We start from the raw sequence: 220150 nt of genomic DNA on the forward strand, positions 1-220150 counted from the left end.
TATATTCTCAGGTAGCTATATTACCTGTGATCTCCTAGCAGCATTTCAATGTTTTAATTTTAACCAACGAGACACTTCATTTTGCATCTCCAGAACCTTGTTAAATACACTGAACAACAACAAATTTTTTATTGATCTTAATGGAGGTGTTCATTTCACTCTGACATTCATTTTAATTCCTCTTATTCCTTGCAGTCTTTCATTTGGCATAGGACAATACAATTCATCGAGGCTCTAATATGTTTAATTATGCTCAGTGGAAACATGTTTAAAATTCATTCTAGTTCTAACAGACGCATACAAGCCAAATGCTTCCATAAAAAAGAAAACTCAATAACTGGAGACTTCACAAATTTCAATTCATTCCATGCAGCAGGAAGGGAGGCTAACCTCTTTCCCATCTGCATATTTTGATGAGCTATTTTAGTCCAGAACTTCCTAAATCTGAGGTTATAACTTCAAAAAGGCAAACTCAGCAGTCCTGAGGCAAGTTGCAATCAGCAAACTGCATCAGCTACCGCTCCCTTGGGCACGAAGCTGAACCAGAAAGAAACCAAAACAGCAGATGCCTGAAGACTCTTTTAAGGATGATGCCACCTGCCAGTTTAAAACTAGAGAGGTGGATGAGTCTGAAAGTTCTCTGCACTGTTTGCTATGCTGAGACGGTGGCTGTGCCTGTGAGGTAGGTTTAGCAAAGCACAGTACAGAGTGATCACACCATAACACTTTCTCAATCCATCCATAGCCTTACCCTCAGTCCTGTTCAGCTTCCCCCACTCTCACAAGACCACTGTGGGATAAAAAGGCTTGATGGTGGTACTGGCAGGGTCTTGTTGTACCTAATTGACCTCGTGAGGGACCACCAGCTCATTTCTTGAGCTCATTTCTTCTCCTGCATGAGGAGGGGCTGAGGGCACTTGGTCTGTTCAGCCTGGAGGAGACTGAGGGGAGACCTCATTGCAGTTACAGCTTCCTTGGGAGGGGAAGAGGAGGGGCATGCGATGATCTCTTCTCTGTGGGGACCTGTGACAGGACCCAAGGGAATGGTTGGAGCTGTGTCAGGGGAGGTTTAGGTTGGATATTAGAAAAAGGTTCTTTCACCAGAGGGTAGTTGGGCACTGAACAGGCTCCCCAGGGCAGTGGGCACAGCACCAAGGCTGACAGAGTTCAAGGAGTGTTCGGACTGTACTCTCAGGCACATGGTGTGACTCTTGGGGATGGTCCTGTGCAGGGCCAGGAGTTGGACTCAAGGATCCCTGTGGGTCTCTTCCAACTCAGAATATTCTGTGATTCCGTGATTTTAAGCCACTCTTCTGTGTACAGCCTAAGACCTCTAGCTGGTTTGACAGCTGCAATTAGCCACTCCAGCACCTACTCGGGTCTGTCCCTTCCAGGTGATATTTAGCAGGTGACTTACTTTGCCCTTAACCCTTTCTGTGTTGGCCTTTTCAGCAATTTACTGAAATCCACGTTACCCTCTTTTTTATTAGCAGGCCAGTGACCTTCAGAATTATAAGCAAAGAAAACTGCAGCAGGCAGCAGATCCACCTTAACACCCACCACCAAGTTCAACCACCTCCAGTTTCTAGGACTGTGTAAACATATGGTGTAAAGTTGGGTAATGCTGTGAAGAAACCCAAGAGGCAGAAGTACAGTTTTATATTAAAGACATAATCAGCATTAATTTCACAAATTACCCTGTTCTAATTTCATTTATTCATAACTCTTGCAGTGTCACTGTTGGTGACTGTGATCTGATGAGTATCAGCTCTCTAATAACACTGATGTTGGAGTCAACACTATACTCATCTATTGCTGCCTAGCATCCAGTTCCCTGGCTTATCCAATAAGCATTCCCCTATTTGACATGATTTGGGCATGCACGAGAACTCCAGGTAATGCCACTTCCATTAGCTTACCACTGACTGGGATAATGCATATCATTAAATGTGTATTGTTTTGAATGTGGAATTTTGTGTAAACATCCTCTTAGTTTTACATTTTCCTGCTCCATTTTCAACCACAAATTTCCTTCACTCACCAGAAGACCCTAGAATTAATTTGATTGTTCTTTTTCCTTTGGCTGTTCTTAACTTGAATGCTGTTCTATTTTTCTCTGTTAATGATTAGATTAGCAGTTTTCTGGTTCTGGGTTGTTTTGGATTCACCTTCTCCAGCAATTTTAACTTTCCAGCTTTGATGTGAGTAGTGTTATAAACAGTACTCTAGACAATGGCCAACTCTGCCATATGGAGCAATAAAAATGCTTGGATCTCCTTTTGATTTATAGTGCATAGGACTGGTAATTCAATTCACTCCACTACTTGATTTGTTTTTCATTGCCCGTACACATTGGGATGAATACTTTAGGGATTATTTTAATACAGAAACACCCAGATTGCTTTATTTGTCTAGATATCAGCATATTTCCCAGTTTATGAATGACTTTTGTTTGTATTGTTTATTCATTTACCTGGACTGAATTTCATTTGTCATTGGTAGGTCCTATCATGTCGAGGTCTTCCCAAACGAGCTGTACTGCACACGTGGGACATTTCCTTTGTGCTCTCAGTGGATGTTTGTGTTACTACTTGGAGATTCGGTGTATATTAAGGGGCACATTTTGCTGATGCCAGCTGCAGCCTTCCTCTGCACAGGACTATTATTTCAATCTGTCACAGCCTGACACTAATGCAACATTTGTGTTTCAGCATAAGCCTCACTCCAACTTTCTTGCTAAAGCCTGAGTTTGTGACACCCAAGCACTAGAACTACTTCAGCTATCCTTAGTTTTCACCTTTGACTTCAAAATCCCTTTGAACTACCATGAAAAGTATTCTAGGAACCTAAATTTGACTACCTCCTTAATGACCAGGAGAGCAACAGTTTATTTTTCTTATTGAACTGAGACCAGCAGTTATCCAGGAACTTTTCCCCGAGAGAGACATGACTACTTCATGGATGTAGGCATGCTTAAAAACACATCTAGCTGTCAGCAAGCCTATAACAGTCATTCAAGCCCATAACAGTCATTCAAACGTTGCAAAACATTTAAAATGGAACACTTTTTAGAATGCATTTCCAACCAAAATTCCTTCTATATAATACAGTAAGCCTGAATAATAAACCTATTTATTTAGCATGATCTAAGAATGCTTATGACTCATGCTGGAAATCCTGACTTCTCAGACAAAAGAGATAGTCTGTAAAGACCATATTTATATTTTAGTCCCTGAATTACTGAAAACTAGAACTTTTCCTGATTCAGGTGCATCATATTTTAAATCCCTCTTATCTTCCAAAGGAGTTTAGGAGAAGAGTCATGCCATCAAAGTGAAGCCCAGCAAATTTATAATATAAACAGTTCTGTAGCCTTCTAAAATAAGACTTTAGAAAATTACTAGAAACAAGTGAAAAAAGCTAGAGTATAAAAATTGGGGGGGGGGGGGAAGAAATGATGTCACGTGAACATTAAAATCTAGCAACAAATTATTCAAAGTTGGACGTTCCCTCCAGCAAATACGCTTGGCTATTTCTTTCTCTCTCCAAACATTTCCATTTGTCTTCAGAGACCCTACAGAAGATAAATTTAGGTAAAAGTATGTAATTTTTCCTCAGACTTCTGAGCAAACCTTTTAAAGAATCATTTTGTTTGACAGAGGTTTGATACTACTTCCCTAATTTTATGCTGAACATCTAAACACTTTGGAAAATTGTAAGAACTCAGAGAAGCAAATAACCTCCAAATTTTCAGAGGTGAACCTTTACTATTCATGAATTTCTCTCTGTTGGAAGGCAATAACAGTTTTTGGTGCTTTCATTGTGTCCTTTAATGGCTTTGTCTGTGCATTGCTGCTATCCAAATAATTTCACACAAGAGATAGTTATGTTCACTTAGCAATGCATCTGCTATTGTTGTGACCAGCAATGTTTGCTAAGGGAGCTGTGTCCACACAAGAAAAAAAAAGTGGTTTCCACAACCCTTGGAATGCTAAAGTGAATAAATTATACTTTCCTGATGGAATAATATTATATAGGACATATACTTGAAGGAGGATATATGGTTGTATTAAATAAAAATATTAAGTAAAAAATGCTAGCCAATTCATGAAGAAAATTCCATAGACCTGAAGCAAGACATGTTTACCTAAAGCTTTCAGTTTCACAAGCTTCATATTAAGAACAATGAAAGCATAAGATGCAGCAAAGAAATTTTTTTGTCACCAGTTTATGAACACAGGATTCAGCATGAAAATGACCAGGATGTAATATACAAAATAATCAATGAAACACAAATCAAAAATAGTAAACAGATCACAGTAAGCTATTTTTTGGTTATTTTTTGCATTTTAATTTTCATAGAATCATGCAATCTTAGAATGGTTTGGGCCAGAAGGGACCTTAAACACCATCTTTTTCCAACCCCCTTGCCACGGACAGGCATTCCTTCCTCTAGACAAGGTTTCTCAAAGCCCCATCCAGCCTGGCTTTGAATTTTAAGAAGTCACTTTCCCTTACATATTTCCTACCTTCTGTGCATTTTCACACTTATCATTATTATTTCCAGAATGACTTTCAGCTTCCCAGGGGCTGAGCTCGGAATAGCCAGTGAGGCTGTTTTTTGCAGCAAAACAAACTGCACAAAGAATCAGCAGTGTATTATCTCTAAAAACGTGTACTCTTCCTTACTCATTTTGCAGTTCTCAATCTAGTGGATGTCAGGGTATTTAATATGGCCCATTCTTCATGGAGAATAGTCATCCCATTTGCTGCTGTGAGATTGATAGTGCTGCGTGCTATCAATCCCAAAAGCTCTGATGCAGGCCATGGACCTCAACCAAAAGATTCCTTTCTGTGCTATCAATCTAGCAGCTCTGTATTCTCTCCAAGTCTTAAATCAGTCTGGTTGATATCTTTCCAGTTTCTGTATTCCTGCATCAGCAGTCTGGCTAAACATGGTCATCATTCACTACCTCTGTTTCAGCAGTGGTTACAAACACAATATTGCTTTCTGCAACGTTACACTATTATTATTGTCATTGCTGTTTATTTATATTACAATAGCACCCCCCAAGTGATCAGTGCTTTCCAAACCTAGGGAAACCCACAGATTCCATCCCCCAAAGAGGAAGAGCCAGAAAGGGATTTTTTTAACCGTAGAAGGACTTTCAAACTTAGACAGCATAGGTAAATATAAACAACAGCCTTGTGTTGAGTAACAGGAAAGTGCAACATTTGCTCCATTATGGATGTTTCCATCCTTAACACACTGAGCTCTGAGGCACCACAAAATGTTGGAGTGGAAAGGCACAAGTTCCCCTTTTCTTAGCGCTATTTGTTAGCCAAATAGCCATTAAGTAGCCTCCTTAAATACTCTCAAAAAGCCTTACAAGTATTGTGGTCCTGGAAGATATTTTGTGCAAATGTTTAATTGGGTTTCTCATCTTCTTTTTTTTTAGGCTAAATTCATCCATAAGATGTAATTTTTACAAACCCAATAAAAATGCTTTCAGAATCTGGATCTTGGGAGGCAAGAAAAATCTTCAGTCAAAAGCTTATGGCTCACATAGAGAACAGTTGAAATGTCTCTCATATTCAAGTCTTAATATAAGCTGATAATTAAACTCCTTGCCATTATTGTTGAATGTGGATTTTAAATCCTTAAAATATGGGAATGTCAAGTCACCTTTCCCACTGAGACAATTTAACAATTGAAATTTATGAACCGTACCCTTCATTATGACTTCCATTATGTAAGGGGATCTTAATTTTAAGCCCATTCAATTTTTCAGTAGAAGGTTGATGAAATAGTATGAACTATAGCTTGAATAGTATGAACCATAGCTTGAATAGTATGAACCATAGCTTTTACAGAGATGCTTCTGTACAAAAATAATCAGAGAATATGCTACATGAGTATTTGGGTCTACACAGCACTGCTTCTGTGAATCAATGTGTTAAGTCAAAGCTAAGTACTTACCAACCAGCTGCTTCTCTGTTCTGCACTTTGGTAATGCAGGAAATGAAAGAGTAGAAGGGTTTGGCACAAAGCCAGGGAAACTGCCCAAGGTGTGTGAGCAGCAGCAAAAGCAGGTGAAGCATCACTACTTCTCCCTCTGCAGCTCTGCTGGGCTGAAGTGCAGAGCCAGATGTGTGTAACAGGAGCCTCCTGTTCAGAGGTCAGAACACAGAAATAGGGGAGCTGTCAGTTTATCCATCTGAACCAAACCAGATAAAAGTTAAGATAAAAAACCAGAAGTGATGGATCTTTTATTTTTCATTTTTGTTCATCCTTCCCTAATTAATATGCACAGTAAATACATCTGGACAGGCACCCTGCTTGGAGTGTCCAGATGAGAATCTGTAATGAGAATCAATAATTTAGTGGAGACTCTATTTATTATTCTATTTTTGCTGCCCATAAAGACTGTCACAAAGACTGAGGCCCCACCACGCTGCAGACGGGGCAAAATAACTCCATCTGGAATGTCAGTGTCTGCATATACTGCAGACCATGAACAGACAAGGAAAGGGAAAATAATGCAAATATCCAGCTCAGTGAAGAACTGGAAATTGCATTCATGGCTCCCAAAAAGTGACCCACTGCTCTGACTGGGACATGTGCTTTGTAATTTTAGGATTACAGAGCTGCTTGAAAAGATGCATGATTTTACTCCTAACAAGCAGACCCTATACCAGGCAGGGCAAGGCAGCAGCCTGATAGCATCAAAGGGGAAACAGATCTAAGTTAGACAAAACAGATAATGGGGTGATAAGGAAAGAAGTGCCAGCTGATGGAGATGGGGAAAAGCAGTGCTGGGCTCATCTTGTGTTCCTGAGAGCTCGAAATGGACTCCAGTGTGGAGTTTGCTTCCCTTTGCTGGTGGAAGAGATGATGCCACTGTGCACAGCAGGGCTCACTGCCAGCGTGTTCACCTGCTGGGAATGGTCAGCAGAGACATATTCAAGCTGCTGAAAACCTGAGCTCCAAAGCTATGTAGGTTTAAGTACAAAAAAAGATGAAATTAAGTACACAAAGCCCTTTCAAAATGCAAAGCTCAAATGATAAACAAAGTGCTCCACTAGAAAAATAATAGTGATTAGTGAAAACCAAGAAAAACCTTCTTTATGTGTGAATAAGTTTTGAAATTATTTCATAAAAATTTGATAATTTCATACAAAACCACACAGAGGTGAAATTAAAATGCAGTATTTCAATTGGCCCAAGGAGCTGGATTAAGCAGATGAAGACAGAGATGTTTTTAATTACTAAGAAGAAGTTCTTTATTAGTCTCTGGTTTATATATCGATTTTCTCAGATTAATTTATATGTGAGTGGTCCATGGAGTTCTTACAATGCAAGTTTTTGTAGGCACTGTCTGCTGTAAACACCTAATTTCTCTCTCATCTTTCAAGGACCCATTTCTTTATTTTAAACTAAATTTCTCTTTATTCTATAAAAGACTTCATCTAGTTACAACTTCAGTCTGCAATGAATGTATCTAGTGAACTAATTTATGCCTTTTTCAGAATTATAATTACTCATTTTTTATAGAAACTGTTTCCTGCATGAAGAACTGATTGAACTTTCACTGCTTACAGCATGAGACTATAAAGATACTTGTATGAATCTTACAGTAATATCTTTACAGAAGACAGAAATGAGGATATAAAAACCTGAAATACAGTTCACTTAGATTGCAGTTTAGTGGAAGTGCATGACACTTTATCAGTTGTATAAGTCCTTCTAACTAAATTATGTTACAAAGATGATGCCATTAATCATGCCTGCAGTATTCTCCCCATCATAAGAGATATCTCCAATATATTCAGGCTCTACTAAAGAAAAATACCACACACTCACTCATCCTCTATTAAAGACAAATAATGGAAGCAAGGTAATTACTAGCAACAGTGATGTAAAAGCCAAAACATGAGCATATGCCAAAAACAATTGGGAAAAAACGAGCAGTAAATTCTATCAGTAAAACTGTTCTGTTTTTCTGCAATAGAGCAAACTATAAAGTAACTCCATAAAGCTGTTAATGTGATGTAAATCAAGGCCTCCAGAACCAAGGTCATGCAAAAAAATTGGAACTTTCTAAAGCCAGGAAAGCAGAGTGAGGAAAAACTCCATGTTCTATGGTATATACTATCCCATCTACTAAATAATGATGGCCAAGATGAAGAAAGAAAGGACATAATGCAGCATACTGGGTAGGAATGGGACAGAGCACTCCTCAGTATGCAAAAAGCCATCTGTTTAAGGGAAGAATAATTTAAAGATTATTTCAACAAAAGCAAATGAACTACAGAGTTCAATATCTGCTTTGTCATTACAATCCACCCTAAACATTAATGCAAAGTACAAATAGCTATCATTTCTTCCACCTCTACAGCATGTGATGCTAGATCATAGAGAGTTTAGAAGAATCACTTAAAATGAGTTACTAAGCCCACTCTGAAAGAAAAATATTTATTGTTGCTCATTGGCTTTCTTTTGGAGTGAGGGTAGTTCTACTGCACTGCAAAGAACAACTTTTAATGTGATATTTTACATCTGAGTCCCCACAGCTATCAAAACCCCCCTCATTTATCATTAAACTCTGACTATAACTGCGGTGATTCAAACACCTCTGCACAAAAAAATTGAAATTGCCATGGCAGTGCTCCCAGAAGCCAGGGCATGTGCCCTGGGTAGATGTGTATGCACAGCACTGAGTGGTTCATGGAACACCATCAGGTCTTACACAGTGCAGCCATCACTGCAAAGTGCTGGTGTCCCACCTGATGTGATGAAGGACCGGGGCATAAACTGGCTCTGATGTCCAGGAATGAATGTGGAAGTGTCAAATTTCCCTCCACTGGAAAGACTGTGGTCACTTGGCTGGATTCCTACCCACATGTGAGCTCTGGGAACAGCTGCCTTTGCAGCACAGCAAAACCCCCAGGACTTCCCTGGGGTAATTTTTCTGCCTTGTGACTCAGAGGCCAAAGGCAGGGCGAGAAGCAGGGCAGGCTCTGCTCCCAGCTCATGGATGCTGCTGGATCTGGGCTTCTTATCTGTGCAGGGTCCTTGTTCTCTGGCTTCCAAAGGACGTCAAGTTCCTTTCCTTAACAGGGTGAACTTCTTGCCTGTGGGAAGCATCAGGTGTAAGCTGGTGCCAGCGGAGGTGGGATGCTGTACTGGTGGGGAAAGTCCGTTTCCTCTGCTTTGCTGATCACTTTTCTACCCTTCAGGTACCACCCCTTTCTCTGATTTAGGCTCTGTTAGAGGCTGAGAGTGATGGTAGGCACCTCTCAGTGACTTTCTTACTAATTTGGATCACTGCAGAATTTGTTCATATTTAACATATTTATTATGTGTTAACATATCATATGCCCAACACAGCTATAGAAGCTGGCACTGCTGTAACAGGAAGTTAAGTAGAAGCCAAATGAAAGCATGTGCCACATCAGTTTATAAACAATTTGCATTCCTTCATCATTTTCTTAAAATCACCTGTGAATTGAACCCCTTTTTCATTGATTTAAACTGTTCAAGTCAAAGTGTTTACCACGCATCTATGGCTTCTGTCAATGCAAATCAGTGTTTTTATACATTGTTGCACAGAGTAGCTAAAATTACTTCAGTAAACAAAATTATTTAATTTTCCTATATATCATCATTACATTAGGCTGAAAGCTCAACATGTTTTGCAAAGGAAAAGAAATGCCAAGAACGGCACACAGAGGCTTCATCTTCCACACCTGCAATTGTCAAAGGAAACATAATTTTTTTGGCTCTTACACGGTTTATCCTGCTGCATACCCTTAAACTTCAGTGCCTGAAAACTGCCTCTGTGCATGTGCTGAAATATTTGCATGCAAAAGCTAAATATGTGCAGGAAGAAATGCGTCATTAGCTTCTGCACGTTACAGAAAATTGGAACAAAAATGCCCTAAGGAAAAGATCCCACGAATTTACAGTTGAAATGGTCAAAACCCAATGGCTAAAGAGCAGCATTTAACCATTCAGCAATACATTGGGCTTGTTGTTTGCTTTAGGCTTTTTTTATATGGACTGCAACATATGTGTGGGTGTATGCATCTTCTGGGCAGAACCTGAGTCAGATCAAATAAAACACATATCAGCTCAACAGGGTGCCCCAAAACACTCACCAACCAACCCATCCATTGCTGCATTTGCCATCTTAAGCAAATTCAATTTCTTTCTTTGTGATAAAATAAGCCAGTTCAAAGCAGATAACATCTCACAATAATGAGTCCCAATGCTGCAATTTAACACAAACCTAGTAATTCCATTATACAACACATCCAGTTCATTAAAAACAACAAGCCAGCTTGTATATGATCTGTATCACCACAAATCAACCATCAGCAAACTAAGCTGCTGGGAAATGCATGGTCCAGTTGAAAGAAAAAAAAATTAAGCCATGTAATCACCTCAAATGACAGCTAATTTAGATTAAATGTTCAGATGAATTTATGTTTAAGATCCATTAATAGTGAGATAAAAGTTGTTTTCATCCAGCAAACTTTAAAAGATCTTAACTCTACACTATATAAATTCTAATATATTCATAGCAAATATAGTCACTTTTGATTTATTATTCCAAATATCTGAGTTTATTCAAATATATGGCTCATAGTATCAGAGGTCTGGTTAACCAGTATTAGTTTATCTACTGGAAATCTGTTGTAAAAAACAACAGAAATCTATTTACAAGGTACACCTAAATAATTTGGACTCAGTCCTTCATTTCATAAGCTGCTGGACACCTGGCAACTCTCATTATCTATAATGAGAAGCTTCCAAACCTTTTCAAAATATGAATATTGGGCACAATGGGCCCCCAGCTGAAGCATCTTATATATTTTAGCATTCACACCACTATAATGCTACTGGCTATGGTGCATTATAGTTGCTTCACCTTGCTTAATGGAAAGAATCTATCAGGTTTAATGCTAATGAAATATTTTAAAATTCCTCTTGGCTCAATAAAAGGCAAGAGTTGTGGTCAACACACATGGTTCAAGTGGTCAATTCAAGTTTTAAAACAACAATATACTGCTCTTCCTTACAGGTTTACCATTTTAATTGCTCTCTCTAATCCAATTTTACATCTAATAGACCATTCAGGGTGTTTTGAAAACAGCATACATGTTACTGCAGCAATTTGGTTACTGCCTTGCCATCCATCTACTGAATTGCTCTCAATGTATTTGCTGCCACAGTGTCTGAAAATTTCCAGGACAAGAGTTGGGAAGGGCAAAATGAGGCAGGAAATGCCCCAGCTAGGCTCTCTGCCTTCATGCTGCACATGTACAAAAGGGAGATTTCTGAGAGCTAAGACTTGCATTTTGTATGGTCATTTCCCCATTCCCTGCACAGAAAAAGCAGTAGCTGAATTATTCTGTGCTCTTTTTTTCATGTACAGGAAACACGGATTCCAATTTGTTTCCCTAAATGCTACAGGTTGTGTCTTTTCTTGGGACCAGGGCGTCACAAAGAGTGGAATCCATGACAAGTACAAATCACAGACACTGACAGAAAAGGCCAAATTTACCCAGCAATGAATCTTGGTCTTAATTGCACCAGCAGGCAACAGGACATTTCTTTCAATAATCAAGGCTACCTTACACCAGCTTAACGGGGAAGTGAAGGGGACAACATTAAAATCACCACAACTGCTGACACACCAGAGCAAAGCTGTGCTTATTACAAACTTAACTCATCCCTATAAGAAAATCTATTTTAAATTGCCTTATGCTTCTGTGAGGGCTGAAGAGGGATCAGTGCTCCCACGGGGCAGACATGGGGGCCAGGGTGTCTGTAAGAATCTGGCTACCTGGTGTCATTTTTGCTGTTGTCAAAGCAGGCCAGAGTTGTGTGCCTTGCTGACAGCAGTGGTTGCTGAAACACAGCTGGGAGAAGGAAGCTGAACCCTAGTTTTGGAGCTTCTCGGGGTCACCAACTTGGGTTTTGCCTACATGTTATTATAACAGATTTGGGAGAGTCTTCACAGAGTCTTGGGTGGGCATATGGATACTGTGCGTGCCCCAATACAACATTCACACATTTCTATACAAATAATGGCAGCATGAGCAGAAAGGCAGTATGTTAATAAACATCCAAGGGTTTGGAGAAAACATAGTACTCCAGCTTTGGCAAAGGCTGAGAAATGTCTCTGCCCTGACACTACCTCCAGAGACTCCCTGGCCTCAGGAAGAAGAAGCAGCAACTCATTTTGTATGAGGAAGAGGAGTGAGAGGCACCGTGTATCTTCCTCCACACAGATTTCTGGCTCACCCTTACTGCAAAAAGGATAATACAAGGATATGGGGAAGCCTTAGTGGTTTTCCCTTTCTCCTGGTACAGAAATCCCACCAGAGACGACTGTGAGAGTTACCAAAATGCTGAGACATTGTCACCTGATTTTCAAACAGCTAAAGATTAGCCACCCATGCCACAGGCATTATAGAACCAATAACAGGTCAATGGGCGCTTTTTATAGTGAGATCCATGGTATTCTGTAAACAGATCACTAGGCAAGAGGTGAATTTAAAGATTTGTTGTCTTTTCAGGAAAGATTCTGAAGACTGGATTCATAATCATCTGCACACAATAATTGACCCAGAAGTGAGGTAACATTAAGAGAAAAACTGTTTGATGAATGTGAAACTTAGGACACATTTGCTTAAGATGCTCTCAGTTTTGAGACCCTTAATGTACTGACTAACTGTCTTCCTTTTTCAGAAGTGATCAAGGCACAGAAAGACAGATCTATTTATTTTTTATATATGTACAACTTCTCCTATCCAGGTTTGCACAACTTCTTGTAAGTGTTAAAGATCTAATGATAGGAAGTTATATAAAGTTTTTATAAAACATGTAGAGGAACAATTTCAGTATAGACTAAAGATAGCTTTAGAGACTTAGAATAAAAATGTTAAGTATTTCTTCCCATATAAATTTGAAAAATACTTATACAAGAAACTAAAATTCAGAAATTTCATTTTGCAACAATAAAAACCTCACTCTGTTTCAGCATTTCCAAAGGTTTTCAAGAGCCCTTAATTTCTCTGAAACCACAGTAGTGAACCAGAAATGTGAGGCTTCCCAAAATACTCCTGGGTCAGGGAATGTGTTAGTCCCGGGTCAGTCCCCAGTGGCCCAGTTAGAGAAATTTGTCTGATAGGCTCCAACGATGCGAAGGAGCCAAGGAAGCTGCTTTCTGTAAGTGCTACTGGTGCAACAGGAAGAATGAACTGGGAGAAATCTCTGCTACATTTTCAGTTGGGATGTTTTAATTTTATGGCAAGTGAATTTTCTCCTGAAAAATAACCATTATGGCACAGCCCCAGACCTCAGTCCTGCTCTTATCTGCAATGTTCCCTTGAACAGTGAGCAAAACCCTGGAGGCTTGAATCACTCAGGCTGATAAGGACACATTCTGCAGCAAGGGATGCGCTTCCATGGACTGGAAAACATCACAAAGTACACTGAAATGTATCAGCTACCAGGCACCAAAGAAACATGGACACCTCTGGCTTTAGGATAGAGTGGGGTGCCAGGATTCAAGGATGTGAACAGTGTTTAACAGCCACAGCCTGCTGATCTGTGCACGTGGCTTCACATAACATCACGCCTTGCAGACTGGATTCCGAGATGTTCAGCTTGCAGCAAGGGAGTTCGTGGGTAAATATCTGATTATCACAAATACATACATAATTCAGCAGTTTCCTAGTTTTGAGCAGGGTCCCAAGCCTGGCGCTTTCCCCAAAACCTGGTTTAGGCCAAAACAATTACAGATTTTCAAGTAAGCTTCCAGTTGCTGGAGGGGGGAAGAGAAGGGCAAGAAAAACCTGTTCTAAATAAAATGGACTTCTAGTGCCAGTGAACTGTGTTATCTAGTCTTTGTATCTTGGCCAGTTTTTCAGTTTTCAGAGATGGGATCTAAAAATTTCATTCCATAGTAGGATTTTTAATGTTCAGAGACATTGCTTGTCTCTAAGCAGTGGATAAGAGGAGCTAAACAGAGGTGCTGATCACTGTGTTATAAACACAATATGTACAAACATATATACACATATTGTTTAGTTAGAAAAGTTCTGAGGTGTCATTTCCAATTCACAAAGGACTTTTTGTTGGCAGATCTTCAGGTCAGCCAAGGTTTCATCATCATTGCTTCTATCAGCTGTTCAAACAAGCCCAGAGCAATCTTGAAACTCAGATGGTCTTTTCAACCCCTCATTTCACGAGTTTTACTCCTTAATTGTAAAGATCTTCCCACTGTGAAGCATTCCAGTTTAACACAGTCAATAAATTGAGCAACACCACTTTATGGCATAGATATGTACTATATGGTGTCCATACCACGTAACATACCAGCTACTATGATCTATAGCAGTTGTTAGTTTTAAGTTTGCTGCCAAAGAGACAAAATGGGAATATTTTCGCAGACATTAATTTTTATGTTATGATTCAGTGACTTGAAAACCCCCAAAACTGTGGATTTGCATGGATACCTGCTGTCGCTGCTCTGTCCTTACATTTTTTTTTTTCTGGAAAACAGTAAGTGATTTCTATTTTGGCAAAACTACAAAATGAGGTGACCAAGAACTACACAGTTCGTTTGGAAATGTAATCTGTGTTTGCTTTACTCGAGAGGACACAGAAGCAAGGCAAACCTTTAGATACAAAACAAACCACATACCATTCTCAGTGGAAGCTGACAGCACTATTCCTCCAACATAGTAAATTTTGCTGGAAATTAAATGAGAAATTGCTAGTTTTCCAGATTCTATACCTTGAGAAGTGATATTCAGTACAAAATATTGCTTCTCACATAAAGCAGCAGCCCTCACCTCCAACTCTATACTACAACAGTCACCAATGAAATATAATTGCTGGCAAGAGAGAGGTAAAAAATGAAGCAGGGGGTTAAGTATGGAACTGCCAGTAGGCAGGCAAACAGGGAATCAAAAGGAAGCAATCTTCTCACATGGATTAGCTTGTTTCTCTCTGCTAACTTACCACAATTAGCTATATACATCAACAACTTGAAATATAAAATAGAGAAGATAAATCATTTTGGTAGGCTCTTGCTATTGACTTTAATTGGAGCAAGGCACGTAGCATCAATATCAGGCTCAGATGCTCTAATTGAAGTAAACATTAACTTCCTCATATTTGTTATACTTTTAATACCTTTTTTTTCATAACTTCTGTTTCTGAATAAGATTGAAGAATTGGAACACAGGACTCAGTTATTTTACACCATCACCATGAATTCCAGCAGTGGATTAAAATAGTAACAGTAAATGTTCTGTCTGTCTGTGCAGCCCTCCCTCTTCCACCAGCCACCTCAGTGAATCCTGCACATCCAGATCCTCATCCCCTTAGGTGGACAACACTTTGGTTTTTTTTTTTTCCTTTCCTTTTTTCTATATGTTTTGCTTTCAGAGCTGGCTCTCCAGCTGCTACTTGATCTTTGCTATGATTTGCTTCACTGTGTAGCTGAAAAGTAAGGCTAAAATTCCAGCTATCCCTACATTTGCAGCTGGTTTTAGCCCTAGAACCTAGCTTTTGTGACCTCTGGATCCCCAGGTTGGAGCTGACATTACTCAAAACAAATCTATACTATACATTCTGAACTCACAGAGACAAAAAATCCTGGTTTTAAAAGCAATATTTACATCCTGTCTCTGGAAGCTAAATTCCAGCTGAAAACCTCGCCAAGATCCACAGACTAAATAGCACTGTCCATCTCAAGTCACTTCTCCAAGCATCTCAGACTGTTAATTGCACCTTGAAGATGGTCTGTGTACGGTTTGGAACAGGCCAGATCAGAAGGCAGAAGTCTGCAATTCTTTTGTTTTATTCAGAAATATTTTTAGCCCATCTTTTACCTGCAAGCTTACATATTAAACCCAATTAAAAATGCACTTTGTTCTTTAAAAATGAAACTCAGTATCAGTCACTCTCCTCTTTTTATCTCTTCAGTGCAGTGGTACTGCTGGAGAGAGAAGTAATTAATGAAGAGAATCAAAAAGTTTCTGAAGTGTTTCCTCTTCACAATATAATCATGATTATACTAATGTAGTGTTTTTATTAAATGAAAATCAAGCCAACCTAGGCCTGTGAATGTTACCTCACAGGCAAAGAAACCTTTATTAGCATTCTCTAGCTGCTGCTGCAATTCTTTCAGGGAAGTTTTATTGCTGCAATATATATTCTCAGGTCTGCTACTTGATTTTTTTCTTGTTTATGGAATTTAAATGGTGTATTAGACTAAATTCTTCACTCTGCCTCTTTCCAGAAACAGAGATCCTAGACAAATGAGTTGATGGGAAGAAAACCAAATAGAAATGGAACCCCTAACACTTTGGAATTAGAATTCAGTAAACAGACCCATTTGTACCAGATATCAAATTCTCTGCTGACCTCTGCCGAAGCTGTTGTGGGAGCAAGAGCAAGGGAAATGTGGCCAGGCAGCTACAAGAGCCCAATCCCAAACTCAGAGCTTTCAAGCTGTGAGGAGGAAGCACCAGAACAGTAGCTCTGCAAACTTCAGAGTAGAATCACAGAATTGTTAAGGTTGGAAAAGACTTTTGGGATCATCAAGTCCAGCTGTCAAACCCAGCACCATCACCATGTTCGCCACTAAATCACGTCTGTAAGAGCCATATCCAAATATTTTTTGAACACTTCCAGGGATGGCGACCCCACCACTTCCCTGGGCAGCCTGTTCCAGTGCTTGACAACCCTTTCCAGGAGAAATTTTTTTCCTAATATCTGATACAAGCTTCCCCTGGAGCAATTTGAGGCCATTTCCTCTTGTCCTGTCACTTGTTGCCAGGGAGAAGAGACTGACATGCACCTGACGATGACCTCCTTTCAGGTAGACACTTTTGTCAAGTGGACCCTTCTCCCATGTCCTACATTTCAGGAGGGATGGGGGCAGGGAGTGCCTGCCTTTCCCCAGGGTTTCTCTCCATCTGGTAGCCAGTTTATGTAAATAAAGTCACGCTGTGGCCTTCTCCTTGTTCAAATGGGAGCAGACAGCTTCATTCCCTGCAGCGTTTTGGGCCCCAGGGCTTAGGTTTAAAGCCAGAATAACTCACTGAGTTCAGTGGAGTTACACTAACATTAAAATGGAGGAGTCTGAATCTTTGAGTCCTTAGTACTCCAGTCTTGCTGGTGTTATTTTATTTATTCAGCTCATCTTTCCAGAAAACATCCAATTTAGATAATAGCTAGTGGGAGAAGCAATCCCCTTTAGGGATCAGCAGTGGTTGTTATATGATTTCTTAACAACTATTTTCTCAGCAGCAAACAAGTCTGCTACTGAAATAGTACTTTTGTAGCATGTGAGAGTGCAGCTTCCAGAACTACTTAGGTCTATTAGGGCAGAGGAAAAAACCAATAGATTCACAATGCAAGATTAAATAATTTGTAACAAATTTATAGTTTACTTGGCCTCTTTTTCTCCTTGTTGGATGGTGCTTCTTGACCACAAAAGGCCAGGAGACGTAGTACACTGATGTACCCCCAAACCAAAAGAGGGGTTGAGGAAAGCTTTTATTTTAATAATTTACTACTGGCTGGACTGTTTGCATGTTGAGGCTGTAGCATTTTTGGAATGTAACATGGCTGCTGAAACACATGTCCTTGCAATCCTTACAGTTATGTCTCCCAATGCCACTTCCTTGCATGACACAGCTCGGTGTCTGGGTGCCAAAATACATATTTTGCAATTAGAACAACTTTTCATCTTTCTCTGAGATCTGTTTAGACCCTACTATTTTCATGAAAAAGCTCAATCAACATAACATCACTGCACTCCTCAAAAATAGCTAGAAAAGGAACATAGATTTTCAAATTAAAAGTGAAAGAAATATTTCATTTCCCAAGACTTAAATTTAAATGTCAAAGGCATTCTAGGTCCATATATGACATCAGGAATACACAGATAAACATTCTCAAATTCCAAGAACATATGTTTTGCAATTGAAATATGCAAATGAATATGAAATATGAGGAAAAATGTCCAGATATTTTAAGGCCACTGGAAAGGGTTAATAACATCAAGCAATACAATAAAACCTGATTGGATTCCTCAGCCTGCTTATATTACTTGGATGAGATATCACGTGGATGAGAAAGTCAAAAAGTCAGAGTGAGATCTTCTGACTTTCCATTTCTCGTTGCTGACAAACTGCCCTGCCTATAGCCCTGCTGTGGTGGCAGCTGTGTGGGGGGATTGAGGGCTGTAAGTCTCCACACACAGAGTTAATGATTCAGTAGGTGGATCTCTATTAACAATTCCACTGATGATACACAAAAGGCAGAGTGAATTTAACCAGTCTTCTTTGATTATGTGAATTTTCCAATAAAAATCAGAAAATAAATCAAACTAAACCTCTCTGATAACATTTATTAGAAATGGCATTTCTCATTAGCTACTTTTCATTAATTCATGTCTCTTTATTTTGGAGGGCCTAAATTGAAGCTTACTTTTTGACAGCAGTCAGGAAAGCTAAGAAATGTGCAAGGAACACATTTGTAGACAGAGCTATCCAGCCACACAAAGTCAGTTCGAGGGTCTGCCTGAGTCTGCTGCTCCTGTGGACCCAACACCCCAGAACTTCATCTGATGCCCACATTCCAAGCCACAACCCATAACTATGGGATAAAATGAAAAATTCTGACAGTAATGAATTGGTTTCATCTAGAGAATCAGCAAAGTAAAAGGGAAGTAGATAAATTAAAAGATGCTTATAAAAACTACAAGAAAAATCCAAAGCATACACAGCAGTGTCACCATTCAGGACTAAGGTAAACCAGAGGACTGTGCCAACGGGAACCTTATGAAATTCAACAAAGACAAGCACAAATAATCCCCAGAAACAACACTGGTTGTGGACCACCACTGCAGAAAATGACCTGGAGGTCTTGGTCAACAGTTGGATCGAGCCCTGAGCAGACTGGTCTGAGCCCAGATCTGATCTCACTTTGAGTGGGAGTTTGAACTGGAGATCTCCTGAGGCACTTTCCAACCTGAATTACTCTGAATTGCTTCTATGAAACACTCAAACAAAGTAGCTAGCAGCTTGTCAGCTATTTAGCCACTCTCCTTGGCCTAGCACAATACCATCCTACCGATAAACACTGGATGATACGATCCTGGGGAATGCTTCAGAGCCTGCTGATAATTCTAACCATTCACTTTGACTACATGTAAAATACACTCTGGGTACCTGCACTTCAGTACACATTAACTCAAGCATATCACATCCACATCTGCAGTGTCGTGAGAGTTCACAATGATTTTACAAAGACCTTTGGACTCACAGGGATACAATTAACAATCTTATCAAAATCCTTGGCACTAACACGGCCCAACCTTACCAACAGTTACCTTCCCTCCTAGTAGCAAAACCTCCTAAGGCAGATGTGCATTAGTCCTTGTGCCCTCTTTGAAAAGCTTTAAAAAGAACTACAAGAAATTGATGCAGATTTTGAAGTTTTCAAATTACTGGAATTGTTGCAGCAGAGAGTTGTTTTTGAGCAATGGCAAACACAGAGGGTAATACTTATTCTCAAGGACTTTGGGATAAAATTGACTTCAGAAAATAGCTTCTAATATCCACTGACTTGCATTTCTGGGGCATTCACAGCCTCATATGAAACTTATACAAAGAACAAGAATCTCTGTTCTGCCGCTCTTTTTGTGGAGGGAGGGGTTATTATTTTAGGACTTTTCTTAGTGGAAAGGGTTGAGCTAATTTAAAGGGAGGGCAGGTTTGTAGTTATTCAATAGGCAGAGTCTTTTTTCCCTTGAATCTGTGCAATGCTTGTTGCAATCAAATTTCGGTAAGAAGTGCCTATACCATCACAGAAGCCATAACGAAGCACTGAGCAACTATACCTTGTTCAGTTGTAGGATCAGATACACACAAATATCAAATGCTATTTGCATGATATCCTTCATTAGCAAAGGTTAGTTACACCTCTTGCACTGCTAAGGTTCTTGGCTCTTATCTCTAATTATGTGCTGGCTTGCCCAGCTGCACAGGGAAATTGCATTGATACAATCTTTAGAACTCACTTAGACCTGTGAGAGCAGGTTTGATTTAAATTACACAGATATCACTGACTCTACCTCAGGAACTCTGAGATCAGAATTTGCTGTCTATTATTAATAATAAAAGGACTCAGAATGGATTTGTCATGGAATGTGAAGCAGGGCAAACTGTGCCTCCTGGGACGTGACCTCTGAGAAATAGATTTACTCCAGCATATTATCTGAATAAAGGCATCCTATGAAATCCACAGAAGTCAGTGGAAAGATACTCAGGGGACCAGACTGGCAGATCTAGAATTGGAGCACTACATAGTGCATGAGGTCCCCGACAGATCTACCTGTCCTGGAGCACAGTTCCCAAGCCAGAGGTTTGCAGAGGTTGGGAAATGTCTAAATGGAGAGAGACCCTGAAGCTTTGGGGCTGGATTGGTGAAATGGAAGAAGCCTGAAGACTAGAGAGGCAGATATCTCACTCATCAGACTGAAGGATCCTAAAAGTAGACAGTAGTGAGACTCATAAGTCATAGCCAGTTATCCATACAACAACTGTTAGTAGCTACTAGGACACACAACTAGTCATAGCTAGCTGTAGTAAGGAAGCTTGATGGGTTGAGTGAGTTGCATGTGGTTGTACTTTGAGCAGGCAGGAGACAGGAGCCAGGATGGCAGAGACATCACTTGCTTCCTGGCAGGGAGAATTCCCCTGGGGCTGGGATAGTTTGGAGGGCAAGGATCAAGCTCTCCTTCACCTTTACTGGACAAAGTTCTGGTGAAGGAACTGGGGCACCTGGGAAGAATATCAAAATGCTTCTTCAACTTCTGTGACCACCACCTGCCATGCCATCTGCTGCTGCCAGTGCCACCTGGGCAAATCACTGCTTGGATGGAGCACCAGAGGCAGCAGCCATGGGAAGGGCAGAGATGACATTCCACAAGCCTGAAGCCACAGAGGCCTCCAGAAACCCCAGGAAGATCTGTTCATAGTCTGTCCAGATGTACCATGGCCATCACACACACTGCAATCATCCGAGATGAGCGAGTGGCGTTTGACAGCCCTGACCTATGCTATGTCTCTGTGCATGATTGTATTTTTCATAAGCTGGGTGAGATGGCTTGAATTCATTTATTGACTTTGATTCTCTGGTTATTAAAACCCCCCACATTTTCATGCATTTCATATAACTTGAGAATACTTTCAATTTGACAAAGAATAGTACAGATGAGAGTTCTCTGAGTTGGTTTGCTTATCTGCACTCCCTGTTCATTTACATCAAAGACTTCACAAATTTCAGTGCTGTCTGATAAAAATATATTTTAACCACAAACAATTGTTAAGCATCTGTATTTTCAAATATGCTTAGATTACATTTCAAAATTACTGTAATGAATATACTGTCCAATATTGTCTGACCTGTAGAGAACCAACTTCAGTCATCTCAAAGGGATCTGGACACGATTTGTTTGAGTTTGCAGAAGCACAAAATGGAATTATAGTGCTTGCTAACTTCCTAACATGGTTTTTGAGGCTAGAAAACCGCTGCTTGCTTTGCAGCAGGAAAGCCAGACCTTAGATTTAGCAGATATAGTTATGGCTGAATGCTTTTGCTGTTTGTATGTGTACAGCAGGTTAGACAGTAAGTTTGGCCACAAAATTGCTTTTAACCACCTTTGCAACATCAATCCGAGATACTGCTTTGATTCACAGAACATGCAGCTTGAACAAACAGCAGTTGTACAGCTTGGTTACCCTGTGTATTGTCAAGCTGCAGTGAAGTACCTACACTTGTGCAGGAGGGAAGAGTCTCTGACGTGGCTCTCTAAAGCTTAAGGAACTCGAGCTCACAGGAGAAATATCCTCCATGGCCCAAGTGTATCTTGTTTCTGGGTGACTCATCCAAAGTGACACTCTTTCTGCTGCGTTATGTTTTATGGGCTAGTAGAGGAAGAAAGAATATTTTGGTTTCAAGTGTGATAAAGGATCTGATTTGTGAACAGGAACTGTAAACAGTAAGCAGCTGAAAAAGATAAAGTAGAAATGGTCTAAATGTCGTAAGCAATGCTAGTGAAGGGTCAAATTTTTAGATTAAGAAAAATTTCGGACACTACTCTCAGAAAGAAACAGATTTCTCTCAACAATATCAAAACATTACTTTTAAAAAGGAGCAACTTACTGCTACCCAAGAGTTACTGTGCCTTTTTTTTTTTAACCAGGGATATGTTATAATCCCCCCCTGACAAACAGCCAGAGCCTCTTGGTTTCCTACAGGCCCAATGCTTGTAGACTTGCCAGGTTACCACATGGGAAACCAGTTCATGAAACTGAAAACTGCAAAGGAACCAAGCCAAACGCCATATGGACACACTGCCAGTTCAAATGCTTTTGCAAGTCTTGGTGTTCCTTTGGAAGTCTGGGTTGAGTGAGTTCTTCCTCCTGCTCAAGCACTGTATCAGACATCTACAAGGTCAAGCCTTGGGAGCAATTCTTGAGTTTAGAGAGGATGCCTTTGACCTTAATGCATTTATGTTTTAGTGCAACGAGTTCAGTGATTACCAGAATTACATCAGCCACACTCAGCTGTTAAACGTTTGTGATACAGTCACCTCAGGGGAAGCTGGGAAAAGGAAAATAACATAGAGATGTGATGAAATGAAACACAGTTGTCTACAAGAGCAGGAGCATGGTGATTTCCACAGCTTGATACAAAGAGGTGCTTCTGGGCATCCTTCCAAGAGATAGTATTAATTAGCAAGTACATCTAAGCCCTGATTTCACACTCCTCCAGTAATATTCGGTCTTGCAAGAGATTGCAGCAACCTGGGTGGCTCTTACATAGGATTCACATTTCACAAAGGAAGCTGTCCCTTGTGCTCCCCAGCTGAAAGAAATAGCAAGCTGCAAGAACTTTCTTTTCCTGTCTCATTTCATTAGTTTTGACTTGCAGTGATCACCCCCATAAGGCTCCAACAGGCGCTGAACAATGGCTGTGTTGCCTCTCCAACCAGTTCTGAGTGACACATCTCTGGCAGAGAGTCCAGATTAGAAGGCATCACATGTATCAAAACTGCTGCATTAACAGTAATTTAATAATAAACTAATAGTCATTTAATTTAACTGGCAATTTTTATTTTTTTTATCTTATTAAACAGATCAAGTAGTGTATATATTGAAAATGCTCTGTTCCATTGTGGTTGCTTTATAAATATGTTCCTATTTCAGTGAGGTTACAGAGCACATAAAATTTTCATATAACTGAAATGAGCTGTGTAGGGTAAAAGTAAATGCCAGCAGGCATCTAAATATTGTAGCATCTGTTATATTTTACACTCTGTGATCACAAATCTTATAAAGCTTCACTGCATTTTAGCAGCATTCTTCACAAACTATTGAAGATTGATGACTAGTGTAATTGCCATATCTGATATGCTATCAGTTTTAATATACTGAGCTACTGCAACTGCCCCTTTCTTCATACTATCAACCTATGTCTATTTTATATTTCCACAAAGAGCATATTGTACCAGCAGTCAGTTATATTACTACCAACTATTTTTACACATTGGGGTGTTATCTTAATTTTCATTGCAATACATTGTTATATGTGAGTACAGACAATACGTGATAGTATGCAGCAAGATAAAGCATGACCTTTCCTTTTATGAACAGCCAATTCCACATATTTCAATGGTATTGTATTTTTTTTCCCTTTCTTGTTGGTTATTACCTGTACTTTCAAGATAAGACTGGTTCAGAATGGGTTAGGCTGATGAAAACAGACTTAAAAATTTCATACATATTTCCAGATTGTATTATGAAGAAAGAACAGTGGTACCTATGCATATGCAAATTTATAACCAAACTGGAAGTTGCTAAAGTTAAAAACCCCTACCTGGAGTTAGAAGGAGATCAAGAATCCTAACAAAATAGAGTTACATGCATAATGAATATATATTTAGAAGCACAAACAACTACCTCACCACCTTTCCATCCATCCTGTTGACTAATGATGTGCATGATTTGAAGAAGAAATTAGTTTAAGGAGCAGCAGTAGCACCTTGTTGATCAATTCAACAGAAATCTCAGAAAAGAGAAGCAGATAAAGTACATTTAACTGGCTAATCAATTAGAGCTCTCATTTGTCATCCCCAGCCGGGCCCATTACTCCAAGCTGCATTTCAAGTACATGCAACACTCTTTGCTTTATTTTCTAAATAAATACAGCATTTCTGCTGGTGATGAGAGCACAGTGTCAGTCAGAACTAGCTGTTGATTTTCCTTGCTAAGAGAAGGCTTTTAGTTTACAAACATCATCCAGTTGTCATTTGGTTAGTTCTGACTCAAAAATATCAGAGGTTTAAACCAAGAAACACAACCTGCCCTTTCATTAGTTGTCTGCAGACACAAGACATACTAACTTTGGTGAGCATCATCTATGATACTTAAAGCTAAAATCTGGCAGCAGGAACCCATGTATGAACTCTTCTTCATATAAAAAGCACAGCTGGCTACAGCTGAATTCCCCATGGGACCAATAATTTCTGGGTCTCCAAGAAGATGCTCTCAGGGCTCTCCTGAGAGCAAAAATTTCTATAGATTGTTTAACTCACTCATCTTACTCGTAGAGGGCTTGTAAACGTGTATTAGCACTTATGGGTATAATAAATTCAGAAGAAAGGTGTCGGTCTTTGAGTAACAAGCTGAGCTCTTTTGCATCTTTAATAAATGGTTCTGTGAACAGTATGCAAAGTCACACGTTTCTCATTAGCTGAAAAAAAATGAGAATGCTTCAGAACAGCAAAAGAAATATTAAAACACTGAACATCTGCAGAGATATGGTTTAATGAACAAAGACTATTGAAGGCACTCACTGTCCTAATTTCCACTAAGTTGACAGACAATGCCCCAAAACTGCCTTTCATATCCAACATTAACTAATAAGCTAATCAGAGCAGAACAAGCCATTTGTGTACGACTTTAAAATAAAGAATGGCAAGTATAGTTCTGTAACATATGTAGCATTTTGTTTTTGTTTTTAAACAAGAGAATGATTTGTTTTGCTAAAAGATGCACACACTTATGCTAAATAGTCTGTTCAGTATAAAAATGCCCAGATTTGTCTAAAACTACCGTACATTTTGTCTGAGCTGCAATAAACTCTACAGTTGTGAACTCTGGCCAAAATTCCTTTCGAAGCTTGTAAGATGTAGCTTGCCACAGCTCTGCCATTTGGCCACTGATTTTATTTTCTGTGGTGACCCTCCATGCACCCATCGGTCTAGCATCAATAGGTGCTTTGCAAAGATGTCCTTTTAAAATGCACCACACCACCATTCATTGCATTTGCTGCAGAGACTAAGCTTTATTCATTAGAAAAATTCTGTGTCTGGTTAAAATGCCTATTGCATGACTCAGCAGAAGTATTTCATCAGAATGGATACCATAATAGGGATGTAAAAGAAAAGAGGTTTACTTGGAACTTAATTTTACCCAGAACTGAATTTGCACCCATGAAATTTCATGTCCCTTGTGGCTTACAACTTGGAAAATGATCTGCAAATATATTTATGGAGGTATTTTGAAGTCTGTCTTCTGTGGTCATTTGCTTGAATCTTGTATCCTTACTTGCTCCCATCTCCTTACTGTTGTCTGGATCCTAAGACCAGTGCTGGGACTAACCATAGCATGATTTGGGACTTTGGTGCTAGTGTGATTTAATACAGATCACATGCTATGTAAACAGAAACCATTCTAAATTATAAAAATTATTGTAGTCGTTAATTTTTAGTAGGATCCATCCATGAAAATATATGTACAAGCAGGCATTTAACATTTAGCATATTCACCGTAATTTTATCTACGCAGTGAAACCATAGAAGACTAAAGATAATGAACTCAAAATTAGATTGATAGCAACTGAACCATATCCGAATACATAAAAATAGAGTCTATTAAGGAAAAAAAACAACTTACAGGACTACTTTTTAAACACAGAGTTCAATCATGTAGCTCACTTCTTTTCTGCACTATTCCCAGGTAAGGAGGCCATAGGCCTTTTAAAGCAAAGACACCACATGTCCATTCTACTCAGCGACCTGGGATGCCCAGACAACACACTGGGAACATGAACAGTGATCCTTTGCCTCACACAGACCCTTTTTATTGTAAGAAACGCAGTTCAAGAAGGGAGCTCTGCTCACAGAGGATAAACCCACCATTAAGCACTGAGTTAAATTACAGTGGATCCCTGAATTAGATGTGCAGAAATCTTGGTGGGGTTTTCTGGTTTTGAGGCTTTTTTAGAGCTTGGTTTGGTCAGTTGTTTTTTTCCCATAACAAGTCCCCAGCCCAGTGGAGCTGCACAAACAACCATGCTGAATCAGAAGGGTTGTGTTTTTAGCAGCAGTACTGGTCTATGCAGCTTAAGATCCCTGTGAAACTACTGCTCCAGACTGAAAAGCCAAATTTGCAGCAGAAAGAAACAATGCTGAAGTGAAGACTTCATCCCTGAGATTAATTTAAACAAAGGTGTCCACCTGCAAACAGGTAGTTGAGAGGCCCAGAGGCACAAACACCGTGGTTTATCTTATCCAGCTGTGGTATTTATGGGAGAAATGGAAAGTTTGTATTTGCATTGCTGACTGGGTTATAAAGTACACAGAAATGCTGACCTTTGTACTTTTTGTTTTATGCAGAGGGTATAGAAGCACACCAACATTCCAGTTACAAATGAATCGATTGTGCAGATAAAAGGTTTATATTGTACAACTGTCTTTTGTTGTTGTTTGAACAGGCCAAACTAAGCCTGCTGATCTCCGAGAAGAAAGGTTAAAAATGTCCCTCTGGCTGCCAAAGGTTATCTCCTCACCCTAGATGAAAGGAGAACGAGGAGTTGAACATGAACCTTGTATTCCTGAGTCAATAAGGGTACAAATACTTTTAAAGCATGAAAGTCACATCTCAGTATGCCAGATGACTGAAGCCAAGACCTGCACCTAGGAAAATTTAAAGGCTCAAGTCAAAGACTTAAATTCTCTCTGGTCTCTCTCCCCAGTTCCTCTCCTATATCATGGCATGAATAATTTTATTAAGTTTCTCCAGATTGGAATGATGAAATTTAATGGAATTAGTGTTTGCAATGCGTTTTAACAACAAGAAGCAACGTGTGAGTGCTAAATGTTCTGCAGTTATCAGTAAGACTCTGCACCAATGGAGGAGCTGGTGTCTCAAGAGCTGGGAGTGTTTTTAAAAAGACATAGATCTTGTTAGAATATATTGCTGAAGCAAAGCAGAGTGAACGAAGGCTCTATGAGCACTACCATGTCAACAAGGCTTTATTTACACAATCCCATCATTCAGCAGCTGCAATATCTAATGCAAGACTAATACGATTCTTCATGTGTCTGTCAGCAATGATACTCCATGACCTTGGAAAGGTGGAAACCAAAGAAGGAAGAACACTGAGAAATCATGTTAAAATAAGAAAAAACACTGAGAAAAAAGGTGGAGGGGGAAGTTCTTACAAGATATCAGGAGCAGCACTATGTTAATAGTCCCATTGGGAACAGAGTGTGTCTGACCACTTGATGTCAGACTTGACCCACATTTCAGTCAGCCTCCAGGGCAACAGAAGCTTCAGATTAATTTGATACAAACATTACTACACTTGAAAGATGTATTTTGAAAGACATTTCTTTAGAACACGAATTGTGGAAGGTCAAATATATGAAATAACGTGAAAAGCGGTATTTGAATCTTGACCTATTTGAAAGAACTAATAAACCTTCTCACAGCCAGAAATTCACTTGGTACTCAAATCTTAATTATATTGAAATCCTTAGATCTAAATATGTCTTCGGTGTGTAGGGAAGCTTGTTAAGGCCTTGTTTCAGGTCTGTGCCTAGCACAACTATCCAGAAACCAAACAGACAGAAATTTGGCATCCAGCAGTCCCTCGGTCTCTTGGAAATACAAAATACAGATCTACTTTCAGTCCCCCAAATACCAGCAATTTTGATTAGCCAGTATTAAAGCATTCTATTAGTCTTTGCAAGGTAGAACACACTGAAGTTATGACCTTACAGCTCCTTCCAGGTGCAGCTGTGCAGGCTGTACTGATCCCAGCCTGCACCAGCATTGCTCACCATCACCTCCCTATCTGAGGTAATCATCTTCTGGGTTTCTTGCTTGGAAAAGCATGAGGTGTTCAAGCAATAAGCTTTCTTTCTGTTGATGAAACATGGTTTAACAAAATGGCAGAAAACTAGCCATCAGTTTCTAATTTGGGCAAGATAATTCCTTATTGCAAATAGGTACATTTTAACATTTCATAAAGCTTTTCAGTTAAAAAGCAAGTGAATTAGCCAACATTTAAACTACTTAACAAAGTTGGGTGCCTTGGACTTAAACTGGATAAAAAAATGTACACAAATGCTCATCTGATGGGTGGGTGGATGGATGGATGGTGGTAAATAGAGCAGAGAAAGTGATGTGCCACCAGGCACCAGAAATGGCAAACAACAGAGGTTACTCCCAGAAGACATATACCCACAGTCTAAATCCCCAGCTCTGGAAAACATTAACCAATACTGCTTAACTTAACTGTGTGCTTAAGGTTGCACTGAGTTCAATGAGATGGAAGCATTTACTAAAAATTACACTGGAGTTGAAATGACTGTTGAAAGAATGAACTTTAAAATGTGCTGAAACACCTTCTTGAATGATGTCTAAGTCTTCACAAAGGTTTGGATATCAAGAAAATTGGAGTGGGTCATATGAAGAATTAAAATAATAGCACAGAAAGCACAAGGCAGCAAGAAGGAAATGGACAATTGAGTGTAAATTTAAGCATCTCCAATTTATTCACAAAGGCACCAATCCAAGACATTTGTGCAGTTAAGTTAGGCATGAGCTTAGATTTCAGTGCCTTTAATGGGGTTTAAACACTTAATTTTGCTGCTGTCAAGGTTTTAGGGATCTAAACCAATATGGCCCTTAAGATCAGGATTTTCTGTACTTTCCTCAAGCAAATGAAAAAGAGAAAAACATTGGCTGCTTCCCTCCTGCCACTGCATGGGAATACATGATGATTTGTGTATCCTGCAGCACTGATGTTATCTTTATCAAAGCGTTCAAACACCAACATTCATTACCATAACCTCAGCAACTGAAATCACTGGCTTGAAACATGCCGTGCCATTTTCTACTGTGTACACAGATTTTCAGCAGTCATAAAAGACAGACCTTTCTAGGATCCAGTGAAGCAATACAATAATCTATATTCCCAGTGCAGAAGTAGAAAAACCCATACAATTGAAACAATATAGTATCAGCAGAGCGTAACACAACAAGCATTAAAAATAAAAGAGGATGTGAATGATTGTTAGGTAACTAATAATAATCACAGGAGTACTACTGTCTAAGCAATTAGATTTCAAATTTGAGTGTATTAAAAACAAACATGGAAAGAGGTGGCTGAGCATTTAAAAATTGATTTATTTTAATTATTAATTGCTACCTGCAATTTATTTTTATTCTATTTTTCTATTTTTCTATTATTTCTATTTTTCTATTTATTCTATTATTTCTATTTCCCTCTATTTTTTACTAGAGGGAACAGAAGAAGGTAAATATATTATTTACCAGCTTCCCTGTGAAATTTAAGGCAGAAAGTATAATGATTTCATATCTCCTAAAAAGAGGGCATCACATCCCTTTGAATTTAGATGGCTACAGCAGAAAAATGTCCCAGGCTACTGGAACAGAGCATTTATCCTTGTATCTCGTGGTCCTGCTTCTGACTATAACTCTGCTATGTTTTAAAGGAAGATATAAAACTATCATACAGTGTCTTATTAAACAATGAGTGGAAGCAAAAGAAGGGTGGGTTTCTTTTTCTTTCTAACTCCTCTAATGGTCCAAGTTTTGCTCTGAAGCCTGAAGATGTGAAGGACCCACACTAGAACTGCAAAAACCAGTGGTAACAGTGGCTACACAAGACATCCAAATTATTCTGATTCCCTCACAAGCTCTTTCCTTGTGTATCTACTGCTGACTAAAGATCAGCACAATTACAGATTCTGACTGTTTCTTAATCAGAAAATTTAAGGAGTTTCCTAATAATCAGCACTGACACAACAACTGGTAGAACTACAGGTGTAATTACAAATCCATATCCATCTGCAAACCCCTTTTCCAGACAATAGGAAAAAGAGGGGATATTTCCTGAATGGTATTCCAGGCAAACCCTACACAGAAGGGTAGCATGGGTGCATACCTCATGTCAGGGTTTTCAAGCTGGATAATATAAGCTGCTCTCTTGAATGTCCGATGTGTAGATGTCAGATGGTACATTTTGGCTATGGAAAGAAAAATTATAGTTGATCTGAGCTGCTGCCAGAGAGGCTTGGGAGAGCTTTCTGTAACAGAGAGTGGAAAATCTCACAGTGTAAAAGGACAGTGAGCCTAAGTGCACCTGGATCAGATATTTGCTTACCAGGGCTTTAATATTTTCTGCCTTTGATCAGTTTATGACTTTTTGGTGCATGAGGCACTACTGCTGCATTTCATAATTCCCTCTAGTTTTTTTAATTTATTCCTGTGCCTGAATGGAAAAGATATGCACCAGACCAGGGAGAGATCAGGTCATAACTTGTTTTGCTTAGATTTGTTTCTCAGAATTTCTGACAATAAATGAAGTGCAGGCTTGCATGAAGGTGGCCTGGGGTCAGTGGGATGGGGAAGGAGGAGATTCTTTCAAGAATACTAATAAATGTTGGTGACTGGGACAATGAATCATTTGTAGGTCATGTGGGCTCTATGAGGTTGAATTTGTAGCTTTTTTATACAGGTGGCTGAACAGATTGCAAGCAAGGTATCTCCTTCCTTAGAAAGGTCAGAATGGTCACAAAACTCAATCCCTTCACAGCAAAATATAAACCCAGTTTTTCATCCAAGCCCTCCTATGCTAAAACTAGGGAAAGTGGTTATATAGGTGGGACTAATTCAGTTTTGAGAGTTCTCAAAATTGGGGCAGTTACAAATGTTTTTAGAGTTCTACATATGCTTAAATTAATTTCTGTATTAAAATCCAAACCTGAGGCAGCTTTGCAGTCAGTTGGTATGGTTAGGTAGCATAAATCCAGAGTGAAAGACCCATTGGATTCTGCTTCAGAAGAGTGAGGAGACAAACAGAGATGTTTGAGGGGAGAAGTAAATGGGTTTTGTCTGTGTTCCCCAGTGGAATATCCAGGGAACATCAGATGAAAGTAGCAGATGTCAGACTGACATAACCAAAGATGCTACCTCTCACCATTACATAAAGCTGTGGACTTCCACAGTAAAAATGGATTAGATAGATTCCTGAAATGGGAGAGGATAAATGGGTAAAATTATTGTCTTCTGACAAAAGAAATTACCACTGATGACAAACCTTCAGTATGTAGTGTCACCTAGTTGCTACATTCTTTGATTAGCATCAATTATCAGTGACAGTCAACAAGGCACAGAGTTGGCTGAACCCCTCCTGCTGCTGAAGAATGCTGTGCTCACAGTCACAGGGGATTCAGTTATCAGTAATGCTCTTCTTGCCACACCTGTCCTACAGGGACACAGCATTTCAGGGTGTTGGATTCCAAAATTCGGATATCAGAGAAAGGAACTGCTGAGTTTAGACAGAAACCTCAAGTCACACTAGTTGGGAAAAACCCTCTTCATTGACCTGTGGAATTTTCCTGCCCTCTCCAGCAGGATGTGAAGAGACTCTTTGTGTGATGTTATCACATGTCCTGTAGCTGCTCTCTGTGCCCTGTGTCATCTGTAATTTGAATGTCTTTCCCCCATGGAAATCCCCAAAGATAAATAGGTTTTTCCCCATGAGGTAATTCCTAAGACCCCAAGAAGTGTAACTTGGATTTTCCCCTGATGGCATCTCTGTGAAAACCCCAAAATGTGTAAATCAGGTTTTCCCCTTACATCATCCCCTGAAACCCCCTAATTGTAATAATTGTAATAGGTGCAACCCCCTGATGAATATGTAGACCCTAAACCCTTTAAATATGAACTTGTAAGTCCAATAAAGCATTCCAGCTTCTTGCCCCCAAGTTGGGATCATCTGAGCTTTATTGACCTCCTCATCAGGGTCTGACCATGGTGTCAGAGCCAGGAGCTGGTCACAGGGTCCATCAACAGCCCAAGACAAGGCAAACGATGAACCAGGTCCAGGGTTCATCCAGGGAGCCCAGTCAGGGATGAAAGGAGACAGGCCAGGGATGAGACAGCTTATTCTAAAATATAAGAAGGTATTTTGGTAAGAAAATGCACTAAACTGGGAAGCAATAGGGCCACTGATTATTTTCCTCAAATATATCTGGTGTTTTTATCAGTACACCAAAGAGTTTGCATCAAAGAGAAATAAGTTTTGGACCATGGTTCCTTTGCTTGACACCAAATTCACTTTAGCATTGATGTCAATCTACCTGTCTCAATGACTTCCTTTGTTGGGAAAATAATTGGCAAAGTGCAAGCAAATAGAAGACTTCAAATACATAATTTCGGAAGGAAAAGGTTCTGTGCTGAAAATCAGAGATCTTGAGGATAATGTAACAATATTTGAGTCTAAAAATAAACTGTTCCAACATTTCCCTGCACTATGTTCACATGTACAAAAGAAGAGCAGATGTAAAAGTCATAGAAACTGGTTGTTCTTTTCAAATAAAGTAAGTTAACTATATTTTAGTAAGAAAAATCTTTTATGTAAAAGATCCCTTAGATCTAGAACACAAATGGAATATTAGTTATTTTTAGTGGCATGAAATTTTTTATAACCTTTGACTCAGAACATCCTACTAAAAGCCTCCTTTCAAAAGCATGAAATATCTGTCTAAATGTCTATATTATTTAAACCAGCAATTAGTACCAGATGTTACTGCGTTTTATATTTAGACACTAAATTTCAATATCTTAAAGAGAAAGAACACTCTTGAAGGACAGAAGGAATAATTTTCAAGTGCAATTACAGCATATTGTTTTGATTCTCTCTCATTAATTTACCTGATTGCAAAGTAAAATTAAATGAAATTATATTTAAATTTAAAATTGGACCTGTGAGTAATGTAACATCTTATTATCTTACTGCACAGGAAAAAATAGTTTTAGTGTATATTTCACATTTCGTTAAGCTCCATATCCTTCATAAAGCTGTTAAAAGATCTGGAGATTATAAAGATGCCATAATGTTATGAGTACACAGCATATCACAGCTGTTTTGTAACAATCCCCCAAAAATGTCAAAGCTCTTTTTTGGTATAAATCTGTGAACAAAAAATGTACTCTAAGAGCATGTGATGTAAGTAGTTGTCACTAAATGCATTTGATTGATAATCACACTGAAAAGCTAACTTCACCTGTTCAGTGTCACGAGGACTTGAGACCTGAATGTCCATGTCAAGATCCTGATCCCAAGGGAAAATGAAACAGCACTGGCCAAGTCTGTGTAAACCTCAGGCACCAGAGGCAGCACGTGATTCACTGGTAGACCTTTGGGATAACACACACACAGGATGTGTGCCTTGCTCTTTGGAGCCAACTCCAAACAGCATTCCTGCCAAGGAGGTAAGGGAGCTCCCCTCAACAGCAGGAGCCTGATTTGGCTGCTTGTTGAAGCACTTGGCTGGGAAATGCAACCACTTTGGGTAAACAAAAGCATTGGTGTAAATTGTTCTATTCTTGGCAGTGTCAACAAAGAAGAGAAGATTGTGAGGGAGCCCTTCAGGGCTGAGTAGAAGCCAAAAGCTGAAACGCTTTATTTCACTTGTGTCTGTGAAAGACTTCAGTCTCCACAGCTACCAACAGTTGCAAAGGGGACATAGGGTTGGTTTTGGGTTTGTCTTTTTTTTTTTTTTTTAATTAAATATTTATATGGTGGTGCTTCCATGCACAAGAATATATGCTACAAAAATATTAAGAGACCTCTAGATTCATTTAAAATCACACCTTTGTGGATGTGATTGGAGAATCTCGTCCTGGTAGTTGAGTTCTTGTTCTGCAGACATGACTATCCAAATCCAGACAACCAGACATAAAGATGCAGACACCTACCCAATATTTTTCTTCCATAAATAGAGATTCCCACTTTGCTTGTTATAATAGAGCATCTTAATATAAATTTTAGTCTTTAACAACCCATTCCTGCTTTCAGAAAAATTGTCTTCCCCATTACCAATATAATAAATGGCAACAGGTTGCAAGCCTATGAGACTGTTGTGAAGACTTATATAGAAGCATTCCAAATATTTCCATGAAAATCACTGTCACCACAACTACCTGTACAAAACCCTGAGTGCATAAAGCACAGTCTAATGTTCTAATGTTCTAGAGTTTGATGAGCAAATGCACATTTTACCGTAATTCCAATACATCCCCTGAAATCTGTTTATATAGTTGCATCTAAACCCACAGGCTAAATAATGCAGTCAGTAACTCAAACAAAACTTTCACCAGCTTGAGAGGAAAAGCTTGAAAGCACGTAAGGAAGTCTGTTGGGATAATTCCTTCAGACATTTATTCACGAGGCTTATCTGTCCCATTGAAGTGAATGGGATATATCATATCAGCAAGAATCAGTGTGGGCTCCCTCAGGAGAATTCTCTATATGGAAAGACTTTTGATTTGATTACATTCACCCTGAATTCAGTTCAACAGATGCAAGCCATCCATGTGTAGACCTTTGATACCAGCTATTAAATTAAGATCTAGGATATTTCGGTGGTGTTCTGCCCAAACCTGTCCTTTAAAAAATATTTAATCTCTGTTACACATTTTACTCAAATAGTGTTGTATAATTTCTCCTAACATTTATTCACACTACTGGTTTTTCTGTCCTCACTCGTGGTAGGGTCTGTATGTCACTGGTTTGTCACTTTTTTACCTAGCAGTACCTTTGGCCAGGAGGAAGAAGAGCCAGTCACCCATTTGCTGAAGGAATATAGGGAAGTCTGACTGTACTGGTTCCCTGGGAAATTCTGAGGGGGTACACATCACTGCCCCAAACACTTTCCTACACCTTTTGCAGAACACCTTCCTCTGTCCTCCCCTAAATTCACTTAATAAGAAAAAAAGCTGGGAGCTGGACAGGGCAGGGGTAGAGCAGTGGTATGGATGGAGCTGCACCACTCTTCAAGATGGAAAAGGTGTCCATGCACACAATATCTCACCCCTTCTTGTTGCCAGAGGATGCTCAGGTCCAATGTAAATCGATAAAGAAGGTAATCTAAGTAAAGTGCAAGTCTGGGAACAAACAAAATCTAATTCCTCTGGTCAGCTGAAGGTATTTGTACAAGCCTACCAGTATTATCTGAGGGAATAAACTGAGGAAATGACATTTCGATGATCAAAAGTGCCATGTATATTTAAATTTATTCTGATCTTCTTGTTCTGTATTCTGGACAATTTTCCCCACTAAAACTCAAAAGAAGAGCTCCAACCTGATTCATTTTTAAAAAAGCAATCCGTACAAGGAAATACAGGTGCTTATACTGGGAACACATATAGTTGTAATGAATTTGGAAACTGATGTTTTGTTGTAGATTTTTATATTATCATCTCCTTTGAGAGACAGGTCAGCTCTTTCTTTTAGGTAGTTGACAGCAAAACTCTTCGTGAAATTGCAGTCTTAAGTGCTCAGCTGACAGAGATCTGTTTGTATCTGTCTATTGTAGGAAGGTTTCTTCATCAGTATGTAACAAATATAAGAACTAATTTTGGCTCATGACTTATTCTTTTAAAAAATAAGATGAAGAATTTTAATAATCTCTTCTACGCAATTATAGTCAGTTCCTCAAACATTGCTCATGTGGTCTGAGATAAAATTTTGTCTTCTCTTTGAAAATCTGCTTGCATTTTGTTCCCTAACATTGATCCAATATCTCTTCTTCAAAGTTTGTATATGACCATAACAACTGTACTTTAGCAATGATCCATTCCCCCTTGTTAAGGATCTTGCATACTTGTGTAAGAATTCTCCCATAATCTCCCTTCCCTTAGCTACAGAGGAGAAATAAGTCAAAACTTTCTTCATAAATCATTTCTTGATTACTAAATCATCTTGGATGCCCCTGCTGCCCGTTCTCAATGTCTTCCTTTAAGGAAATGGCTAAAGCTGAGCACTGTTTTCTAATGAGACCAGTGGCAGGCCAAGATAATTCCTGCAGCTTTATTGAGTATATTTCAAAAACTTGTTTGCTCTTCTTCATTTTTGTCATTGTTACCAGAAAACAGTGCTAATGGTTTACTCTATTATATGCAGTCCCTTCTAGGTTCTTTCTTTACTATGAATTCCTTGTTGCATTCCTATTTAGACTGCAATCTTCATGCTTATTCTTTTAGTAATTGGGTACATTACTTCACATCATGCTGTACTGAATTTTATGAACCACTTACCCACCCAAAGACCAATATGCTTGTGTTATAAATATTACATTTCTGCTCATTCCAAGCAATGCTGCTATCACCTGTATTTAAATCCTTAATCTATTCCACTCTCAAAACACCTCTCAGAAGGGTGAGCAGCTGCAGTTAAATGGACTAACTGCTATGCAGTCATTCATAAAAAAAGGAAAATACCAGAGAGGATTAAAAAACAACAAAAGCCAACCCACATCATCTGTGAAAGGCCAGATTCTCCCAATGGAGTCATTTAAACACCGAGGGAGTTTCCTGACTCCTTAACCAATTACGATGAAAGTTACCACATTTTATGAAATCCATCACTGCCTTCTGGTCACTCAGAGTGTCCTTTAAAGTGTTGTGCTTCTTGAGACCCCAGATTTCTCAAAGGGTTGCCCTAACACCCAGCCTTGGTCTCTTTTTTGTTTTCTCTGCCTAGATCTGTGAGCAAAATTCAAGCATCTCTTTACATAGACCGCCATCCACATAGCACAGATATCCACCTCTCCAGCTTGTGCTTGTCCCTACAAGCCCTCAACAGTATCTTGGCCTTTCTCCCTGGCGTCTCCTTACAAATATTTAGCTATTATGTCACAATAAGGATAACTAAAATGTTCCTGTTAGTCCCTTTACTCCATCTCATGTGACCCTGCTACTCCTTTTCTTTCCCTTTGTGATGTATTTTGCCTGTCACTCAAACACTGAAAAGGGAGCCTAAGATGTGTCAAAGTCTTGATTCTTTCCACATGAGAACTGTGAAACTGCTTTTTCCTTCTAATAAGATGCTAAAAATCATTCAGACTTACTGCTTTCAGAATTTTTTGTTCTTGCGAGTGTAAGTCTTGCCTCATTTGTAACTACACAATAAGTGTGACCCTGGTACCCCTCTCTTTTTTGCCCTTTCACGAGTCCCACTTCTTGGTCACATTAAAGGTAAGTTACTTGTTCTCACCCTCATGCCCTTCACAGCCATCCCCTCACTGGAAATTACAACTCCTGCCTCCACTGTGTCTTAGCAGGGTTTCCAGATAAACTATTTCCTGCTGCCATCTCCACTTGGGATGGTTTTTCCCCCAGCCACTCATAGAGCTATCCCATTATCCTTCAAAACCATTCTTATACCATTCCTTGGCTTGACATCTCTAATGGACAAATGTTAGGCAGCTGGTATGTTGATACTGTTTGCCTTCATGCTTATCAACTGTTTAGGAGTTTCTTTGCACTTCACCATCTGTCCATCTCCATCTGGTGTCTCCAGTCTTATAGTTTGGATTTAAGCTCTGGTTGTGGTGACTGTCTTCTAAATTTTTTTCCTTCTGTTAACAGAGTAGCAAGCACAGGGGGTTCTGGTCCATGACTGCCATTTGCAAGATACTGTGTAAAACCAATTATTCAGTCAGCATGCCAGTGGACTATTTGCTCTGCATGGAGCAAGTATGGAACAGAGGGTGCTCGTGGACACCATATTCCTTTTGAATCTGTAACCAGCAGTCATTCCCTTCTCCTGTTGCTTCCTGTTTCTCTGTTAATGTACAAGAACATGAAGGAGAGAGAAGGTAAACAAAGTCAGTTGTCAATCCATTGCCTTACTCCTTTCCTTCCTCTGCTTTTTCAAGAATCTCTAGGAAAGCAAGCTCAAAAATTATTTCTTCAGCTGCTCATGAAAGAAATGGAGGAGATTAATTGAAACAGAGTGACAGCAACAACCTCAAAAATCATGCCTGGGAAAATATTTCTGGTATTGACAAAGAATGAGGGATTTCTGGAAGAAATTAAGTGGTGAGTGTTAGCACAATGTCCAGAGCACCATGATAAGAGACATCCAGAGATAAAAGGACAGAGAGAAGAGCAGAGAAAAAGCATGGAGTTCAGGATGCATGAAGCCATGATCTGCACAGAACAGAACACAATGTACAGGTGCACAGGTGAGAAAAGAGGCAAAAGACCACACTTGAGGAATAAGAAGGTCAGAAATATGAAGGGAAGACTGTGATTTTGACAGCATGGAAAGAAACATTTTTCCCTCCTAGACATCTGAAAATCCTCCAGAACACAACTACTGTTTCTACAGCAGAAATCTACCGTATTTTCTTAACTTCTAACTCATGTCACAAATAAAAAAAATGTTTATGATGGTGAACACAGCTATTGTTCTGCTCATGAGATCCTGAGCAACACCAAGCATCTACTCTGGAAATCTTTAATGCCTCTGAAAAGAGTCAGGTTTTTACTTAGCAGCTCTGAAAAAGTGCTCAGTTCACTGTAGGATGGACCCTTCATTCCCTTCTTTTAAGCTCAGATTTAGGAAAAAATCCTAAACACAACACCAGATGTGATTCTAGCAACTCAGTTTTTACCCTCAAATAACTTTAGGCACTTCAGATGGTGCATTTTTGGTTTGTTGTTTGGGATTTTTTTATTACTATTATTTTTAAATAGGGATATATGAGCTATGAAATGACAAATGGTAACACCATACCTTTTTAATGGAGAGTTTATCTATGTTTGTCTTTCTAAAGACTTTTTTTTTCTACAACTTAGGAGCTTGTAGGAAAAGTTAAAGATTCAGGATGAGTGTATTTTAAGTCAGTAAGGAAATTAGGCTGAGTTGTGTTTAGGAAAGGTTTGTTGTATCTCCTATATTAATCAGCACTGATAATTTAGAGGCAATCTATCTGTTGGCTTAGTGTTTCAAAAGACAGATCCAACTCAACTATTTGAAACAGCTGTTGCTGAAAGTCTCGTATAAATCAGCACAGTTCTGGCAATTTCAATGGCTCTGTGCTGATTTACATAGCAGAGAATCTAGTGTTCCACTTTTGCAAAAGCTATTAAAATGGAGGCAGTAGATTGACCGTGGCTTAGTGCTGCTAATCCAGTTGCCCTTGGTCTCTATATTTTCTCTACTTACACTTCAGAGACATTTCCTGCGTAGGTAAGCAGCATTAAACTAAGAGTTCTTCAAAGAACTGGACAGTATTGATTGGCAGATGTTTTAAAGCCATTCCTGTGCTCTGTTAGCAATAGTTTCAGACCAGTGTATACAAGCCCAAATTTCTGTAGCTCTCCTGGCACTGGCGACACTGTGAGGTTACGCAGTGGCAGAAGGATGGCTTCTGTAAGGTAGGACCCATTTTTCAGGAGTCAGGGCTCAGCCTTTATTTCAGTCTGTCCCTCATGAGATACTTTACCATAGGAAGTGCAAAAATAAAAGCTTCAAGACTGGCTTTGCTCTCTGGGATTCATTGTGAGAGCAGATGTCAGACCTTGTTCATAACTTAGCACCAAAACTCTTCTCTGCATACAACTGACTGTCAATTCTAGGCTATATTTGAAGCAGAAGCCAGTGTTCTTTACCTCCCTTTCTTCTTTCAGTATTTCTATTGTTGCCTTTTTTATGAAAATAAAATGTACAGTTTTCTATAGTAGGCTTGCTGGGACAGGGACTTCTGCTTTCTGTATTATCATGCAGCACAATGGGATTTCCTCCGTGGACTGCAATGGTTCCTGTGCTTTTTTATTATATCTTGGGTCAGAGACCTTGGTGGAGAGCTTTTGGAAGCATATCCCCCATCTGACAGCTTGTGGCTTTTACATCTGAGACCAAATCTTCTGAGACACCAGGAGTACAAAAAGAACATGGTCATGTGCAAACACACATACAGCAAACATTCTGGTTTTTTGCAGGGACCTTCCTCGTCCCTGATAATATCTGCTGAGGAGTCAGTATGAAAAGAGACCTGAAGGGCGGGAGAAAGGTCATTTTGTCCTATTTTCTTAATAAAGGTCTCTTTTCACCATGTTATACAGAAGGTGTCCCGAGGAACAACATATACATGTAAAAAAATGGGTGCTGGGAGTTGTGGAGGACTGATCCAAACATCCCACTGCTGACATCTTCAAGTCCTGGAAAAGTTCCTGTTTCCTTCTAGAGAAAAAACGACCTATTGCATTAAGAATATTAAAGCTTTCTGCTTGTCTCAGCTCTTGATTAGGAAATTAGTGCTGCCCCCTCCCTTCTTCTTCCCAAATTACAGCAATTGTACCTGTGAGTACAGGTGCTGTCAGAAACCAGCATCCATTAGTGTATTTTCTGGTTTCATGATTAGCTGATACAAAACTGAAACGTAATCAAGTAAGGATTCATTCGTTTGATTAGCCATTGAAATTATTCTGTGCCTAATCAGATGCCTGGCTATTTTGTCAGCCTTCTTTATGGAGTCTTTATCTCTAATGGATGGTCCAAATGCATTCACAACAGTGGAACTGATTTAAGTATATGTGTCAGTGTCCTCTGACTCATCTTGGAGAGTCAAAATAGACAGAGGGAAGAACAGCTTTGATGTGAGCTTATTTCATTCCTCACCTACAATAATAAAAGAAAGCAATTCTGAATTGGGAAGACTTGTACAACAGAACAAGACTAGAGATGTTAACAAAGAGAATGATCTACTGGAACAAGGTCTCTGTGTGAGCTTAGCTCTAAAAACAGATACGCAACAAAGTAGATCCAGGCTTAAAATCCCTATCCTAATTCATAGCAGATAGGCTTCTCACTCATGGACACCAAGGTTTTTGTACTCTCAAATCTTATGTTACTTATTTTTGGTAAGTTTTCTGTATAGTATGGAGGAAGGGTTTCCTTAAGACTGAACAATTGTAAAGAATGGGTACTTCTTCTGGATCCCTGCTAGAACTCGTGATCTGATTGTAAAAAGAGACAGACAAGTCAAGAGGTAGCACATGCAGTTTGTTTTGGAAAAAGTTTGTTCTCACTCTTCTCTCTCTCTCAGACTGCAGTTGCAAAGCTTCTTGTCTCTCTTCCTAAATACATTATCCCTGAGGCATTACCTCTGTGGCTGATGGGCAAGGCCAGGTCTGTCCTGGAGCCATCTGGCACTGCCTGCATCGGACATGGGGGAAGATCCAGGCAGCTTCTCACATCAGGCATCCCTGTAGCTCCCTGCTACCAAACCCTTGCCAGGCAATCCCAATACAAGGAGCTATCCTCCTACCACTGCTGAACCAACCCTCAACAGGCCTACAGCAAAATTCATTTCTGCAGCTTAAAGCTGTAATTTTCTGCCCCAGGCAGCTGCCTGACCTGCTCAAATCAACAGTAATTTTTCTATCTAGCTAATTATTCAAGTTATTCTATGACCATTCCATGAAATTAATTTCTTGCTTATCTTGCTCCCTCCTCACATACTCTTGGGTTGTTACACTGCAACACATGTTTGAAAGAAAACTGTTTCAGATGCAAGGTTACAGAAGAGTTTTTGCATCTAATTAACACATTGAGGTCAAAAACTTGCCAAACAGGAACATGAAACTGGCTGTATTTTTAACATTCCTACAAGACTAAAAACTCTTTTAAATGCTAAATACCCTAAAGTAGTTTTACCTCATTTCCACAGAAGTTATCTGAGCACAGAGATAATCCTGTTTGCTTCAATATCTTTTTCAAAATATTCTTTAAAAAATATCACTGGGTAAAATTACCATGTCTCTTAGTTTCTCTTCTTATTTCTATTAAAACAGGTCACAATCACAAGCGATAGTGATCAAACATCACCTTAAATTGAAATGGTGCTGATCTGTGACAAAATCATTTTTGCTCTTCTTATTTTCAATGTTTTTTCATCAACTGCTGCTATTTAAAGCTAAGAAGAAAAGGCTAAATGCCACAACAGTATCTCAAATAATTTCTGAACTTACAAGAAATCGAACTTACAAGAAAGAACTATTTCGAATTTCAAGTTCAGAAATAGATAAATACTATAAGTATAGCAAATATGATGTATAGACATTAGAAAGCACTTTACTGGAGAAGCCTGAATGCCAGAATTCAATTGTGATTTTCCGCCTTTTAAACACAAACTCAATTTAAAAATTAAAGATTAAACTTTGTTTACACTATAGTCCAAGACCTGACTGGAGTGAACTCCACAGTCTTAGTCTGCTGTCATTGAATACTATAGGAATTCAAGTTCAGGTGCCAGAGGAAAAAAAGAGTGTATCAACTATTTCAGCAGTCACTCTGTTTATAAAGAGAAGTGGTTTTCCAGTCTCTGGTAATTAACAACTATTTTATACCAGATGTCAAACGGTTATTATGATTTCAGGGTGGAATGAAAGAATACAAGAGTGCTCTCAGGCTAAGGAAGTGGTACAGGAAATTGATAACTAGACTTGCTTTTAAAGTGTGATCTACTCAGCCCCACTTGCTTCACACAAACAGCAGTTTGTATTAAGACCTTGTCTTCAGATGAGACAACTCTCTTTTCCCTCACCCATCAACAAAATCCAGCTGTCTCGAGTGGTATTTTAGAAAGGTTTAATACAGCTTGCAGTTTAAATTCAGCTGGATTCAAAGTTAAGATATTTCTCAAAAAGGATTCATTATCCAGGATGGAAAGGATAAGAGGGTTTGTGTATTGCCTCTATTACTATTTTCAGGACAAGAATCAGTTTAGCTTTGTATTAGCCTTGCAAGAATTTCTCACTGTCACAAGCCTTTCCTTCACCCACCATGGAAGGATTCTGACCTCCGTGGTTAGAACAGGCCCATGCAAACAGCCAGGTACAGGACCTTCTAAAATAGATCTGTTGGAGTTTTCCACCTTTATCACTTACCCCTCTTCCTTTCCTCTCCCATCTGTGTCAAGTCCTACAGCCATCTCCAGTTGAGGAGAATTTGGATTAGAGTCAAGAATGCTATTAAATTTTCCCTGTAAACAATTACTAATAGAAGTTAAACCAAAGGATTCTAGTTAGGATTCCAATTAATGCTCTGTAATAACGTATTTTATGGCTGATTTAGCATTTTTTCCTCTGCAGGCTTAATACTAGAAAAATTGATTTATTACTTGTGAAATGAGTTAATGATCCATTATTGACATCAGCAGCCTCATTCATGACTTTAGAAACTGATTAAATGACAGTGGTGACTGATTTAGTAGTAACCACCATCAAATACCATTTAAACAGTTCTTGTACTGTGCCTGCCTGACACCTGGTGTAGGTGACTCCCTGCTCAAGAAGGAGAAGGGGGAGGAGGCTTTCTGCTCTTTTCTAAAGGGAGCTGGAACTCCCTCTGCTGCTCTCTACTCCTTGTAGGTGCCTCTGACCTCTTGCTGCTCCAGTGAATCACAGGATGAAGAGTCTGGTGTAACTATGAACTAAGTTCATAGACTACTTGCATGACCATGATAGGCATCTGCAGATAAAGGTGAGACCTCTGAATGCAGTACCTGCTTTGGGAACTATTTGGTGTGACTCATCTAAATCAGACTGCAGAAATGCCAGTGAGTTACTGCTGATGGCCCCTCTAGGGACTCCTCTGGCCTCCTTTGAGGTGTGTCAGTTATCTTGGAATGGAAGACTCACATGCAATCAGACAAAGCTGAATCTTCCTCACCTTAAGGTCTTCCAGATGTCTCATGGGTTCTGAAGACCGTGAGGACTATCCAACTGCCCACTTTCTACTGGACAATTACAATCGTGGCCCTGCCACGTCCTGAAAGAATGTAGAGCTTCATCCTGCTGCTTTATGCAGACTCTGAACCAGTGTCCCTTCGGTGGGAGTTGAAGCAATGATCAGATGTAATAATTTTCAGAGGCACTCATAAGCCACTGATCACATCCAAAGTCATCCAACCCCTTCAGTCATTTATTAACAGTCTACCTCCTAATACCCCTAATCATAGCACAGGAATTTTCTGTCTGGAAGGAGTGAGAGGACTAGAGCCCTTCAATTGTTATGTGGAAAGCTGTAAGTTATACTGAAATAGTAAATGAATGAAGAGACACTTACAAAGAGAAAGCTAGCTGTCAAGATAGTAGGGGAAAAAACTCCACAAACCTGAAATGAAGTCAGTGACATTTAAAAAGAAAACTAGAGAATCTATTCAGCTTGGCTTTGCAGTCCAGCAGCTTGGAAATGACGGCTCATGAGATGTTCTGTAACAAACAAATGTACCCTCTGGGCACAATACATATTATCGATCCTCAAGCAAAAAGAGAGGAGATTGAAAAACACTGATTAGAAAAAAAAAAGCTGTAAGAAAACCTCAATTTCAACTTCTATTTCAAGTTTTAAAATAAATGCAATTGCAGATGTATACTTGGGAAAAGTGCTTCATATCTTCTGACACAACACCTTCATAACTGCTGCAGTTCGACATGGCATTGTAATTCACAGAGAATTCTCACAGGCTTCAGCTGATGTGGACACTAATTGGAAAATTCAGTGAACAAAGGGAACTATAAAGAAGTTACATTTCAACATACAAAATAGTGTCCTCAGGAAAAAAAATAATAAATACTCCTGCAGTGTGATGTAAGCTCCTCAAAAAGCTTGCTATCCTGCAAGGAAACTCAGGGGAATTCATGTACAATGTTAAGCAGACATGAATGGCTTGAGTTCTGAAACAAAATGATTTAAACAGCACAGTCTTCAACCCTCCTGGTGGCCTCTCAGTTAAAAGGTTGTGGAAAAGAAATTCTGAAATTATTATCACTAGATTTGCCCCAAATTTCATAATTCTGTATCCAACTAAATTCATTTAATTGCAACTCATCACACAATAACATGCAAATGTGTTTGTACAAACCTCGTCCTTTGTATAAATAACAAAAGTAACTCTCCCCACAAACTAACCCACAGCTTTGGATAGTTCATTTCTAGCTTAGTACTGCCCTCAGAAGGACACTTTTTAAATGTTAGGTGAGAAAAGAAGAAAAATTTTAGTGCAGACATGAAAACATTTGTTGTACTCAATACGTCTCTTTTTGACTCTTCCTATGTAACTGAGAAAATTTATATATTAAAAAGTAAAATCTACATATTGTAAAGTTTTCCATTTTATAGCTGTCTTTACAACCTTATGACCTGCCTCTTTAAAAATATGCCTGCCTGTAGAAATCTGAACCAAGAATCTAGGACTCATTCTCAAAACCAAGTTTTTTTAAAAGCAAGTCTTCTGTAATCATGGGGAACAGAGACTAAAAATAGTCTCCTACTCTCAGTTAATAGCATTCATGACTTTTTGTTGAATTTCCGTTAATGATTTCAGAGGTATTCCAACTGGAGTTACATTTAAATTAAAAATTAAATGCACTTATAACACCTTATGTAAATACATTAGGATTGCTTAGTTACAGTATTGTTTATTTGAGAACATTTTTTGCAGTATTGTTAAAATAGGCTATCAAGTTGCAAATGCTAAAGCTATGAATAATTACTGTCAAATTGCACAGTGAATTACAAGTTACTACACATGTTACACCACAGAGATGTGCAGTTTGTTTGGCTCTGGAAACACTGCCAGAGCTGATGCTAACCACAAAATTGCTGAGATTTCGAGTGACAGAGTAATAAACAAGATAACAAAACAGACATTTTAAGTAACTGGACAGATAAAGTCCCACTTTTCAAACTATGTTTAAAATTAGACTTTACATTCATATTTCAGCTAATTGGAAAACAGCTGATCTGAAAAAGTACCAAAAATATACTGGTCTAGTGGGAGCTGATATTTTCCAATATCATCCAAGCCTGGCCTGCTCTGTTTAGGAACTTTCCATTAGCATTTCCCATTGGCAAAGTCTGAAAACTTGCCTGCAGGTTCTTGTTCAGCATCTTTTGCTCGATTTCACTGCCTTTTTATGGAGCACGATAATGCTTGTGCTTTTTGTTTGTTTAGTTGGGTTTCTGTTTCTTTCCTTTATAGTTCTTAGATTGAAGGATTTCCTGCTTCAAGAAATTTTCCTCTTGTGTTTTCTACACTGACAGCATGCTGATAAGTCTCCAGAAATCAGCTGTGTTATTAAATGGTTATTTATGTATGAGGTCATGGTAATTACCATTCCTAATGCCTTGCATACCCTAATACCTTCAGGCTGGTAATCTTTAGCACGTCTTCTTCCAGTAAATGTTAAGAAGCTTATCCTTGAGAATTTCAAACAACTTAGAGAACAAGACACAATCCTGTTGCATTTCCAGCCTCACTTTTAACTGACATGCCTTTTCAGCTTCAATTCTCACATGTGTTAGCAGACTTTTATCATCCAATCTTTATAGTAATTCCACAGGGTTCCATCAATTCTCAGTCTTTCCATACTGAGTAATACACCTGTTTAAATTCCAAAAGGACTATTTCCTGGCCCTATTTGTTTATTTGTCTCAACCAGGATGTCTAAAAAGCGCAAACATCCTCTTCTGAAGCTGGATAGACTTTCCTGCAGCTTGTAAGAGCTGTAAGAGTACCCAGGAGGCATATTGAACAGATTAATGCTCTTTGAATACATATACAGATTTCTGCTCCCCTTTTCGAGCAACAAGAGAATTGCTGCTACTTCACTCATCTTTCCTCATTATATGTACATTTGATTTGTCTGCGCTAACTTACTGGCATTATGCTAAGTGATGCTATTTAATATACCTTCCATACATATGATTCTAACTCACATTTTTCATATTTACCACTAGTTCTCTTTTCTTTAATTCCACATCTTTGATTGGGCTCTTACTTTCCTAGAATAGTTCTTTTTATCTTACTAGTCTATCTGCTTCAGCACAAAACCAAATCTGGACTCTTCCACAGGTTTCCAACTCATCTCAGTACCTTGCCTTTCTAAACCACATGATAAGAAAGAGTCAGTTTGGAAAGGAAATAGTCAAAAGCTCCATGGATTGTCTCAGCAGACTGCAGTTGTTTCAGAGGTATCAGCAGTGTTTTGAGGAAATGTTTTCTCATCACATATTTGCATGCTAGTAAGGAGGCATCTTAAGCTCTTCTTTTTTATTGCCACAGGAAATTTTAGATAAATCAACTTCCTGTGCGTCACTGGTGGCACAAAGAAAGAGATGAGGAATATATGGGTGGGAGGGCATGCTCCAGAGCTGATGAATGTAAGCTGATGTGGATGTTCACCCTTACTCCTTCTTAGTAGCAAAGCCAGTTTAAAAAGTTCCTATTTCCCCCCACCCCGTGCATTCCTTCACCTCTGTTGTGCTCTTGCAACTGTGTGATGTCTGTGCCCAGAAGGATATTAGAGGGGACAGGCATTCTATGAATGTCCTAAGACAGTTCTGCCTCCACAGAAAACATTTTCTCTAAATATGTCTTTAAAGGGCTTTTGAAATCATTTTGCTAATAAATACAAGACTTTGATAATGACACAACTCACCCCTAATCCTTACCTTCCAGTATAAACTCGGATAAATTAACATGACTGAAATATCTTCACTGCTCAAGATTGGTGGTCAGTAAGCTTTGTATTCAAATATTTTCTTTATTACCCTGATGGTGAGTCTTCCTTTCAGCACTTCCTATATCATTCTGCCTCTCACGTTGGCCCTCAGCAGAAAGATTGACCTCATCTAACTATCCTTTCAATCACTGCTAATGTTTAAGTCTTACGTTGGATTTCTCTTGAAGCTTGACTCTACTCCCATTAAATCTCAGTATTAAAATCTCATTTACTTCAGTGGGATTAAGCACCATTGTAATCCTTTGTATTTGTGGTGTCATAAGAAAGGTAGATTTAAAATTTTCAAATTAAAACAAACTGACCCAAGAAATTATTCTTTTTTTTTTTTTTTTTTGTCAGCCTACCACCTTCATTTGTTCAGGTGCAGACACAGAGCAAGAAGAGTCTCTCCAGCTGTTCTGAAACAAGAAGTGGAAGCTTTCATTGCAAGAGAGTTTTACTACCAAATCTCTCCTCATGCACCCTGCCCTTCCAGGGCAATTGGCAGCTCACTGGCAGTAGGGTCTGAGCTCCTTCCAGTCTCTCCTTTCAGACTGTTCTCACCTCTACTTTTTCCCATTGCCTTTTATGCTGTGTACAACCCTTTATGGAGGTGACTGACAAGCCTCTCAAACATTGCATGAATGGGCTCATCAGCCACTTCAGCAGCCTCTGCACAAAGAAAGTGGACTCAATTTTCTCAGAGTCTTGCACATCCACCCTAACACATCTAGACACCTTCCAAATCAAATCAGCTGGTATCCCAGCACTTCAGATGGCAGGCAGAACTCATCTGTGACCACGGCATCCTCAGGCATGCATCCAGTGTGCTAGCTAGTGTGGAAGCACAGAAAACAGCCTCAGCCCCCAAACATGCCATTTTCTCTCTACTGTTATCCCCCCCACAGAAGAATTCCTGTGATCCCCTTTGCCCTGCCCAAAATGGAGTGTGTACTCTGATGAGGCTCAGAACCTTCTTCCTAAGTCAGGAAGGACATATTTGCTGACTGGTAATAGTTTATCTTCTCCAGGCCCAAAATGCTGATGCAGACGTATCATTGAACAGCTACAATAATCTGCTGTCAGGAAACCTAAAGAGGACTCTGAGAGCTTTAGACACCTCCTCCCTCTGGATTTGGGTTACCATCTTCTTGCTGGGGGTGACAGTGGGGTCATGGTGCAGAATCAGTAATCCAAATAGGCGAATTTGACAGCATGCCTACAGGGGGGCTGGTACCCTCCCTCTTCCTCCTTCTTCCTCTGCTTCTCACTGTCTCCTCAAGGCACTAAGCACACACTGCTTCAGTCAAAACAATGCTAATTTGATTTCTAGTTAATATTAGATCTGTTTCTAAAGGCTGGTGGAAGGAAAAGGATGAAATCAAGAGGTAGGAGCAGAAGTAGGACTTCCTTTTGGAGATCAGCAGGCTCTCAGAAATGCAGTATCATTCAAAAGTTCATGTTCATGCTCCTGAGATGCTTCAATGCCAAGCATAGATACAGGTTAAAACTATGAGCAAAAACCAACTCAGAAAAAACACATCTGCCTCTGGGCACTGGTTTTACTGTTGCCAGCAAGAAATGCAGCATCCAGCAGATGGGCAGAATAAACTAGCGGAGGAAAACGTGGCAGTGTTTTTGAAATATCACAAGAAGATGAGTTAGAGCTCATCTCATCATGCTGTCATGACACTTGGAACATTCCTCTGTTTTTGCTTCATGAAAAGCTGAACAAATTGCACAACTGAATCTATCAGCTGAAACCAACCACGTCAATCAAATCTGCAGAAAACCACTCAAGAAATCCAAACACATTACTATGGGGACAGCACCAAAATCTTCAGCTGGACCCATTTCGCTGTGTCAGCATTGTCATGTGCTGACTGTGCTGTGAGTACACAGGGCTCTGGGGGCAGAGGAGAGGGCTGAGCTCATGGTTGCCAGCCCAGCAGCCCGTGGTGCTCTGTTCTGAAGGGTTTCTGTCCCTACTGCAGATGTATTGCCAGTTTACAGTCTCCTTGTCTTATGGTAACCCAGAATGGGTGCCAAGTCTCTTTTAAAACACTGGGCTAAAGACCTCTTAAGCTGCAACCTCTGCAGGAGTTCAGCTGTCCCAGTGTGATGCTGTAATTCCACATATCATTTAGGGCAGTATAAGTTGATGCTGTGTCCACATCCTCCACATGTTTAGCCTCTCTTTTCTGGTTTGTACATCTTTCTTGTATGGCACAAGCACTTGTCTAGTCACAAAGTGAAGCAGATGAGGGACTGAAACAAACTAGGTTTTGCTCCCCCAAATTAGTTCTTTTTGACACACATCTGCACAAATGCTTGTGCTGTCACCAGGTCTTTTCTGGAAAGACTTCATGTAATGACTCAGTAAGTATCCCTGGTCATGTATTAACAGCCTGCATGTCACCTGCAACCTGGAATCTAGTTTCTGTGTTATGTAGTTCATATACAAGAAGTTCCACTAGGTTGCTTCAGAATTTACAAACAAGAAACTCAATTTAAGTTTGAAAGAAAAAGGACAAATTTTATCTGGCTTGGCAGTCCTTTTTGAAGGTGTCCTCTGCAGCTCTGAAGAGTAACTCAAAATAGAAAATAAAGAAAGATGCAAAGATCTCCAGTTCACAATCGTATTCATAGTTATTTTTAGACCAAATAGTCACACTTTTAAATAGTCAGATAATAAGCTGCCTTTCAATGTTCAAAATGTCTAAATATTAATTCCTTTTAAATGAAAGGGAATTATAGGTATTTATAATCCCTATAGGTCTTTATAATCCTTGCCATTGGCATGTAACCCTACCCAATATGCAATTTTGCAATTCTATGACTATACTTTCACATTTATGCAAGTGAGCTCTTCAGTGTACTGCAGCTGTTTCCTCAATCACATAAAGTGTTTGCTTTTTGCAGGAAAACATACGTAATTACATTAGGTTGGCTGCCAAGAAATAATAGTCCTAGAAGTAAAACCTATGGATCAGACAACTGGTACACCAGTCTGTATGTCACAGCACAGCTGCTGTCGCTAGAAGCTGCAGGATCATTCCTTTGTAAACTTTCCAGCTTTTCACAGGTTCATGCCATGTTTCTTTCCCTCCATTCAGCAGGATAGGTTAATGCTGGAAAATCAGCACCCTCCATGTCTCCTGATAATGGCATCTGCTTCTAAAAAGGCAAATCCCACAATCATCTCTCTTCTAGACATGTCTCTCAGGTACATAGCACGTGTGCACATGCACACACACGCTTTCTGGTATCAACTGGATTTTCAGTGGAGGCAATTATGTAGCAGAGAGTCTGAGTGTTCAATATGGGATCCTGGAAATGACTGTAGAAATTTATTGGAGGAGACAGAGAGGTTTCGGACATCAAAAGTTTGGCTGTTCCTCTGGACACAGAAGCTGTTCCAACTTCTCTGGGTCCATCTGCACAGTGGACCTCCAAAAATTTGAGAGACCAGCTGCCCAGTAGATTATATAATGGAAAAGTAGCCATGCTAACAGTTCTACCTACTTGTTACTGAAAATCATACAGCATGGAGATAGCTTATGAATAATTTAAATGCGATTTCTTAAACTATGAGGGACGGTCTGCTGGAAGCTGTACTGAACTATTTGAATCTTCTCTAATGTCAACTGGTTAAAATAAAGCACACCCAGATAACAACCTACACTGGCCACTTTGCTCCACTGAAACCACTCTGGGGTGGAGTAAGAAGCAAAACCCGGTAGGCTTTGCAAGCAATTTGAGACTGTGAGGTTGATGTTTTTTGTAGGGACAGGCAGGGGCTGCAAGTCAAAGACAAGGGAGAAGAAGATGACAACCTATCAGCCACTATAGCTCTATGTGATCTGGAAAGCTCTGAGACATGTTTCTAGGGTTTCCACATCAAGAGAGCGCTCTCATCTCGCACAAAATGTCCAGGTAAATTTGTAAGGATCACTGAAATCAGAGAGGAAAAACTGATTTCTGCTATCTTCAACCATGCCTTTTATGAGCCTTTCAGACTGACCCACACTGCAGCCTCTAATTTAATCTTTTATACACATTAAATGTTTTATCTGTTGTACCATTTTATGGCCTGTGAATTAAGGAAAATAAAATTCTCACTGCAACAAAAACCTCAGCTGTAAACCATTTGCCTTCACTTGCAATACTGTAAGCTCTCTAACCTCCTGCTGGTTTCTGCTTTGGTATGGCCACGAAGACTGAGGGTGTAAACACCTCTACCCAGCATCCCAAAACGATTGTTAAACTGTTAACAAAACACTTTAAAAAGTCAATACATAAAGATATATGAGTTTCTCTAGCTAATTATGTAATACCTGACTGCCACTGTGTCATTTAGACTTCAACAATTACTTTAGAAAAATGCTGTCTTTTTTATCCTGTCAATTTTCAACATAAAAGAAAACCACTTAATATGCATTTTTTAAAAACACTAACTCTTGACTCTGTGGATATAAGTGGCAAAGTTCTAGAAGCTGCAGTGATCTGATCTCATGCTGAATTTGGCTTGTTACAGATTGAAAATTGTTGGGTTTTTTATCAGATGAAATAAGAAAGCTTGGTTAACAAGAGCATATATTTAGTAAAAACACCATCTATATATAAACCATTTTGCAAATCCCATCTCTCAATTTTTTCTCAAATGAAAGCTCAGAAATGAAGAACAGTGAAGAGCAACATTTTGTCACAACAAATTGTTTTTTTTCTTTTGTTTTCTATTACCACATCTCCAAACCTGACCTCCCTGACCCTTTCCAAAAACAAAATTCTTCCTCTTCTATCTTTGGATTGCCCCTTTCCACATAACCCACAAAACTCATACTGAATCACCAGTCCAGTCACAGGAAGCTGGATGTTCCTCACACTGGAGAGCAGCTGAGCCACAGTGACACGAGGCACGTTTGCACCAGCTGAGGACGTTGCCTTATCAGCACACACAGCCCCTGCCAGCTTGAATATGAAGGCCTGAACTTGATGATTCATTTCTGCACAGCTGAGCCACCAGCTCTGTTCCCACATTATATAAATATTTTCTCTCTGGCCTCTGTTGACAAAGCTTTGTCACCCACTCATGAGAAGGGGCTGCTGGTGCTGGCTCAGTGTGTAACCCATGAAAAACCTGCCAAGCATTCTGTGCTGCCTGAAGGACAGGGAGAGCTCCAGCCACTGGCAAGTCAGAGCCTGCAAACCTGTGCTGAGATACTCACAGGCATGCCAAGGTGAAACCCAACAAGCTGAGACTTGTTACTGTTGGAGCTACGATCTGGTCAAAAAGGGTGCTCTAACCTGCAGTTTGTCCTATTTCAGACCAGGCAGGTGCAGAGCTGTGGCAGTGTGTGCTGCCAGTGGTACTGGGCAAAGCCTGCATGTCACAGAACACACTCATCTTTAATTAAATTCAATTATCTGCTTCTGGAGCTAAGTAGTTAGTAACACAGCCTCCCAGGAACTACCATCTCTGCTGAAAAAAACAAGTAAACAGTCACAAGAAAGTGTAGTTTAAAATATGAAAAAAAAATATAACTGTACAGACACTACTTTTTTCTTTTAAAGAGAAACTGACATACAAGTTTAAAGCAAACACCAAGTTTGTGAAACAAAGTTTGATGAGGTGCAGAAGACCAACTGAACTGATGCTAAGATTTCACAATCCCAGAGAAGCATCCCATGGCACATTGTAAATGAACTCCCACTCAACCATTGTAGAGGAGGCAAGAAAACACTCGTTTACAACATGGCATAACATCTGCAGGTAAAACCAGTCTCTGTGAAGACTCTCTGAACCCAGAGCAGATGAGTTACAGGAGCTCTTGTGAAAGAGCCAGTGTTACTATTGAAGCCACTCAGTGCAGGTGAGGCCTGAGGCAACAGCAGTAACATAGGAAAGAGTGGTGACACAAACCAGTCCCCCACATTTGGTTACTATCAGTGGTTAATGCCTATTTCAGAGGAAATGGATTGAGAGAAATTGATAATTAATATTCTCAAACCAATCATGACAAATGACTACGGTAATTGTTGTCATCTGAGTAAAGATATAGATCTGCTAATTTTCCACTTACACAACAACTCATTTCTGTGTTAGAGCCCCTGGACTGGACGAGTCCCTCAAGCTTACTAAAAGACTGAATCACTACTCTAAAGGGGAGATCCAATTGCTTTAGGGTAATCAAAACAAACAATTACTTCTCATATGTCTGCAGTGGGAAACAACGAGCTTTCAGCTGCTTCTAGAATCAAAGCTAGAATACAGGCAAGCATGGCAAGGTACAGGATCCCTACCTGAAACAAAAACTCCAACAGAGCAAAAGAATTAGAGCAAAGGGAAGTGTGTCATAATCAATAGCTTTACCCCAAAGACCCTCTTGTTTTCTCTTTAGGCTTATTCCAGTTTCTAACACAATAATTTCATTGACTTGGACTGTATGTCAATTTTTTTCACTTTTACTGCATGACCCAGATATCATGCTCATTAATGTATTTCAGATACAAGTTAAGCACATGGCAAATTGTTTCCTCATGTGTATTCTGTTTCAAAACCAGCCCCAAAACAGCTTATCAATTTGCACTGTTATTATGCTTGAAAGTTTCTCACTTTAGACACTTTTTGCTACTAATAGATTTGTCTCTTCAAGAGATAAAGACACTTATTTAACTAGAAGAGAAAAGATCACTAGTATAGAAAGAAGTTTTAATCCTACACATATCCACATAACTAAGAAAAAGGAAGTAAGAGCCCAGATATATCAATTTTACTTTGAAGGACTTACTAAAATATCATAGGCTAAAGAAGCTTATTTTCTTGGAGATGATTTTTTGGCACAGCAATATCTGACATCAATGTAAGGCCAGCGAAAACTTCCTTAGTATGCAATGAAGTGCCTGGAGTACTTCAGTAATTACACATTTGGCAGGACATAAACTCCTCTGCATTTGTGAGCAGCCTGTTGAGGTGCAGAATGTAAGGGGCACAGATCAAAAAGCAAGCCCAAATACCACATGGAAAAAAAAAAGTAAGGAAGGAATGTATATGCCTATAGCACCAATGGCCAACTGATCCAATCCCTCTGCATGTGGCAGAATAAAAGCTGCAGAAGCCAAATCCCTTCCTTAAACTCTCATCACTCTTGAAGCCATGAATACTCACCAATTTTAATGTAAATGTTATCAAACACACAACCATTATTTTAAAACATAACATTTCTCTCAGAAGTACATTCCCCAGGTCTCCCAGCCCAGTTTGCAGTGTCTGTCTGTTAGATTGCAGCTCCTTGGGCCAGGAAGTGTCATTTTTGCTGCCTCTTACAGCACTAAGCACATTATTGAAGCTTAGCATCCATAACTATGAAAAGCAAAGCAAAATCCCATAAGTTAACTTTGATGTGGTTGCAGATCCTAGTCCTGTTCTGACATCAGGAAACTGGACTCATGAAGGATTTGTGAAGGTTGCTAGAAAACATGATGAAGATATTTAGAGCTCACTTACAGAGGGACAAATGGGCAAGTTAACACATTTTATTGCAGTTTATTTAACTGCATGAAACCTCTCTCTGGGCACTTATAATTAGTGATTTGAATTTGCTTAGGGGAGGGTCTCTCTACATAAGGAATTAGCGTACAAAAATCTGGGCTACAAATTTCTGCATCTCTGGTGGCTGTACACTCCCCATGCAATGATGGTCCTCACATATATATATATATCTATGTGTATATACATATGCATACCCACAAAACCCATGCCAGGGAGTTAGCATAAGGAGAAGTAAACAGCATGCCATGCATTCACACTCTGCTGAACAGCACTCTGAAGTGTCAGATGGCAGTGATAAAAGTCAGATCTTCAGGGTATGTGTACCTTTGTCATGAAACTTTAATCCAGGCTCCCTCAGTTACTTCAGAAGGCTTTTCCTCCATGTAGCATGGGGAATGTGCAGGCTGGCACAGACTTTTTAATTTCTAGTTTCTATGGGGTGACAGTACTGTACCATCTAAGAAGGGAATTAAAATGCCTTCATGCTGGGTGCATACATAATGCCATAGTGAGAAAGTCTGTCTCATCTCCTACTGTTGAATATTTATACAGAAGCGGTGACCGGATTCCCCAATGAAGTTTGGGGTTCTGATGCATTTGTAATTTTTTGCATGTCTGTAACAAGTCAATCACAGGCCTAAAATATTTATCTCATTTGGAGATGACAAAACCCTAGGGAGCATCTGCTTCTCATGATCCAAAACCCACATGACAGCACGTTCGAGCAAGACTAGATACTTCTCTCATAAATTGGTTTTAAGAGAAGCTAGGAATTTTAATTCAACTTTAACTCTTCCTAGAGAATCAAAATTGCACTCCTGCCTGCCTCTATCCATTTTCAATGCATCTGGGAATGTTTTTACTGCTGTAAAAGCTAGGACTTAAAACACAACAAACTATCCTCTGGAAGGTATTGATACCTATGTGTAAGCACTAGTAAGGACTCTGGAACTGACCATCAGATCAGGACTTCAGCTTGACCTTCCTGAATAGGACACAATGAATTAGGTCCACTCAGATTTTGCCACCACTATTTTAGAACAGAAACCACAGAACCATACAGCATCAAATGCATGCTTAGGTACTTCATTCTTTTGGTGGAAAGAAACACAAATGGTCTTTTCCTCAGGAACTGCGTTCACAGCACTCCTATTAAAAAGCAGAGACACCAAACACTTGTACCAAGTTATATTACATATTCAATCCTTCTATTAGAAGGAGAATGATTGGATATACTCTGCCAATTCAATCCAATTCTCAAGCAATACCCTCCTTCCTTGCTATTAAATATCTCAGACTCCCAGTCTGTAGTAAATGGAGTTGGACTCCTCTGTCTTTTACCACAGCATTTCCCACTGATTTAATCAGTCTATTCATATTTCTTGCTGACCTGATTTTTCTCCCCTTTCACTTCTAAATCCTCTATTGACTTGAATTAATCTTGCAGAGGGCTCTTTCGACTGGGAACTCACTGAGTTTTGAAAGCAAGCTCTGGTAGCTCCCAGAAGGCCTTCTCATACAACTATTTAAAAAAAAAAAAAAAAAAAAGGTGAAATGCCTAGTGAGAGAGGTAGCCAAGTGCCATTGAAAAAAAACACAGCCAACCACACCAACCACACACACAAGAATAGAATGAAAGTGACAGTTAAAGCAAATCTGTACATGAGAAACAAACTGTTTCCATTCAAGTTAAAACTCATTTTGTGTGAAAGAGTACAGTTTTTCACAGGAAAAGTAAAGACAGAATTGCTACTAGAATAAAGGACCAGCCAGTTTCATGTGTAGCTACTTAGGCCCTGCAATAAGGTCTCTTCATTCTGTGCTACAGGCAAAATACAGATAATACACTGCAACCATCGAAATCTGTAGCTAGCTACAAGTCCTCAAGCCTTAAATACAACATGAAGCCATTTAACAGGATTTGATCCCATATTCATAATTTTGTCCCCATCTTGAAACTGAAGAATATTTACAAACAGCTATCTCTACCAACAAGGACATTTCAGTATGATATAAGCTCAAGTTATTCACCTAATACAGCCTCCCTAAATAAAAACTTATTAGTTAAGAGATTGTGAACAGAGAGCTTTTCAGGTTGCTGCAGTTTCATGTGAAACACACACTTATTTTCTCAACTTAATTGCCCCTTCTTAGCTGCAATAAACTCAAGAGAGAAAAAGGCTGCAATTTCATGAGATAGACTGAACCTTGGTTATACGATAATTAAGTGTACTAGGAACATAAACTCAAAAAGTATTTCATAATAATCAAATTCAAAAAATATTTTGTAATAATCAAATACAAGCTCGTGTACAGTAGGAAAGAATAATTTCCCTGCAGTGAAAAGTGTGGAAATAAACATCCACTGGTGCCCAGAAAAATATGAAATGGCTCTTTACTTCTTTTTCTCAGTGTAACAGTCACACCGTGGAGAAAAACTTTTCTTCCAGGTACAGTGGTTGTACTTACCATTTCTACTACTATTTTATAGGTATGAAAATTCTCTTAAATTGGGTTCAAGAAACAGCATGATCCTGCAGTGCTGCATAACATAACACAGCTGTAATAGAAATTCTTACTATTGTTTGCATTTCATATAATTTTATGGTTTTGGGTACTGGTTCCTGAAGTGTGGTCTATGGATCACTGTTACTCAGCTAAGTCATGACAGGGGATCTACAGAACTATGTACTCGGTATTTTCAGTAAAGAATTTGATAGAAGCAAATGTAACCCCAAGAAATTTAGGGGTCCAATATTGACCCATAAATACACACTCAACACCCAACCCCTTGGTTATGGGGGAATATTATCAGAAAGCAGCATTCTCCATGTAAAGAGCAAGGATTCAGGTTTCAGCTGGAAATAGAAAGGTTATAAATGGCCACAAGCTAAACTTTCAACCAGGGGAAGATATTCTTATCCAATTACAAGAAAACTTCTTGTCCCTTCCTGTGATTAAACCATTTGCCTGCACTATTAACACTGCCACAGCAATATTTTTTATCTAGAGAGGCCAAAGCCAGCGCATGAAAAAAGAGCAGCCATTTGGCAATGGAAATAGTGTGAGTTTAAAGGCACAGAAGGCACTACTTAATAGCAGAAACGTTATTAACAGGTCTTTATCCCTTGGTTTTGCTACATTTTCCTCTCCTTGTTGCTACGTTCCTGGTTTGTTGGGGTTTTTTTGCAGTTTTTTTAATATATTACTAAGAGCCTTGTTAGTTTCTATCATGAAAAATATTCTGTAACTATTGTGCTAAGACAGAAACAAATCAAAACACATCTTTCCTTGGGCGCTTAGACATATGGGTAAAGGTAAAGGAGAAAATCATTGCAGCTGGATTGACTATTGTGTTTAACAAGTGTGCATGTAAAAATATTTATGAAGATAAACTTCATATTATAATAAAAGAATCTTTTTGACTGTGTTACAATAGCAGAGCTGTTGATAGCAGTCTTATGAAAGTAGGTATTACAGAAACCAGGTAGGTATTACATCTCATTTACCTTCTTTATGAAACTGCTTTGACCTTTGAAAATCAGTGTAGATTCTTGAGGTGATTATATAGCTGCCTGTGAGTTTATGCCCAGTATCTACTGAAAGTATTTACAGACTTAAAAGAAATAATTTTCACTTTTAATTGCAATAGTAAAGCTATTACCTTATTACTATTCTTACTCACCTTGCAACTGCCAAAGCTGCTGTGGGCAAATTGCCCCTACATAAAACCTGCACATGAAGTTGCTGAAATAATCTTGCAGTATTGGCATTTAAAAATGAAGTAAAAATGTTATTCACAGTTTCACAGGAGGAGTGATGAAAAAAATTAACTCCATCCCAGCCAAAACCAGGACAAGCCATAATGAACATTTACTGGTTTCAAAGGTATTTGGTGAACTAACTCACACTTTTTTTTTTACAAAACTATCTCATTGCTTTATTTGTCTCTGAGAGTTCCATGCCATTAGCTATTTGAGAAAATTAAATGCTGTTTTCCATCAACACGCGTATGAAATCCACACCAGATTTTCCTTTGAGAAGCTTATGTCAGTCAGTATGGTTTCTGTATACCACTGTCTTCTGTACTGTACCAAATTAAAATTAAATATCTGGTAAAGAGGATAAAACACGTGCATGTGAGTTTTGAGGACCTGACAAAGAACTGTTTGCTGCATATTATCACCATGTCTTCACCAAGCTCAGGTCGCTCAGGTCAGGGGAGTAATAGGAACAAGGAGCAGAGGGGAATAGAAGTAAGAAGATGAGAAGAAAGAGATATTAAAAAAGATTTAAAAAGGCAGAAGAGCTCTTTGACACCAATAATATGGCTTCTAACTCACTGGCAAACTGTCCCTCAGAAATATGCATGGATACTTCTGAGGCTGGGAATTTATTCTCTTGATAACTACTACTGTTAGTCAGGCAGCTTGCTACCATTCTTACTTGTAGAGAGATGGCTTTCACAGAGATCATAACCTTTCTTTGGAGGTCAATCCACAATCTAAATAAGCATTCTCCATGTTCAAGTGTTGCCCCCCTGCAGCCTGAAGAAGCCAACTCCTTTCCATGAGTCTGAGCAAATCATAGGTCTTCTGAAAATGCTCTCAGCCAGGAGTATCTCTGTGTGGCCACAGCTTCCCTAAGTTTTACAGCAACACAAACAGTGCTGATGGTCCAACACAACAGGTCCAGTTCCTGGCTGCCAGGTTATGCTTTGCCCTTGAGACAAACACTAAGGTCAGGACCATTAGTCACCCCGTTGACCAGAGGAAAAGTCTGGCTGAGTGAACACAGTGTTAGGATGTAATCCTATGAGAAGAGGGAGTGAAATTTCTGGTCAAGCAGATTTGCCACATTGCATGTCTATGATTAGTTTCAGTTTAGCCTGATGTAGTCTAAACAGAAGTGACAGATAGAAAAAGCTGGAGCTGGAGACTGAACCTAAAAGGGAAAGGATAAACCACCGTTTGAACAATGACCTTTCACCTGTACTAAAGTGATTAATTTAATATTTGCACTGAATTACAGCAATCACAATTAACTGAAGGGGAGGATTTCTGTTTTCTGAAGATCCAAGATGTAAAGAATATCCTTCATTCTTTTATTATTGCATTTTTACCTGAATTGTCAAGAACTTTTGGTTCTATAGAAGAGATACAATTCCTTCAGCTTCTGTTTTTGTTTGAAATGTCTAACGTATTTTGTCCATACTCAATGTCATGTTCAGTTAAAACAGACTAAAAATCATTATAGATAATGAATTTACAGTAAGTCTTCAGATGTTACAATTTTTGTTAATCAGTTTGGCCTGTATGAAAAAGGACTGTTCTAAGCCAGAGACCACGAAGATTTCAGGTGTCTCAGAATTTAAACCATTTAATGCAGACTACATATACAGTACCAGGTAAAAAAATCACATAGTTAAGTTGTCTCTAAAGTAGTACAGAAATATGTACTCAAGGATGTAGTTTTCAGTGTTACATTTGACTTACTACAGTTAAACTATAACTTATTTGCAATTCCAAATCATTAAAGTCACTTAGGAGCAGTTTGGCACAACATTCTGAGCCTGTACAAGAGTCCTGATCACTGCAGTGATGATACAAGAAAGGAATTCTTGCTGTTGTAATAATCATCTCCGAGGACATGCCTTTCTGAAATGTACAGATCACATTCTGAGAATTTTGTTACCACTTATCTTTCAAAGTGAAAATTAAGCTACTGGAACATTAAAAGAAGTCAGAAAGAATCTTGGCTATTTTTCAGCTTTATATGCCCATAAGAATTCCGATATAATTCACTTTCATATATTAACCAGAAAGAGGAAGATTTGAAGTTTCAAAGTGCTATTTATCTTCTCCCTAACCTAGCATGCTTGTTCCCCTTGCAATGAAACTCTTACTGTTACCTGCTCCTGTCTATTATCACATCCTTCAGCTTGTGTCTGGTGTTTCTGGCCTTCCCTCTGCACGTGTTCCTTTTCTCAGTCCAAGCTCCTCTATGGGATGCCAGCTCTGAGCTGAAACATGTAGCTATTTTTTCACAAACTCTTTTTTAAAAATCCGCATCCACTGTGACACATAGAAACTATGAGGTGACAAACGACTTACCAAAGGGAGCCTGGGAAATATATGATGGTAAAATACCAATAGCAAAATTCATTCTTCTTTTCTGCCCTTTACTGATGAGTTTCTCAGGGTATGTCTGTAATGTAGGATACTACAGTTCACAGGGTGCCTGAGCTACTACTGAATGGGCCAGCTCTTGGGGACAGAGATAATCAGCCTGAGCACAGTGCCATGCCAGCAGGGTTACACTGCTTGGAGAGGGAAGTTAGTGTGTCTTCACCAGAGTATTCATCAGAGTGTAGGATTTCATTAGCATTTGGGTAAACGCAACTGTATTAAAATCAGCAAAACTCATATATGACTTTTTTGTATGTAGGTTTTTATCAAGGTCTTAGGTGCAAGCAAACAAACATTTTTCTAGTAAAAAAACCACCAATTTTGAACTTCTGTCCATTAAATATATACATACACATACCTATATAAAAGATAAAGGTTTGTTTGTGTGTGAAGAAAAAAAAATACAAAGCTGAAGGAAATCAAGGGGATTGGTCACCCAGAAGTGGGTGACTTCAGGTGTGTGTGTATGAACCAGCCATTCAGAAAATGAGGAAAGAATTTACTTGTCATTTCTTAAAACAACTACAGTGCAGAAATTATTCTTTTTATGGTCTTTTGACATTATAGATACTATACATTTAATTTGGAGAGGTCTCCCATTGGCAGAACAGAAAACCCCCCAAACTCAGCTGCTCTGTTTGCTCACGGCTATTTCATTGAGCTCTGAAACGCCACTTCCCACCTGAGGAGGCAGAACAGAGACCTCACTGTGCACTTCAGGGCTCTAGCTCACTCCATGGGAAGTGACCAGGCACAGCATAGAACAGCAGCTTTAGGAATAATGATCCAGGTGCAACCAAGTGCCAGCTCTGTCCCTGGGGTCACTACCAGAGGCAGTAGGGGCACAGGTACGGATGGGCAGCTCTGCAGCATCACCGGTTGTTTTTGAAAATGTAAAACTCCTAGGCTAATGGGTTTGTTTGTAATGCAGTGTAGTGAAAATCAAAATATGAATTTTGATTAACTGCATGTCCTCAATTTCTTTAGCTATCCAGTTCCATATACTGCACTTTTATGACATTCTCAGCCTTGACATTCTGACTTCTATTTTTCCTAGGTGGATTGCTTAACAACTAATTTCCAACCTGCTCCCAGTGACTCAGGCATCATTTCTGCACTGGTCTGATCACCCTGTCAGAAGTTCTCACTCACACAGATCTCTACACCCACCTTCCATCTCAGTCTGGGGGCCATATCTTATTGGTTGAACAGCAAGAAAGCATTAACAGTAATTACAGAAATGTTTTTCCTCTGCTCTAATTACAGTGACATCAGCATTCTATTAACCTTTAAATTACTGGTATTTTTCCAGAGAGAACTGTAATGGATAGCAGTTAAGGAAAGAAGCTGCATGATTTCAGAGCAGAGAAAATGAGCAAGAAATAAAGCAGAGGTGTTTTATACTGGTGGCAGCATAAAAGCCTCCTGACAATGCTCTTGTACCAATGGTCACCACTGCCTCTTAAGCCCAGACACTCAGCTGGTATGTACTGGAATAGCTTCACTGACTCTGGTAGCTATAAAACACAGTTTTTATTTTCAGTCTTTGGATCTCTTGAGAAAATTCACCTGTAGCTCAAAGTGCTAAATGTGGTGTGATAGGTACCTTGCAGTCGGAAACAGTGAGAAGTTACTGTCTTGCATGCCTTCCTGGGCAGACAGAAATAAGCAGTGTTCTGGACTTACCATAATGACAATAGAGATCAAAGACCAAGAAATGTGAGAAAGAAATAATTTTCTTTATTTTGTGCTAGTCCAATTTCAATGATAGTCCAATCTCATCTGTGATAAAGTTGATATTTCTTTTATTCCATTGATAGATTCCTTAATTTTTTTGCAACTGACCTCAGATGGAAATATCTTTTTCAGAGAAGGAAAGAAGAAGTTGACAGAAAACCAATTCTTTATGGAGCAAGTCAAATGAAGTAACAGATATTTTTGTGTATTCTGAAAATTACGTTTAACATTTTAGGGATACTTAGTCAGAGAAAATGTTTTTTTTTGTCTCTTTAAGCTTTGCAAACACTTCATTCCTTTAAAGGAAGTCTGTGGAAATACTTCCCATGAGAATATGAATATTCAGGAAAAAAAGGGAACCATTTATGCTGATGCATATTTTTTTACTCAGTTGTTTCTGGCAGAATTGTCTGTTCCCCAAATATACCTAAGCAGGCAGATATACAATGGCAAGCACTTCTACAGTGATGTAACACAAATTTATGTTCACAGTAGCACATATACATACATACATACATAGCAGAAGCTTAGCACAGGAAGAACACAGGAGAACCAGTAAAGGAATAAAAAAACCTTATTATCTCATGCACAACTAGAAAGAACTTAATGCAGATGATCCTTTATGGAAATTTTTCTCTTCTTCCAGTGACAAGAATCACTTTTATAGACACAGTTCTTACTTCAGTCTAGAACTCTGCTCTGTGTCCTTTGTAAATGTGTTTAGGGTTATCATTCTTATGTTAAGCCTTCTCTGGTTTTCTCCTTGATTTGTTGGCTGACATATTTTTGCATATGTACTGTGAACTTCACTCAATCCACTCCTGCATAATAAGATCAGGTTAAAAGTCATTTCCCATTTCCTTTTTTCAGTGTCTTTCCTAAGAAATGTTCAAGTGCATGAATATTTAAAAAAAAAAAATTGAACTAGGTGAAGTGAGTGCTTTGACAAAAGATCTCAACTGAGACTAAAATCCTTGACCTGAATCAGGCAGAGAAGGGAATTAAGCCAGTTTTCTTGTCTTGCTGTGTGACAGAGCCACCATGCCACGGATAACACTGGATAGATTGTCTCTCTCAGTGTTTGAAATTTCAGGCAAAATTTCAGGGAAACCTTCATTGACCAAGAACAACTGAAACTGCCCTTCTCAAAGGAGTTTCAGCCTTTCCACGGAACAGTTTTGTCAACTGAACAAAATATCATGACCAGTGGACTTGTACCATTTTCTAAAACAGCCAAGAGGCTTTGGGACCATGGGATTAATTTTCAAAACTTTATACTCTTAGAAGACTTAATCTTACTTCATTTCCTTGAGGGTGAGAACCGTCAGCATGAATTTACCACAGGTCAAATGAAGATTATAGAAAGCCAAAGGCAGAGAGGAGCATGTAACCACAGAATAAACCCTGATGGCATTAGGAATGTGGTGTTTTCTGAGCCTTGGCAGAGGTGACTGACTCCAATGCAGGAGCTCTTAAATCATAACACACATTTATTGAAAATGCATCTGCAAAGAATTTCATCCTAATGAAGCAAGTAAAAGGAACTGAAATTGCTTAGTATATACCTTCAGAAAATCTTATTCATCTTAATATATTGGCACTGCTACAATTAATAGCCTGTTTGAATTTCTCCTACACTTTCTATTACAGGAGGCTCATAATTCAGGGATAAAATTTTTACTCTTGGCTGAAAGTTGTTATTTAATGTCTTAGCTCATTTCATGCAGCTTTTCTGCACAACCCAGCTCACTTCCCACCAACAGAAGCTGCTACATGGGGTTCCCCAACCTAACCTGCTGGTAAGGAGTCAGCAAGCTCTGTTGCTATCTGATGTAAAGTTTGTAAGAGTATATTTTTAAAAGAAACACCTGGATCTGCCCAAGAGCAGATGGGGTAAGAGCTCAGGAAGTAGGTCTTTTAACTAAATCTTTTAACACAATCAGAGAATCACCCTAGCAATTTACTGACTTCTTATTTGCCTATCACCAGTATAAGGAATTTGAATCTTCCTGTCACCTTGAGTAAGGATCCTTTTGGCACACAGGTTTTTAGGCAGGGGTGATCTTATACTGGAGGCAGAAGAAAAAAACATAGTATGTCCATTGAGAATGAGGCTGAGAACAGAGGAGCAAGAACAGCCCAGCAGCTGGGAACAGACAGCTCAAAAAACTGTTCATGGACAGGTCAAAGAAATGAGCCAGAAAGAGAATGGAGGCAGAACCATGTCTAGTTGAGACTTTTACTATGGTAAAAGAAGTGATAACACAGGGATTCTTTCCAGACTGGTCCTTACTGTTCATTCTGACTCAGGACATGACTCACTAACACCAGATCTGCACAGGATCAAATCCCTTTGCCATATAAATCTGATCCACATCAGCCAGGGATGCAAACTGCACTTCTGTGGAATATCCAGACCAATTATGATGTTTATGAAGGTTTTTACCATGACGTGAAGACAGACAACATCTTAATTAGCAAATGCAATTTATGTTGAGATGATGGTTTGCAGAGGGAACACAAGATTTTTTTCTGATCTGGCAATTGGAGTTCAAAATCCTAACTTACTACACCCTCAAATTATTATACCAAATGAAAGGTGTTGAGTTACATACCATCACAACAACTCCACTACACATTTCCTTTCCCTTAGGGCTTTATAGGCTTTCTACACTTTCACTTTTATAACCATTTCTTTGAATATTTTTGATAATTTGCTGAAATTTATATGTGTCCATTTCTTGAACTTTCTTCTAATTTTTGAAAATTTAAAAGAATCAGTAAGATCTGCTGCCTATTTTTTTTTTTTAGTTTATTTTCTCCAAAGCACTTCCAGAGCATCACCTTCTACTATTTTGTAATAAAGTTGCATGAAACTGCTACAGATGACTTAGTGTATCACTTATCATATGATCTGCAAAACCCCACAAGGAAAATCACTTTAAAAAGGAAATTAGGAAAAAGGAGGAGGAGTAGGGAAGGATATTGTGGGACCCTACTTCAGCCAGTGCTATTAAACTATTAAGACTGTATAGAATTTTTTTTCTGCAGCTATAAGTGGAGCTGTGGGAATGTCACCCGTGGAACAGTGGTCTCCATCAACTAGAGTGGAACTGGCAGTAAAGATCTCCAGTTTCTATTCCCAGCCTTGCCACTTACAGAACAGAAAGTCACTTTCCTTCTCTGTTCCTCAGCTTCCCCATTTATAAAACATGAAAATCATGACTTACTCATTTCACAGAAAATCTTAGTGATTCATTTAATCAAAATGCTTAACTGAAAAAATATATATGAACCTTCCTCGAGGAAAAGAAAATAAACCTGCAGTTAACATAGTTGACAAAAAGACAAATCAGAACAAGTAGAAAATGAGTTGTAAAATGCTCATTTTTAAGAACTTCACCAAACTATAAAGGCTATCACCCATGACAGCATGCTAGAACAGAGTTCATATGAAACTGTAACCCTACAGATGATCATAGATGAGCACTGAATAAGCAGCCACTGAGGAAGTTATGTTTCTGAGAATAATTTGATCAGAAAACACTGTTCTTTTTTCAGTTTTACGTGCGTCATGTCAGAGCATGATGAGATTTTACCAACTCCTGTGCACTGAGGCAAATTTCTCATAAACTGGTTAAATCCACATATTTTAAGTCAGAGATTGGTAGAGTTTTTCATTAGCCTTAAAACTAACTTGCTGTTTAGGGTCTTATACATAATCTCTCTTCTTGCACGAGAGACAATAACCTCTCAATTGTACTGTTATTTTTCAGTGAGATGCACTGATCCTGAATTCCAACTTCATGCAGTATGGGAGATCCTCTTTAGCCCAGAGTTCCCACTAAAATACTTGCTCACTTTGCTCTACATTGACATTTTCATTTTGAAGAGAGAATTAACATTACAAATACACACAAATTTCAATTAATGAGGTACTCCAACACTTGGTTTGGAGTTGATTTGGTAGTATGTATTTGGATTAGAGTTGGAAGGTGTATTTCTGATATTTGAAGTGAGAAAAAACCCAACTGAACTAGAAAATTTATAAATTTGTTTATAAATTCACAAATAAAATGATATATTATTCATTTGAAGCCATCTCTCTACAGCTCAGAAGATTTTCTCTACTGTGACAGATTGGAAAACTCCAGTACAATTTGTCTTTTCAAGCTGTCCCTGAAAGAAGATTCTGGGGGAAGTTTTTCAAGTGCAGAAATGTGCTGTCTTTGCTTTTAGCTTATATCCAAGCTACTGAACTGAGAACATTTTATATCCTGTCAGTTTTAATGTTAGTCTACTTTTATAATTGTGTCACTTGTGAGATTTTGTTGGAACAGAGACTAGGGTTTGTATAAATGTGAGGTGTGAGCATAACACAGTAATTCACAGAGAGCTTTGTTTTTACAAACAATCCAAAACAGAGGACTTGCAAACCCTCTGGTACTCCCAGACAGTTCTGTCAACTCAGGCTTTGTCCTGTCTCTCATGTGGAAAGTGGAACCAGTTCCTTACTCCAGAGCAGTGAATTCTGCCATGTACTCACTATCAAGGCACATTTTTTCCTTATTGTGGCACATGTTTCTTGATTCCCTTGGCCAAGTACTTCCTTATTTGCCAAAATACTGAAGAGAACCGAAGTTATTTGTGATTTCAAGTGAAATTGTGTCTAGGTAAGTGTCAAAAATGGCAAGCAATAAGAGAAGTCAACGCATTTTGGAATAGGAGAAACATTCTGCATTTAGGTTATATAATAATTTCATATTGGCTTTTCATTAGGAAACATTTTTGAAGTCACTTTAAAATTAAAGAGAGAAGTAGAAAAAAGAATTAACTCATTTAGTTTGATTTTGGAAAAAATTAAACGTTTTGGTGGTGGGTCAAGTTGATAGCTCATCTGAGGTTTACTTGGCTGTTCTGGGAGGGAGTTTTCTTGGAAGGTAGAGTATTTCCATGCCAGTTGTTAAAATATTCAGGCAACAATATATCCCCTTGTGATTAATCTTTTTGATAGCCAGTGTTCTGGTCTTGCAATGCTGAAGTTCTCTTCTCATGGTCACATACCAATTGCTTATTGGTGTTGCTGGAATAAAATTATAGCTCTGCTGGTCAGCCAGAACCCTGGTCCTATGGCAAAGTGGAAAGAATAGCAGTCAGCTTTGTCTGGAAAAGGAGTGTGCATATGGAAAACATTGGAGACAATCTGGTCATACAACCTGTGCTTCTTGGTAGCCTCTCTGTGTGCCTGCACATGCTTCAGCTTCCATTTCCTTTAGGGAACAAACATTAGGATATTTTCTTTGACTACACAACACTCAGTAATATTTTAGGCTGAGCATTTTGCTTCCTGCCTCCTGTGTGTTTTCTCTACCTTAAGCAGCAATGTCTGCTCTCTCAGTTAGTGTCTGCCAATTCTGCTTCCCCCTTCCTTTACCTTGAACTTTTGTATTTGTTCTGCATTAATGGCTATTAATGTTTTGATCCTTTTCACTCTACAGCCTCTCTCTGTCTCAGGTCACAGTTCTCATCAGACACTTATTACTTATTTCAATATTTCAGGAGTTATTCCTGGTAACAATGTCAATCATTTTATGTCCTTGCTTCACAATGGGAAAGTACAGACAGAAAAAAAAAAAAAGAAAAATGAAAAAAGTAACACCCAATTTTACCTTCATTTTTTTCATCATCATTTTCTGTAGGTGTTGCATTTTTTTCCTTCTTATTTGCATTTGCTGCCATGCTGTGGGTGCCATGAATCTGCTCAGTGACATCAAATTTCATCTTGGGAATGCTGAATAGTAACAGCTTGAGCTCTACAGTCAAATTGTTCTTTATCTGCCACTTACAGAAATCCCAGAACTGTGGCAAATGTCTGAGTCGTGCACATAGATTTGCACTGTCTGGTCTTCACTTTTCTCTCTTTCAACTTGTACTCCTCATCTAAGTGCCATCCAATTTATTACTTGCATGAAAGACTCCTTATAGCATAAGAATTGAAAAGGCTTCAAATGTTGCAGGTTTTCAGCCATAATTGCTGCTCAACTTCAGCCTTATCTTCATGGGTAGCACTAATACCATTTGTTATTTGCTCACTTTCAGGTAAGACATGAAGGTCAGCAATAGTGTGTGAACAGGGCCTACACTTCCAAGGTTTATTGAGTCTAAAAAGAGCTAATTAAAGCTTCATTAACCAGCATGCCATACTATATAACTGCAACTTTTCTATGAATAAAATGTAGCATCAGGAGCACAGATTTTTCTATTTCAGCATTGTCTGACTGCTCCCAGGAACCAGTTCTCTATGAGAGTTCTGTAATCTGAAGCCCTGGGGTCAAGTTCCTCCTTCACCTATACAAATGTGTTTTGCACAAACCCCATCTGTTCTTGCACACTTTTTCTGAAAGCCCTGTTGTATATCTGTATTCTATTATTCAGTGCACAGGGAGAAGAGCAAGTAATATGGACCATTCAATAACTAAAGAATGACTGAATGGAAAACAGTTTTCCATTTATTTCAAATAAAAATAATGATAGACTTTTTTAAAGAGGAAGGGAAACATGGTGTCACCATCAACATTTCTCAGAAGTAAATATATTTGTTACTGATAAGGAACTCTCATGAACTAGCTTTTTAAGCTTCTTTTGTGGTTGTTCGTTTAGGTAGAAAAGAGCCAAATTCCCAAGCTCGGGTAAAAGCATTTGAGACAAGGTGCACACAGTGATAAGACCTATCCACCTCCTTGCACATGAGTAATCAAGGAACTAAAAGCAAGTGCAAGGTAATATTAACTGAGATAAACAGTTGGAAAGCAGAAGGGAATTCTTTCCCTTCACTGGAAAAGAAATCGTGCTATTAATAGCTGTGATTTGCTAATGAAAACAAGCCTTTGAAATTATTTGTCTTCATCATATCTTGAACGAATATTTAAAGTTTGCTTAGAATTATCTTTCATGTCAGACGTTTAGAAAGCCAGTTAACCTGAAGCAGACAGTACTGATGGAGTAAAAGCACTGTGAGTTCTCGGGGCTCAGGGCTCAGGGCTAACAGTCCCTCCTTGGCCTGAAGAAGGAAGCTCTGAGCTCTCAGGGGCAGAAGGTAAGGATGTCATACAGTGAGTTTAGATAGGACCACATGTCTAGAAAACTAGTAGCTGGAAGTATTCAGAGGGTGTGAATCCTTCTGTTCCACATCAGAAAGAGAGAACTTACATATTTCCCTGAAAGGCAGGAGTAGACTCTTTACAATAGAACTGCTTCCTGGACAGCTGGCTTTTTGCAGATGGATACGTGCACATTTCTTTAAACAGTGTGGCAAACCTTTACTTAAAACATTAAAGAACATTGTAGTATTCATTCTGGCACCAACTCAAAATTCTCTTGATATTGAACTTCCTCCTAAACCAATGGTTTGCCTTCACTGCCTAAAAATGTTCTTTATCTGCATGTGTGGACACACAGAGTACACCTGGTGAAAAAGTCTTGCCATGAGCTTTAGGTCTCCTTTAGGTTTTCTGCTTTCTCAGCCACGTCTGTGGAAGTTATTTCAACAACATTTATTTTCCCTCACTTTCTATGCAGCTGTTCTGACAAAGCTATCATATGAACACAAAATTTCCCTCTCTGTTCTGGTCTCTGAGTTAGCCTGTAACTCCAAGGAATTAACATGTGTGATAGGTCTCTTCCTTGCATAAAATTTTTGAAATAAAGACTAAGAAATGAATCTCAGTAATGCAGCTTTGTCAACGAAGACTTTTCGAAGTACTAAAACTAAATCACACCCTATCCAGACGTTATGGAATTCAGACTCCTTTCTAAAATACCGGATGAAAACTTAGAACACATTTCTGGAACAACAGAACACCAAAGATACACATTAAAAGTATTTCAAAGGCACTTTGATTAACTGAGCTATAGCCATGTATTGTGCCAATTGATCTCTGTTCCTTTCTTGCCAAGTATTGTTTCTCATCTCCAAAATAAACTGACCATGTTCAGGAGTGACCTTAAAATTGCCATTAGAGAGGGATGACTCAGAGCAAAGCCTCAAGCTATTCTATGTCTATGAGATCATGGCTCCCTGTGAATCTCTTCATTCTGAGGAGATGCTGCTGTCATCTTCCGTTATCTCAAAACTTGCAGGGCCAAACAAGTGTTTGAGATGACAAATCTGACACTGGTGTTCTTAAAAGACATTTTTTAGAGTTGCAGCCATGATTGCCAATGACTTGGGGATAACACACTTCAAGTTTTTGCTGGCACTTAAGGGCAGTTCAAGGTAGATAACCAGAATGATCATATTTGACTTCTTTCTTTTTAATTAGCTACTTTATATGCTTATATAAACACCCTGAAATGCTAAAATTCAAAGGACATTCCAATTCTTAATTATTGAATAACTGAAATGCAAGATATCTCTCTGCTTTGGTACCTATCTGGTCTTTTTCACCAAGACTCACTAGGGAGCTACTATGTATGTTTTATGAATTTAAACACAATATGTTGAAGTTGTTCTAAAGTGAATTCCTGATTTTTGGACATAACCATTACTGAATCAGCTTCTTTACCACTATGAATAATTCTGTTGAATTCATAGAGATAAAACAGATATAAAACAGCTACACTGAAATATCAGATTCTAAACCTCAAGTATTTAATTTTAGGTATTCAAAGTATAAAACAAGAAAGAGTTGAAAGCAATAAAGTAACTCAAATTCTGGTTACAAGAAAATTGGGCTTTTAACATATGTATGGGAAAACCATGCAAAATTCTTTTTTAATGAAGAGATACAGAATGAACCCATACGCAAATATACTGCACCATGATGTAATAATTACTGAAAATATCACATCTTTCCAAATCAATGGTGTCAAGAGACTATTTAAAAAAAAAAGAAGCTACGTTAACCTTTTGATAAAAATGGGATTTTGACCTTGACTAAGTGCAATGTGCATAAGAGTTTGCTGTATAATTTTCTACCCTAATTAACATTTGTGTTACGTAAATTTGGTAAAGCAGTCAAAAGTTAAAATCTCAAATGAAGTTTGCATCCAAATACAGTATTGCAAAATGATTCTAACACTGTTTCACCACCATATATTTCTTATGTCAGAAAAAATCTGACTCAGAAGACCACTATCTGCCTTAATCTACCTTTTCCTGACCAACAGCTTTAAGCTGCTGAAGAGACTCCCCAGAACAACTCCCCTCACTGAGTGATACTGTCGTCATACCACATTATTCATCTAAGCTTTTGCTCTAGGAACAGGACACTTCCATGCTGGTCTCCTGAATCCCAGAGCAAGAGGAAGTTATTCATCTTATGAATCATAATATGTCTGGAGACATTAAATGCTTGCCAGCGAGGAGAAATGAACTAGATGAAAACATCAACAGTAAAAAATCTTTGCTAATGAGAACTACTGTACTTATAGCACATACTGCTATGTAAAAAGGTGTTAAATCTAAATAGATGCCAAAAGAAATAAAAAATGGGTAAGAAACACCTCTATTCTCTTAAAATGAAAAGGTTTGCTTCATGAAAATTTCAAATATCAAACATAACTCTGTTAGAAATTATCATGTGGCTTTTCTGTGTTCTCAGCTTAGTATTTAACATTTGTGTTGAGATCCTTCCAATAATCCTGAAAGGTGTTTGGGGTTTTTTCCTGGTATTTAGAATATGCTATTTATCCTCATTTCTATTCATAATGAATGGTGAATGTCTTATACAAATATCCAATATTTCTGAGAGACGAAATTCAGTGAGCCTGTGTATTTTCAGCAAAATGCAGAAGTCATTCTGTTTAGGAGATTTTCCAATTGGAAGTCATACTTATTGTACTTATGTTATTTTGATTACTATTATACACGTATATTGTTACATGCATATATCTCTAATATTGCTTATTATCTAGTGTACGTGGTTCAGCACAGTTTAAAATTAACTTTTATGAAGGATAGCCGTGTTCTTACATTTTAACTACTTAAACTTTATTAAGACCATATGACCAGATCAATTATAGATAAAGGTGGTGAATAAATCTGGGTAAATTATGGGTTTGGGGGGGGATGTTGAAATTGAAAAATTAGAAAAAACCCAGCCAGTGGCATGCATTCACTTCTCAGGGAAAACAAAAAAAAAGAAGAAAAACAATGTATGGTCAAACAAAAATGCTGTTTGATACACACAGTAAAAACGTGTGTCATTAGGGGTTAATTAACCTTCTGAATTAACAGAGGTCAACCCATGTATAAAACATAAAAGCACAAGCTTTCAATTTAATACTTCTCACCAAATCAATTTTTTCCATTATTTCCTGCAAAAAACCTGCAAAATATGGGGAAAAAAAATACAATATTTTTTGTGCAATATGCAGAACTGAACAAAATAGGCAATTGCATGTACGACTCGTAAATTCATGGCTAAATTATACCAACTGTGCAACAATCAGTAAATCTCCAGTTACCTGTTCTGCATATTTGGCAGGTATAAAAATAGGCATTTACTGAAATGACAGCGCTGGTTTATTTCAATTATTAAAAGTTATGTATTTAGTGTCCCATGCTAAATATGTTAGGTTTGCAAAGTATGACAAAAGAGCTCAGTCCTATAAAATGCTACGTTAGAAGGAATATTGGTTTTTTCGCTATGCACAGAGACAATTGAGCCAAGTCCTGTCATGAAACTCAAGAGAACTGGGGGAATATTAATGTTAAAAAGTAGTCTTGTGAGTAGCATAATTAAGGATTTTGTTTATCAGTTAGGAAGCAGGAGGATGTTTCAAGAGGCAATACCACAGAATCTCAAAACAAAAAAGGGTAATAAAGCTCAAAACTATTTGTCTTCCTCACAGACTGAATTGAGGTGTGTGTTTTCCTTCTCTGAATGTGCCTTAGCAACTTGATCTTCATTCAGTGAAGAATTTGTTGATGCTTCTGAGAGTCTATTTGTGTGCTCTCTGAGCCAACCAAATCAGATGCTGGGTTTATCCCTCTTTATAAATGATGATGTTTGGGGGCTACATAAAATTCGGAACTTCATGCTTGTTCTTCACTCTCTGAAAATTACTTTTAAAGGCATTTTAAAACCTACTTGGTATTGAAATGAGGAAAAGAGTATACATTTGGCATCACTATCAAATTTATGAGTATAAGCCACAAAGCAAAATTTGCTCTTTATTGTTACTTTCTGGTATAAAAAAAAGATTCCACACTCTCTGAAGTCTATGGAAGAGAAGGTCCTTTGTGTTTCAGTGCTTTTTGGAGAGCAGAAGGGAGTAGACAAGGAAAGATTTGGCATTACATTCAAAAATACAGGCTTCCATTTCATTTTCTTCAGGGGAAAGGAGAGGAATGTTGATTTGCAAAAAACTTAAAAGCGAGGTTTTCATCCTTTCGCAAGATTCAAAAAGGATCTATTAAATTTATTAAAAAAAATAAAATCATCTTTTCTACATGAAAATATTATAAAAAATTGACCACATCCAGTGTTAGCAGTAGTGCCTGTCAGGTTTGTGTCTTATTAAGTACATCAAATAATACCCCCCTGGTTTGCCATATCATTTGTGACCCTGCAATGACAGTGAAGGGAGAGGAAAGGAGAAAGACCCTGGGACACATCACATGGTTATACAGTCACGGTTGTGGAGTTCTAGTAAATACGAACGAATTCAACAACTTAGGTGTGCAGGATGGAAAAATAAGTGAAAAATCAGCAGATTTATCTGGATGAATGACTGAAAATGTGGGAATTTTTTTGACAAGAAACTGGTGATAACACATTAGAGAACACTGAGGAGGTAGTAAACAAAGATGGTCAGTGATTTGCAGCTCGACATTCTGCAGAAAAATCATTGTCATTTAGTGCTGCAACCAGTCTCCAGTAAGTTTTCTGCCATTACGCATCAAAGAAATATCCACAGGAAGATAGGATACCTGCTTTGAAGTCTTTACTGTCTATTTTAGGGCATAACAGTGAATAGAGTAAACACAGAAAAACTGAGAGAAAGGAACATGACAAGACAAAGCAAATTCAATTTAATAATTCTTTTTTAACACTAATAACATGTAAGCATCCCTTGAAGTAAAATATGTTGAAAAACTGACTAAAACTATGTGGGAAGTATTTGCTTGTCTTTGTGAAAGTTAGAAAACTCAAGTGTTTTCACCTTTTGCATGAAAATCTTTCCAGTGTTTATTTATTTGTTTTTAATGAAAGAAGAAAGAGAAGATCACACTCAACAGCTGCTGAGCTCAGGCAAAGTTTGGAAGTCCCAAGTTCAAGTATCTGCTAAAACTAGTGTTTGTTTATACAAAGTGTAAACAGAGAAGACTCTAATTGCATATCAGCCAGTAGCTTGGTGGTTTTTATTTGTGGTGTGAAAGACATATCAAAACTCACACTGAATCAGGAAAAACAGACTTGACTGACTCACCCACCACTGCAGGTTCTGTGCTGCAGCCACTGGAACACTGTTTATTCCTACAATAAACTCACCCTCCTCTCTCAGAAGAAAGTGCATCTTTGCTAAAACCTTTCTGCCCAAACTAGCATGTGAAGAGTTCTGGTTTCAAAACACTGACCTTTTCAAGTGAAGACCCATTCTGTTGAAACATTCCTGAACAACTTTAGAGCTGTATCTTTACCTTGTGAGGAATTAGTTGTTTGTCGCAACTTAGCGTGTTTTATTGTTTTCCTTTTCAGAAAGAAAATCTAGAAAGAAAATACAGAAAGAAGTTAAGGGGAAAATTCAATCTAAATTGGGTATGTCCTAATACCCTGGAACTTTAAATTCCAAAAAGCAACTCAAATTCTGAAGCCACTATATTATAAGATGACTAAAAACTTCCCTGCTGAAATTTTATACTCTTTTAAAACTGCCCATGAATTTGTGACTCATATCAGTTAGATCTGCCTCTGCATTTACTTAATGCAAAGTCACCCATACATCTTGGCAGTACATTCGCAATGTTGTCTGCTGGCTCTGTTAAAAGTAAATAGGGTAAAATAAAATAAGATGCTATGGATTTATCATTATTCCTCCAGAAGGTGCTCTCATTTGGACAACAGACAGGAAAAGGAAACAGAAAGCATGTGACACTAATACTCTTGAGTTATTTGCCACTGTTTTTTCTAGAATATGTCACACTGATTAGAAAAATAGATGAAATTAATATTCTTGTCTTTAATTTCTTTCAAAAATTTTATTTTATTGATATAATCCTGTTGTGATTCTTGAAAACATCCTGCAGGAATGTGCTTACATGTGTGTGTATAATGCCTCCTTTCACCAAAAAGATCACAAAGGGGCTTATAATGAATCTTTAATTAGGATATATAATTTAATTGAAATGTGACTACTTATTGGGTAGAGAATAGCTTCTACTCATAACTTCATTTCATATTTACATATGCAACTACCTCCCTTAAATCTGTAGGATTAATACTGAAAACAATCTATTTTACATGCTCTGAGGGTTAATATCATCATGTGCAGCAGCTTAATTCAGTTCACCTCATATCACAAAACAAGGATGAAGAAATCTCATCAATAACCTAGAATACATTCTCTATTTCAAATAGAAGCACAGGAAATATGATGTTTAATATGACAGCAGACAGAATTTGTATTTTGAAGGGTTTATCTAAGGTGAAAGTCTCAACAATCCGAAACTTGATCATGCTGGGATCACTGTGTTGGCTGCCCAGACTAGAGCACTCAAAATCTCCAAATACTAATCCTTGTATAACTCTATGTTAACATGCTTACTTAATCTTTTTAGGAGCACTCTTAAGCAAAATTATTCTATAAAGAAACCCCTAAGAACTGTTAGGTAACGTGCTTGAAACAGCCTTTAAGAAGGGATCCAGACTGATTGTAGTAAAGGAATATCATCAGTTGGACTAGATAGACACTGTAGGTACCTTTCCAACTGAAACATTTATTCTATTCTATTCTAAATATAAGGACTTCATAATGAAGGATGGTACAGTGGAAACATTGCTCTGTCCCAGTGGAAGCTGGGAAGAAAGAACTTCTACAACAGCAGATTTCTTCTTTTGATTTTAATACCTGACAGCTGCTACTGCTTCCAAGTTCATGTTCCCTACTGCAATCATGACACGTTTACAGGTCTCACACATTAAAAAACCCTTCCCCCTACACATATGTGTGCATCGAGATCTTTTTCATAATGAGAAGTGATAAACAGTCCAAATAGAGGAGTCAGGACTACTGGCTGTGTGTACAATTAAAACCAACAACTACAACAGCCACTGTGCTGTGCCAAGGTTTCTTTGGAAATATAGTTTCCCTTGCTATAACTTGAAAACTAAATATATTTAGTATTAGGCTTTATTTAGGACAATAAACTAACATAGGCTCTTTCTATGAAAAGCTTTGAACAGTATAAATACCACCAAGCTTCTGCCAGAGAGCGGTGTGTATTGTAAGAGCATATTCCTATGGGACCTCCTGTCTGGTCTGAGGAAGCATGATCTAAGGCACTCACTCTGGACCCAGGAAAGTTTTGTCCTCCTCCTCATCTCTAACAGAACCTGTGTTCTGGAAGTGTGCTTAATCATTTCACCGTGCCTTGTTTTTCGCTACCATTTTCTGTCCTGACTTATTAGATTACAAACTGTGTTTTGTGAAATGTCTGGCATGAAGGGTCACTTATCTCAGTTGACCCACTAAGTGCTGCCATAATGCAAATAACACCAGTGCATCCTGACACTACACCATTTTACCTTAACGTTACACAAGAGGCCAGTACTATATGGTGTGCTTTAATTCAGCACTGAGAGGGGACAAAAATGGGAATCTAAGGGGGAATAGCAGGGAACAGGACTGAGCAGTGGATGAAAAGCACAGGAAAATAAGTTAAACTTTGGTTAAAACTAACTGGAGATTCCAGATCTGGAAGGTGGTAGTTTGATTGGCAACAATTTACACACTGTTCTGTGGCATGTGCCCACCCACACCAGAATATTGTATAGCTGAGGGTGAGCAAAAGGACTTTTCAGCCCAATGGGTCCATGAGCTCCAATTTCACCTTTTGTCTGCTGACAAATATGCAGTTTTCCATAACCTCTGTTAACGATCCATCTTTGCAGACATTCTCTATAGCAGGATTTAAGGGAAATGATGGTTATTACATACAAAGATTCAGTTGGCTTACTGTTCTTCCTATGTGCTAAGTTAGTCTAATTAAATCCTAAGATTTCCATGGCAGACTTCTCAGCTACAACTAGGAATCCACTCCTGATTTCCAGTAGCAGTGACTGAATTCTGCCCTGTGAAAGAGTGGACATCTTTCACTTCCCAGTTGCAACAGTGTCTCCAAGCACTGATAAGACCAAAAATTCCTACAGGCTGTGTTCTACCTGTGTCTGATACAAACAACAAATGCATATTGTGTTTTCCTCTAAGTAATGGGCCCTATGAAAGGTAACAGCCTGGTCCTCCTGACACTCATCTGGCTTTCTAAATGGAGTAAGTTCTGGCTGTGGCTGTAAAACTATTTCCTGGTATGAAAAAGGCTCCAAGCAAACAAAAAAATGCTGAGACATCTGAAAATACAGTGCAATGCTAGACAGGTTCCTGAAATAGTTCTGAGAACTAGTACTACCAAAAGCAGTATGGTCCTGTCAGTGCAGTTTTTCTCTGCAGGATGAATTATCCAGGGCTCTGTGCCTCACTAATGCAGTTGTATTGATCTTGAGACCTTGCTGGCCTGGCTATCCTTACACAGCACAATGCTGTGTGTATGTACTCTTAGTGCTCGTTCTCAAGAGAAGCAATTAAGGTGTCACCGAGTCTTAATTGTCTCCATAGAGGATGTTTTCTTTAAAGTCCCATTTGTCTGAAAATCAAAGTAAAACATACTGCTTAAGCTTTATTTCCAGCCCCCCACAGGGAAGTCTGCAGTACTGTATATGCAATTTACCAATTATCACACCATTTATTTTTAGAAGCAATTAGGAAGATATGTCAGTGATGTAGAGAAATTCACCTGTGTCTAAAGGAAACCAATCTGACTGACAGCTCTCAGAACTGCTGGGTAGTGAACACGTGTGGTAAGAGCAGAAGAACCCTGGTCAGGGGCTGTGGTGCGAGGGGCTTGAAGTCCAGGGCTGTGCCAGCCAGGAGCAGGTCTGTGCACCAGGTGAGAGGCTTAGAACCCAACATCAGCCCTGTAAGTCAGGGAGCAGCCACCAAAGACTAGTTCTTGGGTATTGGTTAAGCCCAATGCCAGGGAGCAGACGCAGCTCACAAGTGTCAATTTTAGGATGACATCATCTGAAAACCAAAATTATAATTAACTAACTAAAAAGTCCTCAGAAGCCCCAAATCTGCCCCACACTGTGAACCTTTCTGGCAACTGGGGTAATGACCAGGCAGCTGCTTCAGGGGAGCCCCCCTGACCACTCTGAGGGGAGGTACAGAAGAGGACAACGAGGATGATTAGAGGACTGGAGCATTTCCCTTATGAGGAAAGGCTGAGGGAGCTGGGTCTGTTCAGCCTCAAGAAGAGATGACTGAGAGGGGACTTCATTAACACGTATAAATATTTAAGGGGGGGTGCCAAGAAGATGGAGCCAGGCTCTTCTTGGTGATGCCAAGCAATAGAGCCATAGAATGGTGTGGGTTGGAAGGGGACCTTGAAAATAATCTCATTCCAACCCTCCTGCCATGGGCAGGGACACATTCCACGAGACCAGGTTGCTGAGAGCCCCAATCCAACCTGACCTTGAACACTTCCAGGGACGGGGCAGCCACATCTTCTTTGGGCAACCTGTGCCAGAGCCTCACCACCCTCACAGTAAAGAATTTTTCCCTAATATTTGATCTAAACCTACTCTCTTTCAGTTTAAACCATTCCCCCTTGTCCTCTCACTCCATGCTCTTATAAATAGTCTTGCCCCATCTTTCCTGTAAGTTCCCTTCAGGTGCTGGAAGGCCACAACTAGGTCACTCCAAAGTCTTCTCTTTTCCAGGCTGAACAATCCTTTTCTCTCAGCTTCTCCTCAAGGGGTACTGGAAGGGTTCCCTTCAGGTACTGGAAGGCCACAATAAGTTCATCCTAAAGCTTTCTCTTTTCCAGGCTATCCCTTTCTCTCAGTCTTTCCTCTAAGTTCCCTTCAGGTACTGGAACACCGCAATTAGGTCACCCCCAAAGCCTTCTCTTTTCTGGGCTGAACAATCCCTTTCTCTCAACCTTTCCTGAAGTTCCCTTCAAGTACTGGAAGGCCGCAGCTAGGTCACCTACCCCAAAGCCTTCTCTTTTCCAGGTTGAACAACCTCTTTCCCTCAGCACCTCAGAGAGGTGCTCCATCCCTCCGGATGGACAAGAGGCGGAAACTGACGCACGGGAATTCCACCTGAACATGGGGTGGAGTGACCGTGCGAGTGACCGCGCACTGGAACAGTCTGCCCAGAGAGGCTGTGGAGTCTCCCTCACTGGAGATATTCCAGAACCGTCTGGACTCAATCCTGCCCCACGCTCTTGAGCGGGGGCTCAGTCGCACCACACGCCCCGGTGCGGTTCCATCCCGGGAGCGCCCACCCCACACCCCGCCCGGCCCCGCCCGGCTCATCCCGCCCCGCCCCGCGCGCGTTCCCGGATGGAAGCGGCGCCGCGTGACCGCTCCCTCCCGGAAGTGCGGCGGGAGCGGGAGCGGGGCCGTGCGGGAGCCGGGAGGCGCCGAGCGCGGGGCAGGGACGGGACGGGGCCAGCGGGAGCGGCGGGGAGCGGGCAGGGCAGCGATGCGGCTCCGCCGCCGCTCGGGCTCGCCGCCTTCGCCCCCCGCGGGGCGCCGGTGACCGTCACACCCTACGCGCCCCGGCGGAATGAGCCCCGCCGCGACCCCGCCAGCGCCGCGATCCGGTACGTGCCGGGGGACCCGGGCGGGTCCGTGTGTGTGGGGCTGGGAGTGGGGATGGAAAAGCCTTTGTTGTGCGCCCGGGTGCCCCTGCCCCGGGCAGCGGCCTGGCGGTGCTGCGGGGAGGGCAGGGCGGGAGCGGCCCTGCCCGGCGCTGGGGCGGGCGGTGCTCGCAGGGATGGGATCCACTGCTCCGGCGATCCACTGCTCCAGCGATCCACTGCTCCGGCGATCCAGGATCCCTGCCTTGGGCTCCCGCAGGCCCTGGGATGAGCGCTTCCAGCCACGGAGAGCCCAGCCAGGCAGCGCGTTGCGTTCCGCCTGTGCCCTCGTTATCCCCCAGCGCAGTTTGTTTTGGGAAGTTCGCGTCTCGTAGGGAAGTAAAAGAAGGAAGGGAAGTGGAGGGGGTTTTTCTCCCTTCGGGGCTGCGGAGAACTTTGAGGGAGGTTGTAGGGACGAGTGAATAATGTGTATAACAGCTCCTGGTTGATTCATCGGGGCTGCGCGCTCCATCTTAGACGTGGTCAGGAAGTGGAGTTGACTAAGGCTGGGTTTCACCTGATGATGTCGCCTGCTGAAATTCCCGGGAGTCCGGGGGAATTTGCATCACTTTGAGCATCTTTGAGAGCACAAGTAGGTGAGAAAGAACGTAAGGAATGGAAAACAGCAAAACAAAGGAGGCAACGCGAGCGATATCGCTGAGTTCCTTTTTTTTTTTTTTTATAACTGCAGGATATAAACCCAGTCTGTTTTAAAACGTAGCTTTGCTTTGTGGATATATTCTTAACTTGTTTTCTAAAATGGTGTTAAGAGTTATAAAAATAGTGTTTAAACAAAAAGGATTGTTTCGAGCCTCCTGCCAAGACGAACAATCTGTGACAGTCAAGCTGGGTCATTCCTTATTCTTATCAGTTCTGCAGAATGCATTATTTTGATAGATATCCCATATGGTTACAGGAATTTTTACCACAGTGGTTGTGAGCTGAGCCATTTGTATGGCTGCCAAGGCATTTTGTTTTAACTGTTGAAAAAAGGCTTTGTTCCTTTTTCTGTTTTTACTAAAACCTTTATTTCTGGTAATAAATATCCCTCTTTAGGGGGACAGGTAGTACTCACTGTTACTTCTGAAAGTTTTACCTGGCTTCTCTCTCTCTGGGCCTTCTGGGATGTGAGGACAAATGTAAATGTTTGTGAAGGATTTCCAGTGTTTGTCTACTGCATGGTGTTTTCCCTCCACTCTGTAAGTGGATATTTACTCAGGAAAGGGAAAATAATTTTTAAACAATATGTCTTTTGTATATAAAGCTACTAACTTTATATAGGCTTTGGTACATCAGCAGAAACTGCTTTTAACTCTCTTCTGGAAACCTGAGATTTTATATATCCAGAAATATCCTTGGTGTTATATTGCCTTGAAACAGCTTTCTGCCAAACTTTTAACTTTGGTACTTTGCAGTCTGCTTTTAAACTGTCAGTGAAAATAAAGAATTACATTCTGTGCTTGCATAGGCAGGGCGAGCTACTTGTTGCTATTAAAAACTTGTATATACTATAGACAAATATAAAATGAATTTGAAAAGCCACCAGGTTTTTTTCTGGCCCTAATCACTGATTTCAACTGTCAGTGCATGCTCTTTACAGTTTTCAGATGTTCAGTTGAAATCACATATTATAAAACTGTTTTTTTCCTCTTTTTTCTATGTGTTATGTTTCTCTCTTTATGCCTTTGAAAGCACCTAAACGTAAATATACAGGAGAGAAAATGAAACCAGTTGTCATTATCAACATAAGTTAGAGTGGAGAAGAAATAGCCGAGGACACCAATAGGTAGCATCGATCGACTTGCACATCGATCTCATTAACTTCTCTCTTCATTCATTCTTCCCAAGTTTTCTGTCTGCATTTGTCGTTTTTCCAGCCTTTCATATACAATCCCTTCACACCTCTACCTTATCTGTTCACGTTTTTCTCTTTACATCTCATGCCCTTGTAGAAGTGATTCTAATCATAGTTAGAAACGTGTCCTGTTGAATTCGTTTCCAGGCTCTGGTACATGCTCAGGCATAGGCTTCTGTGTGTCTTGCATTGCAAAACTACCCCATCCTGTTTTGTTCTTTTTCCTTGTGTTTTCCTGTTGATGACAAGTGGATATTTTTGGTGTTCTTTTTCTCACAGTTTTTGTGACGGGTTCATATGCTCCTTATGGGCATTTCTGTCTCGTTGTAAAAAGCAGTTGACAACGTGCTGCCCTTTCTGCTTCCTGTGTATTTAGCAAAACATGGTTAAGACTAAGGAAGTGTAAATGTGGTTGTTACACTCTCTAGAAACAGTAACCAGATACTCGTTGTAGTAAAATCCTGAGGTCTTCAAAACACTATGCCCTGGATCAAAGCATGGACTGTGCATTTTGTTGTGTATATTCTGGGCCTTGCATTTTTAGGATAGAATAGGAGGCACTTGCCTCAGTGCTTGTCTAATGCCTGAGCCATCACATCAGAGACTGTGCTCTCCAAGAGGCTCTTGTACCTTTGGCTCTTGGCCCTGGCACAGGTTGCCCAGAGAAGCTGTGGATGCCCCATCCCTGGAATTGTTCAAGGCCGTGTTGGATGGGGCTTGGAGCAATGTGGTTTAGTGGAAGGTGTCCCTGCCATGGCAGGGGGGTTGGAACAAGATGGTTTTTAAGGTACCTTCCAACCCACGCCGTTCTATGATTCCACAATTCCCTTTCCCCTCTGCAAAATATGTGCATATTCACAAGAGACTTCTTCCTTCCTTTGAATCCTTGAGAAACTATCCAGTTTATGTCCTTAGCAAGCTTTGTTTCTGTTTCTTCTTGTCCCACTGATACCAAAAATCTTCCTATTGGAAGTAGGAAATCTCTCCTTCTGTTTGTGCTCAGTACTTAGAGGAGAATTGTTGCAACTGTGTGAGAAATGAAGGTGTTTTAATAGTGGTAATTTAGATGTTGCAGTAGTTTTTAACAGAGAAAATGGACACTTGCCTTAGTTCAGTGGGTTTTTTTAGGTAGTGTGTATAAGTATGTTGCAGAGTGTGTATTTCGCATAAATTTTCTTTTTCTTTCTGTAATGTTTTAGCTATTCCACTTGTGTGGTGGAATTTTGGCAGGAGTATATGTTGAATATTGGAAAGAGCTTAACCTGAAAAACCTCAACTCTCTTGGTTCCATTTTACCCAAGTTTAATAGCTTTCCAATGTGTTTTTTTGTAACCTGGTTTAAAATTATTCTTTGTCAGCTATAAAGGTTTTTTATGGAATCACTTTGCAAGCATGTATGTGTCTGTCAACGTTGTTGTGATCAGTGTTTGCATATAGCATTTGGGAAATGTAGTGGAAAGTGAGATACTCTTTCAGCTGGTTCAGAAACTCATTGGCATGGAATAATCCAAAGAGCTCACATGTCCAAATTCCCTAAATTAGATTGCTTATCCTTGATACTGCCTTGTATCTCTCAGAAGCCATTTATCACTTGATTTATAATTTTTTTTTTGGGTGAAAAATATTACACTTGCCACTTTTAATTGGTTACTTGTCTCTTTCTCTCTGTGGAAATCATCAAAAATAGGTGATCTAAACCAAATGTAATAAGTTGCTTTAGTGAAAAAAGCTAGTTTCCTCGTCAGGCTACTTCTTCAGAGGTTAAAGATGGACTGAGTGATTTCAAAGTGAACTTCACATAAAGTTCAGTGTTGGATGAATGGGGAGAAGTATTGGTGTCGAGTTCTCACCTCTGTAAAAGAGGCTGCTGTATGTACTTGTAACCTCTTTTTTTAAGCATTATAAATGTCTGTGTGCTTTCCCGTGATTTCATTGCTAAATACAAGGAATGAAGCTGGTGGGTTGTGTGAGCACTTCCAAGATGGCAATTTACTTCTTGTGTGCCTGTGAAAGTTTTGGTTTGGTTTGGTTGTTTTTTTCTTGTTTTTGTTTTTTGAGACAATTGTTTTTAATGGAGCAAACTTCAGATCTCAGCTCTTCTAGCTGACAAGGCATTACTGGAAGCTGCAGTTTGATTGTACTCACGCTGTAGGATTGCTTTGGCACAGGCAGCTGCTGAGCCTGTAGTTGGTGGTACCTCAGCAGCTGAGTAGGGAACAGCCTGTGCCAGTTCATCCGCCTTCGTTCGCGTGACATTTGCTCTTTGCACTGTATTGTGACTTGACTCCTTAAGTAGTTCAAAGGTGAATTATCATTTGATGTGTAATTTGCCTGGCTGCTTTATAGAAAGGAAAAGCAATTGTGTGCCAGGGAGAATGCAACAGAGTAGCTCTTGGCGTAGGCAGTGCTGCTGCTGGTGGAGTAAATGTCTCCAGCAGTTGGGAAACTTCCAAAGTTCATGGGGTGGGAACCTCTTATTGTTGTGCAGTGGAAAGGATCACCGGGTGAAACTTGGGAGCCAGGCTTTCTCTCGGCCTCCTTCCTGGTTGTTCCTTTAATGTGTGTCCCCTCCCAAGAGCTCGCTTACCAGTTGGTCAAGTCTTTTGCAAAATCGATTCATAGGTAGAGTTATGAGCGCAGATGAAGGGAATGGGGGGAACAATGACTTGCTCTTGATTTCCTTCAAACTGTTTGTTTTCTTGTGTATTAAATGTTCAGCAAATTAATTAGACTTGGGTGACTCTAAAAGAGTTTGTGGTAGTTGCTTCAGCGGTTACTTCCTGAACAACTGAAATGATGTGTAGGTGCACAACTCTGGCCCAAGGAAGAGCTGGTATTACTTTCTCCTGTAGTGTCCTACTTTCTAGCTCTCTGTTCCATGCTGACTTTTTATTTGGAAAACTTCTTTTCACAAAAGTTTTAATTTTCCTGGCTTTCTTTAATGCATATTCGGTTTCTAATTGATGAATCTGTTTTTTCCATCAGCATGGCCTGTAGCCTGTGAAGGACAGTTTCAATATGCAGAATTTAAGTTAAAAATCACTGGTTTAAGTTGAAATAAAATCTAAATACATGTAATTTGTTATTTTGAGAGCTTAATGTATTAACCTAATGATTCAGATTAGTTAGCTAATAATTTTTTAAAAATTCTTTAGAGGAGGCACACGTGTACTGCCTTCAGCATTGAACACAATAGGGCTCTGAATTAATCTGTAGACATTTCCTCAGCAACAAAACCACTACTCTTTGGTGGCAGCTTTTCTTAAATTTTAAAACAGATGGATTCCTTGTTAACCGAGATTGATTTCAGAGTTACTTGTTTGCTTATAAACAAAACTCTTGAAGATGAAACCAGAACTGTTTTGTAATCGATTTAAAGTGCTTAAAATAGTTTGTTTCAGCTTTGGGGATGCTGCAATATATAATGGAAATAATAAATTTTAGCTCCTTTTTGTCAGCATCAGATGTATGGGCACACTGATATTTATGTATCAAATGGAATAACTGTTCTTGTAACAGGACAAAATACAGTCATCTTAACTGATGTGTCTGTGCTGTGTGCAGAGTTAACTGCAGCAATTATTTGTGTTCATCTGAATTTGTACCTATTTTTAGGTGGTTTTTTCATGCATTTGGAAAGTTCTTAGAGCCTGTATGAACTCATTTAAAGACTTAAGTCGTACTACTTCAGTTCTGGAAATGTTATACTGGAAACCAAGTTGTCCAAAATCTTTAGCTGATTTGGGTAATTGTAGGTTAATGTAATCCATTGCTGTACTGACTGTCCAAGTGGGTGTGATCTCACTCTTGGGTCTGGGACTGTGCTTGGCATATGGTGGTTTTGGAGGGATAGAATGTATGAAATGTACTTTCAATGGTTTTTTTGATCTTTACAGAACATGTCAAGGTAGATTTTTTTGGTTACTTATATGCATGACAGGAGAATAATATTTGTGTTGCAATGTGGGTTGATATAGTTTATAAGAAACTGAAAATCCTTTTACTGAAGAAGTTTGCATAAATACACTTTTTGCAAGTTTTGCAAAATACACTGATCAGGTGGTTGATCTAGGGGAAAAAATACAGTAAACAGATATGGTAGTCTTGAATGAATACTGTTACATCCCAAGAGAGGCTTCTGATTAGGGAAGTTCCTGTCTTGGTTATAGCAGAAGATGCTCTATCAGTAATGTTCTCCTAAAGTGGGTTGTAATCTTTAAGAAAAAAAAGAAAGGCTGGGGGGAGGGAAGTAAAGCATGATACAAGTAGAAGCAGAAGAAAAGCTTCCATAGGCAGTAGGCCACTCAAAATTCATGTGTGGTAAACTTTATATCCAGAGTTAGTTGCTATGATTACTTATATTAATAAGATTATCAAACAAAATCAACCTTTTTTCTGTAGTCAGTGGTTTTGAATATTGTTTTACAGACCAGGTATCATTTTTAATGACTTAAATAGCAGTTGTGTTTAGAAATGTGCCATCTCTTCCAACAACTGTGAGACTCCACTCACTGAGTGGTGAGAGGAAAGATATATGGCAGTATCATCATCAAGTGTTAGTCTGGGTAAGTAATAAATTAGAGTGTCTGGGCCTTCACAGAGGTTTTCAGAGGCACTTGTAAAGACAGACTCGTCTCTTGATGTTGGCTGACTTCTTGATTTCCTGGTATTAAATTGCATATTTTCCTTCTGTTTGTTTTCCTGCTTTGGGAGAGCACTTTTCTGTGGCGGCACTGCAGGCACTGCACTGCATTTGACAGGGTGGCCTCGTCGGGGTGATTCACACCGGGGCTGTGTCGTCTGTGGATGGAGGCAAAGAGCATCTGCTTCTGGTCTGCCTTGTTTGGCAGCACCGAAGATGAAACCAAATCTGTTTACTTGCCACAGCCAGTGGAGGGCTTTGCAAGCCCGACTGTGCTTTAGCAAAGCTGGGAGGGATATTTGGCTTGTTGAAGTGTAGCTGTCAGTGGGCGATTGCTGGGGGTGATGCAGCCTGTGCAAGCACAGCTTCTGGTGACAGACACCCACGTGGTGGCTTGTGGAGTATGTTGCCAGAAAGAGCCTCTTGAAAGCAGCTGAGGCAGCTCATGAAAAGAGAGTTTGGTGTGATAGAACTTTGCTGCTCTTTATCAACCCCGTTGCTTCTGTCAGACTGAAATCTGCTTAACTGTGCCCAATAACCAGGCCACCCTGACAGCCTTGCACCAGCCTCTTTGCCTTACTGTACTTTCCAAACTTGGGGAATTTTCTTCTGTGTTGAGCAACTAAGACTGTGCTGTAAGTGGGAAAACTTACAGGGAACTGCAAAGGTTTGAAATTGCTTTAGTTGTGGAAAAAGGGATCTTAAACAGATTACATTTGAGTTGTTCTTAAATCCAAAAGTATAAGCAAAACGGTATCTGGATGTTTTTTAAACAGTAGAATGATAGAAATTGTGTATTTGTCTTTGAACTTCAGAAACTAGTTTCTCTTGGACTGAATTTGGCAGCTGGGCTCAATCATTCTTATGAGTCACCTGCAACTCAAGATATTCTGTGATTCTATGAACTTTTAGGATTTTCTTCTTTACCTCTGTGGATGTAAACCTGTCTAGGTGCAGTCCAATACTGAGATATCAAGTTTTGCTTTCCTTGATGGCTTTCAGAGATTCCAGCTTCATTTTCACCAAAGCAAGTGAGTGTGCAGCTTTGCCTCTTGACCTACCTCTCTTTCCTAGGATGTGTCTAATCAACTGTTGTGAATGAAATTTAATACCCAGTCCATTGAAATTAGTTCAGTTACAAGAGTATTTGGGTGAACTAGCACAAAATGCACTTCGGTCCTCTGACAGAAATGAGTTTGGGTTTTTTTTTTCTCAATTTCCTAGCTTATGAGTTGTTTTTTACACAAAGTCTGATCCTCAGGCATGGAACAGGCCTGAAATGAGCTGTAGCAATCAACATTTCCAAGATGCAGCTGTGTGAACAAATGTGTCCACTGTTTGCCATGAGAGGTAACAGGGCAACAAATGACTGATCAACCCCCCTCTTGATAACATCTGTAAGTACGAGCTTTTGGCTGCTGAAAGCAGTTGTACCACTTCAGTGGGAGCTTTGCAGGTGATACCAGTCTGCAGAGGTTAATGGGCAGAGCATTCTGCTGCTCTGAACAGCTTCTCTGCAGCAAATGAAAGCACCAGTCTCTGGAGAACATAGTCCAGTGCTTTTCACAACTCTTATGAATTTTAAACGAAAAGAGAAACAAAACAAAGCAAAACACCCCAAAGTAGCTGTGAATCTGCTAGAGAAAGATGTTTTTTTGTTACAGTTGAAGTCAACTTTCTGCTGGCTAATTCAAGCTTCTGTTTCAAGTGCAAAGAATGAAGTCAAGATTAGCATTTTCGACTTGGTGAACTCTTGATTGTGTGTAACTGGAGTATTTAGGGAAAAAATGTCTTTATTTAACATACTTTCACATGTCACTGGTTTGTTGGAGTAAGAGTAATGGAGTGAAACTAAGGAGGGGAAAAGATCGCTTTGGCTGTATACCAGGAACAAAAACCCAACAGCAATAGATTATTAAAATAGAATAGTTTCCCAAGAGAAGTTGTGGTGGAAATACCCATCTTTTGGGTGCCATAAAACTAGACTGGGCAATGAAAATGAAAAATGCTGTAAGAAATAATCTTGCATTTCTTCTCCAGGGAAATGCATAGATGACTGCTGTAGGGAATGGTCTGGGATATCTGATACAGAGCACAATGGGTTTCCTATACTACAGAACAATAATGTAAGGCTAATGCTGAGGGATTTTTATCAATAAGCTTGGCTGATGTAAACTAGATGGTTACAGCTGAAGCTCTGCTGAGCCACTGGGGTTTTCTCTCAGCTGAGGTAAAATTCAACTTTATTTTTCAAAGGCTTAGGATAGGAAAGAAAATTCAGAGAAAAGCCTGAAAGTTACATGTACTCAGCTTCACAGTTTTTACAGCTAATATCATCATCACCTTGCTAATTTTGAGCTGCTGACTTCAGTGTTATCAGTTACAGGTGGAGCCCCCTCCTCCTGAAAAGTTGGGCGTTTCACATGTGCTGGGTTTTGCTTTGCTGGGGCTCTTCTGCTGGAACTACCATGAGGATTTGCTTTTGAATTCTGTAGTCTTAGTTGCAGCTATTTTAGGTTGTCTCTGACCCCAGCTGCCTGCCCTTCCCTGCTGGAGTTTACTGTCCCCTGGGCAGGGGTGACAGGGTGTATATGTAGTTTCTCAGCTGTCACAGTCCAGTCCAAGGTAGTATTTTTTCTCACTGGAGAAGCGTGGAGAGGGTCAGGAATTGGCCTGTGGTGTGGGTGCTGATGTGTGTGTGTATGTGTGTCTCCTGGCTGGGCACAGGCTTCCAGCAGAGCTGGGGGATGGCAAGGCTGAGATTTTAACCGTGAAGCGCATGGGAGTAGCCAGAGCTTATGGTTTAAGCCCCACAGCTGGTTTGGGTTTGTGTAAACTTGGTTGCTGTTGTGCAGTTCCAGGGAAAACGTATACTTAAATAAGCATTTTTTAATATTATGTTCTAAAAAAGCCTCAAACCCTTTTAACTGTTATAGGCTTCTTCTTCAGTAAGTGTCACAGGATCTTCCTGTGCACAGGCCAAGTTCTCTTCCCTTCTCTGGCCCTGAAAAAGAAACATTTTGTATGTTAGAAGTACTATAGGTAATGTAAAGTGTAGTTTATCCTTAACCTGTAGATTTTCTGACTTAGGGGGTGGATATGTGTGATTGCAATTGTCTCAGTATAGGTAATTCTGTTCACTAAAATGATGCAGCAATAGATAGGTTTTTAATTCAATAAATACTAGACACTGTATTTAAATTTTCTTAAGTGTATCCTGAGTCTGTTTTCAGAGAAGCCAATGATGATACTGAACAAACTGGATAACTGCCTGAGCTTAATAGACCTTTCAAATGTCTGTTGTTGTGTTGTGGATCATCCATCAGGAAACTTAGTTTTTAGCAATTCTTTCAGAAAGATCAATTGTGAAGAGATGCAAATCCTGCTAATTAATAAACAACCTTATCTTTCACAAACTTGGGATTTTTTTCTACTTACGAGTAGAAATCTTATGAATTTTTGTAAGCGTAACTGCTTATAAGACAAATCCTTAAACAGGAAAAACATTCCAGTTTCTTCAGCTGGATATTTTTTTAGTCTCTGAGATTCAATGAGAAAGGTAATGTCTCCTCTGTGGATTTGAGCAGCATTCCAGCCACAGGAGTTTCGTGCCACTGGATAAGCATGACCCGGGTGAGAGTGGCTGTTACACAAATCCTTCTGTGACCAAGGAGAAAGGGACGTGGCTTTTCTCACTGTTAAATAGTTTGGCCTGCATAAGTTGATGCTACCTGGAACTGGTGAGCACAGTGGAACATTGCTTCAGATGGGGGAGTGATAAGTGACTTTTACTTGGGCCTTAGAGTGCCTTTCACCTGAGAGGTAACTGCTTGGTCTGGTTTGTTTGTTTCTCCCATTTTTAACTTCAGAAATGTGTTCTTGCTCACCCAAGAATTGGTAAGATGGTGAACCTTAAAGCACTTAAATGTTTTTCCCAATATTTTTTCTCCTCAGTCATTGGAAAAACAAAACTAATTCCTTGAATAACAACTACTGATAGATAGTATTATGTGTAACACATATTACTTATATAATGCTACATAATACTTTATTCACTGGTGATCAATTAATGAGAGGAAATAAAATCTATATATCTGTAAGTAGAATGTGTTTATTTTGAATGGGTTATTGGAAGCTGATTTTGTTGAATGAAAGGGTTATTCAGTTCAGATTTAAAAAAAGAAAACAAAATTAAAACTTTTTTCTGTACAATTAGACAAACTGTATTTGGGTTCTGAATTGTGTATTTACTAGGAATAAAAAGTTGGAGGAACAGGGTGTTATTTGCCAGTTAACCCTCAGAGGGTGATCTTTTATTTCAACCAGTGATGAACTATCAATATTTCCAAAGGGAGGAGTGTGTGCTGGTTTTGGCTGGGATAGAGTTAATTTGGTTGCTGGCTTAGGTTAAACCACGACAAGAGGAAAAAAGTTATTTCACAACAGCATTGCATTTCTCGAAATGTTGAGCCCTGCTCAGGAGAAGACCATCACCGTTCAAAGGGAATATGCAGTACACGCGGGTGGGATTTGCTGGTATGGCCCAGGAGGGAAACACTTTGATCCTGGAGGCTCAAGCCCTGGGAGGAACAGAAATTGGAGAGAAGAGCCTCAGCAGGGACTGATCAGCCAGTTCACAATGTGCTTTTCCTCTCGTTCCTGTGGGAACAGGACAGGGTCACTGATTTGCTTGGTGAACTGATCTGTGGGTTGGATTCTTCCAGGCTGGATTTGACTTTCAGGGTGTGTTGGATACCCTGCAGAAGGCAGTTTGTTTTGCCATTCCTGCCAGTAATTTGCTGACTGTAATCCTCATTGAAATACGAAGATAAACCCTTGCCATGGTCACTGCTTAACGTGCAGCACCTGCTGCTGTGCCCCTGTTACAGTCAGTGCTCTGAAGGATCTCCTAGGAGCTAGTTAAACTGAGCTTCTGCTCCTAAGTGTGAGAGCTGGCCCAAGATCCTGCTAACGGGGCAGTTCTTCAATTAAGTTTATGAAGTGTTCTGTGGGTTTATTATTGGGGGGGAATAGAGAATTCTTCTTTGTGTGTGTTCATATGTATGTGGTGCTTTCTTAATGAGCTAGTCGTTTTTGCAGTGAAAAAGTTGAGATAATTCCAATGCAAGATGTAAGAGACTGGGAATGTGTTCTTGTCTAGCTCTGAGAGGTTGAAAAGTAACTTTGTTTAGAATAATGTTGATAAATACTCAATGTCAGAGAGGGGAAACAAAATATTTTTGAAGTTCATGTTATTGATGTAGGAAGTAGGTTTGAATCTTAAGATCTCATCCTAAATTAAGAAAATAGAAAGCTAATACAGCTTTTAATGAAATTCCATATAAATACATTTTATGGAAGGTAGCCCATGCTTTCTTTACACTGTATGTGCAGGTAATAAATTAGCAATAATCAACTTCAGATGGCTTGAAGTTAAACACAAATATTTGTTTGACTAGAAGAACACTTCAGTTGAATCCTAAATAAAATGTACCTTGAGAATTCCTCTTTTTTTATGTTATGTGCCTACTTGCCCATTGTTCTGCAAGTAGTACTGAGCTCTGTGAAGGTCCTGATTTATCAGAGACTGGTGAGAGTTTATCAGAGAGCAGAGTGATTATAAGGTGAAGCCAATACCTTCCTTAAGTAGAAGAATTGTCAAGCCCATCATGTTTGGGGTCAGAGAGTACAGGTGAAGCAAAGTATCTTTGAGCTTTTCTTTTTTTTTTTCTCTAAGACAGTAAACTCAAACTCTCAGGGAGTAAAATCAGCACTGACTGCTGTACCCCATTCAGTATAAAAAAACTCCATTAAAAAAAAACCCAAACAAACAGCAAAGGTACTTGACACCTTTCAAAAATACATCTTGCTCTCCTTTTGAAAACCAGAAACTTGTTTTGCCTTCATCTGCTAAAACTTGTTTTGCTGTTCCCAGTGCAAGTTCCTCACTCAGATGGCCAGAGATTCCTGCCTGGCAGAATGGCCACACTGACTGGTTTGCTGAGCCCTGTCCAGACAGGTATGACATTGCCTGAAAACTCTTGGAGCTATGGCCTGATAATGTCCTGTCACTTCTGGTGCTTTGTTCAGGATAGCCTGCAGAGAAATAAATGCAGGTTGTAGCATGAAAATTGTCCCTCTAAGTTGTTTCATCCTGCAGACAGCAGGCCTGTCGTCCTGCACTTCACTGATTTAATTCCGCCCAGTCGCTCTCCAACTGGTTTTGTGAACTGCAGCTCTCTCTGTTCCCAGCCATTTGCCCTAATGGGCTGTGATGAGGGGTTGGTGCTTGAAAAACCTTTTTGTCAGAGCTGATGACAGTGGCTAATCAATGATTCATAAACAATTTCTTCAAAGTGGTATTTAGTCTTCTCCCCACGCAGAGCTCAGCAGAACAAAGGGTGGGTGTGTAGTTGCACCTCTGTCCTCACCTTCAGGCTTCCCATGCAGCCTTTGCCCTGGTGACCATCAGTGGCCACTCAGAGTGGGTAAGACTTTTTAAAATTGTGCATCCAGGCATACTAAAAAATACAAACAGCTGCTCAGCACAGACTCCCAGGATAATATCAAGTATTTAAAGTTATTGCTTTCTCCCAGTTTTCACAATCGAAAAGTTTGATTTGCTTAGTAAATCCATGTGAAAACAAGTGAGATGTAAATCTGCTTCTCAGAGATGTATCAGGAGGTCATGAAAATCGGCTGCCTCATCCTAATGCTGTAATTGGAAGCTTTACAAAAAGCTGAAGCTATTTTGAAAGACCTGAAAAGTGTCCTTATGTAAAATCAGGCCTTCTTTCAGTACCTGAATGAATTAAAAGCACCAGGTGAAAGCATCCTCTAAAGTATGGATGCCCTGGGTAGAGGTGGTACAGAGACAAGGCAGCAGATGGACCTGAAAATAATTGAAAATAACTACCTTTACTTAGAGTTAAATTCTTATTGAATCAGGCTGATTTAACTGTGAGACAGGAGGGGACAGGTAGCTACTGGTAGCTGGCATGAGGTCACTGAACACTTTCTTAAAGTGATCCTGTACAGCAGTTATTTTCAGGCTTTTTCAATTTAGAAACCCCTTCAGAGCAAATTTGTCTCAGATCTGCTACTCCTTCATGGTTACAGGGAGCTGACTGGTCCAATGGACTGAAGAATTGAGGTACAGATGAGAGATGAGACAGTCCTGTGCATCTCATGCAAATGACAGAATAAGGAATGGTTTTAGCTTTGAAGAATTGAAGAGCAGCAAATAGGTTCAGTAAAGCTGAGTTAAGCTGTTCTAACCCTTTCAGGATGTGGTTCTGCGTAAAATCAATCATGTGTGTGGGGAACAGCTTCAGTTGTTATCACTGACTAGGATGTGCTTCCTGAAATAATGGTAATATAAGTGCTAATATTTGCTTTATGAAAGAGAGATGTTCATGTGTATCCTTCTCAGGAATTTTGCTCAGGATGGTTCTGTATAGAGAATCAAAGCCAGTTATAAACCTGTAAGCAAAATCTGTGTAAACACAACAATACATATGTTTCCTGCTTAAAATATGGGGCAAACAAGTTCTATTATATTAAATTTAGGGGTGCTATTTGTTACTAGTTTTTATTTCTGACAAGTACTAATTAAGTACTAAATATTGTTGTAAATAAATGCAAGTTTTATTTGGGAAAAAGTCATTTATGAGAGACAGCTGAACTGTAGTTATGATTAGTCTTCAGTGTCTCAGTGATCCATATCTTGCAGGAGACCTATTCAATATTTTGTTTTCATCCTGTCTTAGCAGATCTGTTAGTAGAGTGATTATATATCATCTGCTTCCTCATCTGGTAAAAACTGGGAATTAGCTTTGTTTTCAGGGTTTTATACTTTTGTGATTCAGATCCCCATGTCAGCAGGCTTTAATGTGGAAGGGCTACTTCATACCACAACTGAGTGAGAAGCAGTACCAGAAAGGTGGGTGGGAAAACATCCACTGAGGATCACAGCCATTCACAAAGGAGAATTCTTCCTGTAGGAATAATAAACTCCTTTACCTCATGAGTTACATGTGGTCTTGCAGTGTCTTCTTACCAATGTTTGCATGAAACCTTGTTTCTAAGTGTTGGCCATCCCTGAAGGAAGAGTTCTAAGAGTTCCAACAGTACTGGTGATGTGCAATCAGGTCTTTTGAGTAGGGCAATTAATGCTGTTCTATCACAGCTAAAAAGACCTTTATGGCAAATGTTGCGGGAAGATTGTTGCCCTAAGTGATAGCAGGGTATGTTTAAAGAAACTTTCTGTACTAAGAGAAAATGTTTTGTGGCAGAAATAATTGACTTTCATCTGGTTTGATCAGGGTTCATTTCACTTTTTAGCAACTTAATGGAGCGGCTTAAGTGAAAGGCTGTGCTTCTGGCAGGAACCTGTCTGCAGGTGAGAGCAAACCCTCCCTAGAGCAGAGTCAGCCCAGTAACCCAGAGCTACCTCTGATGGGCCCACCTTCTCTCATTAGCCAGGTTCAAAGGCGAGTAGGCTGACTAATGATGTGTCTTTAGGTATTATGTGATGGATCTGGGCATGTGACTCAATTCCTGATGGGCAGGAGAAACTGTAGTACTCTATTAGGTGGTAATTCATAACAAAATTGCTTCATTTGCAGTTAGAAAGTTCTGGAGAGTTGGTGAGTTGACTTCAAACTGGTTTTAAGCTTTGTACTTCAATAGGGAACCAGCACATGGTTGTGGTGTGGTGATTTTAGTTCTTGAGTAGAAGCTCTTGGAGTTAAAGATACAAGGCATCCATAAAAGACGTGTGAAGGAAATACTACTTTTAATGCAAGTTTAATTTCTTACCCTCCCTTTAGAAATCTCAGGGTTGTGTGAACATATTCTTCTCCCAGGTGGCTGGATGTTCTTCTAGGGCTGAATGATGCCTGTGTGGAACACTGAAGCTTTGGTACTAATAACTGAGTGTTCACAAGGCCCTGGTTATTCTGCAAATCAAAGGAGAAGATCCTAAAGAAAGCTGTAACATGACTGGAGTGGTCAAGGTGGTAATTTGCAAAGGGGATGTTGAAATGTGGTCATTAGTGGTGTTGTGTGATGCATACATAGGTGCTTACTTTTGTAAAGCATTGCATGAGTTCAGCCTGCAGGTTTTGAGCACCAAGAGTTATTAAAAGTGTGACACCCAGCAGAGCCATTGTCCTCTTTTCAGGTTTAATTTTCAGATGCATCATTTAGTAATGTTGATTTCTGTATTTCCCACACTTTAAAAAGGGTGAACAAAATCTATTAATTACTTTTTTTAGGAGAATTACTGAAGTTTGGATTGCTGTCTTGATTCTATAAACCTGCAATAAGTGGCAATGTCAAGGGTTCCCACCCCACCTCCTCCTGGGGAGATGTCCAGTGGACCTGTGGCTGAAAGCTGGTGTTACACACAGGTAATCTACATAAATTCCAATGACTTTATTTTCCAGTCGAAGTTACTGTTTAAAAAAAAAAAAATCTAAAGTTATTGACATGTTGAAAGATTATAGCTGACAGTCTAACTAGCTCTCATAGTTAATGCTTGATATGTAAATTAAATTTTCTTAATATTTTCTACATCTTTTGTTCAGGTTAAAGTAGTAAAATTTTCCTACATGTGGACCATTAATAACTTCAGTTTTTGCCGAGAAGAAATGGGTGAAGTTCTAAAGAGTTCTACCTTTTCATCAGGGCCAAATGACAAAATGAAGTGGTAAGGTCTTTATTCTAGCAACTGCTTTCGTTTTTTTGGAGTGTTTTTTATTTACAAAAATATGAAGTTAAATTACAGATAAATTTTAAAACTTGGACATTTCTTGGAATTTTACTATATGTTTGAATTGGTTCTTATTTCAAAGTTTCAGCAGTCACAAGGGGAACATTTGTTTTGGTAGCATGTGTCTTGTGTCTTGTAGAAATATTTCTGAATTTATTGTGGATACCATTTAAAAATTACAATTTGTCCATTTTTTTCAGGTGCCTGAGAGTGAATCCAAAGGGATTAGATGATGAAAGCAAAGACTATCTGTCGTTATATTTGCTTCTAGTCAGTTGTCCAAAAAGTGAAGTCAGAGCAAAATTCAAATTTTCCCTACTGAATGCTAAAAGAGAAGAAACAAAAGCAATGGGTAAGGGAATATGAATGTGTTGCATGTGGATTTGTAAGAACATCCTGGAGAACATCAGCAATGTAATTTTTTTCAGTTGAGAACAGAATTTAATACTGAGATAAACTTTAAAAATATCTTTTTAATTTCCTTTTAGAAACTTAATTAAAAACTCCTGTTCATGTTTCGCACGTTTCTGATCACTGAGCTATGTTAATTTTATCCTGAGCAGTATAAATTACAGCACATTGCTAACTGCTGTCACTCCAGATTCTTGTCACCTACTTTTTCTAGCAGATTATTCTTACTTCCTGTTAGTAGGGGTATATTTGCTTGTTTGTAGCTAAAGTTGGAAGTGTTTGATTTCCATAGTTAATTAGATAAACATGCATGGCTGGTTTTTTTTAGGTACTCCTTTACAATGTTTTGGCCTGTTTCATCTGATTTACACTGGAATTGGTTTAAAAATATGAGCCATGTACCCAGGGAATTAGAAGACTTTGGAATAACTGGTGATTTGTTTTTAATTGTTGCGTCGATATGAAAAATGTATGGAAGGGTCATATGGAAGCCCCACCTTCATTGGAAATGCTTTTTGGGAAAGCTGGAATTCTCGTGAAAATGTGTAATTTATTGCTGATATGCATTGAATTTGTGCTGCTGCAAGTCCAGTATATGAATAATCCCTTTTACTCCAGGATTTAAGAGATCTTGCAAGGTCTGTTCTGTTGCGAGTTCTGAATTTCTGCTAAAAAGTTCTGCAGTTCTTGTACCCAAAGTTGATGCTCTTTCTCCTTGTGTAACTAGGCCCATTTGTAATCTTTAAGTAAATCCACAGAATTGAGTGCAAATCTAAAAATTAAATTGTGGGATTTTTTGGAAGGGAAGTAGATGTTTGTGTTTCATGTATATGTTTCACTGATGGAGACGGTTCCGTTCCCTGCAAGCCTCCAGACTCTGGAGCTCATGTGAGCAAAGATACACTTGTATACATTTGGTGAATCTTTTGGCTTGAGACAATCTTCTAGTCCAGTAGTGGATTGGTGTTTGTGATAAAATGTGAAAGTGCAGTGTGTGCATCAAAAAATATTTTGAGATAATCACAGAACTGCTAAGGCTGCAGGTGACCTCTGGAGTCTGTCTACCCCAACCCCCCTGCTGAAAGCACGGTCAACTAGGGCAGTTTTCTTGGGACCTGTCATGCTTTGGATATCTCCAAGGATATAGACTCCACACCTTATCTGGGCAGCTTGTTTTAGTGTTTAACTAGATGCTGTTGCTCCTTTTTTGCCTTAGGGGTTCACTGCAGGCTCTCATTCATTTGTTGTCTACCAGGACCCCAATCTCCAGTGACCTGTTTCTTCCTGATCAGTAGGTCTGAGCAGACACTGAGCACAGCATTGCTGACATTGGCCTGCCCTCTAATTCTGACTTAAAAGCTCAGCTGGTTCATTATCCATCACAATGCTAAAAATCACAAGGTGTCAAAACCCCAAAATCCTGTGAGTAGGTGTGTCTTCAGTTTCTGCAATAGTAGCTGTGCTGTATTTGGCACCACAGGAAATGTAAATATCTTTTCACTTTGGAAAATTAGCAACAGAAATCTTTTTCCTTGGACTTTCCAGCCATTTGCCATCTGCTGGAGATGCCATGTTTTTATTTATACAGTGAAATTATGCCCCACTTCAGATGTCCTTTTTAAATTGATAATTCATGCACAGACTGCTGCCTTCAAGTGATGAAGCTGTGTGCAAAATAGAGAGCAAACTAACATTTTAACTTTATTAAAAGAAAAATACATTTATACTTTTATGCTGCTTTATTTTTGTGGTTTTTTATACTTAAAGTGCTACTGATGGCTTAATTTGGGGGTTAACACTGGTTGTTGCTCGTAAGAGTAAAATCTAAGTCTGCAGATTAAAGAATTGGACTGAATCTAGAGAAGAAAGTTTTGAACCCTTTTGGAATGTGATTTTCTGATTTTTTTTTTTTCATTCAATTTAATGAGGTTGAAAGTTGGCCAGTATGTGAAAACACTAATCTAGATGCCTAAAAATCTATACGATATTTTTTAAAATGTGGTTTTCTTCCTTGGTGTCCAGATTTAAACAGGTGAACAGTGCTTTGTGTTTGCTGTGTCACCCTCAAAACCCACACTGCACTTCAGTGAGTGCATTTCCTTCTGTGCTCTGCACAAGTGAGGGGTTGTAGTTGATATACGGGTGTGATAAGGTGACAGGGACAGAGACATCACACCTCCTGCAGTGTCAGTTCCTGAGTGGTTCTTCACTGCATTCTGAAAATACAATCAAAACCTCTACACTGCATTTTTCTTGATATAATTCTAGTGAAAAACTGTTCTGAATATCATTTTTCCAGCTACTGGTGGTGAGGACAATGTATGATATGTATGTTTTCTAACATACACAGTGTAGTACGTGGTCAGGTGTGTTCCAGTGATGCTACCAAGTTAATTAGTCTAGAGAAGTGTGACTTTCCTCATGGCTTTATTTTGGAGGTTGTAGAAGGAATTGATATTTTAACAGATTCTGTCATGAAAAATACTTTCCTTTTAATACAAACTTCTGACTTAAACTTCTGAATTGCTCTCCAGAAGGCTAAAGCATCTCCCCATCCAGCAAATCAGATGGTGATGCATTTCTTGCCCAGCTTTTTTGGAATGAAAGTTCTGTCTTGGAGAATTCTTCGTGAGATCCCTCCCTGCTTCCCCTCTGGTCTTATTTCAGAAGTATTCTTGCTCTCTTCATTTTGAATGATCTTTCTAAATATAATCCAGAATATACTTTATTCTATATGTATTCTTAAAGCCTTTCCCAAACAACTTCTTTCCCGTGTTTTAGTTCTACATAAAAGTATATGGTGCTCTTTCCTGTGGTTCAATCTGGGAAACAAGTGACACTTTACAGTAAACAAGCCATGCAAAATACCTGATCTTACTGAATTATATGTGTTTGCACTGAGATGACTGTGGAAACTGTTTTTTTGGGCTGTGAACATTAGAACTGGAAAATAAGAGTTGTGTGGTCACAGCAAATCTAATGGATTTAAAAAAAATTCATATAACTATGGATAAAAGGTAAATGTAAAAGTAAATAATATCTTTTTATGACCAAAAATTAGTTTGCTACTTGAAAACTTATATTTCTACTTGGCTATTTTAATGCTTCTACTGTATTTCTAACTGATTTCAACCTGTGAAACAAGATTTTCCATTTCAGGAAGAAGTCAAAACAGATTGTTATGACAACTGCAGAGCATTGTCAGGATGTGTTTGTGGTGACAAATTCATTGTAATGGTACTTCCCTGTGAACAATTTGTGTTTTGACACGTTGGCATTCTTAAACATGAACTGAAAGACTCCTCATGCTGGGAGGTGCCAAAGATAGATCTAAAGAGTTGATATGGTTTGAATTGCAAATTGTGCTCTACTATGTTCCATCAAGTGTTTTATAAAATAACACTATTGCAATATTAAAAAGCTTTTAATCAGTTGTGGGTTTTCTAGAAATGTGACACACGATCCAAATGTGTGATATTGATTCGGGGTTTTTTATTAACACTTAGCCTTGATGTAGAATGAGGTGTTGCTGTTTGTTAATATTTACCTTTAACTTGCTCTGTTTGTCCATAACTGTTTGTTATCAGAAAGCCAAAGAGCCTATCGATTTGTGCAAGGCAAGGACTGGGGGTTTAAGAAATTTATCCGAAGAGACTTTTTGCTAGATGAAGCTAATGGTCTTCTACCAGATGACAAGCTTACGTTATTTTGTGAGGTAAGTTGATATTTGCGAGGTTTTGAGTGGTAAACTTTTAAATAAAGTGGTTTATATTCTAAGAACTAGAGATTTATATTGACTTAAACAGTAACATACTCTAGAAGTTGTCTACTGTAAACGTGTAAAATACACATTTACTTGCTTTGTCTGCATTGCATTTTGTTTTCTTTTTTGATGCATGTGTGCTGAAATGTGAAATGTCTGAAGTGATCACTTGGAAACTGTTGGACTTTTCCATGAATCTGTCAGGAGTATGTTAGAATCAACTGTAGAATTATTTATGCATGTGCATATATGCTGTCTATAGAAGTGCTGTTTTACTGAGGTCACTTTTATTTAAAGCAGCTCTCTTTGGAATTAGAGGATTGTTTTTCTCTGGATAAGCAAAAGGAAATGTTTACGTACTGGTTCATGTTATAAAAAAAACCCAGCTAATTGCCAGAATCTTTGTTCCTGTAATATCCTAATAGATGGCTTTAACCAATTAACAGGTCTTCCCAGTAAATTAAACACTTTATTTTTGTACTAATTGTTACATTTTGTTTTCTGGGCAAATGCAAGTATCCTGTAGAAGGTGTGCTTGATACTGAAAATTAGTATTGAGAGCTGTGGTATAAATTTAAATTCATGGAGTATTATGGTTCGTTTCCATAATATCAGTTATGTTGGTAACCTAAATTATCATATTAAAATTCAGTAAAAAGCTTACTTAGTGTTAAAAATGGAAACTAGGGAAAGTAGCAGTGTAAGTAGAGTGTATGTTAAATATACATTGACCAGTTATCTGGGCTGCCATAAAGTGATTAGTGACTTAGGAGGATGATAGATGCTCTAACTGCTAATAAGTTTGCTTTGATCTGTGTATTTACAGGAAATGTGTAAAATTGTCTTGGCAAGATTACAATTTAATTATATGTCATTATGCTGGGTAGGAAGAATAATTGAAATGTGGCCCTTGAGACTAGATATTGCAAATATAGTGCATCTTATTTTCATTTAGACAAGTTAAATTAGCTGCATGATAAATTTGTTATGAATACAATTATTTGGGTGATAAAAGCAGATAAAACAAGTGTTTTATGGTTTTATAAAGATACTTTTGAGTATTTTCTCATTTTAAGTTGTCCTCTTAATGAACACTTTGATGTAAATGAACAGCTCTTAAAAGTAGTGTTTGGTTTTGGAAATAGATCACTCTCTAATTTTAGAAATGAAGTAAAAAAAAAAAAAGAAGAAATATTGAATTTTCCACAGAGAAATACTGTTATTTAAACTTTGATGCTAATTTTTGCATATAACTGTATTTCCCTACAAAATTTTTTGATGTTTTAATGTGAGTGACTTTTGTGAAGTGCTTGACCTACTCTGATTATAAATGCTGAAGGAAGTAAAACATGCAGTTCTGCATAGTGAGCATGTTAAAATAACTTCTGGCTTATTTCAGGATAAAGGAAAAAATGGCAATCCAAATATTTTAAGAATTTATTTAGATATGTGATTCTAGCTCTTCAGCTGCCGTTAGAAATAACAGGTGTTGTTTGAAGGACCTCTTTCTATAGACAAGTCTGAAGTTTTTGTCCTTTTAAAACTTAACTTTAAGTGCTAATTTCTGTGTTTGCCTTCCTACTTGTATCCTGGTTGGAAAACTGACTTACCACTTAAAACTATATTGCATGAGACTTGTCAGACACAGCAGGTATTTAGTAAAGGCCGACTGTGTTGGTTGGCTCTTCCTCCTGTTGGATTGCAGGAAGATTATTTGGTCACCTTTGGCAGCAATAGATATTCTGTGTTGCCAAAGGTTCCTAAGATCAGCTGGATATGCCCTTGGATTGGAACCTGAAGGGTTGTTAAGTTTAAATACTTTGTGAAGTCTGGTGCTGCCACTGACAAGTGGCCTTGTGATTAAATACAACCTCAATTTTGGTTGTTTTTTTTTTTTTTTAAGTGAACTGATCTCTGTTTCACTCAATTCTCCCTTTGTGTATAATCTCAAAGTACTGAAGCCTTACAAGTGTTTTCATTTGCTAATGGAATAGTATATTCTCTGCAGGGATGTTTTTCCTCATGAGTGCTTTCACAGATCTCTTACCTGGCTTAGCATGACAGTAGTCTAGGGAATCACTTATATTTTTACTATTAGATCACCACAGATTCAAAATCAAGAAAATTATATCAGTTAATACAATAATGTCTCACACACAGAACTTGTTCAAGTTGATGAATTTTCAGTCATTTTATGGGATTAACTTGGTTGGATTTCAGCTTGATTTAAATAAATTAAAAAAGGAAAATGCGGTTGATTTTAAGCATATCATCTGGACAAGTGAGATATGAAACATCAGACCCCTACAAGCCTTTGTATTTAGAATATTTAAAAGTTCTTGCTATTTATAGACAATACATGCCGGGCCACTCAGGTGGAGGAGCCTTGAATTAAAATTTTGCTCGGGTTATATGTTAAAACCATAGTAAATTGTTGTGTTGCACAACTTTCAATATATACTAGAAAGTGTTCTAAAATGGAAACTTGGAAGGTCAGTGATCAGTTTAGGTGCACATGAGGAGTGTGTAGATGACCTTCTTAGGCACTGTCTGTAGCGACCAAGAGGATGCTGAGTGGACAAACAGGGATCAGGAACTTTGAGTCAAGGCTCTGGAGAAGCACAGCTCTCCTCTGGCAACAGAAGATGAGCTTGGCTGAGCTAAAACTTCCTTTGTGTGTATGTTTATCTCCTGAAATCACTGTGTGTGTGAAAACTGTGAAATAGAGAACACAACAGCTCTGTAAATTTTTTCAGTTTTATAAATGTACAGTCTTACCGTGACAGGGAAGATTTGCAGTGCTTTGGGTTTCTTTTTTTTTTCCCTTTAAAAGGTGGAAGAATGTAAAGGAATTTCTTATATTCACAAGGGGGAATGGGTTGATACAGGGAATTATGCAATGACTCAAATCCCCAAGCTGCTGTCATAATTGGATCATCCTCCTCCTCCTCTGGTCTGGAGTTTGGTTTGCAGTGCTCCAACTTTCTGTGAAGCTTAGGTGTGCTATTTTTGCTTTATGCCAGATTTATTCCAGATGCTGTGCCTCTGGAAATCAATCAAAGCCCTGATCCTGGCAGTATCAGCATTTTCTCTTAACATATAACCCTAATTTTCTGTATTTGGGAGATGGAGTGATCAAGGTCTTGTAGCATGGCTCTTTACAAAGGTTTTATTCTCATGTGTGTACTCTCAGACAAGAGAAGCAAAACCTGCTGAGCTCTTCTGTTTTCCCTCATTAAAAGGATTTAGCATATGAAGATCCCTGAAAAAAGCAAGTAGGAGTACTACTGACCTGTTTACTTCTTATGTGAAAGACTTAAACATGGAGCATAATGGCAATATATTCACTTCAAATACACATATTTCACCATTTTCTTCAGTAGTTCTGTGCAGAAATTACATCCTGTGAGCATGCATTTCGTTACTGAAGTTACCTACTACATCTGGTATTTTGAAAATAATGGCTTTTAATCTTGTTTGGAAAACAATCACTTGTGATTCCTGCCTCAGCTGGACACAGTAAAAGGAAATAAGGAAGGAGCTGTTACTTGCACTTAGTTTGCATTACCACATTGCAGGTTAAGTATGAACTTACTGTCATTAAAATAAAGGCTATCTGATTAAAAATTTCTGTGGGTTATTCTTATGAAAAGTTCCTGTGACCTTGTGATCCTGATGATATGTATAAAATTTTGTATATATTTTATTTAAGTGTAAAGTGTCGAACTGGTAATTTAACTCTGAAATAGTTAAACTGTTAATTTTTTTTTTTATTCCACTGATATCCCAAGAACCATATCTCTCCTCAACTTATTTACTTTGGCATGTCTTTCAGGTAGCATGTGCTATTGTGCTCTTTCTTTTTGTTTTGGTTGGATAAGTAAATAATATTAGAATCTCTAAGTAAAGCCCTATTTGTTGTATTTTACTTAAAAGTAAACTGTAAAGCATTAGTTTATGGTTCTGGTCTAATGCCAGAAACATCACTGTTTTTTTGCTTTTCTTTGGAATTACTGAAATTCTAGCCATAGGTACTGTAATTTAAATATTATTATTATTGGCATTCAGTTATGAAGGAGTTGTCTTGCTGTGATTTTCTGTTAGGTAAGCGTGGTCCAAGACTCAGTAAATATATCAGGACAGTCTAATACAAACACTTTGAAGGTACCTGAATGTCGACTAGCAGAAGATTTAGGGAATCTCTGGGAAACCACAAGATTTACAGATTGCAGTTTTTATGTAGGAGGACAAGAATTCAAAGCTCATAAATCTGTCCTTGCAGGTACTTTCTACTTTTGTCTCGCTATTATTTTGTAATTTAAATTGCTTAGAGTTTAAAATTTGATTATATTTAATACTTAACTTTTCTCGATGCAGCACGATCTCCAGTTTTTAATGCAATGTTTGAACATGAAATGGAGGAAAGCAAAAAGGTAAGCTTTACTGAAAATATTACCTGTAACTTTGTGAAAAAGGGAAAACTCGCATAAAACTCGAGGTATTGCAGATTGAGGAAGATGGGAACTGTGTGATGAGGATGCATGAGGGGAAGAGGGACTGCTCCTGAATTCTCTCTTGGTGAGTTCTGAGGGAGTTTGTGTAGATAGAACAGAGAGGTGCTGCAGGATTTGTTTTTTCAGGTACTTGTGTCTGCCCTAGATGATGTTTCTAAACATTAGCTACTGCTGTAATTGGCCTGGTAATCTCTGCCCCTTTCTGCTTTAGTTTTTATCTTCACATAAGCTGATTGACTTGACTAAGGTTCTACTATTGTGTATTAAAGCATTTTTTTATGGTAGCCAAGAAACAAGGGGTGAATTATGATTCAAATTAAGCCCTGAGGCAGTGAAACACTGCTTTTCATTCACAGCTTCTGCAGGCACTTGACCTGTGTAAGTGTTTTGGATGGATAGTTAATCAGCAGAGAGCTGCTTCTGCTTTTATGCGCTTGTTACCTCCCACAGTGAGGAGTTGTTTGTGTCTTTCATGAAAAAGAATATGAAAAATAGGAATAGATGATCATCACCTGTTCTTGAAGGCTGCAGGATGCCACTGTGTGAGCAAATATACCAGAGGGATATGGTGCTGTAGTACAATTGAGTTTCACAGACATGGCACTTTGCTTCCCTGCACTTCTCCAGCTTGGAAACTTTCACAGGTGGAATTGGAATATTTGGAGCATTTCATTGAGGTTTTTGGGCTGAAAGAAACACAGCCATGTTACAACTTCAGTAATGTGCCATGCCAGGCCTTTGTCTTCTTGTTAGCAGTAAATGTCCAGCACAGCCCAACTCCTAAGTAGTGTGATAGGGAACCAGAACACACCAGTGCCTCTTGTGTGCTGATGGCCTGTGATTTTTGTACTCCATTCAAAAGTCTGATGCTTCATTCTACATCTCTGACATAATTTCCTACTTCCTTAGTTGCTTCTAGGGAATGCTGCTGTAGAGTTGGGTCAAACATGCAATACCACTGTTGTATTAGGATGGTCTTCAGCTACATGATGCCTGTTCAATGTGCTGCTTTGTTTGCTTTTTTGGATTCTGAGAACAAAACATAGGTTGTGTGGACTTAGTTGAAGTCAAGCGAAAAATGCCTCAACTTGTTCCGTCTACTGCTCTGACTTCTGATATTCCAAACACTTTGCTGTTGGATTGGAACCTTTGAAGCATTTTTAAATATTCCTGAAACTGTGTCTTGATTTTTATGTACAATCTGTATGATAGATTCCAGAGTTATACATTTCTAGAAAGAAAGTTGCCATTACTTTTTATTGCTGAAGCTTTTCCAACTGATTTCCACCTGACTTTTTGAGAGCTTTTTTGGTTGCTTTCTGCTTAACTTTGTTGAATGTTAACTTAATTTTGTAAGGATTTTGTATGATGGATGGCAAATGAAAACTTGTAGTGTGCATGCAGATGATAATGGATATTCACTTTAAATTTAAAAGACTTTTATTGATTCTTCTTCTTTCCCAGAATCGTGTAGAAATAAATGATGTAGACCCTGAAGTTTTTAAAGAAATGATGAGATTCATTTACACAGGAAAAGCACCAAACCTTGAAAAAATGGCTGACAATTTGTTGGCAGCTGCAGACAAAGTAAGTAGTTGACTCTGAAGTTCTCAAACCTCATGTTTGCTTGTGGAATATTTGTGTAAAAAAAAAAAAATAATCTTAGGTTCAGATTGATACATACTTTGATTTTTTAAATATGAGAACCAGATCTCATCAGAAATGGAGAAAGATGGGAAAGAGTAGATTTTTATTTTTTTTTAGAAGTGGGAGGCTGATAAATCTTTCTTAAACAGAAGTGTTTCAGATATTTATTTACTATCAATTTTTTTTGGAATTTGAGGATTATTAATATGATTTGGAAAATTGGTCTTGAATAAAATGTATCCTATATCTTTGTGTTCTTCAAGAAGATTTATACAAATTCGTGAATTAACTGCTCCCTAAAGTATTGCTACTTTAGAACTTTCATCTTTTTGTCTTCCCTACAAACATAACAGTTCTAATCTTTTATCTCTTCCGTGTTAGGATCTTGTCTACTCTTTAAACTGTTGCTCAATAGAAAAATACTCTTTCTGCTGTGCTTTTTGAGATAAAGGGACTTACAGCAGCTCAGCAATTAAAGTTATTTTATGAATGATGGCCTTTATTTAGGGAATAATTGATAAATGTAGAGACTATTATAAGGTACAGTTGTACGTCTGCATTACCAGAAAATAAAACTGTTCATAATGTGTCATCTTTCAAAAAAAGAAGCACAGTTTATTCATGCAAAATATAATATGAGAATGCATTTGTTTTATATCAAATTTCTGGTAGGCTGTGTCAAAGGTATGACAGAAATTAAGAAATTCAAAGATGGGTTGGGGCTAAACTTGAAACAGGCTAGTTTTAAATAGGCTAATGTATTTTGCCTAGGACAGTTTGATGAAACTCTCCATTATATAATATCTTGCCTCTTGCTTTGAGATAAGAACATGTCTAATTCTGATTTTGATAAAGAGCCCATGTGTGTTCCTTGCTCTTCCTCCCTTACCAAACTGAAAGGAGATGAAAACTTCTGAATTAGTCATTTTTGTTGTTTTAATAAAAGTTCTGTGGGTGAAGTGTTTGATCAGTTGGTCAAGCCTAGTGCATGTCTTATGTTTGAGAACTCTTCACTATAGCATATTGTGTTTTGAAGTACATGTTTGGAGGAGGTTTGATGTTAATCTTGGGAGGCACCAAGTCGTTCATGACTGGAACTGTCTTAAGAGCTGTGGAGATAAGGGCAGAAGGAATGAGTTTGGAGAATGATTAGTGTAGTTTTTCTCTTTCACCAGTATGCACTGGAAAGGCTGAAGGTGATGTGTGAGGAAGCACTCTGCAGTAACCTCTCCGTAGAAAATGTTGCTGACATTCTTATCCTCGCAGATTTGCACAGCGCTGAACAGTTAAAAGCACAAGCAATAGACTTTATTAACAGGCAAGTACTGTTTATGGAACTCTAAATACCTTTGTATTTATGCTTTGTGTACCTTTTCAATATTGGCACAATTCTCTCTTACAGGTGCAGTGTTCTTAGACAACTTGGGTGTAAAGATGGGAAAAACTGGAATAGCAAGTAAGTTTCCCTGCCCCACGATGTTCTGTACAAACACTGCTAAATAGACTGCAGATCTTAAGAACTGTTGCTTCATTTCCACACTACTGAGGCCTGTCACTGACTGTAAGTAAAGTAGGAATCAGCAGATACTACCCCAGTTATGATTGTGACTTCCCCTTTAAATGACAGGGAGCGTTAACTGCCCTCCAGTGTGAGAACCTAACAATAGCTGGCTTTTATTCCCACTCCTAGGGACATAGTGCTGTGAGATGGTGGCAGCAGCCTTTATAAAGGAAACCATTCTCTTCACTAACCAGGTTTGTGCCTGGAGGAGTGATAACCCCAGTGTGGTTTCAAGACTTGCTTAGGTCAGTGTGAGCCCGCAGTGTTGCCTGAGCCTGCCGTATTTCCAAAGACAGGAGGGCAGTTGCTCTTTTTTGCCTTTGGGGACATGTTTGTGCATCTTCCCACATGCCAGCACTGGTGCTCTGGAGGCCACACAACTAGTCAGGCAGGTCCCTCCGATCTGGCTGACTCTGAGTGCTCCTGCCTACACTGGAAATAGGTTGAGACTGTGTGGCTCAGACTGTGGCACTGATTGCAGCAGCAGCTCAAGTGAGTCATGGGGTAGAAGACAGGAATAGCCAGTGGTGGGGTCAGACAGTAAAAGGGCAGTAGAGCATTTATTTCTTACTGTCAGGATCTCTAGAGAAGTTAAAGGCTGGGTTGTACCAGTTAGTTTAAATTAGAGTGTTTCTCCTTTGAATAAAAAAGGCTTCACAGGCCTAATGATTGAGCATGATGTGGAAAAGAAGGGGCTGGTGGAAAGTAAATAGTAAAATACCAGTAATAAGGATAAGTCAGAATTGTGACTATGTAAACTAGTTGATGTATTTATTTCTCCTCAAGTGATTTGGAAGTTCCTGAGCTGACTTCAGTCTTGAGTAATTGCCAGCTAACATGCTGGCCATCTTTGCTTCGGCTAAAGCATCCACAGTAAATCAGAGAAATAATGTGAGAGGGCCTGGCTTAATTTACTGACTCTGGGCACCAGGAAGTCTGAACTTTGGTTTTGTTTCTCAAGGCACTTACCTTTACTGACTTGCAGCAGAAGATTAAAGACTTGCATTAGAAATCTGCCAAAGGTGTTTTAGAGATCATATGGTACAGAGGTCAACTGCTAACTTTATACTTGATTGTGTTCCTGAAACAGTATGAGGGTGCTCATGAAAGGCTTCTGAAAATGTAGAGCAACAGAAATTTGGGATTGATGCATAAGATGTTAGTTCCAAATTACAGATTTATCCTGTGTCAATGTGGTATTCATCCCAACCAGTGCAATATTCTTCATGTGCAGAGTGAATTTTTTTGCTTTCATCTATATTATTTCACCAAAAAGTAAATACATACATTGAGTAAATGCATAGTTTTTAATCTCCAGGATGTCAGTGTAATACTTGCTGAAATCTGTTGTTGTTTCTATGTTAGTTAAAAATCAACAGTGGCCATTGAAAGCCATTTTGAATGTAGTCCATCATCTGTACTGAAAAAAAGGATGAATGTTCTCAAGTATGCTCCACTGGTACTGAGACTGCAGACTCCCAGGGAAGGGTTTTGTAGCCAGCCAGCTAATCTGTCTTCATGGCTCTTTATAGTAGATGAACTACATCATTTTTGCTGCAGTTTCAGCTGATTCATTTTGTCATCCTTCTCTCTCCCCAAATTGAGCATGCCCTTTTATGTAATGAGATTATCATGTCTCGCCTTGCTTTTTGTCTCTGCTCTGGAACTCATTTTCCTCTAGTTTTCCTCTTTATTTTAGTGTTTTTCCTGAGCAATTTCAAGGTGGTTATCCTAAAACAGTGCGCAGTAATGGATGTAGTTCTGTAGCTGAGGTCTTGCTGGTGCTGAGTAGTCCTACATCTGATTATGATGATAAACCCACATTGGAATTCGCTGCATCTGTCCATCGGCATCCTTACTGGCTTTCATCGTCTGTCATTTTACAGTGGCTCTTCTGCACTAGCCCTGCCTTGCCTGCTCTTCTCCGCTGTGCATTTGGTTTGTAAAATTGTGTGACTGTTCTTAATGCTTCTGTTTTCAGCCAAGCAACAGACATAATGGAAACAGCAGGCTGGAAGTCCATGATCCACTCCCACCCTCACTTAGTAGCAGAGGCCTTTCGCGCACTGGCGTCTGCACAGTGTCCACAGTTTGGCATTCCACGCAAACGGCTAAAACAGTCATGAAATCTTCCATGAACTTTAGAGAAATTGGACTGACTCTACTCCTCCATGTCCAGAGGTGTTTTCACAAAGCATAACAAGAGTTTTTGTTATCCTTGTCCACAGAACAGAAGCTGAAAAAGCCTATTGTTTGCTTTTCAGATGGATAATTTATGGTTTAATCCTCAGCTTTAAATTAGACTGATTAATTCACTGAAAGGCCTTAAATTATCTTCAATGACTCTCTAGTCCATATAGTCTAATGTATCTTGATTTTTTTATTATTATTTTTAATGTGCCTTGTCTTTTTGACTAGGCTCTGCAGGATTGCACTAGCTCCATAATGCAGTAAAGTTGAAAACTGAAGATTAATTTTCGAAAGGGATCTTCCATTATTTTCAGAAGAAAAAAAAAAAAGATTATAGTTTGGTCCTGTGCTAACTGGAAGGTTTTGACTGGCCTCTCATTAAAAGCACTTGAACCAGAGGCACATCATGTACCCTAGACAAGTGCTAAATATAGGGAGAGCCTGTTTACCTTCAGCGAATGCCTACAGGCTATTTATGGCAATATACTGCTTTGAACGTAATTTATTTTTCATTGTGGGGGCAAATATGCAATGGTTTGGCCCAAAAATGTATTTTCATTACAGTTTGTAATGCTTACTGTGTGTGTGTCAAAACTGTCCAAGCGGTGAAAAGAAACACAGAATAAACCTCTTGCTTGTGTTTCTTTACGGTCCATCATTAGTTTACATTGAATGCAGAACTGAACGAGAGGTAAAGAGTTCAGTGTGAAAAGGAATAATGTTGTATATGGAAAAATTATATCCCACGTGTATGGTTAACATAGAAAAGTAAAGGATGCATAGAATGACCAAATGTAAATTGAGGAAATGGGCCAAATGGATTCTGAATATGCACTTTTAATGTGTAACTTTTATATGTTGTGTGGTACATATATATTTTGCTTTTGATGAATTAATGAGGTACAGGTAATTGTGGCTTAACTTTTTAGATACATTTTAAGATGCCCACAGCCACATGGGATTTAGTTTTGTTAGAAAAGAAAGGCATGTCTTTTTAAGACTCAATTGAAGGTGGCTATTGCAAGCTTTCATATTTAAGTAACAGAATATTTTCGCTTATTTGAAAAAGGCATGTGAATGGTAAAAACTTTGAAGGGATTTTTCCCATCTTGACTTATGTGCACAGCTTCCATTAACACCTGAGGAGGCTGTGTACACATCGAGGAGTATTTCCCTGAAATGTCAGATGGTATTTGCAAGCAGAGACTTGCTCAGTCTTGCATTTCAGTTATTGTACTAGCATTGTGGATGGTATTGAAATTCTGCATAATGTGAAAAGGATGAAACATTTGTAAACTGCTTGTCACGGGCCAGTTCTTTATTATATGAACCTTAGCTTTAATATCAACATCCTCAGTGTTTGATAGCTTTGTTTACAATTGGGAGGAAAAGTCTGCAGTAGTGCACACTCTAAATGTTCCCTGAGTTATTGCATTGAGTTTACTGTAATAGTCATAATATGCTGTATTTCTTTTTATTTGGGAAGACTTGGGTTTAGCAGTGGGGAATGAGAGGAGATCTCACTTAATTTATAAACGTATTTGCATAAGGGTTTGAGTTGACCTATTAAAAAAAAGTTATGCAGGGAGGAAAGAGGAAGAATTTTGAATTGTTTACTGTCTTGAAATCTATCTCCATCCTCATTTCATTCAGATTCATCTGAATTGCTCTGAACAAAATTTTTGGAGGAAAGAATATATAGTTTTATACTTTGGCTTCTTGTAAGGCACTAGCAAAGGTAAATAGGAAAAAATGTCCAGTCCAATTTTGAAGACTAAAACCTCTAAATGTGCATTTTCTTCTTGACTTCTGACTAAATCTTTATGATGGATGAAGTGTAAAATCGGAAACTTAACTAGTACAGAAGGCATCAAGTTATATATTTGTAGAGATTTATCCTTTTACCAGTTTTTAGGTATTTATCTGAAATAAGGTCTCGTAGGCATTCTCCACAATAAGAGAGTAAAGGCAATTATTCCAAAACCATGATTTTTTTGCTGCACTGTGTAATGCGTTGGGACTACAGATCCTCGTGCTGATCACTGTAAAACTCGCAGCTCTCATGTGCAAAGTGACTTGAATAGTTACTGGTGTAATGATTGCCCAGGTCAGCCTGTTCTGAAGTAACAACATAGAGTAATCAGAGGGAAAGCTTAAGGATTTCTGTGAATTTTTTATTTTAAGAAGCTTAATAGCACACTTGGTACCAAAAAATGTCAGACACTGTGCTGTGATATCATCTACATCGTAGAGTGTCCCCTTCTCCAGTCAGGCAGTGTAAACCAGATGTCACACTAACAGGAAAAAGCCCTATGATGATTGATCTGTTTAGATTTGATTTTATTTATTATGTATATTTTCAAGTTTTGTCAGCTCTTAAGAAATAGGTAAAACAATTGCTGTATTCTTAAGTGAATGCACTAATTATTCACCTCTTTAATTACCTACATGCAGTGTTCTCACTGAAACGGGACAGCTGGTAATTACAACCTTCTTCTTCGGATTCAGTAGCTTCGTTTCATTCCCCACACCTCAAGAACTTGCCCTTCAGAGCCTCAGTTGTCAGTTCAAAGTGCAGCAGATCGAAAAAAAGCTATCTAAATTTTTTTTTCAGGCTGAAACCTGAGTTTTGTGTTTTGTTCTTTTTTTTTTTTTTCCTTAGTTTTCTATCCAGATTAGGACTATGACGTATGAAGGTGCCATGTTTTGGCTTGCCAACACTACCCTCTCAGATAGATGTGAACCACCGCTTCCATACTTTTCTGGGGAGAACCCTGCATGTGTCCTGTGTGTGCGTGCGCGTGTGTGTATGACTGTGCGGTGTTTTTTTTGTCAAGAATGACTTTCTAAAAATAAGGACTCAATTTGCTGTTAAAATGCTATTATGTATTATATATATATATATATTTTTTTTTTTTTCCATTCGAGCCTCTCCTAAGGAGATGCTTTGGGTGGAAGTTGCTTCAATAAATAATCCTTATTTCCTAGTCCATTTACTGCATGCAGAAGTATGAACACATTGTGCCTTTTTAGGAAACTGTTGCAGTGAAGGGAAGGTTTAACAGGATACAAGGTCTTTGTGAAAGGTATTTTTAAAGATGAAGGAGAATGCTGTTTGATACTCAATTGAGATGGAAAAGTTGCATGTCGATTCTTCTTCCTAAATTCAGTTTCACCGAGGTAGAAACTACACAAACAAGTGGAATAAGTATTACAGATACAAGTTGAGTAATGGTATCATTTTGTGAAATTGTGATAATATTTGCTGTTACAAGATAAGTGTATGTCAAAACGTGATAATCATGGACACAGAGTTACTCTAGTTCTGATGTTTTTCTAAACATTGAGTATTTAGTATAAAATTCACCTTTGCACAGAAGATCAGTAGAAGACCTGTATGGAGGTTATGTTCCTTTTAAATCCTCACAGCAAGTTTTCTCCCTTGGGAGTATAAAATGATGTGCAGTATTTGAAACTGTGTTTCATGGAAGACAGTGAATTGAAAATGTGAGGTGTTGCTACCTGAAATGTTAAATTTTGTTGAATTTTACAGCTGGTTAAAATTCCTAAGCTTAATTGATTTTGGGTTTTTTTTTAATTGACAAGTGGAATGTTACCTGTCCTCTTTGTCTGGTGTTAATAGTGTATTTAGTGCAGAGCTTAGCTCCTTAGCTAGCAAGACACTTAGTCTCATAACTTGGCTTCTGCTTACAGTAAATGGACTATGTTTGTAAAGGGAATTCACTATTTCAAGTGTTTTGCAAGGAACTTCACTGTATTTGTAACCTGGTTTTTGAAGGCTTGAGATCAATGAGTCCTATTTTAGAAATTAAACCAGTGAAATGACTTAGACCTGTTTTGGGGTGGAAATGATTAAGAGAATTCAGATATGTAAACAGTTGTATCAAACCATCCAGCCTTTTTTTATCAGCTGATGTTAATGGTGAAATACTTTTTGTACCTTGTTGCTGAAAATATTTTTGCGTTTCAGCACATCAAGTTACAATAAAGTTGTTACTTATACAGAATGTGTCTGTCTGGCTTGTATTTGTTTGCCTTTTTTTTTTTTCCCCTGTATCTGTTCCCAGTGGCTGCCTTTGCTTTGAGAAAGGTATTTTACCAGCACTGTGAGTCTAGTGAAAAATATACTGCTGTGCTTTTGGAAACCTCTTCTGGGGAGGATCATCTTGCAGCCTGACTTTGATCTCCACTAACTTAGTTATTTTTCCATTTTGACGCTTTCAAATATCTTAGAGCTCTGAACAGCTTAACTTGCCTACCTGAGAATTGATTGCCTTTACACAGACTCTGTCTGGACTGATGCTTGGTGGGAAGAAGGCTTGGTGCTGTGGTAATGAAGATGTCTTTCTCCACCTGCCATCAAAAACTGTGATCTTTTGTCCTGTCAAAGAGTATAGGCTTATAATGACCACATCCAACAGGAATGCTGTTTGCATTTGTTACAGAAGAAGTGGTTTGTAAGAGTAATCTCTATGAGGAGTTCATGGGGTTTAATATGGTTGTAAATATTTTGCACTCATATGTAGGACTGTTGATATTGAGAGTTGCCTTCTGTGTATTTGACTTTGGATGCACTGAACTCCAGAAAACAATGGATGTCAAGGTAAGTTATCTCATTAAAAGTGTTTGTGTGTAGGTACATGTAAAATTCTCAAGGTTTAACAATGGCATAACTCACACCTTCACAGGCAACTCCAGTAACCTGCAAGGGAAACAGGACTGTTACCACTGTGAGTGGTGATATGAATTATTTGTGCAAGTCCAACTTTTTGAAATGAGCTTCATTTTTTAGGTAAAAAAAATATTAAACTTCATTATTTCTTTTTTTAGAAGGCTGTATTTTTATCCTTAATCTTTCTGAAGTAATTTTTCTTCCAAGGTGTTTATCTTGTCATCATACAAAAGTTTTCTTTGTTATTCAGCAAAATGGATTCAATGAACATTGATTAAAAAAAAAGCACCTATTTTCTTTGTAAAATGAATTCTAATAGTTTTGTGAGGAAACTAGGCACTTAAAGAAAGCTTTTCTCCTTAGAGATGAATGCTTCTGTTGTGAGTGTTTTACAGTGTCAGTCCAGTCCAGTGTATGTCCTTCTCTTTTGTTAAAGAGGGAAAACTCAAATAACAAGTCGGTAATATATACTGTTAGATTAAAAACCATCTCTTACCATACAGAATTGCCCATCCTGCCATACACTGAAGGGACAGTTTGATGTCCTACAGAGTAGTGCCAGCTTAACCAGTCTCTGTTACTGCCACGAGAAGTTATTTCAGAGTGCAGCCTGAGCAGTCACAGGTGAGAAATGTTGATTAAAGTGTCTTTGTGCCACTTCTCCAAACCTCACAGCATTAATGGTTTTCTATGTTTTAAGATAACTTCTGTTACTATTTAAGTCAGAGTATTACCTGTTCCATTACAACTTTAACTTGCCATGTTTGTTAAGTAAATTAGATTAACAAACTGCTTCCACTATACACAAAAAACTTTGCACTTAGTGTTGTGATAGTGTGGTAACAGGAATTGCTGTTAATTGCCATTGAAAATTAGAGTAGTTTTGAACAGTTTGTCTTTCTACAAACTTCTTGGTAATTTTCCACTAGAGGAACATGGGTTTTATTGTCAATTTTGAAGATTCCTTCTTTGTACTCTCAGAGAAAGCTGGAAAAAATACAAATACAGGAGTGGAATGAAGCATTTCTGATGTATGATGCAAAGAACTTGCTTTTTCCATTACAAACACTGCAAAAAATATCAACTGTGAGATATTCTCAGCTGTGAGAATTCCTGAGTGCTTTGGAGTGGCATTCCAGAGGGTGTCAAATAAGTTATATTTTAAACAGTATGTGAAGTTGATGCTCAAGTGCAAAATTGGGTTTCTCATGAGTCAAGTATAAATAACAGAAATGAGCTTGTGACTCAAGACTCAGGAGGGAAAAATAACTTTGCAGACTTTGCTTGGCCTTGGCCTTCTTATAGAGAAACAACCAAGAGTGTTTTGAGTTCTCAGTTAAAGTATTTTGAAGGAGCCTTAGAGCTAGTGGTGATTATCATCCTGTCAAGCAGGGAGCAGATTGGACTTCTTTGAAAACGTTGCCTGACACCAACATTTTTGTCTTGCATTCTTTAGCAGGGTTTGGAGCATAACAATATTTTTGTGCAGGTACTGTATTTCAATCAAGGGTTTGTATATAATGAGTGGAAATCTCTGCTTTGCCAAACTTATGCATGTTTCATGCGTTGGCAGTGATAGTCATGTAGAAAATAAATTGCACCATGTCAGACTCCAAGCTGCTGATCAGGATGGAGGCGGCTGGTGCTGCATTTTAAGCAGTTACAGTTTTTGACTTCCCACGTTTCTCACTGCATAGTTGACTGAGCCATTGCAGTTACAAAAGGTAAATTTTGAAGCATATGCAAAAAAGATTCTAATAGTGTGACATCTTAAAGCATAGAAGCTTTAACTGCAGGCTGACCTATTTTAACAGGAATTGCCACGTAAACTATTTTAAATATTCCATTTTCAAGTTGGTGACTTTCTGTAAGCTTTGAAATTAATTTCATGTATTATGTACACAATTTTCTAAGCCAGCTGTGTTTATCAAGTCTTGAAATTTTAAAACAAACCTCCTCCTCCCTACTGAAGTGTTCAACTGAAACGTTTACCTTCTGTGGTCAGCAAAGACTAAATCTTGCTCGGGTAGTTGTGCCATCCCCAGATGAAGAGCTGTGGTGTTGTGTTCTCTGTGAAGCCCACACCATATGTTTTTGAATGGAGAAAAAAAAAGTCTGTTAGATTGTGCATCTTCTCCCTGTCACATCTCGCAGATGGGCTGTTCCTGTCAGACACACACGTGAGGGAGTTCTTACGCTACCAAGCCTTCATTTCTCCCTTACAGCAGGACTGGGGTTTACTACGCTGGATCAAAAGAGTCTGTACCAACACAACTTCCCTGGGGAGGGTTATTGCAGGGCAATCAAGAGAGGAACATAAAATATTTTTTTGTGTGTATTTATTGGCTTTTTTGGTCAAGGTGAATTGGAGACACAGGTATGGAGAAGTGTGGGTGTCTTTTTGGATTCTTGAAATGCCTTGTTGTTTATCTGCTGTGGTGGTTTTTTGGAATTGTGTGCTGGCACCACTCAAATAATGTAAATAAATACAAAATACCTAGCAATTAAATGTCATCAAGTTCAATTGTCCTGATTTAAAGAAATGGAGATGTGAATTTCCTTGTGACAGTGCCTTTTAACAAAAATGTATGGTGAGAGATGTAGTTAATCTCAGAACAAACTGTAAAAGGGGTTAAATTGTGTACTAAATTAGGAAAATGTGCAGTATTTTACCAGTAATGCTAGAATAGCATGCATCTACTTTTGACAAGCTGACAGACCAGAGAATTGAAACTTAATGAATCTTAATGCTTTCTGTCATGTACTTCAATTTTCTCAAATTATTTCTCCAATTAGTTCTAGTCTTTGTGAAAGAATGATTAATGATAATTAATACATTCTTTTAATTTGCATATTCAATCTTCAGTGTTACTAAAAAATATAGATTTGTGTATGTGGGTGAGGCACGTTTGTCTGTTATTTCTTTGGGGTGTTGGGGTTTTCCAGATTTTCGGTTTTGTACTTCCAATTGAACAGGGAGAATATGATGGATGCATTAGGGACTTTAATATACTCTTTCCACATAAATAATTTGGGCATAACCGAGGTCTCCAATCTTCCCTGTAAAGATGTTTTCCCAGGTACTCTTTAGTGGATAGGTAGGGAATGTAGGGATGCAAAGTTATTGTCAGGAGCTTAACTCATCCTTGAGTCTGCATCTATCTGCAATAGAGGGCATCTGTTCTTCAGCAGTTGGTTTTGGTTTGTTTATTTTATTTTTAGAGTTTCTGTATGCCTCCTTTATGTTGTCATTCAGTTTTGTTCTACCCCTGACATGCACACATGTATGGATTTATCCATGATCTGAATTTTGTGTTTGAAATCAGTAGAGCAGCATGAAGTTTTGAAAGCCATTGTTTTTTTGTCTGCATAGGAACTCAAGCTTTCCATGCTGCTCTGCAGGTATCTAATGTTTGACTCTTAGAAAAAAACAAACAAACAAAAAAACCCCAGCAATTTTGGCTTCTGCTGTATTAGTCTTTTGCCTTCTGATAAAAATGCTCATCCAGAGGAAAGAACTGAGATCAAACGAAAGTATTTTTTCAGTAGCAGAAAAAGGGCACAGTAGGGTAAAACTTTGTTTCATTGGCAGGACATAAAGATTCAACTTGAAGAAATGGAACTTCGTATTTGACAGGACAATGAGCTGAAACAGATTTTGTGTGAGGGAGATGCTGTAAAGCTACTAATGCAGAAAAATACCTTTGGGGCTGTTCTGGGGCAGCTGTGACTCTGCAGCTCTCCTGCCCACAGGACATGTATTTCAGATGCTTGTTAGGATAACTCATGGTTGGAAGTCTGCAAGAGTGGCAGGCTCTGTATGTCTGAAATAACATTTCTTCAGGTAGCTCTACAAAGGCTTCTTTAGACACACTATCAAAGACATGGAGTGCTTGCAGTTTCAACTACTTTTTTAATCAATAAATACTTCATTCTAGTTTTCTTGCCACCCATTTAGTTAAATATGCAGTGTTTGCTGGGGCAGCATGCCCTGGTTATATCCACCTCTGAATATTTTGTACAAATTTTAATCAAAGTACTTAAGCAGAATATAGAAACTGGCTTTCTGGAAGAATTATCCTCCCAAAAAATAGTATGGGTGTCCAAGAGGTGCTGAGATGGTAACAAAGGTACACACTTAGGAGGCTGCAGTTTTCCAATAAGGTTATATTCTGGGCAATTAAAAACATAGAGGTAAAAAGTGTAGGTATTTTGTGACTCAGTGTTAAGAAAAGGGATGTTAAAGGACGATTTTTGAGTATCCTCAACAGCTGACTATTAAAAAAATCCCCATGTAGTATAAGTCCAAGAGCATCTAGAATTTGGGCACATTTTGTGTATATAAATAATCACATCTACACTCTTGGTGGTAGTCATACTATGAACAGTCGCTGTATTTACTTTGAGTCAGTGCTATCAGCAAGTCCATAATCTTCCCTCATTACTTGTTTGCTGAGAGCAAACTAAACATTTGTTCCTGATTCCCTGGATAAAAACATGTAGAGGAAGGTGGTATTGCACTGAGACCATCCTTAACAATAATTCTCGTTAGTGTTTTAGCATGAATTACAAAGATGGAAAGAAACTTCTCCTGGCATAAATGGGTTTTTTTTGTGCTTTAAAGATGAACACAAAGCCCAGGGCTGGCTCAGCAAAGTTCAGTGCCACAAGGACAGCATCTTTAATAAAAACAAATTTTATTTACCTGTATGTAGAGATTCTTATCACAGAACCATCAATGCTGCTGGCATAGTTTTGCGATCTTTACTTCCTTCTTATAAGGCTAAACTTTGTCAGAACTGGCTTCTATGCCTGCAGATACACAGGGTTTAAGCATCTGTAAGGGAAATGCCAGTTCCCCCAGAGGAACTGCCTTGGAGGAAGGCAAAGGGTGTGGCTGGCTGGGTGGAGCTGAGGCACTGCTCACCTGCTAAACAGCTGATATCCCTGTATGGGGTGGTCAAAAGCTGTTGCTTCAGCAACTTTGGCTTAAATAGTGAAGTTGGGGGTGAAATGAAGGAGGGCAGTTGCGTTGCCTACAGCAGTGCTCTCCAGCAGGGCAGGAGGAATGAGCAGTGGGGCAGCCAAAAGAGGAATGGGGCAATTGCAGTTTGAGAGTTGTGATTTTTTTTTTTTCCTTTTTTGTCTTTGTCAAATATTCAAAACAGAGGATTCATCAAATAATTGATAAGCAGAGGGTCATGAGTGCTTTTATTTCCAGTGAGTTTGAGCTGAAAGGACTCAGTGCCCCTTTCATGTGGCAGGCGAAGTATTCTTCTTTCCCATTTGCACCTTGCAGAATTTTTCTCCCCCTCTCCCAGGTAACAGCTGCTGGAAGCAGGTGAAGAGAAATGACAATAAGAAATAGATTCTGGCTCTGCAGTGAGTGCCATACTCAGGAGCCTGTTCCTGAGTGGTGTATGGCAGAGCTACTGGAACTACCCTTGGGAAGTTATGCAGGAAGAATTCAGAGAAAACATGATCTTTCTTTGGGGTGTGTTGACAGATGTTAGTCTGTATGTTGACATGATGTTAGTCCTTCTGCATCCCAGTAAAGGGATTTGAACAAGAACACATGGAAGAGCCTGCATTTCAAAAATGGTATTTGCCAAGCCAGCTGAGAAACACTTTTCAATATTAAAGAGCAATTACTTGTTGTTCTTTAAATATCATAGGCTGGCTTGGGTTGGAAGGCACTTCAAAGGTCATCTCATTGCACCCCCCTGGCCATGGACAGGAACACCTTCCACTAGACCAGATTACTCCAAGCCCTGTCCAACCTGGCCTTGAACACTTCCAGGGATGGGGCAGCCACAACTTCTCTCAGCAACCTGTGCCAGGAATTCACCAACCTCACAGTAAAGAATTTCTTCCTAAATATACTGCTAGTTACCATGCTAGGCATGAATATTATTGTCCTTTTAGTTTCCAAAATTAACAAAGTTGTAGAATCTGTTCATTAGATTCACCTTCACTTGAAAATAATTTTTAAAGAACCATTTTTCCTTAAAAATTTCAAGTAGTACATGTTTGAAAATCGAGAGGTGAAGAAAATTCCAAAATTCAATCAGACTGAGAAGACTTTGTTTAATAAAAAATGTGAGTATGTGCCAAGAGAAGGAAAGCAGCTCTTAAAGCAGCTCCTAAAACTTCCCACTTACAGCTGTTAATACCTGTACATAATGTGTAACTCTCACTAAAGCGTCATTGAACAGTTCATTCGAATGCCTCAAGTGTAGGAAAGTAATGATTTGAGCAATCTCAAATTTTGGGATGGGGCCAACTTTTGGGGTGCCTAAAACTGGTGAAAATTCCAATAAATGACAATTCTGAATGTGTCACCACAGTTTTTAAAGTACTGTTGCGTATTTACTATGAAGGTAGTCCTTTGTCTTTGGAAAATGCTGGATTTGGTGTTAACTGGTTTCTGCTTCTGGAAACTACTCAAGGTGTTGACTCAAGGTGGCTCAGAAAATCCCCACTTGCAGCACACTCGGGATCCAATGGAGCCCTTCATTTAGTATGTGGGAAATTTTGGATTACTGAATTGTTCCTGGGTACTCAAACTAGACGATTCAGGGAGGAAAAGGCAGAGGCCGTTGTGATGATGGTACAGTTTGTTTTCTGAAAATGTTAGTTTGGTAGAATACTTCCCTTATTACAAAAATACATCAGGCAAATACACTTGCATATTTTGAGCTTTAATATCCTTTTGTATCCTTTTGCAGTAGATTAAAATGTCAGTCATATTCTCCATATTTCATAGTCTCCTAGAAGCCCCGGGGAAGGTGCACATGTCTTATGTTACTTATGTCCCACCAATAAAACAGTCCTCTAGAAGGAAATCTGTGCAGGCTGTACAGCAAGATTTAAAGCTGTCAAATTAATTGTACTGAAATAATGAGTTAGCACCAAATGCTAATTAAATATTGATGGAAGTCATACTCTCAATTATCTTCATTATGGTGCAATGTTCTGTGTAGACATGAAGTGCTGGGAACGTGGGCATGTATTATTATTAGTCTTGTCATATAAAAATATTAGTTATTTCTCTTCTCAAAAATTCACTGTAAATGCACTGGAGGTCCACGTATAGTATCTTTTTGATGGAGTAGGTCTTTATTTAATAAAGTTTTTTGTGTTCACCCCTTTTTCTTTTGAAGGAGCTGGAAGGGCCAGCCTTGAGCTCAGAGAGGACAGAGCTGTAGGGCAGCATAGCAGAGAGAGGAGTCCAAGGGCTGAGCCTGACAGTGGGAGATTGAGCTGAAGCAGAGAGGTCTGGTAAGGAAGATATAATTCAGAATGTTTTGCTTTCAGGAGAATGGGATGGGCAAGAGCTGCTCCCTTCCTCACATGCATTAGCACTGAGAAAAAGGCTTTTGAGCCGGAGAAGTTAGAGGACTATTTTTGGCAAGGACTTTGTTACTCAAAAACAAAAGTCCAGGACTGTTTAGACTGGAGACTAATTAGATGACAAGTCCCAGGAACAAATACAAATACAGTTTTATATGCAGTTGCCTTTGGGGAGGATGGACAAACTTACCACAAAATTCAGAGGTCAAACAGGTACTATTTTGTGCAGTCTTGTTCCTCTCAAGGCCCTTTTAGACTCTGCTAGAAAACAAAAGAATTAATTCCAAGACTTCCAAAGTATTCCTGGAAAATGCTGTCCTAGAATGTTTTTTTAAAATAGGAATGTCTTTTTTATCAGTAAATAAAAAGCATAAACTGAGGTGAAAAATAATCCTTTCTGCAGACTTTGTGGAAGGGAAAAGCTTGTACAGGACTGCTTGGATGGGCCTTCCTTCCCAAGCTGGACTGGAGAAGAGGCCTGCCTGCCACCTCTGTATGAGGCAGTGGTAACTTCGTGCTAGTTTGGAGGGAAAAAAATTTTTGGTACTTTTCTTTTGCTTCTTGCCCTTAATTGGCAACCTTTGCAGCAGGTGAGCATTAAGTATGCTCCCAGCAGTGGCTGTGTAATGTTCCAGTGTGTGCTGTGCCTCCATGTGGTACATGGGCAAAAAATCCTCCCAGTCCCAAGAGCGTTGAATGCTCTTTGTCACTTCTAACAGCACTGAAAGGTTAAGAGTGGAGGCAGGTGTGTGACCATAATTAGGGAGGAGGGTGCAGAGCTTTTTATTGTAGAGGGTGCAGCCTTAGTGCCATTGTCTAAGTGTAAATTGTTCCTAAAAGATAACTCTGCTATTATCCACCCTGGAATATATGTGAATCCAGTGAGAGGCATTTTCAGATTACCAGTGGTGAAGCGTGTCAGAGCAAAAGGAGCACTTGAGCTGAAGAACAGATAATACCCAGTAGAGCAGAACTGCGGCACCAGCTGCTGAGAGGGTAATTCAGTGCTCATAATGATTTCAACTTCTCTCTAAAACTATCACTTCGCAAGTATCCCTCATCTAAAGTACAGAGTTTCCCCAGACCATCAGAATAGAATCTCTCCACACCCTGAGCATGTGAAATTAATGACTGAATATTATGCTGAGAGCCATTTAATTAAAAACACTTTCATTAATAATGCAGTTGGAGAGTGTATGTGTGTTATGTAATTAAAGATAGTACATCAGTAAATGATACTATGCAAAACCAATTCAAAAAATTCAAATGAGCTGGTGTAACATAAGGAACTTAATTCAAGTGGGAATAAAGTCCGTGTGAAATAAGCTCAGAGTTTTTTCCTGGAAGCTGCAATTAATCTGCTTCTGGCAACACAGTTCAGTACTCGTATTTTAAATAAGGGGCTGTGCTTGTTTTAAAAGATAACTGGGATAGTGAATCAAAATAGATTTCCCTCTTCACTTCTAGCTAAATATAAGTATCCCTTAATGTCTGGACCCACTGATGAGCTTGGCTGGCCTCGTGAGTCTGGGCTGCCTTGCACACCATTCATCTGTGGTGCTGTTTTTGCTTTTGAGCAGTCAGGTTGTGCTTGGCTGTGACCAAACACTGTGGGCCTGGTATTTATCATATAATTGCTTTAAAACCAGGAGAAAAAGATGGAAAAGAGAGGTTTTTCCTCTGGGACAGAGCAATCTCCCTGTCTGGCATCGCCTCCAAGAAACTGGTGTGAGCAGGCATCTTGTTTTCCCAGAGTACTTTGGTTAATCCAAATCTTCAGTGATTGAAGTCAGAAACATCGCAGTTAAATATATCTGACATGAGAAGTGGATTGGAATTAAGTAGCTCTAAGTGCTATCTAATAAATAGGCTTGCTTATCATCTGCAATAAGGCAACTTGAAATATTTTTTAATCCTTCGGTTTACCTGCTCAGAAATCTGTGTTAAATATTCTGTACTCCCAGGACAGCAGTGCACGTCTGCTCAGCATCACCTGCTTCAGATGCACTTTTCCACCACCACCTCTTCTTTTAAGGATTAAGTACTGTTGGTTTAGAATAGACTGATGTCTCCTCTCAGAGCAGTTCTCCTGCTAAGCCAGAACACACGTGCTCATGTTCAAGTTAAATCAGCTTGGCATGTTTTGGAAACCTAAACTGATTTTTTTTTTTTTGAAGAGATGCCTTTGTTATGCTCTAGAAGAGCTCAGGGTGAGCTGCATTTCATCAGGGCCTTTTGGAATGGGGATGGAAGGTGGTGTAATTGCTGTTCACCCATCTAAAAACATCATAATTGGGATGATTTTCTTATGGCGTTCAGTCATGGAATTGTAGGATGGTTTGGCCAGAAGGGATCTTAAAGATATCTCGTTCCAACCCCTGCCATGGGCAGAGACACCTTCCACTGAAACAGGTTGTTCTAAGCCCTATTCAACCTGACCTTGAACACTTCCAGGGATGGGGCAGCCACAGCTTCTCTGGGCAACCTGTGCCAGGGCCTCACCACCTTCACAAGGGAGTATCACAGGGATGAAAGCAGGGATCACAGCAATGCAAAAAACGTACCGTGATGTTGCAGTTCAGAAGTGAGAGTTTGTTTGAGCTTGCCTGGGACTGTCTGAGCTGTGGGCTCTGAAAAATTGTTGACATGTGCCAGGGACACCCACGGAGTGTGGGCACCTGAACTGTGCCCTGTGCTGGGCTCTGTGCCCTTCCTTCTCTCCTCGAGGTGTCTGGGTGCTTAGTGAGCACAGCAGAGCTCTTTGCCTGCTTTTGGGAGCTGGCAGCATTGCTGCTGATCTCCAGAACAAAAGATCCCAAGTCTTGTGTCCTGGGAAGTAACAGCAACTGTAACAGATGATACAAACCTGAGAAAATACTAGAAGTTCAAAGCAAACACCCTGATAGCTTTAGGTGGAGGGGTATTTTTTGGCCATTTTTAACTTCAGGGCTAATTCAAAAAACCTACAAGTCTCATACTTCTCTTTCTTGCCAGTTTGGAACCAATTATCATGTATCATCTTTCAGGAAGATCACCAGCTTGTATGGAGCTGTTAAGATAAGGTAGCCAAAGCTTAATTGACTGCTAGTGATGAAAGAGCCACGTACTGTCTGAGAATGAGGCAGGAGAATAAAGAAATGGGATTTGCATCTGAGGGGGCTGCAATGCAGAGCTGCCAAGGGCAGATGAGCAGCATGATGACTGAATGTGAGGTGCTGATCTGGGATCAGGCTGGTAATAAAGCTGTCTTGTTTTCCAAGGACAGTTAACGTGAGAGAGGCAAGGTGAGCAGTGGGATGTCTGGGAAGGTGTTCCAGGGGCCGCTGTTCCACAGTTGCTCCTCCATCGTGGTTGTGCTCCACTGCTGCCCTCAGGCTGTGTCCTGTGTGCCTTGTGCCCTGCTCCAATGGCCCAGTTCTGGGTGAGAGCCGTGGAGTCCTGCCTGCTGAAAAGCTAAAAGAGACCACAGTCTCCCTGTGTGCTTCCCACATCGCTCCTTTCCTGGTATCCAGCTAGGAAAGGTGGCTGAGCCTTTTGACTCGCACAGAGGAATGGTTGTCACCTCTGAACTCTCAGAATTAGTCAGCTTCCTGTGTCTGGGTGAGGAATCATGGGTGTGGATTTTCCATAAAATGAGGAAAATACATTAAAATGTCCCTGAAGCAGTGGAATTCTTTTTCCTCTGTTTTGACTTGAGGACAAAACCAGAGAGCAGTGTAAGAGACTGTTTGACGTGGTTGGCTGTTCCATTACTGTTGAATAGGAAGATGCTGATGTTTCCTTTGGAGTCTGTTTTAGAGTCCTACCACTGTTTATGCAGGTAGAATTTTTTCTTCCTGAAGTAAACTGTTTTCCTATGACCGTGATGGCTTTTTAATTGGGCTGCAGCTGGTGCTGGATTTGTGCTGAGTTGGAGATCGAATTACATCTTTAGAAAAGGCGCCCCTTTTTGTTGTTGTTGTTGTTGTTTTTTCCCCTCCTTCAAAATTCAATCTGGATGGCTGGGGTTCTTGCTTGAGAGTACCAACAGCTGGAGGCCTTCAGTTCCCGTCACTCCTGACTGCAGATCTGAACAGGTTTTGCAGCCCTGAGCTCAACAACCTACCAAGGGAAGTGTGGTTTGACATGAAGTGGGATGTTTCATGACAATTCAACTCCTCTGTAAACCCAATTTATTTGCTAGTTCTGAGAGAAGCATGCCGCTTCTGACGGGTGCTTGCAAGAGGTGTTCATGAGGGAGAGATGGGAATGGCAAAGTCTAGTTTTTCAAATGAGACACCCTACAGCTAAAAATCTACTTGACTGATGTGTGTTTCATTGAGCTACTTAGTGTATTGCAACTTGTTATTGTCTTTTCCACTGTGCATATTTGAATAGAGACAGTGCTAATGACAAATCATTATTATACTATAAATAAAACATTATCCAGATTATGCTGGTCAACAGAGCATAAAACAAATAGCAAATTCTAATGTCCTTGAATTACAATTTAAAAAGAAAAGCAGCACTGGATGCTGATTTGCATGGAACACCTTTTCTAGTTGCTGTGAGTTTTTCCAGTTGCATCAGGATAATTCAGGGATTTGCTCATTCAGCACTGCCCAGTAAATTCTCCCTAAAAAGTGCCAGCCCCAGGGAGCTCAGAGCACACAACACTCAACTCTGCTGTTTGCTGCCTTGCTGGGTTCTGTGGTACAGCATGGGCACCCCGTGTAAGGGCTCAGGGAGTGCCATGTGGGCAGAGAGCCCGCAGTGCCGGGGATCCAGTGACCAAGGCCGAGGAATTCATGGCAGGATCTGACCACTGGTGAGAGCTGCAGGAAGATTCAAAGGCACAAAGGACAAAATCCTTCAGGGGAAAAGGAAAACCAAACTAAGTTACTTCCCTGTTCAAGGGGAAATGATTTAAAAAATATGGATGTGCACACTCCCTGCAGCTCTGTACAGAATGCTGGCCAAAATAAAAAAGTTGATGCTTGTCTGCGTGTCATGAATGAGCTTTTTAATTGGGATTTTTTTATGAATATCCATGGCTGGTGAGAAGAGTAGGATATGTATTTACCAAGAAGTTTAAATACTTATTTAATGGATTTAATATGGGCTCCCCAGGGAAGTGGTCACAGCACCAAGCCTGCCAGACTTCAAGGAGCACTTGGACAATGTTCTCGTACACGTGGTGGGATTTTTGGAATTGTCTTGTGCGGGGTCAGGAGTTGGACTTGATGATCTCTGTGAGTCTCTTCCACCTCAGATATTCTATGATTCTATGATATTTGCATTGATATAAATGTGTGCGAAACTATCCTGTTGAGATTTGTATTGAATATGGGATGTATATTAAAAGCTTCTAGATTAAGTTGCTGCTGCCATAAGTTGTCATTGCCCACTTGAAACTCTTCCCAAAAAAGGTATTTAATCTTTGAAGTTTTTGATTTAAAATCCTTTGAGTAAGAGCCATAAGAGGAACAGTCACTGAGATTTGAAACTTGTCTGAAATAATCACCTGTTATACAGAAAAATGTTTTTAAAAATTTGGCCTGTTCTGTGTGAAATGAAATCAAAGTTAGTTCTGTTTATGTGGGAAGTGTGAAATTTGACCCAATCAAGTCTGTCATCATTGGATTGTTTTGCTTACTTTGCTTGGTGTGAATAATTTCTTCTTAATCAGATTTTGACTGCAATAAGATTTTAAGTGCTTTTTTTTGCAGTGACTTTCTCAAAACTGGTCTCAAAGAAAACTACTGCTTTGAAGTTGATTTGTACAGTATTGCGATTGGAAAAAGTGTGGTGGTGAGTTCTCGGGTGTGATGGAGTTTGGTACCAAGGTTCTCTCCCTCTGCTCCTGCTCCGGCTGCCAGGCTGACTCCTTGAGCCAAGGCAGGAGAGCAGTGTGAGTTTCTCCCATCCTTTGTTTTCCTGAGGCCTGGAAACCTCAGCCTGGGAGGTGTCTGTGCTGCAGCCAGAGGATGTCTGTGGAGGAGGAGAATCCAGCTCCTGTTTCCATGTGAAACTGAGCAAGGGCTGAATCAGCAGTGGCCTGCTGTGTCTCCCAGCATGTTCCTGCTTGGGAATGTTGTCTAATTTAAACTAACCCCTTCACTTGCACAATTATTAAACAGTTCATGATTGTCTTCGTCAAAACATGCACTTCATTTCTCAAATATCACCTGAATACTGCTGAACTCTGCCCAGGCCTGCACACAGTTCGCCATAGCACATATTTAAATATCTCCTAGAAAAACAAATTCCTGCTGGGGAAAAATGTTCAGTGACGTGTTGCTGTGCCTTTGTGTCTTTATATATGCAAAATTTAAAAAGAAAATAATAAAATAGGCCAGAAGCAAGTGCCAGATTTAGTAAACTCTCTTTATTTACATACAAATACATGTACACATATGTGCTGTATATGTACACATATTTAAGTGTATATACATACATGGTTTCCACATACTCTACAATAAATAGCATGTAGGGTTTTCTTTTAATTGCCTACAGTGCTGAGTAAAAATACATGGCAATAAAATCATGGCTTACAGCTAAGTTACAAAAGCACCAACCACTGAACTCGTAGCAATAAATCCAAGCTCATGTACAGCTGGAGCGAGGACACGCTATACAGAATACAAAGTAGACCAACTTGTAGGAATTGACAGGAATAGGCCAACTAAAAAACATCATTATAGACCAGGAGAGACTCTGTATGAAGTAAGATGAAGGAAAACATTTAGATTATTGATCAAACTAAACCACACTAAATTTAAATTTGTCACCTAAAGAGAAAAACAAATCAGCCAGTTAGTCGTATATTTTTAACAGAGTAATTTTTCTGTGTGAGTCTCTACCAAGGAAATCAGAATTAATCTCATGAGTGAGTCCTTCCAAGCTGCCATAGTCACTTGTCTGTGTGCACATCACTCAAACAGAGTACTTTAATAGTGCTTTATTTAAACTGTGTGTAACTTCTTGAACCCTTCATGCAGGTCCGATTGGAGGCAATAAAAAGCACTTCCTCAGCCAGCTTCTTCCACCGTACCTGTGACATCAAACTGTCACAAAGGGCCATGAGAGCAAATTGGCAGCAGCAGCAGGATCAATACCCAGAGAAAGCGCAGGGGTTGATGCTGGAACCTGCATTGCCAGAGCCAACTGCTGTTGGCTGTGGTGGGACAGCACCTGTCCTGTTGAAGCAAAACCACAGCTGGACCAGCCATTGTTCTAACTGCACTGGAGGGATTCTGTTCTGCACTAGGGGAAAGCCTGGCTGAATATTTATATTAATAGATTGATACCTGCTTTATGAGGCGAAGATGCATAGATTTCTGTTGCTCTCTTTTTGTCGTGGCTGGTATTTTGACTCAAGGTGTGCAGTGCACTGCTAAGGAAGACAATTGGTGCCATGAAGCAGAAAGCTGCTTGTTGTTCAGGTATCCTTGTGCTGTGATATGTTTTCCTTGCTGCAACATATAATGCTAAGAGGCTGGATAGCAAAATAATTGCTTCCTTTGCTTGGAAGCCAGCCCCTGTTACAGTCCTCAGGCTTCATAGAATCACAGAATGGTTTGGGTTGGAAGGGACCTTAAAGATTATGTTGTTCCACCAAGGGACACCTTCCGCTAGACCAGGTTGACTTAAACAGAGATCACCCTTTTCCAGGCTTTTTATATATTCTCTATTGCTGTAAAACTAGCACTGGTGTGTATGTGAATGTTTGAGAAATCAAAACCAGTGGTGAGCACAGAAGGAAGGAATGTACACCACATGTGCACACCTGAGGGGTCTAAAAAACTAAAGCTCATCAATGTCTAATTACATCACTGCATATCCATGGGTAAGAAGGCTGAAGGAAGAACTACTCACTCTTCACTTCAATGAGTACCTACAGCTACTACAACTCATAAAAATGCAGATTTCTTTCCTTTTTTTTTTTGTCCTAGATTTAGCACTTCCTCTTAGTATTTGGACTTGACTACTTGAGCCCTCTCTGTAACATTCTTTATGAAATCAGTGGGAAAGCCGTTTATTTGGAGTTTCTGTATGAGTAGCTGTGAGGCTGCTTCATCATTTGTTCTTTATATTGTCACCTAAAGTTCCCAATGAGAAATAGGATCCCGCTAAGTGCTGTCCAGTTTAAGTAAAAGACAACCTCTCTGCCATGAAGTAGTTTAAAACAGTGACTTTCAAGATCAACGTTCATTACAGACATAATTTTGTTTGACTTTTGTCACGTGCCTGCCTGGCAGTTCCCTTATGGATGACGACAAGAGCTAAAATGCAACGGTCTCAAATGAAAATGACTGATACATAAACAGTTTGATTAGTTACGATACGGCACAAACACAGCTACAGTTTTTTAAAGACTTTTTTTTTTTTAACCTGATAGGAAAAACATATTCTTCTCCAAAAGGTTAGTGGAAATGCTTATTTTTATGACTGATGCTGACTGCACCGTGTCAGCCGGAGGACAGGTACGGCGTCTCGCTGTGGTAGTTGTAGTCAGGACAGACCTTCTGCACCAGTTTGTAATCGACGCTGTAGAAAGCGATGTAAATGCAGATGACCTTAAAGGGTTTGGAACACAACCAGGAGACATGGCTTTGGGTCTGCTCTTGGTAGCAGATCTTTGAAGGGTCGAAATTGCACAAGGCAGTTTTTTTAGCGCGGTCTGTTTTTTCGTACTCGATTCGGCAGTTGAAGGACTTGGATTCCTTGGTCTCCAGCGTTGACTGTGGAGATGGTTCAAACTCAACCACCTTGGAAGGTGGCACCAGGCTGACAGAAACATTCCCCAGACCCGTGGAGTTATGTCGGAAATAAACACTGAAGGTCCCATTGCCGTGATCGACGATTTTCCCCGTGATCAGGAGGTTCAGCTTAACAGTTTTGATGTTAGAGTGGAAATCGCCCCATCCAAACATTTTCTTGAATTTCCCAGTTTTTACTATAGGTCTGCGTTTAGTTCGTGCCAGAGATTCCTGAACCTCCGTGATGTTGGACAACCAATCCCAAAAGTTTTCTATGCTGTCCGAGTAGGACACCTGGCCGTGTTTCAGTACTGGAGATGGCTTAACAAACAGGCGTAAGGGGTTGACCATCCTGGAGTGGACCACGTTGTCAACCAGTGTCTCTGCAGCATCCTTGTCTTCCCAGTCCAGCACGTCCGCAGCTTGTACGACCTGATTGGCATCACAGAATACCTGTTTCAGAACAGAAAGAGGGAGTTGTGTAAAGTGCAAAAATAAAATGGTCAAGATAAAAAAGGAGCATTAATATTTATTTTTACAGCAGTAGAGTCTGTATCAGTCTAGTCACAGGTGGTTTACTGTAATGAGTAATTTCTACTGCCCTATGAAAGCTCAAGGATCTTACTCAAAATAGCCTGTAGAAGATACAAAAATCTCAACAGGAGCCATTCACTGGGGCAAATGAATAAACCTCTGGCTGTGATGTGCAACAGCAGACAGACACCCTCTGCTCACAGATTTGTTAGAGGAAAACATGCCTGAAGAAAGCGAAAAACCTGAAGAGCAAAGTGGCCCATCTCCTAAAAGATGGAGTGAAATAGAATAGTGGGATTTTCCATTCCCCTTTGTTTTTCTCCCCACTTAATCTCCCAACTGCTTCAGGCTTAAAATCCTTTTCTGCTGGAATAATTGTGTCCTGAACTGTTTAGTGTACATTTGTCTTTTCTGGTGTTGCCTTCTCCATTTTTTCTAAACTTAGCCTGCGTGTTTGTGCTCGCAGCCTGACACAACAAAAATAACCATACTTTTGGTGTGCTGATTTCAGCTGCTCATCTGCCTGTGTTTAGCAAGGCCCAGCCTTCCAGAGGTGCAGAGCAATCCCAGCCATGCAGCACAGCTCAGTTTTGGGAACCATGACTAGGCCAAGCTAAGTCTGCAATCAGAAAGCAAAAAATTCCTTCTGGTAGCAACAGAATGGCCTTAGATTTCAGAGTTAAACATGCAACAACAAATTCCCAACTGAATGTAGAGACACATTTCCCAAGTATATTCTTCCTGTTCACTCTGGCAGAGAAGTCCTATTGAAAATGCAGAACTGGAGCATATGTTTAAGAGGTCAGAAGCAGGATCTGTGTTTCAACTTTTAGGTTGAAATGGAAGCTTTGGAGAATGTGTTTTCAGGGTTTGTTCTCTTCAGGACTGTCTTACACCATCATCCTAATGGACGAAGAAAAACTCTTTCATCTGCAACTATTCTTATAAAGTGTGTGAACAGAACAAAGAGATGCTTAAAAGGGAAAGAAAAAAGGACAGTGTTGTCCTGCTCATGTCCCTGGCGTTAAACTGCTACTGCCCCTTCCTCCTGGCAAAATGCTGCTCTTGCTTCATCATCGATCTGGCAGTGCCAGGATCCCAGTGGTGGATCCCACTATAACTAACACACAGGATAGGGTTTTCAGTATCCAGTAGCAAGATTATGGGGTGGAAGTTTGCCTGAAACAGTCAAAGCATTGAGCACAGACGCTGAATTGCATGGGGTGGGATTTTGTGCTTCCTGTCTCACTAGGGAAACTGCAGTTCTGGGCTTGCTTTTCCCTCTGCTCCTGATCCCAAAGGGATCTTCTGCGCCTCTAGTTCCTAGAAGTGTTCCATTTCTATAATATCCAACTGTTATTTCTACAAAGTGTAGTTTTTCATTTCATTATCTGGAAAAGATCAGAAACTCCAAAGCCTTTAATTTTCACTGGGGCCTGTTCTCCAGCAATAGACTCCAAACCAGATCCCCAATCCACTTACCACATGTCCTTCCTGATCACCCCTAATGCAGTAATTAAGATTAAATGATGAACAGCGGCAACGTTCACAGCTGGAATGTAGAAAGGCAGCAATTGCTGTTGCTAAATCATAGAATCACAGAATGGTTTGGGCCAGAAGGGATCATAAATATACCTCATTCCAACCCCTGCCATAGGCAGGAACACAGTCCGCTATCCCAGGTTTCTCCAAGCCCCATCCAACCTGGCCTTGGACACTTCCAGGGATGGGGCAGCCACAGCTTCTCTGGGCAACCTGTGCCATGGTCTCACCACTCTCACAGTAAAGAATTTCTTCTTAATATCTAATCTAAACCTGCTCTCCTTCAGCTTAAGGCTATTCCACTTGTCCTCTCACTTATTTATCACTATAAATAAATCCATGGCTGGATGGAAATGCAGCGGTCAGGTGTGTCTCTGCAGAAATATGTTATTTCCTTCCTCAGATTAAAAAGGAGGGAAGAAAAGACAACAGTGATCACTCTCAGCCTGAGACCTTGTATGTCAACTTTCTGCCTCTATCCTATATTTTTTTATGGCTGAGCTATGAACCCAGGAAAATAGGAGATTCTAATGGAAACAGTGATAGATGCTGATCTGTACCAGCCCAAATAGCACTGTCATAATGATGCTGGGGGAAGCATCACTTCCACCATGATGGAAAGCTCCTGGTGAAGCTCTGCCATGTTTATGTGTGTTTTTTTCAGCCACTCTTTAGCCTGCACAAGCCCAAAATCAGCCTGGTGATGCTAAGGACAGCTGGCCACCCCCACTACTAGGGAAACCACTCCTCTGCTGCAAAGCAGTGACTGCTCAGATGAAGAAAGAAGTGCTGCACACATTTGCCCATCCTTCACCCCAAATCTGACCTGAGGCCTTGAGAAGCACAAAAAAGAGACTTTTTTGCTGCATTTCCAGATTGCAGTTGGGACCAGGGGCCTGGCACTGCCGTAATATCAGAAACTTTCCTCTGTGTTTGCACAGCTAAATGATGTGCTACTTAAAATGCCATTCAAACCATGGGCACCTATAGCTGGTATTGCTGTTAGTAACTGAGCCATAGGAAAAGTGATTGGAAATTTTAAGGTGAAATGATGTAGAAATGAAGCTGTTTGATTCACAGGAGGTTCTGGCTTTGCTTGTGTCTGCATCCAGCACTGACTGTCCTCTGGCAAGGGCACAGGAACACACTCAGTTGTCCTTCTGGGCTACTTGTCTTCTGCAATGTTTATTGAAATCCCTGCAATGGCTCTTTGGCTTTTCTCCTCTCGCCTTTTATGAGGAGATCTAGAGGATACTGAGTCATGTGCTACGGATAATGCTCAATGTATGTCTCTTCAGGGGGCTCTCACTCCAAATGAGAAAGCAGGGCATTGCTTTCCCGACGGTGCTTTGCTGAAGGCTCTGATAGAAAAAGAAGAAATATGTGGGTATAAGGTCTGGGATGGCGGAAGGGTGGGAAACATCAATGCATGCTACAACCAGGTGGGTTTGCCACATCAATAACGTATTAGGGCGCAAGTATTTCAAAACTGTGATGGTGAAATCGCAGAGTTGCACTGTGCTAGGCTACTACTACTTTTATTTATGTATGTGTTACACCAAATGAGGTGTACTCATGGGATAATGAAACACACCCCCGGAGCTACAGTGACCTGGGCTATTTCACGTGGCAACACAACAGCTTTCATAAGAGGGAACATGAAATCGTTGATAAGTTGAATTATAAGGACGTAATACCCCTGCTTAAAGCCCAGACAGCAATCACCAGCCACTGCTAAAAGTTGTATCTTACACTTAAGTATTTTTTTCCTCCTCCTCTTTGAACTGCTTTTCAGGCTGTGGGATTCTCCAATGTTGCCCAGCCTTAATTCTTGACTCTGATCCATGCTGGTGCTGTCTTGTTTCACTGATTTCATTAGAGGAGCGAGATTCAGAGGCTGACAGAGCTGTCAGCTCAGTGGGCTGCAGGGAAGGGACTTTGTGGGCTCCAGGTGGTACATTGGTTGTGTTTTGCAAATGTTTAGTAAAAAGGTGTCTAACAAAGAACCGCCCTGTTCTGCTCAGTGCCTGATGCAGGAGCACGAATGAGGGGGCATTGTTCAGAAATGTGAATAATAATTGTGCTTTTGTGATGTAAAACCTTTGTGGTGTGCAGATTTTTTTTCCCCTGTTTTGAATAAACCTTTCTGCAATATAAGAGAACCCAAAGGCCCTTCCCTTGATGGTCACATTTTGCTCCTAGCGAGGACAGGCCGATGCACTTTGTTCATATGTTTATTCACTTTGCTTTAGCAATTTCCGGGCAATAAAAAAAATTCTATATTAAAAGAATGCAGCACATGCTGGAAAAAAATTACTTCCTCAGCACCTTTCCATTTCACTATAATGCATCTCTATAGTGAAAAATATTGCTGGTAGGGTATTTGAAAAATACGAGCTCAGGGAGGTTAGTGTGTCCATTTAAATAGATGGCTATTGCTGGAGTTCTCCTCTGCTGCACCTGCGTTTTCCCATTCCTTCCAAACCATCAATTTCCAAACAGAAGAAATCACCTAATCTTTTTCCCTATTACAGAGGCTGTAAAAGGGCACCCAGTTACCCTAAAATTTCCATTAGCCCGTAGATGTGTTCCAGTAAGAAGCACTGGGACCCATCCAGATGCGCTGTATCCACAGCGTGCCTTGCTGTTTTCTTTCACTACATAAGCCACGAGAACAGCTCAAACCACCGTGATGTGGTTTATGTTTATGGAGTTTTAAACTTTAAACCTTTGGTTCTTGCTGTGCCCTTCTCTGAAAGGTGGTGATTACTCTTCAAAACCTCCCTCTTCCATGCATGATCCTGACCATGGCAGAGCCACACAGGGTTAAATAACATTTACCATGAGATATTTTTTGAGAAATGAGCCTGCATTGTTGAGACACTGGTATCAGTAAATGCTCTATTTTCTCTATTTGCCCAAATTTGGGTTCATTTGGAACTCATTCCCATGTCCTTCTCTGTGGGCAAGGCACTAAATAAAAGCAGGTGTCCCTGTGCAAGAGTTAATAAGTTTTGATGCTTTGGGAATTTTATCCAGGTTATTCATCAATCACCAGCAATTATTCCTCTGGCTTCACCCCTGCCAGGAACCATTTAAAAACTCTTGGCAATTAGCTGAAATGAACCAGTCTGTTGGAATAAACAGTTCTGAAGCACCATTTGGCCACTCACTGGTGCTGCCGGGAGCTTTTTATCCCACCGCTGGAGAGGAAGGGGTGGTGGGAGGGAGGTGGTGTTCAGTCACCTCCTCTTGCCCCCAGTTACACCAGTGAACAATTCATACTGGGGGACGATTCCAGTGGTCTCTTCACTCTCTGCTGCTTCTGTGCCTGAGTGTCCCATGGGTTTATACTTGTGTCCCCTCTGCAGCAGCAGAGGACCCTTCTCTGTCTTTCCCCGTGGTGATTTTGGAGCCTCACAGGCCGTGAGCATAATGCAGCATCATCAAGCAACTGCACAAAAGCCCCAGTTTGAAGGGAGTGCATGGAGGGGGAGAGAAATAACTCTGCTTTGTCTGTTTGAAAATTCAGTGATTTCCACACATTTATCAAATATTAAATAATTTATGTCTTGACAGGCCTTATCAATTTTGCAAAGCACACACATTAACCAGATACAATGATCTCATATTAGCTTTTTCAGCATCTTATGCTGGAGCCCAGAAATATTAATAAAAACTCAGTCCATCATCAATTAAATAGAAAAAAACCATAAAATTGTGTTCCATTATAGCCTCTTAGCCTTTTTTTTTCCCCCGAGAAAATGATCACAGGTTCTAATAACTCATCACAAAAAGCTGAGCTTGAACTTTACAGATTATTAAATACTTTTTTTTCCAAAGACAGAGGCCGTGGTGGGTTTTATGGCAGCAGATGTGATTGCTGTCAGGGATGCTTCGAGGAATTTGGGAGTTAAGTAACATCCTTCAGCAGAACTGTATAAAAGAAACATGTTTGTTCCATCAAGTCACAGCCCTATTTTTCAGGATGTTATCAGCCCGTGTGCTTTCATGATTGAAAGATGGATTAACTTTCATTTACCACTGCAGCTTCTGCCAGGAGTGGAAGCTGTGAATTAACAACTTAGGCTACCACGCAGAAAAATCCTTAATAATCCTCAATCTTCAGCTGCCCAAACACATCCTCTGGATTTTACTTGGAAATTTTTAATTTTTGATCCTGTCTCCCCAAAATTCTGCTGGGAAGCTTATGGATTTCCCCTGAGAAAACAAAATTGTGTGGGTCAGCCTGCCCCAATATCAAAAAGCTGCTTTTCAATGAAGCAAAAAGGACAGGTTTGATGGGGCTTTGAGCAACCTGATCTAGTGGAAGGTGTCCCTGCCCATGGCAGGGGGTTGGAATGAGATGAGCTTTAAGGTCCCTTCCAACACAAACCATTCTATGATTCCATAATCCACTGAGAGCTGAGCTGTGGGGAAGGACAGCGTGAGCAGGGATTTACTTTTGACAAAGTTTGAAAAACAAAAGAAATTACAAAAGACATCTCAAATAGGGGCTGAGCACAGGGTCTGTGTGCCCTACATGGCTCTGGAAGCAGTGCTTCCAGTTTGCAACCTGGAAAAAAGGAGAGCTGTGAGCAGCACACAGGCAAAAATGGGATTGGAATATGACTACTGGTCATATTCATGCTAATGGGGGTGGTGGGATGTGAATATCCAGAAGAGAGACTGAACCTTGTAGCTAAGGATGCCCTCACTCTCCAGGCAACTGAAACACTTTCCTGCACTTGCACAACCTCTCCCTTGCTAAGCTGTAAATAAATAAACACCAGCAGGTTGTTGTGCCTGGCTTTCTCTCTCCTGTGGGCGATGATGGACTGTTTAAAATACTCTGGTGCAAAGAAAAAATTAAGTCACAAATTCAGAGTCCACTTGCTTGATTTCTGTCTCATTTTGAAACAGGTGATAAAGAGGGACTGTGGAGTTCAGCATGACAAATTCAGCAAAGATATCCATATGGGGGGAAAACAGAGCAGGGAGTCAGGAGCGCTGATCTCTAGACGAATGGTGGCAGGGTACTCAGACTTCTTGGAGTCCTCCAAGTTAGTGAGGTTGTAATTTGGAAAGTTTTAGAGGCTCATACAGCTACTGCTACTTTTTTTTTTCACTCAGGGAAGGTGGTGAGAAACCCCTTGTTCAACAACTAATATAATTGGATTACTTTAACAACTTTGCCCTGTCTCCTGTAGTTGAAACTATAACAAGCTGCTTCAGCAGAAAAGAAAGCCTTCATGATTGAACCTTGCAGCCCATTAAATTTTCTGCTTGTAAATAGAATCATAGAATCATTAAGGTTGGAAAAGACCTCCAAGATCATTGGGTCCAACCTTCGACCCAACACCACCATGTCAACTAAACCACAGCAGTAATCCTACTAATGCATCCTCCAAAGGAATTCCCCCTCTGCAGAGGGATGCTGTACTGGCATCCCCGCCGATGGAAGGGAAGTGATCATTCCTGTACCATGTCCTGCTACCCATGACTGGTGACAGGGCTTCCTCCAAAGCGTTGCTGAGGAAGTGTCCAAGTGGTGCAACAGGAAAGTGATGGAAAGAGGAGAAATGGCAGACAAAACTGTGTATCAGTGTTAATATTCTCTGACATGTTGTCTGAAAGTCAACTAATACTGCTAAACAAGAGTACAGCTTAAATACCTGAGAGACACAACACAGTAACACAGAATCACAGAACCAGTTAGGTTGGAAAACCCCTCTGAGGTCATCAAGTTCAACCTATGACTGATCACCGATCACCAATCTGATTGACCAGTGTCAACCAGACCGTGGTGCCAAGTGCCACATCCAGTCTTTCCTAAAACACCTCCAGGAATGGTGAATTTACCATCTCCCTGGGCAGCACATTCCAAGGTCTAATCACCCTTTCTGTGAAAAAATTCCTCCTAATGTCCAACCTAAACCTTTCCTGGTGCAGCCTAATACTATGTCCTCTTGTCCTACCACTTGTTACCTGGGAGAAGAGACTGACCCCCACCTGGCTACAACCTCCTTTCAGGTCTTTGTACAGTGTGATAAGGTCACTCCTGAGCCTCCTTTTCTCCAGGCTAAACACCCCCAGCTCCCTCAGCTGCTCCTCAAGGACTTGTGCTCCAGACCCTTCACCAGCTCCACTGCCCTTCTCTGGACTCTCTCCAGCACCTCAATGTCCTTCCTGAACTGAGGGCTCCAGACCTGGAGGTGTGGCCTCACCAGTGCCAAGTACAGAGGAGGAATCACTTCCCTAGTCCTGCCAGCCACACTATTCCTGATCCAGGCCAGGATGCCACTGGCCTTCTTGGCCACCCTGGCACACACTGGCTGCTCATGTTCAGCCAGACACGACAATAAGGGTGAGCCTGAAGCTTTCCCTTGCTTTTTAGCCTTTCAAGAGATTCAAACTGTTCTAGAAGGTAAGTCAGAAAACATAAACTGGAAGCACAAGAGCCAGTGTTTGACTCAGCACTATTTTCCCACTCCATAATATGGTGAATTTCCCCTCTGCTCTCCAGGTAGATGAGCAGGAAGCTGATGAAGGGCAGTTTGCTTTGTCATTACTCCTCAGAAGATCTGTCTGCATCTATATACGCCTAAAGTCTGGGGATAGTGCAGGTAGAAATCTTTAGTTTAATGAGAATATGAGATGATAACATCCAAATAACCCACAGACAAAAATACAAATCTAAAAGAAGTATGCTGGGAGAAATTTCCAATTCTGGATACAATTTATTTGCATATTTTTTAAACAAAACTTAGACTTCCAACTCAGTATTGTATTTTACAGAAAAAAAAAATCACTTGAAAATTCTCCAATTTGTACAACTAAGCAAAATAGTATTTTACTAAAACAGCACTTCAGTAAAGAAGTAAAATTGGGAGGAAGAAGCAGAAGAAGAAAAGAGTGAAAATTAAAAATAAAGCATCCAAAGATTTCCTGTTTCAAAAATGTATTTGTGGAAAGTATGTGCTGTCTTTCTCACAGCCCTGATGAGTAGTTTTAGGTTATCTGAAGTGTTCCCTCCAGCCTCAATTGGATAAATTGCTTAGAGCATAGATAGCTTTTAAATTATATCCATGAATTGAATTGATCTACCTTTTTGCTGAGAGAACATAAAATTTGTTCTGAGAAATGTTTCTTGCCAAAAAATGTGCACCAGTTCTATTCTTGAAGACTTAAACTCTCAGGGTTTTTCCCCCTTAAATCTAAAATAGAGATATTTGAGATAAAAAACAGGTATCTTTTCTGTATGTTTGTGTAGGAGTAAGTCTTATAATTTTTTTCTGATATCACTAAGTAGTTTTACTCCTTTACTATATATAAGGCATTCACTCTTTAAGGGTGGGGAAGTAATTTAAATGTAAACCTTTCTGTTTACAGAATTTCTGTGAAATTCTGAAAAAAGTCTTGTATAAAAATATCTAATTCAGTTATGGTAGATACAGAAAGCTTAGATTATATATATATATATATATAAATAAAAATATATGTGCATATAAATATATGTATATATAAATCTATATGAAATGTTCAAGAAGAATTTTTGGTTCCTAACAGGACAGGCAAGGCAATGCTGTGGTGGGGTGGGTGAGTATCCACCTGCCTGGCCACACAGTGTCCTGAAGTATGTTAGTGATCAACTGTCCTTCAGTAAATAAGCAGGTCTTCGAGTCTGTGACATACAAATGGAGTGTTCTAGCCAGGAGGGACTTCTGAAGGACTTCTCCACAGAGATGTTTAGAAATTCTGACTTTAAAAATCATTATGCATTTATTTCCAGTGTAGTTTCTGACACTGGGAACTGAGAGGGAGAGGATGAAAGCTGAGCTGAGCATATGGGTTCCTGTTTGGTGATGACCTGTGTCTACTGACTGCCTGAGCACGTGTGAAGCCTGGGGTGGGAGTCACATTTCTTTTGGCAGGGGGCTTCACCTCTAGGTGCCTGTTCCTGCTCTCCACACACTCCTCTCCCTAGGCCTGGCATGACCGTAGTGCTTGATGCAGACCACCCCAAGTTACTTGTCTATATTTAAGAAGAAAACACAGTTCATGCTCTGCTAACATATAAAACCCACTGATTCTCAGGTGTTTTTTCAGTCACCCTATACATTTCCTTGAAATTCAGGCTGCACTCTTGCAGCCTGAACTGAGCTGAGCTTTGAACTGAGCTTCACTATTATTTTGTATTATCTAGTACATGTATTATCTTATGGGACTGAGACTTGTCCTTTTAGAATGAAGGTCTGGCATTTAGTTACTTTTAGCAGACATTTAGAAGACATTCCTGTTCACCTGGAAAGCCTGTGAGACGTCCCAGGTGTTTTCAATCTCCCCTGAAGTCACTCTTCCACTTGCAGGTGCTGCTCATAGAATCATTTAAGTTGGAAAAGACCTTTAAGATCATCAAATCCAAACATTAACCCAGCACTGCCAAGCCCCACTAAACCCTGTCCCTAAGAACTGAGGCAGCTTGTAGGGGCAAAACCCAAACCAGCCTCTTCCTGCAGATGGAAACGGGAACACTCAACCCCTTTGCCGAGACAGCGCCTGCTGACCAGCCGTCTGTTGAACTTTACAGTTAAATAATTTTCCCTCCTGCTCATTTCTTTAATGCCTGGGAGATTTCACTTTATGTTTGCTGAGATCAGTTCATTAAAATACTAATTTCAAGCGGTAATTATCTGTTGGTGAGCGCTGGAACCAGCGGTAGCACTGACACGCTCTCAGCTGCAGGAGAGTTCACAGATGCTCAGGTCCATGGAAGCTCCGAGCAGGAGTCGCTGTGGTGCTCAGCTGGAGGAAGGCTGGCAAGGATTTTTTTTTGGGGGGGAAATGTTTTAAGAATCACAGTTAACCACTAGGGCTATTTTATGTGGCAGGGAAAGTGCATTAACAGAAAACTGCTGTATCTGTTAGAAATGAACCTGATTTTACTGAAGTTGTCACGAGGTTTTGTATGCCTTGTAGAGTTTAAACTAAAAATCAATTACAGAACAGCCCTTAATCTCCTCTTTGGAGTTGATTCATATTTGGATGTGGACTCTGAGACCCCCATGACCTCCCTCCTTGCTCAGTACTGCACAGCAAAGGCTGGATTTTCTCTCTTCCTACTCATGTGCCATTATTCAATTTTTTACTGCATTATGAAGAGGAGAGTTTTAATAATCGAGCCAGATTAAAAGAATAAAAGGATGCTTCTGACGAGTTACAAACAGAGAGAGGCTGTGCATTTCTAGCAGATTTCAAACTCAGTATTATTACAACGTGTAAGAGATGATTAACAAAGAAAAATATTACAGTTATCTACTCCCTTTGAGAGCCTAACTAATGAACCTCTACCAGCTGCTGTTGAAAAATCAGTAACACTATCACTATCAATTTCAAGACAAAGCACAGCTGACAGATGTTTGAAGTGATAAATCAGGCTGCACAAGGATTAAAATAACAAGCCCAAAATGGCCTTTAAAAGACAAAGGTGCTGCAGTGAACTATTTTCAGCCACTTTGAATCCTGTCAAAAGTTAGATCACTGATACAATTATCTTGCAAAACAGTAATGGCCAAAGTAATATGTTATGAAAAATCTAACAATGGTGATACTTGAGCCAAGATTTTGAAAAGAACAGGCTTGATACTCATTTGTGCTTTTAATGGCAGAACTGAGAATGCTGTGCTGCCCTTAATACTTCTTCTGGGAATGAGTGATGAAAAGTATGTGCTGGGCTGAAGCATAAAATGTAACTGAATTGCATTCTTGTACATTTTAATTAATCCTGTTTTAAAGCAGGAAGTTACATTTTAATAGGCAATGAACACCATTATTTAAATAAGGCATAAGATTTTTGTGTTGCTTCACTGCAGGCTGCATTTCCTAACAACCTGCCAGTGACACGATGGAGATAAAGAGCCCATTCCTGAAGAACAACGTGTGTGCTTCCAGACTCCACTGCCTTTAATGGGAGACAACTGTAACGAGGGGAGAGAGCAGAAACAAATCCCAAGTTTCTGAACTTTGCCTCAGCTTTCACTGTTAAGTGCATCTTGTCAGAAGGCATGTTTCCTCCCTAACCCCCTGTTAACCCTATAGCATTTATGAAATAAAAATGCTAGAAATGCTGCTAGAAATGCTCTGTTGCAGGTATTTTCCTGGCATCACTCTGGGCTCAGGCACGGTCACCACAGAGCTTGGCATGGGAAGCTCCCATTGGAAAAGAGCTGCCCCTAGTGATTTCTGCACTGACATCTCAGGAAAGCTGTCGTCACTCCAAGTTCCTGGGCATGTTCCTGCTGAAGAACCTGTTAGCTGGGGTTATCTAGTGACTCTTGGTGATTCCTCCTGACTCCTCATGCTCTTTGCAAGTGGATGTATCCAAGAGTCCATCAGCTGGACAGAGGGGATTGACTAGGAGTCTCAAGTTAAAAGCTTTCTTCCAGAAAACACGTTTTGCAGCTTACTTCAAGGATAGTGTTCCTTCCTGGAAATCCTACTGCCCACATGTGCTTTTGTTAATGTACCCAAGCTGTGGGAGCTGCTGGGTACATTCTTGGCATCTCCCTAAGAAAAATATTTCTGCTTATAAGCTTTGTGACAGAAACACGTGGGAAGTGCACGAGTACACTGGATTGCCACGGATACAGAGGGAAGAGGTGAGTAACCCCTCGCCAAGAAGTGCTGTGTCGTGGGGTCAGGCTGCCGGGGGAGGGCCGGGGCTGAGGCTGCTTTGGAGATGTGGAGGTCACACACTGGGGAGAAGCTCCTCCACTTGTGCCTTTTCAATGAGGTGGAGGCCCTTTGGGAAAAGCCTGGGGGTGAGCATCTTCCCAGGACTGCGCCAAAACCCATCCCTTGCTGGGAGTTCCGGGCAGCCCCTTCTCGCTGCCTTTCCCCGCCTGCTCCGGACGACAGCATCGCACCAGTTTGGGATGAGGGCAAGGCCGAGGTTTGTCCTCCTCCCCAGCCAGTGTGGAAGCTGGGGCTGGGCTGGAGCTGGAGCTGGAGCTGCCTGTCCCCCCCATGGCTGCCAGGGGAGCAGTGCCATGCTGGCTCACAGCTTCTCCCCCCTCCCCGCCTTACGCGTGGAAAGCCACGGCAGTTTTCTAAATTAAATTAAAATCTTTTTCCTTTTCAAACCACTTAGCATGGGGTAGCACACTGGGGCACTTGGAGATATTTCACTGCTGCCTACACACACGCATGCATGCTGCTTTCCTAAACGAATTACTCTCTTAAAGAAGAGAAAGTCATTGACTGAAGCTGCCTGATTATTAAGTTTTAAGGTGAAACAATATTAGCCTTTGCCTAACAGCAGCCAGCCACGCCTGCAGCCATTGTGTACTGCATAATGGTGTACTAACAGTGACTTCATACTGTAAGGTCCTATTGAAACCCAGTTTTAATCCCTTTTAATTTATTCAGCCATCTTTTGTGTCCCTAAGAAAAGGAAAAACAGAATTCCTTTCAGCTTGAATTTGGTTGTACTTCAAAGATTGGGAGAACAGTTTGAGATTAGTTGGTCAAAGCTTTCTAAAATACAAAGATCATTCTTAGCTTTTTTTTTTTTTTTAGCTATTTATCAATTAAAAAACGTGGGGTTTCTGACTTATTTTTAAAACAAAACCCCACCACCATTATTCCCATCCAATACCAGTGCGTGGTACATGAAATGTTAATTCCAAAATGAAATGATAAGTTTGAAACACTTTAAAAATGACAAGGTTTAAATTTGAAATTCAATCACCATGTAAGTTTTAATAAGGCTTAATTAGAAACTGGTCAGTCATCTGTCCTGATATAATAAATCCATGACTTGGGTTTACAAAAGGGAGAAGAGATGAGTTTGAGATCTAGTTTGCCTGGAAGAATGTCATAACACAGGCCTGGTTTGTTCCCCTGCAGGAATTTAACAAGATATTTAATATCTAGGATCTTTGTATATGCACTGTAGAACAGAAAGAGGATCTGAAGACAGAAAGGCACAGATCAGATGAAAATGTTATGTTCTAGCACAATAGGAGTTAATGCAAATTGCTGTCATTTGCATGTAAAAAATATAATTTCAAACCTATTTGCTCCACACGCGCTGTATCTGTATCAAACAAGAAGGGAGCACATTCAACACATCTTTACATCTTACAGTCTCTCTTTTATTGTGAATTACTTTGCACATAACCCCAAGTATTAATTTGGTCTCATCCCACGATGCATTTGCTACATTCCAACTGGCATATAAAGAATAACATTTCCAGGTTGTGGAAAAGAACTGTCCTAGCAGGGTGCTTGCAGTTGGTGAAACAAGCACTGATGGCAGATAGATCACCTGCAGGAGGGCTGTGGATGAGGGAAATGGGACTTTAGCATGTTGGTTTTAAGGCACACATCTGAAACACACACCCTAGAAAATGTACAGTCCTAGAAACAAGACAGAAGGAAGTGTTCTCTTCGGATGCAGACTAAAGGTGTCTTAGAAGAAAGGCTATATAAAAGCATAACCTGAAAAGTCTTCCCTTAAATGCAAATAATGCAAACTGGAATGCAAACATCAGTGGATTCATAGGCTGTAACAGCCAGCTGGATCCCAAACCTGCAAACCCCCCAGAGGCCTTGATATGAGGTTGGTTTAGATTAGCATTCTGTGAGAAATATCAGCTCCATTGACTTATTTGTCTTCACTCACAGCAGACATTCTTTCCCCAAAAGTTTAGATAATCACACAGTCACAGAATGGTTGATGAGGTGGGAAAGGACTTTAAAGATCATCTAGTTCCAAAACCCCCTGCCATTATCAAGGACACCTTTTCTAGACCAGGACAGTTCCAGGGGTACTACTATCCACATTCCTCTGCTAACAATTCATTTGGCTTCCCTGCTCCAGGACTTGACCATACAGGGTAACAAAACCAAAATGTTCCTTATGCACCTTGGTGTTCAAATTTCTTTGGGGATTCTTCTTTTTCAGTTGACCACAGTCTTGACCTCCCTTGCAGGTAATGAATCTGCTTCCAAGACAGACTTTTCTACTTTAAGGTTTACTCTGAAAATATCCACTCTGTAGTAGTCAGTTCTCACTATGTTTTAAAAAGCAGAATAAACCAGTTCAGAAGGACTCATGATTGCTAATAAGACCCGTATTCACTGCTTCATTCATGCACTGACTGCACAGATGTAAAACAAAATGAAGTCTTTTTCATCAGATTGCCAAATTCTGAGTCTGTATAAGAAACCTAACCACTGACCGTGAATGGGTTTGGGAATGAGTGTTAACAGGTGCCCTGAGCAATCTCAAAACCCAAACACACTGGGAGTAGGAAGAGCAGGCTTTTAGAGCAGGAGATATGAGATGTGAGCTGATAAGGAGAAGCTAGGAGAACTTGTGATGTGTAAGTGATGCCAGGCTTAAAAAGCCACACAATCCTTCTCGTCTCTAATGTGTGTTTTCACACGGATTGTGGAGATCAAAGAAGGAAACAAATCTAAATGTAACTGCTGCCTAGACCAAAGCTGGTAATAGGCTTGTGACAGACATAAAAGCAACTGCTGTAAATGTTTTAAACTGCCTCCTGTGGATACAAAAGGTGGTTCTACAGGGACAGGAAGTAATCCCCCGTATTAAAATTTAATGTGTTGCCCTATGTGATCAATTACAAAGCCTATAAATATGTATGTGCATGACTGAATCAGTAATAAAAATGTGATTTTATAAATCTCTGAGTCTCCATGTTCAGGCCAGTAAACTTGTTACATCAAATAGCATTACAACTTCTGATACCTATGGAAGAGCCAGTTGCTTGTGATGAACCATTTCAGGAAGGGTTTGTTTGTCTGTCCTACCTGCCTGCAATGCTGCAGGGATAAGGATGAAGGGAGCTCAGCCCTGTGCCAATTCTCTGTGTGTCTGGATCGTCCACTGGTACAAACTTAATCTGGACCGGACATGACCATCAGATTCACTAGAGTATATGCACAGTAGTCTGTTACAGATTTTGGCTCAGAAATTTGTGCGTAAGTCTGGTTTCCCTGTTCTTGGCTGGGTTTGAAGCTGGGAACCTTCCAGCTCCTGTTGGAGGCATAGCAGCCTCTCCTGTCCACAAGCCACGCATGGAGGAGGGCGTGGACTCACAGTAGAAACAAGGATCATTATCACCTATGTTCAGAGAACAAGAAGCTTGGATATGTTACTTCACTGAACAGAGAGATAATATTTCCATAACAAGCTCCAGAAGAGAAAATCTTGGCAGATGTCCTTCCAGCCAGCAAAGGACAACACCTCATTAAGTGCAGATAAGATGTACGTGGCTCGTGCTCGACTTCACTTAGGGCTCAGCCGAACTTCAGCAGAAGCTCTTATAGCTGAATATGGATCGAAATGTCTAAACAATTTTGATGTTCAGTTCATTGCTGCTCAATACTCGGCAGGAGATGTTTTCTCTGGAGTGCTAACAGCATGCTTCCCTCAGCTGCTCTTCTCCATTTATCTTCACGGTCAGTACACAGGAAAAAGGCAGCACAGATTGGAGGGAGGAGGAGGGTCACTACGCTTCTTGTTTGCACCTCTGTCTGCATTGGGGTGCTGATTTCCTCGCCTTGTAGCCAGGCTGTGATGCTCCCACCACTGTTCGGGCCTTAAGGTATGAGAACTGCTCCTGCTCTGGTCTAGATTTGGGAACAGGGTGTCCATCACACGCCAACAGCTTCCCTGCTCATTGTATTCCTCCCCGAAGCCATCCCACCTAGTGCTGTACATTGGGAGCACATCACTAATACCAGGCTCTGCATTAAAGACAGCCAGTCTCCTCTTCTGTGCCCTGGCTTGGAAACCCTCTCCTTCCCCAGGTGAACTGGCACTCAGGCACACACACACAAAACTGAGGGAAAGCATTCAGTTTGGAAACATGTGAGTATTAAAAGGTCAGATCAAGTCTGATGTTCTGCATTAAGAGATGTACTTGATTTCCTCTATGTTAAGTCCAAAGCTATATGCACTATGCTTGGGTCATTTTTAGTAATAAAAATCTTGTCTTTTACATGACTGTACAAGGAAAATATTCCCTGCCAGAAGTCAGACCTATGCAAACATCCATAGGTTTCAGTAAGAAATAACTGGAAAGCACATTGGCTGCAGATTTAACTTCTCCTGTCTGATAGCTACAGTCTAGAAACGTGCAAATAACTGATACATGTGATTGTGACAACTGTAAGACCAGGTAGTCCTGAGAGAATATGCTCTGTTGCAGAGAATGGCTAAAAACACTGCCTTTGGCTTTGATTATTTATATTATGTGATAAGTGAATGAACAAGGTACATGTGGTTTTTATTGCTCCACCCATGACTTCATGTGAGCATCTCTTATTTTTTTTTTTTTTTGCTGCTGCTAATATTACAATTAAACCTTGCTATATGGTCTGGGAATTTATAAAAAACCTTCTCAGCTGTGCTGCACAAAATACTTCTTACAGAACTATTCCTTTTCTGATTTCCTTAGTGCCTACATTATTTTCAGAGCAAAAAAAACCCCGGAGTAATCAAATCACACGACCTACAAAAAGAGTGAAAAACAGTGCCTTGCTTGCTCCCAGAAGTGGGGAAATGTAGTGTTAAGACTTGAAACTCATTTCCAATTTTCTGTGTTCATACTGTGGTCTCTAAACAGCACATTATCTCACACACCAGATGTGCAGCAGTATCTAGGTACTACAGGGTGTGATAAGTGTGGAATTTCAGCCCTATTTCTTCTTTTATGTTGTAAGTCAAATCCTTACTCTGATTTTAATTTAGGGTTTTGTCTTGTTTTCTGTGTGCTTTGGGGGGTGGGACAGAAGTGGGGAGTTTGGTGCTCAATTATAGAAATGGAAAAAGAAATCGTTGGGGACTCAGAGTATTTTAGCTTAACAACACAAGAGAAATCAGCACTCACACCTCTAATTTTATTTAAATTGGTGTAAAACTAGAGTGTAGAAACAAGCTGATGTGATTAACTCCACTTAAGAGGAATTTGCCCACAAGAAAGCAGTCTCTTGGCTGGCACAAGCTGCATTTGGAACTGAAATAAAATGGAGAGATCTTGAAAATCTGAACAACTGTCAAGTGCCATTCTGAAAATACTATTTGGATATTAAGTAATTTGAACAAATTACAATAAATAACACTGCTACTTTTGTGTTACTAAGATGTTCAATAATAATAATAATAATAATTATAATAATGTTCTGTCTCAGCTGAGAGGTGGTGACCCCATAAAGCAGTCAAATGATGTTGCAAATGCACGTTTTTCATATATAAATAGTCATCCAGGAAATAAAACTTTGCACCAGGATGAATATAAAACTTGGATACAGCATGGTAATTTTCTGGTATGTTAACAGCATTTGGGAGCTTGGAAGGTGAGAGTTTAAGCTGAAGGGAAAAGGGAGGCCACGGAGGAAGAAAATGAGCCTTATCCTTCAAGGCACATTTTTGTCTTCATGTTTCTCCAGGAAGGTTCCTTTACCTTCCAGGAGTCACCAAGTGCTCTTTGGATTCAGAGGAAACTTCTTGCTGGTTTCTGTGGGCTTTGTCTGGGGCTCAATGCCTGAACATCAGCTTGGGTTCTGTGGAAGCTGAAAAGGTTTGGTTCCTTGCAGGATCAAATGGCTGCACACCTCTAAAGAAGCTGAGCATGATGCTCAGTGCTTCCAGTCATCCACAAATGAATGAGCTAATTAATTTTTTTTTTCTTTTGCTCTGGTATACTGCATAGTCCAATTAAGTTGCTAAGCCAATCATCTTGAAATAAATCAACCATATTGTTACATAATTCTTCTTAACAAAGAGAGATGTCATTATATGAACTAGGTTCTAAGGGTGCCAGATGCTCCTAAACAGGGAGTCTAATTTATTTGGTTGATTTTAAGAAGCAACTCATTCATGTGTGATAGATTTTGTCATCCAAAATGCTAATTCTTATCTGAGTTTAAAGTATATTTCTGTCTCTCTCATACATAAATGAGAGCACAAAAGAGCTAAATCTGGACATTCCTTATTTCTCCATCACACAATCACATAAAGATCTTGTCAAAAAATACTGAATAAATGTCCTTTTTAAGACAGTTAATAGTATTGCAAAGAAAAGAGGCCGAAACCACATCTCAAAATAATTGTACCAGATATGTAGAAAAAACATATGATCTTTGAAAACAAAGCTATTACTGAAGAAAGAGAATATACTGAAAGGTTAGCACTGTGTAATGGGAAAAATGGGATGAAGTGGGTTCCTGGCCACCCCATAGTGCTGCCCAGTAATTGTGCTCAGCCCTGGAAGAGAGCAGAGCAGGCTGGCAGTGGGCTCAGAGTCTCTGGCAGACTGGGAAACCTAGTTCCCTCTGTAAAAAAAAAAAAAAAAAAAGGAAAAGATTACATGCTTTAGATTTGATTAACGTTTCAAGGATACTATTAAAGGAGATGGGCAGTGGAGATGCTCCCTCCAAATGCTGCCAGTGACGTCGGCTCCTCCAGAGAAGAGCATACTGCACACTTCTAACATAGTAATCAAACAAGGCTGGCTTTATCTTTCTGCCCTTGGTTAATGCTCTTTTTTCTTTTTTCTTCCAGAGAGAAGATTATAGAAAACAAGAAATGTGTTGGTTGTTTTTTGATAGCTTCATTGGAGGGTTGAATGAGTCACACAAAAGCCAAGGTATGCAAAGCAGCTTTGGGTGACAGTCCTCTCCTAACCATCCTCCAAGGGTTTCCTGAAGAAAATGCTACTGACCATTAGTAATCTGCACCCCTTGGAGATGCAGGACGTCAGAACAGCACTGAGAAGAAAGAAATGGGGATTACTGAATGTTTTCTGTGCACCTGTGCCTACCATCCCAATTTGTTGCTCTTAATTTTGGACCGCAACAAAACAGCTTTTGCTTTGTGTTTTCACTTGGCCAGTGATGATTGAAAGTGATTTCTCCAGATAAAAGTTGAAGGAAAAACCCCTGTGGTTTCCATTTGGACATTAGAGGGTTGATGTGTTTTGCTGTCACATTCTATTTTTAAAAGCATGACACTGCACAGGTGTTCAGACTCCGAATCCTTAGCGAAATCTGTCATCTCTCTGCAGCTTGTCACTACATCAGCTCACAAACTGAGGGAGAACCAAGTTCCCCTATGGTAGAAAACTGCAAGTGCTTGACAATGGTTAATGATAATTTCTTTCCATAGCTGAAAAATATCACCACACTTGATAAATTCTACAGTTTTATAATTGCTTCGAGGTTCATTTGCCTATCCAGAATTTCTCAATTTAATTATTTATCTACAAGTCCTCAGTATGTAGAACACAACCTAACGGATGATTAAAAATGTGAATCGTTTTTGCAGGAGCAAAAGTTGTTAGTCTGAGTCGAAGCACAGGCTGACAGGACTCCGTGCTGTCTCCACGAAACACTGAATTCAGAAGGATGAGGCTTACAAAGAATTACAAATCTTCTTGTGTCTGCCTTAAGCATATATTATTTCTATGGGCATTGCTAAAATGTAACACAGCAAAGAATATAATAATCAGTATTTTAAGCAAGATGGTCTTGAGTTTTTAGCTCCAGAAAGTGGGGCTAACCCACACTAATGATGATCTTGAAAATTTTGTTGAGTCTTATACACTGCTAGTATAGATTTCAGGCAAAAGTATCCCATGTTCAAACCATAGAGAAGGGGGAAAATGAAGCAGTTCTTACAGGACTGCTCCAGAGTCATGAAGCGAGTGCACATTGCTGCTTTACCTGGAGCATCCTCATCCACAAGGAACATTTACTTCTGCCTTACAAGCCCATTTGCATTGATATTGGAAGACCAAACTTAAGATCTACCCCTGTAAGTAAAGTTTAGATCTCCTAAAGAGACCTGGAGTGAACCATCATGTCCTTCTTGCTAATTTAGAGACAAAATTGTGATTGTAAACCATTCCTTTGCAGATGATTATTTAATTTATGGTTTAACAATCATTTAGCATCCATCACTAAACAACATCACTAAACTGTCTCAATGATACTGTATTGAACTCCAAGGGATCCATTTGACTCTTGCACCAACTAAGTAACACTAATTCAAGTCCTCTGAAGTTTGTTTCTTTTCCCTATGTAAATCCTTACTATCAGTCACAGAGACAATTGAGGCAAGGGTCTCCTGAGCAATCCGAACCCATACATTGCCCAGAGGGATGGATGGGTGTCATTCAAATGTGCTGAAAGAGCTGGTCGATGTTATTGTGAAAGGTTTTGAAGACTGGGAGAGGATCCTGATGACCAGGAAAGACCCCAGAGGTAGCAACTGTTTTCAAAAAGGCTAAAAACAATCTGGGAGATTATCAACTGCTCAGACTCACTTCAGCCCTCAGGGAAATCACAGAGTAAATCCTTTCTAGAGTCATATGTGGACACATGAAGGGGAAGATGATGACTGGGAATAAACAACATAGATTTACCATGGATTTACTAAATTTACCATGCTTGACTAAACTGGTCACCAAATATTTATCAAATTACTAGATCTGTGAATGAGGAGAGAGCAGAGGAGTGTCATCTACTTTGTCAAGGTTTTTGACACAGTCTCCCAAGCATTTCTGTCTCCAGGCTGGAACATTGCTGCCCTGAGGAGTGGACTAAAAGTGGGTGAAAAGCTGCTGGGCTGAGGCTCAGAAGGCCACAGTTAATGTGTCACACTCTAACCAGACAATGGTAACAAATGGGTCCCGTTCTTCTCTAAGACTATAGACTGAATTCACAGAGGGATTTTGGAGGCTTAAATGTTCATAATCACTATCATTACTGAAAAGTTTTGACGTGGTTTGCCGGAAATCACAGTATAAACACCACCACCCCCTCCCAATAACTAATCTACCCAAAGAAGATGATTTAAACAATCTTGTTTGCTTCAGATTTCATTATACAGTTATTTTCAAAATATACCATTGACAGTTGTTGATGTTGGATCAAAGGTGTTTAGCAATTCTTTTTCCTTGTTTTTAATCTACATGTTCCTTGAAAAAAAGTCATATTTGTGTTGTGGGCTTGATTTAAAGGACAGCTTTCACCTGCTAACTTCCCCAGGACAGTGTCTTACGTATATATATATATATATATACTTATACAAACACACACACACACAGAGAATGTGTCATAGGATGAGGTTTTCTTTAATGTAATGAGGACTGCTTTCTATCTGGGTTGTCTGGAAGACAGTTCACCTCTTGAATAGATGGCTCAAAAGCATTTTGAATAAAACAGAATAATTGTTTTGCCTGATAGGTTTAAATATATCACAATTAGCACCACGTGGAAGAAGAATTTATCTCATAAGTTAACTTGTGAGAATTGTATTTATATTTACAATGATTAAATAAATATTCATTTAACACATTAACTCAGTGATCTACTGAGTTAATCTTTCACCCTACAGGGATGTAGGACTGCAGACCCCATCGCTTCCAGCATTGTGACACACTACAGAGAGGGCTCAACCAGTTAGTCCCAGAATTGAGACCACATCAGAAAATTAACAACCAGATCAGAGAGAGACACAATTATGTACTTTTATGAGTTACATCAATCAGTTGGATTTATTCATTTTGTCTTAGAGAAGATTAATAGATGCATAGAACATTAACATACTTTTATAGCAGTGTAATTTATAAAGGGAAAAAACTTTTAGGAAAAAGTCTGATGCATCTACTATTAATATTTTGCTGAGGGGGATGAGACTTTTAAACTACTCACCTTGCAAACACTACTTAAAATTGACAAAGCGCAGCCTAGGAAGGTTATTCTGTATCTTATCCTCCAGGGTCAATAATTCTATACTCGGAGCCTTCTCTGAACTGATTTGTCTATATTTCAGATAAGAACACACTTTGATGTTCCTAACCAAATTGATGCATTTCTCCCACACATTTATTGTTCTTGTTTCTAACTGCTGAAAGAAAAACTAGCATCTTGTCTAGCTCTTAATGGAAAGTTTATCTATTAAAGATGATGGCTTGTATGAGAAAAGGTGGTGGTTCCAGGCAAAAAGACTATTTTACAGACTACTCTAAATGTATTTCTTTCAGGAATAGGAAATTTGAAGCAGTGTTAGGTTTATATCAACAAAACATGTGATTCTTTTAATAACATCCTTCAACAGAAGCTTTTCTTATACACTGACAACTATAAAGGTTATCACTGCTTGCAAAGAAAAGTGTCCCTTGGGAATCTGTGGGATATTTCTTTAATCAGAAATTACAGTGAGTGAAACATTTAGGTACACAATCTGTTTATGTGCAATTCCTGCTGTTATTTTTCTTTTCAGACACTCTAATTTTTACTCAGAGCACTGATGTGTGCTCTGTAAACGAAGCAGAAGACACCCCTGAAGATCTCGCAATGGAAATATCACATCAGGGAGATTGGTAATGTTTCTGGCTAGATACAAGAGTGTTCTCCCTGAGCTCTGAGCTGATCAAAACCTTATAACTGTATGAACCCTACACTAATCCTACTTTTTGGTGCTGTGCTTGTTAACTCATGCATAGTGCTAATACAGTCACGTAGTTCACATCTTCAGAACACACACAGTGTCCCATCCTCATGGGCTGGCTGCAGATGTCCCAAAAAAATCCAACCTGTCTAGATCACATGCCCATTAAAAAAAAAATAATAAAAAATTGGTAGTGGAAGCATCACAGTTTGGAGTAGAAAAAAAATATTCCAAGAGAATTATGCAGAATATAATGTCTTCCTCCTGAATCTAGCCCATTGTCTTAATCTGTAAAATTGCCAAATTCTCCAAGACTCCTATATAATCCCTAACGGGTTAAAAGACATCATCTAAACAAATTTGTTCAGCACGTGGGATATCTTTCCTTTAAGATGTTTTGTGAAAACCAACAGGGAAGAGGGAAGAAAAAAAGTGTATATTACTCTAAACACTCAGAAACAGTAGAAAAGATGAATAAAGAAGCAAAACTCTCCATGACTCATTGTGCTAATGTTGCAGTTCTTTGAGAAAAAGGTCCCAAGGAACAGGCAAATAATGCAGCCTGAACAAAGTGTCTCAAGAGTGATAGAAAAGGAGATAGCTAAGCATAAAGGGAACGAATTAGGGAAACTTTGTGCATAGTATTAGAAAAAACTTGCTAAACAATATGATACCATCAGCTGTGAGACTTCCTAGAGATTATCATGGGACCTTCTAAAAAAACATAAAGGAAGAATACTAGGAAGTGTTCAGCATGAGCAAGCCAACATCACAGGATATTGGATAGCTTTTCCTGGTATCCATCTGATAAAGATAACAACAAAAGCAGGGAGAGCTTGACAGAGAGCTAGTGCAGTTTTCCCCCAGGTTTGTAACAGATGCTTAAATCTATAATCTCTGAAATGACACAGGAAGACACATGACCCAAGTAGTCCTTGAGTTTTAATGTTGCAAATTCCATTTAGTTTGTTTTGGAGCATGCCTCACTGAGGACCTGATCATCTAATCTGTGTATGGGCTCTCTCAGGATACAAATCCAGGCATTTCTTCATTAATTTCTGTTGAAGGATCCAATCCAGGATGTGGTTTTCATGCACCTTTGACTAAGGTCACAGAATGAGGTAAGAATGCCTGCAGTGATGCCTCCATCATAGTTCATTTTCTAGTGTCTCTCTGCAGAAGGAAGATAGAATCGAGAGGAGTCAGCTTCCTGCTCTCACTGAATTTGTTCATATCTGACCTCCCACCAAAATAAATGAACAAATTTGTACCTATTCTCTCTCTTCCCCCAAAAGGTAGATCCAAGCAGCTTTTAGTCCTGTCGAGGGCAGGGACTGAGCACCCTCCTGCAGAATCCTGTCTCCCTTGATAAATTTGATACTGCCTTGAGAGATGCAGGCTCACTTTCCCTTCTGCTATCCTAATTAGGGGATAAGCACTGACTTATTTGCTCAGAGAGAATGGAGATATTATCACCTATTTATTTGTTAGTCATTAATAGCTGTTCTACCTTAGGCTGTCCAGCTACTCCTAAAAAGCCTCCTAGTCTAGGTGAAAGTGGGCATCCTTGTGACCCACGAGAGGGTTCTGGACCTTATAGGCATCTCCTTTCTGTGTGGGGAACTTGCTAAATTTCATTCTCAGGCACCATTCTGCAGGTATTTGATTCAAAGCTGTGACACTGATAACTTCTCTACTATCTTTCAGTGATTTTGAATTTTCCAGAAGCGTAGAAAAATTCCTAACCACATTTAGTTAAGATGTTATTCTCAAACTGAGGAAGTCCCACTGAAATAACTGTTCAGCCATTCTGTGCACTTTAGTTGGATCAGAGCTGGTGATCCCAAGGATAACTAGATTTCTGTTACATAACTGTAGTAGGTAAGACAGAAATTGGGGCATGGGGGACATGCTCATAAAAGAGCAGGCTTTATTAACCCCTAGTCACAGACTCAGTTTATCTCAACACTCCCTGAAATCACTGGATGTCAAAGTCACTGGTATGGGACAAGTCAGTTAAGTGACTAGTGGGTTGTGTTATCAGGACTACAGTTTCAATACCTAAACAGAAAAAAAATTGAATCTCCTTCACAATTACCAGCTTCAATGAAAAAAATAAAAATAAATCTGAACTGGACAAGACAATTCAATCCGTCAAAGTACAAGAAAGATACAATTGCCATTATATTTCTATTTTCCACCATGTTAATCTTTTTGTTCCACAAAAAAATATAACTCTGTTGTTGATTGGAAGAATATTGCAAACTCTCCAGAAGGCAAATTTCTGCAGATTGGTATTCTTAGTCATCATAAATACAAAGTTAGCTATTTTAAATTCATTCTTTCCCCCATTATTCAACATCAAGTATTAAAAGCAGCAACACTGAACCTTCAGTCTAAGCAAGGAGAGTAACAGATCCCATCCAATATCCACAAAAAGGTTTTATTAAATAAAATATGGAGTTTCAATTCCCTAGTCACAGCAGTCTTAAGCTGTCCATTGCTGATAACACATAGGTCATGCGTGTTTGAATAAAAGGATTATAGGGTGAACACCATAAAATGGATCTGAGTATGAGGTATGTCATGTTTTCTCATTCTTACATTTAGAGGCATTTAATTTAATTTAAATCAAATAGGTCCTAACTCAACAATGCATTTATTCTCCTGTCAGACACTCAACACATTGGTATTATTTTAGCTAACTTCAGTTTGGTGCCAGGAACCGGATACTGAATTCCAGTGAGAAGAAAAATAAGAAAAGGCTCAAAGAGTGAGATGGATGAGAATGACTTTGCCACTATTTAAGAACTGTAAGGAAAAGCATCAGCTGTGATTTCACCAGAACTGCTATAGAAAAAAAAAATCCAGGATTTTGGGTTCTAGGGGGGAGAAGTGAGAGTGTAAAGAAACCAAATACCTTCTGTGCCCCCAGGATGTTAACGTGGAAGAAATGCAGTTTGTTGTATCTCTTGGTCTGAGTCTAAATGTTACACACCACAGCTCACTGTCACAGCAAGACCTTCACAGGGAATGGCTGTCAAAGGGGAAAAATATGCTTTTTAGAGAAAAATGCTTTTGAGGGCAGAGTATATAGGATCTGAAGTTCTGTAAAACTTGCTCCTCTAAAAAAAAAAAAAAAAGGTATCACATTCCAGTCATGTGTTATAATAGTGGATATCCACTCAGATTTTGAATCATGACAAATGGGTTTAAAAATTGACCATTTTAAATGGAAACATTCTGGAACTACATTATACAATCTACAACTTAGAGCCAATAAACCTTTGGACTGATCCGCTAACCAGAGAGCTTGGACAGAAGCTGTCAGTGAAGGCTGAACTGATGACCACTAATAGATTCTGGAAAGGTGGTTCTAACTACTAGTTTCATGTACAAAAATTAAATACGATTAAAAAAAATAATTTTTAAAAATCTTTAAATAAAAAAAAAAATTGAAGCTGAGCAGTAGAAAGGAATATAGTCTTTCTACCTGCTGCTGGCTACTGTACTTTGGATTGAGCATCTCCAGAAGGAAGAGGGAAAGCAAGGAAGCTGCTGCTTCTCCCAGAGGAACTGAGCATTCTCTGCTTGGAAAAAAAACCCCAAACTTTAGGAAGATGGAGCATGGAGGGAGAGAGAAAGAGAGTTAGCAAGCAGGCAGCTCACAACGGACCGCAGTCTGGAAAAGCTCCCTGGAGGGGCAGAAACTTCCTTACAGCAGGGAGCAGACCCAAGCCAGGGGAATGCAAAGAAGACTGATGGATTTGTCATTCAGCACAGAACAGAGTGCACTTTGATTCAAAATTACCTAAAAAAATGGATGTTTCCAATACGGGAAGACTAATTTAATGTAAACTACTCAGAGGTTCAGCAGCGGGATGAAGCAGAGCCTGGAATACAACAGCAGCTCTATCATAGGATTTGTCCCAACCTGGTAAGGAGTTTAACATCAGTCTTTTCCTTGCCTTTAGCAGTGACAGAATTGAAAGGAGTCAAAAAAGTAGAAGAAATTGAATAGGCTTCAAAAGAAAAGAGGTGTTTCAATCACCTAATTTAAAGTGGCCGAGGCTAACACACCTGATAACTCAGTGATGCCACAGCAGTCACATTATCTACTGCAAATCTTTCCACAGAGCTGATTAGCATTTTATTAGTTTAATGAGTGGAAAACACAGGCTTTAGCCTTCTCCCTGGCACATTTTGCTCAAGAGACTGAAGGGCTGGGCTTCACTCCTGCCTTGATCCACATTATGACACTCTGAAAATGCCCCTGTTGTCAGCCAGTTAAGATCAGATTCAGCAGCTTTTTGCCTTTGTATGGAGATGGGCCAGTGAAGGAAAGGGTCAGCTATACAGAATATTCTTCTGGTCTACTGGAGGTGAAGCTGAGACATGTGCCTTGAGGCTCTACTTTGTTTCTATGATTTCCCAAAACAATAATGGCACACGTGTAAGACATCTTGACTAAAAAGTGTCATTCTGACTACAGCGCACTATAAAATTACTGTTATATACCTATTCCTGTACTACAGTTTTTGGAGGTTTCTTCTAACAATCACCTGGGGTAAGGAGAAAATTCAACTTGGGAATACTTTATCTGTTTTAGGCTCCCAGTGGTGGAAGAACACACTCACTAGTAACAGTTACAACTAAAGGCTCAAGAAAAAAAAGCACTGGCCATGAGACCCTTGAAGCCCCACAAGAAATAGCAATTCCAACTTTCCAGAGATATGTAGCAAACAACAGAAGCAACCAGCAGGTGCTTGTAAGGAGAAAAGAGCCAGGCAGCACTAGAGGTCCCATATTTCACCCTCCTGAGGTTCATACACAGGTAGAATTCGGTGTAATTGTGGGAATATTCCTGGTTACTGTCAGTCTGTCGGTCCTTCTCCTCCTGCATTAACTGCCCAGGCTCATTTCAACTGCTGAAGGCATTGTTTTATTTCCATCATCTTCCTCTTTTTCCTCTTTCTTGCATTTATCTCTTTCTCCCTCAGCAAAATCCCAGGGCTTTTTTCCTCCAGGTCACCCTCAAGCACAGCCAGCTCCTTCTCCATCAAAACCATAAAAAGCCCTTAAATCTACTTAATAACAGAATAAATATAGAAGCACTTCTATGCACAAGTGGTTTATTTTCCTAGATAATGGCTAAAGTCAGATGAAATTAAGGTCGTGTTCATACTGGTGATTTGTGATATTAGAAATACCTGGTCATCACCAAAAACAAGTAAAGAAATTCTCAGCTGATTGTAAACATAAAAGAAATATGCTGGATCTGGAGAAGCAGAATTAGAGCTTTTAAAGTAGCCTCAAATCTGCACTGCAATGATATAATAACCATAATTGCCCCCAATACACATAAAAACCGATTTTTGAGACAGTAGATTCTTCGTTTTCTTTTTTATTTCTCCCTATTCTTTCATTTTCACTTCCCAGCTAATAATAGCTTCTGTTACTACCAATCATTTGGAACAAAGAGAAAACCTATCTCAAGAACTACAGCTCTAACAGCTCTTTAATTCTACCGCAAATTATAGTCAATCATTCAAATTCTGTATTTACAGTAAGTACTGCCATTCCAGGAAGAGCAGAGCATCACACCAGCACTGATATCTCTGCTGCAAGGACAGAACTACTTAGTCTGAACTGCAGATCCAACTTCACAGCCCTTTATTTCCTCCCCACTCTTAATTTGTTTCCTTGAACCTTTTTGTTAACTGCAACTGAGCTTAAAGCTGACACAGAACACCAGCACACGAGGGGATTCCCTACAGGAAAGGAATAAACACTGTTTTCCAACTCCTGACCTGCAGACCTTATAGATTTTGTGTGAGATTCACCCAGAAACTCATCCACACCCGCCCCTTCCATCCCATTTCTTGCTCACCTGGCGGAGTGCTGACAATTCCCGTATTTCTGCACAGGACCCATCGGTTTTCCAGCATCTCAAGTGCCTTGTATGTGGAGTCTGGGAGCAGGGGAACATTAGGACTGCAGCCTGTGTTCCTCCTGCAAGATGCAGACTCCTGGGCTGCATCTTTGTATTGAGGGTCCTCCATCAGCTCGGATTACTCAGGGTGTAACCCAGGTGCGTGACTCAGCTGTAGGCACAACTGTGTTGCGTGACTGCATGGATGTTATCACATTTTCAGTGCTACAACACTACAATAAGAGTTTCTGAACCACAAGGAACCAACTGATAAATGGATTTTTTTTACAGATAAGAGTACCAGATAAAACCTGCAAGTGTAAACAGTCCTAAATTGAGGAAAGGGTCTCTAAGAGGCTGAAATGTGTCTCTCATGGACTTACTTTGCAGTAGTGATGCTCTGCTGGAAGCAGAACCTAACTAGCAGGTCCACCCCTGATTTTCTTTAACTCTGAGTCTTAACTTCCTAAACAAACTACAGGAACTATAGCTACAAACACAGTGGGAAATTGAGCAAATGGAAACCGAATGGGAATGAAGAATGGGGTTGGACAAATAAACATACACATATTTAAGATTCAAAGTGAATGGCCAGAGCTGCCTCAAAATAGGATGTTTGGAAATCAAGTTCAGGATGAATTTTTAATAGTCATGTGAAGGGGAACTTTCCTCTTTTCCAGTTCTGCTAGATTTCACTCAGTTCTCCAAGATTTGATGTGGTAAAAAGTTTAAGGCTGCTATTTGTGCTTTATAATTGGTATAGTGAAGTGGTATGTTAAAGAAGTCGGCAAAAATCAGGACTAGAAGATGGATTAACAGAGCAAATGTACTGTCTTGTGAAGCATGCAGGCACAAAAAGGAAAAAAATCTTCCTTTTTCCTCGCTGCTTTTGATTTTGATACATTGACAAGTACGTGTGAAAGATCCAAAGCGACAGGTTTCCCTCAGCACCAGGAGGGCTCGCTCTGTTTCTGACCAAGATGCAACCCACAGCTATGGAATCGCAGCTTTTGTCTTAAAACCATTCTGGACTAGCACTGATCTTTCCTGATTTCAGCTCTTTACCAGAGGTGCCCAAGAACTACCATGCCTTAAACACTTGGGCCAAATACGGGTTAACACCTCACCCACAGACCATACATACATTGCTGACACCCCAGTGCTCATTCCCCACATCATGCTGAGCAGCTCTTGCTCCTTCTCATACACTTTGGCTTATAAAGTGCCGATTAAAGGTAAAATTTTCAACAGTACAGGAGATTGGTGCAACTAGAGAGGAGTTGTATCTTTCTGATGCCCTGAATGTCCCTCTAGTGAGGGGTTTCTGCTGCTCCTTTCTGACTCCCATGTCTGAGCTCCTTTCTTGCAGAAACCAAGGTGCAGGAGGAAAACCAGGAAGGTGGGAGTGATCAGTGCATCCCAGTTTAGCAGTTGGGCTCCACTGATCTTTCCATTTCACTTCCCTGTCAGTTACACTTACACCACATCTCTGACATTTCTCAAAGTGCTTTACAACGGCAGAAAAACTCCTTGCATGTTACACATGGAAAGATTGAGACTTGGATTTTACTTGCCCTGTGCTAGGGAAGCCTGGAGTGTCTTGTGGTCTACTGGACATCAAACAGACTTTCTGTGCAGATTTTAAGTAGGATCCTTAACCTCTCTGTGTCCCAGTCAACCTACAATTTTCAGTCAAATTGAAAAACATCAGCCACCAATTCCACAGAACTAGGTCAAAAGACATGATGTGAGGACAGACTGAGTTGTGAACCTCCTCTGTAAACTAAACCTGGCCCCCTCCACCTTAAGACACAACTTCTCATTCAGGGTAATAAATTCTCAAACTTCTGAAACCAGCATTTGTTGATCTGTCTTCAACTGCAAACTGCCTGAATTCCTTGAGTTACTCACATTAATACACAAGAATGAAACATAGGTTTAGAATGCCCACAGCATCGAGAAAAATAACAAAATAAACCAAATGAAAGGTTGGGCCCAGTATATTTCATGACAAATTTCCCCCTGAAATTAAAGGGGATGGAATTTCAGCCGTGTGCTTCAAGATGACCAGAGGGAAGCATTTACCTTTCCGAAATGGAGTTGAGAGTTTTGCATGGTGCCTATTTCTGATTCTCACTGCAAGGGCACATTACCTGGAATACGTTTGCAGGGCTAGAAGACCAAATTAAAGTAGCCAGGAGGAACATACCTCTGTATTTCTAAGCCTTACAGGGTATACATATTTTAAATGGAAAGGCAGTGTTATCTCAGTTTTCAAGTAATTTCTTCTTATGAAGCAATGTCTTCTACTGTAGCAAATATTCTTCTCAGCTTAAAGTTATTAAGAACCTTAAACTCTGTTAAAAAAAAACTTCTGTAAAAATTTTGTTTCATTAACTTTAACAAAAACCAGTTTGTTAGACAATTTCAGCCCTTGAAATTCCAAGACAAACAATCTATCATTGAATTTCCCTCATATCAAACACTGTACTCTCAAACTGGTGGAGAAAAGTCTTAAAATAACACCCTTGGTCATTTTTTCCCAATTATTTCTTATCTATGCAAACACTACTGGGGGGAAAAAAAATCAACTGCTTTTAAGGGTTTGTAAAATGATTGATTTCTGGATTTCTAACACAGCAACAACTCTGCCCAATGATAATGTTAGAAGGGAGTTTCTTGATGGAAATGCTGGTGCAACTTTAACTGTAGGCACTGGAAAATGCTGCTGTGATCCTTCCTTAATTTCAGACCTCAAAGATGCAAGACTGTGCAAATAGTTATGGTGCCTGATGACCCTACAGAACCACAGGTCCTGCCTGAGTGCCTGTCTGTAACTACCTCGCCAAGACAAAGTAGTAACTAACTCTGCTTCTCGATTCAAAACCTGCATACTGCTTTTATTTCTTTTCTTCCCTAAAGGAAAGAGGGAAATATCACGCATTTTGAAGACCCCATCTAAGCTATTTTAAACAATGTTATGAAACACGACGCATTAAACGTGCAAACTAATAACATGAAAAGGAAATAATGGATACTGACAGCATTTTATTTTTTTTTTTAACAAGATTTCTTTAAAATGACAAGTAATATTCCCGGGCAAGTAGGAGAAGCCCCCTTTCCTTTAAGGTATTTAAAGATAACTTAATAAAACACTATCAGGCATACTATAAACTGTATTATCCTAATACTTCACTCTCTTCAATATTCAACATGTAGAACTCTATTATTTGTGAAGAGGTAACTAACAGGGCATTCAGCAATTACGTGACAATTGGAAAAGCTTAGTGAAAATTAATGGTAAAGCAAGAGTACCTATTAGTGATAACACAACACAACAATTCTTCATCTTCTTATCAATAGCAGCCCAGACAAGTACTGGCTGTGCATTGCAAATTGTTGTTTTGCTCCATACTGTCAACATAAGGTAAACCTGACTTTTAAAATCAACGCATTTATACAGGAGCAACTTAGCACCTTAACCTGACTCTACAGCAGGCTTCCTTACTGTTACATATGCCCAAATATGCAAAATATTTGAGGAAATATATATGTGCTTATGCTGCATGCATACTGGTACACCAACTATTAATCAAAATAATACTCCAGGAACATGCTACAAAAATACGTCTACACTCTATTAAAGGTACTAAACATGAACTTCTGACAGAACAGCATATAAAAAAATCATCTAACACTACTTTCAGAAATTCAGTGAGACTCTCTGCCACAATCTCCTCAAATTTATGAAGTTTCACATGGATTTCATCCTAATTTAAGCATCTTTAGGAAGTAGGTAAGCAGACAGCACACTTTGGTATTTGAAAGGCAAGGCACTATTCGAAATTCAATTTATTAAATAAAAGGTACTTCTATCTTCACTGAAATACAGTGCCAAAATATTTCGCATTCTGACACCTCTTGTATGTTTTATAAAAAAATTAAGATTGCCCCATCAGGAAGGGTTTGGTGATAGCATTTATGGCTCACTAGAATGCTGCTGCACTGCAACACTGAAACCAATGATTTTTTTATTTCTTGGCTGAAATGCTGAGCCTTTACTCTTGAATAATATTAACCATGTTGATCTTTGGTTAAAAATAGAAAGAAAAAGTCAAGAACCAGTAACACCAATGCCTGCCTGCTAAAGCTCCTAATCAGACTCCGGGAAGCCAGCAGTCCCTCCAAATACTGGCCAGAGAACAAAGAATAGCAGAGACTTGTATTCAATGCATTACCACCAACATCAAATATTTTTAATTTATAGTAAGCAAAAAATTTAACCAGATGTTAACCAGATGTTCTGGTAAGACCATGCCAAAAGGTATTTACACAACTTTTTAGCAGTGGGTTAGCCTTACAAGGTAAGCCTAAAATGCATCAAAAATCTCACACATTCTCATTTTGCTTTAATTTGCTATTTAAGCTAATTTATATCAGCTATATAACTAATTGAGTTCAAAACCTTCTTGGTTTGTATATAAAGAATGCAGAAAAAAATGAATCCTCCTGAGTGAGCTGAGTGCCACATCCACCTGGGAACCTTCAGTGACTGTTTATGATTTTTGTTTGATTCAAGGCAGCAACTTTGCTTCTTTTAGCCAGCCATCACTTACAGCATGTAAAACCACAGCAAGAAACTTCCCAACATCATCCATAAAACATTGTGTAACAGACCCGATCCCTGATGATTCAGGTTTCAATCGATCCCTTTTGATATCTCTTAAAAAAAAATAAAGAGGAAGGTGTGAGAAGGGGTGAGAGAGGTTGCAGGCATGAGGAAGGAGCGTTTTTATTCAGTTCCCTTCTGCTCAGCAACTTTGTAATCCATTTGCTGCTCTGCTTTCCCATCTCTCATCCCTGCGTGTTGATTAGCTGGAAACTGGGCTGCAGGAATGTGAAGAATGTAAACAGCCTTTTATTGTCCAAAAGGATGGGAGTGTGAAAGAAATGTGTGCCTTATCGCAGGGCTGCAGCTCGCTACTTCATTGCTATGATAAAGTGCTGGAGCAAAAAACATTACACGACAAGCACAATCCAGAACCGGATTAGAATTTGACATCAGCTTCCTCAAAAACTAATCAATCACCTCACGCTGTAATACTAGACTCCAGTTCTTAAGGAGGGTGTTTAATCCCTTCAAGGTTTATTACACACTCCCTATTGACTACGGTGACAAACTTTCGGGTCCAAGGCAGCTGGGGAAGAGAGGCATAACTTTGCAGCGGAGGTATTTGGCAGTAAAACCAAAACTCACCCCAAGTTAAAATGGGATTTCGAAATTAAAGTGAATATGGCCAAACTCTTCTACAAATACATTTTTTCCTCTTTTTAACCTCTCCTGCCACCTGAACAGGAGCATTAATCCATTTGCTTCCCACCATCAGTGCTCCACGAACGAGGCACTGCTGGCGTGGGGAGAACTTGAGCTCCTCGCCCGCCTCCAGCCGCGCACCTCGTTTTGCCTCCCTCCCTTCAGAGCCCTGAATTTCACAGTCTGCATCTCACCTTGCCACCACGTCAGTCCCCGCATTCCCCCACCGCACGCAGAGGAATATTTAGCGTAACACCGGCAGGTCGCACAGTTTCTGATAAAAATTAAAAAAACACCTGGCTTGCGCTGCAGCAAGCCGAGACTAACGGGGGAGCTTCCCAAGCGCAGGTGGCTCTACCTGCGCAACCCACTATGTCTCGCACACGAAAAGAGGCGCTTGAGGCGAGCGGAAAACTTTTCGGGAGCGGACAGTTCGGGTGATGCTCGGCACACACACACACATATATCCCCCCGTCCCCGCCCGCGGTACCCAGCGGCTCCCGGCGGATCCCGGCCGCGCTGGGCTCGGGCACGCGAGTGTCCCATATCCCAAAACAGCCTGGCGAGAAGCAAGCTCGCTTAATTAAAAGAAAAAAAAAAAAAGAGAGAGAGAGAAAAAGAAAAGAAAAGAAAAAGGAAAAAAAAAAGAATAATAATCGGTCGCGGGCTGCAGGAAGGATGGTTTGGGGGGGCTGCTCGGAGCCAGCCCGAGGGGACCGCGCTACCCGGTGGAAGGGCGCCCGTGCCCCCGAAATCCCCCCGGGAGAGCCCGGGTGCCGCAGGGATGGAGACTTACGAGCTGGAGGACGCCCTGGACCACGACGAGGGGCAGGGGCTGCAGGGGCACCATCCTGGCTGCCGGTCTAGGCGGCGACTCCCCTGGCGCGGGTCTCGCTCATCCCCGCTCCGGGAGGAGGACGGGGGGGCAGGACCGGGCGCAGGGACACGCCGCCCGCTGTCCCCGCTCCTGGGGCGCTGTCCCCGCTCACGGGGCGCTGTCCCCGCTCACGGGGCGCTGCCAGGCAGCGGCCAGACCCCGGCACTGCCGCTCCTCTCGGCTCCGCGCCGCCCGGCTCCGCGGGCGGCCATGGCGGGCGGGATGAGGGAGGCGGGATGAGGGAGGCGGGAGGTGGCGGCGCTGCCCGGCTCCCCCCGGGGGCAGAGCGGGGTCCCCTCACAGCCCGCGGCCGGGCCCCGCCGCCCCGCTGCCCCGCATGGCGCTCCGGGCACCGGGGACCGCCCGCCCGGGCCGGAGTGGAGCAGAGCCTTGGCGGGGGGCGGCGCGTCCCCGCCGGGCGCTGAGGAGCCCCCGCTGCCCCGGGCGGGGCAGCCCGGCCCTCCCGGCAAGTTTAAAGAGGCGGCGGCCCCTCCTCCGCCCGCAGCCGCCCAGCCCGAGCCGGGATGCGCCTCCCGGAGCCACCACGGGCGGCCCGACCGCTGGTGTGGAAAGGGAGACGGGCGAAGAGTCGGACTCGACGGCCCCAGTCCCGGTTTTATAGGACACTCCTGTCACAGGTCCCTTTCTTTAGGGTGGATTGGCCCCCGGGATACCCACACATGGATGGGCAGCCACTGTCCTTGTGGGGAAACCAGACGTGTTTTTCTCCCCAGCTGTGAGGAGACGCTGCAAGACAGTCGGGTCCTGCAGCCCATCCTGGGAACCCTCAGTCTGCCCTGAGAACACTCAGTTTGCTCTTGGGACACTCAGTCTGTCCTGGGGACACCACGCATCTGTCACCTGGGCGTCCCCTCGAGCAGGCACAGGGACAAGGTCGTGTCCAAGTGGGCTCCTTGCGTAGGGCTCGAGCTGTGCAAGGCAGTGGGGTCAGGCTAATGGCACATGAGCCTCCTGGGAGCCCAAAGGGCTGCACGACCCATCTCCAAAGAAGTCACTGAGATTAGATTCATTTTATAACATAATTTAATGAACACTGTCTGGACACAATTTTGAGGTAGGCTTGAGAAGCCTGAAACACTTGTCCCTGTGCTTTTGAGCTTGTAATGTGGCGACCTTGAAAGGGGAAATAAAGTTTTGAATGCAGGAGGCTGCATTGGAGGGTGACCCCATGTTTGGCACACGTGCCTCCCACACGGCCTAGGGCTGAAGTGGTACCACCATGACCCATAACAGGTACACCTGTGTCCAGCCTGGCAGTGCCTGTGTTTGCTAATCAGTAATTCACAGGTGATGTGATATGCAAGCTCTCTGCCACTGGCAGGTAGTGGTTTCGGTTTCCAAACCCTGCCTGTCATTTGCAGATTACTTTCCTCTTAATTCTCAGTCTCATCTTCTCACTAGGTCTGTGTTCAGGTTACCTTTTGACCACTTCTGTATTTTCAACTGCTAAAATCCTTGTCGATGGAAACAGCTTTGCAAGCCCCCTCATTGCACTTGATAGCAGCCATGATTTTACCAGATAATAATTGCAGTTGTTTAGTTGTTATATCCCACTGGTTCCTTTCCTAGTTCTGTTTCAAGGTGTCTTGCAAAATGTATTGTGTGGATGTGATGGAGCCACAAATCACTATCTCTCGTTTGGGTTCAGAAAAGATGCTTATTCTAGAGCAAAGGAAACTACATACAGAGGAAACAACTCTAAAATGGGCTCGTTTGCAGCACGTTCAAAGATTTGGAGAAAACTGAAGCAGTGATGGTCACTGAGTCAAGGTATTATGATGTGATTCCTGTGGTTACTTCTTGTAGCAGTATTCAAAAGTTCTTTTTCATGGAATCAGAGATTTGTAGAATAGTTTGGGTTGGAAGGGACGTGGAAGACCATCCCGTTCCAAGTCTGTGGCAATAGTATGGACAACTTCCACTAGACCAGGTTGCTCTAATCCCCATCCAACCTTGCCTTGGACACTTCCAGGGATGGGGCAGCCACAGCTTCTCTGGGCAGCCTGTGCCAGGGCCTCACCACCCTCACAGGGAAGAATTACTTCCTAATCTCTAACCCTGTCCTCTTTTGGTTTAAGGCCATTCTGCCTGCTCCTATCACTACATACCTCAAAACCCTCTCCCTCTCTTGCGGCACCCTTAGGTACTGGAAGGGTCTTCAAGATCTTCCCAGAGTCTTTTCTTCTCCAGACTGAACAGCTCCAGCTCTCAGCCTGTCTCCACACTAGGTGCTCAAGCCTTCTGGGCACCTTCATGTACTCCTCTGGACTTGCTCCAAGAGGTCCATGTCCTTTGTATATTGGGAAACACAGAGCTGGATGCAGTGTTCCAGGTGGGGTCTCACCAGAGTGGAGGGGGCGCAGGTTTACCTCCCTCAGCCTGCTGCCCACGCTGCTTTGAATACAGCTCAGGACACGGTTGGGTTTCCGGGCTGCAAATGTATTGCTGGGTCATGTTGAGTTTTGCATCAACCAACACCCACAAGTCCTCTTCCTTGGAGCTGCTCTCAACCCGTTCTTCACTCACCTTTTGTCTGTGCCCCGAGTTTATTTTAGTGATCTCCAACCTGCTGCGCCACTGTCTGATCTGACTTTCGATATAGAACAATCAGCATTAAACACATCAAGATTTACCCGCATAAAATTTAAACCCGAAAAGTTGCCTTTCACATCTGCCTGCGCGGGAAATCAGCCGAACGCCGCTATGCCCGTGTTTATCACGGAAAGGTGACACTTTTCCGTGGCATTTTTTTTGCGGTCCCGGCGCCTCGTGGCGAATGGACGCGTCTCTGGCTCCCTCTGCCGCCCGCGGGCGGTACTGCGGCACCGCCTCGCGGGGAACCGCTTTGTGCCGCGACTGAAAAGGCTCTTAAAGCCTTTGGTCGGAATTATGAGCACTAAATTCGGATGAAGCATTTAATAGATTTTTTTTTTTTTTTTTTTTTTTTTACTAAATGAAAAGCTGTCCTCTATGAGTTCGGGGAAAGCTGAATTTCTGTAATTGGCTTTTAACGGAACAATAGCGTTTAAACTAAAGTGCTGCAGTTCTATCCTATTAAATACAAACACAGTCGATTCAAATGACATTAAGTTTGTCACACAAGCTACCAGAAGCTGGCCTTAAATCATACTTTTTCCAGATTAACTAGCAATAAATATTTGTAAAGCGCTTTGAAGCACTGTGCAGAGTAAGTGATAAGTATTATTATTTGCATTACTCGCCAGAAAAGTCACTGTAGTGCTGGGTAAGAACAGAATGCGAGGCCTGTGCTTTGCATTCCCTTGCTTTGTCGTGTTAGCATGATCTTCAAACATCATTTAAATGGGGACAGGAAAATTTTCTGGTCTAATTTCAAGGCACAATAACAAATAGTCAGTTCATCTCAGGAAATAATTGTTGTCTGCTTCAGGAAATAATCTCTCCAGGAATGGATTGATGACATAGCTGTAGAAAAACTAAGCTAAGAGCTCAAGGTCCTACTAAACTTTCTTGGCTGCTACAAGACAGTGAAAAATATCTGATTAACACATGATCTCTAATGCTTGTGCACAAAGTCAGTAGTACTTTTTTTTATTTCTTTATAAAGTAATTTGTAAGCACAAACATGTAAAATCTTTAGTTAGCACCAAACCAACCTCAATTCAAGTCTCAAGTCTCATTCCTCTGAGTTACTTGAAAACATTGACATCAAGCTTTGCTCTCCTTAATCCTTGGACTCTTCACTCTGTTTCCAAATACTGGGAACACTGGACTGGAAAGAGCTGCCTGTGTCATTCAGTCCATCTCCCTTAACTGCAGACAGTGAAATGTAGGTTTGTTTTGGAAACTCTGCAAATCCATCTTTAAATTAGGACTAGGGGGAGTTTCATGCTACATTAGGACGCTGCTCCAAAAATTCACTCCTCTGCCATTTGAAAACCTTTTTCTAACCTCTAGTTTTCAGATTTACTGTATTTGATATCTGATTTTATACTCATTTGCCCTTTTACAGTCACTGCTATATCTTAATGAGCTCCTATTCCTCCTTCTCACATTGTATAGGTACACATTCCCTCTCAAATTTTATTAATTATGTGAGCCAGGCAATCTCTCAGGCAATAGCACTCCATTTCCTGTGTTACCCAGTAAAACTTCTCTTTTGTCTATTCCCATTGGAATGAATATTTTGTTTTAAAGTGGGTGAACATCCAAATTTAGATGCTGGCAGTCATGTGGAACATCATTAATGCCTAATCTATCTGTGTTAGAAATATAGCCTCTCATACATGGTGTTACTGTATTCTCCTTGTCAAGAATACATCACAATTATATTTTGTCTCTGTTGTTCCAGTTGTTCCAATGTGTTATGCAGACCCTTCACACTACTGGCTGCCTACTGGTTCTGTGTCAGCAGCAAGGTCCTACATTTTATGTTGGAATTGCTAATTAATTTATTGAATAATAGTGGCCCCAAGATGAATCTTTGATGAAGCCCATTAGTTATTTCTTTCCAGACCCTGAACACAACCTGTTAAACCACGCCTTACCCTCTCCACAACTTTCTTCCCAATCGCCTTCTCCTACCTATCTATTTTTCCCACACGACACACAATCACATTTTGACTGAAGTGCTGATAGAAGACTCTATTTCACTTGTCTAGGAAATTAGCAGCCTAATCAAAGGCAGGTAATGAAATATTTGCCATCCTAGAATAATCTACCTTTCTCAAAAAAAACCCCTTAAACTAAACCAAAACCCGGATTAATTTATCCCATTTTCTATTTATCTGTGTTTCCAAACCTTTTTCTCCTCCTTCAGCTTGCTTTCAGCGGCTTTGCATATTTCTAAAGCTCATATTTGCTGATGCTGTGTTTCTCTTCATATTCTTAGGGATAAGATTTGCATTTGCTGTTCTACATATAAACCATTCCTGATTCTATGGCTTTTTTACAGATCTCTTCTGTCTGACTTGCAGTTGGTTATATCCCAACCACGTTGGTTATTTCAGAGTTCTGGAGTGAAGACTGTCCACCACCACTTCTGCATCTACACTTGTCTGATCCTATCAGCCTTTGCAACTAGATTTTACTGGACATGTTGTAACTTCCACTTCCATTTTCTCCTGCCCTTTGATTAGTTATATTCACCCTGATATTCAGAATCCTCATTCATGTTGAAAACTAAAGTAGGAAATTAATTAGAGGGAGATTAATTTTCTTCCAAAAAGAGAGTACCTTGGTTTTTTTTCTTTCTATATACTTTTGGATGAGGTTGAAGAGTCTTGGGTACTTTTTCATGTCATTTTTTTATGATTCTCACATTATTACACTTTCTAACCTCTAATAAATACATTAGCTTTGATTATCCATATTTTACCATTTTTTGTGGTCTATTCTTATCTTTAAATATTAAGCTAATTTTTATCTAGTTAGGCCTAGCACACTTGGCACTGAGACATTAGGAACCCAAGTTGGAAGCCTATTTTTATTTATCCATTAATTTAATTTGAAATGTGTGAAGTTGTTGGTTTTTTTTTTAATCATTACAGGTTGATTTTCTATGACTGGTTGCTCTAAATATCTTAGCTGCACACTAAGCAAATAAGCCTGTTTCAGCTTCCTATTTTTTTGTATTCCAATAACTAATTATTTTCCTCAGGTCCATTCAGGACTATCAGTAGCTTTGTTTCCCCAGGCAAGGCTTGGCAAGCTGACATATTCTGCATCAATACTTCTGGGTCCTCCCATTCTCCAGAATCCATGTATTGCTGACAGAATATTTTAGATTATTCTCTTGCTATATGCAATGACTGTCATATAATTTTTAAATCTTAACTTTATCACTTTGTTTGCTACAGCTGCATTAGCAGCACTTTCTGTCTCTTTGCTATCCATCCCCTTACCTACTAATTTGCCTTTATTCATTTTTCCCCTCGTTTATCTGAGGTGCTCAGTTGCCTTCAGGTTGACCTCTAAGTTTGCCTTGGAGCTGAGGAGGCCTCTCCACCAGAATTTTCTGTCACATCCTTTGATTTGGGTTACACACAAAGTCTCTTTGCCCAGTGCATCCATTGTGTTGGTTTTTTCCATAGTGGCTGGTCTAAATAGAGAATTATAGTCTGCTCCTGCTCTAACCCACGTAATGAATCTGTGCTGTTTCACTGACAGACTCTAGTCCAGATGCTCAAAGCAGTTCATTGCATGTTTAGATTTAAAGCTGGATTTAAGAAGGCTATGAGGGACCACCACATTGAGCTGTTTTTCTTCTGTACCCTTTAACTTGATTTTTGATATCAAAAACCATTTGAAAGAGAAATAAGTCAACGACACTTACTAATTCGTGTTGAGTTCCCTGAGTTTAAATATATTCAAAGAAGTTAAAAAATCCAAGCAAGTGAAGTATAACACAGTTTACCAATGAGCACAAATCTGTGTGTAAATACAAGGACACATCCAGATCTAATTCTATGGACAAATACAGTCCTTTGGATAAAACAAAACTGTTAGCAGACATGTTGATGATACTGGAAGAAGAATGGTGAGAGCAGGTCATTAATTAAAACTGCAGTAGTGGTAATCAATACATTTTAAACCTTTTTATAAGCATGAATGAATGAATAAAAAGAGATATCTGGAAACCTGTAGTTGTTAACAAAGGTGGGCAAAATATCTGAGCAAATATTAAGGGAATTCATAAAATAGGACCTGTAAGACAGTTTGGTGACTGATACTCCTGCTTTTACAGAAACTAGACCAAAATTTCCATCAAAAATTAATAATAATATTTGATTATGTGAGGAAGAATTTGCGATAGTTCAACTGTAATAGTCACAAGAAAAGTATGTTATTTGTGTGTGTGGTTTTTAAAAATTTATTTATGTGGGGTTTTTTTGTGTGAATTGAGTGTTCTTTTATGATGAGTAATTCCCATTCAGAGAAATGCTGCAAGCCTGTATGAAAGTCCTTTTCAAGACATAATTTCAGCATCTACCCAACTTCATTTTCTTTAGTCACCTATAAATATCTTCAGCAGAGAATCTTTCTTGAACTAGAACCATATGAACCACTCTGACAGGTGAAACACATTATCTATTTAATCTACTGTATCACTCACAGTATTTTCTATATTTCTATATGACAGTGTAGCAGGTACTCCAGGAATAGATTAATTTCAATTTATATTAGTGCTTTACACTTGCTAGAAAGTTGAGATTTCTCAAATTCTCCCATTTTTATTTTAAAGTCTACTAGATTTATTATAATTTACTAGAATAGTTAAACTTCCAAAGCTTATAAACTATGTCAAAACAAGAACATGGAAAAAATTTTGGAAGGTATAATAATAAGGAAAAGTAATGATGAAAATTCTGCTTTAAAGGAAAATGGGTTGTCTGTAACTGGGTAAGAAGAGCTATTAAATCAAATTGGTTTTAGAAGTCATAATAGCTAGAGTTACTGCAATACTAAATATCCAGACAGCAATCATAACATCTGAGGGCAGAGTGGTCCTTTATTAACACTCTCACAGTTTTTTTTCCTACCTTCAAAATTTTTAATATATTTTCTTCATCATAAATAGATAAATTATTTAATCAGTTAATTTCTTGCAAAGGAATATTTTCTCATTTAGAATAAACCCTCATGTGTAATTTATGCTGTGGCTACCCTGTTTAATTTATCTCTAAGGTTTTAAGTTCTAAAATTTAGTTTTGAAGTTTTGGTGTTTTTTATTTTTTTTTTTAATTTAAATTTTTAACTTATTTTTCTATAGAATATGAATAAACCATATCAGCACAGCTCTAAGATGTGGTTTATGTTTAATCCAGGAGATGAAAGATGCAAATCTGTATTATGTCAAAAATATTTGCTGTGTAATTTTGTTAAAAAAAAAATCCAGCTTTATAATATGGAAAAAAAAAGTCCCAGAGCTATGCTAAAATGATGACTGTGTCTTGAGAGATTAAATTTGCTATTGCATTCATTTAGTACTGAAAAAAATACTGTTCAGTAAATGCTTCCAAATCCACTTCCCCCTTCATTTTTACGACAATTCTGTCATAATCTCTTATATAAAAAGATGCAATTTTTTTTACTGTCAACTTTCATGTGAGGAGTGATAAGAAAATATCCGTGTAGCACATGTACAATTACTAATATCAAGGTGAACTCTGGCTAGTTCTAAAAGACAACAGAAATATATTATTTTTAATAGAGTTTTAGCAAGCCAGGGATATAAATAGCCTAAAGGAATGACAATATGCCCAAGTGAACTTTTTCAAAGATAGAGAAAAACATATCTTGTTATTCCTTAACGAGGTTCCATGTAGTTTTTAAAAACATTGTTTTTCTGGCCAAATTTGCCAAAATAGGTATGTCTTTATTTACATCATTTCCAACATAAGCAGTTGAACTTGACTTGAATCACCAATTAAAACATTGTGCTCTGCATCTATTTTCACATTGTTTATCAGCAGATGTCAGATTGTGTTACTCTTTTTTTATTGTTCTAAATCTGGCCCAGCACATATCCCAGTGGCCTTTGGTGCCTCACGAGATAAAATTGTTCATAGAACATCCAGAACGTGTATTTTGTTATGGGAACAATTAGAGCAGGTTGACACAAACCTCAGGCTCTTAGGGCTGTAATTGGCTGGTTTTTGAAAATTGTCACAAATTCTTTGTTTTCTTTATCATCTTCCACAATGCCAAAGCAATTATTCACAAGATATTTTTATATCCCAGGGAAAGAGGGAATTTTTTGAGCTTATCTCATGCCACTGTGAAGGAACTTGTGTTTCCCACGTCCTGCCTGTAAACTTGTCATTAGGCAGCTGAGGTGGAGAGGAAGCACAATTCCTTCCACTTTCCTATTAAACTGTGACTCAGCTGTGCTCATAGCTGTTGGGGGGGGAGGGAATTACTTTTGGAAGGTTTGTTCAGGACTGGGGAAATCAACACAAGCTTCTTTTTGTTTAGAATCCAGACCAGAACCACTGAGGAACTTTGGATGAAGCTATGCTTTGACCCTCTGAAGAAACTGTTTCCATATGTGGATGAAGAGAATAAGAAAGGCAGACTCCATCTGCTGGCATGGTTGTTTTGGAGAACTGGGCAAGCTGCTGTGAAGGTGCTCTTTCTTCAGCATTGGAATAAATCAGAGGGCCTCGGGAAGCTTCCCTGAAACAAAGTAGTTCATGTTGTTGTTTTTTCAGTTTTCATTTGCTGGGATATTGTTTGAAAAGTCTGTGATCTCTGGAGACTGGGTGCTTGAAATTCAATCAAATGTGGGGAAAGAGAAGCTGGTTTGCAGAAAGTGTTTTAGTTTTTTAACCAGAAGCTTGGGGTAGGGCCATGGGTTTGCAATTAAGTGTGCCACATGCTCTGTCAGCGCTGTTTAACTTTGTCTTTCGCTCTGAAAAAAACCCTCTCAATAAGGGCAAGCTGTCTAAAAATGGTGTGGTGAGACCACTTGTGTTAGGTAAGGAGAGCAGCAATGATTTATGAATGACCTACTAACAATTCCTGTGTAAGGTCACACTGCAGTTTGTTCTGTGCTGACCTCAGATTTTACTCTACCATCCAGCTCAGGGGATAGGTACCTGTATGAAAATTGAAATATAGCAGTGAATGTTACATTACTTTGAGAGAACTGAAACAGAAATTGGAGGTTTCCCTAGTTCTGGAAACTGTGGGAGCAATTGGCCTCCATTGGCCTTGAAGTTACCAGAGTCCAAAATTGCATCATTGGGTATCACCAGTATGATCAGGCCTGATACTGCTGGACTGAATAGGGGACATCATCCCTCTGCCAATGGGGAGACAAAGCTGTAAACTTGGTGTGACTGGAAGATGAGGAATGGAATATTCCTGCTGGTGACTCTGGAGAGGTTTTCTTTCACTTACAGCAGAAAGAGGTGTACATTTGTCTTGTTGCATTCATTTTTATCCACTGAATCTTTGACAAATCTATCATGCTCTCATTTTTCTTGCAGACTTCTGTCAACTTTTATGATTGTAAGATAAGTTGAAAAACCTCTGCCATCTTTAAAAGTTTCAGAGATAGAGAAAGAAAGATTTGATGGATTAATTTTTATTTTCTTTTCAGAGTGGAATCAGGAGGGAAGAAGACAAGAAAATGCCCAGGTGCATGAGAGAAGTTAGGTTTCTCAAATCAAAAGGCATTCTTCGAAAGTGTTACCAAAATTAACACCCTAATGACCTTCTTTGATCTGATGATTAGTGGAGACAAGTACTAGTGTAATTTTTCAAACAGCAAATATCGTGAATAAAGTAATGAATCAAGGGAAATATGCTTTTTGGGATTAAATAATTCATAAAAGACAGTTTGGGATTTCATGCCATCGTGCAGTTCCCTCCTTATTCTCAGATCACATAAGGCACATTGCAGACAGATTGCAAATAGTTCAGTGAAGCAAATAGAAATCTTCAGTAGTGTGTTCAAAATTCATTTTAGGAGTCAAAAACATTGGTATAAACAGATAATGCTCTGTGCTTTCTCATCAGTAGTGATGCTCCAGTCAGTCCAAAGCAACAGTGGACATAAGTTTAGGCAGGTGCAACTTGACATATACAGACTCCTTCAAAGCTGTTCCAGAAAACTTTTAAGTTACCAGGAATTCTTGTGTCATAATTGCAATTTCCACAAGCTTACAGCATTTGTGGCAGTTTTCTAGAAACACTTAAGATAGCTAGTTTTTTATGACAACCAGTATTCAGGATTAAATCAGTTGATACTAGTGCTTAACAGAATGAGTTTGGCAAGACAAACCTTACTGCAAGGAGTGGAAAGATGCTAGGACATCAAAAAGAGGAAAAAAAAAGTTATATTGAAATGGCTTATGTCTGGCTCTATCTGTCATTTTTCCTTCTCTTCACAGCAGTTGGAGAAGATTTTGAAATGCTTTACTAGTTTTTCTGCAAGCTTCTTTTAGCAGCCCTGTGTATGTGTGAATGGAAATGGTCCAAGTGCAGATCCTGGCTTATGCAACTTGTCTAGTTCAGTGGCTGCTGACCTGTTGTCCTGAGTTGAATGCCTTTCTTTTCAGGGACCAATAATAGTGGAAAATATGCTATTTAAAAGGTGGTTTACATTTGCGGTGTTGGAATGTTGGAACATTTTAAGGGCCTTCCAGCTGAGAAAAGGTGGAAAACACTTATTTCGCTGTTTGGATGAATAAAGCAGTGGGTTCATGCAGTTAGATGTGATTACGTGGTAAGATATGGAAATTTCTTCATCTCACAGGAGAGACAGAGTGCCACATGTAGGGCTGTTATATCCATTATGCCTTTTTGCTTCTTCCTGTGTTTTTCCTGCGGTGTCACATCTGGCACATGTTGCTGGTTACACACACCAACCTTTCCTTGCTGATGCATTCCCAGAGTGTGCAGGAGGGCTGGCAGTGGTTTATCCTGCTATTGCTCGTCAGGGCAGAGATAGTTAGCTAGTGCCTCTTTTCCTTCCATTTTTGACTGCCTAATGAGTCTCAAAATATGATCAGTCGCTCTGTAGTATGTGTTCAGTATTAAAAGAAAATCAGTGACTGTAGGCAGGAGGTCATTCAGCATTGCCACTAACAGCTTTTGATATTTCTGCATTAAAACTCAAGCCAAACATTATAGGCACTGAACCATCTGCAGGCATAAGTAGGCTTATTGTTGCTTAACATCTTAGTGCAAATGAAGAGGTCTGTTATGTGCTTCTGCCTGCCTTTGTGTGCTCAGTGCTCCCAAACAGTGAATCCTCCGCTGCTATCGCTGCTGTGTCAGAGTTGAATGAGATGCAAAGAGGTTCTTTTATTTTACTAAGTGTGTGTCGCTGCTCTCTGCTCCCTCACAGCAACATGATCTGACAATAAAAGATGTGGTAAGAGAATGTCAGTAGTTTTCCAGAGCAGCCTGCTGTACCTGTAACCTCCTCCCAGCTGTCTGTGATCCAGGACTCAGCATGAACACAGCAATGCTTGTGCAGCCCCAGCTCAGACTTCTGAGCAACCTGCCGACCTGATAGCAGGAGCTGCAAAAGCCTGCACAGAACAGAGCCCTGCAAAGCAAGAAGGTGAAACTGTAGATAGGCTTGCTGAGAAGGGCACAGCTGGCAGCTCAAGGATTCAAAAGGAAAAACAAATATGGAAAGGTATACAATCCTAAGGAGAAAACAAGGAGGCTGAGGACGGCAAGTCTGCAGCAGCAAAGATCAACCTGTCCCAAGGACAAACTGAGGAAAGCTGCCTCACATAATTTACCTGTTCAACAAATGTTGGTTTGGTAGCTTATTAATCCTAGCAATCATTTTTGTGTATTAGACAATGAGGAATTGGTTTGTACTTTTACATGGTGCATTGCCTACTTCCAGGATCTCTTTGTGCCTGTTAGAAGTTGCCTAAAGGGACTCAGGGTGGGACTATTAGGTACCCAACATTTCGACTGCAGAGGAAACTGCATCAAATTGTGCCTTTGGTTTATATAAGCATGGCTTATATCCTCAGTTTATCTCGTGCCCTCATCTTTCTTTCTCCTTTCTCATTCCTACTTCTCCTTCAGGATGAGGCCAGGTTATTAAAAATAATTTTCGGATCTTTTGTGCTTAGGCTTTTGAAACTCAGCCGTGGTTTCACCAGTCAGAGCTTCAAGTCACTCATCACAACTGGCTTCTGCAGCTGCTCTGCCTCTTTAACCTAGGCCTGGTTTCTGTGGCTTGTTTTCATTTACAAAGCATTGATGCACACATGGAGAGAATGGGAATTGATACTTTACTAGAAACTTTTCTGTCAGTGTCTGAACTGAGAAGTTGTTTTATAAGCAGTCAAGTTTTGTAAGTACAAGAACCTGCATAAGGATAAGGGCTACCTAATGCAGGTAATGTTAGAAAATACATGACACATAGTAGAATGGAAAAGCCTATTGAAAATACGAGAAATTGCAAATTCAGATGAACATAACCAAAATTAACTATCCAGATCCTTTGTATTCACACAGTTACCTAGAAATTAATTCTTTTTCTAATTTGTAGGCCCTATTTTTACTTTTTAATAGTGAGGGCAGGGAGTGAGAATGTGGCTCCTCATGAATTTTGACCTGTTGTTTTCTAATTCCATTTAGGTGCCAATTAACCTAAAAATCTGAAACTGTCTAGATCAGATATTACTACCTGCAACTCAATGGCTGTTCTGTTAGCTAGAGGCAGCACAGTTAGCTTCTTGCCTCTGCTAATTGTGGCTTAATTTCTTGCATGTCTCTTATGTCCACAACTATTTCCCATGCATGACTCAAATTTATGCCAAATTCTGCTTAATTTTTATGGTGTCATAGTTTGCCCATATAGAAAAATATTACTTATATATCTATTGCATTATAAATATATATATATATAAATATATCTACAGATATATCTTTCATATACATACATATATCTGTGAAGAATCATCTGCTATGCAAGCTCTAACCCTCTGCTTCAACCAATACTATCATACTATTAAATTTCTGCTGTGTTATTTATCTGTAACACTGAGTGTAATCTTTGAATTTCTAGCTCTACAGAAAAATGTATTTCTGAAAGCAGATAAAATAGACCACTGGTTCTAGTGAAGCAGATTTTATAATCTTTTTGTGCTGAAATATGTTACAACAGAGGTTAAACTGGGCTATAATGTGAGGAGGCAGAAAGCTGGCTTGTACCTTTAGGGACAGCTGGTGAGTTCTGGCGTGCCTGCTCATGCACTATTAGCAGCATTTAAATATACAATGACATTAGATCCTGTTGCCCCTCTTTTAACCTTACCTTTGTTAAATGCTACTTCAGAGAAGATTCTTTCCCCTCAGCGTTATGATACATCAAATTTATTAAGACCTGAAGAAATAGGGGAGGAAACAGTGGGAAAGAGAAGTCAGGGAGGAAATAGGGATTAATGGTAAGGTAATAAGGAAAAAGAGGTCATAAAATAGAAATCAGAGGATGAGAAGTGTATTTATCAAAGAGATAAAGAACTGTATTGCCAGTTATGCTGAATTATAAGATGTCCTCAGAAACTGCAAAGCAACAGTTTCAAGTAGGATGTATCAGTGCAGCATTAGAAGTAGTGGACTAGTGGAAAATCTGTCTCCTTGTGTTTACAATATTAGGTTCATACAGATCTTTTACTGCCATTCTTTACTATAATTGTTGTCATATAACTGCCATTATCTTGGGGGTCTTTAAATCCCATCATCATTTTACTCCATTAATATTGCTTAGCAGCACAAAGGATTTTTACATCCTTCTTTGCAGTTCATCTGTTGCACCTCAAGTCACACGGAATTTCAAAGGCATATTGAAATTTGGACTTTTTGAGTTAGTTTACAGCAATAATTGCCTAATGACGCTCTCCTGGAATAAGCAGCTGGTTTCAACTGCTCCTTGACAGACAGACTTTTGGAGACTAAATAATTCAAGGAGCTGCTCAGTGAAGCTTTGGGGAGCACATGCTCCTCCTGACAGGCACTGAGAGTCCTGGGGCAGCAGGAGATGGACAGGAAGAGGCCCTGATTGGGTGCCCAGAGGACCACAGGGCATTTGTGAGCCCATAGGGAGCAGAAGCTTCACAGCCAGTGCTTCCATCAGTGTTCCACACTCCAGCTATCCCACCTCTGGCATGGGAGCCATGTGAATCACCCTCACAAGTTCGAGCCAAGTGGACTTGCTGCTTTATGAATTTCTGTGTGCTTTCATGTGTTAGAAGGCCCTCCTGAAGCCTTGTTTCATTAAGATCAATTGTGTGATATGTTGTAATATAAAAGCAATGTATTGTTTGACAGAAGGGTTTTCTTTCACTACAGTGCTGAAGAAGCTGCTACTTACAGTGTGGAAAAAGTGGAATTTTAGCTGCTTCTGAGGGACAGAAGAAGGCTAATGAGAACATATCAGGTAAGAAAAACACACCAGAAATCCAGATCAGGTTCTTGTTTCTTTAACATTTTCTTTGAAATGGCCAAGTCATTCTGGCTGTAGCATCAACAGGGGATGCATGAGCTGGCTGCTAATTCTTTTCACTTTTATAAAATTATTAATAAAATACACTGTTAAGCTTCTATATTGTTAGAAAGTGAAAAGAATATATCCAGGCTCCATTAACAGTGGTAGGAGAGAGAAGGTTTTCTATCCACTGTGAAAACTCTTATTATAAATGCACCCTAAATTTCCTAACCTGAAAGAACCACATCACATGAATTGAAATAAACCTTACATACAAAAATACACTTTTGCTACGTTGCCCACAGCATTTAATATAATTGCTTACTCACAGAAGCAGGCTGTAGATTGCAAGTGCAAACAGCAGTGCTCATTATCTCAAGGCCATTTTGTATTAGAAAATGTAGATAATTAGGAATTTAGAATGACTGAAATCTGTACATGGTACTTACTTAGGTTTTGTTTCCATTTAAATTATCATATGAAAATGACTCAAGAGAGTAGCGAAGCTTTGGAATTCTTTATTTCAAATTTGTTAGGTGTGTACTCCTACATACACTGCTGCTGCCTTTAATACAGGTAGGAAAGAGAGTGAACATTATGCATGTGTGAGTATTGTTTGATAGCAGGAAAATATCTTGTGTAAGTCAAGAATTCTGAAGAGACAGGGCTAGAAAAGCTGTTTTTATTGCTAGAACTGATGTCCTGAACTGCAGAGGCAGGGCTGGAATTCCAAATTTACAAATCTTTCTGAGCGCCTGTACCAAGAGACTTTGTCCAGATTATCTCCACTTTACAGAAATCTTTTAATTTCTGTGCATAGCTAGTTTAAAAACAAACAAACCCACAATAAAAACACAGAATCGGAACGAAACGAAGAATCAAGGAAAACTTCGCCGTCTGATTCAATCCCTGAAGGATTTCTAAGAGATATGACTACAATATTTTGCCGTGAAAAATACACAGGGATGTGAGTTTACAAAGACCCAACTGTTTCTGTCTGAAAGCTTGTTTCCCCTGTAAGCATTTTGGCAGAGCCCGTGTGAGCTGAGCGGCCACATGCTGCCATCTACTGACAACAGGCACCACCGGGACTCTGCAACAAACACTTCTGAATTTATTCTGCAACTTTTTCTTTAATTTGTTCGCCGTGGAAGAAAACCCAGTCATTGAAAGAGGAAGCCGAAAAAAAATAAATATTCAGAATAAAAAATCTGCAATGAAAATGATTGAAACAAGTAGTGGTTTAGGCTGGATATTAGAAAAAAAGCTCTTCACCCAGAGGGAGGTTTGGCACTGAAAAGGCTCCCCGGGTCACAACACCAAGGCTGACAGAGTTCAAGAAGAGTTTGGATGATACTCTGAGGCACATGGTGTGACTCTTGGGGTTGTCCTGTGCAGGGCCAGGAGCTGGACTCGATGATCCTTGTGGGTCCCTTTCAACTCAGCATAATCTGTGATTCTGTGCAGTGCTACAAATCACAATACTATGCAACTAATCAATATGCAATATGTAAAAATCGAATTTTGCTTGAGAGAGAAAAATGTGTGAGAAAAGAAACCATTTCTTTATGAGTAAGTTTCCTGGCTTTCCCAAACACACTGAAAACAAGAGAAATATGCAGCATTTCCCTCACGTATGATACTTGAGATTGAAATGGTTCTGTGATTGTGCAGCCAAAGGGCACTGTTGTGTGAATGTGTGCAGTAAACGGTGCTTAGTGTGAAAGAGATTCGGTGCAAAAATGACATCTGTAATCCCCTCTGAACCTTTCTAACTTCTCATACTTGGATGAGTAGTGTGTCTTCCCACTTTTAACTCTCTCACTCAGTCTCTTGGGACCAGGTCTGTATGGAATGAGGGCTTGCATGTGTGCACTCAACACATCATCTCGGGAGGATATGTAAGCAACAAGCACTCTTCAGTGCTTTTAATGAATTGTTCTGAAAACTGTTTATCAATGCATGACCTGTTTTGGTTTCCCAGGCTGCTGTACAAGATGCTAAGGGGTGGAAAATGCTGTGATTCTATAACAGTTTCCTGCTAAATTTTCCTAAATATTTTTATACAAATGAAGAAATACGCGCAAATCTTCCTTCAATGAAAAAGGAACCTATATAAAAATCCTGACAACTTGATCATATATCTGGATGTTGACCAGAGAGTTAAATCATTCTGTTTATGGCCACACTCACCATCTGCCATTGGGAGTTGATGCAGTTGCATTTGCGGAAAAGGTATCTTTCTCCAAACTGGTGAATGTGAAAAAAGCACCTTCCTAAAACAGCTTTAAATTTCTGTGTTCAGTTAAATCTTTTTCATTCTGAAGTTCATATTCTGTCCTGTTTCTTATTTATGACATATCCATCTTTGGAGCTTCCTTATGCATGTGTGAATGTATGTTTCTGAACGAATGCTTGTAATGCCAGGACGGGTTCTCTAATAATTTGAAATAGTGAGTTTATTTACTCATTAAAGTGCTTGCCAATTTTTCCTTGGTTTTTTGGTCAGAATTTTAGTGATCCTCAGTGGTTTTTTTCCCTATCTCATTCAGAATACCACAAGAGTCACTAAATGTATTTTAGACAGCAACAGGTAATATCTGTGGTTGGACAGAGGAGTATATTCTGTGATGGACATAAAAGATGGGCAATAAGAATTGTAGGTTGACTTTCCTTTGATGCAGTATTGGTTCTCTATGAATAATTTTACCATGCCAACACTTGGATTTTGTGACACTACATCACAGCTGGGTGTTGATGGTGCTCAGTATGTAGCCCAAGACCTGGACAAAAGCTGAATTGGAAACTGGAACTTCAAGTGCTCAAAGTTCAGTTGAGGGAAGGCTGAGCAGGAAGAGGAGTGGGATCTGTCTCTTTCAAGGGTGTGTTTGTAAATGCTTCCAGCAGTGTTTGTAAATGCTTCCAGCAGTGTTTGTAACTTTTGTGTAATCAGTTTAAATTTCCTGATATTTCTGCCTTCCTATAGACTGCCAGATCACAGCAGTGACCTGGAAAAGGTGGTGTTGGTTATGGAGGGTTCCTCCCTTTTTGGTGTGTTTCTCTTCCATCCTTGTTTGGCTAGAGGAGCACAAAAATTCCTGAATGATATTCAGCTGCTTATCAAACTTTTCCATAGAAACTCAAGGCTACTATGATGTACCAGTTAGCCAAGGCTGTGTCCTCATTCAGCTTCAGAGTAAAATTGCACAAGATGTGTGCAGTGGCTGCCATCCAAGGGGATTTCTTTCAACGTATTTCTGTTTGGGGGTTAAAGAATTTGGCTCAGAGGTGTCAAAATAGTGGCAGCCTGCTACCCTCAGGCAGCAGAGATGCATGAATTACTATGGCATAAAATGACCAAGCAACCAACAGACTCCTTTCCTTGTCCCCCTCTTTGGTCCCTTGCTTTTCTTCCTACTAGAGTCAGACTGTTTGGGTACCCTATACAAAGTTTGTCACTCTATTCAGACTTTCAGGGTGAGGGTGAGGACATATGAGTATCTATCCTTACTCTTTTGATTTTGGGTGAAGTCCAAGATTGGATGGCACCTGTTTTCTAGATCTGGATGGGCTGCAATCCAAGTTGATGGAAATGTCATGAACAGCTGATCTGGAAGCAAGGACTGTCAAAACACTCATGTTTTACAACCTTCAGACCATTTTTAGCACCCAACAAATAATAATGTTCTGCTGTACTGAGCAACAGCAAACCTCCTGTGTTCTTTCTGTTCTTTGTCTTGAAATTTTGCTGTGAAATGCATCAAATACTGTTGCTTTCAAATTCCAAATGTATGTACTGGTACAGTCATAAAAACCAAGCCTTGACTCTGAACCTGTCCTATGCCTGATTAGGTCTGATTAGTGCCTTCTGAGGCTATTTCTAATGAATAAAAATGGTAGAAGCTTGTTCTAAATTAACTAAAGCATATTATGAAAGAAGTTAAAACCAATACCTTATAAGCTGTGGTGGGATTTTTCCTAAGTCTTGTTATATGGTAGAGATCAGCCAGGTATAAAAAAATATAGGTTTTACTGCTGTGTCCAGGCCCAAATAATTTCAACATGACTTTGTTTTGTATTAGAATCTGTGCTTTCTCATGCTAAATATTTCCTCAATTTTTGTACATGGCCTCCTGGAAAAAAAAAAAGGTATAGGAGATGCCATGGTGGTGAAGATTTTATAAAAGTGTTGCTATCCTGTCTGATTTCTATAGGCAATCCCTTTGGATATGGGGTTGGTGGGCTGTCCCTGGTAACAAAGCAAGATCCTTCTAATCAGGTTTTAAGATGAGGGTTTGACTAAATTTATGGATCAGGTTATTTTATTGGGAGAAGAGCTTGCCAGATCTCTTTGGCAATGCTCTCTTTTCACTTAAAGACCTTGGTGTAAATCTTCTTAATGCTTCAGCTGCAAAGGAAATTTCAAAGAATCTTTCCCCACTCCTTACCATCGCACTATCATCTGTGTAAATCATCTTGCTTACTCATTCTCTTAGCTACTTTAGATTGTTAGTCTTAATGACAGGGCTGCAGTAAAAGTGGGGAAAAAAAGTATTTTAAACTGTCATTAGTCCATAAAACTTTGATCATTTATAGTAAGTGGAAATTCATCTTAGATTTTTAAGAGAAGGGAGAGGTCAGTCAGACCATCCTTACTCAGTTCTGCACCCGTGTAATAAAGCACATCTCAAGAGAAAAATAGAAAATGGAAATGCAATTATTAAATGTTCTAAGACTTGGATATAGCTAGTTTTTAAGTTATAAAATATGACGCAAGAATGAGAATTGAGGGTTTTTTCCTTGAACTTTTCCTGTACTTTATACTTGAATATTTAGAGTAAGAGTAATTTTAATGGCCCAAATTTTGGTGGCAGTAAATAATTTCAGAATTACCACTGTCATCATTCATCAGTTCCTGAAAAGTAAATGCCATGGTACTGAAAAGGGACTTTTTGTTTATATTCATTATTTGCATTCATTTTTAATAACTGTGATAATGTGTGGGAAACTCTTTCAGGGTGAATGTGGGTCCAGTGCAGAGAAATCTTACAATAACATTAGTATTTTTGAGTTAAATCTTTAGAAAAGCTTTTAGTGAGACAGAAAGTCTTCTTGGGACCTTATGCTATATTGATGCGAACTTCAACCACAGCCTCTATATTTGCCAAACTTTTTTGCTATTGATAAACTCCAGTGCATGACCAGACCTTAAGTATTCTGAAAAGAGACTTCTGCTGTAGTTTTTAAGATAAATCATTTGACAGATTAAGAGTCAGCCACCTGAAATGCTAATACTTTATGTATGAATCTCTTTGAACCTTCAGATGAATTTTGGATTACCTGAAAACACAAGTACTTCTGAAGTATGCAGTTTTCATTCAAAACAATTCTCTTAAAAGAGTTCCAGAGTTCAAAGGAATGTGTAAGTATTTAGGAACTTGTCTTTTGGAGGGGTGTCATGGTCATTACTGAATACAAGTTATTTTATTTGCATAAGTATTGGACTAGGAGTATGTGTGTATTTTGGGTGGGTTATTTTTTTTTAATCCATATTTTTTATAGCACACCAGAGGATTCATTCCTGGATTCTGTCAAGTATCATTCTAGTTCAGTCAGTGACTTTTTCCCCCCAAGTCTTTCCAAACTTATGCAAAACCTTTTTAAACCCTTTTTTTATTGTGCTTTGTTTCAGTAGAAACAGACAATTGTAATGATTATATGAAAATATAATTCTCCCTTTTAAACGAGTAGCATATATAAAATACACTGTTATGCCTGTTACACAGAATAGCCAGGCTGATTCTGGAATACATTGGAATACTCCTGGACTTTGCTGGTGTATTTGTGAAGTGGTGCAGCATGTGACTTTGGTGTTCTGAACTCACACTTTTGTTTTGCTGTTCCTCTCACATAAAAATTAACAGGCTTTAACAGGACTAACCATCCATGCAAATGGAACAAAATAGGACATGGACTATTTTTCTTAAACATGCACACATCTTTTGGGTAAATGCAAACATTGTTTTGAGAGAATACTGTACTATGCTGAAGAGGTTTGCCATGTTTCTCTTTCCCTGATCATTTATATAAAGTCAGGTTAGACAAAAGAAGAGGCAAGCACTGGGTAAACATTCTTATTGAATTTCAAGCTGGATTATGAATAATTATTTTGAAGTATTAGAATTGAGCTTACAATATATGCATTTCAAAGGTCTTGTTCCTGGCTTGCTTTATTTAGCATCCTCACAAATAGTTTCTTATTATTGATTTTTGTTGTTGTGTTTTCCTACAAGATTTACTACATGTACTAGAGTTGTCCTTCTCACTATTTCCTTTTCTTTTATTGGCTCCCTTAGGACATCATTATCCTTTGAATAAGCACAGAAAACTGTGTTCTTCTTCTCCTGTTTGGATTTCTTCCATACTCTTTATTTCTATTTGAACCATAGGACTGGTCAGGGAATTCAGAATTAACACTTCGTTCCACATTCTCTTCTTTGCCTAATTGTGTTGCAACTAATATTGTCCTCAGGGTGTTTAATAAAAGCAGACAGGAATGCATCCTGACAAAACAGTAGGGTAAGGGGCTGGAATGCACAAGATCACAAATTATGTGCCAATGTTCTTAAACTCAAAAGAACTACTATAAAAAAGTTTGCAATCAGAACTACTCTGTCAGGTGGAAGTATATGTCAGAATCACAGTAAGACATCCACAAAGAAGGAGAAAATCATTATTCTTCTTGCGGATCCCTTATCCTTTTCTGCCCCATCTATCTTTCTATATAGTCTGAATCCTACTTTGCATTTATGAAGAAAACTCCTTTAAAATGAAGTTATAATCCAGTGGATGCAACCAATTTCACTTCAGCCGTGGGAAAGAGAACAAACGAAGATTTGCTTTCAGTGTGCTTATCCTGAAGGCATGGATAGTTTCTGCCATGGTTTCATGAAAAAGAGATACTTAAATGGCACACTTTCTACTGACCCTAAGATTTAAGTGAATTAAAAAAAAAAATGAAAGCAGAAAAATCTTTATATTAGAAAGCTGAACAAGAAGAACTTTTCATCCTCATTTTGTCTGTTCTCCAAAGCTTTGACTTCTGGAAAGGGAACAAACCCCTCCAAATTCCAGCTGGAGCAGGTATGAAAGAGAAAAGTGTCGGGCCTTTCAAAAAAAAAAACCCTAAAAGCAAACCAAAAGGCACCCTCTTAGTTCAGGATGTCAGTGATGAGCTCTGCTTTAATTGCAAGGATACAAACACTCAGCAAACTGCAGAGCTGCTTGAAGTTGATGCATCACATAAAAACACAGTCAGACTGTGCTGTTGCATTGTCTTTTCTTTAGTTTTGATTTAATTGTTTTTAAATGTAAACCAGATTTACTCAGATTTAATTGTATGCTGCTAGTCCTGAACCACGAACCCTTCACTCTATTAGAAGCATCACAGAGGTTTAAGTGAGAAGCACTTTTAGTAAAATTATTCCTGTTCCTTTGCTTTGTTATCATATCAAAGTCTTCATGTTTATTGCTTTATTATGCATTTGTGTTTGAATGAGCAGCTTAGTGAGGCTCCATCTGCTCAGCTCTGGTAGAGTCCAGGAGGATGTGAAGGATTCGGTTACAGTGTTTGAGGAGTAGGAGATGACTCCAGTACCGTGGCCAACACTCCCTTCCCTCACTTCATAGCTCTGTAGATTAACTGGAATTAGTAAAAGCATTCACAGCTGCACATGGAATATTACAGAAAACATGATGGCTTCATGTTTGCCTTGCATGTGTTCATTTGCCTACAAATACGCGTAGACTCTTGTTCTAATTTTCCCTTTTTTCCTCTATTTTTTTTTCTTTCTATTTTCTCTCCTGAGAAAGTGCACAAGCAAAAGCTATTTTGGTCAGTGTAGAGGACCATCATCATTATTTTTGTTTCCATTTATCTCCATTATACAAAATCTTTCAAAGTGTGTTCTAAAGACTCACATACTATTGAGGTCAGAATTTGTAGTTCCCCAGTTACTCCATCCAACATTTTAAAACATACACAGTGTATTTTCTCCTTTCAAGCCTAAATTTATTAAATTTATTAGATAAATCATGCTATCAGACTTTCTTTATCAGACTACTGAACATGTTGAATTTGAGAACACCAAGCTTTACTTTTCCTTTGGATTCAGCAACATCAGTTCCTCAATCTCATTGCAGTTTGATATCTCTACTCAAGCCTTGAGTATGGTCATCTCAGTGAGATTAATTTGGGCGTCTCAATCTAGAACCATAAACTGATGATTATTTCCCTGTTCTCTTACACATCACTGAAGAATATTTGTAAATTTTGCTTCAAGTTCTCATTCTATGTAATTTTTTATCGTTTTCATCATTTTTTCTTGCATCTTGAAGATCACATTTGATCCTGAAAAGGAAGCAGCTTTTTTGCTGAATAGTCTTTCTGGTTTTATCCCCTGTGGCCACTGCATATTTATAACATCATTCTGGGTGGGTTTAGCTCAGTGTGAAACTCTTTTTACTAGCTTTTAATCTTCACTTGAAACAGAAGTACCAAGTATATTTTGAATTTAAAAACCTTCTAAACCTAAAGGATGGTTTTGGGCCAGTAATAGCCGGTAGTTTCAAAAGGTTAAGCTGCCTGGAAAATGTGACAAGATGTACTTATAAAATTAGTGATAAACCCAGCCTGTATAAATCCAGGTTTTTGATGTACATTTTAAATCATGCAATTTTAAATCGGTCTTCTATGCTGGCATCTAGGACTGGCATAGATGACAGGCAGCTGCTGAGTCCAGCTCTCGTTTGTATTTCTGCAACCTTTACAGAAATGTCATGGCTGGGTGTGGGATTTGGTTGTATTAACACTGATGGTACTTTCCAGAGAACCCTTTGGTTCCACTGAAAGGAGGCATGAAGAACATCTCAAAATAAAGCAGATTTTACCACTTAGGACCAGATCTGGACATAAGTGGTGTTGTGATACCTGCCTGAGTCTTCAGCTGGTCTGAAACATCAGCTCAGTGTTGTGACTGGCACTGCACAAACCCTGCAATCTCGGGGTGTCCTGGTTACTCCAACCCAGTGATCCTCCACAGGCTGCTTTCCTTCTGTCAGTTTAATTCTGTTCTTCCTCAGTGAGGAGGAACACAGACCTCTCCTCCCTCTGTGCTCCTGAAGGAGAGAGCCATCAGCAGGGAATCACTGCCCTTGTACAGTCTGCAGGCTTGGTCCTAAGGTTCTGTAAGTGTGTGAGTGCTGGCTTTAAGGGAGAAACAGGAATTCAACCAACCTCATTTCATCCTTTATCTGACTTGGCTTTGTCTAATAACATAAGGAGAGCCAGCAAAGTGTAGTTTTGCAGCATGCTGGGACACAATCTAATTTTGGATGGATTCTATGTACTGCTGCAGGGAGCTGTTGAATTGTTGTGCCATCACCAGTTATACTATTTTGCTTGAGGATGTGCTCAGATTCTGTCTAAACAATAATTAAATTTTATTTGTAGGGGATGGCTGAACGTGCGGAAAGACAGATAAAATAATCAAGGACACAATTATTCACAAAATCAATAGAAATTCTAATAGTCTTATAAAGTGGCCCACTTAATTTCTTTCATATGGCTTCTGGGTTGTTCATATTTCATATTTTTCCCATGTAGAGGTCAATTAAATTTTTAAGTAATTAAATACATTTTTTCACTCACCTTCAAAGGCCACTGTACATCACCAATTTATATAAACTACACTTGCACAGCCTATTTTTAACTTCCCATACTTGAACAAAGTGTCTGGTTGTTGACCTTTGCAGGGTCACACCTGTGTATATTACTGAGTAATAGCCAATTTGTTGTTCTGATCTTTAATGTGCTCCGCACATTTGATCAGACCTACAACCCAAATAATCTAAGTTAATTTTATTTAAAGATACAGAATAATGTTTGCTGGAAGATCAGGGAGATTTGTGTGAACAAATCAGAAATTTTTGCTGTGACTCACAATTGCCTAACAATTTCAAGAAGAAATACGACTATTCTAATATTTTGTGACTTTTTTAATACTAAAATTTACTTCAGAATTTAAACATCTCCATATATATGAAAATGTAAACCAGAGAATCTCTTAATTTAAAAATATTAAACCTCCATAATTTCACTGTAATAGAACAGATTAAAATTTATCTTTATGCATGTGCTACTGGTACCTAATGAACAGACACCTGCTGACATTGTCTTCTTTCACTAAAAGTGAATGTCAAAATAGATTATATAATATATAAATATTTTCAGATCTTCTATTTATCTATGAGTTCATCTCTTTCCACAGATCTGCTTGTCAGATAGAAACAGGCCCCAAAATAAAAAGCATAAAATTCAATTTCTGCTTTTTAATTATATCTCCATTTAGAAAATGCAAACATATACAAAGATTAACATACAGAAATACATTTAAATTTGATGAGCTTTTAAGCATCAAGTTATTTAATGAAATGGTGGAGTATGAAGATGAGCAGAACACATACTCCAACTAAGGCAATAGACTGCAGCACTGCTGTTACTGTCAGTCACAGGTTTAAAATACTCTTGATCACCAGCCTTTCCGTCAGCAACCTTGAATTAAATTCCACAAAGCTCCTAATTACAGAAATGTACCATAACCTCCTGAAACTAGGGATTTGTTATTGTGCAAGAGACTTGCTAAATCATTTAGAGATGAGCTCCCTGCAAGTTAGTATGTGTATTATTATTATTCACATTGTATTGCATGCATTAAAATTATTTACTTTACCAGTGTAAGACCAAAACAAACAAAACAAGCCCTAACAAAACTGGATGAATTTTTTTTTTTTGCTAGATTACTAACTAGTATCCACGAGCCATCTGCAGAGGGCTCAGGCACCTCAGAATATTGAATACTTCAATTTCCTCTCCGTTACTACATCCCAGTTCTCAAGGCCACTTCAGTGCCTATTTGTCATGCCTGGGAGCACCTGAAATCTGATTTTTCTTCCTCATCGTGCAGCCAACACAAACACCAAAATAGAAAGGTCCATAACGGGATTGGAAAGTTTAGTGGACACGACACTTAATCAGTGCCATGAAATTTGTTTTAGCTATACTTTCATATGCAATCAGAACAAGAGGTGGTATTTTAATTTTTCAAGGTGACACAAGAGTTATTAGAAACCTATCCTTACATACTGAGACAAACTGGGCTGTGGGCTTCATTTCTGCCTAAAATGGGAGTGTAATGGAGTATGGATCCTGAAAAAAATTGGGATTGAGATGTTATCTGATGTAATATTCCAATTCTGCCTAGCAGATTGACTTCACAGGGATTCACAGGGAAGCTCAAACCATGTACCATATGTCACCAAGCAGCTACTCAGAAGGGTTTTTTTGTTATTTCCCCCTGGTCAGCATTGAGATCTGTCTTTCCCTTCCAGGCTTCTGAGCTCTGCCTTTCCCTTCCAGGCCTGTGTGTGGCTCAGCTGCTCTGCTGACATTTGGTTGTGGAACAGCAGTTGTGCTGTTTGGGGACCTGCTCAGCGGAAATTGCAGAATTTGCTGTTTTGAGCTGAGTTACTGAAACGTGGATTTCAATTCTACGTCTTTGGACTGTAAAATGGAACAAACACACTGAGCAGGGCATCTTGTTTCCTGACTCCTCCTCTCTGTGGCCTGGATGCATGGCTGGTCCTGTTCAGGGATGCAGTAGGATGCTCTGTAGGTGTTTTTATGGAAGTAAACTGGTAGCGAGCACGTAGAGGTGATACACTCTGTGCATAATTTCTTAGCTGATGTTCACCCCTATAAATTATTCTGCATGAGTTTGATTATTTTCTCAATTTGGAACACACAAAGGTGGTGTCTTGTGTTCCTGCTCATTTCCACGCTGATCAGTTTTGGTGCAGTTCAGGTAATGGTTGATTTAGAAGTACATGCACAGAAGGGTGTTTGTGTATGTGTAGGTATTAAATGTTTGTAGGCACTGTCATTTTTAATCAGCATCTGAATCCCGGCAATTTTTTTCCCCATAAAAACCTTAATTTTGTTTTCGAAGACCCAAATCTTGTTGAAAATCAATGAATTCGGACATTTAAAGGTAAGTTCTGGCAATTCCTGACTACAGAGTTTTAGAAGTTATTGTCATTGCCTGTGGCAGAGCAAGGAGCCAGAGGAGCTGACAGAAGAAACCAGAGCTTTAAGCACCAGAACTAACTGTCTATTGCATCCTTTGAAACTGCTATTGATCTAGTTTAAGTTATATATACATATATGTAGTTTTATATATATATATATATTGACCTAGTTATATGAGTCCAGGAACAGTGGTGCCTACAGGATTTGATCTGTTTCTGCTCATACAGACAGCAACTTTCAGCAGATGGAGGTGGTGGGCAATAAATTTCAAATCACTGGTACAGCAACTGGCAACCTTTTCTTTTAACAGCCTTGATTTTCTGCATTACTTAAACTCTTAATCTTTCTTTTTCCTTATTTTTTTTTTATTTTTGGCATCTGTTAAACTAAAGAGAAGTAGATCTGGAGGGTAATGGAGTGAAATTATTAGCCTTTTAGAATCAGATGATAATTAAGCCAACTTGAGAAGATCACTAACTATAAATAATGCCAGTGAAAACAAATTTGCTAATTCTTATTTATATTATGGCTGCTTTTGGACCCCTTTGTATTCTTTGAGGCCGTAAGATCTTTAAAGTCCATAACAGAAATGAGAGAATGGGCCTTTTAAATAGTTTTAATTAAGCAGCTTAACCAGCTTAATTAAAACTTTTCAAGTGTGGTGGTGTTTTCCTAATGGTAGTGATTTGTTCAGTCATTTTTCCTGTGCGTTTCCCATCCTGGGGAAAGCTGAACCACTTGAGTGCACCAAGATGGCAGAGAGAAATAATTTCTGCAGAGAAGAGGATCTGCTAATTTGTAATATGTCAGTGACAGCTGAAATGTGCCAGTCAATGGATTGTCTCGTGTAATGGAGGACATGCAATGTTACAGCATTTGCTGGAATGTAGAGACACCCCATAACATGTGTTTTATTTCTGCTTCATCTCATTACAGATGCTAAAATAAGCACTAACATGTTTTATGCAGCAGAAAAGTAATCTTTGATTTTTATTCTGCCTCTGGCTGGGTTCAGCTATGTTTTGTGCAGTGCAGGAATGTTGTGAGTTGCTGGTTTTGGTCATTTCTCTTTGGGTCTCTCTTGCTGGCCACTGTTGGTGCTTCAGTGGTCCTGATCTGCACTTGGCTAGTTCAGAATTGGTGCTTAACACTTAGCCTGTAGAGATACTGAGCATTCCAGAGACTGCCTCTTACATCAGCCAGAAACTCTCACTTGTGCTGTTATCTTTCACAGCACCTGTTATTAAAGCCTGTCTTTTCCACTCAGATTTTCTTTGAGCAGTGTAGCAAATAAAAATAATCGGTTGCAGTGGTAACAAAACAGCATGTAGTAGGACCTTGTTCCCTGCAGCCTGGCTCCTGCTGCCCATGGATATATCTTGAATCAGTTTGTTATACCCCTTGCCATGATGTTAAAATTTCTATCGTGCATTTCTGATATTCTGATTACTTTATATGCATTTATTTAGCATATACTCAGTCTCCAATCACAAGCAGCACCACAGGCTCTTTAAATGTTACCCTTGAAAACCTCAGAGTCTCAAAACTTCTTTTTATACTACTGCTGGTGTCTTTGGGAGACATTTATTAGTTAATAAGATACAGGTATCCTGTGTCACCATTACCTAGTTTGGCATTCACTATCTCAAGTCCCTCTCCATCATTCTGTTTACACAGACACGGTAGTTAAGATCATGTATTTCTCTACACGTAGTATTCTTCTAAGTTACAGTTTTTAACAAATTTTATCAAATTTTCTACCCAGCCAGACATTTCAGACAGAACTCGGGGAAGTTCTAATAATCGTAGAAAATATTGCTGAAAGGGGTCTTGGTGAAATATGCATCCAGTGTGGGGTTTAATTTCCTTGCAAAGGCTTGTCATATCTGCGATATGTGACACCTCAAAATTAATTTTCTGCTTGTCATTCTCCATCATATGTTTGTGTGGTGGGTTATTCCTGCCCCTGTGTGGCACTGCCTGCATTCCTACACTGAAATGCATCTTTTTAAGAACATTTCTCATTTTATTGTTCTACGAGTTCTATTGTTCTATTGTTCTCTAATTATAATCCTACCCTCCAAAGTTGTCACCTGTAAATTTAACCATCATCCAAACAAATAATTAGAACCTATTTACTAATTCAAAGCCAGAATAGGCCTGGGAGGTCCTTCTGATAGAAATAATGCCCTGCCTCTGTTTCTATTTTTAGAAATTCTCTTTATAGGCATATTCAGTTTCTCCTTTCTCCCAAAATCTTTTCTGCTCTCCTGTTGGTATGCATGCTGGATACCTCCTATCTCATCTGGAATAGATCCTGGAACTGCCCAAAAGTATAGATTTTTCCTGTGAAGTCCTTGAATTTTTCAAGTCTTTCTTATTATTCCGTTCCACAATCTTCCTTTCCAGGCAGTCATAAGCTCATCATTTCCTAAAATGATGGGAAAAATTAGATTGGATGGGACCTTCTGATTTATTCAATACCTCTCCCAGTTTCAAAGCAAGACTGACTTCAAAGTTAGACCAGACTGACTGGGGTCTTGCTCCATCAAGTTCTGAGACTCTCCAAGGTGGAGGCTTCCACAGCCTCCCTGGATGACCTGTTCCAGTGCTTAACCATGCTTGTGATGAGAAGCATTCTTCCTTAAGTAAAATAGAATAAATATTACCTCATTGCAACTTGTGCTTTCACTGTGTGCCTCTTGGAAAAGCCTGGCTCTGCCTTCCCCCGTAGCTGCTGTGAGACTGCTGTTGGATTTCCACCTGCCTTGCTTTCTTGTCTCCATTTAACATCCCTCTTTCCATAGCCTGTCCAGTGTTCCAGCCCTCTTACTATAACTGCTCTCTGCAGTCATTATTGTTGTAAACTCACATCTTGTTTCTAATCTAAAGGGTTAACTTGACCGAGAATATAAAGTGAAATGATCCTCCTGCCCTTTACTTTTTTTTTGTAAAGATGTTTTCCTCCTCTCATCCTGCATTTTTTCACCTGATGTAGAGTTGGTATTTTAGATAAAAATGAACTCTGAGAGTTCCTGTTTTCACTACTTATTTGTTTGGAGACTTCATTGCATTTTGCTGCTTTTCATACTGAGAATGTTATTTCCCTAAGAAAACTGAGCTTCATGGCACCCTTTCAGGATAGAGCACAGCTGTCTGATCTTATCCAGGCCTGACAGATGCCTACACTTCTCACCAAGCTCCATTCTGTTACTGAAAGAATTACCTGTTTCTGTAATCTCTGCATTTAAAAATGATCTGCATACATATGCTTGGAAAGTAGGGTTTATTTTAATAATGTGAAGGAAAGACAATCAGATGTTAGAGAGAGATGTCATAGCAAGTAGAATTACTTTTATCACTTACTTGTTTCATCACCCATTTCAAGTGTAATGTCTTATTTATATTGGTTTCTCCTTTGGAAGACCACATAGCAATTTCCAAATGTTTAATTAAAACCTCACAACACTACTGTGAAGTGAATGTAGTAAATGAACGAGAGAAGATAAGGCTTTTCTAAAGCAACTTGTGTTTTAAGTAAGTGTTTTGTTACATGAGCATTTTGTCTGTCACCAGAACAGGGGACAATTTCTTTGGTGCATCACAGTTTACTTGTATCAAGATGTCAAAACCTTTCAAGGAGCTAGATATCTGTAGGGGTTTTTTGGAGAAGTTGTTTATTTGTTTTGTTGTGTTAACATAAATCATAACCCTCACCTGGTTTCAGAAGGGGTCCACAAAAAGTTCCAGTGACCCAGTTCCACAGCTGAGGGGTCAGGAATGAGAAGCTGGAGGAAGGACTGCCTTTACTTGGCCTTCTGCATATAGAAGAGATCTCCCAGATCTTTCACCTTTGCAACATGCTGTTTATTTAGCTATATTATATAAACTTTTTCTCTCTGCCTTGTACTACATGCATATATCCATCCTGATTTTCCATATGGTGTAATTTAGGTACCTAATTGTAGCATAGCAATTCATGAGGACATTTCTTGGTTGTCTAAATGATGACAAATATTTAAATAATCCTTAAAACAACAACAGCAGTTGCCCAGCTCATGCCCAGTTGCACCACAGTTCTTGCAGATCCAAGATATCAACTTCTCACCAGAGGCTGCTTGGGAGTCTCAGAGCAGGCACCAAATACACCTCATATGCACTCCTGGAAGGCAAATGAGGGAGGCTTATGATCATTAGAGCATTTGTAAGGGTAAGAGTTGACCTGGACCTGAACCAGGATTCTTCCTGGCATCACAGAATATCCTCTGTGGTGGGTTACTGGTTAGTCTTCTATCCATGCCTTTTCTTTATCCTCCCTCTCCTGAGAAAGCCACAGAATATCCTCTGTGGTGGGCTACTGGTTACTCTTCTTTATCCAGGCCTTCTCTTTATCCTCCCTGTCCTGAGAAAGCCTGTATTCATTGCTGTACAACTTCAGAAATGGGATGAACCTTCAAGGATTCTGAAACTCTGTATTATGTTGTAATAGCTAAAGGATATCACTTGAAATGAGACACTGGGCTGCCTGGCTATCCATGTACATCCAAATTTTGAAAAAGTTTTTGAAGAAATACGTTCACAGCAGCCAGTTCAGTTCTTCTTGCTATTAAGTAATGCCCTTTTTTTTCCCCTAAGCTTTCATAAAACTCTATGGTATTTTTTATCCCAATAATAGTCTTCTCTTTCTCTTCCACATCCTCATGTTGATTCTTTAGAAACACTTTTCTTCAACCCGCAAAGGATTCCTGGAATAAGAGATCTCCCAGATCTTTCACTTTTGCAACATGCTGTTTATTTAGCTATATTATATAAACTTTTTCTCTCCGCCTTGTACTATCCACTATCTCTTACTATTAATCAAGACATTACTAATCTCTTTTCACAAGTGTTATTTAAACAGTGAGTTCACGTTTTATACATATTTTTTTGGTGGGATTGTCTCAATATAGGGTTTACAGTGCAAGAGGAAAACACAGAAATGTGGCACTGACTGCTCATACTATGGACTCTTTCACTCATATACTGACTTGTTCACTCTGATGTTGGAATCTGTTGAACTTCCATTGATAAATCAACTCTTCCTTTCTTCTCCCCCCACCGTTCCTCCATCCTTTCCCTTCATCCAGCTCCCCCTGTATTTGGCACTTAGGATGTTGTGCAGGTCCTGAGCAGAGGAACTCACTTGTTCATTTTCCCAAGCTTCCCTTCTGTCCTGCCAATGCACACAGTAGTAGTTACATACACACACAAATATGCTGAAATCTTGTATAGAAAGATTTGAAAAAGGTAAAGAAAAAGATTAAATACTTTCGTCTTAACTGAGAAGGCTACAGAAAAGAGCTACTACCTTCGGGTTTATAGTTTATTGTTCAAATTAGTAACAAAAATACTGTTTCCTTTTGCAAATAAAAGCACATTTTGCAAACAAATACAGATTTTTGTAAAGAAGCAGATTTTCCATGAACAGAAACTTCTGTTTTGTAGAACAGAAATTAAAATAGTACCTAACATATGAAACTACTCTGACCTACATTACAATTAATTCATAAATAACCAAGAACTATGTTCAAATACTTCTTTAAACTTAAGCAGCAAAATCAAACAACATGATTTATTTATTTTGCTTGATGCTGTTTTCATACTGTGATGTAGCAGACTAAGTACAATGACTTATACAAAGTACTATGCTGGGAATATTTTACCAATCATTTAATAGGATCTGAGACCAAATGGTGTGTATCTCACTGTTTCTGCTTTATTCATGCATCATGTAAATCGAATAGCCAAGTGTTTACAGGAAAACAAAGATGGGATTGGCATCAGGCATTCCTCTGTTCACACATACAGAGCAGAATGCACTTAAAAATGAGTCAAAACCCAATGTCTGCAGCAGAACAAGAGGTTGTTCAGCACCTCTGGAAAAACCCACGTCATTCCAATGCCTCGCCACCACCTTCAAATTTTGACTTACATATTTGTGCATGCCATGAATAATGCTGCTCCATGATTAAAACACAAAAACTCATATAGCAAAAATTCAATAAAGCACCTAATGATGATGAGCTCTACAAGTGTGATCTGAGCCCTCAATTCATCTGTGTCTCCAGAAATTAAATTCTTTTCTCTCGGTTTATAGAAAACCCATTACAGAGTAACAGCTCAATCCTGTATCTTTTTTTTGCTCCTAGGGGTAGAGAAGTTTTACATTATAAATAAATTTCAGCAAAGTTCCGGATCCGTCCCCACTTAAATACATAGTGTTACATATATATAAAGATTCCTCAGAGAAATCACTGTTATAATTGTTTTGGATAGATATTATCTGTCTATACCATGACTATTTGTGCCACAGTGCTCTGGGGTCTAATTACTGACATGATCAATCAGTGCTACTAAATTGCTATATTATTAAAACCCTGAGAAAAGTTTTCAAGCCCAGTTGAATTCAACAGTTTATCCTGGGATAAAGAAGAATTTAATGCTACACTGAGATACATTAAACAGGAGAGAAGGCCAAGTCGTAAGGGCTTGCTTCTGCTTTTGTCACTGAAAAGCATTTTGGATAAACCCTACACAAAACCAGAGAGATAAAATCCCTTTTGCAGTACAAACACCAAATTCCTGTAGGATTGTACAAATTATTCATGAGAGTTTCAAGTCATGAGTTTTCAGCTAATAGTGTGGTGCAAAAGTGGACCTCACTTTTTTATACTTGTTTCCATTAATAAGTATATAGACATTCTATTAAATCCAAATACGATATATTTGCAAAGAAATACACAAAAACCTCTTAGAACTTTAATAAAATCACAACATTTTGAAAACCTGAAATGATTTTATTGTCTTACAAATTTCAAAACTCAGAGCATACTCAAAGCAGAATTTCCCCAAAATTGTTTGAAACTGCATTATGTTTTGTCATTTTAGAGTGTCATACAGAATGATACAGCTAAATTAATAAATTAGTATTAACTGTATCTGTAAAGGGGTCAGATGCTTTAATGTGTTCATAAGAGTGTAGGGCCTAACAGTAAGATCAGTTTTAATTATAGAGTAAATGCCTTTTTAAAAGATAAATTTTTTCAAATTAATTAAAAAAGAAGCCAAGAAGATGTCTTTGTGGAAATATATACCCACACCCACAGGCCAACACAAGATCAAAATTAAAAAGCACTTTGTATAAAATTTGTAAAGAGTTCCAGCTTCATGAATCAATGCCAAAGCAAAACAAAGATCATAGTCTGGCAACCATTTAAAGTTCCTAATTAAAAGCAAGATTAATGATAGAAACCTTCTAAAAACAAACAACTCTTCTCAATCCAGGAAAATACAGCGTGTATTTTTTAATAACTGAATAGACTGATGTGCTGTGACTTTGCTTCAGTATTTTTCTTTATTAGGATTCAAAGGAGAAGTTCATTCCAAGCTCTGAAGGACAGTAGGGTTTTCCTCATTGTGTCAAAGGAAAGGTGATCAGTGTGTTTTGGGGAGGGGAGAAGGGAAACTAAAACTATGAAGTTGTATGAGCAATATACCAAGATCCTGCCCTTGCCAAGTTCTTCATAGTGAATGCCAGAATTTGCTTTGCACTTATGTAAGGGAAGAAGAGAAAGTTCTATACAGAAAATAAAGTGAACAACACAGTGCTGCTCCTTCAGCTCTCACTTTTGGCTAAAGCAAGGCTGGCCAGGAGCCCTGAACAGATGGGATCAGGGGAATAAAAGGCAGACAAGTATTCTTTGCAGCACTTCTCAGAGTGGTACAGTAACTAAGCTTTTAAAAAATAGAGAGTGCCTCCCAATGTGACAAGTTAAGATTAATTAAAGTCTAATTAAGCATATTATAAATAGCTATAAAAACATTGCAAAATTGAACTATCCCTATATTTTTAAAAATCCTGCATTACTGGGGTTTAAGATTCTAGCCTGCTGCTTCGCTGATGTCCAAAACTGAAAACACAACATGCTTATTTGCTATTTAGAGTTACTCCTGAATATAAATATACAAGTTAATAAACAGAGGGGAGGTAAATGACCTCAGTGATGTTCAGGCACAATTTGGGAATGACCTGCGTAATGGGTAAAAGCCCTTGGGAAACCCTCCCTACCCCGTGCTTGCCAGGCAGATTTAGGAATATCCCATGCTATATAAAGGACTGGCACGACTCACACTGTTAATAAGAAAAGAGCATCGCTTACACTGCTCCACCTTCCCGTCCTGTCCTGGCTACGTCCCGTGCGGATGTGCTGCTGTGCCTGCGAACAGCCACCAGCAGCGCTTTCACTGGAAGTTTTCTGACTTTCTGTGAACACCTTAAAATAACCTTCCAGCATCACTGAGACCTCTCGGGCATGTCAGCTGTCAGTGTAAGGCCCCCTCCCCGGGAACTGGCGTGCAGCTGGAGGAGTGGGAGGCAGCGCTGCGTGCAGCCCAGGCTGGGCTGGAGGCGTAGGGCACAGCGTGTCCATGACAGCTTCCTCTGACAGGGCACACCGTGTGTTTCGAAGTTCAAGTTTCATCATGCGACACAGGTTCAGGAGACATCAGGATCAGGGCTTGGCTGCTTAGGTTTAACGTTTCTCGCGCTAAAATAGCTGCTGCACCAGGTGCAACCCTCCCAGCAGCGTTCGATTTCATTTTGCAAAAAAACACCCTGAACAAACCTCTCACAATGTGAAACAAAGTGCATATAGGCTTGAAAAGTAACTCGTTTAGGACTGTGCTATTTAAATGTAAACATGCAGCATGAGTGTGACGACGTTACCCAGAGCAGTGGTACAGTCAGTGCAGGATTGGTGTGAGAACCTCGGCCGGTTCAGTGCCCGCTCACTGCTGGACCAGCTGGTGGTTTCTCTCCTTCTCGGTGCTGTACAAGGGATAAAAACACAGATTAGGATGCACCAAGGACACCACTGATCCCTTTCGTTATGTCAATCCCAAACTTGCAGGGGATACCCATAACCGCCCTCTGCAAAACAGAGTTCCAAGAGGGGCGAAATCCCAAACTTGCAGGGGATACCCATAATCACCCTCTGCAAACAGAGGGGCGAAATCCCAAACTTGCTGGGCACACCGATAACTCTGCATAACAGAGCTCCAGGAGAGGCTATCAGGGGTCAGCCCTTACCCGCTGCCGCTGCTCGCTGAGGCAGAAGGTGCAGATGGGCCGCGGCGTGGAGCTGCCCGGTGGCGAGCAGGGCTGCGGGGACTCACGGGGCTGCGGGTTCTGCGGGCAGGGCTGCTCAGCGTCCACCCCGTCGCCGTGCCGGCGCTGCTGCAGCAGCAGCACGTTGGCCAGGTGCGAGATGTAGCTGGCCGCCAGGCGCAGCGTCTCCACCTTGGACAGGCGGCGGTCGGCGGGCCGGGTGGGGATGAGCCTGCGGAGGGCGCCGAAGGCCGAGTTGACGCTGTGTGTGCGGTGCCGCTCCCGCGCGTTCGCCGCCGCCCTCCGCCCCCCGCCGCCGCCGCCCCGCGCCCGCCGCCGCCGCCCGCAGCCCCCCGCGGGTCCCCGCGCCTGCCCCGCGCCCGCCGCGCCCCCGCCGCCCCGCATCGCGCCCGCCGCCGCCCCGCCGCGGCATCACTTTTATGCGCGGCAGGTGCCGCATCGCCCCTGCTCGCCCCGCGCCCCGCCGGCCGCGCTTGGCCGCTGCTCCCGGCCGGGGGCCGCCGCCGCACCTGTCGCGGCTCCTGCGCTCGGCAGCGGCTCCCGCGGGAAACCCCCCGCTCCTCCCCTCCCGCCCAGGGCGGAGCGCGGGGTGACGGGGAGCTGTGCCGGCCCCGGGGGACTCGTCTGCCCGGCGCCCTCCAGGCCGGGCGGCTCCCGCATCCACCGGTGTGACCGACTCTGGTCTCCTCGCAGGGTGTGCAAACCTCTGCGGGTTTTACCCGTTCTGCGCCTCCCCCCCCGTGCGCTGTGGCCGCCGTGCGAATGTAAATATTTGTGTATATCACAGAATCACGGATTCGTTTAGGCTGGAAAAGACCTCTGAGATCATCGAGTCCAACCTCTGACCTTGTCAATTATACACAGTAACTCTGTGAAATTAGTCAAAAGTGGGTTTTAATTGTATGTTTAGTGCACACGGAGTTCCCGGTACCGCGTTTTCACCAACCACCTCATCCATGCAGTGCTGGAGAAGCTTGCAGGGCTTCCATAAGACCCCCAGGTAATCACAGAATCAATTAGGTTGGAAAAGACCTCTGGGATCACCAAATTCACCTATGAGTGAACACCACCATGTCAACCACACCATGGCATTAAGCACCATGCTTGATTGTTTCTTGAACACCTCCACTGGCGGTGACTCCACCTCCCTGGGCAACCCTTTCCAGTGCTTGACAACCCTTTGTGTGAAAAAATTCATCCTGATGTCCAACCTGAACCTCGAAGCTATGTCCCCCCTGTCTTGTTCCTAGTTGCCTGGGAGAAGAGGCTGATGCCCACCTTGCTACAGCCTCCCTTCAGGTTATATTTTGGCTGGAGTGGACTAATAGAACAAGATTTCATTGCCTTCTCCAGCCAGCACTAGACACACATACAAATCCAATTTCTCATTCTGTTCAGAAGATGTGCCTGCCTCAACCATTCGCTTATTAAAAGGTCATCATAAGCACTAGTTGATTACACCTCTTTTCTCCATAAAAATTTGACATCCTGTCTGAGCTCAGAGACTCATGAAAGGTCATGGCGCAGGGTTTCTCAAATGAATCATCTCTACCTGATTAAGCAGCCTCAACTGACTCTTTTTTTATGGTCCTGGAAGCTTATTTGTGGCGGTGTTCTCAAATCAAGACTGGATTAGCAGAGTCATATCTCTCTAATCATGGATGCACACACATAGGGTAGACAGCTGCTTTGACATGTTTGGCTGGGAGTCATGCCCTCTCAAAATACAGCTGGTACCAACAAGCAGGGCTACATCTCTGCAGTGCATTCCTCTGCCAGAATGGCAAAGTGCTGGTTTATGCTTGTTGCACTCTCCCTTTGGACAGAGGTTGCAGGAAAAAATGGACAAACAGCTCTGTCAGACAGTTGCAGTGGTACTGTACCTTGGCAGCATGAACAACTTCTTTAGTGCAATTTTTATATAAATTACTCGGGAGAAAGAGGGGAAAAGGTTTTTGATTTACCATCAAATGATGTTTGTAAGATTTTTGTGATTTCCATGGGAAAATATTGATGCAATAAACTTAGCTTGAAGTTGAGATATTTGATAGCAAAGGCTGGAGAAATATGAGGCTGGATGGGCAGGTGTGTGCCATGCCACTGATCCAGAGGAGTTCCTTGGGGGTGAAGAGCAGGATGGTGCCCTTCATCACCTGAGGCTGCTACTGGTATTATCGAAGTCACAGTTTATGGCTTATTGATAAACCAAGAGTGGAAAAAGGAATAAGTGATATTCAGGAAGAAAATCATGCCATGTCTGCAAAGAAAAGCAGAACGATTTTCAGTGACATTACAGCAGTAGTTAATGCAGGGGTTAAGGACAAAGGGGTGGCCAAATGATGCTTGTTCTCTTTCCAAAGAGAAAAAGTAAAGCAAGAAACTTTTTTTTTTTTTTTTGGTCAGATAAGGAGTCTCGTAATAAGGTCAAAATGCTGGTGACTTTAATTACTGGGTTATTGATTGGGATAACATTTATGCAAGTGCTAGGGGGAGCATATTCCTCAAGGAAGGTGCAGTAGTGCAGCATTGCTGTTATTTTACAATTTGCTGAATTGCTAATAGCAAGCAAGAATGGGGCTGCGTGAATGTAAAGCAGAAGACTGGGCAGTATTTTATGTGCAGTGATAAGGTTTCGCCTGAAATTTGCCTTCGTGCTACACAGAGAAAGTTATCTGATATCCATTGTAAGGAAGTATTCAACAATATTCAAAAGACTGGAAATATGAAGTCTCTCACTGATTAGTTGCAGTCTAGTGGCTGGTATTTCTTTAATTTGCCTTTATTTTTTGAAGAATAGTGTTAATAGGAAATAAAAAAAAAAGAATTTTGAAGGAAGCAATTTGGAAAAGCTGTACATGCAAAGGGAGCAAGTTATTTAGAGGATAACAAAAGAAACAAATCTAAATTAGTAGTGCAGAATGCCTATGGTCATGGCAAAGAAACCTTGCAAATGTATTTCCATTAAATAGAAAATAAAACACAAAATCGTTTCACTTTTTTTTTTAAAAAAAGATATTTAGAGACGAAATGCCTTTAGAAAGCAGTACTTGAAAGTTTGTAGCATTCTCCACCTGCAAGTCATATTGACCTCAGTTAGACACTTGTTTACTCAAGAGCAGAAATGTGGTGTTATCCTATAGACAAAATTATTATTTTTTTTGTGCAGCTGTTCATATTTTTTTGCCTCACACTCTGGTGCTTCTTGCCACATGTGTTTTTTTGAAGGACTATGCTCCCTGTTGCTTGTCTTCTCCATTAAGGTCATTACACATGCATATATATTTTTATTTCCATATACAATATTGCTCACACACACGAGAAGGTATGTATATGTTGTAGGCAAAAGCAGCACAGATCTCTGGTATGGATTTCCAAGCCACTGACTGTCTTAAGACCTCCTAGTTTGTGTTTTGGCTTTGGCAAATATCACCATGGCAACCATTCCAAACACAGGTCAGCCATCCACACATGGGGGTGCTTCCAGTGGCTGCCAGGCTCCTGTGCTCATAGTGAGAGGAATAGTGACCAGCCCTGAATTTTGGTGGTGTTGTGAGCACACTTGGGAGCTGTTTGCCCTTGAGAAGGGGCACCAGGCACCCAAATTATGCAGTCTTGTCTGGAGTAATCTACGGTGTTCCTGTTCACTGCCTAAAGCTTTCTCATGATTGGAAGTGTAGGGGCAGGCACAGATCTCTTCTCTCTGGTGACCAGCAATAAGATCTGGGGGAACAGTATGAAGCTGTGTCAGGGAGGGTTAGCTTGGATGTTAGGAAAAGGACATACTCAGGTATGTGGAGGGATCCTTGGGGTGTCCTGTGCAGGGCCAGGAGTTGGACTTGATTATCCCTTCCAGCTGAGGATGTCTATGATTCTATGTATGTGTTAGTAACCAGGATACACCCTATATTTCAATCACACTTGACAGATTCAAGGGAGAGTCCAGAGGGATCTAACAAAGAGAAACAAATAAAGGATGCTGATGGCTGGAAAGGTCCACACAGCTGAAAATAATATATTTGACAAAATGTTATCCATTATGTGTCTGTCTGGGACTTTGGCTGGTGTGACAGCTGCTTCTGTCCTTCACAAACCTGGATGATGGAGTTGTCATTTTTATTGCAGTTCTTAATAAATGTGACAGTCATAAAATACCTGTTGATTGAAGGATGTTTTAAATGGCATTTTACCCTATACAGGTTCTGTGAGAGAATAATTTTAAAGAGAGAAGATTGAGGAATAATGAAAATATGGAATGGTACAAGAAAGTTTTTTGGAGAATGGGGGCTTGGGCAGAGCATGTTAGATGAGGAAAGGGTAATCATGAGGTGGATTTAAAGCTTCATGTGTTAAAGTCCTGTCAGGTGTGATGGTGAACCTTCTGGATTGTAATAAATATCCCCCACACATTCTGAACTATCAGTCTTCTACTGTAGTACAGGTTCCCAGGTAGGGGAGGAGCAGGACAAGCTCTGCACTGCTGATAGTTGATTAATGTGGGATCTAACATGTCCCTTCTTGATATTCTAGCCAGTCAGATTTAGCATGACACTTATCTCTTCCCTTGCAATCTCTTCACTTACAATCTCTGTTCTTCATCTGAATTGATCTGTGCCATGATTCCCCAGTGTCTTAATGAGTTTTCTGTGTGGTGGAGTTCTAGAGGCCTTGTTAAACTCCAGAGACATCCTTCCTACTGCATTTTATTTATACACCCACTCTGTTACTCTTGACAAAAAGAAGCTGAGTTGTTTATCTTATGTTTTTGTCAAAAAATCTGTCTTACAGTAATTTTCTCTGCTTTGGCTGCCCACAGAGGCAAATCCAAATATATTATTCACCTGTTATTTCAAAACCATTTAAACTTGCCAAATCTAAGTGGTGTTTTACATGATTCTGCTGATACTCTCAAAGTTGTTATTAACTACCTTGCAAGTAATTTTTGACAGTGGTTGCATTCAGCAAAGCAATGACAAGGCATGTTCTTTTCTCTGTTGAATTGAAGTGATATGAGGACAGTATATACCTGTCCTTGGAAACAAAACTTTTTGCAAGTGGTGTTTCTGAAGGGTTTTTTTGTTCATTAAGGCTTCCAGAGCCTTCCTTTACCTGCTGCCTTATTTCACTGCTTTTTAAATCCGTCCTAACTGAGCTTGATTGGTGTTTGGGAAGATGTTGTCTAGAACATTCAGTTGTTGTGCATGGTTTAGGGTCTGAGATCCTTCACCAATCCAGTTTGTGTAATGTTTTACTATTCCACATTCTGTGTTTTTGCCTTTTCACAGGCTAAGGGTTGCTAGGTCTGTTTTGCAATGTGTTATGATCCAGGCTTACTGGCTTGTGTCACTGATGGAGAATCTAGCTTCCCTGGAGTTTTTCTAGGTCGCTGAGAAGTATAAGAGTAGAATTTATAGTATTAAATAGGCATCAAATTTTTACACAGACCCATTTTTGTTTGGTTTTTTTTGGCTGTTGGTTTGATTTTTGGTTTTGTTTGTTTGTTTGTTTTTTTTTTAGTACGGGTGGAATGCTGCTGTAGAAACGCAACTGAATTTTAGTTATAAAAAATGCTGTAATAATGAACATGAACATGAGATGTAGAATCATCCACTTGTGTGGAGCAACTATTACAAAACTTCAAAATGCTTTTTGTGGTTTGATTTGTTCCATCTTCCTCTCCCAGTGATAACTAGATCTGCCAAAAAAAGCTTTTTTCCCCCCTATACTTGTAGTTCTATAATATGTCTTTATGAAGAGCACTGTGCTGTACAAGATTTCATAGGTACTTTCAAGAATGTATTTCTAAGAGTTTCTTTCAAGTGTTCAGAGCTGACAAATCTAAAGATATCCCCAAACTCATGAAAGAAATATAATTGATTTTATAATTACCAGAGCTCCTGCAATATTGCTGCAACTGAAGTTGTTTGTATGGTTTCTGTCCCTCTTCTTAGCTTCTAGAGTCTTCTCCTATGAAGATATGTCAGATCTGATATTCGTTAGGTACTTCACTTTGTTCTCCTTAGTGCTTCAGTTGAACAGTAACATTTCTGTTAACAAAGACATCTGTGGTCGGGATTCCATAGTTCAAATTAGATTAGAGGACAGATTCAGTCACTCAGGTTCAGGTCAGAACTGACTCCATTGCCACCAGCTGAGTTAATCTGCATCAGTGTAACTGGTGTGGTGTAATCAGAACAATAATCAGTTGCTGAACTGTAGGCAAATTTTTAAGGTTGTTTCATAACTGCTCAGTTAAAAAAACAGAACAGAAGAGTTGTGTCCTTGCCATTTAGCAATCCCTCTGGTTCCAAAGTGGCATCACAGGGAAGCCAGTTTCAAACTGCAGTTGTAAATATACTGTCAGAGGGTGTATATTTTCAATTTTTGTGAGAGAAGTTGAAGTGAAATATATGCACTTGTGCTTGCGTGTAAAGCCAATATATTTTGCTTTCAAATGTGTGTTTTAAAGAAGACAATCAACTATTCAGGGCCATGAGAAATAGGTACACTGGAGACACCTTTCCTTGTGAGGCCTGGCAGGTGTGTGAGCTGCTAATCCACAGTTGCATGCCCAGGCATGGCCACGTCCAAGCAGCAGTGCCAGCAGTGCCTGGTACCTGTGTCCTCTGCTCCAGCATGAGAAAAGGTGGTGGACATGTCAGAACTGTTTTGTGAATGCTTACCAGGCACCCTCTGGCTAACCCAAGGGCACCCTTATGCAAAAACACTGTATAAGATTCAGAACTAAATTTTGATCCTACAGTTTAGAATAACATTATCTCATCCCTGACCTTTTGCTCACATTTGAGGCAGTGGGAGTAGATACTTTTATGTTTAGATAGGGGTGTGGAAAGTTTTCTAAAAGGTTCATTTGGTCAATCACTAATTGAACCTGAGAGGTTTAATAAAATATTCACACAAACTGGAAAAAGTAAAATAATAAAACAAAACAAAACACAAACAAGCAGTGATTTACTTAAAATAGATTTCTTTCTAAAATACACGTCCTTTAATTGAAAAGACTGTTTTGGAAGCCTAAATCCACAGCTGTTGGTAAAGATGTATTCAGTGGTTCATTGGAGCTGGACTAATACAGTTTAATTAATAATAGGTGAAATTATAGCAAACAAACAATTTACAGTCTGAAAGCTCAAAAGGGTATTCTACAATGCCAAGCAAACCTGGAATAAAGCCAGTATTATGCTTTTGGAATGAATTTCTGTCTCTATCAGTGTAGATAGTCTCATGTAAAATAAGTTTGACTAAGCTAGTTAGATAAGTGATCTCTGTAGACCATAACAATCTCATGTATATAAAGAATGAATTATAAGAAATATAAGAAAGAGTTATACTTTTTTGTGGTTTTATACCTATAAAATCTTTTTCTTGATTCTATTATGTGGTAAGTCTTCTACATATATTACAGATTGCACACCGAAGATCAAGCTCAGACATGGAGAACCTTCTACAAAGATTATTTGACCTTTCTTTGGGTGCCTTTGGGGATATCACTTGGAAAAGATAAGTCACTCTCATTAAGATTCCTGCTGACAGTTGGCAGACCAGGTGGTCCTGCAGAACACAAGTGCAGGGTCTCACATCCTGAGTCTTTAAAGATTGTGCAGGTATGAAGTGGCTTACTGGTGCTCTGAATTAAGCAAAAATCTTTGTTTTACTTTAAAGAAATTCTGTTTGCCTTGTGTTTTCTGAATATGCCCTGCTTTCCTCCTGCAGTGTGCCCAATTTGCTGTCTGTCTTACAGCACATTTTGAACTCTTGCAAGTCTCTTCTTTCTTGCTTCTCTTTATTTTAAAGTAACCAGGGTTTCCAAGCTGCCTTATGGGTTCCCAATAGGCTGGAATGGCCCACTGCCAGCCCGCTATCTAAGCCAGGGCTCTTCCCTCAGAGTGGCTGCTGCTGAATCTTTCTCAGAGATATACAGCCTTTCTTTGCTAAGAAATACTGATTAGTGTCACAGGTTTTCCTTTCTCACTCCAGACTGTCACTAACTGCTCTCTGCCCAGGATTTCTACTTCACTTTGGGCCAGCACACACTGTCAGGGGGTTTCAAACACTGCCCAGAACTATGACTTGTGTATGATCTCAGCTTTCATGGAAAAAGTAAAAGTGCAGATAATATCACAATGAAAAAAACTTGAATTCTTAAATTGAGCATTCCTGATGGAGAGTTGGATTCACGAATATGCTGGCACTACACCTCTGTTATGTGCAAAGTAAGCCATGCATCTTTGTTAAAAAGCTGGCTAGTTAAATGATTAAAATTGTGGCTTTACTAAAGCCCTTGCTGAATGGAGATTTTAAAAATTTTTAATCCTTTTGAAATGAATGATATTTAAATTAATTTATTGCTTTTGTCAATTCAATCTAAACCTCCACTGCAATCACTGATGTTACAGGGAGAGAAAACAGTAGGCCAGCATCTGTGTTTATATGGGTAGAGTACATATAATTTCTTAGTGTGTCTACTGTCAGTTTTCTTTTTTCCAGCTGTACTTGCCTCTTCTTTTGGACATTTTGCTGTCTGTAATAACCTGCTGCCAAAGCTTATAAAACAACATTTCCTTTTATATCAAAAATACTACCAGAACATTGTAAGAAGGAATTCAGTTCTTGGTATCAGGCATTAAGAATATGTCGTTAAAGGAACTGCAGTTTGACACATCCAGCAACTGTACTGAAAATTATTTCTTACAGGAAATAATGGCTTTCTGCTGAGATCATTAAAATGAAGTTCTTGAGTTGTCTTGGGATTTTTGAATGTATGGAGAGGCAGACTTGCACAGTTCTGTGCCTGTTAGGCATATCTGCATGCTGACCTGCCTTCTAGGCAGACCTGAATGAGTTGCTTGCCTGGAAGGTGCTGTACAAAGGCTCATAACTCACTTTCCAGGCAGATAAGAACTGGTACCTGTCTGGGAGACAGCCCCTTGTTGACGACCTGCCTCCAAGGCAGATCTGTCTAGTTATCTTTTCTATCTTTGAAGCAGCTCCATACAGAGTTGTGTCCTTAGTGAACTCTGCTGCTGCCTCATATCTGGGAGGTGCTCGGACCAATAATCTTCCTTCTAGAAAATCCTGAGCAATTATTTACCCAAATATCATCTCTCCAAAAGGGACATTTAGAATATGAACTTGCAAACGTTTTTAGTTCAATGTGATTGATCAATGTGTCTGGTACTCTCTGTTAACCTCGATGTATAAGAACTAGAACAAACATCCCTCTCCCACGTTTAAAAAAATAAAGAAGCCTGTCAAAAATTTCTGCTAATATAGCACAGAGCTCACACATGCTCATGCTCGTTTCCGTGGCAGTAATGTAGCTGCCAAACTTGCTGAAGGGAAGGAAGGGAGTAAGGAGATTTTTTTTTTTTTAAATTCAAAATTACTATTCTGTGTCGAAGGACTAAAGGGAAGGTGGACACTGTATACTTCAATGTTCAGTCTTAAAAATGGCATCTGATTATTATGAGTCAGGGAACCAGTTTTCAGTCACTTGTACAAAATCATAAGTGTCACATGCTCATTTTTTAATCAAAGAAATGCTTTATTTTACTTGGAAAAAAGAGCCATTACTAGTTAACAGTAAAATACAATTTAGTTCCTTTTCCTTTCCTAGAGAAATTGAAATTGCAAGTCAGACATTAGACTTGAGAAAAAAAGTCTCTTTACCTCAAGGCTATGAACCAGCAGCAGTTAAGTCACCTGATAAAGGATAGATCAGATATTAAGCATTTTTATGTTTGGAGCAATATTGTTGTGTAAGTATACCAGTATAATTGTGCAGTAGGTTGGTTGCACTTGGTGTATAGCTGCTCTGGCAGACATGGAATGAGCTCAGAATTAGGCTCTTATTTTAGCTCCTCTTGTGTTTTGTAGAGGAAGCAGGAGTTTTGCTTCAGATGTGTTAATCCTGGATACAGTGTGACAAATCCCATGTGTTTGGAAAACATTATGTTAACTCAGGAAGTGCAGCAATTGAAGGCAGGCACTGCAGCACCTGTTGGTCCTACTCTGTTTCTTCCTGTAGTCTGAACCAGTTCAGTTTTGGCCTTATATCTCCTGTCATGCATAATTTCTCCCTGTTTCAGTCATCCTGAATCTCATAGCTGGGGCACTCTGCCTGAAGAGCATTTAGGGGTGGTACACTGAACAAAAGTGCTCATCCATCCTTAGCCAGAATGCGTGAGCACCTTGTCACAGGGAGATGTGTGTCCAGTGTGAGCTGTTCCCAACTCGTGGCTGGCCCAGTGTGCATTTGCATTTGCATCACACCCCTGGATGCATGGAATGTGTGAGTTCTGCTTCAGAATTCTGCCTCTGGGCCAGGGAGGAAGGAGGATTTTCCGCCTCTCCTTATAGGCACTCTGTGCCTCTATATCATAGAAGAAGCATGATTAAAAAAGACAATCTTGTACTTGGAATGGAAAGCAGTGAAATTTATATTAGTGCTTTAATTCTGATCCAAGCTAGTTTCATAGTCTGAGAAGGCTTTTTTCTCTCTCTTCTGCCCAAATTAATTTAAATCATTGGGCATGAGGAATAGAAATTAGGAGCCTGAAGTCACACTGTGCTATCCAGAAATACAGGTATGATCCCCCTTGGTTTTTTCTTCATCTTTCTTTCCCTCAACCTCTTTCACCCCAGCATATTTTGACTAATGATTGTGGTTGAAGAAATTGAAATCTGCTCATGGGTATTTCTCAAGCAGACTAAGTTTGTCAGCTAAATTATTCATTGTGAAATAGCTCCTCAGAGGCAAGGACTATACTCAGTGCGATGGTGACCGGGCTGGACCTCTGGGTACTGCCACAACAGCCGCATGTAGCATTGGCAACATTCACAGCTTCAAAGGAGAACAAAGGACAATGTGGATCTCTCCAGCACACATGGGAGCTGTGGAGCTGAGAAGCAAGACCTGCTCAGGAGAGGGGAGTCGGGTGCTGATGGGCAGCAAATGCCCAGTCACAAATAAAAAGTTTCAAGTGCTAAAATGTGCTGAAACTGAGTATAAGATTTGGGTGTAGGGCATTTATTAAAATATTGCCTTGGTGGGACATAACTCTGTCCAGTGACTTACCAAGCATGTTACTAATCAGGGTTAATTTTTTGTTTGTAAACAAGACTGAGATTCTTGAAAGTCACCAAATGTCTTGGTGTTATGTGTCACTAACTGGGGTAGCTTTTGAGCTGCGGGACTGAAACCATGCTTATTTGAGTCCATGTCTTACTTTCTGCAAGACTTGGAAATGTTTATAATGAAATGATGCGCTGTTACATATGTATTAGTTGATAATACGTGGCAACTTACTGGTCCAAATATGTTTAAATAATTTTTGAGAAGTAATTTGAATAGTGCATTTGAAAAATCAAAGCATATTGAAGAAAATGTACAAATCTCATGTTTTCATCAAAGACTTTACAAGGATTTATAGGAAGAAGTTCTTTGGGAAGAAATTCTTTACTGTGGAGGTGGTGAGGCACTGGCACAGGTTGGATTGAGCTCTGAGCAACTTGATCTAGTGGAAGGTGTCCCTGCCTGCGGCAGGAAGGTTGGAACTAGATGATCTTTTAAGGTCCCTTCCAACCCAAACCATCCTATGAGTCTGTGGTTTTGTTTTTATTGATCCTGTGTCCTTCTCTAATCTCAGCATTGTGGAGTTTAGCAAATGTATTGCAGATAAATCCTCTGATGCTTATCCACGTGCATTTTGGGAAACATCAAGCACTAAAGAGAAGACTTCAGTGGATATGGACAGAAGAAAAGAGTTACTGACTCTATTAGAGAACTGAACCTGCAGTAGTCATGGGCAAACCCCACCCCAAATCTATGAACCCTCCAAGTTGTAGTGAATTTGATAAAGGGAAACACAGATCTGAGCTCTCCATAGTTTACAGTTTGAGTTTTGTGATGCTGAAGTCTCTGCCAGGCTTTTGCTGATACTGTCCATGTTCTTCATCCCTGTTCTGCATAACAAAATACCTCCTCACACAGAATGCCATGGTCTCCTATATACAATAAGAATGATGAGTGCAATTACCAGCTGGGAGTGAAGTGGAAAAACCTCAGCTTTTCCTCAGTTCATAACCCTTCGCTGGATCAAATCAGACACTCAGGGCATTTTAGAAACTCATGCCAGCTCCTTATGCACAGCATTTTTTACACCTTGTTCAAGGTTACTTTGCGGGGTGTGAATCCCCATTCCAGTGCACTGGGTAGAGAGTAAATTGCCTGGAAGTGCTATTTTAGACATGAATGGAGAATATTTACTTCCACCCTTTACTTGGCCAGGCTTTTTCTCAGGCATTATGTTTTCAGGGTGAGCTATGACCTGTTTTTCATTTTCTCCTGGTTGTTTCTTTCAAAAGATGGATCTATCTCTGTGCTCCTTTCCAAATGAAATCCCACTGCTCATCCTGTTTCTAAAGCAAATCAGCATTCCACCCCATCTCCTTTTTGCCACCTGAGATATAATAATTTAAATACTTTGGGAAGAAAAAACATCCACTAAATTTAGTGATGGAGAGAAATGTCTCAGAGTGAGCATTCGTCCTACAAAATACAGAACTCTTGGAGTCTGATTTCTTACGGTTTTGTGCCTGTTTTGGATCTTGGTTACGACTGAGCTCTGATTCATGCTGCAGCTTTCTTCTTGATGGGGGTGTGAAGTTCATCATGGCTGTCTAAGTGTTTGTATTGATAAACTGTGTTAGGAACACAGGGTCTTCGAGCCTGCTACCTCTCTGCTGGGTTTGGTAAGACTAGTTGAAAGATTTAAAAATTACTGAGTGAACTGCCAGACACAGACACACAAGAAAGGTGCTTGCATACATATTGTTCCCTAAAAATCCATGCTAAAGCCTAACACATCTCACCCTTCCCTGAAATGTACACTTTCCCTAGGCCCTGTTTGTCCCTGGCATCACTGTAAAGCTAGAGCTAAGCTTGCTTGGCCTTCTCTCCATTGATCTGACTGACATCAGTCGTCAGTCCGTCTTTTATCAACACAGCCTTTGCCTGTCCTGGGGTCTTGAAACTGCCACCAGCCAGTTTCTATACCTTCAGCAGGGAGCTGGTTTGGGCCTTCCAGCACCTGCTCTCTGCTGCATCTTTTTATTAAGACTGAAGCTGTCCTGGTCCATTATTCCTGTCCCTGTGCCTGTTAGCCTTTGCTGGATTTTAAGCTCACAAAAACCACACAGCACAATAGCAGACAAACAAACAGAGACGTATTTTTCTGCAAGATATTAACAACTTCCCCACTTCTAACACAGCATGTCAGGTACTTGTGGAGAATGTTTCTCACTGTTTCAGCATCTCCGAATTACGGGCTGTCTTCCCTTGGTGCAGGTCCAGGACTGCACCTTGCCCAAAGGCCAGATGGCAGCTTTTGCTCACTCTGAGTTTACTTGTAGATTGGAGAGCATGAGGAAAAATGTGCTACTGGCATGGCCAGCAGCTAAATGTCAAACTTTGGCTCTAAGACAATACTACTTAAACTATTTTTCTAAGTAAGTGCTCCTTACACAGGGAGGGATTGAAGGATCAGACTCATAGCATTGTAAAATCACTCTCTTAGGAATATTCGGAATTGCCTAGAACATTTTGAATCTAATTCTCCAAACCCTCAGGCAGCCTTGAATATCTCAGCTGTAATACATTGAAATAACAGACACTGATAAAAAAAATGAGAGGGTGATACTCTGTTCTAGCCAGGCAATTCCCCTCAGGGGGGACAGGATAACTGCAGGCGGTGCTGCAGAACTCTGCCAGTGCTTCGACCTTGGCCAGGGCTGCCCAGGGGTGACTCCATGGGCACCCTTGTGCCCACAGTGGGTCAAGGTCTGTGCATCTGACACAAACCTGTGCTTCGCTGTTATGTGGGAGTTTTTTCGGTGGCAGGTGTTACTGGTACATCAGCAGACAGACCAGCTTTCCCTCCCCAAACCGTGCCGGGACTGGTTTGTGCAGTGGGCTGGAAACCTCCCAGTACTGAGGCAGCCTCGAGGCAACGTAACGCAGAACTTCATCTTGATCTCTGCATTTTTAAAGCTCTTTTATCTTGCTTGGTCAGATGTATTTTATTAGGAAAATTCTTATCATTTCCGAAGCTACAGCGACCTGCTTTTCCCGCTGTGTGCAGAGGAAGATGATGGCCGGAGTGCCTTTCGTCCCCCAGCACCAGCCGGGCTGCGCCGGCTCCCAGCGCTCTCTCCACGAGATGGCACTGCGTTCCTGCTCTTCGAACCGGCTTTAACTTTAGTTTAACCTTGTTCTAAGTTAAGTATTTCATCAGAAGAATTTTTTTCTGAGCAAAGATTGTATTTTCCCCTCAAAAAAAGTGAAGAGGGAAGATTGTTTTTATTGTCTTTTCTAAAAAATATAGAGGCTGTAAAAAAGCTGGCGGAAACTTCAGGGTTTAAAGTGGCAGCTTGAAGGGATCTTTCTCTTAGCGTGTCAACCAGTTCACCACCTCAGGTGACCCCTCCCAGCTACAAATCTTACAGTTGTGCAAGGGGACTGCTGTAGAAATGTCATCAAGCATCAGAATCTGGTCACCTGGTTATATGCCAAATTCACATTTTTGTAACTGTGATGAGTTATTTCTTTTTTTAAGACATGTTTTTTACCTAACGTCCTTTCCTATTTCTTTTTTTTTTTATTTTTTTTTTATTTTTTTTTATTATTTCTTGTGGTTTTTTTCCCTCTTTCTTTAATTCCAAAAATCTCCAAGGGGTGCAGTCAAGCTGCAGTGGGGGGGCGGGGTAGCAGGGGAAGGATAAGAGAGTGATTTTTTTCTCTTGTGCTATCAGCTGAAGAACACCTTGGAATGTTTGCAATTAGATTATTTTATAAATATTGTATTACAAGACTATAAACAGTAAAAAAATCACTTTGTAAATACTTGTTTGTAAGAATCATGTGTTTAATTCCTTCAGCTGAGAGTCTCTGAGGATAATATAGGAATAAATTCAGTGCAAGGAGAACAAACTACCTATGCCATCAGTTTTCTCCAGTAGTTAATATCACTTTTAAACTGATAATGCTGGAAATTATTTTTAAATAATGTGCTATTTGAGATATTTGTAATTTTAAAAATTACATTTTAATGTGATCTTTGCTGTCCTGTGTGAGCTTACATTTTGAATGGTGTTATAACTAGAAAAATGAAAGAGGAGAAAAAACTCCTTGAAAACAATTTCTCTAAGGTCGACAGGTAGGTAAAATCTTAATTTACATTGCAGACATTGCTTGAGACTCAGAAGGGAATAAATACATAGAGACAGCCTGTTCTAGTCCTTACAGTGCACTGTAGTGCTGTCGAGAGCTGAGAAGGCTGCGACTCCTGCCCTTTTAGTCATTGCTGGTGTAGTTCTGTACATAGATGAGTAGGAAATGCTTCTTTATTTCCAAAATGAATTCCAGTCAGAGGTAGGCTAAAAGCACCATTCATTTAGATTAAAGATCCTGAAACTATCATGTTTGCAACCATTTGTCACAGTTTAAGTAGCAGTGCATAAATGTCGTGCTGTTGGTATACAATTTAATCTCTGCTGACAACAGCTCCATTTCTAAAGTTCCCTCAGCATCTTTTTTTAATGGCTTACATTTCTTATAAACAAACTCTGCTGCTTATGCTGAACTGGGATGGCTCTGAGGGTTACCAGGCCTGAATCTCTTCATGGAAAAAAAATGGTAAAGCATCAAGGGCACTGTATGTGGAAGCATCAGACAGTCTTTCATCTGACAGCATGTGCATCCAGCTCAATGCATGGGTTTCCATTCTGCAGGAGCATTTGATGTTTTTTTTTTTTTGCTGTTTCATGTCAGAAC

General features: G+C 39.8%; 3 protein-coding genes and 1 long non-coding RNA gene across 10 annotated transcripts; 1 reads left to right on the plus strand and 3 right to left on the minus strand.

Annotated features, from left to right (window-relative positions):
* Nucleotides 1–67981: 67981 nt before the first annotated feature.
* On the minus strand, nt 67982–71313 carry LOC127481258 (uncharacterized). Of its 2 annotated transcripts, none has more exons than XR_007908163.1 (3): nt 71251–71313; nt 70474–70586; nt 67982–68391 (listed from the first exon to the last, which is right to left on the minus strand). It is a non-coding gene; the product is annotated as an uncharacterized LOC127481258 (long non-coding RNA). The 2 variants fall into 2 exon arrangements; XR_007908164.1 differs by having other exon boundaries at nt 70474–70581; nt 71251–71305.
* Nucleotides 71314–80919: 9606 nt separating this feature from the next.
* SPOPL (speckle type BTB/POZ protein like) lies at nt 80920–144419 on the plus strand. 4 transcript variants are annotated; one of them, XM_051810297.1, is made up of 12 exons: nt 80922–81154; nt 93623–93706; nt 96966–97100; nt 97278–97399; nt 97663–97814; nt 101461–101588; nt 105741–105918; nt 106014–106069; nt 107615–107737; nt 108973–109115; nt 109200–109253; nt 111340–115576. In XM_051810297.1, the coding sequence occupies exons 3-12, from the start codon at nt 97023–97025 to the stop codon at nt 111482–111484; spliced, it is 1179 nt and encodes a 392-aa protein (XP_051666257.1). In that variant the 5' UTR covers nt 80922–81154; nt 93623–93706; nt 96966–97022; the 3' UTR covers nt 111485–115576. The 4 variants fall into 4 exon arrangements, with proteins under 4 accessions (XP_051666258.1, XP_051666257.1, XP_051666259.1 ...); XM_051810298.1 differs by lacking the exons at nt 93623–93706; nt 111340–115576 and adding an exon at nt 144284–144419 and having other exon boundaries at nt 80920–81154; XM_051810296.1 differs by lacking the exon at nt 93623–93706 and having other exon boundaries at nt 80923–81154.
* On the minus strand, nt 129962–203971 carry NXPH2 (neurexophilin 2). 3 transcript variants are annotated; one of them, XM_051810318.1, is made up of 2 exons: nt 203899–203971; nt 129962–132788 (listed from the first exon to the last, which is right to left on the minus strand). In XM_051810318.1, exon 2 carries the CDS (start codon nt 132684–132686, stop codon nt 132045–132047), a length of 642 nt encoding a protein of 213 aa, XP_051666278.1. In that variant the 5' UTR covers nt 132687–132788; nt 203899–203971; the 3' UTR covers nt 129962–132044. The 3 variants fall into 3 exon arrangements, with proteins under 3 accessions (XP_051666278.1, XP_051666277.1, XP_051666279.1); XM_051810317.1 differs by lacking the exon at nt 203899–203971 and adding an exon at nt 167941–168245; XM_051810319.1 differs by lacking the exon at nt 203899–203971 and adding an exon at nt 167339–167399.
* LOC127481265 (basic helix-loop-helix transcription factor scleraxis-like) lies at nt 200483–208915 on the minus strand. Its single transcript, XM_051810326.1, has 4 exons — nt 208881–208915; nt 204810–204986; nt 204262–204511; nt 200483–204000 (listed from the first exon to the last, which is right to left on the minus strand). The coding sequence occupies exons 1-4, from the start codon at nt 208913–208915 to the stop codon at nt 203950–203952; spliced, it is 513 nt and encodes a 170-aa protein (XP_051666286.1). The 3' UTR covers nt 200483–203949.
* Between the last annotated feature and the right edge of the window lie 11235 nt (nt 208916–220150).

This window comes from Manacus candei, unplaced genomic scaffold, assembly GCF_025592945.1.
Source record: "Manacus candei isolate 608988 ecotype Guabito, Panama unplaced genomic scaffold, ASM2559294v1 h1tg000077l, whole genome shotgun sequence".
Classification (NCBI taxonomy): Eukaryota; Metazoa; Chordata; class Aves; order Passeriformes; family Pipridae; genus Manacus; species Manacus candei.

Excerpts from the sequence above, each read along its gene's own strand:
- SPOPL (XM_051810297.1), top strand. The coding sequence starts at position 97,023 with ATGTCAAGGGTTCCCACCCCACCTCCTCCTGGGGAGATGTCCAGTGGA. Across the intron at positions 97,101-97,277 it reads AAAGCTGGTGTTACACACAG|GTTAAAGTAGTAAAATTTTC; the intron begins GTAATCTACATA and ends TCTTTTGTTCAG. Across the intron at positions 109,116-109,199 it reads GCAATAGACTTTATTAACAG|GTGCAGTGTTCTTAGACAAC; the intron begins GCAAGTACTGTT and ends TCTCTCTTACAG.
- NXPH2 (XM_051810317.1), bottom strand. The coding sequence starts at position 167,994 with ATGGTGCCCCTGCAGCCCCTGCCCCTCGTCGTGGTCCAGGGCGTCCTC. Across the intron at positions 132,789-167,940 it reads TCCAGGGCGTCCTCCAGCTC|GTATTCTGTGATGCCAATCA; the intron begins GTAAGTCTCCAT and ends GTTCTGAAACAG.
- LOC127481265 (XM_051810326.1), bottom strand. The coding sequence starts at position 208,915 with ATGGCACAGATCAATTCAGATGAAGAACAGAGATT. Across the intron at positions 204,512-204,809 it reads GAGCGCAGGAGCCGCGACAG|GCTCATCCCCACCCGGCCCG; the intron begins GTGCGGCGGCGG and ends CGCCCTCCGCAG. Across the intron at positions 204,001-204,261 it reads TCAGCGAGCAGCGGCAGCGG|CACCGAGAAGGAGAGAAACC; the intron begins GTAAGGGCTGAC and ends TCCCTTGTACAG.